This window comes from Diadema antillarum, unplaced genomic scaffold (genome assembly GCF_040938485.1).
Source record: "Diadema antillarum isolate AM-2024a unplaced genomic scaffold, OU_Dant_1.0 seq00000915_RagTag, whole genome shotgun sequence".
NCBI classification, from domain to species: Eukaryota; Metazoa; Echinodermata; class Echinoidea; order Diadematoida; family Diadematidae; genus Diadema; species Diadema antillarum.
Genome location: NW_027271769.1, coordinates 727,672 through 977,500, shown reverse-complemented (window position 1 = coordinate 977,500; position 249,829 = coordinate 727,672). Strand labels below are relative to the sequence as shown.

The 249,829-nt window shown below is 38.0% G+C and overlaps 6 protein-coding genes across 6 annotated transcripts; 3 read left to right on the top strand and 3 right to left on the bottom strand.

The window, feature by feature from the left end:
• Nucleotides 1-11,634: 11,634 nt before the first annotated feature.
• LOC139741294 (uncharacterized) lies at nt 11,635-18,608 on the top strand. The gene is made up of 5 exons (XM_071651884.1): nt 11,635-11,700; nt 12,261-12,438; nt 12,641-12,807; nt 17,477-17,632; nt 18,324-18,608. Exons 1-5 carry the CDS (start codon nt 11,698-11,700, stop codon nt 18,606-18,608), a joined length of 789 nt encoding a protein of 262 aa, XP_071507985.1. The 5' UTR covers nt 11,635-11,697.
• Nucleotides 18,609-30,331: 11,723 nt separating this feature from the next.
• Nucleotides 30,332-85,130, bottom strand: LOC139741298 (uncharacterized). Its single transcript, XM_071651887.1, has 38 exons — nt 84,679-85,130; nt 80,527-80,577; nt 70,435-70,625; nt 68,081-68,138; nt 64,723-64,797; nt 61,696-61,753; nt 60,936-61,042; nt 60,474-60,560; nt 59,281-59,339; nt 57,661-57,798; nt 55,735-55,803; nt 54,574-54,679; nt 53,550-53,687; nt 52,923-53,060; nt 52,297-52,434; nt 51,424-51,593; nt 50,569-50,662; nt 49,728-49,781; nt 48,996-49,097; nt 48,008-48,136; nt 47,094-47,228; nt 46,489-46,617; nt 45,559-45,693; nt 44,568-44,756; nt 43,995-44,093; nt 43,123-43,242; nt 42,592-42,699; nt 42,163-42,327; nt 41,511-41,588; nt 40,877-40,960; nt 39,371-39,508; nt 38,497-38,577; nt 37,596-37,727; nt 36,598-36,783; nt 35,047-35,230; nt 34,121-34,175; nt 33,359-33,578; nt 30,332-30,564 (listed from the first exon to the last, which is right to left on the bottom strand). The coding sequence occupies exons 1-38, from the start codon at nt 84,724-84,726 to the stop codon at nt 30,442-30,444; spliced, it is 4,371 nt and encodes a 1,456-aa protein (XP_071507988.1). The 5' UTR covers nt 84,727-85,130; the 3' UTR covers nt 30,332-30,441.
• A 162-nt stretch (nt 85,131-85,292) lies between these two features.
• Nucleotides 85,293-95,441, top strand: LOC139741296 (rabenosyn-5-like). The gene is made up of 9 exons (XM_071651886.1): nt 85,293-85,489; nt 87,587-87,720; nt 89,279-89,470; nt 90,196-90,342; nt 90,969-91,130; nt 91,830-92,014; nt 93,035-93,105; nt 93,723-93,809; nt 94,423-95,441. Exons 2-9 carry the CDS (start codon nt 87,612-87,614, stop codon nt 95,063-95,065), a joined length of 1,596 nt encoding a protein of 531 aa, XP_071507987.1. The 5' UTR covers nt 85,293-85,489; nt 87,587-87,611; the 3' UTR covers nt 95,066-95,441.
• A 15,498-nt stretch (nt 95,442-110,939) lies between these two features.
• LOC139741281 (muskelin-like) lies at nt 110,940-138,297 on the top strand. Its single transcript, XM_071651871.1, has 18 exons — nt 110,940-111,049; nt 113,838-113,907; nt 115,189-115,331; nt 116,126-116,214; nt 117,544-117,653; nt 118,532-118,669; nt 120,372-120,564; nt 121,043-121,155; nt 124,119-124,232; nt 124,651-124,808; nt 125,209-125,404; nt 126,033-126,165; nt 133,471-133,538; nt 134,299-134,375; nt 134,881-135,070; nt 135,389-135,553; nt 135,789-135,899; nt 137,654-138,297. The coding sequence occupies exons 1-18, from the start codon at nt 110,940-110,942 to the stop codon at nt 137,729-137,731; spliced, it is 2,256 nt and encodes a 751-aa protein (XP_071507972.1). The 3' UTR covers nt 137,732-138,297.
• Nucleotides 138,298-148,327: 10,030 nt separating this feature from the next.
• Nucleotides 148,328-167,558, bottom strand: LOC139741293 (uncharacterized). The gene is made up of 8 exons (XM_071651883.1): nt 167,531-167,558; nt 159,118-159,269; nt 157,112-158,152; nt 156,511-156,643; nt 154,725-154,889; nt 153,298-153,440; nt 151,347-151,444; nt 148,328-148,837 (listed from the first exon to the last, which is right to left on the bottom strand). Exons 2-8 carry the CDS (start codon nt 159,245-159,247, stop codon nt 148,592-148,594), a joined length of 1,956 nt encoding a protein of 651 aa, XP_071507984.1. The 5' UTR covers nt 159,248-159,269; nt 167,531-167,558; the 3' UTR covers nt 148,328-148,591.
• Nucleotides 167,559-173,259: 5,701 nt separating this feature from the next.
• On the bottom strand, nt 173,260-196,092 carry LOC139741292 (adhesion G-protein coupled receptor G6-like). Its single transcript, XM_071651882.1, has 13 exons — nt 196,057-196,092; nt 195,507-195,616; nt 194,545-194,761; nt 193,682-193,801; nt 193,030-193,151; nt 191,923-192,069; nt 189,859-190,044; nt 188,585-188,959; nt 187,932-188,084; nt 187,180-187,304; nt 176,504-176,787; nt 175,567-175,633; nt 173,260-173,842 (listed from the first exon to the last, which is right to left on the bottom strand). Exons 6-13 carry the CDS (start codon nt 192,040-192,042, stop codon nt 173,260-173,262), a joined length of 1,893 nt encoding a protein of 630 aa, XP_071507983.1. The 5' UTR covers nt 192,043-192,069; nt 193,030-193,151; nt 193,682-193,801; nt 194,545-194,761; nt 195,507-195,616; nt 196,057-196,092.
• Nucleotides 196,093-249,829: the final 53,737 nt, after the last annotated feature.

Below are 249,829 nucleotides of genomic sequence, written 5' to 3'. Positions count from 1 at the left end.
GGTGTATGCTGAGTCTGCTTTACCAGCTTGACTCGAATTTTACTTTATTCGAGCTTACTGCATACAGTGGCATATTACTCTCCAAATGCCGAAATAACCCATATCATGTAACTCTTCACTTCCGGCTATGACCACGGGAAAACACACACACTTACAGATCTGTACGTACACACACACACACACACACGCACACACACATACACACACATACATACACACACACACACACACACACACACACACAAACACATTCCTTACGAAAATAAATTCTTAACTGATTTTTGTCTGTAACGTACTGACTCCTCTGCAGGGCCTCGGCCTACATGTTTGCGTGTCCCCATACACCCATAATGTGGGTGTATGTGTGTATGTAAATCATCACTGTGCTCTAACACTCTGTATTTACACATTTATGCATGTATATTATAAATCGCGTCATATTTTCATGAGAGTCCATTTATCGGCAATAAAACGTCAAGGCTCCTCCTCCTCCTCCAACAACAACAACATCTTTACGAGTATTGTAGTGGCAAAAACAAAGAAACAAACAGACTTAAAGCCATGCGTCAATAAAACCCAAGGTTTGTTGTTTTGTTCCTTTACGAAAATATGAATCCAGTGTTTGTCAACGTCGTGCAGAAAGTGAAGTATGATAGGCAAGGACGAATGTAGGTAATGGAGTGCGTGCATAACAAATTGCATTGCATTCTAAAGAGATACACGCGCGCTGTATAAATTTAATGTATAAAGAGGCATCCGCTATATGTCTCCTCTTGCAAAACCTGTCAAAAAGCATGAAATTGAGCGTCATCAGAATTTTTTTCAAGCGTTGCTGAGAGTGGCACAAGGCATGAAAGGCTAGACCCTTCAATCGCCTTAAATTCACGAAAGCTCGAGTCAACAGTGAATGAACGATTATGTACAGTACGTCAAAAACCCATCTTGTTGAGTTGTTTCATGCAACGCCTGAATAGACACTCGAATGATCTTACAGAAGAGAAATGCGCTTTGCACATCTGATTCTTACGGGACCTAGTGTTCCATGTCTTGCATCTGCAGGGAATTATTTTCTTCATTTGGCAGCAGTATAAAAGCAACCTTTTTTTTTTCGATTCATCACACTGTCTTCTTACAATTTTTCTCAAGGAATCTCAAGGTACACGATGAAGATATAGTTATGCACATTTATACGTGTCGCGACAACGTTGAATTTGTGTTTACGCGGGGCTAACTCGACACTTCTATCATGCTATGGTGGCGCGTTTTGGCCACTAAAATGCATGTATATGAAATTTGGTGGCTTCCCCCCCCCCCCCAAAAAAAAGAGAGAAATGTAGAGTGGCCCCAAAAATTGAGTTAAAAGGACATAAACCTAGAATATTTCGAATTTTAGTTGCCCAATCGGACCACCAAACGACAGCCTTATTGGAAATTTGGTGGCGCGACATCAAGTTTTAGTGGCCCAGGGCCACAGAGCCACCGCTTTGTTTGTCGAGCATTGGTTTATGTATATAGTATAATACTCTTACTAAATTTGATATATTCCTGTTCCTTTCTCCTCTTCTCCCTTTTTAAATCTCTTTCTCTCTTTTTGCTTTGGTGTAAAGCGCCTTGAGCACTAATCAGAATGGAAAATGGCGTTATAGAAATGAGGCATATGCATGCAAGTTTATATATTCTTATATGTATGTATATATATATGTATATATATGTATATATATATATGTATATGTATATATATATATGTATATATATATATATATATATGTATACATATATATATGTGTGTGTGTGTGTGTGTGTGTGTGTGTATCAGGGCTCGACACTAACTTTTTTGTTTGGTGCCCCGATGGGGCCACCAAAATCCTAAATTTCAAATTTTTGGTGGCCCGAGAGAAAAATTTGGTGTCCCGAAAAAAACAATAAAAAACATTAGAAGTCCTTTTTTTTAAATGAGTCAAATATTTAAGTTTTATGATAGTAAGAATTAGAAGTTGGACATATCTTCTCATAAATAAACTTCAACAAACTTGCAACACTCACTCTCAGGCACTCATTCAGTCCTTTTCATCCATCCTTTAAACAAATTTAACTGCTAATTTCCGGCGCAAAAAGCTACGAATTTATTGACGTACTTTTCAAAAAATTTTGGTGGCCCGAGGCGGGCATATATATATATTTGTGTGTGTTTATTTATCTGTTTGTTTCATTTCAATATTGCTCTAAAAAACGCTGTTAGTCTCAGGGCTTTTTTCAGTGAGTATACATACGCATATCGGTTTACAACATTAAAAACAATACATACATTACAAAATTATAACATTGTATATCATATTATCATATTATTGCCAACAAGAGAAGAACACATTGCCATGTTAAAGAAACAACAGAGATTAAGTTCAAATAAAAGAAAGCGTATCTACAGAAACAAAAAGCAAAAAGACTGGGAGTATACTTGCAATTATAGTCTGTTATTACTATTTATTATGTTACAAGAAATCATAATATTGAGCAAACAGAGTACAAAATTTGATATGTGATGCATGTAGGCCTACGTATATATGCATGATTAAATATGTGGGTATATACATGATATAACTTGATTATCATGAATAAACATTCTATTTATTTCCGGTCAATCTGCTTTCTGTGCATTCACAATAATGTTATGAATACAACTGAAAGGTTCATTCATAAATCTTTTTACAACTCCTTATGGCAAATTATTATCATTTTCCTGTTGATATCCTGAAATTGTGATTACGATGCAACTTCTGCACTTGATCTAATTCGTTTGTTAGTATTATTGTTATTGTTATTATTATTATTATTATAGGCCTATTATTATTATTATTATTATTATTATTATCATTATTATTATTATTATTATTATTATTGTTATTATTATCATCATCATTATCATCATTTGTGTTCCAGATTCCTGGGATGCCATTCATGCTGGTAGGAACCCATCTGGATGAGCTGTATGACGAAGAGAAGCGGAATGCCCAGTCCAGGCGGGTCCTGGAAGCTATGAGTACCAGGACCTCGCAGTACTCCAAAGTCTTCAGAGAAGAAATGGGCAACATCGAGTAAGAGTCCTTTTTCCTATACCGTATGTCCCCCCCCCCCAAAAAAAAAAAAAATACAACGGTACCCTCTGCAACAATAACTTTAAAGATGGTGAATCAATCCAAATACAATATCAGGATGTGAAACTATAACTCATTGCCCACATTTACAGAAAACCCCATTAGATTTGCTTCAATATAGTCCAAAAGAAATGATGAATTTTGTAGAGCATGGCAGGAACCTCTTTCCTCAAAGTTCTGTCTATAATTGTGTTCACACATAGATATGCAGTTCCAAGAGTATCCAAGTGCTAAACTTGGAAGAATCAGACTCATGACATGCTTTACAACAATCCACATTTCTCCGTGACTGCTTAACAAAATTTAATGGGATTTTCTGCAAAATAGAGCTAAGATCTTATGTTTTAGGACCCTGAAGTAGCATTTAGACAGCTTAATCATATTGGGTGTTATCAGTGCGAAAATCTGATTGTATTTTTTTAGGACATAATGTAGATGGGAGGGAGGATGTGGCACAAATCGGTAGAGAGAGGGATTTTACTACCCTGCAGCAATTCTTGTTGGACAACATATGTTATCAGAATTACGGGCTTCTTTTGTCTTTATTGACATTTTGTATATATTACATAATAGCAAAATATCTAAAAAGAATTAAGCCATCAATTCTGGTACAGATGTTCGTATAAGCGTGATTCTACCTCGAACGTAATAGATTGTCCTTTCCGATCTCTATTTTGATATGAAATGTAAACAGTTTAGGGTAGATTTTATACCATTCCTCTTTATGCATAATTTTTATATACACAAAATTATATTTATATTAACATCCGTTGATTATACCCACAAGTATAATTAAGATTGATATGATATCATCAAATGATATCAAAATATGTATATAAGTAGTCCACTTGTATTTAATTTATATCCATTTGGCTTCACCATGGTCATTTTGTGACTTTTTAAAAATTATTTTGAGACATTCTGCAAACTTTTGACCACTTGGAAATATGTCATGTAGATATACTCTGATAAACAGCTATCTACAAAGTTGTATGGTGCCTAGTTTGTATCAACTCTTAATAAAAACGTATTTTGTTTTTTATATAGTCCGTGCGTGCCTTAACCTCGTCTTGACAATACCGTCTCTTAAATAAGTAAATATCGTTTCTTTTTGTTGCACTTGGGGGGGGGGGGGATTACTGAGGTGATTTGTGTCCAAACTATTTGCTGAACGGGCCTCTTCTTTCATATATCATGTAACCGTCCAATGGTCCATGTACCCCTGTGAGTAATATCCACGTGACCTGAAAAGACATCGGCTTCTCATGCCTCACTAAATTTACTGAAATGTCCTCATTTTTACAACCACGTCGTCCAACTCCAGGGTTCGTCATGACTCCATTTGCCCACATGGTTTTAATACTGTCTAACTTGGTAATTTGCCATGCACACGTACATAATCATCCGTCATTCTAATACAGGCGCGGACGTACAGAAATACACTGTATCAAATAGACGTTGGGAAAGAGTATTGTTGTGTTCTAACGATGTGTCGTACCGTGATGTCAGGCTTCGCTAAACATTGAAATGGCGTTGTTAGTGTGTCTCAAACTGCCGAGCTGTATATACTAGACATGCGTGGCTAATGAAAATTGATTTGTTTCGGCGCGAAGTCGCCAAGAATGGAGACAATGACGCATTTCCTGAAAGCTTAAGTCTTCTATTATCGAAGAGGCCGATGGAACAATGTAAACTGCACATAAATCTGCCGTACGTATCGCACTTAGAATTTGCTTTTGCGTAAACTATTATTCAATAGCAAAATGACCGAGAGACGGATTGCCATTAAAATTCATCGCCAATTTATTTTTGCTTAAAGGGGAATGAAACCAAAATGCATGTAAATGTATAATGGATTGAGTAAATGCGTTGATACTAGTAGAACGAATCAGTGATATCTGGAGAAAATCGGACAGCCAATTAAAAAAATATGAATTTTTAAAGTTTCGGTGTCGCCATACCTGAATGAGGAGAGTACATCCTACACTTCGTGACGTCATGCATGGACAACGATGTGAATATATTGTTAACAGAATTCCTCAAGTATCATTTTTCAACGAAAAGCAGGCCTACACGTTCCCAGCTCTTGTTTCTGAAATCTTAACTGGTAATGTAATCCCCTCTATATTCTAAAGGAGGTAAGATAAAGTGCTTTTTCATTATGCTAGAAAAGTGGAAATATGTTGAATCTTCTTTATAGTTATTTTTCTCTGTACTTGGTTGTCTATGCGTGACGCCACAAAATGTATATAGGCAGTCTTCTCATCTTCTCATTCATGGAGCAACCAAAACTTAAAAACTCATAACATTGCCTGATTGTTCTCAAAACTACACATTTTGTGTTGTACTCGTATTGCTGCATATACTTAATCCACACGTAGCCCTATATACGGGTTTCATTCCTCTTCAATAATTTTGGATGACTTTGCCGATACCAGCTTTTCCGATACTTAACGACGTACATCGTTCATCAAAGTCCTTGATGTGCATGCACGAAATGCAAATCCATTGGAGGGATTGGTGCTTCAGATTATTAGTCCATCATTTTACGGTTGTATGAGCTTAAAAAATGGTTGACACCCATAGTGACAAATCATATTCAAAGGTACGCATTATTCTTGTATGCAGGCTTGTACGTAGCACATCTTCCCCGAAACACCTTCCCAGAAACCATTGTTCTAGTTGTCATTTGTATTGTTTTGTATCTATTGTGTTGTGATATTATGGTCTTATCAATGTTATTTTCTCCTCAGAAAATTGGCTGGAAAACAACAGCAGCATTCTAAAGATCGTCTCAGATATCTCAAGAAATGTTTGGAGAAACTTCCTAAAGGTCCCCCGCAGCTCATCTCCGTCAGTACTCTCACATCAAAGGTAACAAATTACTACACTTCCATTCATCGAGTGTAAGATTGTTGTACATGTAATACTTTCAAAGAATTTTAATGTTTGTATAGATTGAAGACAAAAATTAAAAACATCATTTACACAAAGAATATCCTCCATTTATACAGAATGCCTTGGAAGTTTCAGGAAAAGTCATACGCGATTTCCTTCATACAGAGACGTTACTGAATTTAAATATGTTTATGTATCTATGTTTGCATGTCATAATCATCGTATTCGAAACAATAAATTCATTTTGAATAACAATGTCATAATGAAGTCCGTCTGAATCACTTCCGCCCTGTTGAACGCTGGCCTCGCAATCGAGGCAATTAGTGGAGAAACAAAAACACCCACAACCACAGAGTAAGGCTTGAACACGTCTTTCTGTGTACGGGATGTATGCTTGATACAGGGGCTGGACGAGGCAAAGAAAGCGATCCTTTCCAAGATTCTGGAGAAGAAAAATTTCCCTCACCTCTCCCATGAGATCCGTCCAGAGACCACCAAAGTCTTCGAGGAGATCCTCACGTTGAGGAAGAAGAACGTCCTGCTGGTACCCAAGCACGAACTCGACGCCATCTTCAAACAAAATGGCGTATCGACGGCGTCGGAAGACACCAAAGAACACACGAAGTTCCTGCAGAATGCTGTGAGTTCTGCTACTTTGAATAAATCAAAAATATTATTGCTTATCTGCTTTTATTTTTCAAACTTCACTTGTATTTCTTCCAAACGTCATTAACTATAGCTTATGAAATGGAACGATGGCGATCCACTACAATGACGTTCAGCAGCAAACAAAATCAAAGTTTTCTAAAGTGATTCGTTGATTTGTACCGTGAAACAATAAATGAAACAAAACAAATGATACCAGGTGATATAAGGCACGATCAAGACACTGGTGACACCCCAGCGACCAAGTATCGTGTTTTTATTCTCATTCTCAAATACTTAGCCAACAAAAAAACCAGGTCACAAATTTGTTTTATCTGCTGGTTTCATTATTTTGCCAAAACAATTTCAGCTGTCTGTATATTTGCCTTATTGTTAGTATAAATGCTAATATAAATATTGAGATTTTCCACAGGGTTAAATTTGTTCTGACAGCAAGTGCAAACTCATTACAGATACAATATATCTCAACATTGTTTGATTTCACCGGTTGTTGAATTTACGTAATATATTAATGTGACGTTTAGTGCCATTCACGAATTCCACTGATGTACAGTAGCAATCTCGGTTGTTTCCCGCGTTGCACTGGCAATCTGCAGGGCGCGCTCTATCCATTTGCCTTCCCCAATTCGCGAGGCTCCGCCTACAGCGCTGACGTCATCTGCGTGAACCCGCCGTCATTGGCCCAGGCCATTCATTCCATCCACCTAGACAGCAACAACAAGGCCTTCCGCTTCGAGTCGAAGCGATTCTGGCCGAAGAGCGTGACGGCGAAGAAACCGACTCCGTCCGTCCTGGTGAAGGCGCTGGAAGAGGTGTGCACGCAGGGCCGTGTCAGGGAGTGTCTACTTCCGTTGCTGTGTCAGGTAAGATATATTAAAGGTATAATTTACCATTTGCAGATAAAACAAAAACCCAGCGTTAGTGCTTCAAAATAGTTCTAAAATGTGAGTTAGGGATAGAAACAACCAATGTAAAAATTTGAACCAGTGTAATCGATGTAAAGTATCGTTGAACGTACAAAATGTGAACAATAGTTATAATGAATATGCTTCCAGACTAAACCGTCTACAGTTATGGTTTAATGAGAAAAATGGTGATATCTCCTTATACTTTAGGCTTTATTGCAAAAATCTTATATTGCAGGATGTTTTGTAATACAACTGACCTACACATACGAATCAAAAGTGATATCTTGAATATTTTCTAAATCACTGCTCCCAAAGGTAAACAGGACCTTTAAATTCCCTAAATGTACCCGGGAACAACTCGTCACATTGCATACCTATCTGCAAATTCAAATTCTGATAAAATTTTACTTCCAATACCACAGTTTTACCCGATGCAATTGAAAAAAAAAGAAGAATCAGTGTGAAATAGAAATATATGAACATAATTTGTATACAATGAAACTATTTGTTCGAAACCATTGTATTATTGGAAATAGAAGCGCACATAAAAAGAAAGCACATAATACCTCGTTGATTCAGGACCTAAAAGTAAAATTGAGTCCAAGAGATTCTTGTTAGGTATGGCAAACCTCATTTAAATATTCAGAGTTTAATCATAACACTTCACTTTCTTTTACTTTTAATTACACGGAACAATACATGACGTCGTCCTCGTCACATCATTTTCTCCTTTTTTCCCTCTTAACTGTTCTTGATTTTTTTTTTGCTTTGAATTTAATTTCATCATTATGATCACCAGCATCAACGTCATTATCATCCCCATCATCATCACTTTAACCTATAAGCAAGCACAGGGTATCGCCACTGTCATGTAATGATGGTATACCAATCTACAGAGTCGCCAGGGAAAACATTAGACAGAACCAACACGTAACACACTGTGTGCATTTTACGGAAAATTGGTCAGATTCAATAGACGAGGGCACATTGTAAGGTATAGTAGCCTTAGACTTGAAAATGTCATTGACACTGTCTATCATGGCGTCTATTGTTCACACTTCAAAGACGTACTCACGTAAGCGAACTCTTAAATGGTTTAAGCGTTACTTACACGATATAGGCACCAGTGCACCGTTGTCAATGGTGTTACTTCATCAATGAAGGAGGTGGATTCAATAGACGAGGGTATCCCATTGGGAAGTAATCTAGGACCGCTTTTCTTCTTTCTATACATCAATGACCTTACGAAGTGCACGAAGAATTCTCGCTCTACGTTGATGACGCGTGCATTTATTTCTCAAACAAAATCCGCCCACTATAATTAACACTTTAAATGAAGATCTCAATTCAATGAATCGGTTGTTGACCCAAAGTAAACTTGATCTAAATACAAAGAAATGTAAGTCTCTGCAGACTCTGCTAACAGGATCTAGAATAAGAATAAGAAATGTTGTTATCTCTGATGTTACTATCTGATAAAACACAATAATAACCTGTTAGGAGAGTGAAACACGTGGGAAATACGTGGGAAATACATTTACAAGAAGGGGCACTTCTTGCTACTTATCGATGATCTATGCATAAACTTGTACTTGTTTTTCTTGTAAACAGTCCTGGCTTATGTCAATGCTGTGAATAGAATGAGTGAATGGATGGATGGATGGATGAATGAATAAATGAATGAATGAATGAATGAATGAATGAAAGCAATCAATGGATTAATGAATGAATGAGTGAATATATATTTTTGTTTCATCTCTACAGTCCCTACAACTAGACGAATCACAAACCATTCATCTCACCGAACTGCTCACCAAACTTGGTATTCTCCTGAAAGAGAGTAAGAACTCTACCGAAGAGGAGTTTGGGTGCCTGGAGTTACCTAGCTACAAATCCCTATCTACCCAGATCGTCTACCAACTGCCTCTACTAGGTCTTGTGCCTCAAAATGGCCCGGTAAGCTTCTGCCCTACAATCCCGTCGTGGCCTCGATTTGAGTTACCATGGGCTGGAAGTAAAAACTGTCAGTTCGGTTTTAACATTCAAATCAACTTTATTTCCGTTTTCGACAGTAACATAATGTAAATGTACATCTCACTTTCTTTAGTGACAGAAATCATGTAAACAAAACAATGTGGAATGAACAGAGTAAATGATAATAATGTAAAGTTACAAACGATGCATTTTAATGAGACTGAAGTAAAAAATAATGAAATAAAGTTATGAGCGTGGCATCGTCATCATTGTGATTATCATCATCATTATCAATTTTTTCAATTTCAATTTATTTTCATACTTCTCAATGAAGGAATGTACAGCAAATATAATAAAAAACATAGTGAATCATAATATCCGGCTTGGATGTACAGTAAATTAATGTAAGAATATAAAACATATAGTGGTCAATCATCGTACGTTTGGTTCTATGTATAACGCTAAAGAAATATGACGGAACCTACTTAAAAGCGAGCTTGTTAAGCGTATCGTCGTCGCCATCATCATCGTCATCATTATCAGATATCATCATCATTATCAGTTACTATCATCATCATTATCATCATCATTATCGTCGTCATCGTCATCATCATCATCATCATCATTATCATTATTTTTAAATTCAAAACTTTTCTCGCCTTTATCCGATTAACAACATCTCCGTCATCTCATGCTATAAACTACACTGAACCTTCACTAAACTACCTACATATCCAATAATGCGCTTAGATGTGAAACGAAAACTGTTGTGTGGAATGATAAGTGATGACGGGTGAATGTTGATCACAAATTAATAACATGACATTGTCGCCGTAGTGGTAGTAACAACGATGACAGACCATCCAATGCATCTAGATGGGATTACAGTGCCACTTTACCCATAGGCTGTCTTTCCACACGATGAGCGCTTCTGAGCCAAGACTACTGCAGTAACTGGAGATATTTGATCTTAAGTACTAGTACTCTTCTGATGGCTTGTACAGTTTTTTCACTTTCATTGGAGAAGTAGTAGGGTGTAGTTTCTGCAATGCAATGACTTCCTAAATTTCCAAGGGCTTTTTGGGAGCTTCTTTTACAAAATCATTCACCAAACAAGAATCGATCAAAGAGGGGACTACGTTGCAAATTAAAACAATAAACTGGTTTAATTCCTGGTGATATTGGTGGTGAGGCTGAAGTTCAATCACGAACCTACCCGTGACGTGTAAAACCACATAGTGAAATCAGTGTTTTAGTGGGTTTTTTTTTCCAAGGGAAATATCAATCTAGTACAGCCATGACTTAGATTTTGATCTTCTTACAGCACCTCTCATAGAGACACGTTTCCTAATTACCAACACTAGCCTGCTTACCTTCACTTACCCCCCTTTTGTTAGTTGTTCTTACTCAGTATAATTCTATGTCTTTCTGGCAGACACTAAATTGGACGCCGAAGCCGTTCCGGGGTGATGTGCAGCTCGGTTGGAGGTACAGATTTCAGTTGGGCACACCGCCGGGACTGGTGGCTCAGCTTCTGGCGTTTTGCCGCTCAAGAGTCCGCCAGACATCCTACCAACACCAGTGGCGATCGGGCCTCCTTCTCAAGTTAGGACAGGTGGGACGGAAAGAGGTTTAAAGGGAGAATTCACCTCACGTTGACTGCAATAAGATGTCTGGTATTTATGTCAAACTTGTCGATATTAGAATTCATGGGTGTTTATGGCTGCAAAGCATGGTGATAATCTAAAAGTCACGTGCATTTGCTTAAAGATTCTCCTCCTTCCTCTGCAGTATTTGATAGATGCTATACGTCGGGTAAACCATAGGGAGGTTCGTGGACGGAAAAATGTTCATTTTGATGGCCCTTATGATATATAACGTTACATTCCGAAAATCTAACTTCGGTCATCACCGCACAGGCTCTCGTGAACGTCAACGAGCCCGAGGTCACCGAGTTCTGTCCCTGTCTCGACGTGGTTGGCCGAGTGACGTCGGACGAGGAAGGGGAGCAGCGAGCGACGGAGATCATCTGGGGAGCCATTGCTAGGGTCCTCCTCATCACTGAGCAGTTTCTTCAGGAATGGCCTGGTTTCTACAGAATGGTAAGATAATGGTATGCTGATGGTTGCCCTATTCACAAGGAAAATGATAGTCAAATAACATATTATCGTATTTAACTACCTGCCTTGTCAGCCTTGGACTACTCACATAACAATGTGGGAATTTCGTAGCTTGGGTATTTGTTCCAAGTTCATCGTGTAACTGCCGACAACCAGGGATAGCCTGGTGGTAGTGTCGCTGCCCGGAAAGCAGTAGGTGACAGGTTCGAGTCCTGTGGTTCCTTTTTTCCCCCGACATGTTTGTTAAATTACAGATCAGCAGTTGTGATCTTACAAATTTCATTTGTAGAGGGATACAAATTTAAGAAAATTCACACCTCTATTAGCTACTTCTTGTCACAAATCCCAGACCACCATTATGGGATGCAGTAAGTGTACCGAGATGCTCCTTGTACCAAAGAAGGTCGTTTACACAGACAAAGAAAAAGAGATAAGAAGAGAAGGGAGGGAGAGAGATGAGATGTGTATTATATACCTATTTGTATTCAAGTGTAATTGAATATTGTCTCTACACATTTTACTGGTTATCTTTTCTCTCCCAGGTCACCATAACACCGTTCAGCACGTTCTATACTTGCAGCAGCTCGGAGATTGACCTGGCGCCAGAAATCCCGTTACAGCTGTGTCTGCACACGCTGCACGCGGGACACACGTCCATCAATCTGGCCCAGAACGGGGCTAGCTACGACATTAACCTGGGGCTCATGTTCCCTACAATTGGTAAGAACATTCGGAAGTTCCGTTCAAGTGGATGTTTGCATTTCGTGTATTAGTAATTATAATCATAATAACCATTATGCCCATTTTTTACACCTAATCAAGAAGGTACTTACTAGAGAAGACTTACTGTAAAATGTTTAGAATGACACCACACTGTTCAAATACAAAATGGCAAATTGATTTCGTGCTCCTCACATTGTAGGGGACCCGTCGCAATCGGTGAATGATTGGCTAGAATCGATGGCGCAATCGACGAGTAGCGACAACGATGCATGTCCGAGTCCAGTATCCGAAACGCCCTCTACGTTGCCCGACGCAACCAGGCTGTCGGACGAAGTCGCTGAGAGCTCGAACTCGACGCCAGAAAAGGTGAGTTATAGTTGATGGGTATTGTTTTATTACTATTTCATCCAGTATAAGTGTCTCCCGAATCAATGTGAATTTCAAGATTTGAAAGACATGAAGACTATCACAATCCTTTCAAAATATGAATCTTGCAGGATGTTCGTCTGTGCTGGCAAAGAAAAGCAGTGTTCAAATCGAATTAAGTCGAGGACATATCCTGTGAATTGCTATTTTGTGTGTTGTAACTGCATAAATTGAGAAATTTTGCACTCACCCCAAAATAAGCCACTTCTTAATCGACAATTTGCATTTTCAGATACATTGTCACACTTGGGGAATGTTTGGTGAATGTGAGCACTAAGCGTTATTACCACCCCCATATCTCCCGTGCTATAGGTAAAGCAGTCATCTAATGCTGATGTGAACATGTTGACGACAATTACACTTCATTTGATTTCATGTATTTCTATAATCTGATAAGACAGAAATGTAAAGCACAATTAACCAGAAACTCAACAAAGGGAAAAGAAAGACTAAAACAACTAGACAAATAACGAACATAGTATAGTACGTACTAGTAGGTACTTATGTACTCACTAAAACATTCAAGTGAGTGGTGGAATCGACGGTATACATAGGCCTACTTTGCATAACCAAAATTCCTGGCGGAAACTGCTGGATGTAACCAGGAATGTTGAGTAGTAACCCACTGAATTGGTTTTTTTTTCAATCGCACGTACGCACCCACACATCTAATATCTTTGATAAAAGATTGGTTCTATTATGGTTATTTTATGATAAAAGATTGTATCTATTATGCAGGGCTGCACACTAACCCATTTTTTCTGCCGGTCCAACCTGTCTCTGTCGGACCGGTAAATGCCCCGTTTTACCATTTTTTGCCGGTCCGAACAGAAAATTTACCGGTCAACAACAACAACCTAAAAAAACATTAAATGACTTGCAAACGTATTTTCTTGGGGTTTTTTTTATGGACGTACCTCCCCCCCACCCCCACCTATGTACATTTTACAGATTATTTTTTTTTTAACTTGCATTATTTATTGCACAAAATTTTTTTTAAAAAAAGATAGGAAAAAATAGAATGTTTGTTTGTGAATTACAGTGTAAAATGATAATGAACAAAATCAGATTGTATCAAATGCGTTTGTGACTTTTTCTAAACATCGGCACACGAACTTGCTGCGTAACCTGCTCTTGATGGTCAGTTGGATTGCGACGATTTAATGAATTATTTTAGCTGTGATATTTTCTGATGCACGCGCTACAAGGGGTTCTTTATTTTTCTCCCGATAATCTATTCGCATTTGTGCATGCGTTCTTGAAAGGTACACGACATGCAGGGCCGAATTCGCGATCCTTTTTGCATCCATTTCCACCTCAAATATTAGCGGGATTGTGACGATTTCATAAATTACTTCGGCTGTAATATTTTCTGATGCAAGCACCAAAAGAGGTTGAAAATGTGTCCTTTATTTTTTCCCGACAAACTCTTCGAATTTCGTAAGTGCGTTCTTAAAAAGATGCACCACATGGCCGAATTCATGATACTTTTTTCGCCTATTTCTACCTCAAATATCAGCGGGATTGTGACGATTTCATAAATTACTTTGGCTGTAATCTTTTATGATGCACGCGCCAAAAGGGGTTGAAAATGTGTCCTTTATTTTTTCCCAATAAACTCTTCGAATTTCATAAGTGCTTTCTTACAGATGTTCCACACAGTCGAATTCATGATACTTTTTGCGCCTATTTCTACCTCAAATATCAGCGGAATTGTGGCGATTTCACGTATTACTTCGGATGTAACTTTTTGTGATGCACGCACAGGCAAGAATGGTTGAAAATGCGTTCTTTATTTTTCTCCCCATAATCTCTTCGCATTCCGTACATGCGTTCTACTACACGGCCGAATTCACGATCATTTTTGCGCCTATTTCTATCTCAAATATCAGCGGGATTGCGATGATTTCATGAATAACTTCGGCAGTAATCTTTTATGATAAACGCACCAAAATGGGTTGAAAATGTGTCCTTTATTTTTCCCGGATAAACTCTTCGCATTTCGTAATGCGTTCTAAACAGATATACGACACGGCCAAAAATCATAATTCTTTTTGCGCCTATTGTTTCCTCAAACTTCAACGGGATTGCGATGATTTCATGAATTATTATTCGGCCGTAATCTTTATGATGCACGGGCCAAAAGGGGTTGTAAATGTGTCCTGTATTTTTCTCCCAATAATCTCTTCGCATTTCGTACATGCGTATACGACACGGCCGAATTCACGATCCTTTTATCGCCTATTTCTACATTAAATATCAGACGAATTGTGGCAATTTCATGAATTACTCCAGATGTACTAGTAATCTTTTGTGATGCATGGCACGCACCAGCTAGAATGGTTGAAAATGCGTTCTTTATTTTTCTCCCCATAATCTCACGATCCTTTTTGCGCCTACTTCTACCTCAAATATCAGCGGGATTGCGATGAGTTCATGTATGACTTCGGATGCAATCTTTTATGATACACGCGCCAAAAGGGGTTGAAAATGTGTCCTTTATTTTTCCCCGATAAACTCTTCGCATTTTGTAAATGCGTTCTTAAAAGATACACGACACGGCCAAAAATCATGATTCTTTTGCGCCTATCGTTTCCTCAAACTTCAACGGGATTGAGATGATTTTATGAATTATCACTCGGCTCTATAATCTTTATGATGCACGGGCCAAAAGGGGTTGAAAATGTGTGCTGCATTTTTCACCCAATAATCACTTCGCATTGCGTACATGCCTGTACGTCACGGCCGAATTCACCGTCCTTTTAGCGCCTATTCTACATCAAATATCAGCGGGATTGCGATATGTCATTAATTATTTCGGCTGTAATCTTTTGTGATACATTCACCAGAAAGGTTGAAAATGCGTTCTTTATTTTTCTCCCGATAATTTCTTCGTGTTTGGCGTTTTCAAAATTATACATTGCATGCAGGGCCGAATTCGACATTCTTTTTGCGCCTATTATTGTTTACTCAAATTCCAACGGGATTGCGAAATTTTCATGAATTACTATTCGGCTGTAATTTATATGATGCAAGCGCCAAAAGGGGTGAAAATGTGTCCTTTATTTTTCTCCCGCTAATCTTTTCCCATTTCGTACATGCGTTCTTATCTTCAAGGTATACGACACGGCCGAATTCACGATCCTTTTTGCGCCTATTTCTACCTATCAGCGGGATTGTGGCGATTTCATGAATTACTTCGGATGTAATCTTTTGTAATACACGCACAAGAAGGGTAAAAATGTCTTTTTTATTTTTCTCCCGATAATCTCGTCGCATTTGTGTATGCGTTTTTGATAACCAAGACGGCATGCAGGACTGAATTCAAGATCCCTTTTTTGCGCCTATTATTTCCTCAAATTTCAACGGGATTGCGTTGATTTCATGAATTGTTATTCGGCTGTATTCGTTTATGATGCACTCACCAAAATGTGTCCTTTATTTTTTTTCTTTTTCTCCTCTATAATCTCTTCGCATTTCGTACATAATCTTTTGGAAGATACGACGCGGCCGGTCGAATTCATGATCCTTTTTGGGACGATTTCTACCTGAAATATGTAAGCGGGACTGCCATAATTTCATGATTTTTTTTTCTCCCTAGTATTATCTCTTAACATTTTGTGCATGCGCTCTTAAAAAGTACACGGAAGGGCCGATTTCGTGATCCTTTTTGCGCCTATCTTCGTTATGAGAACATTCTGAGCGAATGAAAATATTAATTTGTGAAATGACTGTGCAAAATGAAAATAAACGCAATCAGATCCATTTACTGTATCGCTGAATATCGAATGTGTTTTTACTTTTTCTAAAAATCGACACAAGTAAATTAGTTCTAACATAACTGCCACGCTGCTGCGAAGCCGGGATCGGATCGATCTTGCTTTAAAAAATCATGAGTAAAATGACCTAGAAATGCGTGCGCTTCTTTCAATGCTTCTTGTCTGGCATGACCGCCGATCGCAAGCAAACGAGAAGCAGTTACACTGTACATGCTTTGCATCGTGTGCTTTGCATGTATTGCATTGCATGGCAGTGTGTGAGCAGCGCCAAATGCGCAAGCGAGCGCGAATGTAACTGGTCCACTGCTAGTGCTAAAAACTATGTTTACTGTACAAATTGCACCGGTAGACATAAACGAAAACTTGCGTAAAACTTGTTGAACAGTGCGATATCTTGCATTCTGTTTCTCCCTGATCGGGGCTGCTCTTTTCCTTTCTACTGACCCCACCAATGCTTTTTTTTTTTTTTACTGGTCATGTCGGACTGGTAACTTGTGGATTTCCTGAAAAGTTACCGGTCCGACAGTGACTTTTACCGGTCTTTGACCGTCGGACCGGCGCCAGTGTGCAGCCCTGTATTATGGTTATGATATTATCCTGTTTATATTAATGTATAGTTTGTGTATGTCTGTGTAATTCGACATTTAGTCACCCACTCAGATTTTTTGAATAAAAACCTTTTAGTCAATCAATAAATTTAATCAATCATTCATTCAATCAATCAATCAATCAATCAATCAATCAATCAATCAATCAATCAATCAATCAATCAATCAATCAATCAATCAATCTAAATTGATTATTATCGACTCGATATTGTATTGTTAAAGGCTGGCGGAGGCGTAGAAGCCGAGACATACAAATCGTCGCCAATGGCCAAGGACAAGAAAGTAGCCAAGAAGAAGGCAGTGGAAATCAAATGGGATCTCACGGAAGAAACGACGACGAAAATCAGCAGCGAGGATGAACTCAAAGAGGCTAAAAAGGTACGAATCACTTCCGGGGCAGTTCGAAAATATGCGATGAAAATTGCGAGTGTAATGTGATTTCTGGTGAATTTCTATAAAAAAAAAACACTCTAAGTTACAAATATTAATTATTACCTTGCATTTGATGTTTTTTTTTTGTTTCTCAGTAAAACGTACGTTTACTTTAGAGCCGAATGCACAATGCCTTTATGATTTTAATCAATTGATTTTGATGAGTATAAAATCAAATTTTTTTCAACTCCATCGTGAGTGTGCGACTCGTTGGAACTTGTCTTGGATCAATTCAATTGAATATCATTCTCTGGTATACCAGTTAACCCTCCAAGCTTGTGTTAGGGATTGATGTATGTTTGAATAGAAACAGGTCATTGAAAATTGGCAGGTACGTTAAGGGAAGTGGCTCCCAGCTCAATGTACTTAGTATCCATTTTTTCAGACGCTTGATGTGCTTGGTGAAGGTCACGGCGTTAGGCCTTATCATAATGGGTGGCTACACTGGATCCATGAATTCACATTCTTGGCTAAATTGATTAAGTATATAGGCCCACTCATGAACAGTGTCGTGAGATGAACCATAATTAACTTGTTTGTGTGTGTGATTATCAGATATAGTTTACTTGTTTGTTTGTTTCACGAGAGATTTGTAAATATGTCATAAATCGTTATCATCTATCTCACTCTTGTCCAGGTTGCCAAGGCTTTCGTAGCAGTGGTGCTAGCCGAAGCAATGGCTCGGTACATCGCACAGAGCGAGGTGACCACCAATGGACATGCGGGCAACAAGTCCGATGCCCGCCATGCCGCCGCGAGGGCTTCCGCTCAGGCAGCCCGGGCCGCACAGAGCGGGGACCCGGAGGCTGCGGCTAAGGCAGTCATCGCAGCAGTGAAGGCGGTTGAAGATGTCACGAACCCTAAGAAGAGCAGGACAAGGATTCGAAGCCCAGTCAAGAGCAAAATGTGCACTGTAATTTAGCATGGCCTAGTGTCAAAATGGAATGTCATGGCTAGAGGCATATAGACTACACAACACTGCAAACGAGCCTACTGCAGATCTAGCCCTTGTATATATGATTACGTCAAGGATACAAACCACGGTTCTTTCGAAAGCAAAATAGCAAGAAACGTTGTAGTGTCCTTCTTGATTGTGAAGTAAATCAAAGGAAATGCGTTTCGATTCAAGATACGACTATTATGGCATATAAAAGTCCGTTTGAAAATGTACTTTGCAATAGTAACATGCATGTCCGATCACTTGAATGACACATACTGGTTGTATATAATCATAAAGGTATGTACGTATTATAGTTATGTAGACCCTATGTTTGGTTGTCATGTATGCATCCATGAACGTGCATGATTATACTAGTACATGTCTATATGATTGTATGTGTACATATAGGGCCTACTTTAAAGAGTTTGTCTACATAATGGCTCAGACGCCAATCTGAAACATTTTTTTAAAAAGTCCATCATCAGATAGTAGGGTCTACAAAATAAAACGTTTCCTATTAATGATACGTCGCTTGACGCATAACGAGTAATATTTTTATGGTGACAAAAATATTCCGTATGTTCTTATGAATTCATTTTGTTGGTTTTTTTTCAGCATGCAGATTTAATTGCAAGCCGAGGTCTAAAATTGACATGACTGGAGTTAAGTCGTTTTGCGACCAAACTCTGTGTACATGTACACTGATATGCATACACATAGATGTATACATGCAGACAGACATTGCAATATCGTACCACTATGAGACTTCTTTATTTACCAGTAGATGCATTTTTCATAGTAGTTGGGCTGCTGGTAGCTTCATTTGAATGATATTTATATTATCAAGTCATGTTTTACGATGAAAGATAGAGAATCACTGCAGCGTTTGCTGAGAACAGCCCAAAACAATGTTTTCTTAAGAATGTATCTATTTCTTACTGGTGCATCCCTTTAGCTCGTAATGGTTATAGTGAAGATGAACGCCGTATAACAATCGTTGAAAGAATGAAAGCAATAATATAACTGTCAAAATTATCTGCAACTTTCGGAAGCATTTTGTAAATTTAAAGGAAATTTGGATCATTCAGATGTCAGAAAGTATAAGGTAACATCTATCCCTTGATCTCTCAAAAAATATACCACAAAATCTACAAAGATGTAGATGAATTTGTAGGAGAGTATTTCATGCACTTGCGTGTTTGTACAATGTATAGGGGAATCAAAAAATGGGCGATTCATAGTTACGTGCGTGTGTGTTTGTGTGTGTTTGTGGGTGTTTGTGTGTGTGCGTTTGTTTGTGTAATTGTTTGCGCTCGTACCTTCTTGATTTTAACAGTTAAGTAATAATGAAATTATAGCGTCATGTGGTTGGCAATAAAATTGCGTTTATCAGCATCGGCGAATTATCATCGTCCATTTCCCATGAAGTTTGTAATCACCGAAATAGTTTCTTTTACAATAAAAATGTTTCCTTTTTGTGTTTGTTTCAAAGCTAAAAAGCTTTGTATACATACACCGCGCATTAAAATGTAAATATTGTATATAAGGATTCATTTATATTTTATCAACGTCAATAGAATGCTATCTTAAATGAAACTTGAGTAAACCTTTTCCTTGTCGGCAATGAAAGGAACTTTTCAATGATGTTTTTAATATGCGACGCTTTATCACTAGACAGTGATTACGAGATGAAATTAATGTTGCATTAACCTTGGTCTTTACGATAAATGATGATATTGTGTCATCTTATTTAGTTGCAATTTTCTTAGTTATATTCATGAACAGCAAAAATATAGTGTTAAATCAGCGTTTGTCCGAAAGGCAAAACTGCATTGAATGAAAATAGCCAAATAAGTGCAACAGGCCGGTTACAATTTGAGAGGAATAGGACACATTATGATTAAGTTGGGACTGTGGAATACCATGCAATGTCAGTTGGGTACTATGCACGGCACCCTGTAGGCAAATCAAGAGGATGTCTTGGTCACATGACTGAGGTCTCGTGGTTTTGCGAATTCATGTTTCGTGTATATTTCTTTACACCACTGCCGAAATTTATAGTAGTCATTTTCCTTTCTCGTATATTTGCGGTAAGAAATTACTTTCACAGGGAAGAGAGGACATAAAGTTCGTGTCTCTGACAATAATTTTATTATGATGAAAAGATGTGGGTTTTTGTTTTGCTTTTTTTTCGGGGGGGGGGGGAGGTAAATTAGGTGAAACTTGAGTGAAATTTCGTGTCTCGTAAGAAATGGAACACCTAGCCACTGTTCATGTTGAACGTGGCCAAGATAATACTACAGCTTATACTCACGGAATGCCTATATTTTTTGTTTATTCTGGCAAGTTTGGTGTGTATTTAAATGTAGTGACTATCGATAAACTGGTCAGATTCAATTTCATTATTTTTTATATCTGTTTCTGTTAAGATATTATTCTATTGTAAAATGTCCGTTTGGGGATAAACCCTTTCCGTGTCAGGGACTTGAAAGCGTGTACAAGACTGTAAGGTTTTTCTATGCCAGTAGGCACTCAAGGCACGCAGAGGACTAAATTCCTTGGACGAGTGACATTCTTCCGCAAACCTCAACATATCAAATATTCCCGACACTTCTGAGATTTTCTTTTTTTATTAATATTTTTATTATTTTCATTCTTTTTTTGTTGGTTATGAGTAGTTCATAATGTAATCAATCTGAAGCACACAAGTGACTTCAAGCCGAATTGCAAGACACATGTAGAACATGGTGTAAAACAAAACAAAGGATTTATGTGTGTGTTTCACTCTCCAATGCTAATTTGGTCGAGAGTTAAAGAAGGAAGAACAGGCCCGGGGTTGAAAGGATTAGGGTGTCGACGTTGAATGATAATTATTGTTCTGATGAGAATGATATTGATATTTTGCAGTGGCAGGCAGTTGATATAAAGTACTCAGTAGCCCATTCTCCAAATAGTGCATGTATATGCATTAACAAAAAAGTTATGCCAAAGTTGCATTCTTAACAGAGTGTAGGTACGTGAGTACCAATCGCATCAAAATATATTTCATCGCACCTTACAACACCAATTCTTATTCCTCTCTAAACAACAAACCTAATATAAGATAAACTTCTAACTGCACCCTATTTACCTATTCAAAAACACTACATCGTCAGATATTTTGAATATGAAGTTTGTCTCGGACATCAATTTCTCTATTTCTTTCTTTTTACTATTTTTTTGGGTGTAAAACAAGGAAAAGTATTGAGTTAGACGTCATTTCCCTTCACGTAAACGAGATTATTTTCTAACATAATTCTATGACTCTAATAAAAAAATCCTTCACAGTACAGCAGTGTCGTTTGAACTATTTAGCAGTGTGTTATGGTTGTTAGCTTTTGATGTTTCTGAGTGTCTCTGAGTGGTTACCTCTAATGACTCAAAAGGAAACATGAAAAACAAAATAAAACAAAAACAGTTCCTCTCTTACCAGTGGACACGAATCCGTGTATATTGATATCAAAGTTAATCTTTGTACTACAATCACTGTATGATAGCTATTATGCCTATATAATATGCATACATACACGTAATACATACAATATGTATCTACATACGCAGTAAATACTGTCATGTAATAAATTATTGTTATATTGTATATAAGAACATATATATATATATACAGTGTGTATATATATATTCATATATGTACATATTATCTATATATTCATATATGTATATATATTATCTATATATTCATATGCACACACTTTTTTTGGTTTTTCAATAATTTTGATTTCTACAATTTCACATGACAAAAAATTCATCTTGAACGTATACACATAACACACACACACGCACGCACATATATACACACACATACATCTATATGTTTCATATACATACAAAGAGAGAGAGAGAGAGAGAGAAAGAGAGAGAGAGAGAGACAGAGAAAGAGAGAGAGAGAGAGAGAGAAAGGGGGGGGGGGGGGAGATGATGACCCGAGCACCCCAGACTTGAGACCTACATTCCAAGGTTGACAAGATACAAAGTGTGGGAGAAAAGAAAATATGTAGACGGTGAAGCAACTGCATAGTAAATGAAAATATGGCATGACACATTCAATTTATTCTTGGCAAGGTTTATATTCTTTTATTAGATGTCTTTAAAATATATACAGTTTCTTTCAACAATTTTTTCTTCTTTCTCAAATCTAACAAATTGCTGACTAATCTATCAGAGAAAATATATTCCAAGGCTATGTATGAATTATGAAAAGCGGAGAGAGACATGAAGTGGCACATCAGAAAATTAATATTGCAATATTCATTTCAAATCTTGCTCATGAAACATAATTCTTTCAAAAGATATGTACATACCACTTCTTATCTATGAAAAACTGGACTGTAAAATATAAGAGGGAATAGGTGGGTATGAGGGTACTGCTGGCACCTATAGACATCTCCTTTTCAGATATTACCATTTGTTTCTTGCAATCTTGGGCAAGCATGGGGGAGGTCTGGGCTGTTGGCAGTATTTCGGAATAGAGATGCTCAGTTTGGTTTCCATGGAAACATGCAAGCATTTGTCCCTAACATGGGATAGAATCTTGATTATAATATACAGTCAAACCTGTCTTAGCGGCCACCTGTCTACAGTGGCCACCTGCTGTATACGGCCACTAGAAACAATTTCCCCCAGAGAAAAGCCATGTTAACAATCCTGTCTATAGCACGCACCTGTCTATAACTGCCACTTTTTTCTTCGTCTCCATTGGGTGGCCGCTATAGACAGGTTTGACTGCACGTGGATTTGACTACGCTGGAATCTTGCCAGGCAAATTGAAAACAAAACTTCACTTTTATCACACATTAGCTCAACATCTCTCCTTAACCCCATCTCAAATGGAAAATATATAAAGGCAGAAAAACCACCTTCTGGTGCCAAACCCTGTTCTTTTCCATGGAAGCACATTGATCAACACGAACTGCACTGTTAGTCTGGTTTACTCAGCAAGGTGTATGCAATGAAGAACTTTGCTGTGTCCTTCACAGACTGTAGTCATAATCACTGATTCAGAGTGATAATAATCTTTAACCAATTTCTTACATTTCTTTCTCTTTGACATATCAAATACCAGGGAACCTGAATTTGAATTTTCAAACCAGAGGATCCATTCTGTAAAGCACCAATTTGTCTTCAAACTATGACCTCCCACAAAAAAGAAGAAATTCAGGACAAATGCTTTCTTTACATAAAAATTGACTGAATTTTGGATAATAACATTCTAGCGTGTAAAATTTTATGACTGGGGAAAATGTTGACAAAGTATTACAATGGATATTCACTTTGTATTCATTCTTAATTTTTTTTTTAAATTGAAAAATTCTCATTGTAAAGTAAGGTAATATCAGAATTTATGCTTTCAGAATGAACAAGAGACAAATATTCTGTCCTATGATAAGAGTATCTATCTGCAAATTTTTCCTTTGACAAACATTTTTGAAATCTTTCTGTGACAGATATTTCTATTAACATAATGAAAAAAATAGTCAGAGGCATACAGTAAAAAACAAAGACTGCATACCGTAAAAGTAGTTTCTTTCGCAGTGGTTTTATTTTCGCGCTTTTCGCGCTTTGAGGTTGAACCGCGAATTTAACATCACGCGAAAATGTTTTGAACTTGTCGCTTGTACAACGCTATCATTACCGACCGCGAATTTAAACACTCGCGAAAAAGTCCGCACCAATGGAAACCGCGAAAGTTTCTGTACGCGAAAGAAACCACTTTTACAGTATCTCTTCAATTTCACATTGTGACATGCATGTTGCGCAGTGAGTGTTAACATTTCAACAATATTTCAGTGAAGGCTTACTTGGAGGCTCTCTCTTCTTGAAGTTGGCTAGTTAAGCTTCCCTATGAAGGATACGAAAAATTACCACTATCCTATCAATCAAATACTACGCTTGTTTCTAAATTTCCAACAAAGTGCACAGTCTTCCAGTATACTCCTTTATGCTAATCATGTCATAGCTTTAAATCAAACTAGAAATATCACTTAAGGTGATTAATACCACCGCCCCGTGACGACAGTCTTACCCAAGGAATGATCTTTCCTTGATCTTCTGCCATTTAAATGCCGTTACCATGGCAACGCAGCTTCCGACACGTCCGAAAAATATGTCTTGCACATCTTCCCACCAAGACTATTGTGTGTGCCACATTTCATAAGCTTTTGTCAAAAAAACTGAGGAAGTAGTTCAATCCACAAGATCTTTCCTTGATCTTCCGCCATAAATATGCCGTTACCATGGCAACGCAGCTTCTGACACGTCCAAAAAATATGTCTTGCACATCTTCCCACCAAGACCAATGTGTGTGCCACATTTCATGAGCTTCAGTCGAATACAGAGGAAGTAGTTCAATCCGCAAGATCTTTCCTTGATCTTCTGCCATTTATATGCCGTTACCATGGCAACGCAGCTTCCGACACGTCCGAAAAATATGTCTTCCACATCTTCCCACCAAGATCAAGGTGTGTGCCACATTTCATAAGCTTTGGTCAAAAAACTGAGGAAGTAGTTAAATCCGCAAGATCTTTCCTTGATCTTCTGCCATTAATATGCCGTTACCATGGCAACGTACTTTCGGGTACTGTCAAAAAATGCGTCTTGCACATCTACAACCAAAGGCACACATCTGTACCAAGTTTCATGGAAATTGGGCAAAAACTGAGGAAGTAGTTTGCAACACAAAATTTTCCATCATTTTGGCTCATAATATGTGAGCTGTTACCATGGCAACATACTTTTTGTCACTGTCAAGAAATGTGTCATGCTGACCTATATCCTAAGACAAACATTCAATATGAATTCCATGAGAATTGGAAGAACACTGATGAAGCAGTTTTGCCATGAAGCATTTTGCCTTATATTTTACCAATAACATGCCGCTACCATGGCAACGCACTTTTTGCCACTGCGGAAATATGTGTCTTGCACATTAACATATTCAGATGAACATCTGTACCTAATTTCATAAAAATTGATCAAAAACTGTGGGAGAAGTTCGCGACGCAAGATTTGTACCCATTTTTGCCCATAATATGCCGTTACCATGGCAACGTACTTTTGGGTACTGTCAAAAAATATGTCTTGCACATCTACAACCCAAGGCACACATCTGTGCCAAGTTTTATGGGAATTGGTTGAAAACTGAGGAAGTAGTTCGCGACGCAAGATTTGCAACTGACCGAGAAAGGCCCATATATGAAAATTAATATGTAGCACCTATGAAATATGAAGAAAATAATACATGGAAACCATATTCTATCAATTTGTGTGGAATGTTACATACACATTTATGTCTGAAAAGTACAGAGAATATATCAAGTATACATGTACATGAAAGTAAAGCATTTATTGAAAATGAAGTTAATGCACACTTATTTCAAGCAAACACTGAAGTTAGATTGTAAAACGACTTATGAAATTTCGTGTCAAGCTAATTACCTGACATAGCATATCAGGCAGGAACACAAGAACAGTAGATTGAATTGAGAATATACTGAGTTCTGATACTCTTTCACGATATTTCACTGCACTTAAAGTAAAAAGAAGTACATAAACCTATCTAAGCTCAGTGAAAAGATAACATACCATGGGCTTTGCAAAATACAGGGTGGTTTTATCCTCTGAAAGTCAAACCTAAAGGTCCAAGTTTACTGTTGAGTTCTAGTATTCTTCTATTGTTACGAGATTGCTCAAATGTTCTGTGAGACACGGAAACACATTTCTGCATATATACAGATACATATTCTGCCAGATTATACATAATAAACCTAAATACACATATTTGGACAAAAATGGATATATTCATAAAAACAAAAGAATAAACAAAACAAAGTCATATGACATTCTAGCCAAGGGCAGTGATATCTCCAAAATTAACCCTTTAGATTGTGAAATAGTCCTCATCCAATGAAATAATTTATCTATTCTTGTCTTTTCTTACCATTTTTAATAAATTATTTGTTTTGGATTTACTGTTTATTCTTGTAGTTTTAAATATCTCAGAAAATATCAAAAACATTCGTTGACGGCATTCCATTTTACCACTGTTTTCTCATATTCAAATGAATATAGAAATAGGTTGATTTCATCTGATTTGAAGGTGTACTAAATATCAACATAAGAGGGATTCTAATTTGTCTTGACCCATGCCAGGTTGAGTGAAATTTGCCACTTCTCACATACCAAAGGGTAATAATCAGAAGGCAAATTCATGTGGCATGATAAAACACATAAAGTGGTAAATATTCAGGGTGATTAATGGCAGGATTTCAATGTCTGCATGTGACCACTGTGACCACATGTGACCACATGTACCACTGTAGTTGAATTTAGGGATGTTTCTTTTGTAAATAGCCTGTAATGAGCTATTCATGCCCCCTAACTCCCTCGCATCTCTTAATTCTTTGTATGGAACAGGGAGTTGGTTGTTTTTCCCAATCTGGAAACTATGCATAAAATTTGAATGCTATCTACTGATATGGCATAGAGCATACTATTTGAACGCCTACCTACAGAACATAATTATGCACAGATATGAATACATCAACAAACTGGTCTGTTGATAGTGAAAGGTTTATGGAGCCTGCATGAGTCAATAGGAAAGAATTCACTAACCCTCTGCCTGCTGCATTAATTATCTGTCTGTAGGTTTGTATGTGAAATTTGACTGGTTGGTACAGAAAGGACTAAACAGTGTTTTAATCAGATAAGATCACGCTGGTCAATCAATGGATGCTGCTCTGACCATTTCACAGGGTCAGTGGTAATGAATGATTCTCATTACACAGACAAACAGCTATTTCCTCTTTATCACAGCAAACCAGATTAATCCTATTATGCCCATCTTGGACATCACATGAAAACCAAGTAAAGTATATACAGAGAGAGAGAGCAACTTTATTCGCCTCCCAAATCTCAAGGCTGGCAAAATGCATTGATTCCCTGCAAGCGTTTCTCAGCTGCTGTATTAGCATTAATAAGCACATCTTCATTGCATAATGGTGGGCAGTTCATTGCAAAGATTTTAAATTTAAGCATACATAGTTTAGGACACGTTATACATTAAGTACTCAAAACAATCAGGACTCTGAACCAACAGGCAATTGCTAATATCTGGATTTACACACTTTTGGAAACATAATCTTCTGGCTGCACAAACAAATGCTGAGCAAAATATTGAAAATTGAGTGATTCAAAGAACTCTCTTTGAGAAAACACACTTCTTGCTACTGACTGACAAATTGCCCTACATCGACGTAAATAAGCACTGAATTGATCAGTGTTTTAGTAGCCATGATAAAAAAATGTGGGGTAATTTGTGATCAGTTGCATGAAAACATCTCGACGGAAGAATTTCACGAATTCGAACACATTTCTTGGACTGAAAAATATATATAACATGCATCATTCTTATGAAAGACAGTTACATCATGTGAAATTTATAATTGCTTGTGGCACTTCTGTATTCCCTTTATCCTAGAAGCAAGGTGAGTATTGCTGTTGAAGTAATTTTCAATAGCACGATGCATTTTGCGTAAGTGACTGGGAACGTACACAACATAACTGGCCACACGGTTTTCTAAAACTGGGACATTTGAAAGGTACTAAAGAGAGAGAGAGTTAAAAGGTGTTAAAAGGCATTCTTGCTTGTGTACAAAACTACAGTTAAACCTCTGCCTCACATTTGTATGATATTCTTTCAAGCTTTAACTGTCCATCACATGATAACAAAGTAATTGCTCTTTAACAATTTTAAAGAGCTGAATTCTCTTGTTACATTGCTTACACTTGCTTATACTTTGTAGGGTACTGTAAAAGTGGATATTTTCGCACGAGTAATATTTCACGCCTCTGCCAGTTAAGATGAATTTTGCATGTTTTTAATTCCATGGAATTAAAACATTACATAGTGGTACATATAGTATCAAGCAAAAATATTCACATGGCCTTACATTCACGCCGGTTTCTGGTCGCGTGAAATGTGTAAAAATTTCTACACCCCGAAAATTTCAACTTTTACAGTAGTTGTCCACTCCAGCCAGTTTACCTAGGACTCATTATCTTTTTGTCACAAAGGTGATTTATACTACACCCAGTATGCCTTGGAAGTATTCCTTGTTTGACGCGAAGGTGGTTCTTATACTGCAGCCAACTTACAGAAGAAGTATTGTCTTTTTGATATGAGGGTGATTCAGACTATGGCTACATGAGAGTTGAATGAGAAAAAATTGACCTTTCCCTCTAGACTTCAGACAATACAATCCTTTGCCACCAGTGGCAAAACATCAACTTACAACTATGACATAATATGACATAAAGAAAGAAAGAAAGACGAAGCATGCATCTAGTATAATAAAAAAATTAGAAATCTTAATGCTGTAAAGCAATTCACGGATGGACTGAAACAGCCATTTCTCGCACTTCTAATCTTGAAATTGTGGTTCTATATGAAATCTGTGTGTTTGGCAATATTGGCTGTTGCTGAGCTGTTCAAGTTGGACAAATCGGAACCAAGCTTTTTGGGCTGTCATGGATAAACTTGGATAAGGAAGCATGGACTTGTGACTACATCACACGAGGGTGCTCTATCTGGAAAGACTCACTATGCCGGAATCTGGCTACGAAGGCTACATGTATAACTGTGTAGTGGTGACTAGAAAGAAGGTAACCCTTTTAAATCGTATCCGGGCAATTACCCCCAGAGGGCAATTACCCCCCCGGCTAAATACTGGTTAGTGGTAAGGTTAGAGTTAAGATTAGGGTTATGGTTAGGTTTAGTGTTAGGAGTTTGTGTAAGGGTTAGGATTAGGTTCAGGATTAGGATTAGGATTAGGGCCAGGGGAAGGGTCCGGGGTAATTGCCCAGGGGGTAATTGCCCTAGACCCGTCTGCAGGCACTAATTGCTTAACCTGTTCCTTACGGGAATGTGGTATACCAGTTTCCCATCGTGTCAACTGATAAACGGGAACCTGGCATACCAGTTTCCCAAAATGTAGACGAAGGTGTCTGCATTTATGGCCTTATTTTCATATTCATTTTTGTTATGTTGATGAGAAAAATGACTTTGATCGAAAGATTAGAGTTTCTTCAATCAATATCTGTTCTATTTCTGTATCAAAGCTATCTGAATTTTTGTCTAATTCATATTTTTTCAACAGAGTAGTGCACTTGTTTTGCTATAAGACTTGTATGAAGACGTACATAGATTTCAAGGCTGAGCTCACTGAATTTTGACTTTCGCTGACCCTATTCAGGTGCCCTTTCATTGTATACCAAAAGGAATCGTGAGCTCATCAGTACATGCTCTGTTCATACCTTACATCCTATCAACATTTTGCATTGTTCGATGGCACATGCAGTTGATTGTGGAAAGGGGATACACGTACTGCCTGACTGCTTTCGCAGAGAGGATCACAAACCTGTCCGTTCTCTGTTGACCTGCAAAAAGAATCTCATTTGGGGGGCATTGAAGGCTCTTGGAGCATTGCGGAAGAAACGGGTTAACTTGCCAAGCTCTTTCATCAGCAGTCAGTAATCCTCCAAACTTGACCTCATTGTAAAATCAGCAAAGCTCACTCAGGTGCAGCAATGTGCCTCAGGCCAACAGGAAGGCCATTGGGACACAGTGGGATTGGGGAAATTGGGCTCTCTGTTCTCTTGACATCTAGCTTCCAGACATCTGTTTCAATTGGCAAAGAAAGCACTCCAGCATATGTGCCAATCCAAAGAGCACACTAAGGGTTAAACAACGGCCGTGGGCAGGCTACCTGTTCAGCTCCACGTAGCATGTGTCGCACACTCTCACTGGCTTCTTGGAGGAGGCCACCGTGGCCTGCTTTGAGGAGCAGTCGTTGCAGAAGATGTCGCCGCAGTTTCTGCAGTGATGCTGCGAAGGTGGATTGTAGAGATACGAGGGAAAGGATGAAATTAATGGGGTGAAAATATGCACAGTTTAGCTGAAGAAAACTTGTAGAGGAATACAAGAGGATTATCTCTTCAAGTAGATCTCAGTTAACACCACTCATTGCCAATATACAATTACTGTTGTGTAAGAAAGTTTGTGCCAATCGGGTGCCAAGACATGAATGACATAACTAGAACAAATACCATGTCAACTTGTCATCATGAAAATATTTCATCATCTTCAAACTGCACGTGTAAAACACAGCACATAGTGAATAAAGAAAACTCATATTTTATCATGCCGTCAATCCCTCTTTTGAGGCGAGACCCCACTTTAACGAAGCTGATGGGGTGCTATACCCCCCCTAACGATTTTTCGTTTGAGAGTTGGGAGTCAAAGTACTTGTCCATTGCAAATTAACTTTCTGCTCAGGCGTGACAAACCTGGAGGCCAAGCCAGGGTTTAATGACTACAGCAGCTGTCGTATTATGTAAGAGCATGATAAGGATATCTGCCTGTGGCAGACCATTCAAAGTGAACTCAATTTTCTCTATCCTTTCTAAAGTTTTCAATTTTATATTCTATTGAGAATTTCTATGGTCATCCATTTTACATTTTGAACGAAAAAAAATTGACCCGTAAATAACGAAAATACAGGAATAAGAAGGAGTTACATAGCCCATGCCAAAACCAAAACAATCTCCTCCTCTCGCGGTGCCCCCCTGTGGCGCTGTGGCGATGACTGATGCTTAGATTAGGCCAGGGTCAAGAAACAGGTGTTTTATATCTTTGGTTTTTAAGTCATTGATTGCCAAGATATACACTGGCATTATTTACGGGGGTGTAGCCTCTTCAAACGAGAGATTTGCGTCATGACACCACATATTACACAAGTACAACATTTTGCAAATTGGGACTAGCACTACAATCCTGCTTGTGAGTATTTTCATGCATAATCAAGTACCACAGAGATGGAATGTGAAACTGGAAAAGAACTGAGAGAGCGCAGACCTCCGCCAAGCAGCTCATTTCCACGTATCATGCACGCATGCTAAAATTCGCTCAATTTCCCAATGATAAATAAGCATTGTGTTTACCTCATCAGCTTCTTGCTATGCTGCGCGCGGCGCACCATGCAGAGCTCGGCGCACCATGCAGAGCTCGCTCTTTAGTGCACATATGCAAACTTCAAATGCGCGCATCTTGAACTCCAAAGTTCACTGACCCTATTTGCCAAAAGAGAAAAGAAAATCCTTCAAAAATTCATAAAGATTCCTGGATCACTACCAAAATTGAATCATCTGTTCCTTGTGTCATTATATCAACATTTCCTGTAAGTTTCACAAAAAGCCGTTCCCAACTTGTTCAGATATTTTGCAGTAACACACAGACAAACAAACAAACACACACAGCAATGCCGACAAAAACATAATATCCTTGGTGGAGGTAATAAGCATTGCTTTTCAGGAGAAGAATTCAGTGATTTACCATCTTGGAGGTGTTATACAGTACATTTGTGTTTCTCTGTTGTAGGAGGAAATAGGTTTTTTTTTTCTGAAGTTTTTGATACTGCAAAATTTGTTAGAACAGAAATACCGCAACATATATCATGTACACGGTACATCTAGCAAATTATGTATGACATAGAAATAGCTCCTTTGTCGGAAGCATTATGTATCGTATCTAGTATTTTGTGACCCGCATGGGAAACATGGCAAGTCTATCTGTTATTTGCTGTGCATGTTGTCCTGCTACAGATAAAAAAACAAGCTGGCTCCTACTAATGTCTGCATTGAGTGGTCCCACACCATAATATCAAACCCCTTTCTCTTGCATACAAGCGACAATATTCATTCTACACGAGCATCTTAATAAAACTGCAAAAAAAGTTGTTCTGTACGTTTGCAAGTATGTGTTTTTTGGTCTGATTTTGGCTCTGGTGTTTTCTGAAAAAGTGACCTTTCCTCTACTTATCTTTGAAGGTTGGAAGCATAATATGAGACTTGCTTTTAGCAGTTTTTGTAGATCCAGCTTTTTTTTCTTCCAAACCTAAATTTGACACAAACACACACACACACAAACACACACACATCCAGCGGTTCCAACACCAAAACTTTAAAAAATGCATAACTTCCGCATCAATTGTCCGATTTTCCTCAAACTTTCATTGATGTGTTCTACTAATGTTGCTGCTTTCACTCAATCCACATTCCTCTTTGGGTTTTGGTTTCCTTTAAACATAATCACCAAAAAAAAAAAAAAAATGTTGTGTGCGTGAAAAGCTTCACGTCATTCTGAAAATTCCATCACCATGGTTACCACAGAGTTTACCAAATCTCCATTGATTCAACACATGATACAGGGTGGGCTAGTGTGCTGGCATAGACCCTCCACTTCAAAGCTGCTTGAATCCACACAACAATAGATTTTCCATCATTTGTTTAATTGGGTTAGAAACATCCAACCTTAATGAGATGCATGTCATTTTAAAACTGAGAATCTTGTTCAGAATTAGACCTTATAACAAACAGAAATTGTATCTGAAGACTTTTCTTCAAATTCATGAAAATTTTGTTTTCTTCAAATTCATGAGACTTTTCTTGGTGTTGTGACGCAAGGTCACACTTGTCCTTGTAGGGTCATAGGTTAATTAGTAGTTGTTGTTGTTGTTGTTGTTGTTGTTGTTTTTTTTTTGGGGGGGGGGGGGGAAAGGGGAGGTAAGGAGGTCCAAGGGCCCAGTAAGAGTTTAAGGCCAGAGGATAGTCCCAGGGATTACCTTGCGATTGGTGACAGAGAAGGCCTTGTTGCAGGACATGCAGTTGAGGACCTCCTTGTCGTCGGTCCACTTCCTGCTCTGGTTCTTGGTCTGGGTGATCTGCAGCGACTGGTTCTCCCGGCCAAGCTCATGCATGGCAGCCACGGCATTGTCCAGCTTGCGGCGTAGCTCGGCGTTGGTCGACTGCAGCTTCTCCACATCCTTCTCATTGGCTAGACACCTGGAGGTTTAGGAAGATAAGTGGGGGAAGGGGACATGAGATTTGGGGGGCTGGCTTAATTCATTTGTTCCTTCTACTACATGAACATTACTTGTTACCCTCTACAATTTCAGCAGCATGTTGCAAATATTTGCCATTGTTAATATTATAACATGTGTATAACATACTTTATTTCCATTGCAAATTAAAGCATGTGATAAATAATAAATGAAGTCAATATCATAACAAATGAGATATGCAATACCACTTAAGGATTCGTAATATTTAATGAAAAATACCACATCACATAGCACATGACAAAAGTAAATATATTGGAGTGAAAATTTGCAAGTATTCTGCCTACAGTTCTTCACTAGCTCTCAATTAACAACTGCTTAATTATATGATGAATACTTAAATAAACTATTACATAAACACAATCATATTCTAAGACTTGAAGTTTAATGTATCAAAGCACACCATGCGTATTGCATGAATGACTATGAAAGAACAGATAAATCATTTCTTGTGATACAGAATTTTGTGTTTTCATTTTGACTTACCTCTCTAGTAGAGCTCTCCTTTCATCCTGGCTATTTTGCAAGGTGGCCTCCATTACTGGCATCAAGAAAGAGAATATCAGTTTTATTTGTCTATTTCACTTCTGCACATTTCAAACCCAAACAAAAGGGAAATAAACATAGATGCTCATATACTCTAAGTTGTAGATCCATGTACATGTGTACTAGTGAAGGAAAAAATTGATGAACCATGTATCGCAGGATGTGCATGTACAACCTATCTGTATGATGGCACTGTCAAAATAGTTTGCAGGTACAAACCCTTGTCGGTCATAAAGGAGTCTGCACCAAAAAGACTACATGCACCACTGGCACTGTTCCATAGGACATGTACATTGTACTATAGTTGCTCGCAATTGAGCAGTTACAGTGGAGGGAATATAAAAGATGTTTTGGCACAGACTTCTCTATGACTGACAAGGGTTTGTGCTTTACAAACTACTGTCAAAATACGGAGACAACCCATTCCTCATCAGATTGTAAACCCCCAAAAGCCTTTGTACAGATCCAACCAAGTTCATGCCGACAATGAGTTAATTACATGTTTCTTCATACTGATCAATTCATAACTATAAGCTTTTGGCTGTATGATTACTTGCATAGCACCAAACAAAAAAAAAACAACATGCTGATACATTTCTTGAATTATCCTCCAGGTTGCTGAATGGTAGTGAAAGACAAAGTATTCTATTACAAGAGAAAAAAGGGTGTCAGAATACATGGAGGATGACAGAAGTCTTCTGTCATAAATATTAGATCCATGAGAAGAGAAGAAAACCTGTTACAACCATAACCCTTTTAACCCTTTCTGTACCAGAGACTTTGAACAGTGTGTACAATACTATGGGATGACATATCTGTTCTGTGCCAGTCAGCACTCAAAGCACGAAAAGGGTTAAAGCTCTTACCGTGTTTCTCCCCCGTCAGGTTATCCACCGTCTTCTCAAGCTCCTTGCAGCGAGTGTCCGCCTGGATCATGTCGCTGCGCAGCGTGCCCAGGTTCTCGTTGAGGGCGCTAAGCTGCATGTTGTAACGTTGCTCCTGTTGCTCTTTCTCACGTTCCATTTCGCCCTTGGCTTGCGTCTCCGCTGCCTGTATTTGGCATATGTAAATAATGTCCTCAACACGACTTGTACATTTCATACCCCCATTCCGCAGAGATTTTTCCTCGTCGGTTACTTATTGGAAGCAAAGATTGTTGTTTCCAGCCACCCACCGAAGTGTATTGGATCACACTCTGATGAATCCGACTTGGTTGGTCGAGTATCAGATGAGTGTCAGACATGCCGCGCCTGATCCTCATCAGAAGATCTTGCTTCATTGGATCACCGCCCGACATGTCTGACATTGACCTGATAGTCCACCGACACAAGTCAGATCCATCGGACTGTGATTCTATACACTTCAGTGGGTGGCCACAAGCGATAAACTTAGCTTCTGATGAGAGAAAATCTCTGTGGAATTGGGGTATAACCAACAAACCTGCCTTTGTATATGCAGGTTTGATACTAGACTTTGGCACAAGTACATCTGTGGTTTGTTGTAATCGAAACTGCATTCTATACTTTCAAATTCAACTGCATTCTATACTTTCAAATTAAATTCAATCTACCAAGAAAACAGTAGTTACGGCAGAATTAATGCTTGATTAGGTTGCCCATGCTTACCGGTACACATACAACTACAAAATCAGAAGGCCACCCCAATGCTTGCTCAACTAAGCAGCTACCAAATGCATGCTAACCATTTTCCTAGGATTGAAATGCATTTAGTAGGAACAAACAGGGTCACAAACATTACCCTATCAAAATCAGAGGTTCCTAAGAGCAATCAAGGAGGTACATTGTACTTGTGTGTCACATTCATCAAAATAGGCAAAAATAAAGTTTTAGTCCCCATTCAGGGTGATTTTTATATTCTCTTATCCAGACACAAAGAGATATCTATGTTTCAGGAAGCCCCCAGCAGAATACAGGGTGGCAAGGTGGCTCAGTTAGTAGTGTACCTGCCTTTCCATGGAATGACTCGGGTTTGGGCGAGGATTTGAATCCAAAGGAGTCTTACTGAGTACTGTTGTGTGTAATCATGCCGTTCCCTCCAGTATGCAGAGGCAAAACACTTTGTCCCTTGGATAGGACACAAAATGGAGGTATTGTGTGTGACAGAGTCACAACACATGGAAGTAAAAGATCCTGCCTCATTCACTAAACGTAAAGAGCAGGGTGCAAAACCCTGTGAAGTGGTTCGCCCCAGCACTCAGAACTGGACCCCACCGAAGAACAAGTTGTGCAGCTAAAAATAAGCTATCTAGCCACTTTGTCAGATGGAAAATGAAAAAGAAATCAAGAGAGATGTGGCAATTCTGGGGATAGGTGAATGACATGGCTTATGAATATGTCCCACAAACAAGTTCTGTATAAATTTGAATATATTAGTAAACCCATCCAGCCCACACTCACCAGCTTGGACTGTAAGGCGTCGTTCTCGTCCCGCAGCATGGTCTGCACCTTCTTGGACACCTCCTTGGTCTCCTCGTGGTCAGCCAGGGCCTTGGTCAGCTCATTCTCCTTGTCGGTCAGCTGCGACTGCAGTCCCAGCTTCTGGCTGATCAGCAGCTGCCTGGCTTCCTGCAGAGAGGCAACCTCCTGCAAAGGGGAGCAGCAGAGCAAAGAGCTAGCCTTGTATCAAGACTGATTTCACACCGTGACAGTCGCACATATGCGACCCGCTAGAACAAAATGATCCGAAAGTCGGGGGAGGGTGATTTTCTGAAAATAACATGACATTATTCCCCTACTCTTCCACTATAATTTCATATATAACACAACTCATAAAAGTACTTGGTTGCAGAGATATCGATGATTTTATCAGCCATGTTGAGTGGTTTAGGAAATCAGCATTTTGAGAAAATGGCCTCCAAAGTTTTTCTTCCGACATTATCATGATCACGGGGAAACGAGACAGTTTTCACCCCTTGATGATACAAGGTATGCTCCTAGCAAGCTCTGAGATGTTCATTCAAGCTAAGCACCAGTGGTCTATGTTGTGGTCTAGCTGCAGCGCTGAATCCAAATCTTTGGGCATGCTTCTGTTCTGTTGAAAGTCCGAAAATCATGGCCCAGAAAAACGCTAATTTCTTGCCTTTCCTTTGCTCATTTAAGCTTCGAAATTTGGGCAGATGATAGACGATACTTTAGACTACGAAATTATGCCAAACACAAAAATCTGATCGATTTTGACCAATTTTGATGATCTGACTTCAAATTCGATTTTCTCGGCTCACCCGTCAGCGACTTTAGAATCCTTTTGTTGTGGCGGGTCACATATTTTTCTTTTGGAGGCAGACCAGTCTCCCGAAAATTTCATCTGAAGATTGCATTTCATGTATCTTGATTGCACAATGTCAATTCACACAGCGCACACATGCACATAATCAAAATGTCTTTGACAGGAATACCTTCGCTCGCTCATTTTTGTCGGTCTGCAATGTCTTCTGTGTTTCCTCCAACTCTGTCTGAAGATTATTCTTTCGTTCTCTCAGCTCTGCCGATTCTGCCTTCTCCTTCTCAAGCTCAGATGTAAGACTAGCCTGTGAATCAAGAAAAACAGGAAATATCCTTGCAATTCCAACTCCTCTTCAGAACTGGAAGTGACACTCCCTTCCGATTGAGATTTATGGCTTTAATCTTACTATCTCAACTCCTTCTCACTACTGGAAGTAAGACTACTCCATGATGAATTTGAGGATGAAAACAGGAAACCTAGAGATAGAAAACCAGCATATGAACAGCCTTGCTCAAATAATTCCTAACCTATTAAATTCTCTTCTTCCTCACTTCGGCATATCTGAGTTGAAACAATGATGGGAAATGGGAAAAAATTTCCACTAAACCTCCTGCCCCTTACTTAAAAATGTGCATCTCTTGGCATCTTACTAGGTCTGAACTTATCCTGTCTATTTTCCAGAGAAACAGAGCCTCTGTGTAAAAGGGATAAATCTTTGTAATTGGAGCTTGTGTGATGTGAGGAACCAAACGCATGATAGATTAGAGACATTTGATAGCATGAAAGTCACAACAACATCAGAAGACTGAAGGGGGCAGAATCCAATTCCTATATAATGTGTCTGATCTTAGCACACAAATCATAAGGTTTCAGTAACTCAGACATAAGAAAGGATCATTTCTAGCTGATGAACAAAAGACAAAAATGAAGCCATCTCTTGAAAGCTGGTAAGATATTAGGTATGCTTCATCAAACATGGTGCTTTCTATCACTTCTGACATTTAACTTTATGAAGCAGATTTGCACATGAAAAATGGTTGTTAAAGACAGTAAAATGATTTGCTTTCTCTTACCTTTTCTGCACTGAATGTTCTTTTGCTTGTTTCTAAAGATTCCTCCAAGGTCTCAACCTTTTTGTTTAGAGATGTCTTAATCTGAAAAAAAGAGAGGATATGATAAAATGGTGAAGCACCTAATTGCCACAAGAAATTGAAGAACACACACACTTACCATTTGATGAAATTCAATTATTGATTCACAATTAAGTCTGCATTTTTTTCTTGTGCGTGAATTTCAGGTTTATGGTGTCCTCATGCTGACAGGAGAGGTAGGCAGGAATTACGTTGCCAATGAGGTGAAAAGTATGAAAGAGCTTTGGAATACGAGGCACGTGGTACTAGATAACTACTCTCCCGTTTCATCCATGTGTGTCAACTGATGGCTCAGTCATGAGTTATAAGGCTCACTGGATTGTCCATTGGAATAGCCCCTTTATCCTTGGTGTGCTCTGAGTGCTAATTGGCACAGAACACCTCACATCATTGCACACACTGTCCTAAGACCCTGGCATAGAAAGTGTTTAACTGTCTAGTGAGCAGGGAAGTCAAATCTAGCAGCTGTCCAAGGTAGTTTAGACTAGTAATGAGGATTCCCACATTTGTTTTCCTGCACTTGCACTCTCATGAACTGAATATCAGTCATCAATTCAATTGATCTTTTATTAGAATCTGTCATTCATATTGGTTGGCAAATAGATCGCTCCTTGCCCATTTAGCAGCACTGAGTAATTTTGAAAGCACATAATATTTCTGTTGAATGTTTCATTGTATCTGCTAAGCATATTGATATTTTCTACGGTCATGGAATGTCTCTATATCAAACTTTAGCACTATTATCATCTTTATCACCATTCTCTTGTGAGTGGACTGTCAACCAAAGCCACCATACCTCCTGCAAACCCTTGACGCTGCTCATGAGAGATGCCTCACTCCCCGACACTCTCTCCAGATCGGCTTCTGTCTTGGTCAGTGTGGCATGGAGACTCTCCACCTCTCCCTGAAGGGCGGACGATTTGTCTCCCAGCTCCTGCAAGGCAGAAATCAGATGATAAAATCCATGGCATTGCATGTTGCCTAACGAAGGTATCAAAGTTTGGGCTCTCACCATTTCCTACTTCTTAAAGACCAAGTAGCGTGGAAATGCGTTGAATAGGAAGGCTAGCCATTTGGATATACAGTGCACTCCCATTATAAAGAACATGGTTATACTAAAATTTTTGTTACAACAAAGTAAATGTTCAGGTCCCCAAATGATCAAATGATCTATATATCTTTCTATACTTTATTGTTCGGCTATAATGAAAGAAAATCGCTGGTCCAAACGACTACCTTATAACGGGAGTGTACTGTATTTGAGAATCCCTGTAAAGAATTGTGTGTAGCTTTATCACTGATCTTTATGTTAAAGTACACACACAGCTGAAGAACCTCCACTGAAGTTGAATGTCAGTGATGAGCGTAGTACTATGCTTCAATGTGCATATTCGTGGATGGGCTATTCTTTTCTAACACGCTACATTAGTCATGGATTTCAAATGTACCCTGGTGAGCAGAGAATAAAGCTGGATCTATTTGGGCCACCCTTTTCTCTCAATGCTAGTGGGTCTTGAAGAGAGAAAGATTGCACATAGGATCAAATGAATCAAGTCATGATACATTCTCACCATTTCATGACGCAAAACTTGTCCTCAATCATAATAACTAGAAAAGCACTCTGAGAGCGCAGACATCCGCCAAGTATGCAGCTTATTTTCACCACTGATCTTGTTCTTCCATAGAGATATCATATGTACACACAGTATCGGTGCTGAAAGTCGCCCGATTTCCCAATATAGAAGCCTTTGTTACGTCATATACCCTGAGCTGCACGGCGTGCCTCGACCCAGCAGAAACTAGAGCACGCACTTTAGTGCGCGCAGGCAAACCTCAGCATACGCGCAGCCTGAACTCCAAGTTCATTGACCCTACCTGGCAAAATATCAAAAATCCTTCATAAATTCCCCCAAATTTCTCGGATCATTACCAGAAGTTAATGGTTTGTTACTTGTGTCATTCTCAACCTTTCCTGCAAGTTTCATCTCAATCCGGTTTAAAACCACTTTTGGAGTTACTTTGCACATGGACAAACTAACTAACAAACAAACTAACTAACTAACGAACGAACGAACAAACAAACCAACGGTAACGAAAACATAACCTCCTCTCTTGGCGGAGGTAATAATGTTCTTACTTCTGTCAGTCAAAATACTTCATTCAAATACTAAGATCTCCTTGTAGAAACATACAACAAGGTGCATTTGGAATCTTTTCAATTTGCAGTAAAGGACACATTCTAAACAGTACAGGGAAGGCTTGAGTTACAAGGAAGGTGTCGGACTGTTGCTAGCTTGCCTACCCTGATTTTGGCCTCCAGTTTGATGACCTGGGATTCATAGTTCTTGCACAGCTCACGTTCCTTTGCCAATTCCTTCCCCAAAACCTGAAAAAAACAAACACACAAAAATTCATGAATATCAATATAAAGGAACATTGGTCTATGAAAATGATGCAGGAATGCACTGTAAAATGAAACATACACAGAATCAACAATGCACATAAATTGTGATATCAAAGTTATAAATTCATCTTTTTATTTTCAAGTTGAATCAACACAAAAAACCCTGCCAGCATGTAAGATATTAATTAAATCAATGGCACTAATCAAGGAACACAAGGAAAATGTAAGCTGAAATAATCTAAAGAGTGACAAATAGGTGGACAGCTACTAGTCTTCTCAAAATAAAAAAGCACAATGTCATTTGTAATATTTTATACCACTCGGAAAAAAATATACAAAACATGAACTCTGACACCCATCATTTACACTTACTTTTATCTTACAGCGTTGATTTAAACTGTAAGCTTGCAGGAAGACAAACCTACATGAGTGTGTGCATGAGAGTATGCGTATTTTCAAGCAATACTGATATTTCATGAGCAGAACAAGCTCATAAAAATGCTGAAAGAAGAAAGAATGACATGCCCCTTACCTCTATTCTCTGCTGCAGGTCTTTCTGGACACTCTCTTTGGACTGAAGCTGCTGCTCGAGCTGCTCAGACTTTGCAATCTATGGTGTAATAATTCAGATAGGGTTATTGTATTAAAGAATGGTAGGAAAACTGACTCACATCATTTGACAACGTCTGAGAAACTCCTTTCGTTAATGAACAGAACCGCGTCAAATGAGGTATGTGTGATTCCCTTTGAAGCTTAGGTACAGAAATGTATTTGAAAAGATAGTGTTTAGACTTGATTTGGATACTTGATTAGCTGGTGAATATGCATCACAACACACAAATACAGCACCATACAGATTCATATCAGTATACAAGCTAATGCAAAATATCACATAAAACTCAAAGAAGATGAAGTCGTTTGAAATTTGATTTTCAACTGCTCTGATTAAATGGAAATTTCACAACTAATTTTGTAATCTTTACCAGATATTCCTCAATTCATCTTTCTTACAGTATCCCCTTGAAAGAAGAGAGAGAAGAAGGAGAATAGCAAAAGAAGAGAAAGAAAGAAGAAAAAGAATGAAGAAAAAGAAAGAAGACAAAGAAGAAGAGAGGAGGAGGAGGAGGAGGAGGAGGAGGAGGAGGAGTAGGATTGGACAAAAAGAAGATGAAGAAAGAACTCACACTCTGAGCAATGGCTGCGTCCTGATCCTCTGCCTGCCTCCGGAGTCGTGACACTGTCTCTCTCTCCGCTGTCAGCTCCATCTGGACGGAAATCCTGCTAGCCTCCAGTTCAGACACCCGGTCTGTGAGAGTCAGCTCCGACTGGGTCTTCTCAGCCAAGCCAGACTGCAGAAACCCATCCAACATAATAATAGTTCTTAAAAGAATGATCAACATTCCCATACCTACCTAATCACACGCTGGAAATGTTTTGCCTAATGCAGTCACACTTATGCATACTTATGTTCCCAGCAAGATTCATGTATAGGATGAAAAAAAGGGGAAAAGGTGGAATATGCATACCAATAATGTAAACTTTGAAAAGTTTGAAAAAGGAAAGGGGCTTTGTGGCTGTGTATGTATGTATATATATAGCATTCAACAAATTACCTTTGCCTCCACAAGTTGGAGTTGTGTAGCCTCCATGGCTGTCAATAATTCCTTAGACTTGGCTTCTTCTAGTGATAGCTTGGCCTTCATCTCCTCTGTAAGCTTTGCCTGTGATGAAGAGATGAGAAAATGAAAAGATGCAGGATGCAGATAAACGTTTAAACGAAAATGTCATATATTAATTCAGAGATAAATGAAAGGATTGTTGAGAACACTTACAGTGTACCATAGGGTGTTTAAGGTGCACAAACACTGAGAAAAGGATCATTTTGTATACAGGAGTATGCAAACACCCTGAAAGTCATGACGACTATGATGACACGTAAATGCTAGCTTCTGATTCTAGGTTTTTAGCCAGGAATTGTTCCAAGATAATAGGACAGTTGCAGCAACATATAAAGCAGGAATCAAAGCAATCCTGGTCACTATGGCAACACCATACATTGATGTATGCTAACACGCAACTGAAAATAACATGTGACTGAATAAAAATCACACACATGATGCAAATAATCATTCGATGGATTGTACCTGTTCCTGAGTGTGTTTATCGCCTTGTTGCTTGATGTATTCTTCCTTTTGTTGCAGCGAGGCTTGAGTTGTGTTCAAGGATTCCACAAGCTTTGTCTTTTCTCCTGTCAATGTGTCAACCTGGTGTAAGGTGTCAAAATACAAGGAAAAAAATGTTAATCTTCTCCTTGGCATGGAAATCTTCTTATGATGGTGTAGTAAAGTTTGCCTGACATTAATACATGATTATTTTGGACGAATTAAATCAGTATCACACAAACTACACAATTAGTTCACCACACTCATCATCAAACAATGTAACGAATTCAAAGACTGCACTTGCATTAAATACAGTGAGTGATATACAGCATGGTAGATGATCCTGAAAGAAACATACATTTCAAAATTGTTCTTACAAAATATTTGACAACGCAAGAATTTGGAGGACTTATTAGAGTCTGCTGTGTCATTGGATTTACTGTGCAATTTAGAGAACACTTATATTTGGCAGAATATCTTTATAAACAGTGTTTTCAAGAATGAATTTCTTGTGAAAAATAATCTCCTGCTAGGTAACACATGCACAGCAGTCAATGAGCGTTATGGATATTCTTCTGAGCAAGCTGGCAAAAAGTTGAGGACTTATTGAAAATTGAAAAAAGTAAATACAAAAAGAGTGTCGATGTTGAGACTCAAAATTGAGTTGAAACATGAACTTAGAATGATAGACATATTTTTCTTCATGTTTCTTTAATACATCCATGTCAGTTGTGTGATGAGGAATAAACAGGGATCAGGGATTGGGAAGGGGATGATGGGGAGGGGGGGGGGGGAGGAGGAGGATTAGTGGAAGGGACAATGGGGGAGGATGTTGGAGAGGACTAAAATGATACCTGAGCTTCCAACTGCACTTTTACTTGAGAGAGTAATGCCTCCACTTCCTCCTTTTCCTTCTGCAACCTTGAAATTGTTGTCAAATTCTCTTGGTTTGACTGAAAAAGACAGAACAGTGCAGTCAAAACATTTTGAATAAAAAAACAAAAACAAAATCTCTCCTTGAAGAATGACATACTTCGACTTGCAATCATTCACATTTGACTGTAAATCTCGGATAGCTAAACAGTCCGATAAAACTTTGTATCATATAAGAGCTTAAAGACCAACACCTTGCAACATGCATCAAAATTTTTTTAAGATCCCATACGTTTACAGAAAACCTGTATATCATCTGATATGACAAAATCATCATTTATTATAGCTTCAGATATAATGCAGTATCAGTTTATGCGAAGATTAAATGCTGTCACTACAGTAACATTACATTTACAATTGGAAATGTTTATCTAGATATTCTACGACTACCTTTGTGCATAAGAAGTAGAAACTGGGTGAACTTAATGAGAGATAAGCACACACACACACACACACACACACACACACACAAACACACTCGATGAATCACTCACTTTCTCGCTACTTGCTCGGAATTCATCAGCCTCCCTAGTCTTGGTGTCCAGGCTGTCTCTGGTGGACTGTAAGTCCTCCTCCAATTTCTCCAGTTGCCTGGTAGTGGAGGCTAGCTGGTCCTGACTGTTTTGGAGGGATAGCTCAGAGTGAGCCAGCTTCGTCTGTGAGCTCGTCAGGTCCTCTGAAGTCTGTAGAAAGAAGACAAGTGGCCAGATGATTATAACCATGTTTGACTTGAAGGGCAATTCTGGACCACTTAAATGTTAGTCTAAAAAAAACGGGGGAAAATGAGATATTTCATCAGTGTAACAGTGGAAATGTGATCAAAATTGGATAAAAATGAAGGAAATTATGAAGCTGTCAATTTTTGGAATTTTTTACAAAACAGTTCTCGAAGTTGCTATGAATATGTGAATGAGTGAGCTGATGATGTCATCACCTCACAGTTTTCAACTGATTGTGTACAAAAAACTAAAAAACTAAAAAAAAAATAATTTTTCTGCTATAATAGCGTAAAAGCATAATGTCATTCCTGGTTGAGAACTTCAAAATAATTATCAGTCAGATATGTTAGGTTTGATGCTGGGGCATAATTGTGTTTAGAGTGCTGAACTTCAGTAAAGTGCTAAATGCTAATAAAAAGTGTTGTCACATCAAAAATCGCCACTGGATCCATTTTCATTTTTCTCAAGAAACTTCGGAGTGAATAGATGGATTGAGATTTAGAGTTAAGATTTAGGGGCCAATAAACCTCACAGTATGTACCAGAGATATATGACACTAAAATTGTCTGTATAAGGCCAACAAATTTCACAGAATGAAGTGAATCTAGTGCCCACAATATAAACATAAGAAATGAATTTCTCTGATCAACTCAGCTCAACTCTATTGATAGACTGTGGATGAATTTCTCTTTTACCATTCCGCAACATTCCAGCATCATACATTCATATTGATATTCCTTTTTACCCACAAATTGCTTTCCCTCACCTTCTGAAACTGGAGAGTGATTTGCTCCAAAGATGTCTGTCTGGCTGTTAGATCAGCCTGGAGGTTCTTAATCCTCTCCTCCTGCTCTGCCACCTGGGCAGCTTTCGTGGCTTCCAAAGTCGACAGCTGATTGGCCTTGAGTGCGGAAAGCAAATGTTTCAATGCAACTGATGAAAGTCAGAGGTCAATAAAAGAAATGGAAACACTTTTTTTCAGATTAAATTCAGATTCAGATTTATTCAACACTTTCAGTAAAAAACAAACAAACAGGAGAATACAGAAAATTGACAACACCATAATAACAAGAAAAGGATGATCACAATATTTAAAGCATCAGTACGAAAATGCAATACATTTGAAAGTGTTCGGAGACAGACAGAAAGGCTATGCCTTATATTAAAGTCCTGTCCCCATACTATTTCATTCATAAAATATTTAAGTATTAAATGAATACATTTCTTTATGAGTTAATACACACATACATACGCGCGCACACACACACACTGGCATATTTTACAAGAAAAAAGTTTATCACACTTTTATCAAAAATCAGAACTCTCAAAGCTTCATACTTATCTAGATATGGCTTGAGACGAAATCCTGACATATATGAGCACTACAATCTTATCAATATTACATAAGGTTGTAAACCAACAAGAGCAATATACTTGCAGCTAAAAAAATAAATAAATGTGTTTCACAATGAGGGGTGCAGTTCACCATTCAAAGCATTAGATAAGAGCAGAACACTCACACTGGATAATATCTTTGGAGTAAATGCTTTTCTAGTTCTTCCCTAATGGGATATCAAAGTATCAAAGATGAAATGTCATGCTTGCTGTAAGTATGATATTTCCATAAGTAACCTAGCACCAATCAGCAATAGCTGAGATAACCATGAAAGAATCTTCTTCTAACATCAACACTTACCTTGTTCTTCAGGTCTGTTTGTAGTAGAGAGAACTGGTGTTGACTGTTGGCTAGATCATCTTTGGCCTCTTGACCTTGACTCTCAAGAGTTCTGATCTGTTCTTTGGTTGCCGAGAGTTCATCTTTTGTCTGACAAAAAACAGAAAACACACTGTCAGTATATACATAATTTAGGCAGCAACCTCCTACACTTTCACTAAAACTGCTTAATATACATTTATCACATTATTATAAATGACATGCAGTGTGCAAGCTTTCAAGGATGTCTATCATGACTTTTGTGTGTGTGTGTGTGTGTGTGTGTGTGAAAAGGATAAAAGGAATATTTTTTCTGTCAATGCATGTCACAAATACGTAGAATATTTAATATTATCTTACTGTTGTTCTCTGCTGCCAAGTTACACTGGTTCTGTATGTGCACAAACACATACATTTGTACACACACACACACACATAAAAAACAAACAAACAAAAAAAAAAAACCAAAAAAAAAAAAATAACACTGGAAAGGTATGTGACATAAAGGCTCTTGCATGTACTCATATGCTCCAGCAACCAAGGAGGAACTCAGGCAAGAAACGAAAATATACAGACTGTGTATTTACCTGTTGAAGGAGTTCCTGAAGCTTGTCCATATCCTTCTGTTTGTCCTCCAGGGCGGTCTGAGACGTCCTAAGATGGCTCTCTAGGTCAGTTCTTTGTGTGGCAAGGGAAGCCTCCGCAGCCATCAGTAATTCATTCTAATCAGATTCACAAACAAAATCGCCTCTCCTTGCTAAATTACTTGTGTGCTACAAATTCTATTGACAAGAATCATTCCTTCCCATTAAAAACTCCACACAAGCTTCATCTTCCTCCATCCCTTCATAGTTCAAAGTTAGATGTTTTACAGCCTCCACACAGAAAACTCTCTTACTTTAAAATATATTCCACAAAAAGGCACTCACCTTAATTTTCTCCTCTCTTATCTAACTTACAACATACTGTTCACTACAAAATAAATGTAATAGTATAAAGATCTCAAAGCCATGTTGGAATATCACTGCATTTCTCTATTCTATCTCAATCAAAAGCATCATGATCTGCATTAGTATATGGAAAGTTTCCCTGGTTTAAAAATACATTGCTCCACTTCAGTTGACATGGATAACCACAAACATAACCACTCAGCTTCAAACAGTGTCCACATTACCTTATCATATCAAAAATTTTCAAGAATACATACATACCAGTAGTTAATCTCTGTGACTTCCACAACAATGATCTACATCAACATCTACACTCATAACAAATCTCATCTTCATAACAATATCAATCTTTTCATCTTCTATCTAGTGATCGACACTAATACATACTCACACACCCGAGTGTGTGTATATGTGTGTGTATGAGCGTGTGTGAAACATTATTACTGTCACCCTTAAAATCCAACCTCTGTCTTCTATGCAAGGCATAAGTTGAAACTGCTCTTTTAAATCTTGTGTTCTGTCATCATTACTATTATTAACACTCATCTCACCTTAGCCTTGGCCTCCGCTTCCGAAGCCACAATCCTCTCCTGGGCAGCGGTCAGTTTGTTGGTTGTGTCGGTCAGACTGGCCTCCGTCCTCTCTAGGCGGGCCTTCTCAGTCTCCACTTGGCTCTTTGACTAATTGCAGAATGACCACAACAAGATAAATAAATCAATTACTAATAATCTTTTACCACTATGGGTCTGTGTATCACAAAGGGAAGAAGGGTGATATAGAATTGGTGGAAATGAGGATTGGGCTTTTAACTTTTTGCAAAATACCAGGAAACCACTTATGAAATAGTACAGAGCGTACCATTCTAAGAGGGATTAAAAGTTTATTTGATGAAAATTGGTTTTGGAATGACTGAAACATACAAAAACAAAGTAAAACAAAGCAATCTTTGTAAAAGGTGGGTCCAACCTTTTATTACGATCGCTCTGTTTTGGATATCTCAGCAATTTCAAAACCGATTTTCATCAAATAAATGTTGAATTCCTCTTGGAATTACGTGCTCTTTCATATTTCCTGAAAGGTTTTTCATTATCTCACCGAAAAATGTTTAAAAAAAGCGAAGTTAGGTCTCGACCAAAACTTTACGATCCCATTTAAAGATATGAGGGTATACTTGTAACCAATATTGAGACTTCAGCTACAGGAAAAGCACAATCACTGGCTAGATTCGGGTTGACGCTTGGTAGTCTAGTAGATGTGACACATGCCTAGTAATCAGGAGGTTGTGGGTTCAAATCCCACTGGAGAATGCATACCCATGATTTTTTTTTTTTTTTTTTGTTAAATCATGGCTACCACTCAGACACTGAATGCAGGTGTTCATCTACACTGATGAAGTGCAACTGTCAATCAGTTGCAAGAAAAGCACATCTTTATTCTCCAAGGCATAAAAGACATTTGACAAAACTTGTACGCTCTGAATGATATCACTCTTCAACTGGGAGTGAAGATTGTTCCTTTGTTTCTTTCTTTTTTGCTTACTTCTTGTAGCTGCTTGTAAAGGAGCTCAGTTTTCTGGTGATGTTCCTCGGCCTGTGCTTCCTGTCTTGTCTTAAGGTCATTGACCTCCTTCTGGTAATCATCCTGAAAAGAGGGGCAGAGAAGTTACAAATTTTAATCATTTCTGGAGAGAAATTACCAATATTAATCATTTCTGGGGAAAAGCTATTAATATCTATCATTTCTAAGAGAAGTTAAGAAATATCAATAATTTCCCAGGAAGAGTTAACAATTCTAATCATTTCTGGGGATGGGATATCAATTTTAATCACTTCTATGGAGAACTATCAAATTCAAACATTTCTTAGCAAAAAGAGTGGCAAAGTAGGTACAGAGATATTTTAATCCAATTATGAAAGGATTACTTTGAAGTAGGCATGTAATAGACACTGTACGAATCTTGAAGAAAACAATATCCCCCAGCAATATACGAGCCAACATATCACTTTGTAATATGGGCAAATGACAGCATAGTCTGTTAGCAGACCTTCTGGTAGGCACACCACATTTGTGATGGATGTCTGTAAAGCAACCAAAACTTTTGTTCCGCCTCACAAAAACAACAACAACACAAAAACACGAACAAGCAGCATATGATATCCTATGAATCACGACTCTTTTGCACATTATCTTTAGACTATATGTATGATATGACCTCCAACCCCTACCCTCTTCCCCCAGAAAAAGAGACAAAAACAAAATCCAAACACATACCACATCCTGCTTGAGTTGTTGGATGGCAGTCTCTGCTCCTTCACCAGCTTGGATCTGATAATTGAGAAGAAAGAGACATGCAGTTTTAATATGCCAGGGATATTTGACAATGATGTCTCATTCAGTTCAACGTTCCTTTTCTGTGGATATCAAAGACCTTATTAACCAGAAACTTGTTTGACAATCATTTCCAGGTTGTCTGTAGAATTTGCCAAAATGCTATATCTATTTCTTCAAGTTCAACTACAAAGTACTGCAAACATTTAAATTCAACTGCCCTGCTCGGGGGGATAATATAAATTATGTCTGTTTTAATACACACCTGTTCTCTTGATATGTAGTATATGATGGTCTGAGTCACAATATTTCATTGTCTGTTTTTCAAAGTACTTTGTTTGAAATATTATGATGTATTATGTGTTTAGATGAATAATTATATGTTTGATGCAGAATAATAAATATCCCAGTGGAAAAAGAAGAAGAAGAAGTCAGAATGATTATCAAGCCTGAGTCTGGATAATGCTGCAAGAGTCAGAGTCAAATGTAATATGATCTTAGTGAAGGCAACTCCCCCCCCCCCCCCCCCCCCCCCCAGTAATCACCCTGTGAAAAGATCATCCAATATACTGAGTTATGGCAGATATTATCCAGTTGTTCCAAATGAAAAAACAAACAAACAAACAAACAAACAAAAAAGAAAACAAACAAACAAAACCCCACCACGAAACAATTAAAACATGGTGCCCACGTGTATGAAATTTATTGCTGTATAATACAACAGGTGATCATAATATCTCATGATTTTTGTCTTTTGTCCATTCTTTTTTCTCCTTGCCGTTACCTGAGAGATCAAGTCAGCTTTCTCTGCCTCTAACCTGTCGTGTGCCTCAGTCTGTCTCTGAACAGCGCCCTCTAGCTCCGATATCTTACTGTCCCTGACGATGAATGCGTGAGCAACACATGTGACAATTAATTTCTCATTTTAACAGAGAGCAAATCTTAGTTCACAGATAATAAATACCTGTAAAGGCGGAACGTAAACACTCACATAGGCTTTCTGTAGCAAAGAACTCTATATTATCTGAATAAAACACAGACATAAAAATGTTATATCCCAGAAATTGTACTGCACAACCTCTCCAAGGAGGAACTGCATATTCCAATTTACAAATACCACAAAAAAAAAAGAAAGAAAAGTAATACGGTTACTATTTATCTATTTCACAAAAATGTCTATCACTTCACCAGAAGGGTTGCCAGCTTTTCCCTAACCAGTAAACCCTAGCTCTTACACCTTTTTTAGATGGGTAATCCCAGTCTTTCTGCAGTTTACTCATCAATGTCTGGGACAATCTTCCTTTTGACAAGTTCTTGCACATGTTTCTAAGATCAAATACACACACACAAGAGCTTTTGCGATCTTGATAATAAAGTAAGTCTTTTCAGTTTTCAAAAAAATCTTAGATCTCAGCCTACCTCAACTGATAAAGGATAATTTCTCATAATGACAAATTATACTGACAACATTCCACAGTTTTCATAACTAAGGTTAGAATTTTCGCAACCTTGCAATAATCATACCAGCGTACACAGTATTGCACAGCAAAAACAGTAATGCATAGGTTTCATCTGACAAAAAAAAGAGAGAAAAAGATAATACCTGGTACTCACAGTGAAAAGGTTATATCCCACATACCTATCAGTCAGTAATCTGGATTGCTCCTCTAGCTGTGCCTGCTTCTCTCTCAGCTGTGACCCGAGGTCATCGCTATGGCGACTCTCCTGTTCATACTGCTGCTTGGCTGCATCCAGCTGCTGCTGTAGATTACTCACTGCACTCTTTTCCTCCTTCAGAGTTTCTTCCATCTGTTGTAGCAAGATTTCGTTATTAAAAAAGAAATCAATTTCGACCACCAGTACGTGACATTAAACACTTGTAGTACACGATGTTTGTCATACTGTGGTCATTTTCAAGACAGAATACTAAATTGTCAGAAAGTGCCTAATTTGAATGTCATCTCTTTGCTATGTGATAGAGGGTAAAGTTTTTGAAAAGAAATGAGCATGAAAGACAGTCCTCTCATTTGTATCAAGCATTTTCTTTTAAAAGACACAGCAATGGTAACAAGCCTTGAATGAGTACTGTGCTGAGCAGAAGTGGATGGAATCGAATGTAATTTTCTTATCTAGTTTGAGAGTGTTTTATCCATCTGTTGTCTTTCTCACACATGTATTCCCTTAATAGGAAGTTTTATGAGCATTTACAGACACTAATTAATCGCATGACCCGGACTTTGTTTGATAGAGACTTGTGTCTTGATCCAAGGGTTCATTTTTTGTAACACTTTACAACATCAACTTACATATTAAAGCAAAAGTTACTGTATATGGCAGCAGCTAGGCCTCAACCAATCAGCTGCAAGGATAGTAAGTGTTACTATGGTGACTCAACGGGGTGATAATTACAATTTTTTTTTGGTTTTTCTTTTAACAGTATCTGGGAACAGCCAAATTTTGGTGACCGATGCATTGGTCAGAGGGGTGAGGTGACCCACAAGGAGTTACTGACCTTGCTGTGCTCCAACCTGAGAGCTGTAAGTCTCTGGTCAGTCTGTCTGACCTGGTCCTCACTGGTCAAGCGGGATTCAGACAAGTCCTTCCTCATCTTCTCCACTTCCTGTTCCCTGTCCTGGACTACAGACTGGAGCTGAAAGGTCACAAGGAAAGGAGCCAATTCACATTAAGTACAACAACCCCAAATAACCATGGATCTTTAAAAAAAGAATAGTCTGTATTAGCTCTTTCTGTTTTAATCACGTTCCAACACAGAGGTGTTCCAAGAACTGCTTCTGCACCTACCTACCAGGTATACTGTAAGAACAGACGTTTTCATTTGCACATCTTCAGTGTACAGATGTACATGTGTGCCATACCTACAGGCATCAATACAGACTTGATGAAGTTGTTCAACATTCAGGCCACTTTTGAAATGGAAAGCTAGATTAACGCTTTGTCATGAAAATACTTGGGCATTCATCTAACAATCCAAGAGACAAAATCAAATCTCCATATACATTTGTCTGCATAGATCTGATTATAAATATCTCCCTTTTGGCTCATCTTTGTCATATGGCACAGAAGAAAAAAGTGCTCAAATGTCAATTGGTATCACTTCTTGTTAGCGTGGTTGGTTACCTTGGTGACTTGTTGCTCCAGTTCTGAGTTCTGGTTCTCTTTGCTTGTCAGCTGGTGTTGATGCTGCTGCTTGCTGAACTCAAATTCCTGCTTTAGCTTCTGGTAGGCCACCTCCAACTCCTGCATCTTGTCATTGGCCTACATCAGAGAAATAATAATTTGAAAATAAACCCACTGCAATGACTGCAGAACTCCTGTCTGTAGGAAGAAACTGTGACCAACCTTATCAAATGAACAACAGCAACAAACTAATCCATTTCATACAATTTGGAAACAGTGTAACACACATTATCATCAGAGTCTTTATCAACTTTAACCCATTGAGGACAAGTCCCCAGTATACTAGGGCAAGTGACTATGGGAAATGCGTGTTGTAGGAAAATCAGCCCGTTCTCAACTGGTCAATACTGACAGACAAAACCTTTTGAAAAGGTTACACTGTTTGCTACAATTAGTAGATGCATATGGGATTTCTCCTTTTAGTGGTTTGTAAAATGTGGTTTGGCACCATAATGCATGTCTGAAATAATCTAGGCTAGGGGCAAATTGGATTTTAGGCAATATTTAGTATGCTTTGCTCCGATGTCCTATCAGTTGTGAGAGTTAGAAATCTGGCTGTGACCTCACCTTTGACATTTGAACCTGAAGGTCTGAGCTATGAGACTCCTTGGAACTAATGTCCCTTTGAAACTGCTGGCGTGTGAAGTCTAGCTCTTGCTGGATCTTTTCTTTCAAGACCTCAGATTCTCGGAACTGCCCTTGGACCTGAAAATAACACACGAAACATTAATATGAACTTCATTAAATACAATATACAATTTTCTTTTACTAAAAGAGGAAAAGAAAATGCTTTAAATAGAGGTGCCTTAAATACAGTCTTGATAGGCATACTCACAGAAGACTTTTGCCATACATTTGTAAAATGTTCTTCAAAAACATTAGTCCATTTGTGAATTAAATAAATCAATTCATAGTCAATGTATGAGACAGATTCAATGAAATCATATTTATCACTAAAAAAGGAAAACCTTCCTTTACCAATGACTTAAATATTCCCTCTGCCACAATAATATCATTACGATTCACATTTCAGATAATCTTTTAACGTGGTGCATTTCTGAAATGATAAAAAGAACACACATCGCTGCACAGTGCTAAGCCAAAAATATTCCTTCGCAAATGCACCACAATGAGGATAATAAGAATGACAGCATGTGTCATCATTGTTGGTTGATTTCACTGTTGGAGTTCTTTCACCAGTCAGAACAATAACATACCAAATACAATGTATGCAGTGTATGAGTTGGTGTAAGTTTAAATTCCTATGGTACAAAGGTGCAGGTGCTAGAGTATGGGAATTTGGTAACATAGCACACCTACCATTAGGGCTTGGGAGAGGGGTGCAGGGGTTACTATTGTATAATCAAGAACAGTAACAGCTTCATCTCAAAGGTGATTGGTCAGTGCTATGGAGCTGCTTGGCTATCATTTTGTGTATTCAGCCTAATTAGTCATGCACATACATGAAAGAGTGTCTCCTCTAATTCACAGTCTTAGATCTAGCAGCTTATTCCTGTCTACTTCATTTTTTTTTTTGGGGGGGGGGAGGGAGGGGGATTTTGTATCGTCCTCCTGTTAATTGAGCCCATACCTCAGTGAGTTTGAGCTGGAGTGCATTAGACTTCTCTGTGGCGTCTTTAAGTTGCTGCTGTAGGGCCTGGCTACTGGTGGAGGTTTCACTGATGCTAGCCTGGAGTCTGGGTGGGGCGATAGAGGGGTGCACCAGGAGTTGATGGGGGGGGGGGGGGGGGGTGGGTAGACAGTTGCAAGGGGAATTAATGGGAGTGAAAAGAAATGTGATAGTGGGGTGCATGGGATGTTGATCAGGAAGGACATAGGGGTAATAGAAGGGTGCACAGGAAGTTGATGGGAGGAAAAGAGGGGTAATAGAGGAGTGCACAGGAAGTTGATGGGAGGAAAAGAGGGGTAATAGAGGGGTGCATGGGGAGATGATGGGAGGGAACAGATGAGTGATAGAGGGGTACATTGCATAATGGATATAAAAGGGAGCAAATGGGATGACAAAGAAAGGAGCAGATTGGAGATAAGGGTTGGTGAGAGTGGATGTAAAGAGTTAAGGGAGGCAAAAAATGGGGAGAGGTAGGAGGGGAGGGAAAGGTCAAAGAAAGGGAGAGAAAAAAGACAAGGGAGAAAGCAAGGAATGCAAGTGTGGGGTGAGGGCAAAGGGAGGGGAAATGAAAGGGAGGGGAGCATGTAACAAAGGGGGAGGTGGAAATGGGGAAAAGGTGGTAAATACATATGCAAAGACATCGGTGGTGGGTGAAAGTCACATAGAGACTCATAAATACTTCTTCCAACCACACACACCACTCAGTAGATGATGATCTATGGCACTTACTAATTGTCAAAAATCGTACCATACAGTACCGGTACTTGATGCAGTTTGAAAGACTTACAAAAGAAAGTAATGTTACCTGAAAGACAAGACATTAATACTTTTTTTTTTTTTTTTCATTTCCCTGACAGGTGATTGATTCAAATCTATTATGAGGTTTTGGAGGAAACTGTTAAATGAAAACACGCGTCTACTTTATTTTGTACCGAGATTCAGATAGCTCTGGGCATCTAAGTGCCATTAAAATGCCTGTGATGTTGCTGGAATATAATATCCTGCAAGAATTAAGAGAAAATATACATCAAGGTACAGGAAGGTAAATTCCTCTACAAACAAGATGAATTTCTTTTCATCACAGAATATCCACCACATTGACTAATGGCTTTAAACACTCACTTCTGCACTTCTTCTTTCTTGGGGGCACTCTGGAGCTGGTCTTGCAAATCCTTGATTTGAATTTCAGCTCTAAAGACACCATACAGAAGAAATAAAAAGGGCATATTGGAAACATTACTGATGCATCCATTACAAATTTGCATACAATATTTCAGTTTGTTACATGATTTTTACAGTATCCTGCTTCCAGAAGACTAGTTGAACCGTCTTTTCTGAACATTATTATTCATTTTAATACAAAAGGACGAAAAAAACAAAAACAGTCAGAACAATGATTTACATACTTGTCAACATGATAACTCCCTTTACATATTCGCATCTACCACTAAAACTTCTAATGATACTCTGGGAATTCAACATGAAAATAGAAAATTTGTAGTTCTGGGGGAAATCACAGCAAAGTTTGGCATCAAATTATGGTTGGGCTGCAGTAATTGTTGTTACAATACATATGTCACAGAAGCCCAGGACAAGCATTGGGCTAGCTTTCTGATCATAAGGAATAAGGTTTGCTAAAAAGATATCCTGGTAATGCATACAACAAAAATTTCATGTTGGTTGACTGGTTTATCGCATCATTTATTTGCCAGGTGCATGATGTCTGATACATTCTAATCATTCCAGTGAATGGAGCATGAATCCTGAGAGTCCAGACAGGGGAAGGAAGTAAGGAAGATGGAAAGGAAGAAAGGCAGGAAAATAGAATTGAAGGTGAATATATAGAGCTACCAGATACAAATTGTAACCAAATGAGCTTGAAATGACACTGTCAGTGTTTGGCTGCTAATATACAAGTGTAAGATCCACAACCCTCCATCAAAAAAAAAAAAAAACACACCCAAAAACAACAACAACAACAACAACAAACAAACAAACAAACAAACAAACAAACAAACAAACAAACAAACAAATAAACAACAAAACAAAGCAACAAAAAAAAACAGGAACAGAAAAAGAAAAGCAAATCATGTTTACAGTGCAGTTCATAGCAACACCTCCAGATTGGAGAGGATAAAACTAATACAATTCAAATATGATTTATGTATTATTCATAGTGAGTGACACTGTCTGTGTTTGGTGGTAAAACTAAGTTCCATGATACACACAAGAAAAAATAGTGTTTGAAGTGCACTCAACAATTATTTGTAATCAGCTAAACATATTTCTTCCATCACATGCTTGTCTAGCTTAGATTCCCTATTTTTCTCTCTCCCCTTCCTGTTCTTTCTTTCTTTGTCTTTCTTTGTATTTAATGCATTTGCATAATTATAGCCTACACTTAGCCATTCATTGATATACTAATGCAAATATATATATATATATATATATATATATATATATATATATATATATATAATTGTATTGTTTTTTCATTGTTGACATTGAACTTTTGCTGGTTGTCAGAGGGACCTTTCCAAACAAGCTGTGGTTTTCCAAGGTTTCCTAGTCTTCCTTTTCTCATCAATATGTACAAAACATTGTAACTGTTGTATTGTTTGAAAGAAGATGTATGAATTTCATTGAATTGAATTGAACATCATTACTTCCAAATGGAAGTTGATCACACTTATAGAAATAAGCCATGATCTATGGGTCATTTATGGCAAGTGATGGTGTTTGCATATGGCTGCTATTAAAATGAATGCCATGACATGATAATCGGGTTTAGTGTTCATACAATTACAACATCATCAGACTACATCAGATCATGTTTGCAGAAGTCAAACACACATCAGGTATCCTTCGACAGATGTATTTCATGAACTTAAGCCACAAATCCTCGGCATATCTTGAGGGATTAACCAAACCCTAAACCCTGCATGTGGACTCATTTACAATACCTACCCACCCATATACCATTAAAAAAGAAGGAAGAAAAGAGAATTTAAACAGAAAAACTTGTCAGAAAAGAAGAGTGTGACCTACTCCTGGTTCTTGTTCTTGAGTTCCTGGCACTCCTTCTCTAGTGCGATCTTCTCTGCCTCAGCTTGGAGACTCATCTGATCCATCAGGGTCTGAATAGTGACCAGCTCCTTCTTCAGGACAATGATGTCATCATCGCTTCTGCATCAGGAGGACAAGTTAAAAGTGACTTTAGAACATTAAAGGGATGGTACAGTTTTGGATGAGATTGGGTGTGAGGTTTCCAACATTTTTAATGAGGATTAAAAAAAAAAATGAGACACCTTATATCAAATGTGAAAGAGCATAAGATTCTAAAGAAGAATTTGAAGTTAATTTGATGAAAATTGGTTTTGAAAAAGCTGAGATATCCTAAACAAAGTTATCATAATAAAAGGTGGAACCCACCTTTTATTAGGAGCGCTTTGTTTCACTTTGCTTTTAGATATCTCAGCCAATTCAAAACCGATTTTCATCAAATAAAAATTGAATTCCATTTAGAATCTTACGCTTTCAGCATTTTATAAAGTGGTATCTATCTCGCAAAAAGTTCAAAGCTAAATTCTCACTTCAAGCAATACTATACCACCCCTTTAAGGCACCTCTGATATTTGTAACGCTATCCCTCTACACTTGGGACAAGTTGCCTCATTACAGACACTGTACAAAGCACCTCAGAACATATTTATTTCATACTGTCTAGCATCAATCATGAGTTCTCTTACAAGATGCAAAATAAAATACTAAGCAATTACACTCTGACAATGAACATGTCACTATCTGTTGACAAAGAGTGTGTGACTTTCATTTGAGGATCATGAGTTTGTGGGTTACACAACACAACTATCACCACTCCAGCATCACCCTGACAAAATTTTATACCCAGGCCATGGGATTGGATGAAATCGCCAGTGTATATCATAAATCATGAAAGTTACAATGGATAAATTCTGTAGCACCACAATGATCACCTTCCACTGAAATACTTGTGTGACAAGGTTGCCTTCAACATATCAGCTCTGTTGTTGTTTTTGTTTTAGCAACAACAGCACAGAAAATAACTTTGCACTCTTCAGTCTCTTACTAATGTAAAATGTCAGTATTCAAAGAAGGTTCTTCTAACATTTAAAGATTATTATCATTATTCATTCGACCAGATATAGAACATAGATCTACATATCATAAACATTACAAACATGGAACAAAAACTAGAGAGAACATTACAAACATTACACGATGCAGCATGATTTCAGTAACACTGACATGAAATACAAGCATCCCTCATTCAATACAAAATTTCTGTCAATCTATACATGTAATTGAAAAAAAAAAAATTGTCATCAAAATTCTTCAAAGTTACAAGACAGGAATACACACACACCTGTTAATGGCTCAATGTCCTGGAATACTTTTACAGATGGATTTTATGTGTATGTTATGTTGCCATAAGTGTTTCATTGCACTTGTTTACCACAGAGGGAGTGAGCAATTTTAGAGAACTGCACATAAATTCTACTACATGATCATATGTTCACACCACAGAGAAGTAAATTTCCATAAGTACATCTTTATAAGCATTAAAGCTGATACAATTCACTCCCTAGTATGAATATATACTAATATAAATACTAATATCACTCTCACCTTTGCAGTGACTGTGATTCCATGACTTTGAGCTGGTTTTCTCGGTCCCTGAGTTCAAACTGCAAAATGACACAAAATTGAGGATGAAAATATACGATATGCTTTCTTTTGAAAGGAAAAACATCACTGTAAATCAATGAAGCATTACATGTTGAACCTCCAAGGAATGAAATACACTCAAAGTGAATTAAAGACTGCAACACCATACATTTGTATATATATCAACTGTCGTGGTGAATGCATTACACATTGTAAATCACTGCAATGTAAAGCAGATTGAGTCAACAGCCCATTCATATTACACTGTCCCTCAGATAGGATATCAAATATAGGTCTTGTGCGTGAGCCAGCCAAAGCTCATGAGTGCAAAAGATCCCACATTCATAGCAAAGAGTAGGGAGCTAGTTCAGTGAAGTGGTCCACTCATCTATCCACACCAGTAATAGGACGAATGAAGCTGAACCCTCATGGCTTGCCCAAGGTAACTACCAAGTCAGCAAACGTTATCAACTAGGCACATTGTGCCATACAAAGAAGAAGATCGCTCTAAAAAAAACCCCAACAATCTATAATAGTAGCAGTAATGCCAACTTAATTTCGCCATCACTCATCAACAAAATTAGGGCCTGTGTCTTCAAAACTGAACTGCCATAAAGTTATACGGAGATGGGATCTTCCCTAAAAGCTCAGCCCCCATGAAAAAAAAAAGAGAAGAGAATCCTCTAAAGTAAAACAAGCAAACAAAAAAACACAAACAAAGAGAGAATAAAATGCTGCAAAACCAGACATTTTCGCAGGCATGAAACTTCAGTGAATTTTGTGAGAAGCCAAGATTTGTTAAAGTAAAATGCTAACAAAATGTCTTGTCTTCCAGGTACACAATGCATTGAATGCCAGTGGCTTTTTGCAAAAGTTTCATGCCGTGAATGATTCTGGTTTTACAGTACTGTAAAACGAGGAATGTTCGCGTGCATTTTAATTTTGCGAATTTCGCAGGTGCGAAGATTCCCGAAATCAAAATGCACGCGAAAGTTTTTGTCTACAATCTATGCATTAAACGCCAGTGGCAATTCGCGAAAATTTTATGCTGCAAAAACGGCCGTCGGCTCCAATTCGCGAAAATGTCATGCCGCGAATATATCATGTTTTACAGTATGCTATAGGGTAACTCTACAGTGTGTTGGTAAACTCACCTGGGTCTGTTCCAAGGTTTCTTCAAGAGCCTTCCGATGTCCTTTCTCTTCATCCAGCTCTGCTCTGACGGCTGCCATATCGCCGGCCTTAGCAATGACAAAATGAGGCACAAGTTTCAATTTCAAGTTTAAAATTCTCAATAATTAAACCCTCACAAATATAACAGCTTCTACAGTAGTACAGAGGTTCCCTCTGATGACAAATGTAGAAATTCACTTGTTTCTTTCCTTTTCCTGTCTATGGTGTATCTCCTTTTCATTTTAATATTTCTATAAAATATACATGTGTCCATAAATCATGCAGCCTTACGGCAAATTAGAGTAGCACCAGCCACTGCAAACATGATGAAATCTGAGCATCACATCACACACCGGGAAGCTACAGGCAATGCCTAGGAGATTAACAGACAATGCCTAGGAGATGTATTTATCTTCACCCAAGACGAATTGCTTCTGACTTACAAGAGTCGCTGCTTTTTGTTCCATGGCATCCTTGACAGTCTTGTAGGCATTTGCGTTTGCTTTGGCCTCCGCGAGGTCTTGCCTCAAGAGAACGATCTCGGAAGAAACTGTCATGGAGGTGGAGGATGTAAAGGAAGAGAGAATGAGCAGAAGTTTGGAGGTACGTTACCATGGTAACTCACTTTGGCAAAGTGCTGACTATCCATGAATCAGCCATGGAGGAGGAAATATACCAGGTTTGACTAACATGCATGCAACTACCATGACATCATATACTTACGCAGTAATCTTTCTCCCTTTCTCTTTGTTCATAGCACATACACGTAGTGATCACTTTAACATTGTTATCTACCACATAAACATATATAAAGCTTTGATGGGTATTCACATACTTCATTCTAATGCAGAGAGTACACATAAGTTTCATTTGATTTTCTGATTGCCAGTGTCATATTTGCGAGAATAGTACAAGAAAACATACAGGTAGATTTCCACTGATTCAAATAAAATGAATGTCTGTAATTTTTTTTTTCAGTTAAAAACAAATAAAAATCCCTACATTTACATCTCAAATTCTAGTTGAATAATTCTGCAGGATGTCTCTCAAAGTCGTCTTACAAAAATCCATCTGTAGTTTCAGCTCAGCTGTAGAAGTCAATAAAACCATGGACAAGTGATAGATAAAATTTAACTTTCTCAATTCCTCAGACTGAATGAACAAAAATGGATAACGTGAAGCAAGATTGTTGAAGTAACTTACGGAGCGACCTGTTTTCCTCTGATTTTTTCAGCTGCTCCTTGAAGACATCAGAATCATCCTGAAAACATGGCGGGAAGAGAGGAATACGATCAAGTTCTGTTAGATCCACACTGATTGCTCATCTACTGGAGCACCACCTGTTCAGCGATTGGCTTTAACTGTATTTACTAACGGCAACTCACCTTGGCTGAAATATCATTCCATGAAGTGCAAATTATTCACAAATTTCCTTGTTTCTGCTAACTAGCTCACAAGGACCACGAAATATTTTGGGAGGTATTGCAACGAGTTATATCATATAGAAGTACTCTCACATGGAAAATTATGAACATGTAAAATGCACAGACATTTGCCTTGCCTGGCTTTAGAATTAATAGTACAAAGATTCCCAATTTTTACAGTAATCGTGCCAATTTCTCAGTGTCAGCTAATATAAATAACTGCTGTCAACATACCAACACACAGCGTAAATCTGACAATGTTCCAAAGCACACGATGGTGGTGCTGTTCTTTGAAACAATAAGCCATGTCACAGTCACAATCTGTGCATGTTGATATAAAGTTAATTGCATTCTTTGCTTTAAATTTACCTGTAACTGAGGTATCTTAAAACTGGATTATAAGAAAGTCTTCATGAAAACTATCTACTGTATATGCTATATATTTTGCGGGGATTTTATTTTCGCGAATTTTGCGAGTCGGGAGTTATTCGCGAAATTAACAACACGCGGAAATATTACCTTTCAAAATGAATCCCTTGCCTTGATGATACGAACATTTCAGTACTAGTATACCATGTCACGGCTTACCGAACAGATCATACTGGCTAAAGCTTGTTTATGTACATATAGCACGTCCACGTCTACTTACAAATACTGCAGAGAGCCAATCCATTATCGCAAGGGGACCACTCGTCAGAAATCTAGCGCAATGGACTTAACCACTTCAAAAATGTTGAATTCTAACTTACTAGTTCGCAGAGTTTGGTAAGTTTTTTCATGCAGTGTATAACTAGTATCATTCCTATTTGCTTCTTTGCCACTTCATATTTTCTCTGGTCCCCCAATCACGATTTTAACCACTCGTGAAAATGTGTGACAGCGGCAATTCGCGAAAATTTATGTACGCGAAAATTATAGCGTATACAGTATGTTTTAACTATTCATGAATGAACTAGGTGCATATTGGAATGCAATGCACAAGCCAATGTGCATTCTTTTATAACCACATTTACAAAAGCCATTCATGCAGCACTTGTATGTAAATTACGACTTTTTGTTACCTCTTTTCAACTGATCTTCTAATTGAAAGATTAATCCATGTTTTTTTGAAAAGTCTCTGATTCAGAGGCCACTACAAACCATTACAAACTGTGAGCTGGCTTGTAACAACATAACAACACCCACACAAACAACAACAGCATCAATAAGACGGAGAAACAACAAGAAAATGGACAGGATTATAAGGCAAACACACAATCATTGGAATATGACAGAAACCATGATATGATATATGCAGCTTAGTCTGGGCTTAGCACATACTGTACAAGCTGGTGTTTTGGGTTTTTTTTTTTCCAGAGATTACTAGACAGTTCAGTGCAAAGCTTTTAGTAGGGTTAAGTTGACAGAAACACTCAATATCTATACATTTTGTTGTTTGTGCATCAAGATTTCTAATTATGTAGAAGTATACCAACGCTCTTCTCTTCCAATGTATGTTCTTGACTTATATTCTGTGTTTAGTATATCACAGACTGATCTACTGGAAAATGTGGAAGTGAAAGCATGAAAGACAGGACATGACACTGGTTAGAAAAAAGTACTCTTCAACACAAACACAACGCATCCAGGGTCCCATTTCATAGAAAGTAGCTATAATGAGAGCAACTCTTGCTGCAATGACAAACTGTGTCATGATAATGACAAGAATCCGACTTCCTGTTTGGCTGCTATCAGAAGTTACCATTTTATTTAGCAAAGAACTGCTATCATAACATTTTCATGAAATGAAACCCGGATACAGTATATTTGTATGTATGACTCATACAACACTCACACAGTCATTATGCACACAGCTCTAAGCATTTAAGACAGACAAATAACTGATCATTTTTGCTCAACACAAATGTTGAAATTTTCACATTGAGCTCTTAGTGCTATAAAAAATCGACCATGTAAATTGACAGACCACAGATGCTCCATTTATGCACTGCACTGTAAGTATCAAACCCAGTTTACAGCATCTCAGCATCTCAATTAATTTGTCAAGACAGTAAATCATCCTATTAGTAACCAAAAGTAAAATGACATTCTTTTTGTTGACATCAGCAGTAGCAGAAATTAATACACCATAACACAATACAGTATGCTTTTCCCAGACTTTGTATTTGTACTAAAGCTCTAAAAAAAAGATAACAGCTTCACATACTGCACAGATCATTTAAAATCTGAATTATTTACATAGTTTATTATCGATTTATAAAGAAAAATACAGTGATTCAGTTAGTAGCCATCAACCATTAACCCTTTGTCTGCTATGAGTACTGAATGGCACAGAAAACCCTATAGCATTGTAAATGCTGTCCAAAGTCCTTGGCACAGAAACGGTACAAAAAAAAGAAATGAATTTAATACAAATCAGAGAAAAGACATGCATTTTTAGCATCGCATTGTGGCAATGATGACAGGATATGCATGTACATGAATTCATTACAGTTGAAGCAATGATATGACACCATGATTTGCAAAATATGCTTTGAAACTGAATACTTTTTATAACATCCCATAAAAATTACTTGTCCATTGAGCAATAAAGTGCAGGAAAAGTGTCGTGAGGGAAACATCCACCAATACATGTGTGCATGGGCTATATAATGTTACCAAGTATTAACAAAGTAAAAAGACACAAGTGGTCATTCTCTATGAAATGTTCTCAACAAGTGGTTAATGTGGTGTAACATGGACAAATGGTGATGTATTATGGATGAAGGGTGAAGCGAGCAAAATTAGTGAATGGAAAGATGCTCACAATTAGTGCCGGCTCTCCACCTGTCTTTAACCTATCCACCTCCTTCTTCAATTCTGTAGAGTACCACTGCTCCTCCTTTAGCAGAAAGGACAGGAAATGCAACATGAGCTGGAAACTGCGGCAATGTTTATTCCTTGTGATGTCAGCCCTTTCATCCATTTCATAATGAAGTTTTTCAATATTTGCAGCTTAGAATATTCACTGTTTTCATAGCACTGAACTGAAAGACTGAAGGCTGATTTGTTGCTGCCATGGTTCTACACATAGTTGTAACAGTTATTTTGAAATTACTGTTTGTTGCAAAGGTTGCAAAATTGCCCACAATACAGACTCAACACACCACATTTCCACAGATACTCTCTGTGTTTTATACAGATTTCGGATTGACAGGTACGTGTAGAATCTGTCACATCTCCCCAGGCGATACACACCAATGTATGCACAACCCTCGAGTGAAGGTATTTCACAGTTAGTACTGTGTTTGTTACTGAGTGCTGGCTTGGCACCTACAGGGATCCCCCTCCACAAACAACTAAATAACAATAATGAGTAAAGATAAATGATAATGATGGTAGTAGTAGTAGTAGAAGTAGAAGTAGGAGTAACTAGTAGCAGTAGTAATAATGATAATGAGAATAATAATAATAATAATAATAATAATGATAAAAATAACAACAATGAAATACAGCCTGTACATGTATATTACAAAATAATTGCTAAAAAGACAGCAATATATATCACACACCAATAAAAAGACCATGTGTCTAGTTACTGGAAATCCTTTATTAAATCGTGTGCTTTTTTTTTATTATACATGAAAAAAATGTCAATAAAAGCAGATCCACTACATCCACTTATTTATTACAAGCCAAATATTTGCCCCTTTGATCATTTTAAAATCATCTTGCTCTTCTGTTATCAGATGGAAAAAAAATCCCTTCATAAATAATAGGGAGCTTTAGACCCCGTTTACAGTGCGAGGCTCCACGGCCGAGCCCACCTTCATTTCAGTGTAAACGCGCAAAAGGCCAAATGCGAGGCCAAAATTGGCCTCGCATTTGGCCTCGCTCTGGAGGTGGTCTCGGCCGCGGCCCGGCCTTTTCTCAGTGTAAACGCAAACTGGGCCAAATGCCCGGCCTATTTTAGTCTGGCTTCCAAACCCTCTGCCTGTATCTTTCGCTATTCGAGATATTAACCCCCTCAACGTCGAAAACTAATATAGTTTTGAAGGTGGTTTTGTCCTGCAAAGGATTTTTTCCTTCTGCAAAGGCCTTTGCCTGAACGGCGACTTTGTCGCCACGGAATTCAATTGGCAAAGGGTCTGAAAACTAGACAATACCAAATTGTGTTTGTTTACAAGCAGAGCGCCACTACGACAAAACATTGAAAGATTTGAATCAAAAGCGCGGCCGAGCCCAGCAGTGTAAACGGACAAAATTGCGGGGCTCGGCCTCGCAATTGAGGCGGGGCTCGGCCGCGGCTTGGCCCAGCCCCTCACTGTAAACGGGGTCTTAGATTTGAGACACGGACATTTAGATGATTGCAATGGCCATTCTCCTCTTTCCATGCATTGTGTGGCAAAGTAGCTTTAGATTATGCAAGGATGCAGCCTATACATGTTAAATGGCGCCCCCATATGATCATTGCATCAAGTAGCTCTCTGTGTCGTGAATTTGAGCGGACGCTAAATTGACCCAGCAGACCGTGAAAACTCGGATGACGCGAGATCGATTTTGTTCAACAATTTTGCCAATGCTCAGAACAGTTTTTGCTTTTTTCCTCTGAATGTTCGCGTCGTAAATATCTAAACCTCCCTAATATGCATAAAATGAGGAGACCCACATTCTATGTTCACTTTAGATAATTCTATCAAATGAATTTGATATCCTACGAATTCATTTTGATATCATCAAAAGCCTATCTGTCAGTTTAAAGTCCCTCAAGATAGATCTCTTACGTGGATGTGCTGGTGGGGTATTGCTCTTACTGAGCTAGCTCTGTATTCCTTTCTACCATGGCACTTCCTATGGCCCTGTTCTGTGAGCAGCATGATTACATATGCTGGTACGATTGCTTGCCAAATAAGAAATTATTAATGACAAAAGGATCATGTAAGTTTGTGTCACAACGGTCTTTGTTTGCGATTGTCTCATTGTTGATTTATTTTCAATTAGCCAAATGTCACTGACAGCCTAGCACTTTACGACTGAGTATGTGAACATGTAAAAGGTCGATATTGCTAGTACTGTGGTCTTCATCTGATATTGCGTTTCATTATTGGAATGATCATGAACAAATAAAAACTGACTACTTATATTGTAATGATAGCATGCAAAATGGTTTACTTGTTCAATCTGCATAACATGCAATTGGAAATGTGGCAACAAAACAGCTACAAGGTGGCATTGTCAACATTAACTGCTAGAACACCTAGATACTTGCAGTTGTGTCCTTCAAATCATATTTCCAATGTATGATTTCTTTGATAGGTTGTACGCCTGTGATTATTCATGTTTATTTTTCTGACTATGAAACTTTGCCTTTGTACAATGATCAAGAATCATTTCATTATTCCTTTAACAAAAAAAATGGACACATTTTTTTTTTTCAATCAAGAACCTACATCACAGCTTACTATATGACATAGTTTCTGTATTCTGACTGGTATTTTTATGGCCTGACACACTGTTAACCCAAGATGCTTCTACAACAGTGCAGAAGCAGTTATATTAATGATGCATGATATTCCATCTTATCTTCAACAAAGTAACAATGCATGTTTAAAGGGAGCATTAAATATGTCCAATTCATCAATCCCCAACCTGCAGTTAATCTTCCAAAAAGACTTACAGTAATGTTATATCAGTGTTATTACTCTACCAAGTGAATATATATAATAATAGGATACAATGGATAATTAAAAATGGTACAGTAAGAAACGATTAAAGACTGTAACAATTTCCATGGTGTAATTGACAAAGAAAGTTAACAATCTAATATCTGTGATAACTATTTCACATATGAATTTTCCGTAGAAGAGGTAATTACAATCAGTACTTTTCAATCATAAACTTTAAGATGATCAGGTTTAACCGTTGAGGACGAGTCCCAAGTATACTCGGGCAAGGGTCTATGGGAAATGCGCATTGTAGCAAACTCAGCCCATCCTCAACGAGTTAATATAAAGATTTTAGAGATGTTACCTGCATTCTGCTTTCATAGGTGTTGTACACTGCATGACATACAAGACATCCAACTGCCACATGCTTACCTAATCAAGAAATTATCAAAAACAATTCTAATGCAGACAGGCAAGATAACAGCTGAGATATTAAAAGAAAGAAATGGGTTTACAAACCTTCAAAGATGTTCTCAACTCATTTATTTCCTGCCGAAGAACTTCAACACCGTCATCCCTGTCAAAAAGTAAAAAAACAAGCATGAAAGTTACATATTTCTTGTCAGAAAATAATATCGTGCATTCATTTTCACTTTGTACCTGCAAAGATTGCTGATGCAAAAATGATTGTAAAAAGTTGCCTTACGTTGAGAACAAGACTCTGTACAGTGTAGCAATCAAAGCAATAAGCATGAGTACAGTGTACAAGTAGGTAATCGATCGGACATGTAAACAACTTGCTGTACATTGGATCTACAAAGATTGATGTACAATTTGTATATTAAACCTGAGAGGGTGATGTTAAAGTTCAATATTTAAGCCAGGTATCAACAAATAAATGATTAATTTAATATCTTGAAGTGAAGGGGAAACAATGGTACCAGAGACAAAGGAATCAACAGAACTACACGTCAAGGTACTCACTGATGTGTACCAGTAAGTACCTAAAGTTACAACATGGATAAGTTCCCCCACACCCCCCCCCCCCACAATGTCTGTATATTTGCTTTGCCCTGTGTTGTCGAGAAAAAATCAGAACAGATAAACGATAAAAGTGATATGTAGGTATAACTATCTATCAAAGGTATTCCTTACAAAGAAAGCAATTACAGTATATTCATGGAACTTCCATTTTCTAAGTAGAACCTTAAGACAATAAAAGCAGGTGACAAGACAAATATATTACTGGAATAAATACGTACCTACAGTATTTTCAAAAGATGAATGAAAAGTACACCTACATTGGAGCTACTGACTGAATAAGTACACTAGAACACCAGGGCCCTGTTTTATGAAGAGTTAAAATTGATTATAAAGTTGATTTCTATGATAAGTCTATGGCAGCCTGTGTGTTAAGGAAATTTAGAATCGATTTTATCTTTTGATAAAACAGGGCCCAGGACAAAACACTTTGCCAATGATACACTGTATGTATTTGAACCCCACATACTTTAAAGTGACTTACCTTGACTGAGGAATGATCATGGAATAAAGGGGAAGAAACAATGAAGGAAAGAAACATAAAATTCATTAATTTGTCTGCTAAATGTTATCCTTCAGCTGTGAAAAACCACTGAACATGCATTTACAAATGCAAATAACACATTCTTATGACTTGAAAGTGATTGCAAAGATTAAAATTGTCTGTATGATTATTTAAGTATAAACTACAATGTACTATGTATAACACGCAAAATGGAGAAGCAACACATTGTAGGAGCTGTACAATTTAAATTGCTTTAAATTTGATGAGTTTTAACCTGTTGAGGACAATTCGATTTTGCTGCAACACGCATTTCCCATAGACACCTGCTCGAGTATACTCGGGACTTGTCCTCAACGGGTTAATACATAATTATTATGACCTAACAGCAAAATTACTGTGTTATGTTCTGGCTGATGTTGAAAGCATAAATGTACAATACCTGTATCTTTGCAGCACATAAACTCATGAAATACAATACTATGTGCATGGCATGCAACATTAATTTTTGTGCATCGGGCCACTACATTGAGCTTATATGAATAGACTGAAGAAAGACAAAAAATGACTGGAAAAGTTTCTACCTCATCATATTTTTTTCTCCAGTGCTTTTATTGAGGGTTGAAAAACTTTGATAAAGATGAGACTCAGTTGGATGAGAAAAGCCATGATTTAAAGTGTTTACATTATGAAATGTTTTTGTGTTGTTTTTGCCACAGTCATGCACATGTGCACACAGTGACAGTGCATGGTGACTTGTACAATGAGACAGTTACAGTAGTGTTCAAGTTCCGCAGCAAGATCAGTGATTACATGTATCTGACATGACAACATCAAGAACAGCAGAATGTCTCACAGATTGGCAAATCTCTAGTATACTACTTAAGATTTCAACAATGAAAGGACAATGAATTATCACGTTTTCCATCAATATCATGGAATGAAATAAATGATCATATGCAAATACACACATCCTTAAATATCAGTAGCATTCACTTTGCCTAAAATCTGATACCAAACATGTTTTTATGACTATTAACAGAATTGATGTAGGGTGAGAAAGCTGAATCTCTGTCTGTGGGGAAAAAATAAATAAATCCAAGGAAGTTTGGAATTGGCTTTTGACAATCTTTAAATTTTGTTAAAATCTATGAAGCTCTTTTCACGACCACGTCTGGTCTCAAAACATGCCATTTGAGAGGCATCATGTTTAAGCAATAGTGACACAACTTCAAACAATATGATCATTACCTGGCATCACATGCTACAGCTTACACTGTCATTTCACTTGATGTTTTGACAATTTCTGATCAACTAATAATTCAGAAACTGGGGGCATACCTGGGTCTGATGAAGAGAGTTTGTATTTGCAGCGTGAGTGACAGCGCCTGGAGCTGCCACTATTTCAGGCTCTGGGCCAGCTGCCCCTCCAGTGATCTCAGTATTGTGAACAGTTTCCCAGTGGGACTGAAGCTGTTCAGGTGAGGATAGAGCCACCATGCATGTTGGACAGATGAAGCCCTGGAATGCGATATTATTGGAACGGGATGAAAAGCATGACAGTGGAAAATTCAACGTGAATGTACTATGATCGTCATGCACAATGGGACTCCTGAGCAAAGCGTCGCTGTCTTTATGAATGATCAACTTCACCTTTCTGTCTCTCTCCTTGCTTGAAGTAAAGACATGTAAAGCACAACATGCATAATGTTTTAAAACACACCCATGTAGACATACATACACAAACACACACACAAACGCACAGAAACACAAACAACTGCAAGAAATATGACCATTATCATGAGTGTTTGTTGATGTAGATAAGTATACAGGTATGTGGTAGTTGTTGTCCCTATGTACAAAGCCATAATACAGTGTATTACAAATATGTGGTACCCCCCAAAAGGTAGACCCACTTAAGTGCATACATAATTAGGTGATACGCTATCAGCGTATCACCTATTGTGATTGTCAAAATCTCTCTTTATTTTTTTTTATTCTTCTTTCTTTCTGGACAATTTTGTGTCGTCAATATCTCAACAATGACATTACGGAATGACATGAAATTTTCAGTCAACATGTCTCATAACAATATCTAGCCACAATAAGGTTTTCATGACAGTAACATATCTATGACGTCATCTAGGCGCCATTTTGTGATTTTCGGACCTTGTCACATGATCGATCATAACTTCATAACTAGATGTCATTTCTGCATCATTTTCGGTGGACATAAAGTTCAGGTCACGCTCTATCTTACTTTTTAACGCTAGTTACCCAGGTCTTCATTACGCGCGCCTACGCGCGCGTCAAAATTTTAAAAGGCTCAAAACGACTTCCCAATGGGAAATCTCGAAGTTTCAGACAATTTTAAGCGTTTCAAACATTTTCTCGCGTGCGCGTCCGTCCGCGCAATTTCACGCGCAGAGGGCGTAACCAACATGAAAATGCAATTTTTTTGACTGATTTGGATTCCTGATACTTTGAGTAACAATATCCACTGATTTCCGATCGATGTTGACCTATAACAAAGGAATGCACTGGCGTCAAAGTTGAAATTCCGCGCGCGCGTCTTTCTGCAAATATAGTGAAAAAACATGTCTTTGTTTATTTCGCCATAGCTCTTTAAATCGTCCGTTGACCCGATATTTCTATTGCATATTACAAAAGCATATGAATTGTAAATAACATTCCTAGTATCAATATTGCCAGGAAAACGCGATGAAGTGATCATATCGTCATTTTGAATAAAAAAAGTGGAATTGATTTTTTTGAGGTACTGTTTCTGACATTCATTTGCTCGTATCTCTGTTGTTTAAGCTCAATATTATCCCAAATTCACATATGTTGTCCTTTAAACATTTGCCTTTCAAGTCCATGTCATGGTTTTGAAATTTGATGACGTCATCATACTTTAAATTGTGATTAAAAGTAAAGATGCAAAATCGGACAAGTTTACGTGTTATGTCTATGGGAGGTGATTTTTTTTAAAAGCATGCATTGACTTAACAACGTTTAAGCACCTTTATCTCAGCTGATTTTGCTTCATTTCCTCTGAAACTTTAGTATGTTGTAGCTGAGACAATAAGCTGCAGTAATCATGCATTTTATTCTTTGAAATCTCCTCATCAGATTGACAATTTTGCAGTTTAAAACTGAAAATGAAAATGGAATGTGGACAAAACGATTCCTCATGTATCTTTCATATACATAAGTTTACGTTCCCCATATTTTCTCGTCGAGACGTATGGCCGAGTGGTTAAAGGCGCCGTCTCAGAGACGTGAGGTTGCGGGTTCGAACCCCACAAGATCACGAAACAATTTTTTTTTATTTTACTTTTTTTTCTTCAATTTGTATTATATATTCGTCCATGTAGAAATCACGTTCGTATATAAACGCACCTATACACACACACAGACACACACACACGCCATATCCCTCTTTTTTGTGTGTTGGAGACCACATTGCTTCGACTGCAGCAACATTTTGCAGGTTGACTTTGTCAAACCGATCATAGTATGTAATGACGACGACTGAGGTGTTGTACTTTGAACAATTGTCTTTCAAGACGATGTCATTGTTTTGTAATTTGATGACGTCATTACACTGAAAATTGTGATTAAAGGCAAGGTATCAAAACCAGCCGATTATAGGTTTTATGTCTGCGGGACGTATTTTTCCCAAGTTGCCAGAAATGGCATAGCGACCTCAGTCGTTACAAGGCCGCTTTTCCGTCTAGCAATGCAATAGATGTTCACACGGCCACGTTAGTTGAGTGGGCATTGACTTTCCCCCTGTTATATCTATACATTGTTTTTTTTTTTTTTTGTCTTACCATTTCCGTGGATGACCCGTGGCCGAGTGGTTACAGAAACGGTTTCGCATGCACGCTCAATATAACTTCAAGGTGCCTATATCACATTCTTTTCTTTGTCGATCACAGATGACTGTCATCTGATGACCACAAGCGTATCACCTAACTCGTCCTCAATGTGACGAGTTTTCATGTCTCGTTTAAACATGATTTGGAGAATACTCTACCTATCTGAAAAGAAAGGACTTTCACTGCTGACCACTGTCCAAAAGTCTATGCACAGGTTCATATTTTGAAGGCATCATCACACACAAAAATATATTGTATTGTTTCTGCAGTATACCACTGTAGCTTTGAAATTACAGTGTAAATCTACAAATAAGAAATATTATATACATTTGTACCACAATTTCCCAGAACACTTGTAATCGATCATTCGGAGAAGTTCTCATTAAAAAAAATTGATTTCTCAAAACACATTTCTCAAGACATAGATCTGATAAATTCATTTGTTCACATTCTGTAAACAGAGAATTGACAATGAACCTTTGCTATAATTTGGTACCTTCCTGTTGAGACCAACGGGTATAGATGTTGAACTGCAATTTAATAACATGCTTTACACCTTAGCAAATCCTATCCTTCAGAAGCCACTTGAGGACTCTGCCTCCCCACGGAAGAAAGCAGTAACTGCATATCCGCTGAGCTGAGATAAATGTGATTTTGTGTTTTTCGCAGATTCTTTAAAAACACAGAAACAGTCGAAAATAATTTTGTGGTATGATTATGCACCATACCTAGTTGTCTAACAAAACCTAGGAAAAACTTGTGTTTCCGTTATTTTTTAAATGTTATTTAGGAAAATGTAGTTACTGCGGTGACTCACCCTTGATTCTGGGTGGTTTCCCCACGGAAAAAAGCAGTAACTGCACTCGGTCTACAGATGGCCAGGAGTCTGCTGTTTTCCCCATGGAAAAAAGCAGTAACTGCACATGTCACATGACCATAGTGAGGAGAATTGTTACCACCACCAGGTTATAAAGTTCTTCTACTTTCTGGTTAGTCTAGATCTATAAGATCTAGGACCTAACATTAGACCTAGACTCGGTCTTGTCGCTTCTACTCTATCTAGGAATAAATGGTATTTTGTGTAACACAACAGTAAGGTAATTGAAGTGAACGGTCTGGTACGCGGTAGACCTAGCGTTAGATGATCTAACGTTACTACTCTAGACCTCTAGTGTATACTAGATCTAGTGCTCATCTCCATTCAAAATTTCTACTCATATTTTCAGCTCACCTTGATTTTCTGGTTCCTCTGCAATTCATGATAGATTTGCAGGCATGCCTGGACTGCAGAAAATTTTCAGTCACTGTGTGACTGCATGGTTGGCACTGTCACTCAGACTGTACTGTACTGTGCATAAGTGATGACTAGACTGTACGTGTGTGATGAATTCTGCAGTTTGCTGCAGTGTATGACATGTTGTAGGCATGCTGCAAAATTTATGCGCGCATGCAGTACGCGTATTCTGCACTCTGAGTGCGCTCAGTATGTTAGCTCTGCTAGTCTCCAGAAAGAAACTTTTTTCTACAACTTGTCATTATGATTCCCTGCGGGCAGAGTCAAGTTACTGGTGAAACAATCTTTTTATATCTACTCCCCTAAATTAATGAAGAATCTGCTGTTTATGTTGTTTTAGAAAATTGATAGAATTTGAAAAAAAAAAGTATTAGGAAAAAATGTACCGGCAGGACTAAAGAGTCTGAATTATTAGACTAAATTGTTAGTTACTGCTTTCTTCCGTAGGTTTTGTTGGTTACTGCTTTCCATAGGCGTACCCAGGATTTTTTAAAGGGGGGTGTTCAGTGGCGTACCGTGGGTCCAAACATTGGGGGGGGGGGGGGCACCTCATGGAAGCAACATCTGGGCCCTGTTGCATAAAACCCTTACCGCTGGACTTACCGCTCCTTTCTAGCGGTAAGTCTTCAAATTAGCGGTAAATTTTAGAATCCTTGATGCTGATTGGCTGTGATGCCTAATTTTGACGGTAGTTACCATTGAAATTCAATGGTAAGTTTTATGCAACGGGCCCCAGAATTGCATAACTGTACAATTAAATGCGAGCGAGCGGAGCGAGCGAGCTTGAAAATGTTGACATTTTACAGTCCCAAAACTGCCGTTTGTAGCTATATATGATAATATATGTATATATATATATATATATATATATATATATATATATATTTGCTTTGGAAATTAAGGGGGTTGCACCGGGTGCAACTGCTGGCAGTTGCTGGCAGTAACATCAGGAGAATTGCATAACGATTAAATGCGAGCGAGCGAAGCGAGCGAGTTTGATAATTTTGACATCCAAGTCCCCAAACTGCCGTTTATAGCTATATTTTTTTCGCTTTGGAAATTAAGGGGAGGGGGCGCACCGGGCGCAACTGCTGGCAATTACTGACAGCAACATCAGGAGAATTGCATAACGATTAAATGCGAGCGAGCGAAGCGAGCGAGCTTGAAAATTTTGACATTTTACAGTCCCCAAACTGCCGTTTGTAGCTATATTTTTTCGCTTTGGAAATTAAGGGGAGGGGGCGCACCGGGCGCAACTGCTGGCAATTATTGACAGCAACATCAGCAGAATTGCATAACGATTAAATGCGAGCGAGCGAAGCGAGCGAGCTGAAAATTTTGACATTTTACAGTCCCAAAACTGCCGTTTGTAGCTATATTTTTTCGCTTTGGAAATTAAGCGGAGGGGGCGCACCGGGCGCAACTGCTGGCAATTATTGACAGCAACATCAGGAGAATTGCATAACGATTAAATGCGAGCGAGCGAAGCGAGCGAGCTTGATAATTTTGACATTTTACAGTCCCAAAACTGCCGTTTGTAGCTATATTTTTTCGCTTTGGAAATTAAGGGGAGGGGGCGCACCGGGCACAACTGCTGGCAATTACTGACAGCAACATCAGGAGAATTGCATAACGATTAAATGCGAGCGAGCGAAGCGAGCGAGCTTGAAAATTTTGACATTTTACAGTCCCCAAACTGCCGTTTGTAGCTATATTTTTTCGCTTTGGAAATTCGGGGGGGGGGGGGGGGGGGCGCACCGGGCGCAACTGCTGGCAATCACTGGCTGTAACATCAGGAGAATGGCATATAACGGTTAAATGCGAGCGAGCGAGGCGAGCGAGCTTAAAAATTTTGACATTTTACCGTCCAAAAACTGTCGTTTGTAGCTACATGTATATTTTTTTTCGCATTGGAGGGAGGGGGCGCCCGGTGCGCCCCCTGGATCCGCCACTAGTAGTCAAGGGTGTCGGTTTATGTTCATGATTGGGGGAGGTATGACCAGCGAAGGGGCGTCGAAGTGACCAAGCGGGAGAAAGATGTCCAAAATCTGTACTTTATACGGTATAGAGCATCCCCTAATTTGTTTGTGTTTGTGAGTGTGTGTGTTTCATATAGATGGAAAAGTTGGGAAATAGGCAAGGTCAAGTCTTATTATTGGCAATGCAAGGCATTTTAATAGAGACTAGTATGTATAGCAACACTGCATAATCAATGATCAAGCTTTGATAGCAAATGTGTACAACCTATCAAACATCACATTGCGCAACATTGCAGCGACTCTTTTTGCCATTCCGATATTCTGAGTCACTGCGCACATCCTGCTTGTATTCAAAATGCCAACCAGGAATCACGCTGAATCACAATCTTTTGTCGACTCCGGGCTTTTTGAACAATGTTATACCTCTTTATTATGGTTAAAAGAAATCTTAGAAAAATATCTTTTTTTCTTGATCATTCTTTCATGTCGATTTCAAAAGCAGTTTACTAACCCTTGAATTATCATTTTCGTAGGTTTTTCCTTTTTATCCCTTGTTTTTTCTCTTTTTTTTCTTTTTTTTTCTTTTTTTTTAACCAGCGGATTGGGGGAGGGGGGGGGGCACGTGCCCCCATGCCCCCCGTAGTTACGCCACTGTTCCTAGACCTAGATATCTAGTGAATTTTAGGCGCAATAAAGTCATCCAACCACAATTTGTAGACTCACACTCAGTTATCTTTCAGTTTTAACTTTCAGTGATTGAAAAATTCATATCTACTATTACTAAAGATTACCAAGTCCATGTGCTATTACTAATTACCTTGAGTAGCAAGTAACTTGCTACTCCCAGAGCTTCCAGAGCTTGCTGCTTCCAGTAGGCTACTATACTGACTGTACTTGGTAGTCAGTGGCGTATCTAGGGAAAACGGCGCCCGGGGCAAGCGCGAAAATTGCTCCCCTAATTTCTGAAAAAGTGTTCAACCCCATCCCCATCCCGGTAGGGACTTAAAAAAAGTCCTCATGATATGCTTTTTGAAGCACTTAAGAGGGGTCTTTTGAGGGTGATTTAAATGTAATAGGCAACCCTAAATTTTGATATATTTTGGCGAGCGAACGCAGCAAGCTAGCCGAAAATTTTTATATTTCAGCTTTATACATAACATGGAATTCTTGTCATTTTTGGTTATTAAATCTTCGAATTACAATTCTAACTATAGTGACGGCCTTATAGATAACGATTTATACCAACAGTGTCCAACCCCATCCCGGTAGGGACTTAACAAAAGTCCACATAATATGCTTTTTCAAGCACTTAGAAGGGGTCTTTTGAGGGTGATTTAAATGTAATAGATATTGAAGAATTTTGGCGAGCGAGTGCAGCGAGCGAGTGCAGCGAGCGAGCTGACAATTTTTGTATTTCAGCTTACAAAACATGGAATTCTTGTCATTTTTGGTTATTAAATCTTCGAATGACAATTCTAATCAAGATATAGTGACGGTCTTATAGATAACGATTCATACCAGCAGTGTTCAACCCAATCCCATCCCGGTAGAGACTTTAAAAAAGTCCACTTGATATGCTTTTCGAGCACTTAAAAGGGTTTTTTGAGGGTGATATAAAATCTGATAAATTTTGATAAATTTTGGCGAGCGAGCGCAGCGAGCGAGCCGACAATTTTTGTATTTCACCTTGCAAAACATGGAATTCTTGTCATTTTCTGGTTATTAAATCTTACAATTCTAATCAAGATATAGTGACGGCTTCATAGATAGCGATTTATGCCAACAAACTAAGGACTTGGAAAAATACTCTAAATTACTACGAGTGAGTGAGCCGAAATCTTTATATTTCCACGTCATCATTACGTTTTGTTCTTCTTATTTTTTTTTTTTGATAAATTTTGGCGAGCGGGCGCAGCGAGCGAGCCGAAAATTTTTATATTTCAGCGTTACAAAACATGGAATTAATGTTTTGTTTTCATCTTGTTTGATTTGGTTTTCTGCCCCCCCCCCCAATTCTCCTTCCCCCCCCCCCCCCCCCCCCCCCCCCGTCCGGGCGAGGGTTTTTTTTCTTCTTCTTCTTCTTCTTCTTCTTCTTTTTCTTCGTCGTTTTTTTTTCTTCTTTTTCTCGTTTTTTTTTTTTTCACGTGCCCCCCTTGCCCCCCCCCACTAGATACGCCACCATGGCCACTGTTGGTAGTTGATACTACTATGTAAACTTAGCATGCAATGTGCCTATAATTGGCTGCAGCGCAGCATGCATTGTACACACATAATATTATGCATCATATACAATTTACGGTACCGCGTACGGTATAATACCGGTAAACGCTGAACATTATGCGCAATGTACGTGTATCTCCGCGATTCGGTCAGAAAGCAAAGCAGGGATCGGGAATGTCTACTGTTTGCGCGTCAGCTTCGCGCGCGGTGCGGTAACGTAGTATTAACACGTACTGTACACGAGTTCTTTAGTGCGTATATTATGTAACTCCATAATGTGTCATCGTCCACACAAACATTAAGATAAAACAAGGAAGAGAGAGAGAGAGAAAAAAAAATGAACGCAAAAGAAAGGAAAGGCGGAATTCAAAACGGAAATAAAAGCGGTAAAGACAGCTTTTGTTTCATTTGTCAACATCTAAACATTGCTGAAGAGGGGTGTTGAACAGCTCAAACACCTCCCTTTTGCCCAAGGGAGGTGTTTGAACACCTCAAACACCCCCCTTTTGGCAAAGGGGGGTGTTTGAACACCCAAAACACCCCCCCTCGGTACGCCCTTGCTGCTTTCTTCCGTGGGGAAACTTGAAAAGTTGAATCGACTGGATGCAGTTACTGCTTTTTGCAAAAGTGAAAAATTGCATTTTTGGTCAATCTTATTTTTTTTTTCCAAAACTGACTTATTCACATTTAAGAGTATTGGGTAAACTATTCATTTTTCCAAAAAAGTACAAATTCATAAAAATGTCAGTTACTGCTTTTTTCCGTGGGGGGGGGGGGGGGGGGGGGGGGGCAGAGGTGTACTACCCTATATATTCGTTACGACTAAATGGACATAACAACCACGGCAGTTCCACAGACAGCTTTCTGAGTGGTATACATGTATGTCTTTCTTTCCTAGTGCAAGACAGGGTCAATATTTTTGTCTACAATTTTAAATGACAGTCTCTGCTTACTTAACTTATTAAGCTTTAGGCAATGTAATGACATGTGATACAGGCAGTCTGTAACAGTGCTTTGGATAAGTTTATATGCAGGTCTTATGATGCAGGGTTACAAAAGAAAGCAAAACATGTCATTTACTGATGTCATGAATTATGGAGTTACAAATTGTAGGTGCTGCTTGCCCCTGCTTGATACACCATGCAGTGTAATCTGAGTGTGAACAGTGTGGGAAAGCCCTGCCTACGAAATGCGTCAATCTGCAGATTTCCAGTGTGAACACGGTGTGCATGAATACGTGACATTTGAACAGATAAAAATGTAAGAACAGATGCATCATTATTAAGAAAAAAAATTATGCTGTCAGAGTTTGTACATGAGAAATATCTATGTGAATCATGAGTAATTGATTTAAAAAAAAATCTTATAACGAGATACTCTCTTTTCCTAACTCCTAAAAGGAAATAGCAGACTGCATAAACAAAATATGCAGCCCAAAAATGAACTTCATTACTAAAATTATAGAAATTATGATAAAAAATGTAATGATAAAATTAATATCAAGTACATTTTCATAGTATCACAGTAATCACATTCTAGGACTTGTTAAAATAGTGCCACTTTTTACAATTTCACTGTTCAAAGACTAGCATGGTAAGTTCTATTTCAGTGGAAGTTTCTGAGGTGTGGAAATTTTGTGCATTTCATGAAACAAGAAACTACCTTTAAAAAAATAAATAAAAGCACATTATATTTGTGTTTTCCTTGTTAAATGTGACACTATTTGCATGTTTTGATTCCGGGAAATTAAAAACATGCAAATTTTATCTTACCTGCCCTGGTGATGAAAATTAGTTTTTTGTTTTTTGTTTGTTTGTTTGTTTGTTTGTTTGTTTTTTTACACTACTTGCACTACAATTACTTTTAGAAGAACACTCTCAATCTGGACAATGCAATATAATTAACAGACAAAAGAATGAGCAATCTGCAGAGTAGACATTACATGTATATGTGATCTATAGAGCAGTTTAGTGTGCACAAGATAATGCAAGTGATTTTGTTTAAAATCCTTTCTGCATGCTTGATAAGGATGGACATGTACTCACAGATGCTTCTTGTTCCTCATGACTCCTGCTGGGGCTCTCTGGTGTCGCTGCCTGAAGTGAACGAAAGAAGAAACAGGACGGACATGAAATTAATTACAGCCATATATTTTCTAGTTTGTTTTACTTCATAAGAGCAAAACTCTTTTGCACTCAAGTAGTCACCGAGGGCAGAACAGAACAATTTTAACTAGTGCATTTTTAAAAACATTTATATTTTTATGTACTATGCCTTGAGTCTCATGTCTGCTATGTGTGAGAGCCTACCAAATGTGCGAGTATACTCTCTGAAGGTGCTGCACAGTAGGCCTACTACAGCCTACAGGAAGAAGAATCACAGTGAAATATCACTATAAATGAAGACACCCTGTCCCTGGGTTAAGATAGAAATTATAATTCTAAAAACTCGCACCAAGGTTCGCCTTCCTGTGCAAATATTTGACCGCACACTATGTATACTGTAACATATTATATACACTCAACCAAAAAGTAAGTTCCCCCCTATAGCATTTTTGGATATATCTCAAAAGGTCAATTCCATTGTGACTTATGGGACAAAGTGACAATTTTTGGCAATTTCAAACCAGTATTTTGAGAAAATAGTTGCATCAAATGCATTTTTCTCAGTTCATGGTTATATCCATCATATCACAGTTTATGAAAACACCATACTTAGTTTGAAAAGTATCATTGCATTACGTACAGCAACGAAAATTGCTGTCGTGACTTATGGGACATCTGAGGACCACCGTTTTTCACGTGGGAAAGTAAGTTCTGAAATATTCTTACACACAGAGACTCTGGAAAGATATTTTCTTTCCTGAATGTAGCAAAGGGTTGGTGCTTACCCTGAGCCAAGTGGTATGAATATCTACTCATTGGTACAGTAGCAGGATAGGGAAAACCAGTGTGACTGATGGGACACAAAAACGTGACTTATGGGACGCTATCAACTACCACATTTTGAGATTGAGAGAATAATATTTACTGATGCCGGAACAAGTTCTAGAACATCATTTAACCAATCTATGACCATAGAACATTCAGAAAATAAGCCATCTGAGAATTACACAAGCTGTATTATGGTCATAATAGTGTATCAGAAATGATACATAAATTCTGCAAAAATTGGCAATTTTCATGAAAAATGAAGGTTTTTCGGACATAACTCCACTCCACGTTCACTGATGTTCACAAATGAGGTATCAAAATATCCGTTGTGAAAGGCTGCTTTGAGTAAACAATACCAGATCATCTAATTAAGCTTCATTAATCATCTATACTCAATAGTTTGATTATCATAAAATGCAACCTTTCCGTGGAATTGACCAAAAGTATTTTACCGATTTTTATAATTCAAACGGGAATGGATAGGGAATTTTATTACTCATAACATGAATGGCATATATTGCCACCAGATATCATTATCGGTGTGAAAAAATGCATTTTATGTTAAAATGCATGGGGAAAAGAGTTGCACTTAAGGTTATAAGAAGCATATTGTGTACATTTCCTATGCAAGTTAGCAAATGACCTTTTTAAATTGTTATGTAATTCTCAGGAATTTCTTCAGGTACAATGTGCTTCCCTACTAAACAGATGTTGTGCATACTTTTTACACAATATTTGTAGGCCTTTTCAATATGAGAATGTTGGTCGAAGACATCATGTGGTTTTCAATTCCAATTTGGGTTGATCACATTAATGTGCTTATGGCCATTTTGCATCATGCCGTGTCTGCAAATTTTTGAAAGAGGGAAAGCTACAGCTTTCCTTGAAGCTGGGGTTCTGGTTAAGGAGGTGGCTAGGAGACTTGGGGTTTTGCCCAATGCCATAAGGAAACTTTGAGCAAAGTTTCAGGAAACTGGGGAGGTCAAAGATCTGCCAAGAAGTGGCCAACCGTGGGTGACATCTGTCAGGCAAGATGTCAATTATACAAATCACTAAAGTGCAACTTTTTTTTCCATGCATTTTGACATAAAATGCATTTTTTCACACCAATAATGATATCTGGTGGCAATGATATGCCATTCATGAATAAAATTCCTTTTTCATTCCCGTTTGAATTATGAAAATCGGTAAAATACTTTTTGAGATGCAATGTATATCCCAAAATGCTAGGGGTGACTATGCGTGGGTCCTGGTAGTAGGCACTCATATTTTTGAAATTATACTACTACACATGCTATTGTACGAGAGTGGATCGTATCACCCTGACAGGATGTTTTTTTTTTCATGGCTTTGAATTCTGTACTTAGAGGATGAAATTTCAGCCTCAAAATAGCACCAGTTATTCACAAAGTCCAGAAAATTATGAATTCTGCAAAATTATGAAAATCATTCTTCTTCTTCTTCGTATGTACTGTCCAACACCCCTTAGTAGGGGCCAACCGGACAGGGGGTGCGCTGGTGTTAAATTGCGCGGAGAGAGAAGTGTGGGGTCTAGTTGCTTTGCTCCTGGATGTATTGTAGGGTTGCTGCTTTAAAAGAGTCCTTGTTTGTGATGTTAGATACTGTTGATGGGAGTGAGTTCCAGTCTATGATTGTTCTTGGAATAAAAGAGTATTTATAACAGTTTTTGTTCGTGGTGATTGGGATGGACTCTGATTTTTGTAAAATAGACTTCAAATATACCCCTCTCCAAAAAGTTGTCTTTTTGCTCAGTGTAAAATCGCATTATAATTCCAGACACAATTTTTGTAATGGAACAATTAATTTAGTCAAATTTTCACTGTTGTGCTTGCAACATATTACTCTTCCTTTTCAGACTAAATGGCTTGGAGTTCCTCTCTAAATAAGGTTTAAAATTTCTGTATAATTTATCATTTCACATTTTGACCCCCCCCAAAAAAAATACATTAATAAACAAAAAACTCCGTTTGTTTCGTTTGACCTCACTCTCACTCACACCTTGTCCTTGCACCAGAACGACAATTCATACCCATGATTCACCATACTTCCTACCGAGCGGACGACAAAGAAAAAAATTGGCAAATGAGGCTCAAATTTTCTATTTTATGGTAAAACATCAAATTTGAAGAACATTTTGAACAGTTCACGCCATAAAACCTTGTGTCTGATTCAGTGAAGTTGTGATACTGATAGTTTGTAAATCAATATCTTGTTCTAAAACTGTGTGAGGTGAAATCTGAATCTTTAAGCATTTTTACATCGTAGGCCTAATTTTTATGCCCCCTTTTTTTGTGTGATTTCGGTCCAAACAACACTCAGTGAGGCTAATCTACGAAGCGCATATAATGTACGCAGAATATGTAGATGTACGCAGAATACCATTAGTTATGTGCGCGGGTAAAGTCCAGACATAAAATACTGTGCGCGCTGCTGTCCAGTAATACCTATACCTTAAGTATAGATATACATGGAATAAACCTCTGTTGTTCTAGTCTGTATCACATTATCACTCAGTATGATTCTAGAAAAGTGATTTGTGATAACAGAAAGTCTACCTATGTACATCTAAATTACCCTACTTATCTAAACACACAATTAATTAGTCAATTCAATAGAACTAGCTACAATACAATCTTATGAGATGCAAGATCAATCTGAAGTCGTCGTCGAGACAACCAGATGAGAAAGTTTACATTCCACCCTACTTTCAAAAAACGGGTAGGTTTCATTCCTACAATCCTAGTTTCTCTAGATAGACCTATAGTATAGGCCTACCTCATGTTTTGTTACTCGAATGTTTTAGGTTTGTGGCGTTACTCCGTTCGGGTTCTCTACCAAGTAACGTTACATTCCTAACGGTTGGGTTCCAAATTGTGTTCCTTTTTGTGAGCCGTCAAGGCCATCGTGAGAAATATTATACATAACAAGTTACGGGTAAGTTACTTAGTACACTTTACACCTCAACATCGCATCCTTAACCATACATGCATGATTACTAACAACACTGCATGAGCGATGAGCGTCATCCCATAAGCTAGAGCCTAGTCCCATTCATTTATTACTGTGTGATGTGTCATTGCAATAGTCAGTGTGCAAGTAGGCACGTAAAATACTAGTAAGTACACGAAAGCAAGAATGGCACTGACCATTGCTGACTGTGTGTCTGTGTGTGAGCTGTGTGAGGAAAGTAAAAATGTAAGAGTGCCTATAACCTTTCATGACAAAACATAATCTTCAACTTACCTTCACACTCTCTCTTGCCTTCCTGCCAAAACGTTTGATAGCTTCCATGGTGTTAAATTCACTTCACAACGCCTGATAATTAGACGACAAATCGAGGTTTACATTCCAATCAGTTTCTGGCAGACTTGACGTTCTTGGTTCCGCCGCGTATCTTCCGGTGCACTTTCATGCAGTGTATGACCTCTAGCGGACAACCGGCCGCCGCCCGCGACGCCCGCGGTTGCTGATGCTGAGCTGAGCCGCCGATCGCGTTGCGTTGTTGTAGAGCGTGGTATATGCACTCAATGTTTTTCGATGAAGAAGGACGAAAGTACACGTATCTACAATTTTCCCGTTGTTTCTCCGTGGGGACACTAATTCTAACAGAAAGTATCGACCACAGAATTAATGAGCAAAATTCCTTCAAGAAAATCGAATCTGAACAGCGAGCTAACTAAACTGTGTCTATGACACGCCCACCCGTGACCTCCATCCCTAGCGAGCAGCGCAGCTGTACGATACCCTCGCACGCGCGCGCGGGAGGACGGCCGGATCAGGAGGCGTTTGCTTTTCTGTTGTGTGTAATGTGTGCCCTATCTAATTTGTATCGACAATCCATTGGTAGTCGATGTCGACTGTGCTGCACTGTGTCTGTGCATGCTGTGGACTGTCATCGACATCGTGAGTCTCACACATCATGCGTCGATTCCAGATTATAATTGTGTTGGATGAGTAGAGACCAAACAGTTTTAATGTAGAGCCTATGGAGAAATCCAGTTGATGAACTGCAAAGAGCCCAGTATACGTCTATTGTTAGAATACACGAACGCATGTGACCATTTCTCTGTGAGTAATCAATGGCAATTTTAACGTTAGAGCTATGCAATCGCAGCAAACGGGACCTCCAATCACAATGCTGGAGCTAAAAATCAATGTGCAATGATCGTGGCAAGCAAGTTTTATCGCAAGAAGGGCAAGAAGTTCAGAAGTTCTAACCATGCCAACTGTTAACGTTAGATCTAACGATAACAGTTTAGCAACTTAGGGCCTAATTCTTGGTTTGGGAAATATGACGTACTGATGTGTGACACTAGTGCAATTGTGTGTGTGTGTGTGTGTGTCCGTGTGTCTGTCATGTCTGTGTCAGACTGTGACTGTGTTGTGGTATTGACTACTGTAAAAGTGGAAATTTTCACAGTGTTGAAATTTTCGCGCATTTTGCGCAATCAGAAATTAGCACGAAAATAAAAGCACTCGAATATTTTCGCTTCAATGCTTGTACATGTTCCTGTGCGTGATGTCTTGATTCCGCGGAATTAAACACTCGCGAAACTCTTCTTACCCGGCCAAGCGCGAAAAATTAGTCGCGTGAAAATATCCACTTTGATGTCTTGATTACACGGAATTAAAAACACGCGAAACTCTTCTTACCCGGCCAAGCGCGAAAAATTAGTCGCGCGAAAATATCCACTTTTACAGTATGTGCCATCTATGAACTGCATTTTTCACCTGACCTTATTCAACTTGTCATTTATCTTAATTCCTTTTTATTCATTTATTTATTTATTTTTCATTTTTTGCTCCCGGTTAAATTTACTAGATTTGCCGCATCACATCAGACGGCTAACTTCAGTTTCAGACTGTGCAGGCAGCATTGTGATCGTTCGCGAAGAGCGAGTTGTTTTCAGTGATGACACAAAAGTCAACGTCTATATCAACGCTTGATCCCCAAAGACTGGGTTGGTTAAAATTTTTGATCACTTGACAATTAAATCATCAATTGTTGTATACATGGATATGAAAGTACATCTAGTGCCGCAAATTGCTTCTTGTCCATTCATGATTGCATTGTAAAGTCAATATTAGACACAAGCACTGTCCCGATTAACTGGGTGTAACCAGAGTTAAGTAAGTGAAAATCATAATCGGCCACATATAGATTATGTGTTTTGATTTGCATGAGAAAAATGCTTGCCCGAATTGGGCACGCAAAATGTTTTGAAGCCCCTTTTTTCACTTTTCCCCCCTTCAATCCCACAAAGTCAACCATACAGAAGTCTAATTATGCTATAATTTTATTATATTTTTAGACTTTATTTTTGGGCATAAGTAAAATTCATGTTCAGGCAAGTGTTCTGCAACAATTTGAAAATCTGCTTGGCCATCCGGGGCAAGTGGTAAAAAGTTATTTTATACACCCCATATCGTTGCTGGGGTGACAAGACCTCGTATTTCTACAAAATGTCAAATGTTCAGGAGAGCCAAAAAACATGGCTGCCAAAGCATTATATAGCGAATGGGATCCCTTTTGACATGCCATGGTGGCTTCATTTTTGGAGTAAGACAGTTGGATTTGGTCAGGACATGACTTATCCCATTATTTGACCATTAATTCAAAAAAGTCATTTTCACCAAAATTTCAGATACAAGGTCTTGTCACCCCAGCGACGACATGCATCACTGTAATATACTAATCTCTACCACCAGTGAATTGTTGTTGAATATTGTAAGAGAGAGAGGGAGAGAGAGAGAGAGAGAGAGAGAGAGTGAGAGAGAGGGAGAGAGAGGGAATTTGGCCCGGTCAAGAATAATGTACCTCAGCCAATACTAATAGAGTAATCACAATGATACATATGGTAATAATATGCAGATCAAACCATGTTATTTTCAAAACTGTGTTTGTATATTATCCTAGTAAAATGCCAATTTAATATGTTGTTCACTTTGGTGATGCAAATCATCAGGGCTGAAAAAGGATTTTTTTCAGTGTGAATTTTCAATCACATAGTTCTGCAGTAATAATCAGCATTACAAGTGGATTGAATGAAATTAGATTTAGATTTATAAATGTAATTTTGTGTGAACTGTGTGAAGACATTACTCGAAGTTACCCAAATATTTTACATATCTATGTTTGTCTGTTTTGCAGAAGTTGTGAGAGATCCTAACCCATCATGGCTGCCACAGTAACGCATGACAGCAGTCCAGTCTACGAGGGCTTCCTATGTCCAATGTGCCTTCAGAACTTCGACACAGTGTATCAGCTACAACATCACGTTGAAAGTATGTCCTCATGCCACAGAGCTTTCTCATTTCACATGACAAAAACTTATACATCTTGACACTGCAGGCAGCCCCCCCCCCCCCGAAAAAGAGAGAAAAAAAAATAGGACAGAGTACAGATTGTTCCCCCTCCCTCCCCCATTACTCTCCAGAGATGTCTTTTTGTGCTTTATTACCTCCGCCAAGGGAGGAGGTTATGTTTTCGTTACCATTGGTTTGTTAGTTAGTTAGTTAGTTTGTTTGTTTGTGCGTGTGCAAAATAACTCAAAAAGTTGTGCATGGATTTGGATGAAACTTGCAGGAAAGGTTGAGAATGACACAAAGAACAAATGATTAAATTTTGGTAGTCCGGAAATTTTTATCGGTTTTATGAAGGAATTTCGATATTTTGCCATGTAGGGTCAACGAATTTGGGAGTTCAAGCTGCGCATTTTTGAAGTTTTCATGCACGCACTAAAGTGCGTGCTCTCGTTGCTGCTGGAGCGAGGCGCGCCGTGCATCTGAGGGTTTATGACGTAACAAAGGCTTCTATGTTGGGAAATCGGGCGATTTTTCAGTGGTGGCAATTACTGATCTCTATGGAAGAGCAAGATCATCAGTGGAAAGTAACTGCTTGGCGGAGGTCTGTGCTCTCAGAGTGCTTTTCTAGTTTCTCATTAGAAAGATATGAAAATCATGGCTGGAAATTCTTGAAAGGCAACGTATTTAGCAGAGAGATTGTTAGCTCAAATCAGACAAATGTTAAGAACACTGTTCAAGACAGATTGAATGTCATGTAACTTTGCTGGCAGCCGGGGGCCTTGTTTACTCACCTTTGTGACTTGTCTATGACATCATATTTTTGGGTTTGTTTGTTTGTTTATTGTTTTTGTTTTTGTGGGGTTTTTTTCACAAAAAGCAGATCTATGCAACTTTCATTGAGAATTGACTGCATTTTGTCATAACAGAGGATGTCAAAAAATCAAAAAGAAATTGTTTAGAATATTTCGGAAAGGTATTTAATAATCATGACACTTCGACACAATGTAGTGCTAAAGTAGCTGTATCTAATGCTCTGAAATGGAATGTGAAATCACAGCTGTGTAATTGGAGACTACTTCAGACTGCCAATGGAAGGCAGTATTAATATCCAGCTATGAAGCTAACTAACCTTCAGATGATCAGAACTTGCAGAATATGAATTATTATTTTTTTTTTGATCTCCATCTACTCTGTAACTTGCTTCAGGTGTTCATGCACTGCAGTTCTCATGTGTGTGTGCCAAGGTACATTCTTTAATGATGAGTTTTAAAGGCAGTATTTTCCTATTCCCTTTCACATGATTTTATTTATTAGGAAAGCTTAATACACATGCATAATCCTTATTCCCCATTCAACTTAAATTCCCATGATAGTAATCTTGCAAGTGCCATGACATCTAATGATACATAATGTTCAGATATCTTGAAGGTGATACAAGAACAGTGCTTCATAATGTCGTAGAACTGATTTTGCTGATGAATAGGAAAAAAAGAGAGCAAAAAAACCATATTATGTTATTGTTGGTTTGTTTTTGTAGGTGCTCACGGGAGTGAAGACAAAGCTGTGCTAAACCAGCTCAAGGGCTTCTTCGGGAAAGCCAAACGCCTCATCAGAAACAGGTCTGAGGATTCATTCCATGAGGGTCAGAGGGGGGAGGAGGAGGATTTCACCCCACCATCACAGACTCTCCTGGGCACTGACCCCTTTACGTGGGACACCCAGGACCTTGGTGAGGAATCAAACGACTTGTACATCGATATCTGTGGTACCGTACATCAGATCCAGACAGAACTTGAAACTAATTCTTGAAGTTGATCATACGCTTTTAAGCTCTCACTCATATTTTGTCTTGGTAATGGTAGATGAGAGAAGAAGAAACAGATAGGGCCTCACCAAGGCATTGGAGTAAGGTTCGTTCAGAGTTAGATGACTCCTGATGTCCATGTTCTGCATGATTTCAAGATTGGTGGCATATTTACTCCATTCATGTGAGCTTCTGCCTTCCCAAATTGTCAAACTTTGGAAAACTGAATGTGATGAAATGCATTCTGGAGAACAAACATTGTGCTTAATAGTGAGAGGTTACAGTTTTGTATGTAGTTGGTGAAGTTTAATAAATTGACACTGCTAGTGTGCTATTTATAGTAAACGAACAACTTCCCGAGTGTGCCAAAACCTTGTACCTCAATTAGCATATATTAAAAAAATGCAAACTCAATTTTAAATATTAAAAATACTATTTTGAGTTTTAAAATAGAACAATTATTAATATAATCCAAGATGACAGTATTTGATGGCAATACTGACATTCTTCTGTGAAAGTGTTGCTCAAATGGAAAAGTTCTTTTCACCCTCCTGAAAATTCATGATGTTGAGATGCAAGGGCTTGTCACCCCAGAGACGACATGGGAAGCAGATTTCTGCTTACTCCATCTCATCTTTGTCTAATGGCAGGAGCATCCAGGAGCCATTTTGAATTCTTGAGGAGCATCAGGAGTGACAGGATAGACAGGACGTTTGTGGAGATCAACAAGCTGGTCATACGTCTAGAAAAGTTGATCAAACAGGGACCACCGTGGAGTGACCAGGCAAAGAGAAAAGGTAAAATTGAGATCTTTGTCATCAAACTGAAATGAGTGCCTGAATGGAGAGATGATACTTTGGGGAATCTCCCATTCTGAGATGGATGATGACTTGTTGATATAGTTTGCCTGTTAGATCCATGAATTAATTCCACTTTCATTAGATGCAATAGAAAAAGATTGTATTTGTTGCTTAGATACCAAATGATTATGCTTCAATGAAAGAAGTTGGTGAACTTCCCATACTCTGAAGCCAAGACAAGGGGCTATGTTGAGGGTGGCTAGCTTCACAGTGACTCTGGTCTCTGTTGTTAATGCAGTCACAGTTCTTTCCTTGATTGCTGTACAAAGGGACTGATCATTGTTATTCTTTATATTCTTTGCTGCATGTAAGGCCAGGAGGATTTTGCACAACTAGTTCAAGAGTGGGAAGCTTTAAAGAGTCATATTAAACAGAGCAATGGGCTTCCATACAACATCTCTTAAACCTCTAAGTAATGAGAAAATATCCAAGCTTAAGCTCTCGTTCATTCTCCCAAACTCTGAGCCCTCAACACAAAGAAAAACCAAACAAACCAAACAGAATGAGCAAGGAAATTGGGTATGAACAAATTTTTATTCCGTCCAATTTCATATTATTTTCAGTTTATGAGCGGACTGTTGTGCCTTGGGTGGAGGATAGTGATGTTCCCATTTGCTTGTCCTGTGGAAACAAATTTTCTCTGGCATTACGTCGCCATCACTGTAGGCTGTGTGGCAGCATCATGTGCAACAAGTGCTCCAAGTTTGTTGATCTTGACTTCTGTGGTAAGTTCATTTTGAAAGTATAACCAAAATTGATGTTTTTATATCGTGTACATCAACTAAGCAACTGAAACTAAAGTTGGTTGTATAATTTGCTTCAAAAATCATACTTCTCTCATACTTCTCTCAGGAGTATAGCACAGATTACAAAATGGAATAATAATTTGTCCCTTGCTGGAAGTCAGAACTCAGCATTTGTTTTTTGTTCATTTTATTCATAAAAAAGTGTATCTGTAGAAATGAAGAGGAGACAACATTCATATTTTCTTACTAATTTAGAAATGCACATGTTGTGGGGATATGTTTGTCACGTGACTGTTGTCATTCTCTAATAATTTTTTTTTTTATAGAATAAATAATGCTGGAAATTTTTACTTCTGTTGTGCATAAATCTAGGTAAATATAGATTCATAGTGAAATAGCTTTTTAGGGTAATTTATGGTGTGCTTTTGTATTTGTTTCATCACGCACATACAATTTTTCGATGAATGCAACAATTAAAGAGTTGTCTGAAGTACATATGATCTAATGAGAGTTTGATGAAGAAATTGGTACAGGGGCCCAGATATCTATGAATACATTCATGCCATTATTCATTTGTGGAGGTATGCAACATGTCTAATTTTGCCAACTGAAATTATGGTCATAGTTCTTGATATGTCCATATGCCATTAAATGCTGTAACTTGGTGATGACTTGCAGAGCAAGTCTTGAATCCAGCTGAGGGTGTAAGGAAGGTCAGACGAAGAGAGGTGCAGGGGTCACCGAGCAAGAAGTCGACAGAGATAACGCTTCGAGTCTGTCAGCACTGCGTGGATATCATGGAGAAGAGACTGAGCATGGTGCGGGAACGGATCACCAAGCCGGTCATTGTCCAGCTCTATGAGGTAGGCTAAAAAAACAACAACAAACAAACAAACAAACCTCCCCCCAAAAAAACAAAACAAAAAAAAAACAAAAAAAAAAAACACCACAAAAAAACAAACAAACAAACAAATAATGAAAGCTGTCTTCCAGTTTGGGTTGAAGAAACAATGTTTGTTTTTCTTTCATTTCTGTCTTTTTCTTCTCCTATGGCGTCGTTGCATAAACACACTTACTATGTTGTGGATGATAATGCAAGTTTCACCATGGTTTTAATTTGTATGGAAATTAAAATTTATACAACATTGTGTTGTTCAGATTCATATCTGCTAAAAATGCCATCAGGGATATGGCGCATGGACCAGCAATCCACTCATATTATTCTCACCAATTACAAAGCAGTTAAACCTTTAGTGTCAGTGCTTGTTAGATAGTATTTAGCACCCCCACTGGTTGTGGGGGCAGGAGCATGGTGGTAGATAGTGGATTTTTCATACTTTAAGGATAAAATGAAATCCTGTCATAGAAGAATGCAGATATTTGAAGTTTGATGGAAAAGACATTTGGAATAAATAGATGTATGCTTTTCATTTTCTATGTATACCATGAATCAGTTTTTTTTTTTCTTTTTTTGTATGGTCACTATATGGGGAGAATCAGTCATAGATGAAAATATGTATGAAGCTATAATGGCAATTTTATCTATTGTAATCCTGTGCGAGCCCAGGTAGTCTTGAAGTCCTGAATTTACACTGATAATTTTTTTTTCTCTCTCCAACCAAATAGTAAAAAATTGAAATGGGTGCAGCAGTTTCATCTGAGCAGTTTGTCCATTTAAAAATCAACAACATCAAGAACGTGGAACATAACCTGGGAAGCTGAGGTACAAGTGTACTACTGCAATTTGTTTGGCAAGCATTTTAAAGTGACCATCCTCTGGTAGAAGAATTGGAAAAGGGAATTTCCAACGTGATGAGAAAACGATAAGCTGAGATGCTAATTCTAAGTGTATGTGCTCCGCATTTGTTTTTCTTCCCTGTCAGAAACTGATAGAGATCAAGGCACAGATTATGAAGCAGTTACCCGTCTATGAACGTATGGCCGAATCATTGTTGTAAGTACCTTTGACTAGGGCACAGCCTTTCTCTTGTCAACCCCCTTTACCACCATCAATGTTTATATCCTAAGTATCAATTTTTTTAAATTCTTTCTTGGTGCTAAGGAATATTAATATAAACATTTTGTCAAGAGCTTCAGTTTAGCCAATATGAAGATAATTCAGACATACTTTCTCTGTTAGGTTAGATCTTCCATTTTAAGAGGAAACAGAATTGTGAAATATCTATAAATTTGATGAACAGTTTTGTGTCTCCTTGGTGTCTCCAAATGTGATGACAAGTGCGGATATCACTCTCCATTTCCAGTGGAGAGTGATTTTATTATTACTATTCTTGTGCAAATGTTTTTTTTTCCCTTTTGCAGTAAGCTTTTGCAATGGATCAGCTTTATTAATTGGACTGTGATTCTATTATACTATAGTATACTATACTTAATGGAAAAACTGTGAGAACAGAAATGAGATTTCAGTTTTTCTGTACCCACTTAGAGATATGATTATGTGAACTCCATGTTCATCAACTAGGTGACAATGAAATGTTCCAAGTAGCTGCTTTGTAAAGTGTACTGAATATTTTATTGAATGTACCAGGATTGTACCTCTCTTGTTTCTAGGGCTGGAGAAGAGCAATATTCTTATGAAAGAGCGGAACGAGAGAGGACAGTTCTGCTGAAGTACTTTGATGCATTGGACATGCTGAGGTAAGACTCATGCTATCACTCGTATGAAAGCACCCCTGTATTAATACTTACCATCACATGGCTTTCGGTAACTGTATAGTTCTTTGACAAATGTCTGTCAGCAATTTCCTTCTTCAACAGTGAAAAGTGGAATTGCCTGCAACCGTATATGTCTTTAATAAGTTTGTAAAGCTGATGGTGATGACCTTTTATGAGGGGTCAAATTTCTCTTCTCATAGATTTGACTCAAAGTGGTGTAATAATGTACATCATACCCCAGTCAGTTGATGCAGCAGGGAAGCTGTGTCTAAGATGGAGTGGAGGTGAAGCTAGCAATGCGTGATAGAACCTAGAAGAAAGAGAGCTGGACACAGTTACTACCTTTTGCAGGGTTCCAACTCCACACCATCCTTATAGCAAATATCAAGAGGCAAATAATCAACGAAATTAAGTTTGTAGGGATAACATTCCTTCCATTTACAGTATTTAAAGTCAAAGTTATAATCCACCACGTAGGCCTCTAATACAAGTTATGTAAATTAATTGAGTGCTGCCACTGTTGTGGTTTGTGTGTGTGATGCTTTAAATACCATCATTAATTTCTAGTCCAATATTGACTCCTTATTCTCTGCAGCAAAAAAATCTTTACTCTGGGATCAGGGTCTGACAAGACTCTGTCACCCTCCCAGCAGAAACTCCGGAGGAACGTCCGGTCAGAAGCAGTACGCTTTCTCCAAGACCACATGCTGGGGCTTCAGCCACTGCCCCCTGAAGAGGAAATCATTCGGCTGCAGGAGAAACGCCGAGCTGCCATCGCAAGAAGACTGGAGGAGGAGCGAAGGGCTCGGGCCCAGCAGATGCAGGCAGAGGCCAAGGCCCTGGAGAGAGCTTCCCAGAAGGCCCAAGCTGAATCAAAACACCTGGAGAGCCCGAAAAAGGGCCACGAACGAAAGTCCAGCTGGGGACTGCTGAACAAGATCAAAGAGCAGGCCCAGGAAGTCGGGGCAGGAATGATGGGAGGGCTAGGGTCAAGCGAGGTTAGGAGTCAGCCTGTGGCTCCATCAGGTTGGAAGCCAAGTGCGGTCAGCCAGGAGTCAGTACAGGCCCTGTCGGACGATCCTCTTATACAGCAGATGAACATTATCAGCAGCTACCTGAATCAGGCCCAGGAGGCCGGTCGGTGGGACGAGGTAACAATGCTGGAAGCAAATCTCAAGGACCTTCAAATGGCATACAGGGAAGAAGTCAGTCGCCGTGCTAAGCAGCAGAATTTATGACCACCATGAATGCGCCCCCACATCACATGTCACACCTTCCAAACTCGCCATCTACCATAAATCCCCACTAGAAATGTAGTATATGAAACAGTGATGTTTAGAAACAAATTGTTTGCTTGGATTGATTTTAATTGGGCATCATGGATACACTCAAATGCTAATGAGTAAGCAACCATGAAACAAATTGTTTTCCTGGATTAATTTCATGTGAGCATTATGGAGACATTCAAATGCTTATGAGTATTAAAAGTTACCATGGGACTACAAATTCCCTCCACATGACTAGGCAGTGAGGAAAAAGTGCAGTGCACAGGGGCACAATTGCTGCAGCCAGGGGGACTTGAACCAAGAATCCATGATTGAGAGGCCATGGAATATCCACTGACCCACAACAGCTGTAATTTGATTGTTAAGAACATATTTGTAGTGTGTTTGTGTTTGCATTTAAGAAATGAAATATACACAGACCAGGAATCACATACAAGATATAGTAACATTATAATTAACCTTCAAAAGAAAGGCCCATGTACATTGTAGCTGTATCACTAGTAATCCCACAATGATATATTTACATAACTACTTATGTCAATGCCTATTTGATATGAAATGCTTGGTTTTATTTACATATTTATAATGGCAGGGTCAGGTCTTTCTGAAACACTAGAATTACAGTGGTCTGTTAAAAACTAACCAGATATTATTGTGCTATGAAATTGTTATGTAATAGGAAAATAATTCAATCATCACACGGCTTTGTGCCTCTTACATTGCTTACTTTTTTTTTTTGCACACAACATTATCATTTTAAAACAGTATTCCTTTTTTCTATTCGCACCCAAAAGGTTCCATATGGAAGCTTTTATTGGCATCTAAACGACATACCTGATATATTGTAAGCATATAATCAATCTGAATTACTTGCTCCTTTTGTTAGAGCAGGAATACGTAAAGAGTGAAGGCCATGTCTGTGTCCTGTTTTGTCAACAATCAACAAACAAGGTCTTTGAAATGTGCCTGAAGTTATACTGATTTTGATCCTAGTCTCCTGCAACTTTTTCTGCCTTCAGGGAATCCCTGTTAGAAAAAAAAAAAATCTCAAAAATATGTACTGCTTTTTTAAGAAGGTGAATTTGGTGGTTCCAGTTTTCTATTACTGTGTTATAGCTTGTCTCTTTTTTAGTATGTTTATGAGTTACCGCTCATAACAAGGTAAAATTGGCGGTCCTGTCAAGCTTGTTTTATCAGGATTTCCCTGTACTTGATAAAAGAAAGATTCCATTCACACAACTACATAACGTCACTGGGGTGACAAGACCTTTTATCTGCAATTTTGGTAAAAATTACTTTTTTGGATTAATGGTCAAATAATGGGTTAAGTGATGTCCTGTCCAAATCCCAACTGTCTTACTCCAAAAATGAAGCCACCACGGCATGTCAAAGGAAAGGTTATCCCATTCGCCACAGTGCTTTGGCCGCCATGTTTTTTGGCTCTCCTGAACATTTGACATTTTGTAGATACGAGGTCTTGTCGCCCCAGCGACGATAAATTGATTGTGTCTTGATGAACTTTACAGAAGCCCCATGCGTGTGACTGATTTATGATATACAGTAACATATTTTTCAAAGAAGTATCGCTATAAGCTAAATGCACAAAGTCACTATTATCTTTTTTGTCATCAAGGGATTTTGTTTTTAGTGCCAAAGAATATGATCAAGGTTGGTGAAACAAAGCATGCCGCAGGCTGATATTGCCTTTACATTTAATCATTTAACTTTCTGTACATGAGTAGATATGCCTCACTGTAGTCAAAATCAGGCCATAATCTAGAAATTGAATTGTCTTCCTGCTTGTGCTAAGTTCTTCTTGTTTTACTCATACACTTACTTTTTAATACTCAGGAGCAGATAAGAACACTTGTAATTTGCAGGACATACACCATACCACTGAGAAAGCAACTGCCGTTTGCTGGATATTTGATTGCAGTCAAATAATAGTTGATTTTAAATTGTTTACATGCAAGGTGGATACATGTAATGAGTTTGATATCAGTCGTACCACTGGTGGTTACTATGATGAATAGTAAGACTGGTATCTTCATGACAATGTGAATTTCACTGCCTTCTAATGGTGGGTGTGTGATAAATAGTTTTTGTAGATTTACTGGTTCCAAAGCAGAACAATATTGCCAAAGTGAATACGTGGTCGTTGCTCCCTATGTAATTCTGTATTCCACTCTGTACATATTGCCATGACATTTACCGGGTAGTTGTGGGTCTGCAATGAAGTTAATTGTGTTTGTTAACACATGCATTCCATTGCACTGTTAAACAAAAGTTATTATGAATGGTTGCAGCTCAGAGAGACTAACATGTCCACTTGTGTCATTCTGACTGGCCAATACATACCATTGCATATCAAAATTTCTTCTGCTTTTCGTCATCAAGCAACAGACCTTCAAAAACTTTCTCATTTTTCCTCCTGGAGCATGTCCTCTGTATTTTCATACCCTTTCTGCTCACAAGACTCCCTCAAACTTGATTTCCATTTTTGATGAGGGAAAATACGCAATAGCTAATATTCAAAACTGAGTATAGTATACATAACAAGGTGATGTAACAGAAAATCTACAGCCCCTTTTTATCAAAAGTTTTGAAAGCACTTTATAACATAACACTAACCCTATATGGTATATGAACAAAACGTTGATAATTTGTTTTTCATAACATGCCTAATTTTGTAACTTTGTGGAGGGTCCTTACCAGGGAAAATTGTTTTGTAGATTTGCAGTCCAGCTAAAGTGGGGGAAAAATCTCAATATTTAACTCAGATACAATGTAACATGTACAAGAGAAATGAAATTATTTCACCTTGATGTGGAAAGAGATGGCTCGTGCACTGAAATGAAGTGAGAGGATGTTTGAAGAATGTTTGTTATTAATAACTGTCGGTAGTTTCATTTTTGCTATATGTGCAGGATCGTAGATATGAGGACCTTCCAGCTAACTACTGGGAGAAATTAGATAGCGATACTGTAAAAGTGGATAATTTCTTGTGAGTAATTTTTCGCGCTCGGCCGGGTAGGATGAGTTTTGCTTGTTTTTAATTCTGCATAATCAAGACATCAACTACAGTAACATATGGCATGGAAAAATACTTCCATGCTTTTATTTTCGCGCTAATTTGTGGTTGCGCAAAATGTGTGAAAATTTCTATATCGCAAAAATTTCCACTTTTACAGTACATGTCCTAGGATGACTGCCAATAGGGGCCCTACTGGATTTTTTTTTCCAGTGAAAGGAGTGAGAATTCACTGTGATGTGAAGCACAGAAGAAATTCTGGCAAATTTAGAGTAATGTTTTCTTTGAATCTATTTTGCAAATGACATGCTGGGATTTTTAGATGAGAATGTTATTATTGAAGGGGGGAAAAATGCATGATCGATTGATATGAAATATGTTTTTAACCTGTTGAGGAGGAGCTGATTTCGCTTTAACATGCATTTCCCATAGACACCTGACAGAGTATACTCGGGTCTAGTCTCCAACGGGTTAAAAGTATGTACTCTTGTGAAATGTATGATCAGACCTGCCAAGCCGCTTTGATTCTGTAGTAGGCCCCCTTACATTTCATGTTTTGATAAAGGAATATTAAAGGGATGGATAGTTTTGCTTGATAATTTTGCTTTTGGTTTTTAACTTTTTGTCAGATAATGATATAACCTCTTATGAACCATAAAGAGGCTTTAAAAGGATAGTATAGGTAGAAAAAAAAGCTTAAAAAGTAAAAAAAACAACAACCAAGGTTTGAAGAAAAGGTGGGACCTACCTTTTATTAGGACCACTTTGTTTTACTTTGTTTTAGGATATCCCTGCCATTTCAAAACCGATTTCCATCAAATATACTTTCAATTCCTTTTAGAATTGTATGCTCTTTAATATTTCGTAAGTGGTTTCTTATTATCTCGCAAAAAGTGAAAAATCTGAATCCCCCATCTCAACCAGAACTATACTATCCCTTCAAAGCCTCTTTAATTTGCATAAATCATTCATGATGATACAATAATCAACACACAAGTATCTGTCTGATAGCTCTTTGAAACCTCACATTTTTTTTATATGTGAATTGGCAGCCCTGATGATGAAAACATAAAATGAAATTATGCTGTTGAGGAATGTTATTCGATGCAAAAATACTGAAAGATTGGACTAATCATTGCTTGCTGAGAATGATAGTGCAATGTAGGATTAGATTTCATGTTCAGTCAGGTCGTCATTAACCAGTGTTGAAATACAAAGCAAGCATAAGATGAAAAGCAGTTCAATCTCCACATTGTGAGTGCTTTGACCAGCAAAGAAGGTATGTACCTGAAGATGTTCTTGCCAGCCATTAAAATTTGTTATCGGAAAACTGTATTGCACTGAGTAAAGCATACTAAACAAAAAAGTCAGATATGGTACATTTTATGTACATATATGGTACTGAATAAATGCCGAGGATCAAAGTGAGCAAACTGTATCGTCTCATGATTTTAAACAATGTTGGTGAAGAAAAAAAAACAAAACTTGAATATCAGCCTTTACCGGTGTGGATAAAAGATTTTTTTTTTTCATCTGTAGGTACCGGGTATGTATAAATATTTATACAGAAAGGTGGAGAGTAATAGAATGCATGCATCTTATATTTGACAGGAATGTGCAGGGGTGTATCCAGGATTTTTTCCGGGGGGGTCGTAATCAAAATTTTTGGACCTTTTTTGCGAGGGAGCGGAGCGACCGACTGGGGGAGGGTGTGGGAGGGGGGTGTCCCCCCTCCCACGGTAAGGAGTTTTTGAATTTTATATCTTAAAATGGGGCCATTTGGTGCATACAAAAGTTACTTTTTCGGCATGGCAGTGCGGCTTAGAAATAAGGTATGGCATTGCCATTGAAATTAACTTCCGAAATTTACGAGGTTTTTGACAATTTGCTGGAACACCACTTGGTCACTTGTTTTTTCTTGATTGTATATAGGGTAAAAAGCCCTCCAAAAATGTCTCTTACAAAAAGTGGACCTTTTGAAAATTTGGGGGGGTCGTACGACCCTCCCGACCCCCCCTTGCATACACCCATGATGTGATGACTAGATAACTTTGATGGATAATACAGTTGCTGAAAAAAAAAAAAGGATAACGTTCAATTAAGAAAATATCAAGTAAAAAATTGGGTAAGCCTGTGCTGTGAGGGTTAATTAACATGTTGACACCTAATAGGCATCACTCCTCTCGATTTCTTTATTCGCTCTTTGTCACTCTATCTTTTACAAAATAAGAGAAAACCTTACCCCAAGAGTGAAAATAAGGTGATGAAAAGTAAGGCACTGTACCTCCAGTAACAATTGAGGCAAAGAATGATCAGATTTATCAATCTGCAATGTATCACTGTTTTGTATTTCAGTTTGTTGCATGATATCATACTGTTATTCTTAAATTTTGTTTGAAAGTCACAAACTGTTTAATAACTGTTGATTTTTTTTTTTGATTTTTTTTTGATTTTTTTTGATTTTTTTTTTTTTTTTTGGGGGGGGGGTTATGATTTGGCATAAGATATATGTTTGTTTAAAGATCATTGTCTCATGACACATCCCTATAGGGCCTACAGACCAGCGCCATTACCGTAAAACAGACAAACATAACACATCGGATTTAGGATGCGAAAAGAACACTCCACTTTATTGGAGATCCAGGCTGTAACATGGTTACAATACAGTCGCCTCTAGAGGGCGTCTAAACAACACACAATATATACTGGCGTGACTCTTTCTTTCTGTTTTTCCTTCCTCTCTTGGGAATGGTGCAAACATGTGCATACATGTACCATGAATAATGAATACATATGGAAACACTTTGTACTCCAACAAACTAAAAGCAATATGTACTGTACGTAGTGCAGAATAATGTATCACAAGTATGGGAACACTTTGTACCGTACTCCAACAAACTAAAAGCAATATGTACTGTACGTAGTGCAAACGTGTTGCTTTTGAGACAGAACTTTCTATTAGAAATAACTAACAATAAATATGATGTCACGTGTTCCACAACCTCACATAAGACGTGTAAAATCACACGTGCATGATGTTGGCATCGAAGCAGCCTTTTACTTCACCAAACTTTCTTTAATATGTCATCTTTTACCTTTCACGTATATACAGGCCTATTGTATAAACTATAAAAATACTAAAAAACTTGTGAGGTACTATATTCTGAACTACAGGTGTACTGCCATACATACTATACATACACGTTCAAAAATAACTCAAGCAGTACTTGTATGCAACATCCAATATCTACTATCTTCTGACAATTTATGTGATTAGCCAACCAAACCAAAAAAACAAGGATTGACCGTAGTACGAGTGTAGCACTAACATCACAATACACATGTACCATCACACAACATCTAACACTGTATTCCATGAAAAGAGAGGGGATAGTATGCGAACTGTTTTTATCAATCCAGTAAGCCCAAACTGGAACCCCTAAATAAAAAAACCCTACATTCGCCGAACCATTGTATATCTCCAAAATATAATACAACATACACTTATGTATTGTAAGTGCTGCATGCTACACTTTAACATATTCAGAATGCATCAAAAAACTGCGAATAACTCATGAAATTATCTCCCTTCTTCTCATCCATACAACTTTCAGCATTTTCTTTCATTACACTGAAATTTCTGTACATTACTCTGTCCTGTCATTACATTGTACCCCACCACATCTGACATTCTTTTGTCCTATGACAGTAGTCAATTACTGTATACTATCCATTAAATCATAACATCATTCTTTCCCTCAATACAACATAACTTCTCTATAATCTTCTGTCCTATCAAAACACTGTGGCTTCTGTATACACATCATAACTTCTCTTTATTCTTCTGTCATAATATCTTCATTGGTCCTATCCACACACACTACTTCCCTTACCTCCTCTGTTCTTTCACTACCCGAACTTCTATACATATTTGCCCCCATAAAACAAGTACACTGTATAACTGCATTGTAAGCTATACGCTCTTCCCTTCTTTTACCACATTCCATATCCCTTCCCCTGAACTATTCAGGACTGTGAATTGGAAAAAATAACCACAGACATAAAACTAATCAAAACTGTATCATCACAGCATACGACATGTACATAAACGATAAGAGTACACCAAAATACTTATATCACTAAAGCCTTCAAAAATACAGTGGTCAATAAAATACTTCCCGATGGAGAAAAAAAAAATCCCATTAACAACATTACAGTAGTGCTGTAATATTCTAAACAAACCATCAACAAATTCGCAGAAAGTTTTTTTCAAGTGTAGGAGTATGAGCGTAAGAGACAATAAAACAAAGTACACACAAAAATTCCGACAACCTGCACAAATGATAAAGTCATACTTTACCAACACTCAGTACAAACAGGAAATGATTGGTAAATATGTAGAACCTACATACACATAATATATAAATCCGAGCACCAAATGCATGTGTATTAAACAAGCAAGAAGGATTTGAACAAAACTGTCTGCTCAGTCAAAAGTGGTATGAAGAAATGAATCAACATACAAAACAGCCGGCAGGCTACCATAACTATCAAAAATATGCAAAAATACATCATCGTTTCTGATAAATGCGTTAACATTTCAAAGCAAACAGGCAAAGCCTGCAACTAAAACATGTTTTAACAGTCCAGTGCCAAAAACATGCTGTACAATAATCAGTGCAAGGCAGCAAACATTGATTGAGTTAGCAATGAGACACTTAGGAGATATTGTGGCAAGATAGTGCAGATGATCTCAGGCATCTTCATTGGTATGCAAAGATACAGTAACAGCAACCCTAGTGCTGCAGTGGTGGTGATGTCATTTTGCAGAATGTCCGGAGGACGACCTGGAGGAGATGACATATTGTCACACAAGAGGTAGGTTCCACAACAGCTACCCTTGACAGCAACAAAGGTACACTTTGTAGCACCACAGGCAGGGTGATAGTCAAGGACATCAGGGGGGCGGCCTGGAGAATGGGTCGCAATGGTGTCAGGAACGGGAGGGGTGGAGTAAGAACCGCTTGTCTGCTGGCAGCCGAGGGTATCGGGAGGGCGGCCTGTAGGAGCCCGATTCACATCGAGCTGAAGGTGGGTCCCATCAGCAGGGGTATCAGGAGGGCAGCCTGAAGGAGCCCGATTCACATCGAGCTGAAGGTGGGTCCCATCAGCAGGAATATCAAGAGGGCGGTCTGAAGGAGCCCGAGTCACATCGAGCTGAAGGTGGGTCCCATCAGCAGGGGTATCAGGAGGAGGGTTTGTAGGAGCCCGATTCACATCGAGCTGACGGTGGGTCCCATCAGCAGGAATATCAGGAGGGCGGTCTGAAGGAGCCCGAGTCACATCGAGCTGAAGGTGGGTCCCATCAGCGGGGGTGTCAGGAGGGCGGCCTAGAGGAGACCGATTCACATTGAGCCGAAGGTGGGTCCCATCAGCATGGTAATCAGGACAGTTTGTAGGGGCCCGATTCACATTGAGCTGAAGGTGGATCCCATCAGCGGGGGTGTCAGGAGGGCGGCCTGGAGGAGCCTGATTCATATCAAGCTGAAGTTGAGTTCCCTCGACATCGACCATAATGGGGGTAGGGTGGACGGGACTGGTTGGCTGGTACATGAAGATGTGCGCTGCTTTGCACCAGAGATGTTGTGGACGTGTATCCCAGAGACAAGGATGATCAGGAACTGCAATGAGCTGGACCTGGTCTGTGTGGGGCTGAGGAGCATCAACACACGGATAGAGCTGGCCGTCTGCCGTAACGTGCTTGTGAGTAGCACCCAGATCTAGTGTGGGGGGTGGACTATCGAGCGGTGATGGTTGACGCGGAAATGGCTGGTCCACGTACAGATCCGGATGATGTGTGCTCAAGGCATTGGCTGGACCGGTGTTCTGCGTGATGGCGAAATCGTGATGTTCGCTACCAAATACAGTGTGCATGTTGCGTGAGTGTGAATGCTGAGTGTGTGTACGCCTAGAGTGCAGCATTACAGAACACTGGGACTCATCGACACAAGAAGAAGAGAACTCAGCCTGCAATACAGGGACGCTACCACAAAACTCCGCTTCTTTGACAGTTTCACCGTGCTCTACTGGCCCAACACAACAAAAACAGTTGTCAACATTGGCAGTAAACTCAACATTACTGATTTCTGACAAACCAAAATGTGCCAACATGTGACAAGGGCAGTCGTATCCAAGAGCGAGTTCAAGACCATGAGAATATCCGAGAATACCCTCATCTAACACTGACACACTCTCCACATGCTTATGATCACCAGGAATATTGGGAATGTCATCAGGGAGCTCGACTTTATCTACTACCGACCTCTTGTCAGTGTACATGCCATGTTGGCCTAGACCATAAGGGGGGACAGCGGTATGATCATGATCACAGTCTGCAACAGATCTAGATCCTGTGCAACCAATGGGTAGAGCTACACGTACAACGCGTCCAACAGACATATCCCAACTGGTACTGCTAGTCAGTTCACTTTGTGACTCATCCAAATTGTGACTAGATCTGGCATAACTTATCCCGTTATCTAAACTTCTCACATTCAACCAATCATGATTGCTTTCTTTATTTGCTCTGGGTCCAATCTCGTATTCAGACTCATCAATGATTCTCAGTTCACTATCATTATAATCCTCTAATGGCCCAACATCATTCACTGGTTCATCATCACTGGCAACAGATTCACCATCAACAAAATCACAGTTACGTACCGGTATGTCATGATCAACTACCTGTCTATCAAACCCATAGTGGATGCAAACCAGGTGCCAAATGTCTGCCAGGGAAGTTGAATTATTGACAATTGAACCTCGAGAAATGATTGGGCAGAAAGCTGAAATTTGACCTAGCATCAATTCTAGCAATTGAACTTTCTGCGCGGCTGTCTTGCCGCCAGACAAGTCAGAGGAATCATCGACGAAACCGCGCAAACGATTTGCCTTCGACTTCCTTTTCCAAGAAACTCCCTCCGCTAGGAATGTAGAGAATTCCGGGTATGCACGAAGTGTGCTCATGAGACTACTCTTCCACGCTAGGAAGGACTCGGGAGTCTCGTCCCGACATAAGCGCCATTGTGCGGGCGCATCCGCAGCTGACCGCGCCATCGTATCGTATGTATACGTGGGGCTATCAAAGCGTTACCTGTGTGTCGCTAACGCTGATGGAGGTGATGAACAGCCAGTTCAAATCGCAAAAATCACGACAGCTACTGTATCTAACTGTTGATGTGTCGGCCATATGTGGCCTGCAAGCCTTGGTTGATGGGTGGAAAACGATCCGAGCGCTGCCACCACGCCATTACCGTAAAACAGACAAACATAACACATCGGATTTAGGATGCGAAAAGAACACTCCACTTTATTGGAGATCCAGGCTGTAACATGGTTACAATACAGTCGCCTCTAGAGGGCGTCTAAACAACACACAATATATACTGGCGCAGATGCATTCATTTTTGTTACTGGGAATGTCTTTACAATGCTCATCTAAATACAGAACTTGCCACTACACTTCATGTACCTGTAGTATATGAAAAAGGTTGTGAAGTCTTGTGAGAATTAAAACCTATTGCTCCAGCAGGGTTCTAGGAACAGTACCCCCTGGAAAACCACCCTCCGGATAACTACCACCCGGATAATTACCCCCCAGGACAATTCCCCCCTAGGGCAACTACCCCCCGGACAACTACCCTCCAAGGGCAATTACCCTCCAGGGTAATTACCCCCTAGGACAACTACCCCCCGGACAACTACCCTCCTAGGGCAATCACCCCCCAGGGCAATTCCCCCTTAGGAAAATTACCCCCTGGATAACTACCCCTCGGATAACTACCCCTGGATAACTACCCCCTCGGATAACTACCCCCTGGATAACTACCCCCCGGAAAACTACCCCCTGGGTAACTACCCCCCGGAGAACTACCCCCTGGATAACTACCCCCCGGAGAACTACCCCCTGGGTAACTACCCCCCGGAGAACTACCCCCTGGGTAACTACCCCCAGGATAACTACCCCCCGGATAATTACCCCTCGGATAATTACCCCCCGGATAATTACCCCCCGGATAATCACCCCCCCCCCCCCGGATAATTACCCTCCGGATAACTACCCCCCCCCCCCGATAATTACCACTAGGATAATTATCCCCAGGTTAATTACCCCCTCCTCCGATAACTAGACCCCAGATAACTTCCACCCGATAACTACACCCTCCGATAACTTCCCATGGATGATTACCCCGGATAAGCAAGCCTACAACTCCCCCTCCCCTATAACTATCAAGACGAAAATTACCCCCAGGACATCATTTTTCTAAACAACATCTTAAAGATTTACGATTTGTATCGTTTGCACTTAGGACAAGTTATGTAAAAGCTTAATTTCTCCCTCTGTATTTTGACTCTATGTTCATAAAAAAACGAAGCTGTCCCTTCATATCCTACCCGGTAATCCAGTAAATGTCAATGCCTTTAACCAAACTATTTTCGCTAAATCTGTATTTTCTTTTACCGTTCCAAAATTTCGGATTTCTCTTGATAGTATAGTATAAAAGAAGTTTTAAGTTTGAATGCCTTTACCATTGAACTAAAGACATTTTGAAGAAATGTTACTCTTCAGAATGAGTTAAACTTTTTGCAATAATTTTTTAACCACAATTGTCTATCGTTTACCACAACTCCATGTAACACTTCTTTATTTTGAGGAGCTTATATCTCATGCTTCACGTGCCCTGGTTTTGACCCATCATCTTCCTCTTCCCTCTCGCTTTTCTCTGTCCACCGTGAAGGTAGTCTATTCCTGTCATTCATAACTCACCTTTCCTCTTTCTCTCATTACAAGGGATTTATCTCGTGTGTGTTCATGTGCAGTGCACTCCCGTTAAAACGAAATGCTCAGGACCGGCAGTTTTTTTTTTTCGTTTTAACGAAATTTCGTTGTAACCGAACAAATATAATATGCAATGTATAACGAAAAGAAGGAAACCACGCATAAAAAATTCTGTTTGTTGAATCCTCATCATACGCTGGAAAGCTATGTGAAATGGGAGAATACCTTTTTAATTTCGTTTAAATATTACATTTTAAAAAGAGCATAAACTTGTTTGTGTTGTCACACATGTGTAGAAAATGACGGTGTAGGATTTGGTTACAGTTCGCTATTCCAAAGGTTATTTTCTTACTAAAGTACGTTACTCCGAAGACTCCTTATTCCGAAGTTTCGCCATTCCCGGGATTCCGATGGTTTGTTTATGTGAAGGTTCGCATTTCCGCAGAATCATTATTCCGAAAGTTCATAATTTAGATCAAAATAATATATTGTTCATTTTCCGAAGGTTCGTTGATCTGAAAATGAAATGAGGTTCGTCATTCTGAATGTTTATAAATCAAAAAAAGAAAAAGGTTCACTATAGTCAGAAAGTCCGTTGTTCCGAAGGCTTTTTCATCCGAAAATGAAATAAGGTTCGTTATTCCGAAGAAATTTTGTTAATGAAAAAAAAATGAGAAAGGTTAGTTATTTCGAAGATTTATTTATCTTAAGACGATTATAAAGATTGCAATTCTTAAGTTTTGTTATAATATAGTGTACTCTCCTTTTTCTACCATGGATTAACGATACTTTTTGTAATGTTCCGATTAACGAACGTTTTGAATTCCTATCATTTTCGGACTAACGAACCGTATAACAATAAGAATAAGGACCATATTTTATTATCGAATTAACGAACCTTTGGAATAACGCCAAAATGTGCTTAATAACAAACCCTCTTTCATTTCCGAACTAACGGACATTTAGTTGTATCAGAATCTGTGTGTTTTGTATTAAAGGACTTCGGAACAATGAAACAAACCTTATCTGAATTCAAATTATTTTATTACAACAACGCAAGTTCCCCTCGGAAACTTTGCGTGATACACGGAGTGAACATTCAATGATGCGTTCGCTCATGCAGAGACGCTTTAATAATGCTTGTTCCGCTACGCATTTTCGAATGCGATCCGCATTTCGTTATAACGGAGCGCATTTCTTTTGTTTTTCTTTGTCAGTGGCGCTCAGAAAAGACTTCGTGATAACGAAAATTTTGTTATAACCGTCTTCGTTATAAGCGAATTTTGTACCATAGACTTTAATGGCGATAATTTTGGGACCAGAAGTTTTGCTTCGTTATAACGAAATTTCGTTATAACCGTGTTCGTTGTAACGGGAGTGCACTGTATCTTTATTTGTGTACTTCGTCTCTGTCTTAATTTGCTTTCTTTGCATTTGTTTCATCAATTTTGTAACTATTTTACTGTTATACCGTTAACGCTCATTTCAGAATTGCCCTACTGCATTATTGGGCATATTAACAACTAGTATATCAAGGATGTGGGAAGAGATTGTCACCTCCTTGGTATGATCACTGCAGAGCATTACCTCCCTTGACAATTACTCCTTATTAAAATTAGGCTCCAAACAATCACCCCTCTTACAATAACTCTCCCCCAGAAAATTACGTCTCTCATTGTTATTTTCGAACACGTTTGCTATTTGAATTGAAAAAAAAAAACAACATTTTTTCATAATCGTCTGGTTTTGGTCGAGACCTAACTTCAGGTTTTAAACATCTTTTGGGTGAGATAATTAGAAACCCCTTACGAAATATTAAAGAGCATGTTATTCCAAGAAGGATTCAATTTTTTGAAAAAAAATACTCTTGAAATGGCCGGGATAAAACAGAGCAGTCCTATAATGTAAAAAGGATTCTGTCAACTACAACTCTCCCTAGATCTATTCAAAAAGAGGGTGCAGGACAAAAGACTTCGTTAACAACTAGGGGTGTTTTGTAAAAAAAAAAAAAAGAAATACCGTTAAACTCGTAATATTTTACTCTTTCTAATGAGACTAACTTATATTTAAACTGGATTTCCTCTTAAAGTGTCGAGAACATTTAATTTGAAAACTAGCACAATTCTACTGGTATGTAAAACAAGCTGTAATCTTACTCTCAGGACAGATTAGGGCACCTTTTGATAAAAGTTGCCAGTTATGATATCTTGTTAGTCTCTAATAATTTCAATAAAACCAAGGGTTCTGCTTGATTGATAAGCTCGAGTCACTGACTTGTTACCATGGACCTGCTTTGATCGACCTACAACGATTGGTAATTGTGTGGAACTGACAGCTTGTCAGGACTGATAACTTTCATAAAACCGTGCCCGGATCCTATCAAAAATTATGGCTTTATATCGAAGAGTCCCTCGCTAATGTTAAGGGAATATGAATTGCAGTGAAATCAACTCTCCTTTTCTTATGTTTATCGTCTATCATGTGTTATAACGGTAGAAAATAAACGACAAGCCAAAAGAGTGATGACAGTGTAAGAGAAAGGTGCATCTTCTGATATGGTGTTATGAACTTATGGAAAATATACGACGGGTGGTAACTTTCGGGGGGCGGGGAGGGAGGGTTGTCCAGTAGGTAAGTATCAGGAGGGGGGGGGGGGGGGGGTTCGGGGTATGGTTAAAGGGGGGGGGGGGGTAGTAATCCGGGTGGTAGTTATCCTGGGGGTAGTTATCCGGGGAGTAATTATCCGGGTGGTAGTTATCCTGGGGGTAGTTATCCGGGGGGTAGTTACCCAGGGGGTAGTTCTCCGGGGGGTAGTTATACCCAGGGGGTAGTTCTCCGGGGGGTAGTTATCCAGGGGGTAGTTATCCGGGGGGTAGTTATCCAGGGGGTAGTTATCCGGGTGGTAGTTATCTGGGGGGTAGTTATCCGGGGGGTAGTCATCCAGGGGGTAGTTACCCAGGGGGTAGTTATCCGGGGGGTAGATGTCCTAGGGGTAATTGCCCTTGGGGGTAGTTGCCCTAGGAGGGTAGATGACCGGGTGGTAGTTGTCCTAGGGGGTAATGGCCCTGGAGGGTGATTGCCCTAGGAGGGTAGTTGTCCGGGGGGTAGTCGCCCTAAGGGGGAATAGACCTGGGGGGTAATTATCCGGGTGGTAGTTATCCGGAGGGTAGTTGCCCAGGGGGTAAGTGCCCGGATACGCTCCAGCAGGGTGTCTTGCTATTTTAATGGCCTTAAATTCATTATACTATTCTTCTTGGGTATCAGGTACTTGTCTCTAAGTCATATCGAATTCTACTTCAAATTCTGCTGATCTCGTTTGACTTGCACAATTAAATGCAATGTTTTGTTTTGTTTTTGAGCTACTCCAGAATTAATGTCCTCAATCTTTTCGCAAAGTTGATTATTGGGACAGTGATATCTTACTGATAATTTCTGTGTCATCCAAAATTACATTCTGTCATTAAAACATATGCCTTTTCATAAACTGGAGGTGAGTCTGGCCACCAAGTTCACCAAATTCAAGTAGTATTGGTGCAGATCTTTCTTTATGATTATTCTGTCACACTCACAGTAATACATCTTACATTACATGTACAGACTGCTTGTGCACATAATCACTTATATTTTTGTATTCATGTATATTGTAAATATGTTTGTAGGGTCCTACTCTCATAACCCGAGAGGGGGTCGATAGAGTCAATAAAATCTTACAAATCTTACAAAATGCACAATATAATAGGCTACATGTACAACTAAACTGTATACTTCTTCCACGCAATACATGTACAATCATATATTCGCAGTTTCCCCCGACAACATTTTGTGGCATGCAGGGGACTTTTTTTTTTTTTTTTTTTTTTTCGTACTCGGGGAGTCATCTATCTGCTGCTCATTGAACCATAACGTGCGATCCGCGATACACCAATCACATCACACATACAAGCGGGAAAGACAAGATGGCGGAAGTTGGGTTTGCGTGTTGTTCTGAAGAAGACCGGAACACGCCCCACAAACTTACGTATTCGATACATAGTTATTCGAGTTGTACGGCGAATTATTCTCCAGAGTGAGTATTCGGTTGATTTCTACACTTATTGCGCAGGAATTACACATATTTGTATTTCGATACGAAACTTCATTCCTTTTTGGCGACGTCATAAGAAAGATATTTGAAATTATGTGTCCCCACATACTGATATCGGTGTGCTGTACTTGGGTAGTACTAGTGGTAGTGGCTCCTCTCTGCTCTCTGCCCCGCTCCTCTATCTAACACTGTCTATTAAATTGTGCCGTCACGTAGATTTTCTACATCATGTCATGGTTGTGCTGATAATCGGTGTTGTTGCGAATCCTACATTATCGTGACAAGATATAGATGTACTGGTAGTGGTAGAGCATCAGCTCAATAAAAAAAAAAAAGCTTTAACAGCTGAGCAGAAATCTAGAAAATCCAGGACCAGATCGCCGTGACCGTGTGTGTGTGTGTCTGTGTGTGTGTCAAGTGACGGTCACAGTGTGCGCAGCAACGCGAATGCAGCGGCAGATCTAGCCCGACCAGCCAGACGCCTAACTGCGACAGCCGCCACACGCAGTGTGGCGGCTGCGCCGTGCTCCCATAAAAGATCTTCATGTTGAACAAACGGGTGCCTTTGCGGCGCTATATTTCCTTAATTTTTCAACAGAAACTACTAGGAATACTTACATGGGTCGATGAAACCTAAATGACTATCATCGGCGACTGTTTGATGCATTTCATTGCTTGTGATGCACAAAATGATGTCTTATAAGCAGCTCACCGATGTTCACAGAATTCACAATCACTTGCACAAGCGCACAGAATACTTAGGAACTAACATAAGCGAAACTGCGGGGAAGCCGCCAGGACCGCGCCTGGCGGCGCGGTCTCCGGGGCTACCAGACGCCGTGCTATTTCAGCGACTGGGCTGTGTATAGTCACGGCAGATCTAACTAAGAGTTAGACTAATGTTAGATTTCTAACACTGACAGATTATATCTAGATTAGAATCTAGACTTCAGTCATGTCAGTGTAATCAAATCATGAATGTAAAAATACACACCATGCACCCCATCATTCCCTTGCATATAAATTTATTATAAGTTGTCACTACAAATAACAATTTCTTATGGCCATCAAAAATGTTGAAAATAAAGTAAATACACCATATCTGACTCACTGAGTAAAAAACAAAAAACACTAACGTCAATTACGGTATGGTCGCCACTGCGGTAAGGTCGCCAGACATTCACATCGCATGTAGTAACGCGCGCCGCGATCGGAGATCAGGTTTGGCGACGGATTTTCATCACTCTCAAAATACATTCGTAATTCACCTCTTTTTCCTCCGTAAAAACACAAATAATTGTAATCAAAGTATATTTTACCATATGTAACAGGTGATAAAACCATTTTTAATGCGAGGATGTTTTTGATTTAGAATGGATTTCAGGTGGCAGATTAAGGGAGATTTTCAAACGCGGTGACCGACAATGCCTCCTTCATTGAAGCGTACAATATGTATTACACACACGCTAATAATATGTGGCAGGCTATGGGCGGCGAACTAATTCAGTGCCGATATTAGTTCGCCAGCCCGGACGTGCATAAAAATTACACACAAGTGGCGACCATACGGTAATTGACGCTAGGGGCCATATTCTGAGGGCTTAATTAGCGTTTGATTAGCACAAATTAGCGAATCGGTATATTCTGAGAGCTTAATTAAGTAGGGGGTTTATTAACTACCATGACAACAAACGTTTTGGCGGGAAAGTCTTTATTATGCCCTTGGCCTTGCGGAAGTTTCGCGTATCAATGTGCGTACACCTCTGAGAGGACTTAATCACAGAGTTAATTACAAATTCGTATTCTGAGCGTATAATTGAGTGTGAAAGTTAATGGAAAACTTAATGATACCAAAGAGTGTCATTAACTACCATGGTATCAAGCATATATACAGCGTTTTTCCTTAGCCACAACGATGCTTAGCGTCTTCGGTACGGTAACTGAGGAGTGGTTGAATCTTGTTGTCATGGAATCTGTAAAATTCAGAGAAAAAAGGTGAGGGGCACTTTTTGTTTTTGCACCCATACATAGGAATACATAGGCAGGGCTCAACACTAACGGTGGCCCGGTGGCCCGGGGCCACCAAAAACACACGTTGGGCCACCGAAATTTCAGAAATGAAGAATTTGGTGGCCTGATTGGGCCACCAAAAAAGGTCGGATGTTTGCCTTTGGGCCACCAAAAATAAACGATAGTGTGGAGCCCTGACATAGGGTGTCACCACACTGGTCCCCCCACTTTTTTTTTTTTTTTACCCCGGAAGTGGCAAAATTAGAATGAAACCTTTGAACGCGGTAAGGTTTTTTTTTTCTTCTTCTTTCTTCCTCATTTTTTTGCTTATCAGCTGAAGAAACCCGGAAGTGGAATGAGAAAGATGTGCTGAAGACCTTTTTTTTTTTTGTTGTTGTTGTTGTTTTTTGCCTGTTAGCTCATGAAACCCGGAAGTGGGCCTCCACACTTTTTTGAAAATGTGGCGCTGGCCGTGTACTAGACTTGAGACTGTCTGAACCTCATCAATTAGATCTACACTGTTATACAGTTGTTCATGTCTTAGAAACCAAATGACTGTCTCGGCTCCATCCCAGGTGATTTAATGGTACCCTGTATAGTGTAGCTAGGCCTGCAACTGAAAGTGTATTGTTCATGGCACCTTCATGATACCTTCATGTTCGTCGACATGGAAATGAAATTACAAGGTGAGGAATTCCGCACGGTCTACTGACATGATATGTTGTAGATACCCTTTTTTTAATGTTCTTTTTGTTTGCAGAAACATTCTGGTGGACAAGCCAAGTTCTCAGTCTTCCAGATGGTCATCTGATAATAACTGTACAACTCAGGTACAACTGTATGTAGTCATTGTATGTACAAGTTTTTGTATGATATGATAAAACTGTCAGTACTTGTATTTCCCTTTCTTGCTTTGTTTGTTACCACAAGATTAAAAGAACAGGGGAACATGCTTAAAGTCCCAATACATTGTGCACACTCCATCAAGGACTCACAACCAATGCATATCTTGTAGCTACACGACACACACACAAACCTACAGTAGTGCAAGATGTGCCTCATCACACACAAATGTGAGAAGTAAGACTCACTTTGTGTTGTATAAAAGTTTTATGCTTATTGCATGTGGTAATACAGTGTGTTATGTACTTTTTTTTTTAATGGTTGTAGGAGAGGGTATGATTGATTCTTTGCCTGAGATACATTGTAAATGGTTTTGCTGTCCCCCAGTGGATGATTGTATTCATAGAAAGCTTGGTATTGAAACAGGAAGCAAGTTGAACATTCTCTCTCCCCCCCCCCCCCCCCCCCCCCCCCCCCCCCCCGTCTTTCTCTACACAATGTGAATATTTGCAGACCAATGAAGGATCTCACTTGGAGTTTGCAAATACACGCAGGGGTCGCGCTTAACTTTTTTTTTTAACTAGCCAGGCGGACTACTTAGAATCAATTTTGACACTGAAGCAATATTTTGGCTAGCCAGATGGACTAGTAACTTCAGAATTTTACGATTTTTAGCTAGTCCCGACGTGATTTCGGGTGGCCAATGACCAGTGGACCATCGCCAATTTCGAACCCTGACACATTACATATTTACAAATTTACTTTTTTCAAATACTCTGTATATGACACAAACTAACATACAAACGTGCGAGCTCTCTCACATACAAGTACACTTTTAGAGCTAAATTTTCAGTGACCATCAGTAGCTCTACAAGTATGTTTGTATGTAGCAACCTATGGGCATCCATTTGTAAGAAATTTCATTATAAGAAGAAAAGTCTTGCTGTCCCAAGTGTCTCATGATGGGGTTCACCTTCATGTTTTGAACTCTGTAGGTTCTAATAAAACAATCTTTTACCACAGTCTTTTCTGCATTTTGTGCTGCATCAATATACCAGGGCCCTGTTTTATGAAGAGTTTAAATTGATTATATAGCTGATTTCAGCTGTAAGTCTATGGCAGCCTATGTGGTAGGGAAATTTAAAATAGATTTTATCTTTTGATAAAACGGGGCCCTGGTAATACATAGTTTTGTTTAATGTCCTTTTTGTTATAAACTAGTGACTGATCTTCACTGATGCTTGTATGTAATATTCAATCCTTCACAGTTTATCATTCTACGACTTGAGAAGTGCTCCCTTGTGGACAGTATCACCTTCGGAAAGTATGAGAAGTCAAATGTTTGTAACCTGAGGAAGTTCGTCATCTATGGAGGGCTGACAGTGGAGCACATGGTCGAACTGGTTTCCAGGTACAACATGCTTGTTAATTCTGCAGGATTGACATTGTGGGTGCTACAAACACACCAGCATGCTTGACAAAGGCAACTAAAACTCATTGATAAGCAGTTAATAAGAATGGATATTTAATTATTCAAGCATGATGCCCTTGCCCAAATGTAAATTTTGACAAGAAGAAGAAATCACTTTTGTAATGCCTTTGCCTTCCTGGAAAATTCTGTTTGCAATGATGGTATATCATATTAAGGATTGGTGAACTTCACAGTGACGTAAACTTTTATCTGTGAATAACAAGATGTATTTGCTTGTATTCATATTTATTTGCAGTCCTTTCATGGACAGTGAAGTCACTTTTTCATATAGAAAATTTGTTGCTTTAGGGTCTTGAAAAATGAGATATAAAGCTTTGAACTTTTGCAAAAGAAAATTATTTGTCATAGTTATTACAGTGTATGTAGGTGATCTTTTCAATGAGAATCCACTGTGCTTAGTGCATGTATGAGCCAACCATTTCAGATTTCATGTCATCAATGTTTTCTCATTCTATTCTCAGTTGTAACTAATATAAAGAAAATGTGCTCAAAACTGTGCATAGAGTATTTAGCTTCATTGCCATGAAATGTACTATTATCAGTTGAATTGCAGGTGCTCAGCATTTCCACAATATTTTCAATCTAGGCATTAAATCTGTTTTGGATTTCTTTACTTCATTGCACAGGAACTTGCACACTGCACGATATTCCAAGCTTATGGTAGGCTCCATTTACTAAACATATGTTTTTTATGCTGTTGTGTTTACAAACAGTGGCTTGAAGAATGATAGTGCAAAGGAGACATTTTCAGTGAAGTATGTTGTGAATGGAAACCCTGTGCCTTGCCGGTATATCAAGATTGGTAAGTCCAGTCGTAGGTGTGACACCTATCAAGTTTGTAAAATGGTTTTCAGTAATCTGAGTACACTTCTCAGGGTGGCAAAGAATGAGCTTAGCAAAAAAAAATAAAAGCAAAAACAAAACAAAACAAAACGACAAAAAACAAACCCCCCCAAAAAAAACAACCAACAAAAAAGACCCATAGAAGTGAACAAAAAAATCATGACATATTTTTACTGGCTGCGAAGAAGTTTGTGTGTGTGTGTGTGTGTGTGTGTGTGTGTGCGCGTGTGTGTGTACTTGCATTTGTAATTAAATATAGTTTTAGTAGATTATGTTTGCCATTGCAGTTCAGTACTACGTTTTGTTAATTTTGTAGAAAGTTGATAGGGAAGGTTGGGAAGTGGTCTATTTGTGTCTCTCTCCTATCAAATATTGAGTGCATGCTAGACTAGCTACTTTCAGCCATTAAAGGGAACCCAAACCCAAAGAGCAATGTGGGCTGAGTGAAAGCAGCAATATTAGTAGAACACATCAGTGAAAGTTTGAGAAAATCAGACAATCGATGCAAAAGTTATGCATTTTTAAAGTTTTGGTGTTGGAACCGCTGGACAGGATGAGGAGACTACTAGAGGTTGTGACGTATGAGTGGACAACAACATGAAGAAGATAAAGAGAAAATTCCACAAAAATTCACTTTTCCAACATTATGAAAGAGCTCTTGACTAACCACTTTCAGAAAGCAGGGGGAATAATTGCTACCCTTAACATATGTCAGTATCAAGTTGATGGAATGTGTAATTTTCATGAAAAATCAATTTATGTGGAATTTTCTTTTTATTTTCTTTATATTGTCCACTCATACGTCATAACCTCTAGTAGTTGCCTCATCCAGCGATTCCAGCACTAAGACTTCAAAAATTCATAACTTTTGCATCAATTGTCTAATTTTTCTAAAATGTTCACTTTTAATGTGTTCTACTAATGTTGCTGCTTTCACTCAATCCACATTGCTCTTTGGGTTTGGGTTCCCTTTGAATATAAATTTCCCTGCAGTCAGTTTACAAGATTGTGTGAATAAGGTTGGAAACAAAGCTACTATCACTCTTCTGTTTTGGCAGCTGGTAAATGTAAGCTTTTGTTTATTATCAGCCTTCAAAGATGGTGTAGGAATATCTCTTGAAAACAAACCAAAGTATCAACAAATAAAACAAGCGAAATGAGATGACATATTCTCCTTACCTCACAGCACAAACCACTGTAAGAAATTATCATTTGGGATCTAACAAGGTCAAGTGTTAATGAAAGAACTTAATCTTAAAATGTTTTCTTCTTGACTATTTCCACACAGTGCCTCTGCAGTCCTGGGGGCCTGGCTTCAGCTGTAGTATATGGTATGTGGAGCTGCTTGGAATTGATGATCCAGATATTGTGCAACCTTGCCTCCTCAGCTACAATCAGGTATGCACCTAGCACTCGTCACCTGTGTGCTTGAGGCCACAATGGAACTGCATCCTAACCACAGCCATGTATATACGCTAATGCCCTGGCTGTGTTAATAAGATTCTGGAAATTATGTGTCCGTTACACATTGCAAACTTGTGAACATGAAGAATAATTCACATTATGAGACCCAAGTGAAAAAAAAAAAAAGGTAGCCCAATTAAAAGTCAGGAAAATATTGTTTACCTTGACATTTCATTAATGGAAGGCATAAGTTCTTCGGGGAATATGTAATACAAAGGTAGAGACCATTCAAATGATTTAGTTGGTCATGGTAAAAACATATGAAGTAAAGATACTCGATGTCTGTTTCTGGCAAGTAAGTGTTAGAGTAAACACAGGCCCAGAATTTATATGCTGGATGGCAGCATATGCTTTTATTGTTCATTTTATTGCTTGTTTTTTTTTTTTTTTGTGTGTGTGTGTGTGGGGGGGGGGGGGGTGGGGGCGGCATACTATTTACTACTAGTAATCCCTGAAATTTGTTATTAGGTGCTCTGTATGGCTGTTTTTCATGATATTACACAGAATATAATGCAAACAACTTCAAGAAAATATATAATTTATTTATCAAGTCACAGTGCTGATTGTGGTTAGCTTTAATCAACCGATTCACTGCAAAGCCATTTGCCAAATCTTAGAGCTGGCCACCGATGGCTCCTTGGCACTTACCCACCGTCTTGTAATAGTAGTGCCTGGATTGGAGTCATTTTGCTTTTTACATGTACATTCAGACAAATGCTCATATTTATGCAGAGTTGGGTTAAGATCACATGAAAATGGACCATTCCTTGTAGTGTAACCAGTCTCTGTATGAATCTTTGCTCCTCCTACAGCACCGTGAGAGCCAGGCCATCAGACTGTGCCTAAAGCACTTCCGCCAAAACAACTACCACGAAGCCTTTGAGAGCCTGCAGAAGAGGGCAAAGGTCAACTTGGAACATCCTCTCCTAACAGAACTTCACTCCAAACTGGTAAACCTTGCTCATTTTTTATTTTTTATTTTCTATTTTTATTTTTTTTTTGGTCATCTTTTTCCTTCCTTTTTTAGTTGCTGCCTTTTGCGAGCTTTGGGGAATATTGATGTGTTGATTGTCTATATTGGCTTATGATTATAATTATGTTGAGTGACATACAATACACTTTTCGCTGAATTTGTAAAAATGTAAAAATTCTCGTAGTTTAAATTCATACTCTTTCCCTTTTTTGTGCTCTGACTGGGCTGAGGATAAAAGATAAAGAATGTATCACATACTTCTTTCTCTGAAAAAAATAAATAAAATGAATTAACAAACATAAATGCTGCATAACTTGTATTACATGTATAATACTGTGCATGATAAGTTTTCATTTTCGGCAGCAAATTGCCTATTAAAGACAAGTAGTTCTGGATGATTTGCAAAGTGATATGGAGATGTGGGCTCTTAATTACTGTCTATCCTTCAAATGACAATGTGTAATGACTTGGATGCATTGGCTAAAACAAGGCAAATTATGTGTGTGTGGTAGTGTATCTGTGATGTATAAGTGCCAAATATACGTGAAGCTTTGCAGTTGTGTGCAACTGTGAGATGTTCATTGAAATGGCAGTGTGTGTCATGCCCACACACTTCAGATAGTGATGGTATGTTGTCATGAGTAATTCCATAAAAAAGGGTCACATTGATTAAATGCCCCTTTCTATTAGTTTCATCATGTCATTGCTTACAAAGTACAAGCCCTAAAGTAATTTTACTCTTGAGTACCCTTATTCAGGTAAGTATTTCGTTCCTTTTTGAATGCAAATAAAAAGGGAAGCCGTGAGATGTTTAACCCTAAAAAGACTGGGGGGGGGGCCTAAAAGGCCCCCCCCTCGACATTTCGCGCGATTACTCTGCAACATGCAATGCTCTCGCCGCGATGCTCTATGACTTTTTTCTTTCGAGTTTCCCGCACATTTTGACACCAAATTTGTGACGCCCGGGGGTACGGTTCTGAAGTTACATAACTTTTTATACATGCACGTGAGACCGAAAATGGCTCAAAAATGTGATTTTGTGTACAAAGTCAATACAAATTGAGTTTTATCACATGGTTCATATAAATATGCGTATTTTTTCTCTCAATGGCTAAAATCAATTTGTTTTAGTAGTATTATGCTTCAAAAAGGGTCTGCGACAAATTTTGCTGAAAAAAACAACAAAAACAAAAGGTAGAAAAAACAAAGAAATACATAAGAAATTCATAAAACAATAAAATAGATAAGAAATTAATTTTGATACCGAATTTTTTTTCAATTACATTTGCTAAGAATGCCACAAAGAATATCTAGACCAAAAATGAGCACTTTTGGAGCTTTATTTACTGATTTAGATCAAAAAGTCTGATTTCTCGCATGAATTAGCATAATTAATCAAAATAAAATAAAAGAAAACTATTTTGGAAAATTTAAATATACGATCTTGTAGATTACATCGCACACTACCATTGTGCAAATTTCCGCGGCGATCGTGCGATCCACGGCCGAGATCTTAAGGGGGGGCCCTTTAGGCCCCCCCCCAGTCTTTCGAGCTACCAAAATAGCCCAGTCTTTTTAGGGTTAATGATAGATTCTAGTGTGTCATGCAGACACTCGTCAAATAGTGATAATATGTTGTCATGTATAGTATTGTGTCTGTTCTTGACGTTTTTCCACAGGTAAGACAGGGAGATTTTGAAGGCTGCGAACTCATCATGGACACAGCGCTACGAGATGGCCTCTTCTGCTTCTACATCTCCAACCAGGACTACAAACCTCTGTGGAGACTAATCTCGCCTCTAACAATGGCTGAAGATGAGACTAGGCCTGGCATGAGGGGCGGTCACCAGATGTGTATGGACATCAATACTGGTAAGCATTACCTCTTTACAAAATAAGGGTTTGGAGAACAAAATACTGTATATGCCGCATATTTCACAAGGATTTCATTTTTCTTGAATTTTGCAAGGCAGGTGCTGTTTGCGAATTTAAAGACACGCCAAAATATTGACTTTGATCCTGACATGAATGTGACATGCTCATATACATTTCTGCATTCAGTACTGTACTCCATGATCACAAATTTAGCCACTTGCGAAATTGTCGGGAGGTCCCGATTCATGAAAATTTAGACTCGCTAAATATATGGCATATAGTAAATGTGGATATTTGTCAAAATTGTACATTATAATTTGGATAGATTTCTATTCTGCTGCAATGAATACAGGTCCTCGAACACTTAAAACAAAAAGGTGTAACTATTGTATGCAATGTGTGGAATTTGGGGCAAAACAAATGTCTGTACCAGTGTAGTGCTTTTAGTTGATATTTCTTTGCTCTTGTTTTCCAGAAATGATCTACATGTTTGGTGGCTGGGATGGCACCACAGACCTAGCTGACTTCTGGGTGTACAGCGTTCAGAACGACGAATGGACATGTCTGTCTAGAAACACAGAGCAAGAGGTAAGAGTGAGACACTTGGGGAAACATTGCCAGCTGTTTAGGAGTAGATTTAGTGCCTCAAGGCTCACTTTCTAAGAGATACAGTTTTGATGCTTTCAGAATGTCAGCTTTGGAGAATCACAGTTGGAATACCCTTCTTCCATCAATCAAGAGTAGTAAGACTTTAAGTCAATTTAAAAGGCTTTATAAAAATATATTTTTGATGAAATGTGCTTGCATAAGTATAAGTATGCATTGTGTCTGACTCTGCCTCTTTTCTTCTGTTTTCATTGTGTCTTCTACCTTTGTTTTGTCAATTGAATTTGTCTGATAATTGTTCAGTTGAAATGTACATAATGGTTTGTAGGGGATCATTTCCAACAAGCCTCTTGTGTGCTTTCTATGACCCCTCCATTCAAAATGTATGAATAGTACCAAGGCAATTGTGTTTTGATTTTTGTAAATGTCATGTTTTGATATGGAAATAAATGAATGAATAAATGAATGAATGAATGAATGAATGAATGAACAGTTTACAATATTCTGTTACAAAAAATACCAGGGATACCTAGTGTTACCATACCTTTGGGCAGTATTTACTTCTGTTGTGTTGTTTTGGTTTGTTTTTATTTTTGCCCCAAGTAAAGTGTAGTTCATGGTTTCTCTAGTGCCATTTCACATGGTGCATGATTTTCAAATATGTACAAACTCGCCATAAATATTTCACAATCTAAACACACTTGCAGCTGAGTTTCCAAAGTCTGGAAAGTTAATGGAAAGTAATTTTTATGTCTCCGCAACGAAGTGGCCGGAGGCATTATGTTTTCGGGTCGTCCGTCCGTCCGTCCGTCCGTCCCGTTTTGTTTTTGTCGATATCTCAAGAACCGTGTGGTGGTTTTACATCAAACTTGGTATGAGGGTATATCCTTGGGAGATAATACTTTGTGTGGATTTTAGGGTCACAGGGTCAAAGGTCACAGGTTATTTTGTGAAAAAAATTGAAGTTTCATGTTTTTCTCCATATCTCGCAAATGGTTCAAGGTATCTTCATGGAACTTAGTATATATGCTTGTACCGATGGGCAGTGATTATCTAGGGAAGTTGGGGTCATGGGTCAAAGGTCAGGGGGTCAAGGTCAAGGTCAACTCCTCAAAATATCACTACTTTCCTTATATTTATGCAATGAATGAAGGTTTTTTTTTGAACTTGATGTATACATGTATTACCCAATATATATTCTGCGGGAAGTTTCTTGCCAAAAGGTCAAAGGTCAAAAGGTCAAAGGTCAAGTGAAAGTGCTGAATTGCACTTTTTCCTCCATATCTCAAAAGTAACTCAAGGTATCATCATGAAACTTACATATTTATGCATGTTCAACCTAACAGTGATTCTTTTTGGAACTGTGAGGTCAAAGGTCAAAGGCCAGGTTTAGATAATGCTATTTTCCCATTTGATACTGAAATTATACTTTTTCTCAATACCTTGAAAAATTGCTCAATGCATAAACTTATAAAAGGGTCAAAAGTCAAGTAAAAGTCATCAGTTCCCCAAATACCTGCACTCTGACATTTTAATCATTCATCCAATTGAACCTAGTTCTAGGAAAGTGAACAGTCAGCACATTTGTGTCAAACCTGTCATTTTAATATTTTGCCAATTGTTTGAAACTGTCATAACACATTGTCAAGACATTGTACTATAGACCTATTAGGAGAGCCATGCATTATGGCAGAGGCATATCAGTCGCCGTAGCGATATATCTAGTTTTTCCTTTAATTTCTACTACACGTGCCTATTACTGGAGAGGTATACTGTCTTAGCCACCGAAAATACACCTTATTAGCCATAGAAGACTGCAATGCCATTTACAAAGTTGGCATCCCTTAACCCTAACCAGGCCGGGCTTTTTTGGGTCTTCTGTGGCCGGGGAGGGGTTGATTCAAACCCCCCCCCCCCCCCCCCCCCCCCCCCCCCCCCCCCGCGAGATCTCGGCCGTCGATTGCGCAATCGCCATGAAATTTGGCACGTGCATTACCTGCAGCGTAATCTACCAAGCTATACAAAAAGAAATGGAAATTTTTGTCATGATAAATAATTATGCTAATATATGCATAAAATCATACATTTTGCTCTAAATCAGAAATTAAAGCTCCTAGAATCCTAATTTTTGGTGAAAACATTCTGTGTAGCATTCCTAACAATGTACTTGAAAAAAAAATTTGGTATCAAAATCAATTTCTTATGTATTGTATTGTTTTATGAATTTCTTATGTATTTCCTTGTTTTTTGACCTTTTGTTTTATCATTTTTTTTTTGCAAAATTTATGACAGAACCTATATCAAGCATAATTATGCTAACATTGATTAGTTTCAGCCTATAAAAGTGAAAATAATCATATCTTTATGAATAAGAAGAGAAAACTCCATTTGCATAGACTTTATACACAAAATCACGTTTTTGAGCCATTTTCGGTCTGACAGGCATGTATAAAACGTTATGCAGCGTCGTAACAGTATGCATGATTTTCGCAAAAATGGTGTCAAAAGATGCGCGAGACTTGAAAGTAAAAAGTCAGCGAACGGCGCGGTCAAAAAATTTTGCGCGGCGGAGTAGTCACGAAAAACGTCAAGGGGGGGTTGATTCAAACCCCCCGGCCTTTTTAGGGTTAACTAATGTGTTTATGATTCACTACTCCTTCAAATCAATGTGTATATATTCATTACAAAAATTATTCTTGTCAAAAAAAAAAAGAAAAAAAAATCACTATAATAAAAAAAGTTGCATGTGTAGAGTTCCTGGATAAAGACTAATTTTTTTTTTTTTAAACAATTTGAGTTGTCTTGCAATGGAATGCATGCTTTCTCAAGTTATTCCTTATTATGGATGTGAACCTATAGAATATATATGTACTAAGCATGTAATTGCAAAGTTAGTTACTGTCCAATCATCCTTCAACAATAATGTTGCTTGTTCTTCTCTCTAGGGAGGCCCGTCAGCCAGGTCATGTCACAAAATGTGCCTCGATCCATTCCGGCGTCAGATCTTCATCCTTGGGAGGTATATGGACCAATCCATGCGCAATACAACACCGCTGAAGGTGGGTGAACCATTTCAGGTCTTGTGTATTAATTTTTATATGTGAATAAATATTTATATGCCTGTAAACCATTTAGATACAGGCAGTTATTAAATTCTGGTGAGCCATTAGTTGTTCGTCATTCACCTAAGTCAAATTAAATGGAGAAGACGGTCACAAGTGTGAAATGATCCGTTACATTTTGGGCATTCATGAAGTTTAGAAATGCAACACATATTCTTGGTGAATGCTGTCAATTTCCACAATAGCCATACTCCTTGAAAGTGGGGATGGGGAATGAAGTACAGGTATCTCACTGAGGGACAGAGGTTTCTGTTATTCATAGAAGTTATTCTAATCTGAACAGAGAAGGGGGCTTTTTCCAAGGTCGTCACCATAATCTTGATGTGTGCTGCGATCCTTGTTCTTACATCACTAGAGTGACTTCTACGTATACGATATTGCAACTGGGAAGTGGACACTCATCTGTGAGGACACAGGGTCAGAGGGTGGCCCGAGGTTGATCTTTGACCATCAGATGTGCATGGATTCGGACAAGTCCACCATTTATGTCTTTGGAGGCAGGGTGCTGACCAGGTGAAGAAAAAGTCAAGAGAATTTAAATCAAATGCCAGGCTTAGTGGAAAGAAGCTACAAGTTCTGGACAAACCTGATGGAGAGATAAGATGCCTCCATCTACATTTTGAAGCATTGGGGCAGTCTACTATTTGCATGAATATACTCATTGTTAAATAAAGTTTAATATGCAAAGTATGTTTTTGTTTACGCTGCACAGGAGAAATGACAACATGCAAATGTAAATGTATGCAATTGCTTTATAGAGGAAGGGAATTTGTCTCTATTTACTGAATAAGTCATAACTTTGTTAGTTTGTGACAGCACTATGCTGATAATGAATCAAGTATTGCTATGACATTGTATGGGTAGCTGGGATACTTGCCCAAAATGTTGATTCACAATTGTTTTGATCACACAGTTCTGCGTCAGCTGAAGAGCGCCCCAGTGAGGGCTCATTCAGCGGACTGTACGTGTACCACATCCCGACCAACACGTGGCAGCTAAAGAGACCAGACTGCAGTGCGCGGCTCCACCACCTGCATGCACAAGAGGGGCTGAAGCGCCCTCTCAGGGACATCAAGTCTAGGACCGGCCACTCCATGCTCTTCCATCCAGTGAGTATAACTCCCTCAGTCTTTGACATAATTGTACTGATTACAGTGGCTGTAGTATGTTCGGTGGTTCATGAAGTCATGTGATACTGTGCTTAATTTTGCAATCTACTTGAAGACATGTGAATATGTAAATTCCAAATATGTGCCTGTAGTGTGTCAAGTGTGTCTTCAAAATACTGTAAAAGCCGTTGTTTTTGCATATTTCGCGAATCACTGTTGGGCTGTGAATTTAAGAACACACAAAAATATTGTCACCTGATATTCATAGAGAGGCATTAGTGCACTTACGATAGCCTTGGTGTGAAATTGAGAAAACAACATATTGTGAAAATGTCTATGACCTCATTTGCAAAATATCTGTATGTAATAATAGTAGCCTGTACAGTAAACAGATTATGTGGCAAGCAAATTTGATAGTGTTAAGATATAAATGTGTCCAAATTCCGACTGATCGGTGAATTGCAGTACATCAACCCAAATAAATTCATTAATTTGAATAAATGTGTCCTGCTGTATCACTACACTAATATTTCCATCATGGATCAGATGTCACCTTGATTGTGAAGATGTTCTCTTGAGTACCTAGATACAAAGTAATCTGTGTACCCAATTTTGCCCACCGGAACAGGAGTCGAGGAAACTGTTTATATTTGCTGGTCAGAGGGGCAAGGAGTACCTAAGTGATTTCTTCACGTACAATGTAGACACCGATGAAATTACCATCATCTCAAAGGGCGGGAACACTGGCCAACCAAGTGGAGGTGAGTGGTTTAGTGTTTGTTGAAAATTAAGCATAGTACCACATAGCAAAGTGATAACTAGCTTTATAGAAGTCAATGATGACAACCATCATCGTTTTCACTATTTTACAGTACGCGCAATAAGAAACGCCTCCGTCAATTTCGTTTTCCAACGAAAGTTCGTTATCGATCGAGTAGCAACGAAATTTGGACGAAATTTGGACGAAATTTCGTTATCGATCCAGTAGCAACGATTCTGACGCTTTGTGGACGCATTTCACGCACGACCGCCCGCTCAATTTCGTTCGGCAAATGCGTTGCTCGTTCGGAAAATGCGTGTTCGGAGCTCGGCAGTTTCGTCCAAATTTCGTTAAAAGCGTCCGTGATCCAAGGCGCACATGGAATACAGTACACACGTGTGTGTGTAGTGGCCACATCCACAGCCGCTAGCCGGCAAGAATCACTGCAAGATTAGACTCAACAAGTACTAGTAGTAGCACAGCGGTCGGGAATGAGAACAGTAGACAGGCGTGGAATTCACCTGATTCACATAATACTATTAAGAATGGTAACATGTATACATACATCGATGCCGTTTTCATTGAAGCAATTTGTAAAAGTTTTAGTTTCCCTTACCCTAGCTGTAAGTACGGCACCGTTAGCAGATTATTCACTGCATTTGTAAGTCACCTGATACATCACATGTTGGTATGCGGGCTGCATGTAACCAGGGAATGTGCACGTGTGGGAAAGGCGAGTGCGCCGTATGTGCGTCGCAATTGCCATGGCATGGCTCGCTCGGCTGAACGAAACAGAGATGTACGATACATGACAAGACCCAGTATAAGGCCTACTAATTGTTCACGTGTTGTTTTTTGTTTTTTTACAAGCAGAAAATAAACAACTGTTGATCATGAAATAGACTAAATTACCAATCAGAGATCATTCGGGTTCATAGTATTTAAGAGAAATCACGCAATTTTGGCGAGGGTGAACCCACAGGAACCCACAGGAACCTAATCGTAGAATGCCGACCAAAAAGAAAATGGTTTCACTAAAATTGCGTGTACGTAAAATCCATTTGAGTATAGAAAGAAAATTAACCCCCAAAAAGAGGAAAAAAGAAATTAGAAGGATTTGTTCGCCGTTATTTGGTCATTAAATATATTTTCTTTCTTCAGCAATTGCGCGTTACATTGCCCGTTTTTTTATTGAATCAGGGCCCTGTTGCATAAAACCCTTACCGCTGGACTTACCGCTCCTTTCTATGCGGTAAGTCTTAAATCAGCGGTAAATTTTATAATCATTGATGCTGACGGTAGTTACTATTGAAATTCAATGGTAAGTTTTATGCAACGGGCCCCAGAAAAGCAAAAAAAAAAGTAATATTCAAAACAAGACAATAAGTTTAATTCTTAGTTTGATATCGTTTATTTCTTTATTGGACAGAGAGATAATTCAGACGGTACGTGGAATTTTCAAAGCGACTAATTCAGACTGATTCTTAGTTTGACTTGGCTCTTTCTTTCTTTCTTTTTTTATTTTATTTTATTTTTTTTTTTTTTTGGGGGGGGGGGTTTGAGGTTCATGTTCGTTGTACCCATGCACCCATAAGGTTCATTAGGACGAAAATGAAACATTCAGATACACGCGACTTCCCTACACGAAAAATAGATGTTCGTAAATGTGATAGTCAAATTATGATTCATAATTCGAAAATGCACGAATGTTTGTGATTGGATAGGTGCGTTATTGTCGGATTAGCAAACCTTCGGAGTACTGTAGTATCGAGCCTGTTGTATTCAAGGATAAACGAACTTTTGAAATAATGAATTTTATAATCAGAGTAAGACAATAAGTTTAATTCTTATATACCTGTAGTTTGACATCGTTTATTTCCTAGTTGTGAAGCGGGAAGCGAGAGATAATTCTGAAAAGAAGTATATATACAGTCATGCAGACGGAACGTGAAATATTCAAAGCAGCTATGAGATTAAATCTTAAGTTGTTTATTTGTTTGTTTGATTGCTTGTTTGTTGTTATGCTCAAGCGTTGGTGTAATTATATATACATTTTTTTTTTTTTTTGGGGGGGGGAGGCATTTTTGTAGTACCCAATGCACGTAAAGTTCGCTGATGCGAAAGTGATAAAATGTTCCGTAACACGCAAATTCCTTACACCTTGTAGATGTTCGTACCTAGTGTGAAAATAAAATGTATTACTATTATTTTGTTTCCCCCATTGTTCGATGGGTATAGCAAACCTTCGGAGTGTCAATCCTTTCGTTTTCGGATAAACGAACTTCCTTAACTCACAACACCATGTTTCAGAGTAACAAACTAGTCATTATTTTATTCGGGCATTGGGAATAGTTCAGGAATAAAATATAGAAGGGAGGAAAATCTTTAAGGCAAGAATTACGATGGATTCTTAGTTTGAAATCATTTATTCATTTCCGTGGTGTTCATTATTCCGAAAAAAAGAAAACGGGTGCGCTATTCCGATGGTTACGGCGTTATTTCGAATCCGAAACACGCATATTCCTTGTGCCTATCCATGTTTGTTGATTCGAAAATGTAATCATGCTGCGGGTAATTGCTATAGGGGGCCATATATTGTTTTATTTCTGTCTATTGTTATATTATTATTATCATTATTATTATTATTATTATTATTATTATTATTATTATCATTATTTTTATTATTATTATTATTATCGTCTTTAACATTATTAACCAATGTTTTGATTAACGAGCATTTTGTGGGCTGTTTTTTTTTTTTTTTTTTTTTTTTTTTGGGGGGGGGGGGCATTGCCCGATTAGCAAACCTTCGGAGTGTCAATCCTTTTGTTTTCGGACGAACGAACTTCCTTACCTCAGAAGAAGAAATCAGTGTAACAAACTAGTCATTATTTTATTCGGGCATTGGGAATAGTTCAGGAAAGAAATATAGAAGGGAGGAATCCGAAACACGCATATTCCGTGTGCTTTTACGTCATGTTTATTGATATGCTGCGGCTAAGGGCCTATTGGAGGTCGTTATACCTTTCGTTTGGTGTACGATTTCTTTCGTTTCATATCACTTTATTTGTTCCTTTCATATTCTGAAATATTTAAAGGTAATCTTTCAATTGCCTCGCACTGTGTATATATACATGCATTTTCGTAACGGCGATTTCGCGCTTTGCTGCAGTATTTCGAAGGGTGTTTGATGCCAGCCGCTTCGGTGTGCTCTGTGGTAATGTTTATGTGGTTGTCAGGGAGGTTGTTGATACTTTGTCTGTTGACATTTATTTTCGTACAGGCATGGGCGGATCCAGGAATTCTGTACAGGAGGGGGGAGGGGCGCAACTAATATTTCTGGTGCCACTTCCGGGTTTCACTTCTATTTTTTTTTCCCACGATAAATAAAGGGGGCGTGCGCCTCATGCGCCCCCTCTGGATCTGCCACTGCTACGTGTTTATCTCGAGTGATGGTGATCGTGTTTCTAAATGTTTATAAAAAAAAAGGACAAAATTATCCGAGTGATGCCTGATGATAGTGCAAGTGATGATAATCAACGATGCTGATGTAAAAGACGGCTTGCTGTGGATGCTGAGCGTACGTGCCCTTCGTTTATTTAAATAAGTTTTCCCTCTTTTACTCTTCTTTCCCCTCCCAAGAATGATAAAAAAAGAAAATACCTACACCTCACAACAAAAGGAACCACGTGTGAACAACCATCGTTAAGTTCAATCGAAATGTTCATTATTAGCAAAGAATAAGGGGAAAACACGAGTGACGGAAAATGATAGAAGCGACGAGATTGTCTTCTTGTGTATAATGCGGTCTCTTGGGATTGGAAAAACCCCACCCTCTCCCTTTGTGGAAATTTCCACAAAACCAGGTGCGTGCCAGACCCCAGGTGCCAGACGAAAGAATGCGCGCATTTGGTGTAGTATATCGGTCGAAGAACTCGCGGGTGAGTTGAGTTAAAGGAATCATTGCAAAGATGTTCTGATGTTCTGGTTCCCGAACTGTAAAAAGGAATTGATTAATCACTCAAAAATGCAATCACAGATTTATATGAAAAGTCTCATATGCCTAGACAAATTCACTGAGATGTCCTATGTGATGCAGCCACCACCCGATTAAACGGCAAAATCATGACAATAAAATTTCACGCTCATCAAAACTGCCTATTACTTTTCATATGAATTTTGGTTATCAACACTCGTTCGTGGATTTGTTTGTTTGCATGTTTTGTGTGTATTATTCCTCGATCCTGAAAGACGTAATAATTATTCGCATCGAACGTAAACTGTTTACCGTAACTAAGCCTATGGCGCATTCGATCCATTCAACTTGCAGTAACCTTTAAGGCAGTACAACTGTAAGTAGCACATGGTGCATTCTTTTGAACCACGTGTTTCGCATATCGGCACATCCAAACACATTAGCGATCGTCCTTATGGCAAACTTTCCGATTACAGTCAGGGGAGAAGAAATCGTAATACTGTACATGTACTTACGAAAGTGATTATGCTTAAGATCAAATAAAATGAAGAAGTTTGAAAACAACTTGGCAACACTCAATCAAGTTTTGCATTCTCTCACACAAAAGCTCTCTTGAGAAAATGAAAGCATTCCCTCTCCCCTGCTAGATAATGGAAGTTTTCATTACTAGCCCAGCAAGTTTTGGGAGTGTACATGAATGTTTTTAGGATAGAGTCAAAAGGGACCTAAGTTTTCGATCATAGCAGAATCTTCGTCAGAAGCAAAATGGCAAATAGGCAGAAAAAGCAACCACACACATGTAAAGCGACTTCACACAACAAGAACAGTCAGGAACAGGCAAGGGACAAGGAACAAAGAAAACAAAAGGAGAGGGTAGGATGTCATGGGCAAGGAGCCCAACAGGTAAAGGGAGGGGGATTAGAGCAGGAGGATGGACAGACAAAAGGCAGGGGAAGGTTAGTAATGGTCGCGAGGGCCAGGGGGCAACCATTGAAGGAAAAGGATGAATATGGAGGCAACATCAAACAAGATAAGGAACAACAGAGAGACAAAGAAAGGTAAAGAGTGAAATAGCAACAGCAAAGGGGGGGGGGGGGGGTGAGCAAACAGCAAGCCCTAGAAAGGATCTGTACAAGTACCACGAGGAGGCAACAAAATGAAAGTTAGAGTCAATCAACAAATGCAATTAACCATATCAAAGTATGGTAATATTAATACAGCAATAATGATGATATTGACAAAACAAATTAGAATAATCATTAAAGCACATAAAAAAAGGGGGGGGGGACACAAAGTCCATGGGAGAGAAAATGTATACTTGCAAAGCAAGTATCAATAGGCAAATTAAATACGTTTCAAAGAGCTGGTTCATATGAAATCACCTTTGATTTATGATTTTACAAACAAGAATTTTCATCGCTTACTTATTTCTTTTATTACTTTAGTAATGTCATGATATTTCATGATGGTATGTGTTCTGTCTTTACATGGCAAGATAGGGTTTTTTTTTTTCATCCAGGGTCAAAAGAAGAAAGTGATAGAAAGATAACTGAAAGGATAGAATGGAACACCTACTCAGCAGGCAACACTAAAACAGCCCCCAGGGCCAGGCCATGTCGTCAGTGTCACTCTCGTCTTAGATCATTACAGGCCTACATTGTACATGTATAGGCTACTCGTTTCGTACTCGTCATCGCCAACGTCATGATGGTCGGTCACACGAAATAAATTGCGTCATCATAAGAGCTCTTATATTAACACCACTAGATAGTGTAGATTCATTATCATTATCACTATCATTCCAGTCGATCTCATCCACCGCGAAACCCTCAAAATCCTCAAAATCATCGTGGTTAATACTCTCACAAAACACATCTGTAAACGATTCAGACATCGCAGACCTAGCTACACATCTTGCACACAAAAATGAAATGGAGGTGGAAAACTACGATGAATACACAAAAAATATCGACGATGGCATTTTACCGTAGCAGAAAATACACAGAGTATCTTGCACCGGAAAAAAAAATGGATGTGGAAAACTACGATGAGGAAAACTAGGGTGAAAACCCGATGCGTGAAGACGAACGATGAAGACACTTTACGGTAAAAATACTTACACGGAAACAAACGAGTGGGTACGATATTCTCGCACACACGAAGATAATCGACACATCGTTCAATCGAAAAACTCAACAAACACTCGAACAAAAACTCAACCCAAATTGTGGCAAACACGGTAATCACTTAATAAAAATGAGAAAAATACTCTCTAAAGTATGATTGTACTCTGAAAAGAAAGGGATACAATGATACGAAAGCAAAAGAGAGAAAATGAGAGAAATGGACGGGAAACCTAGAGAACTTCGACGAAAGAAGAGCTAGCAATTCGCGATTAGAGCTAACTTTCCTGTGTGTGTGTGATCGCGTGTAAAGGGTTGAAAGCGTTGAAAGCGCTGAAAGCGTTGAATGCGTCCACAGCTTCGGAAAAGCGTTCGGGGATTTCGTTGAATTCGTTGAATTCGTCCAAAATCCGTCCATGAAGTCTGGACGCAAAAAGCGTTGAAAACGTCCCCGACGAAATCAACAACGAAAAAAGCGTTGGGACGAAATTTGGACGCACTTTCGTCGGGCGTTTTCTATTGCGCGTACTGTAAGTCTATTTTTAGGACAAAGTCAACACGTTTCTGTTTTTTATTCCCCCTTGCTGTGCCCATGTGCTCATCTGCAGTCCAATATAGGCATATTTGGTGCAAATGGGTATTTCCACAGTAAAAAATACCCTAAAGAAGTACCCTTTTATAGTGGAAATACCCAAACGTCATGTTATGACTAAGAGCCATCTCTTGGGGAAGGGATAGGGAGATAATTCTTACAAGTGAAAAAAGTTTATGGCATACTGCAAATAGAATAGCTTTAAAGGACTTAAACAGAGAGAATATAACAATAACATGTATACCTAGATTTTCTTCATTGAATTGGGAATGATTGCATTGCACCAACAGGAAGTTTGGAAAATGGAAAAAGCAACTTCAACTCTTTTTGTATCAAATGCATGGCAGTTACAAGGGGAATTAATGCCATGGTCACTGCTATGCAGTGGAAAGAAAACTGGAATGCTGCCTGAAATGAATGCTGAAATACTGATAGATACCTTCTTCTTACTTTGTGATCCCAACCAAAGCGATTCTTGATTTATGTGAAAGTTTGACAAAACTCTTTAAACAGCCTGCTCTCTCTCATGTGGCTGTCATATTATTGCTGTTGAGTACCCTGTTACATTTTGCCTTTTGTCACTGAATTGGATATTATATGTGCTCTGTTGTACAGTTCCTGTGGCTGGGTTCACTCAGAGGGCAACAATAGATCCAGATCTCAATGAAATCCATGTTCTTTCAGTAAGTATTTAGGAAGTGCCATTCCGTGATAATCAGCATCATTTTGCTTAAATATTTTATACTAAATATTTGGGTTATTGAGTTTTGATGGATATAAGAACTGATGCTATATTTTGTAATACTGTCTCCAGCATATGTCTGTTCACAAACTGATCACTTGTATGTTAGTTCTTGTGTTTTGTTTTGTTTTGTTTTGTTTTTGTTGTAATGAGATGTGAAGTTGTTGTTTCTCCTACATTATATCACCCAGGTGTAGTATCTGCTTTGATTTGTTTATCCTAGTTACTCTTAACAATACCAGCGTATGTCTGAAGTGATGTCTGCCATCTTTCCAATGTCTTGATAAGGACATGGTGCCGTCAAAGCAACTATAGGCAATAATGTGATACAGTCGCATAGAGCCAACAAGCATCCATGAAATGAATATTCCTGTTTGGATCTTGATTAAAGGATTTTGATGTTCATTCCTGCTTACAATCATGCATGATCTTTTCAACAGCACTGAAAGGCATTTTTGTGCAACAGTCAGAGTTGATGATGTTTTCTTGTGAAACAGTCAACCTCCTGTAAGTCAAATAAGTTTGAATCAAAGCAAAATGACTTCAGTTCAAGCAGTCTTGACAAACAAGTAAGCCAAATATTGTAGGACGCAGTTTGGATTGCCCTCGAGCCTTGACTCAGCAGAGAGGTCAACCTTCTTATATGAGATAAGAGAGAGGTGAGCTGACCTATAAGAGAGTAACTGTGTGTTTTGTTGCAGGGTTTAAGCAAAGACAAAGACAAGGAGGATGCAATGAAAAACTCTTTCTGGGTCTATTACATCAAGCAGGGGAGATGGTAAGTAGACCATACTAAGTATGGCAGAGAAAGAAAAATCATTCATGTGCCTACACTTACTCGTACAAATGTTATATGTGATGACAGGCAAGTGCCTTGATTTTTTCACTCACCCAGCATTGGCTCTAGGTTGTCTCAGGCTCGTGGGTATGTGTAGTTTCAAAAACAGAGTGACATAGTTGCCAAGTTGACAGTCTGTTTGTGCAGAAGCTCTGCCTGTCTGCCGCGATATATTGTATTACTTCGATGCCTTGTTTGTGATTGTACTTGTAGCTCTTACCCCAATTATGACAAGCACACTAGCAAATCATAAAAATCTATGTTGGCATCTCAGGTTTCTTATGGATTATATTTTCCCACTAAGAGTGAAAAAGTTAATCAAATTCCACTCAAGGGCAAATGTACTTTTTATGTATGTAGTTGTACTCCATTCACATACGTAGATGTACCAATTTGCAGCATTCAATTGTATTTGGGAACACACTTCTCTGTCGTGCACCAAAAGGTCCTGTGTCTACAAGAACGAAAACAATGACCAACAGTACTGGAAGCAGCAGCAACATGTGGAGCCCTGTCCCCGCTACGCCCACCAGCTGGTCTATGACCACCTCCACAAGAGACACTACCTCTTTGGGGGGAATCCCGGCAATCACAACAGGCAGCGCCCTCGCTTGGACGACTTCTGGTCACTCGAGGTATGGAAGATTTTGATGGCATCGTGGCCTCTATTACATCCTCGGCAAATTCAACAACTACTTCTGTCTATATTTGTATTGATTGTTGATGTGAATGAAGAAATACTGTCATGCGTTTAATAAGGTGAGTGTCACATATGCTAGCATTTGAAATGATGTAGGAAGTGATCCGCAGACAAATGAAACTTACAACATGTGATCTTGATGCGTTGATGAACATTTCAGAGACAATATCATCACTTTCTTGAAAGGGTGTTGACAGATGGTGATCTCCCTAAACTGTAACCTTTGCCATTGTGACTTTCATATGAAATGCAGCTTTGTCGGCCAACCAAGGAGGAGTTGCTACGGCGATGCAAGTACCTGATACGTCGTCATCGCTTCCAGGAGACTGCCATGTCCAACCCGATGATGGCGCTTTCTTATCTCCAAGGTGACCTGGCACAGATGGTCAACCATGAAAATGCAGAGGAAACCAAAGAGGTGAGTGTTGAAAAGAAATAGTTGTGTGCCATTTTGTACAAACATTATTTCAGTACTAACTCTGGATTACAACTGTTTGGAAATGCATCATGTAGAAGAATCAGTTCCTGGTAAACCGCTATTGAGAAATGTGGTAGGTGACAAGGCTCATGTGCAGATTTATGACTGATGACTTTCTGATGTGCTATTACGCGTTTGTTTGTTTGTTTATTTTTTTGTTCACTTCTCCTCTCAGTTTCAGCTCCTTGCCTCCAGACTGTTCAGCCCTGGTCTGGAGGTACCAGAGCATCTTCTCATGGGACAGTGTACAGAAGACACGCCCCCTTTCTATGCCAATAGAACGCAGGTTAGTATTCATTACCATCATGCTTGCGTTTAGTATTAAACACCCAAGGAAGGAATTGTTATAGCAAAACTTAATAATCATACTGTGGAACCTTGTTATAAAGAGGTTGGATAGATTATAAAACCCTCTAATAACAAGGTAATTGACATGTTTTTTAGGTCCTCGTTATACAGTTCAACCTCGATTATCCGGCCTCCTTTTATCCGGAAATCTCTATTATCCAGATGCATTCATGCAGGGAAGGACTTTTTTTTTTCATCCAAACATTGAGAAAAAACAGTGACTTTAACATCTTTTCATGGATCTATTTCACTAATTTCGTAAGATGTGCATGATAGGTTTCTCAATATCTAATCAGGTAAAACATGTATGATTTTCACATAAAGATATACTTTATTTTTGTGAAGAAAGGACTACAATTTTGCGCAGGCTAGCATAAATTACACCACCGTTGCGGGGTACGCTACCTGCCTAGCTGCTAGTGCACTGGGACGGCAGCTTGGACGGCAGCTATATACATTAACATTGTGTCTCGCTTATCCGGATGAGCGCCGGTCCCGACATGGCCGGATAATCGAGGTAGAACTGTAACAAGATTTCCCTGTAAAAATAGTGTTGTGCTTGTTAGTTTGCATCTACAGGGTGCTCCCATTACAACGAACACGGTTATTAAGCAAAAATGAAATAAAAAATATTGTTGCATCAAAGTAAATATTCAGGCCCCCAAATTGTCATCACAGTCTATGGTGCAAAGTTCCTTTCAGATATATACCGCATGTCCCCAAAAAAATTACAGTGGGACCCTCTTTAACGATAACTTTAAAAATATTGAATTAATCCAAATACAACTTCAGGGTATGAAACTATGACTTATTACCCACATCTTACAGAGAGTGTCTCCATCCGATTTGCTTCAGTGGTCAAAGAGAAATGAGGATTTTTGTATTCAAAGCATGTCAGGAATCCCTTCCCTCCAAGTTCTGTCCATTGTGTTCACACATTAATATGCAGTTCTAAAAGCATGCAAGTGCTAAACTTGGAAGAGTCAGACCCATGACATGCAGTGCAACAATCCATATTTTTTTGTGTGAACACATTCAAATTGAATGGGGTTTTCTGCAAAATGTAGGTAAGATGTTGTATTTTTAGACCCTGAAATAGCATTCGGACGGTTGAATTATATTGAAAGTTATCGATGTGAAAATCAGATTGTAATTTTTTTTTTTGGACATACTGTATAGATATATATATATATATATATATATACATATATATATAAATTGGTATGTTATTTGAAAGAAAACTGCCAGTCTGGAGGACTTTGTTTTAACGGGAGTCACCTGTACAGTAGCAGTGCCAATCCTGTCAAGCCAACTCATTTCCACAAAACTTGCGAAAACCTTGCAAAATAGCGAAAACCAAAAGACTACCAGAAGATTGGTTAGAGTAGCAATCTAGGTTTACCTCTCTTGTAGGGTCACAATTAAGAAAGTATCTAACTGGCTCGACAAATTTTGATTATATTGACATGCTTTGCAGGTAAGCATGGACAGCATTAACCACATGCTGGAGTAAATTTATGTTCAAGTTTCGCAATGCCGGGGGAACATCCTCTTGTGCAGAAGGTACACGTGCCTATTACTCCACCAGGCAAGTTACAGTTGTTGTAAGTTGATGCACCATGCTTTTCTGTCCGCCAGTAGATTCCGTGTCTTCAAAGTTGTCATGCATTCGTCATCTTTTCTATCTTGCAGCTGTTTGATACACTGGTCAGTTTCTTCCCGGAGGACATGTCGCAACCGAAGGAGAATCTCATCGATTGTATACTGTGACATTGTGTTTCCATGGCAACTGGAGGAGCACAAAGTCCTTGACTGCAACACGTTTCCCTTGTTCAGTTTTACGGTAAACATGCCATCAAAGTGTCAACATTTACACATTCACTGTGAAACTCCAACTCTCCGTTAATACTGCTATTAAAATGGTAACGTGGGAATCATATAGTATTACAAAGCACTGGTGGCATCATATGATATTGTAGTAATGTATGTTTAAACATCAAATGGTACCATTATTGAAAGACACCAGGATATACAGTACTCTGCAAGTAGAGATCTTTTTTCATTGGTTTTGTTTTTTGTTTTTTTGTCAGGGGAGTAGAGCTCTGTCTTGTGTGAGCTTTGTTTTTGCTATTGAGGTAATACATAACAACTCCTGTCTTGCACGGCTCCTGTTGAGAATATTTTGCACCTTGCAGTAATGCAAAAAATGTGTGTCAAGTGTAATTGAATAATACAATGCCAAACACCAATATACTGTATACATTATATAAATTTTTCACGAATTGGAGGCAGTTGATATTTGGAAAATTGGCGAGTTGACTGATAATCCTGAAATTAACAACACAACAAAATATCTGATTGACAAATTGCCCAACATCGACGTAAATAAGCACTGAATTGATCAGTGTTTTAGTAATAGCCATGATAAAAAATCATGGGCGTACATACTCGAGCAGGATTCGAACCTACGACCTCCTGATCACCGGACAGGCGTCATCTCCACTAGACCACCGAGCTTTCGCCCGACAGCAAGTGTTGGTTCTAATCCTTGTAGCATGCAGCGGGTACTGCTTTGTTATTTAAATTCATGAAATTCTTCCGTCGAGATGTTTCCATTGCAACTGATTGACAAATTGCCCAACATCGACGTAAATAAGCACTGAATTGATCAGTGTTTTAGTAATAGCCATGATAAAAAATCATGGGCGTACATACTCGAGCAGGATTCGAAGCTACGACCTCCTGATCACCGGACAGGCGTCATCTCCACTAGACCACCGAGCTTTCGCCCGACAGCAAGTGTTGGTTCTAATCCTTGTAGCATGCAGCGGGTACTGCTTTGTTATTTAAATTCATGAAATTCTTCCGTCGAGATGTTTCCATTGCAACTGATTGACAAATTGCCCAACATCGATGTTGGGCAATTTGTCAATCAGTTGCAATGGAAACATCTCGACGGAAGAATTTCATGAATTTAAATAACAAAGCAGTACCCGCTGCATGCTACAAGGATTAGAACCAACACTTGCTGTCGGGCGAAAGCTCGGTGGTCTAGTGGAGATGACGCCTGTCCGGTGATCAGGAGGTCGTAGCTTCGAATCCTGCTCGAGTATGTACGCCCATGATTTTTTATCATGGCTATTACTAAAACACTGATCAATTCAGTGCTTATTTACGTCGATGTTGGGCAATTTGTCAATCAGTTGCAATGGAAACATCTCGACGGAAGAATTTCATGAATTTAAATAACAAAGCAGTACCCGCTGCATGCTACAAGGATTAGAACCAACACTTGCTGTCGGGCGAAAGCTCGGTGGTCTAGTGGAGATGACGCCTGTCCGGTGATCAGGAGGTCGTAGGTTCGAATCCTGCTCGAGTATGTACGCCCATGATTTTTTATCATGGCTATTACTAAAACACTGATCAATTCAGTGCTTATTTACGTCGATGTTGGGCAATTTGTCAATCAGTTGCAATGGAAACATCTCGACGGAAGAATTTCATGAATTTAAATAACAAAGCAGTACCCGCTGCATGCTACAAGGATTAGAACCAACACTTGCTGTCGGGCGAAAGCTCGGTGGTCTAGTGGAGATGACGCCTGTCCGGTGATCAGGAGGTCGTAGGTTCGAATCCTGCTCGAGTATGTACGCCCATGATTTTTTATCATGGCTATTACTAAAACACTGATCAATTCAGTGCTTATTTACGTCGATGTTGGGCAATTTGTCAATCAGTTGCAATGGAAACATCTCGACGGAAGAATTTCATGAATTTAAACAACAAAATATCGCCTAAAGCACACAAATAAAATGTATCATTAATTCAATGGTAAGAAATCACAAACTTTGCTTCTTGAAAAGTAATGATATGCATTTCTATGTCTGTTGCCTGGGTTGTACAATTTGAATTTAACCACTCCAAGCATTGTCTTAACCCTAAAAAGGCCGGGGGGTTGAATCAACCCCCCCTCGACATTTTTTGCGACTACTCCGCCGCGCGAAATTTTTTGACTGCGCTGTTCGCTGACTTTTTACTTTCAAGTCTCGCGCATCTTTTGACACCATTTTCATGCAAATCGTGCATACCGTTACGACGCTGCATAACGTTTTATACATGCCTGTCAGACCAATAATGGCTCAAAAACGTGATTTTGTGTGTAAAGTCTATGCAAATTGAGTTTTCTCTTCTTATTCATAAAGATATGATTATTTTCACTTTTACAGGCTGAAACTAATTAATTTTAGCATAATCATGCTTGATATAGGTTCTGTCATAAATTTTGCGGAAAAAAATGATATATAAAACAAAAGGTTGAAAAAACAGTGAAATACATAAGTATTCATAAAACAATAGAATACATAAGAAATTGATTTTGATACCAATTTTTTTTTCAAGTACATTGTTAGGAATGCTACAATGAATGTTTTCACCAAAAATTAGGATTCTAGGAGCTTTAATTTCTGATTTAGAGCAAAATGTATGATTTTATGCTTATATTAGCATAATTATTATGACAAAAATTTCAATTTCTTTTTGTATAGCTTGGTAGACTACGCCAAAGGTAATGCACGTGCCAAATTTCATGCCGATTGCGCGAATAAGGGCCGAGATCTCGGGGGGGGGGGGGGGGGGGTTGAATCAACCCCTCCCTGGCCACAGAACACCCCAAAAAGCCCGGCCTGGTTAGGGTTAAACGTCCCAATTTGCAAAATTTGTGGTATATCCTGTGACTGCACCTACTGACACCTGTTGCATTTATTCCTTTGCGTGCTTTGGGTGCTGAATGGTAGACAACCCCATAGCATTGCACACACTGTCCAAAGTCCCTGGCATAGACAGGGTTAAGTTTGGCTAGTTGTAGCAAACTGCGGTGGCTCTCCTTGGAACAAACTGCACGGATGTCATTCTCAGTGAAATTCTAGTGAGTTGCTGCCGACAGTGGAATCTGAATATCTTGATGATTTTTAGTTTGGCGTATCTTTTAGGTTTGCTTTACATCATTATGACTGTCTCAGGTTTGGTACAGGTGAAATAAAAACCTAAGTATTGTCAAGTATCACATATTATGCATTTGCATATTTCTGCAAATCCGAAAAGGACAAACCATGAAAATATTAAATTGAGTCAGTAAAACCAGTGAAAATTATCCTCCTCGTCACAGTTGGGCAAAAAAGGCAGTTGTGTAACAATCCTGTAGTGAAACAAATTCATGTTGCAAGTACCAACTTAGCTGTTTTTTGAATCTCAATGTAGCAGAATTTCAACGTCGGATACTTGCATGATATTTGTCAGTTGAAAGTCTGAAGATTCTAGTCGTATCCTTTTTCACAACCAATATCAACTTTAGTGCTGGCATAGCACATTTACTTTGAAAAGAAGCGTGTCATGACTGCTTCAGGTCACATGTTGCCCAATGGTAGGAAACTTTTGCTTATCTTGCCCAATGCTATTAGCTATTCATAGGCTCAGTATTTCCACCCTCTTATTCCAGAAGTTCAAGTTTGCTTGAGATGTTTTTATTGTTTTTTTTTCCCCTATCATCTGTCAGTTTGCCCCTATTGTTCTGGGTGTGTAGTGTATGCAGTGAGTGTCAAGGTATTTAATGACATTCAGTAATTTTGGCAACAGGTCCTGAGGAATACTGGACTATCTGTTGGTGAGATTATATTTAAAAAATAAACCAATTTGCAGTGGTCACAGCACCTCTTCCAAGGTCACATGTTGGAATATTATTGTTTGCACAATGACCACAGATGTTTGGGACCTGATTTCTCTGAACTTGATACACTGATGTGATAAACATTACAAGTCAGTGATTATACTAGGTTGGAGGGGGGGGGGGGGGGGGGGGGGGAAAGAGCTTTAGATACCAGAGTCAAGGCCAAATGTTTAGATTTTCAGTGTTGGCTTCTTTATGTTATCCAACGAAACAATTTACAATTGAAGAGTGGGTCCGTTTCTGACATTTCACAGTCTATGATATATCTGTTTGCTCACATTGTAATTTTCATCAGTCTTGTTATCAGGGCCAAGTATTAAAGGGCTCACAATAGTTTGGGCATTTGCCAAGCTTGTTCACATAAATGTTAAGGATAAGCCTTTATTTCTTCTCATGCATGGAGTTTTGCAGGGTAGTGAACTTAATAGAAAATAATTCCCTTCCCCCCCCCCCCAAAAAAAAAAGAATCGTTCAAGTCATTATGATTAATACACCATTGAAAAAAGAGATGAGAGTTGGTATGAAGAGAGGTACATCAGTGAATACTGGGATGCCTTGTTGTCACATCTCCAGAATATTGCATTGTTTTTGCAAAATTTGATATAATGAAGTAGTTTGACAAATGGTGCCAGGTATGTTCATTTCTTTCTTCTTCCCCTCTCCTCATATTTCCTAATATACATGTACTGTAAAAGTGAAAATTTTCACACATTTTGCTCAACATGAAATTAGCTTGAAAATAAAAGCAAGCACATCTTTTTGCTTGTTTTATTTAATACTTTTTCATGTTTTGATTTTGTGGAATTGAAAACATGTGAAGTTCATCTCAGCCAGCTTAGCTCAAAAAAATTACAGGAAAATTTTTGCTTTGACATTTAATAGCACCAGACAACATTTGTCAAAATGAGTTTTTATAAATTAAGAATTGTACTCAAAGGACTGTTTGGATGTAAAAGTGTGTAATATGTGTACTAAACACACAGACTAATACTGTGATCAAGCTTATGACATACTTGTAGCTGTTTAAGTATCGTGAGAGTCACTGTTACTTTGGCATGCTAAAAGAAATTTGACCATGAGACTGCCTGCAGCCGTTTGGATTTCAGAGTACCGTTAATGCTGCCCTCTGCTGTTGCTGATGGAAACTGATGATGATGATTGTGTGCTTTATATGATGCTGTGTAGAAGGATACGACAGAAAGCAGAACTGTCACCCAATGGCAATGTACCAGTTTTGTATCTATTTTGGTCCAGATTATGAACAAAAAAATAATCCAGTAGACTAAAAACCCTCCTCCCTCACCTTCCCCCACAAAAGGAAAAAAAAAAAAGGGGGGGGGGGGGGGAAGCAAAAATTGAAGACCAACAACTTCGATGTACCTTCCCACCTATAATCATAATGAGACATCTGATATATTTCCAATTTTATTCCTTTTGCAGAGGAAAAAAAAGTCAAATCACTTGTGCCCCAAAACTATTCCCTTCCTCCCCTATATGTTCAAATAAATAGTGTCAGTATCCCAATGAAGGAATTTACATTATGTGTATTTAGTGTACCGTATATTCACCAATCATGAAAAGCAATGTACTTTTCAAAAGCAGACAAATAAACAAAGGCAGCTTTTACTAGGAATTCCTGTGAAGGTTTCTGTCATGTTGAAATCACATAATATCATGTACACGGTTGAGATGAAAGAAACAAGGTGTTATTTCACACACCCATTTTGGCATAATCCTATTATTAGACAAGGTATATACCTGCTGAACGAGGGCACAGACTGGAACTGCAGAGGAAAAGCTGGTTAAAAAATATAAAGGGGTGGGACTGGAATAACAATGCTGGATATATTCATGACAGCTTTCAAGTCCTCATGTCCCCCTTACAACCCCAATGGTTGCAGGATTAAGTGAGTGAGGGAGTGAAGGCCTATACTGCCTAAGCATGTTGGATCTCACAGACTACTCCACCAGGGGTATGTTGTTTTGATGTATTGAAATGGTCACAAGTGGTAACTGGTATACTGGCTGTGATGGACCGTAGAAAAGTGCCACTTGCTATCGTGCCATGAAGATGTCAATGTGTGCAAATGTTATGTGTGGTACAGGGAAGCCCTGTCACAATGAGCTGGCTTGCGAGATATATTTTTTGGTGAATATGACGGTCTTGATTTTCTGTGAGTGTATTCATCTGGTCTCTTTTATAGTATGTTGGTAAAATCGGCATTCCTTGCTACCTTGACATAGCAAGGTTACTCTGTGCTCCTTTTCAAATGGTGTGATTAATGTCTGAATACTGACAAATGAGGCATTTATGGGAAATGCTGCATTTTAAGAAAACAAACTGCAAGAGAAAACAAAATTGTGAGGATATTTCTTTAAGAGCAGTGTGGATAAATGCAAGTTGAGCTTTATGAGATATTGGTACCAATTTGCATTCAGTGATGTTATAAATGCACAATCACATTTATTGTAGGGTAATCAGTCAAATTCATGACCTATGCTATACAAGGGATGGAGCTCTTTCCCCCAAATTTGTGCTTGTGTTAAATCCTGAGAGATGTGCAGAATCACCTAGACATGTATTTATGCATAAATTGCCTTCTGCAGTCAAATGAGACATTCAGATGCTTTTAGAAAACAAAGTGATCCACAGAAAAATTAATAATCATTGAAAGTTTTATCACAAAGTTGGCTTGAAGTGTGCTTCCTTATTTGATAGTGTCAAGAGTACATGCATCGCTGTCAGAACTTGAAGTATATTGTATCGTTGTGTATGGCTGCAGCTCAAAATGGTCACCAAAGTATTTCTCAGTACACAAAAGATGCCAAATATATACATATCTGTGGCATGATGTTGTAGAAGAGTATATTGAAGTGCATCTATTCAAAAACTGTGTTATGATACATTTTTGGTTTTCTCTTTGTTCAGTTATGATTTTAATAGTAGAGCAGATTTTTCTGACATTTCATAAACTGAAACTACCAAGTGTACTGAACAAGACGTCACCATTTCTCAGAATTACATGAAGTATGAGAAATCTTGTGCTATGTTTGCCATAAAGGGAGATGGGTGTGTCCATGCTCTAGCTATGACATGTTGGGAAGTGTGCTCATCATTAATGTGAAACAATTCTACAATTGGCTTGCTTTGATTTTGCATTGAAAAAAAAAAATGAAACTTTTATAAAGTTCGTTATGTACTCAATGTACACCTTGCATTGAATTCACAATATTTTTGTTTTGAGCCAAGATTATGCAATTACATGTACAGTGTATGTGTGAAGACAAACCATCAGAGTCAGTGCTAGTGCTGTAGTTTACTCGATTATTGATTGCTGGATCAAAAATGACTGCAACTTGCAGTTTGACAGAGTGTATCTTGCTGCTGTAACAAGGTAAAGTGATGACTAGAAGGGCATGCCATCATTTCAACCGCCTTGGAATGCAGGGAAAACTGATCCTTGAATGTGTGAATTTCTGTATGTCCAGATATTTAGGTGGTGGTGGATGTGAGGCCAAGCCAAGATGGAACTAACAAATAAATAGCAGTACTGATATTTTATCACATATAAATATTCATTCCTTGCTGTTTTCTATGCGAGAGTGAGTGGCCTGGTTGTGTATTATGTGTAGTGTATCGGCAAGCCGTATTTTCTTTTTCATGTGAAGGAAAATATGTAGATGTCAACCAGTCTAGCAGCTTTCTGATTCATTCTCTAAATCAAGGGTATTTCAAGTAATCCAACTACATGTAGCAGCAAAATACAAATACAGAACTGTATTCTGCAAATTAAAGTAATGTGATAAAGCTAATGTTTCTTCAACATCGAACTCTCCCAAATTGTGTTGGTATTGGGTAACAAATCATACGATGCATGTATTCTACATTCTAGACTGCTTTATGCATTCACACTACATGTACACATGTATAATTATATATAAAGCATAATCTGAAGGACCTGTCCATCAGAGATTTTAATGCACATTTTATTGCACAGATTCTTGGAGTTACACAATCACACAGCATCAGTCCTTCCACACTGGGTAGTATTGCCGGCCTGTGTGCAGGTTGAGACCTTTCTAAACTCCTGAGCATACAGTGTGTACATGCAGTGGACTTTTGTTTCTCCCAGAAACAAGAGGATGTACCAAGTAGACAGCAGGCATCACTCTTTTTATTACAATAAACATCACTAATTTTCTGACATACACACACACACACACAAAGGGGGAAAATAAACACCACATCAAACACAACATTAATTTGCATTCCTTGAGAAGTCCAAACAAATTTGAAAAAAGGACTGTAGAGAGCCAGTTGAATTTGTTTTATTCTTCAAAATATAGCAATAAATGAAATTAAGCAGACTCCTACATTAACAAAGTCCTCAGGACCGGCAGATTTCTTTCGTTATATCCAAATTCCGTTATAACCGAACAAATGGACAATAAAAACACATGGAGCTGATAATTTTGTGACCTGGATTTTATTTCGTTATAACCGGAATTTCATTATAAATATGTTCGTTATTTAATGGGAGTGCACCATATAAAAATTCTGAACAAATCACTCAGCATCTGGAACCTTAGACAAGGAATATCATCATGACATAGATATAAAAAGTGAGCTCTATTTCATGTACATACCTCAAGAAATATTTACAAAAGCTTTATTGACAAGGTGATACACATACACATGGTATGCACTTTGCATATCATTTTAAAATAAGAACTTTTAAATGCAGTCCTGGAGCAATAGCTGTGAATATTTCTACTTAGCTCACTCTTCAGCCTCTATCAAAACAATTTACAGTTCAACCTCTATTATCCGGCTTCCTTTTATCCGGAAATCTCTATTATCCAGACGCGTTCACGCAGTGAAGGACTTTTTTTTCTCATCTAAAAATTGAGAAAAAACAGTGACTTTAACATCTTTTCATGGATCTACTTCACTAATTTCATAGGATGTGCATGATAGCATTTCTCGATATCTAATGAGGTAAAACATGTTTGATTTTCACATAAAGATATACTTTATTTTTGTGAAGAAGGGACTACAATTTTGCGCGGGCTAGCATAGATTACACCACCATTGTGGGGTACGCTGCCTGCCTAGCTGCCAGTGCACTGGGACAGCAGCTTGGACGGCAGCTATATACATTAATATTGTGTCTCCCATATCCGGCCAATTCACTTATCCCGATGAGCGCCGGTCCCGACCCGGCCGGATAATCGAGGTCGAACTGTACATATGGAATGTTACTTTGTTTATCGAACAAATAACATAATTTTGGGTCCTGACAGCTGATACAGGACATAAGTGCAAAGTTAAATGAAGGTGGCAAACCCCTTTCGCAAGCACACATACAGTAGATGACCATGAGCATCAGAACAAAGACACAGACGTACACTACATGTACTTTGTTAGACACACAATATTGTAGGTGTAAAAGAGAATTTGGCAAATGCTTATGATGGACATCATCATCATTAAACACTCACCATGATACTTACCCGAGTTTAATATCATATGACAGCAGCCTATTACACTCTGAACATGAATTGGCATTGAGTGCAGACAAGAGGTGTGCACGACCTTTGACACAAATACTAGTGTACGTGGAAAGGTGTGTAGCATGCCACGGTTTCTTACACATATTGAACCACCATGTGCAGTGAGTGTGTAATGCAGACACCAGCCTACACTTCATTATCTAAAGATACAAAAAGGTCCATTTGTATTCCACTGAGAAAAAACAGCGAATGAAATGTGACCACCTAGCTCAAAACCAAAAAAGGTTGCAGATTAGGATTCTCTGCAATGCACCAAAATATGCCATATGGATTGCCCAACTCGAATTGTCTCACCTGGAGCATATAAAAAAACAAAAACAATCATTTCTTTTCAAACAGGCATTGCTTTACAGTGAAACAGAACATGTTTTCATTAATACAGCTGCACAGATTGAGCTGAGTGGTCATAAATGTAATTTCTGTGCAGTCAAAGTCTGGTTTAGACAAAAATACACATAAATATAAACTTAACCATCATGTGTGACATCTTAGAAAAGAGGACATTTTCACACTTGCCCAGGTAAGATGAATTTTGCATCTTTATAATTTTGCAGAATCAAGGATATGAAATAACATTACATATAAGTAGAAAAAAATCAATTAAAGAAATGAATGACATCTGCATGATTGTTTAAGAAGATTTTAGAAAATTTGTGATGTAATTGAGAAGTACACCTTCTTGATGGGAAAAATTAATGCAACCTACATATACGTGACTGCAGAACGAGATTTTTGAGAATTTCTGCAACCTTTAATAGTCATGATAATTACATAGATAATACTCCTTGTTTTATGATGGTGATGACAGTGATAATTACCGGGTACGGTAATAATGACACTAATAACACAGAGAATAAGAATCTAAAAGCACCAACCTTATCTCGTAAGATTCTCAGGGAACAGATTCAAGTTTGAAATCTGAAATTGACTTTTACAAAGGATCATTGAACCGTTAAAGCATGCATTCAAATTTATAAGTAACACTAACTGTGATGATTACAAAGCCTTTGCTGCACATGTTATAGAGCACCATTTACACAGGAAGCACCACTGGAAATCTCACACAGAATAGCACACACATGATGAAAGCCTTGCTTTTATAAAGTAGAAAATTCTCATACACAAGCAATCTTATTGTAGCAATTATTTACAAGTTTCCTCATGTGACATAATTCAGGTCTACGATACACAGTAAATATGCCATGACTGTGAACCCACACAAACAAGTCATTAGCATTTCAGAAGCAGTATCTATCAGCACGAAACGGACAGTGTTGCAAAGTTATAATCCCCATGGTTCTCCCCTCACAAAGAAACATCTTTTTCAAATTGAGCTAAGTCAATTTTCTCTCCTTTAGAAGCTCATAAAACTTCTCATTTCTCAAGACCTTGGGCACTTTAATCTGCATGGTGGATACCTGGGATTGGTCAGCGATGACTGACCGAAGGTCACCAAAGGCATTCTGACCAACCAGCACCAGGTCAAGAGGGGAAATGCTGCCATCGGCACGAAGGTTGTCATAGCGACTATCCAGACGTCGGAGGATGGCATCCAGCTCTTCTGTCATCTCAGGTAAAAGCTGAGGCAGAGGTCATTTGAATCGAGAGCGAGAAAATAGTCAAGTCACATCTTCATTCTCTACTGCATTGGCTGGTAACAAGGCTGCACTATTTTAACAGAAGTACACAGTGAATTAGAGGTGCGGACTACATGCCACCACAACAAAATCATGGTCTCTGCAACCCAGAGGATCACCTGCTTAGCCAACACGCATAATCACGTATTAAGGACTATACATTGTGCAAATGAGCTATGCTGTACCAATTAATGAATCAATCAATCTTTACCAACAACGCTATGATCCGCAATCAAGTGGCAACTTATTTTTATGCCTCCGCCACGAAGTGGTGCCGGAGGCACTATGTTTTCGGGTTGTCCGTCCGTCCGTACGTCCGTCCGCTTTCGTTTACGCGATAACTTGAGTAATATTTACTGGAATTTTACTAAACTTGGTCCAAGTATGAAGTATGATGGGGCAATGATTTGATTAGATTTTGGGTGAAATCGGCTAAAGGTCAAAGGTCAATGGTCAAGGTCAACTCATGAAATTGTATCCGTTTACGCGATAACTCAAGACTGGATGGAGCAAATTTCACCAAACTTTGTTGGAGGATGATGTGTGATGGGAAAATTACTTGATTAGTTTTTCAGTGAAATTGGACGGAGGTCAAAGGTCAAAGATCAAGGTCAAATCCTAAAATTTATCTGTTTACGTGATAACTCAAAACTAGATGAAGCAGCTTTCACCAAACTTGGTCCAAGGATGATGTATGATGGGACAATTAGTTGAGTAGATTTGAGTGACATTGGCACGAGGTCAGAGGTCAAAAGGTCAAGGTCAAATGCTAAAAATGTTGCTATTTCCCCCATATCTATGCAATGCCTGCAGTTATTTTCTTGAAACTTAGTGTAGACATGTACTACTGCGTAAAAATTTTCCAGAGAGAGTTTCATGTCATAAGGTCAAAGGTCAAAAGGTCAAAGGTTAGGTGAAAATGTTGCAATATCACTTTTCTCGCAAATGGTTCAATGCATCTTGATGGAACTTGGTACATATGCATGTACTGACTGGCAGGGATTATCTAGGGAATTTAGGGGTCATGGGTCAATAGTCAGGGGTCAAAGGTCAAGGCCAACTCCTCAAAATGTTCCTATTTCCCTCATTTACTAGTATATGCAATGATTGCATTATTACTTTTAAAATTTAATATATGTACATGTATTACTTAATGGAGATTCTCTTGGAAATTTCCAGCCAGAAGGTCAAAGGTCAAAGGTTAAGGGTCAAAGGTCAGTTTTAACTGAGAAAAAAAGAAGATATATTTTGTACTGTAATTACACTCTTTCTTCATACCTTGAAAATTATACTCAATGCATAAACTTATAATAAGGTCGGTCAGAAGTCAAGTAAAAAAGTATGTGTGCTGCACTCTTTAATAGACAATTATAGCAAACCCAGTTCGTGGAAAGTGAACATTCAAGATATTTCTGACAAACCTGTTATTTCGATATTTTGCCAGTTATGTGAAACTGTCATCACACATTGTGAAGACATTGTACTATACACCTATTGGGAGAATCATGCATTATGGCGGAGGCATCAGTCGCCATAGCGACATTTCTAGTTTATCATCAGCTACTTACTGCTGCTGTTTTCACATAGTCTACAATACAAAGCAAAGTGTGAACAAGTACCGGTAAGTGTGCACAGCCAATTGCAATAAGCATAACCTGCCCTGCATGCATTCCAAAATAATGCTATGTCACGCAATAAATCAGCTTGGATAGCAAGCTATTGAAAACAGGAAACGGGGGGGGGGGGGGGGGGGGGGGGTGGTTACTGAACACTGCCACTTAGTTGGTTGCTTTCTTACGAGGTCTGATGTAATAAATCATGTATTCAGCAAAACATAAAATACTGGTATCAAACACAACACAGTTCAGGGGAAAGCAGCTGCAAGGAAGCCATTACCCGATATTTCAGTTCTCAAGGAAACCCAATACATCTAGTATGTTCACAACACATACTGAATCATTAAGGATTGTCATACTGTGATGAAATGTGTACCTCTTTAAGCACAACATTACAAATCATTGAAAGTTATATATTCCCTGTAGTCAAGAAATAGATAAAACAACAATCACTATTTTTGCAACAGATACAAATGACACTAGTTGCTGAAATAATAATTGGGAAACATACCATTATATCATATCAGACTTGAGACTCCTTCATCATGTTATCATTTTATTACCAAAATTACATTCTACAAGAATCAATCCTCATTGTACTGAAAGAAAAGAGGATCATGTCATTGTTTTAGAGGAATAAACTGTATAAAAGTTTTTTTTTAAATTTACTGTTTTGTAATATTTTGTTGTTTTTTTTGTCACAATTGAAATGCATACTCTGTTCCAACAAAACAAAGATCTAATAATTTCGTACAAAAGATCAAAATATTACTTTGCTACCCAATGTTTGTTGTGCACTCGATCAATAAATTTAACACTCAGTAACTATGACTCACCTGCTTCAAGTTGACATCTTCAGTCTCTACCCTATGTTGCAGCTCATCAAATTCTGCTATCACAGTGTAATAGCCCTTGCTACCTCCTGTTTCCAAACCTAGGTGGGAGAGAAACAACGCAAATAATCAATATACTGCATCTAGACATTTGTGATGAATTAAAGGCAAAATTAAGATTTATCTACATACAGCACTGCAAAATAATTTGCTCTGGTAGAGTACAAAGGAGAAATATGAAGTCACATTTGAATTGATGCATTTCAGATCTAAGTAGAAGGTGGGGGTGTTCAAATTAATTACTGTCATTACCCTCACTGTTAAAACAAACTCAGCTCATGGTGAGCATCCATGTGTAATCAAATGGTTGCATGTTTTGGATCATGTTTTACAATGTGGAGAGATCTCATGCTCAAATCTCAATACGCCTTCACTCAATTCAATTCCCTTCTAAATTCTACTTTGGTGACTGTAGCGCGTTTGCAACATCAGGGGTTCCACTGCACACCGCTGTTTGACTCGTACTGAACACATGATTTCCTCACGGGCATATAGCAAGAACACTATGATAAAACAGCCCAAATACTAGCATATTACAATGTATTTTTTCTCATCATCCCTATAAAAACAGATAAAGCCTAACACACACAGTGTATTTCACAGTATAGCACCACAGATACTGCATGTGCAACCCCCAAATGGGGATCTGCCTTATGGGTAACACATCAATATGAAATTCAAGACAATAAAGAATCTGTAAATCTGTGTCTTGACAGATAGCTGTCCAGAATGTAAGACAGGGAAAACACAATTTATAATTCACACATACCAAAAACTATATCAAATGTGTGTAGTACTTTCTAATTGTGACCCTGCACCTCAAAACAAACAAAAAGTCGCCAGACATGAATTTTTAGTTAAGACCATATTCTGAAAGAGCAGACTTTAAGCTTTAAAATGGTGTATTACTCAAATCAAATGGACTCTCCTAACCTATCTAAATATTGAAATGAAAGCACAAACTCAGGAAAAGTGTGAACTGCGACAAGAGGCTCTTAAGTACAGAGTCTATTCAAGCGCTTTATCTTTACCAAACCGTGCTCTTTGTGCGATGAATAGGACAAAAAACAGGAAGTAAACCACCAGAGTAACAACAATGAAGGGATTATCAAATTAAACTGAAATTGAGCATGCCTCATTAACACATTCTGTCCATAATCAATGCCAAATTTCAAAGCAGTAGCACTATCCTTTTAAAAGTTATTAGAGTTGAAAGTGAAGTGTGTGGACAAGGTTTTTCAGAAATGAAAAAGGGATTCTAAAGACACACCTAATCACACTATTCTACCAAAAATGTTCGAGGTAAACTGCAAAAAAACACACACTTTCCTGCCCGTTTTATGATACCAAATTTTAACATAATGTAAAAGAAGACCCGCTCTTTCAGAAAATATGAAAAAGTCAAGTTCGGCTAGGTTGACCCATTTCACTTATTTTCAGTCCTCACGCAAAATCAGTGTGTGCGACTTTATGTTCGTTTTGAGGTGCACGGTCACAATTAATTATGACAACTCTAATGTACATTTCAAGGGCCAGCTACCTCCCACCAACCCCCGTCCAATCACGTCCCTAGCACCTCATACACATGCATCTGCACATTTTGCATGAAGAAAGTTTATTATAGATTTCTTCCAGAGTTGTCACGCTTATGCTTTGCTTTTTGTGTCAACCCCTGACAGAACATTCCATTAAAAATATGATTTACGTTGCCCATTGATAATAAGCCTGTGTTGTATTTTACTCAATTTGTATCACTAATGTATCACAAAATCAAAATGCACCCCTAGTTTCATCATGTTTCGAACATTTATTTTCTTTTTAAACTTTTGTTCCTGAAAAAATTGCAGAAACCAATAAATGAAAAATGAAAATGAAAATCATCTTTTAAACTCACTGTTATCTTCTGCACCAAGACTGCATCCTTGAGTTGTGTAATCTACCAGCAGCATCCTCCTTTGGGTAGCCAGTATGTGGAGAGCTTCCTTGATCAGAGTCTCTGGAGTTTGTTCACCTGCCACATCCAGTACATCAGCTACCCTGCATAATAAACAGGCACAGTCTGATTTTGTTTAGTTGATTTTCTCACTAATTCAGAGACTCCAACCCCAAGCACCTTCTGATCTGGAGATTCTCCCGCCCGAAACCCCTAGCAAACGGGAGACTCCAAGTTGATGTGTGAGAAGCGCGAAGTTCCTAGGGTTCTAGATGTTCTCTGGTGCTATCTAAGGCTGATTTTTTCAATATACGATAGCAATAAGTAAGAAATCTTTTCAAACAGGAGACACAGATCCAGGGCGGGAAAAATCAAATCTCAAGCGGGAGAACGGGAGATTTTGCAAAAATGCGCTTTTGGCGGGAGATCTCCCGTCGAAAACAGGAGAGTTGGAGTCTCTGCTAATTTTATAGGGTCACCATGATTCATGAAGTGATAACTGATTACAGCTCTGGATAAGGGCTCTGAACTATGACTTAGGGCTAGGTTATGAAATACCTTAACCCGCTGAGGATGGTCTGATTTTGCTACAACAAGCATTTCCCATAGACACCTGCCCGAGTTTACTCGGGACTCATCCTCAACGGGTTAATTGGGCGAAATAACAAGGTGAATTGAAAACTTGAGTGACATCATTCCCTTGCCCCCTCATTCTTAAATAGATTGGGGGTGGGGTGGGGGAGGGGAGGAGCCAAGTTGTTCTTTTTTTAAATTTTTTTTAACTTTCTTCTTTCTCTCTTTCTTACCTTTTGGTCAAGTCGAGGCTTGAATGATCCAGGGAAGGGTATCTTCTGACAAATGAAATCACGTGTGTGTGTGTGTGTGTGTGTTTGTTTGGGGGGGGGGGGGGTTTGCTACAAATATCCTATGACCTTTCTCCCCTTTTCCCACTGCATATGTATTGGAGTGCCATGCTTTGCAACCATTTTCAACCTGAGGTAAACTTTGGCTCTTCAAAAGTTTTTTTTTTTTTTTTTCCAGCTCAGCTCAATCAAATACTAATATTTTGTCTACATCTTTGGGCCGACATTGTGACCAATCTGAGAGAGCTTTGCAGTTTACTAGATGAGAAAAGTGCAGCTACAGAGAACTTGCACTTTCCCATTTCTCCTTTATTTCCTTCTTTTATATGACACGCAGCACAAACGCTTATTTCCCATGTTTCATTAACTATGAAGCAAAGGGCTTTCCTGTTTTAATTGTTGTTGTTTTAAACACAAAAAGAAAAGAAGACAGAAATTAAATGGGACCCCATCGAAAAATTATTTACCCCGAATTCAATGACTTACCAGTCAAGACAATAATGAATCAAACAATACATCACTGACCTGTATTGGTATTCTATGATGGGTGCTGTGTTGTAGAAGCCGGTCACCTTCACGACATCTCCCATACGGTACCGATACAGGCCATCCATCGTAGTGACAACTATTTCATACAGGGCCCCCTCTTGCACCTCCTCTGCAAGAAGTGTGTTTGGCTGATCTCCCTGGCTATAAAGGTATTTAAACATAAAGATCTATCTGTTATATTACTTTATAAGCTGTTATTTTTGTGAGGATTTAATTTTCACGAACTTCATGAATAACAATTGAATTGCAAATTAATCAACATGCGAGAAATTGTTGCCATGCGCTGAGGTAATAGTACATTTTCCATAGTGTCGGTGCTGATGCACGAAAACAACATCTCACACAATTGTCCGTGACCACCTCATTTGCGAAAATATCTGTACATGAAAATAAAAGCTTAAAGAGTAACAGAAAGTAATTCCTCCAACATGTGACAAAAGAATTTTCTCACCCCTATAGCCAACAGGGATAAACTTATTATTTGCATATGAAGAACTGTGGTACACTGCACATTCACTGCTTTCTCCTACACTCATACATGCATTTTAAGGGACAAGTACACCTTCATCTACATGTGGATTGAGTGAGTGCAACAATATTAGTAGAACACATCAGTGAAAGTTTGAGGAAAATCCGACAATCCGTTTAAAGGTTATGAATTTTTAAAGTATCTGCGTAATCACTGCTGGATGAGGAGACTGCTACAGTGTATGATGTCACATGCGTACAACGATATAATAATGAAAATAAAAAGAGAACATCAGAAAACTTTACTTTTTGAATAAAGTGCACATTTCTTCGACTTGCTACTGACGCATGTTAAGGGTAATATTATTCCCCTTGCCTTCTGAAAGAGAGAAGTAGAGTGTTCTTTTGTTACGTGAGAAAAGTGAAAATATGTTGAATTTTCTTTATACTTTCTTTATATCATTGTACACATGTGACATAACAAGCTAAAGTAGTCTTCTCATCCAGCCGTGACTGAGCAGAAACTTCAAAAATTCATAACTTTTGAACGGATTGTCTGATTTTCCTCAAACTCTCAGTGATGTGTTCTACTAATATTGCTGCATTCACTCGACCCACATGTCTGTGACGGTGAACTTGTCCTTTAAAGATACACCATGTAGCGGTTTGCTGGTAACAACTAACAGGAAGTTTGTTTCTGCAAACAGGAAACAGCTGTCTCATGTGATCTTCACAAGAGAATATAAGGAAGGGACTATCTTGGCCAAGCATAGCTACCTCACCAGTACTTCAAGCACCGTGCACAAAATGACTCTCTGCCGTCTTAACAAAAAAAAAGAAAAAAGATTCATATATAATATTCTACGAAGACTGCTTCATTCTGACAAAGTAGAAGAGAAAATGAAGGAGAGGATGACTAGACAAAAGAAAAAGAAGAAAAAACAAGAATCATTTATTACCAACATTTTTCTTTGTGATCCAATTTCTCTTTGGAAACACATGTATTTAGTCCCAATTACAAGGCATTACAGGTACAAAAGTGTACATTTTCTTCTTCCTTTTTCTTTTTTTTTTTTTGGCGGGGGGGGGGGGGGGGTTGGAGTTAAAAAGTATACTGTGTCTCACATCTCCTTGATTTATATTATAATGACAAAGAAACATGATGTGTCAATATGTAGACAGAGAGAATGAGCAGGTGAAGAAGAGAGAGAGAAAAAAAAGAAGCAGAATATGAAAAAGAAGTCCTTCACCAGTACCCAGGAGCCACACAGGAGCTTGGAAGCCATCAACTCACCTCTCCTCAATAGGTATGAACTCGTAGAAGACGTCCCCTGGGAAGGTGATGTACTCTGTTCGCTCCCCTTTACCATGTAGGACGCCCAAGAGACCCTCCGTAGAGTTATATATCATGGACACAATGGGTAGGCCTGCATATAAATGAGGAGGAGGGAATAATTACGGGATTCAGCATCATCCTATGACCCTAAAATCTTTCATTTCTCAGATGCTTTGAAAAGTCATCATATTCACATGATTATCAAATCCTCTCTGCAGTTAGTCTGTTGAGAAAATATGACATTTTAAGTGCAAAAGTAAGCCCTCATTGTAAATCATTCAAATGAAGTGGTACACGGTAGAAACACTACTTAGACTGAAACTTGCATTTCTTAAAATGTTCATATGTTGCAAATGGTGATGGGCATTGGACAAATTATAATTGAGTAACTTCCATGGATATACAAAGGGGTTTCGCGCATAATCTTGAAAATAAACTCAGCTAAATGAACTGTAGGAATGAGTGATGGTACATTGTACATCATTCTGCCAGCAGATGAGGCAACTAACACAGTGGAAGAGCTCATTTCCAAGAAAAAGGAAAAAGAAAATTGTCTTGCCTTTGGTATACTTTGCTCTTAGAATGTCTGCATAGACAGTCATGGACCCCGACGTCACGCCCCACAGGCTGTTCATTCTAGGCCAGATACGCCCCACGATGTTATCAAAGCCTTTCTGAAACTCCCTTTCCAACTCATCTGCTCTCCTGGGATCAGGAAGCAGCTCCTTCTCCAAGGTAGCCTTGATGTCATCCGCAAGACCGATGTGGTCACTGATGCAACCCCCTCGAACGTCCGTTACCAGGTGGGGCCAACTCTCTTCCAGGGTCTTGAAAGCATAGTACAGTGTGGAAGCAAATATGGCAAACAGAGCTTGGATGTCTTTGTCTCGCAGAGCAAAGAGAAGGTGCACATAAACGGCTTGCTGCTCATTAGTGAGACGCATCCCAGCTGGTGGTGTAGAGTACTGAAGGCGATAGAGAATATCCGGCAGATTGAGCATAGTTGTGGGTCCAAGGACACATCCCCCTGATGTATGACTCGGGGTGGTGTGAGTGTACAGATAACAGGTCTTCAGCAAGGGAGAGAAATTGGGGATGAAGTATGAGCGCAGGATGCGCTGGCCGATGGGAACAAACTTGAAGATGAAGAGCATCACACGTTTTTTGGACTGTAAGACCAACTTCCGCTCACCAGTGGTCCCTGATGTCAAGCTCATTCTCAGTGGCATGCCTGGAATGACCACATTCTCTTCACCCTTGGCGATGCGATCCATGTAGGATGCAAAGTGAGGATAAGTGGTTACCGGATGATGCTCACGAAAAGCAGCAACAGACCGCAGTGAGCTGAATTTATTGTCCTTTCCGTATGCCGTCTCTGCTCGCTGCGAGAGAAGAGTCAGCAAAAACTTTTCTTGCGACGTTTTGCAATTCCTTGTCTGGTCCTCGTGTAGTCGGGAAAAGTAGATACCAACGGCAGTCATGAAGTTATCAAAGAGGTACTGGACAACAAGAATACGTGCAGGGGTAAAACGGCAAGCTGGTATGACAGACATGTGGAGTGTCAGGATTCCCAATATGACAGATATTACTGTCACAGTACCTGAAAGATTTAAAAGAAAAACGGAAAAATAAACGAACAAACATTGCAAATAGACTTCATGGCTACGGTACTGATCCACTTGAGCTTGTAAGGTGGTAGCATTTTGATCCTTGTCTTCCTTGTGGTATATGCCATTAATGGACTTGAATACCGATTAACACTGGAGCAAGTGCTAGAAAGTGTTTGAGAATTACCATTGGTACAATCATCTTTGAGTACAGGTGGGGCCTGTTGCATGAAACGTTTAACCTCAGAAAAACTCTAGTAAGAGTTGAAAATTAACTCAGGCTAGCATAAATCTGCGACTAACTTCAAACACAGGAAAAATTCTGTTAGAAATCAACCCTAGTCATGCAGTTTTTCAGTTGTTTCTTTGAAATCTCAAATCTTTTACTGCATGATATTCTTCAATATTGGTGGTTTTATACAACACAAGTACAAACAAGCAACCATCTGATGCAATACATGATCATAGGTGTAAATAGTCAAGGTAAAAAGTTTTCCTTGGACCTGCACACAAATCTTTAATGTCCTGTTTAGTAATAAATGACAAAAACCCCTGCTTTTTTCAAATAGATTGTTGTGTGCTGTTAACCAAGTAATGATGACTGTATATGGGATTAAGGTGTTGTACAGGGAAAAACAAAGACTACCGGTATTATATTAACAGACCAAAGGGAAAGCTGTGAGGTGATCACATTATGACTTAATCTAACTTGCATAACTTTAGGTCTTTGAAACTTCTATCATTGTTGTCTGGAAATTTTGTGTGCAACTTTAAAATTCCAAACATTGAAAAAACAACAACAACAACAACAATGTCATATCTGATTACGCTTCTACCATGCTTTTCTATTACCATGGTTATCAGGCTGTTCAGGACAATTTCACCATGATGAATAGTAACAGCATTGTCCACTGGTAAGCACAAATACACCAGTAAAAAATTTAATCATTTACTGTACCTTTCACCATCAGCCACAACCATGTGCAGTCACCATAGTTCCATCCATTGCTCCAATCTTGGTAGATCAGAGACAGAAATACCGCCCAGCACATTCCTGACACCAATCTGATCTGGTCCTGGCCATTCATGGTGACACTTGGTTTAGTTTTCCTTTTTCAGCAGATCATGAATTGATAAGGCTGTTGCTAGATAAGAATTGCAGACAGTACAAAAGGTACCGGTAACAAATCTCCAACATGCTTCTCCTTGATATGGGTGGGAATTCATCTAGACTGATAAATATGCCTCTTGAACTGGACAGTCGGTAGTACAGTCGGCCCCTCCGACTGTATTACTAACTGTACAGGTAAACAAGAGGCCACTGAACAAGAGGCAGATTTATCTGTCTAGAATTCTCCATACGATCACATTATGACTTAATCTAACTTGCATAACTTTAGGTCTTTGAAACTTCTATCATTGTTGTCTGGAAATTTTGTGTGCAACTTTAAAATTCCAAACATTGAAAAAACAACAACAACAACAACAATGTCATATCTGATTACGCTTCTACCATGCTTTTCTATTACCATGGTTATCAGGCTGTTCAGGACAATTTCACCATGATGAATAGTAACAGCATTGTCCACTGGTAAGCACAAATACACCAGTAAAACGGGGTGAATAGGGACAAATTTAAAGTTCTTATGATTGTATTTTTTTTCATGCAGCCTAGAGACTCGATCTTATGTGGGGATTTTATGTCCACCTAAAATACCTTTAATTTGGTATTGTGAAAAAAAATAAATATTTGGGGGAAAAGTATGTTTTTTGATAAAATGATGCTGTCCCTATTGACCCCAAATTTGGGGTCAACAGGGACAACACTATTTTTTTATCCCAAAAAAGCTGTTTGGAGGCATTTTTTTTTTTCAATCCATCCAATGAATTGGATTAAGGGAACAACTACAGAGTTTAAAAATGATATACAAACATTTAAGAGCAATCTATTCCATTGATAAATCAATCTTTAACAAAAATTGCAACAGCCCAACAAAATGAACTGATATAAAAAAATGTGACCCATCAGGTCAAAGGTTAAGATTGAAAAGTAAGTCAAAACTTTGCTAATCCATTGAATTGCACTCAAATATTAACCCACTTCTTCTTCTAGTGGCAAATCATGATGTACAATCTTATTCATACACTCTAAATTCAGTGTAACTTGACTCTTATGATGTCGGGGATATTTTGGGAGTTCTTACAGCAATTATAAGCTGGCACCTATAGTATGGGTCTGACCCAAACAGATGTGTTATTGGCATTAAAACATGCAGAAGACAGAGAAAAGGGTCATGAAATACAAGTGGAAAAGTCCTAGCCTGTCTTAGGCAGTGAAAAAAATTCCCAAGAGGGTGGGTGGGGCCGGGGTTCCCAGACCCTTCCTCCCCAAGTTAGGGTTAACACAGCAAAGTTCACTCTCATCTATGTGTATAAAAGTGAAGCCACATATCCAAAGATCTTATTGCTCTCTTGTCAAGAGATTTAGAATAAAAATTCACACTTTTGGAAATAGCTGGACATAACAACCATTTCAGAGCAATTTATGACATTGTAATAGTTAATCACACAGAAAATTTAAAGGGCCAATCAAACGACACCATGGTGTCCCTATTCACCCCAGTCTAACTGATTTTTTGCCCAAGAGAAGAAAAAATGTGCTGTCACAAATTCCTGTAGGAATAATTATTTCATATTTAAAGGTGTGTTGTAGGACCTAATAGGCTAGATTCATGAACATTTTCAATGAATTTCATTAATCAATGGCCACAGGAGCAGAAAAGTTTTGACCGCCCTGATTTTTTTGTGATTTTTTGAAAACTTTTTATTTGGACCTCCTGTACCCTTTAAAAAAATTTTCACATCAGGAGGACCACTTTCTGGACACTGTTGGATGGTCCTTCCATCCTGTGATAAAAGTAAGAAAAAAAGTTCAAGCAAATATGAAACATGCACATTCAAAAAACTTTTCTCGGTTTTGTCCCTATTCACCTCGCCGTCCCTATTCACCCCGTTTTACGGTACTTATGACCCGATGGAAGGGAAAGTAGGTCTACACATTTCTCGAATCAAACAGCATACAAGTGATTCCATTTTGAAAATTTTGGAGAAAAATCTGAGACAGAAAAGCAAGCACGGGCATGTATAGCCTACTATATTATTATTCTGAATCTCAGTTCCTCAAAAGGAAACGTGTATTTGTAATTGTAGGGACAGGTCTACCATGGGTCTACACAGATCTGCTTGTGTTTGGTTTGTTTACAGTACTATACTGTATTACTTTTCAAACAGGATAGTCACATAGGCCCTACATGAAAAATACACACCCTACCAGGAATTGCCATCAAAATAATCTCTCAACAGACGACTTCCATCTTTCTAGTTGAAGCATTTAATTCATTTGCTTAACTTGGATCGATGGAGGCCTAATTAGTAAACAGAAACTCAAAAAGATCATCCTGGGCTGTATTTTAAGTTTCAGATATGTTCTGCGGAGACTCGTTTACACGCGTCTATCTCAAATTCCTGGAAAGTGGAATCCCTCTTCGGGCCCGGAGGGGAACTGCAAACGCAAGAAAATGATATAAAAACTCTACAGAATTTCCTGTCTACCATGTATAATGCCAGCAATGGTAGGCCTAACATTTGGTTACCGGTACACAATCATTTCATAACTGTGCATAATTTAACAAATGATGGGCACATCACTACATCATCACATGGGTACCTGGTATCAGTTCTATAAACTTATATTATCGGGTCAGATATCAAACATGGCTAGAATAGATGGCTATAGCTTTGATCCTCTCGACCAAAAGATTGGTCTGTATCTGGTTGTCGGGGATATGTTCTGCGGAGACTGCGTCTGGCTTCACAGATCCCCTCTTATCATCATGAGAACGATAATGTCAAAAAAAAATTTTTTTTTTAAAGACTCCTCTGGACATGACAGACGTCTACGGATCTTTCTGTCTATGATGACCCTCGTGAGCCACGACCCTTCCCTACTAGTTTGACCCATTAAAGTAACATTTTTGTAATTAGGCCCTACAGTGACAGTGTGTGTAAAAAAAAAAAAAAAAAAAAACTAATCCAACTTTTTGATTACCTGGGGTACCGCATAGTATAGACCTAGTAACAGTTAGTTAGAGTGCGATTTCGGTTGCAAGGAAAGCTTTAATAGGGGAAATCTTCGTTCCTCTTTTCATTGGTAGTCGTCAATAATGGTACCTAATCTAGTAAACTACACCGATACTTTAATTGTGTTCATCTAAATCATGGAGGCCTATCATGACAGATCGAGCACCAACAACAATTGTTGATGATGCGCGATCAGTCATCTATTGTACATCGAGTACTAACCGCAGCAGCGACCCCATACGGACAAATACGTACCGCAGCAGCGACCCCATACGGACAAATACGTACCGTAAAGGGGTCGCACAGCAAACCTATACCTGTCACGGAAGCACCTGATATGGCTAAGCATTTATGTGACCAGAGACCAAAATAGAGGGTTTTATACTGAAATCAGTAGCCTTACTCTTAGATAAGATACTTACAATCACGGCAGGCGAAGTCGATTTACAATATGATCTGTTTTGAGAGCCCTGTGAAAGAGTTTATCCGAGGTTTTTATAGTCCTACCGCATTTCGTATTGTAGTACGACTTACACAGCGCATGCGCTAATATGGATAAAACGTAGCACATACTGTAATACGCAATGTATGCGTGTGGATAAAAAAAAACGGACAGCGCGCTGAGAACTGAAATGAATATTCATGAGACGTAACAAATAGAATGCATGCTGGGCGATGATTTACTATCGGGCCTACGGGCACTTATTTATTTCGTTTTTAAAGCACATTTCGAATGTGTGGTTCATTATTTATTTGCAATAAAGGAAGTGCACACATAATGAACATCTGGAGATGTGAAGGATTAAGAAAATAACAGGTGATTTTCATGATAGAGGGTATGTTTTTTTTTTCCCCCAGTCTGCAGAGGCAATGCCCCAGATGTCTCATCTATAGATCAAGTTTCCTTTCACACTGTACATTATAGTTTTAATGTTGTACATTCACAATGGGCTCCACTCACAAGCTCTGCTTCTTGGGGACTCATATTCATTTTTGCTTCATGTTTATTTTCTACTGTGATTTGAATTGAATACACTTCTGTTACATACATGTTTTGTTTATTTCCAATAGTTGAGAATTGTTTGATTATTTATTGAGAGACCTTTTTTTTTTCAAAGACTTACTACCGTATGAGAGGAGATCCTTCCTGTCTTTCTTTTTCTGTCAGGCTTGTCACTTTCTGTTTGATTGTGTGTATGTGTGTGTGTGTCCGCGTGCGTGTGTGTTTCATAATTATTGTGTGTAACAAGTTGGAAGAATTGGAAGCTAAATTTCTATGTACTGTGACATACAGATCAATAAAATTGACTCTTGAGTATTCATTCATTTTCATTTTCATTCATTCATTCATTCATAGCAATGGGACAAGAAGTGTCTTCTGAAAATTTTTGAAATTCCAAATGTCATAACTTCCTTATTTTTTATCCGATTTTATCATTTTTGCACTGTTCTACTGGATTTTTTTTTATCATTGTCGTGAAATTGATAAAATTTTAGATTGGCTTTCATCTTAAAGGCATAATGGATTGGTTAATGAAAAACTAGAAATTAACCCTTTCAGATCCATCCACATGGTCATTGGGATTGTATTCCATTGCTCCCCATGGCTTTTTTTTTTTTTTTTTTGGATGTTTTGCTTGATCAATACCCTTTTAAGCCTTATACGTGTATGTACAATACTGCTGAAATGCATGCCGGTATTCCCCAACGCGTTTACATCGTTCGTTTGCTTGCGATCGGCGGTCATGCCATCAGACAAGGAGTATGTATTCGTAGGGGCGCACGCATTTCTGTGGTCATTTCACTCATGCCTTTTTTTAACCCATGATCTGATCCCGGCTTTGCAGCAGCGTGGCAGATGACATGTTAGAACGAGTTTACTTGTGCAGATTTTTAGAAAAATTGAAAAAATTACAGCAGTATATATAAAGATCTGATTGCGTTTGTTTTCATTTCATTCCTTCAGAATGGTCTCATAATGAAGATAGGCACAAAAGGGATAACGAAATTTGTCCTGTTGTGTACCTTTTAAGAACGCATGCACAAAATGTGACGAGAAAAAAAAAAATCATAAAATCATCGCAGTCCCGTTGAAATTTGCGGAAACAGTAGGCGCGAAAAGGATCTTGAATTCGGTCCTGCATGCCATGTTGGTTATCAAAAACGCATGCACAAATGTGAAGAAATTATCGGGAAAAAAAACTACTTTCAATCCTTCTTGTGCGTGCATCACAACAGATTACAGCCGAAAGAATTCACGAAATCATCGCAATCTTGCTGAAATCTGAGGTATAGAAATAGGCGCAAAAAAATCGTGATATTCGAATAGTGCGAAGAGATTATTGGGGGAAAAATAAAAGACACATTTTCAACCCCTTCTGGTGGTGCATCATAAAGATTACAGCTGAATATCAAATCATGGCAATCCCGTTGAAATTTGAGGAAACGATAGGCGCAAGAAGGATATCGAATTCGGCCCTGAATACTGTCTTTCAAAAAACGCATGAATAATTCCGAAGAGATTTTCGGGAGAAAAATAAAGAATGTTTTTTCAACCCTTCTTGTGTGTGCATTACAAAAGATTAGAGCCGAAATAATTCATAAAATTACCGCGGTGCCGTTAAAGTTTGAGGAGACAATATAGGCGCAAAACGAATCATAAATTCGGCCGTGAATACCTTCTAATCCGAGAGGACGCGCATTTACGAAATGGGAGAGATTATCGGTAAAAAGTATAAAAGGACACATTTTCAACCCCTTTTGGTGTGTGCAAAGTAAAAGATTACAGCTGTAGGAATTCATGAAATCGTCACAATCCCGCTGATATTAAATTGATAGGCGCAAACATCAGGATCATGAATTCGGCCGTGTTATGATCTTTCAAGAACGCATTTACGAAATTCGAAGATTTTATCGGGGAAAAATAAAGAACACATTTTCAACCCCTCTTGGCACGTGAATCATTATAGCCGAAAAATAATCCATGAAATCATGGCAATCCCGTTGAAATTTGAGAAACAATAGGCGCAAAAAGGATCGTGAATTTGGCCCTGCATGCTGTGTATCTTTCAAAAACGCATACTGCATGCAGAAATTCGGGAGAAAAATAAGACACATTTTAAACCTCTTTTGGCGCGTGCATTATAAAAGTTACAGCCAAAATGATTCATGAAATCATCACAATCCCGTTGAAGTTTGAGGAGAACAAGAGGTGCAAAAAGAATCATGAATTCGGCCGTATCATTTCTTCTAATCCGAGAGGACGCATTTACGAAATGCGAAAAGATTATCGGAGCAAAATAAAGGGCGCATTGTCAACCATTCTGGTGTGTTCATCACAACAGATTACATCCGAACAGTGATCCGAAGTAAAGTTCATGAAATCGTCACAATCCCGCTGATATTTGAGGTAGAAATAAGCGCAAAAAGGATCGTGAATTCGACCCTGATGCCGTATGCTGCCGTATATACCTTTCAAGAGCGCATGCACAAATGCGAACAGATTATCGGGAGAAAAATAAAGAATCCCTTCTGGCACATGCATCAGAAAATACTATACAGCAAAAATAATTCATATAATCATTACAATCCAGCTGAGCACCAAAAATGTGAAAAGCGCAGCAACTTAAGTAACGCGTGTTACTCTACGTGCGCCGATGTTGACAGAAAGTCACAAACGCATTTGATACAATCTGATTTTGTTCATAATCATTTAACACTTTAATTCACAAACATTCAAATCTTTTAAAATGGTTCTATACACGAAGAAGAGATAGGAGTACAAAGCATCACAAATTCGACCCTGCAGTGTACTTTCAAGAACGCATACTTGTAAGATACGGGAAGAAATTTTCGGAGGAAAGTTAAAAACCGCATTTCAGTCCCTTCTTTTTTTTTTTTTTTTACTTCCTTTTCGTATCAACAAATCAATTCACAAATGATTCCTTTTTGTTCCTTCTCAAGGAAATGATCCATAAACAAGGCACTTGAGTTTACCAAATATTTATTTGCAAAATGTATTTTTTTTTTTGGGGGGGGGGGGGTAATATTATTGTCGACAAAAACATGAAAATAAATTTGCAAGCCAGTTAATGCTTTTTCAGGTTGTTGTTGACCAGTAAATTTTCTGTTCCGACCAGTACAAAAATGGGGAGGAAAAATGGATATTTACTGATCCGACAGAGACAGGTTGGACCGGCAAAAAAAAAAAAAAAAAAAAAAAAAAAAAAAAAAAAAAAAAAAATGGGTTAGTGTGCAGCCCTGCTTTATCCAACTTCCAAGATTTGGTGATGAAACCAAAGCAAGCACTCTTGCCAAACTCAGTTGGCAACATTAGGAAGGTGTCATTCTGTTTCACTGCGTTCTCGATAATTTCTATTTGCTCCACTTTGAACTTAATTCTTTTTGCATCCTCCTCTACTTCACTTAGAGCATCTTTGAACTCCATGATACCTATGGTATTGGTACGAACAGGTGTCCCTTTATTATAAATGAAACCGAGAACCAAATACGAGCAACGTTGTACATATGGCAGATGACGTAAAATATGAATATTCATTTGCGCATGCGCAGATCAGTATATTTACGTGCTACGTTCAAGACGGCGAACGGACAGTATCTCGAGTAGACGGTCTCAAAGATGACTATTTATCTTGTTTTCGGAGGTAATGGTGAGAAATACATAGTCGTTTCTATTGTTCAACAATAATGGTTTTATATCATGTGGCTTTTCGTTGCGAATCCAAGTGTCCTTTTGAGCGGTGAGTTGTTTACGTGTTGCAGTGCATTTGAGTGCTTCCTAAAATTGCATGGGTTGCTTCGGGGCGCTGTTACTGTGTTACAGCGCCCCGCGACAGGGTTAATCGAGTACATGATCATTGATGAATTATTTACACTTTGTGCTGATTGTTTGTTGATACTTGTAGCACGGCGTCTGGTCGGCCTAAGCGTTTAAGGAACACTGAAGTGGATGAGATCTGCATAATTAACTAGAAGTGGTCAATAAACAGGACTAGCCAGTCTGCACAACTTTCTTTTAGGTTTGTAGCTCTAGACCTATTTAATTTATATTCGACAGTTCTACTGACGTGTTTACTTACCTTTTTGGGTATGGTCCACAATTGCACAACCTTTTACTTAAAGTTAGTAATATAGCCACCAGTCCACCAGGTCATCACTCCCACAGCACGACATAGCCTAGGTCAACAACTCTTGGCAATCCTGGATTTTACGGTTCAATTATCCGGCTCTTGGTCAGTAGTTCTGCTGTAACACTAACAGATTCCCAACACCCAGGTCAGAGTGCCAACATGCCTACAGTTCACGTCAGGAAGCGCGAGACACGAATACGAATGCAGTGCACAAGTATTGTACAGTACATTTTGTACTTGTATGTAACGTGTTACACCAACGAGTTTTGTAATCTCTTCGGAGCACACACGTGGTTGAGTGCCTTTTGTGGGCGGGGCTTCCAAGAAGTCGGCTGGTCGCCGCATGCATAGTATTGCGTCCGTTGGTCCGTAGGTTGTCAATTTTGTTCAATAGGAGCGCGGGTAGGAGCGTATTTTATTTTATCGTCGTTTCTTTTCGTGAAATCAGGTGAAATTCCCTAAAATCTAATGTTTTACTTTATCCGAAAGGACATTCTACCTTAGATTTTACAAATTAGTTTTCCAGTACACGCGTATCAAATGTTTCTGTTTTGGTTCGACATACGAAACATCACATGAGCTCTAAAACATAACGTTTTATACCCTGTAAAATACTAGTAACAATTTCAAATTGGGATAGCCGCATGCAAATATGTTCTTCAAAATCATTAAGGTAAATGACAAACAGTAAGGTAAGATATTTTCACCTTGTCTAACTCCTACATAACAAGTGACAAGGTCAGACATCGTACATTGGCTAAAATACAAGACTTCGCACTTTTATAGAAATATTTTGAACAACATTTAGGATATTGCTATCCACACCTACACTTTAGACTATTAAAACCACAAAACTTCCTATCAATAACAACATTAAATGCTTTTTTATAATCAATAAAAGCGCAATATAAACGTTTTCTTTTCTGTTAATAAAAGTTGATATAAAAGAAAACGATGGCAACCTTGTCAAGGGATTAAGTTTTTTAGTTTTGTCGCCAATTTTGTGTTTGTTATCACATAAAATTGGCACGTAACGCTTCACTGCCCGCACATGATGACATTCTTTTGTGCCTATTAATATTTACTATTTGGAGGGCAACGCATATCATTACAAGTTCTGCAACTTTTAAGCTTTTTCATTTTCGACATTTTCAATAGGGTCTATCACTTTGTAAATATCATGCATCTAGACATCACATATTATTTGTTTGTTCATGTTCTTTTTTTGGATATTATATACAACATGTACATTGGGGTTTTTTGTGCTTGATGCTTAGTGAACTTACATTCTTTGCTAAAATGAAAATGAATATGAAGCGAAATAAAATGAACTAAAAATCATAACTTAGAAGATCGTTTCCGTCACAAACATTTGACAAAGATAATCTATTTATAGCACTGATCCCAGTAAAGGCCTACTCTCTAAAAAAAATCGACTGAAAATATCCACTCTTCAAGGAGTGAATACAAAAAAGAGTGAATTAAGAGTGAAATTGGACTGAATGTTGACTGAAAATGAACATTTTCACTCAAAATTCACTCTTTTTTGTATTCACTCCTTTAAGAGTGAATATTTTCACTCGATTTTCTTTTAGAGAGTATATTATTATTTTGGTCAAAATAAGGAGGTGGGAAACCTCACTGGTTAAAATTTAGTCATTGGGTTTCGCACTGTGGCTAACCTTTACGTGAAAGTCTATCATAACGATGATCTATGATGGATAAATGATATCTCACTTCAATTCCTTCTTGGATGCTCGCTTTTTTGGTTGTTGTTGTTGTTCTTTTTGAATATTTATCCGTATGCCCTGTTTCTGTTGTGAAGCTGTGTGATATTGCACACATACACACGTACACACACATGCACATTATCTGAGCCTATCACTGCAAAGCATGATTGAAGTCGCTTATTAACGATATACACGTAGTCAAATTGGACATAATGTGATATTGCTGGATGGACACACCCTGATATAGAGTATACACGATGATAACATTGAAAACACCACCATCACATTTTCAACATTAAAAAAAAAGTTTTACCAGTGTCGTAAAACATTTGTACTGTTTTCCAATCATTTTCTGACATCTGAATTCAGAAAAAGTTATAGTTAAGTCAAACTTCCCATTTTTAACAGTTTTATCTTTCAATATATAGGGCCTATAATAGCCCCAGATCTTACAGTAATCTCTGTTTTGATCAGATACGATGTCTTACCAAGACATTTTCACATTAGCAAATGAATGTGTGAACTCCGAGATGTTTGTTTGTTTGTTTGTTTTTAAGACAACTGCTCAGCTTTCAGAGTCATATCTTGCACATTTCTGGCATTGCTGCTGTAGATACGGGGATGCCCTTTGCACGTAAGGAATGTGATACCGTTTATTAATCCCTCAAACACACAAACTCGCAAAACAATCTACGTATAGCATGCATACATACATAATATACGGGTGCACGTCACGAGACCGACACCCACGAGTCATACAGCCCACGAGTTATATACAGCTCACAAGTCATACAGCCCACTAGTCATACAGCTCACGAGTCATACAGCCCACAAGTCATACAGCTCACGAGTCATACAGCCCACAAGTCATACAGCTCACAAGTCATACAGCCCACGAGTCATACAGCTCACAAGTCCACAGCCCACTAGTTATACAGCCCACGAGTTCGACACTGAGTAAATAAAGCCCATGAGTTCGACATCAAGTAAAATAAGCCCACGAGTTATACAGCCCATGAGTTCGACACTATATACGCACAAAAGTCTCACGAGACCGACACTAAGCAAAGAAAGCCCACGAGACCGACACTACGCTTAAAAGGCTCACGAGACCGGCACTAGGCAAAAGAGGCCCACGAGACCGACACTAGGCAAAAGAGGCTCACGAGACCGACACTAGGCAAAGAAGGCACACGAGACCGACAGGATGAACATGCGCCACCTATAGACTAATCAATTGTATAATAATGGCATAAAGAAGGTATAAGAGATGGAAAAGGAGAGTTGCTAAGGTATTACCTCGTCAATTGCCCTCCCTCACCCCCTGAACGGTTCAAGATCTTTAATTGTGTTTGCGTATGTGAGTGTTTGTGAAAAAATAAACAAAATTCATTAAAAGTGCATGAGATGTTTCAACATTGCTTTCGAAAATGCCAAAACACCCTCGTTTCCCTATCTGAAAAGCCCATGCCGGTATACACCTTCTTAGAAAAAAAATAATAAAAATGATGTGGACTTTCAGATCAACCAACTAGAAAAAATACCCAGGCATGAAATGAAGTTCACTACAAGAAAATTAGTCACAAAATTGTCAGTGTTGAAACGCACACCTGCTTTACATGATATGGGGGGGGGGGGGTAGTCATCTGCAAAGGCGTTGAAATGGTACAAATTCACAGAAAATAATGTACTCGTCAATTAAGGCAGCGTTGAAAATTCGGAAAAAGAAGATGCATCCATGAAAACAACTTTCCTATTTCATGAAAAATGTACCGTTTTGAGAAGAATAATTTTACAAACACAAGCCACTGAAATCGAGGTGAATCGCTGCGATAAAAAAAAGTTTTCATTCGTTGAATTTCATACATCATAGTTAAAGAGAAAATTACAAATTAAACTCTAAGCAGGCCTTTATAAGTAGACAGTATAGGATATCTTATGACGCCTACATATCTTAAGCGAGAAAGAAAAAGAGCGAAAAAATATTAGATCCTGTCCATCGTCTAATTAGAAATTAGGAAAGCCTATTAGATATAGCACGATGGCATCTAGAATTAAACCATTCATCGTTCTTGTCCTATATCATTTTTTCATAAAAACGAAAAAAAATTGGTAACAATGTTGCTCCCCGTAGCGTGACAGAACTGTCCCCTAAAAGCCACACGTGTACAAATATATACTTAATGTCGTTGATATGTAGATGGTGATGTTATCAGTTACAATCTCTCGCTCGACAGCGTAACGAAATTGCACCCGTTAGTATGGTATGTAATTTTCCCCTTAATGGAACACCCTGTACAGGTACATATTTGTAATTGACATGTAGATGGCGCTGTTCATCATGTCGGTCTCGTGAGCCTTCCTCTTTGCCTATTAGTGTCGGTCTCGTGGGCTTTCTTTGCCTAGTGTCGGTCTCGTGAGCCTTTTTTGCCTAGTGTCGGTCTCGTGGGCTTTCTTCGCCTAGTGTCGGTCTCGTGAGCCTCTTTTGCGTACTGTCGGTCTCGTAAGCCTCAATATTTATTGTGTAGTGTCGGTCTCGTGGGCTCTCTTTGCTTAGTGTCGGTCTCGGGAGCCTTTTGTGTTTAGTGTCGAACTTATGGGCTGTATGACTCGTGAGCCGTATAACTCATGGGCTGTATGATGACTCATGGACCTACTTTTTTATGTTTGTGGACTGTATGACTCATGGGTGTCGGTCTCGTGGGATGACCCCTAATGGGGATATATATACATTGTACGCACAAGTAAAAACACAAACAGGTGAAATTTTCATATTTGACAATCCGCATGGACGAATTTATCTGCGTATAAATATCATAGCGTTAAAAAGACAAGTGGTATGACTTGTCTACACCGTCTCATAAGTTCTGTGAGATTGAAATGCTTAGTCAATAATCCAAGTACAAACTTTCCTCAATACGGTTACACCGTTAAATGCAGCACAAATTCCGCGCCATCGTGGCTTTCCAATATAATATAATAGGCGTAATAAGCAAGCATAGTTGTAATATCCTGACACAGTCGCAACCAATGGGATGGGGGGATGATCTAGTTATTGCTCTTAAAAGTAATAACAAAAACAAGAACTGTATAATGTTATGCTTTCCTTTACACATACAACAAACACACCATCTCGTAAAACGATCTGGCAAACATACAAACAAAACACACAAATATAAACACAACTATTAACCAACAGGTTAAAATTTCATACATCTAACAACCCACAATGACACATTTATCTGCGTAACATTTACATATTGCTCAGATAAAGACAAGTGACATGACTTCTGTACTGTGCGCCCACTATGAAACATGAAGGTCTCGTCATGTTGATAATAATCTCATAAACTCTTCCGATGTTTCAAATTTTAACCATCCCCAGTCAAGAACTATGCTTTCTCGACATGCAAAATATGCGTCATACAAGCTAAATAATTGGCGAGTAACGGTGAATAAGCGCACCATTGTACCGGTAAGAAATACTACGTATAAGCTCTCTTATAATATGAAAATAATCCAAACAGCTCTCTCACCATGTGATATATGTTATATGGCGTTCAACGTGTTTAACATTTTCTCGTTGGGTTGTTCAGCTGCTTCCGAGTATTCTATATATCATAAAGAAATAACGAATTGAATTTTTATTTAATATTATTTTCACTATGAAACATGAAGGTCCCATCATGTCGATAATCTCAAAAACTCTTCAACTCTTCAAATGTTTCAAATTTTAACCACAGACAAGAACTATACTTTGTCGACATGAAAAATATGCGTCATTATTCATACTTATAGCTACTTTACTTGGTAACGGTGAATAAGCGTACCATTGTATCGGTGATTAAAATGAAATATAGGCTCTATTATGATATGAAAATAATCTAAACTCCTCTCTACAACCATGTGATAGATATTATATGGCGTTAAACATGTTTAACATTTTCTCGTTGGGTTGTTCAGCTGCTTCCGAGTATTCTATAATATTACAAGTGTATATCATAATGAAATAACGAATCTTTCACATTTATCCACTTCTCTTCCTGTAATAACGATACGGTACTGGAATTTTTTCCATTTTTACGAATCAATTTCTTCGTTTTGGTAGGGCGCCCTCGGTACTCTTTCTGGGAGAGACCTCTCCACGCTATCGGGGAGGAATCCCTGCGAACGCGAGATGTTGCTCTGCTCAGCATTTCTCTCTCTAGCAGACGGGAGGAGTTGTCCAGATCTATTCTTGAAAGTTGAACTGGTGTCAGAAGTAAATCCGAAGCTGGAAGCCCGCATGGACTTTGGCAAACAGCACTGGAATTGGCTCTGCCAAATTCTACGCACTTGCGGCTGTCGCATGCAGTATAGCATGAAGATGAAGTATCCCTGTAGCGAGTTAAGCACGGTGAAGATCGCAAGAACAACCAGGCTCGCACGTTCGATGATGCTCAGGTAGCCGAGGGCCCAGGTGAGGCCCATCAACAGCAGAATGCAGATGGCGTTTTGGAAACGTCGGAGGCGCTGTCGCTTTTCTGTCTCGTCGATCATTCGACCTTTGACCGTTTTGTTCAGTCGTCTTATCACGCGCACGAAGATTACGAAGTTGAAAATCATGATTAGGGCTACAGGAGCTAGCACGCCGCCAATCAACGGCCAAAATTGCAAGAAGCAACTGCAAGTCCAAAACGGGAAAAAGTAAAACAATATCATTTTAACATCTTCTTGAGAAATTTATTGGCTCAGATACGTTTTCATACACCGGCCCTACATTAGATTTGGGAATTCATTAAGCTGTGAAATAATAATAATGATAATACAGAATCTCCATCGTTATTATACATATATATATATATATATATATATTATATATATATATCTTTTAAATTATTCTTTAAAGCATGAGTTGAAATGTTTTTTGTTAAAGGAGACCTCCGGGTGATTTTCAGATTTTTACATTTGAACAACTATAAATTAGTTATGCTGAGGACAGAATTTTAGAATTTGTGATAATTGGGATGAAGAATAAGAATATTTTCAAAATTTAGAACATATCGCAATGAACATGGATGGTGAGATGGCAGGGTCACCATAAGAATGCACGAGTTGGTGCTCAAGGAAGCAGAACAAAAGAAGAAGGCATGCATAGATTATACACAGGTGAACTCGCAAGCAAGTGGTATTGTAATGGCATTACACTGCTACATTTCTGAAATAATAGTGAACCTCTATGTCATCATCCTTGTTCAGTGTAATTTGTTTAAGGTTTTTCAAAGTATTGTTTCTCTGCTCAAGAATCACAATAAATTCCACAAATCCATACATGGAGTTGTCGATTTATGTACTACATGATGTGAAATTATAAAAATCGTCTGGAATGTCCCTTTAAATTTTCGCTGCAATATCTATTTTCATTAGCTAGCTCACAACAACCTCAAGGTTCATCATCACTTATTGAATTCATCATTACGTAATGGAAATACGCCATCTAATTATTTGTACTATACCCTTGCTAAGCCACCATTTATCTTTCGCTTAGCCAAATGTATGCCTATGGTAAAATTTCTGAATTATTGTATGTTATGTTTTGTTGGGAATATGAATGATAACAAAATAAATTGAATTGAACCTTTCAAATGGATGCTGTTGTTTTTGTGTTGGTATTTTGATTTGTTTTGTTTTTGTTTTTTGGTTTGCATAGCACCTCTTGGCTAGTGTGAGCTTGAATGTTTCCCATAACTGATGTATCTTGGTGGTGTTTCAGTCATATCGACAACATAAGCCTGATTCAAACTACTGACTGATAATGACATTAATTTGTTTCACAGCAACTGATTTTGTCAATCGGTCGAAGTAACCCATATAGCTATACACCTTTTTATGCATTCGTTGATCAATGTGGAAAAAGGTAACTTTTACTGCCAATGTCAATTATTTTCATTCCCTGATTTACAATATGGATAGGCAAAATAAAATGGAACGAAGGTTTTGCTTGGTCGAGTGGTATTCATTTTTCCTAGGCATATAGAAGAGGCTCGGTGATAAAGTGGCTTAGGCTTCGGATATCCTCACAGGTTCGATTTTCGTCCGATGCTTTCGTTCTGAAGACGTACTATATACCGATGTTCAGCTCACCCACGATGTGCCCCTTGACAACGGTTCTTCACCGATATATGGGTGCATTACGTGTTCTTAGTGGCATATTTCTGGGGGAAATTATAATGGCAGGATATCCTGGAAAGACCACTGTTCAAACTAATAAGGTACCATAGCTAAAGCTAACCAGACCATTTATAGCTGATTTGTTTCCGAAGTATAGGCAACCAAGGTGGTCACAAAGTCTACACCGATAAAATCAGAAAGTGCCAAATACTATTTTGTAGGCATGAATAAACTTACTAATCTGTCTCAGCATACGTTTGACGCGTCACTCCAGCAGTTATGGCAACGATAAGAAGAGGACACCCTGGATTGAATAATCAAAACGTACTTTGTCTCAGTTACTTTTAGATCAATGTTTTTGTTATCTATGTTAACTGCAAATTAGAATATTTTCTTTTAATTTGTCCAGCATCGTCTACGGAAAGAAATTACACCTTTATTATTCATTTTTTGCACTTTTATCTTATTTCATATTTCATTTTATTTATGTACTTATGTATACTTAGAAAATGGTACGGAAACAAAACTCAGCTACATGCTTGAAAAAGGCATAATCAGAATAGTAAAAAGATTCGTTATAATCCCTCTATGTAATTATCACAACAATGCAATCTGGGCAGGGCATAAACTTAATTCATCATAAACTACATGGGCTGAAGCAACATTCACAATTGTATTATGTAATTTCATTAGTGTGCCTATGCTATACTGCATGGCTCGACACTAACTTTTTTGTTTGGGGGCCCGATGGGGCCACCAAAATCCTAAATTTCAAATTTTTGGTGGCCCGAGAGAAAAATTTGGTGTCCCGAAAAAACCCAGTAAAAAAACATTATAAGCCCCTTTTTTTAATGAGTCAAATATTTAAGATTTATGATATTAAGAATTAGAAGTTGGACATATCTACTCATAAATAAAATTCAACAAACTTGCAACACTCACTCTCAGGCATTCATTCAGTCCTTTCATCCATCCTTTGAACAAATTTAACTGCTAATTTCCGGCGCAAAAAGTTACGAATTTATTGACATACTTTTCAAAAAATTTTGGTGGCCCGACTTTCATTTTTGGTGGCCCCGGGCCACCGGGCCACCGTTAGTGTCGAGCCCTTGCTATAGGTAGACATGAAAAATTATGTTGAAGGAATGCAGACGTTTATTAATGTTAGCCTCACCCCATGCAACCAGCGACGCTTTCCGTAGGAAGTAAGGCAGGTAAGTGTTGAGCACGCGCACAAACATGACGTGCATGTTGTAACCTTCGACCCCCATCCAGAAGAGGGACGTCAGCATGAAGTAGTGGAGAAAGCCCGCCAGAATGGAGCATGGGAGAGGCTTGACCTCTTCCATCATCATTTCCGTGTCAAAGGTGATCATCACCACAAAGGTCACATACAAACCAAGGAGTGCGCAGCACAACGAAATCAGGATTTGATTTGGTTTGCGATCTCGTAACTTCCTGCAAGGCATAAAACAGTCCCCAAGGAACTATGTTAACTCCTCTTCATGTACAATCGCCGTGTATTTGACAAATCACATCTCAACGTTAAAGGAGCTGTATAGACAGGTGGATAGATATGTGATTTAAAATGGTTTCGATACTGTCAGATGTAATAACTTCGTCAAACTTAGATGTATTTATCAATCATCTTTCATTCTGATTTTTATGTGACAGCGTATCATTCACACAATGTACAATCTCACCATGTCGTTGTTACCTAATACTGTATGTATCACCGGTATATGACACTAAAACATTTAGGTCATGCAAATGAATTAGAATTCACACATGCTGGGACAGACAGACACTCATACACACTTATATCACATTTAACACGCCATTATCATGTGTGAGAAAACTGTAGCGAAGGGAGATAGTAAGGTATCATAATTATGAAGTATTCATATCTCCTGCGTAGGCCTACATGCAGCGTGCAGAAGCAGAGATCTGATGAGACAGTATACCTCAGTTTTGTATAAAATATCTGCATGCAAGCCTTCCTAAGTGATCAAAACTTCCCAAATTCCAAATCGCAAACATGTGGATCCTGTGCACTGACGAATTGAAAGGAACTTTTTACAACCTATCATACTTTGATTTTAAGCGTTGTTGATATTACAAGCAATTAATAATATGATAAACTGAATTTTTAACTTCACTTGTGATATAGGTTTTCCCGGCCAGTTTCGTAAGTTAGAGTCCAATGAGTGACTTTGACCAAACGAAGTCATGTATCCTTCTTTTTTTAAATATTTTTTCTATAGAAAACAATTCTAAAATCAGCACTTGCAAAGTTGAAATTCGGATGTACATGTAAGCATTCAAATTCGTGTTTTGCATGAATTTCCGAATTTGTTCATTCAAATTAGTTCGATGGGCGCGGGGTAAGCACTTCATCTTAAGCATTTTCAACTTTCCTTTTTGATCAATCATTTTTCACAACTGAGCATTCAATTTCGAAATACACATACACACGCAGAGGCTGTTTCTATCCATCTAATCATTGAATAAGACCGACTTTGTAATCAAAATCATCAAATTGTTTGTAATCTTCATTTTATTTCTCGAGCTCAATATCGAGAAGTACCAGACAAGTCAAGTCAATGTGTTGTTGTACGTCGGGTTGACTGGGTGACTTGTTGCGGAGGGTGGAGGGGGGGGGGGGGGGGGTGATCCATGGGTTCATTGACTTGACGTCGATGCTAGACCATAGTGTACTTACATTGATTTCTCATTGCAATTTTGATTTAAGTTTCAAACTTTATTCTTAAAATCTCTAAAGATTCTCTCTCTTCCTCTCTCTCTCTCTCTCTCTCTCCCTCTCTCTTTACCAACCGCGGGTTTTGCCGGTATTCAGTGGTAAAATTTACGAGAAACTTTGCTGTTCATGTCACTCTCATTACCGAAATCGTGATATTGTTCTCAGTTCAGTTATAAAGTTTACGTTTATTTTCTAAAGTTAATGTTAGAACCGATAAATTCAGAGCTGGTTTATTGCCGTTTTGATTCTATGTTGCTTTGCGTAAGGCAGATAGTTACGGTCGATTATTACTCTTCAATACTTTTTTTTTCTTTCTTGTGTTTTTGTGTGTCTATGCTCTGCAGTCCTGCAGATCATGTCAGTAATTTTGTTTCAGTCACTCCTCCTAATGGTCAGTTACAGCACGTCACGCACCGATGCACCTCATCGTATACATCCCGTGTATACGGTGTGCACTGCACTTCCCGTTGCACCATACTTCATGATAGGCCATTACTGCGTAATGTCACTCATTGTAAATGGATTTTGATTTTGGAATAGATGACCAACAGCTAGTCAACCACACAAGCCAGTATTTCACTATCAATGAATTCAACAGTCAGTTTTTTTTCAATAAGGCAAATCAGATTTGTGCTAATTTCAGTTTAATTCACCTTAATTCAAGAAGCTTAACTAAAAATTTCGATCCGTTTGAATTATTTTTAAGTTCCCTCAATGATTTTCCATTCTCCGTTATAGGAGTCACCGAAACATGGTTGCACACCAATTCCCCGGACCTATTTGGCATTGAAAATTATAATTTTATTCGTAATGACAGAAAACATGGCATAGGAGGTGGGGTTGCCATGTACGTTAATAATCATATTAGATTTAAAATTCGAACTGATTTGGGTATTCAGGGAGCAGAAAGTTTATTTATTGAAATCTTAAATGATAATGAGAAAAATATTATAGTTGGTACTATTTACCGTCCTCCACAAAATGACGTTCAATCTTTTATTGACAACTTCGACCAATGTGCTAACGAAATTTTTGGAGAAAGAAAATCCATTTTTTTGATGGGAGATTACAATATAGATTTATTACAACCTACCCATTTCCATGACATATTACTTTCCAACTCACTGCATCCCCACATCAATAAACCTACCAGAATAAATAACACCACCAACAGTAAAACATTAATAGATAATATACTGTCTAATGTTATAACTGAAACCTGTATGAACGGTATCCTTCATTCAGATATATCTGATCATTTACCGATTTTTATGATTAATGATAAATCTGTAATAACTCCAATACGTCGCCAACCCAAACAATATTTGAAAATGTATCGAAATGAAACGCCACAAAATATTGAGTCATTGAATCAAGATTTATTCGAAGAACAATGGAATGAAGTCTTTGAACTCCAAGATGTTAATTCTTCCTACGATTTTTTTTTACAAAAACTATTAGATTATTATGATAAACATATTCCTTTAACTCCCAAAGTAAATGGAAGGAAAAGAGCCCGGCAACCGTGGATTACTCAAGGTCTTATACATTCCATTCTTACTCGAAACCGTCTTTATAAAATATCTCTGAGGAAACCTACTCCTGAAAACGTGAAAAGGTATAAAACATATAGAAATAGATTAACTTCTTTGATTCGAGTTTCACGTAAATCATATATTTCAAATAAACTCGAATCTAATAAGGATGATAAAAATGCTCTTTGGCGGATTGTTAATGAAATACTCAAAAAGAAACCTACGGAATGTCCTGATAGCATTACCCATAATGATAAAGTTATTACTAATTCTGATCAAATTGCAAATATTTTTAACAATTTTTTTGTTAATGTTGGTCCTTCTTTAGCTGCATCTATTCCCATAAATGATATCAAAAATTATAAAGATTACTTACCTGAAAGTAATCAAAACTCATTGTTTTTTACTCCAATAAATGAATCAGAAATTATTGATATTGTTCGATCTCTGAAATGTAGTAATTCCTGTGGGCCTGACAAATTAAGGGTGAATTTTTTGAAAAAAATAATCTACCCCTTAGCAGCCCCTCTCACCCATATATTTAATTTATCCTTACTTAACGGTGAGTTTCCAGACTCTTTTAAAATCGCCAAAGTTATCCCCATTTATAAAAGAGAAGATCCATCACTGGTGAAAAATTATAGACCCATCTCATTGTTACCTGCAATATCGAAAATTTTAGAAAAATTAGTTTATAAGCGTCTCTCCTCGTTTATGATTGAAAATGAAATATTAAATGTGAATCAGTTTGGCTTTAGGAAAGGATTTTCTACCGATTATGCTATAATTAAATCTGTTGATAATATTATTGATGCGCTTATTAAAAAGGAGCACATAATTGGAGTTTTTATGGATCTTAGTAAAGCATTCGACACTATTGATCATGACATTTTATTTGAAAAATTACATAATTATGGCGTGAGAGGGATTACTTTGTCATGGTTTAGAAGTTATCTAAGTCATCGAAAACAATATGTTGCATTTAAATCCAGTCATTCGTTCCATTTGAACGTGTCATGTGGTGTCCCTCAGGGATCTATCCTCGGGCCCCTACTTTTTTTGATTTATATTAATGATATCATTAATTCCTCTCCTCGTTTAAACTTCATTTTATTTGCAGACGACACCAATGTTTTTTATTCCCACAAGGATATTGTAACATTGGTGGATACATTTAACATGGAATTGAGTAATATTTCGAAATGGTTTAGAAGTAATAAGCTTTCATTGAATATTGATAAAACATGTTTTATACATTTTCATACGCTTCAATCTCAACCCACCCTTCCTCAAAGTATTTCTATTGATGATATAAACATTGCTGAGAAACATTCAACCAAGTTCCTAGGAGTGACCCTAGATAACAATCTAACTTGGAATACTCATGTCCAGAATATTATAACAGCAATATCTAAGGCAACTGGTGTGTTAAGGAGAATAAAATACTTAATTAATGATCAAACTTTAATGATGTTATACAACACCTTATTTCTACCATATGTAATGTACTGTAATATTGTATGGGGCAACTGTAGCAAAACCAAATTGAACACAATTTTTCTTCTTCAGAAAAAGGCTCTTCGTATATGCACACATTCAAATTTTTTGGCTCACACTGATCCCATATTTTATCGCCTAAAAACCCTAAAGGCCCATGATATACATTCATATTTAACTGCTATATTTATGTACAAACACATTCGAAATTTATTACCATTTTTCCATAATGCCCTAGTTACTAATGATCATATTCACTCATACCCTACCCGTCGTTCCCATGATTTTCATTTAAGTAATCCAAAGCTTTTACTTGCTCAAAAGTCGATTAGACATCACGGTCCGGATACATGGAACACTCTTCCTGAAGAGTTGAAACAGTGTGCCTCCTTGTTTTCATTCAAAGCAAACTTAAAGAAGCATATTTTACCACAGTATACTTCAAATACGAATTAAGCCCGAATAATTTATATGACTTATGTTGGTCTCCCGATAGTAGCAACATCGTAAGTCATTCCCTCTTCCAGCAAACCAATTTTATCATTCCAAATCCCAGCCTATCTGCCCCTGTGCACTCTCAAGCACTCGCACGCACATTCACCACCTTCACACATCAGAGTTTATTTTCCCCTGCTATCCTCGCAGCAGAATTTGTATTGTTTACCAATTTACCTACCTACCTTTTCCTCGGGCCGGCCATCTTTTCAAGCAATGCTTACAATGGCGGCCCTCTGCATTATCATTTCCTAAATATAATATTGTTATTGTAATCCCAGCTGCATAGACATGCATACTGTAATATCATTAATTTCCTTTTATATCATTGTTTATGCAAGTCAAACGACTCTGTTTCAAATATACTTTGTATATTTCCCATGTTCACGATTATTCAGTTTATGTACAATGTATATTGATTTGCAGAAAATAACGTATCTATCAAACAAACAAAACAAAACTTCGACGCATTACTTGAGAGCCCGCTCTGGTGCAACGTCATATATTCGTTATGTGTAATATGTTACACCAACGTGCAACATTTGTCACTGTCGAAATGTTGCTCTATATTTATGATATCGGAATCAATATCCGAAATTACGGAGGATTGCTCAAATAAAATCCCCGAGCGAGCCAAAGGCGAGCACGGCAGTGGACAAGAACAAACATGGCGCGATACAGCGGGAAGCCAAAGGCAACACGGTCTGCTCTTTTGGTCCTGCGAGGAAGAAGTCGCACTCATCCGGCTCCGGTGGGGAGCCCAAGGCAACCCACCCCACTAGCTCGGTGGAAAAGTCAAAGACTAACCATCGAAGCCACAGTCAAAGCCACAGACCAGCACAGTGGGTGATAAGAACATTCATCTCGATCACGAATGGATAAAGGTGGAAAACACGATGGACAAAATGGCTGAAGATGTAGAATTTCATTTTCAGGAGAATAACATGTGCTCATCATAATCAGCCACAGTGTCAGAAAGCGTCCGGCATTTTTCCTCATCTGGATTGAGTAGTGAGGAGTCAAGCTATATAGAGATGTTCAATCCTCGTGAATCGCGATCCCACCACTATCACCACACATAGATCTCGTTTATGAACACTCAACGAATTTTGTTGTTTGGGATAGCCCGCATTATGCCAAGCAAAATGTGGGAGATGATGCTCTTAGCATGGCTAGTACATCGAACTTCAGGAAATCACATACATGTCATCAAATTATACCTCCATCCCTGCAAAAATCTACGCCTCTGGTAGCCAAATCCTGACTAGAAAGCACTAACTGAGCTATTTGAGTCCATATGGATCACCAAGAGGAAATCCCACAGGAACTGAAGGATACTTCTATCGTCCTTTTGTACAAGCGCACACAGGAAATCGACATGCGTGCGAACCATCGCGGCATCTCCCTACTTTCAGGGAAGATCCTGACAAGAGTCTTGCTGACCCGCCTGATTGACCATTTGGAGGAAGTTTACTATCTGAAAATCAATGCAGGTTCAGACAGGGTCACAGCACAGTGGATATGATTTTCGCAGCGCGTCATCTCCAGGAGAAATGCCAGGAGAAGAATATGTCGGTCTCTACACTATACCTTTCGTAGACCTGACTGAAGCTTTCCACATCGTATACCGAGAAACACTCTGGAAGATCATGGCCAAGTTTTGCCGCCCTATATAGCTGCAAAATTCATCTCCCTGGTCAGACAGTTCCATGGCGGCATATGCAAGTTAGCACGCAGGATGACGGTGAACAATCAGAGACTTTACCTGACTTCGCCCCAACCTTCAAGCTTCAGTTTGATATTCCCAACCATGCTGACAAGTGCTGACAAGTGCTGTAAAAAAGTCGATTTTGGATTCAGAACTATGATGAAAAGCTCTTCAACTTATGACGGAGACTGCAGGCAACATCGAAAGTCAAGGAGGATATTGCTTGTGACTTTCTCTTTGCTGACGACTGTGCCCTGAACGCTAGGGGTGCTGTTCGTTATTCCGAAGGTTCGATATTCCGAAGGTTCGTTATTCCGAAGGTTCGTTAATCGGAAACACACAAATTCCCTATACCTAGAGGTTCGTTAATCCGAAAATGAAAAAGGGTTCGTTAATCCGAACATTTGTGGCGTTATTCCGAAGGTTCGTCATTCCGAAGATGAAATTCGGAAAAACGAACCTTCGGAATAACGAATCTTCGGACTGAAGAGCCTTCGGAATAACGAACCTTCGGAATAACGAGCTGTAACCAATGCTAGTTCCCAGTCTGACATGCATGAAAGCATTAACCAATTCGCCAACGCCTGTGACGACTTCGGTCTGACGATTAGCACAAAGAAGACTGAAGAAATGCATCAGCCAGCTCCTAATATTTCCTACACAGAACCAGTTATCACGGTCAACGGCAGGAAGTTGAAAGTGGCAGATAAATTCATTTACCTTGACAGCACACTGTCACAAAATATCAGCATCGACGAAGAAGTCTAATACACAATTGCCAGGGCCTGCACAGCTTAAAGGCCATATAAATTATGAAACTGTTGCTTGGGGTTATACGTTAGGAGCAATTATTAAGTTGGGCCATGCTTGTCCTGAAATACATCATATCACGAATATTCCGGGATAGTAGCTATTGATTCTCCCAGATTTTTTTCCCCGATCCATCTTGTGTGGTACTCTCTGTGGTACCAAGGTAATGCTGTGCGGTACTACCCTGTGGTAATGCTATGTAGTACTTTCCTGTGGTAATGTGTGGTACTACCCTCTGGTAGTGGTGTGTGGTAATAACCTGTGGTACTGTCCTGTGGTAATGTCCCAAAATACCTCAGGACAGTTCCTGTGGTATATTGCCCTGTGGTAATGTCCTGTGGGAAAGTCCCAAAATACCACAGGACAATTCCTGTGGTACTGTTCTGTGGAACTTGTCCTGTGGTACTGTCCTGTGGTACGTCCCAAAATACCACAGGACAATTCCTGTGGTACGTAAGATTGTAAGATTGTAAGATTTTATTGACTCTATCGACCCCCTCTCGCGGTATGAGAGTACAAACATATTTACAATATATGAATACAAAAATATAAGTGATAGTGTACATGTATATGTGAAAATAACAGATATGAATAAATATGTTTACAAAACAAGGCGTAAAGGACGTTTAACTATTCTACCACTACGTGTACAAACATTCACATCTACTTTACTTTCTACAAAAATACTGTCTTTCTTCTTTGGTGTTGAAGAGAACTGAAACATAATAATTCTGACAAATTTGGCTAGTTTTTTCAAATGGCAAGCATTAGTTGAATTGAATAATTTGGCCATATGTAATGCACTTGGTCCACTTGGTCTACTGTCCTGTGATATTGTCCTGTGGTAATTACCACAGGAGTACCACATGACTTTTTTTTTTTTTTTTGTAAGGGCTAGTGCCATTCTAGTCCTACATAGATCTCATATATAATTCATCCTATTCCTAGTGTTATATATATATATATATATATATATATATATATATATATATATCTATATATATATAGGCCATCTATTCGTAATACATTAAGGCATGGTTACTAACTAGATGATACTTTATTATCAAGATATGGAATTGCACTTTCATAACAAACTTCATAACAATGGGAACGAACATAACATTTTAATAAAGTTCAAAGTAAGTTTCATCATAAATACTTTGAATGTTGAAGTCTTTCATGTATTTTCTAAAATCTAGATTTTTTTTAATGAATATACATGAGCTATGTAAAAATTTGTACAAAAGGAGTACCACAGGAGTACCACAGGGGTACCACAGAAGTACCACATGAAGTATCACATGCTTTACATCAGCACTTTCACTTAAAGGTAATGCTGTAGAGGACAGGTTAAGTAATGCAGGATCAATTGCTATAGTTCACAGCATAACTCATCTCTCTATTAATTGTCGAATATGTGCTTTTTGTTTTTTATTCCAGTTGGTACTGCCTTTAAATAATCAAGATTTTTCTGCGTGGTACTCCTGTGTGGTACTGTTGTTTGATATTCTCCTGATACAAGAGCCCGGATAGAGAGTATCATGTTCAAGTGCTCCCAGCTCGGGTCGGGCATGTACTTCGAATGTCCGACGAGCGTCTGCCAAAGGAACCGCTCTTCGGTGAACCAAGGAGCTCCCTGGTTGAACTAATGGAAGGCAAGTGCTCTTACGGAGGTCAGCGGAAGCGCTAGGACACATTAAAAGCTTCCATGAAATGCTGCAGCATTAACTCTGACAAATGTGAAGCAGCGGCACAAGACCGATCTACCTGGCGATCAGTGGTCAGCTCGATCTGGTTTATCAGGCTACAAAGTGAGGCCAAGATTACGAAGCGGCTGTTTGGAGGCGACCACGGAAAACAGGTGAAAGAAGTTCAAAACGAACATGAGAGAGTTGCTGGATGGTGAAACAGAGGTACCATCCGTACAAGAAAAAAAAAAGCACCGATCCTTTTACGCTCGTCTCGGCAAAACTGGAAGAAAGGAATGTGACTGATAAGTGCTCCCATCAATCAGTTGAATTTCTGTCAAAGTTTTGCTTTTTCTAAATGCCACAGAAAAATGGGGGTATTCGATTAATCCTCGACTTTTCAGAGTTGAACAAAAGCTAACATTACGGGCACTATTAAATGGACAATACTTCAGTCTTGCCCCTTCTATCCAAGGAGAGCTTCATGGCTCCACGCAGAACCCCTCCGAGACGCATATCATACTATCCACACGAAAATCACGTAAATATGTATAGGTTACGTGGGAACAAGAGGCAATTTAGAGCTCTGTCCAGTGGGTCGTCATCTACACCTAGGCTCTTCACAAAACCTCTGTTTGCCTCTTTGAGACAAAAAGGACACATACATATTTGTAGGATATACCATCACTATTTGAGAAACCAACTGGCAACAAAAAAGGCTTTTATAGCCACAACTGAAGTTTTGGGTACGCCAGACAACCAAATAAATCAGTCTTAATGCCAGCACAGGAACTTTCATATTGATGATTACATCAAACATTGAGCAAGACAAAGACGTTCATATGAATTGAAAGACGACCGTGATGATAATGAAATTAAGATGAAAAAGTAAGAGTTATATCCAAATGATGAAGTGCACAACATCAGTTTTGCTTATGTGTATGACGAAACTGAATGCTCGATTGTGAATATCAATCTCTCAAAAACTAAATTAAATGTTTTGAAGAACTTATCCCACCCATGCATTAAATAATTGAAAGCGCAATAATTTATGTGGAATTACAAGCCCACCACAAAACTAAATGCTTACATCCGAATATGAACTTTGTAATTGTTAAACTCGGTGCCTAATACGAACTTGAAAGCACTTAACATGAAATCAATCATCATTGACTAAAATCACTCCACAACTTTAAAAAAGCAAAAAATAAAAAATAAAATAAAATAAAAATGAATACACATGAAATGAAAATGGTTGTTAATTTTATGAAATTGGCCGGGAAAACTTATCGTATGTCTGTATGAATCACTACTGTAATGACAGTTATATAGAACTGTCGAAAGCACATGTTATACCTGTTCAAAAGATACGTTAGAATGGTGACTAGCAGCCCCCAGATCGACATGCAACATCCCACGTAACTGATGACTTTTAAGATGAAGTCAGCTTGGTCCGAGATCGCACGACCTCCGCATATATCCTGGTATATGAAGGAAAATTACAAAGTAAAATAGAATTGAGTGAAGATTTCATCCTGAGATTTCGTTTGATGTGACACGTAAAGCAGGAGTAATTTTGTTTTGCAATAGTCAGTTATGTTTGTTTATTCATGATATCATAATGACTATCAACATCACACTCATTAAACATCAACTTTATCATCCTGCTATGACCAAAGCCATTGCATCTTTGTCGTACAATTCCACGATTTTCCATTCAACTATACAAGAGTAGTATTCTAGTCAACTTTTCAATTATGCACAGCATTTTCGGTGTTATTCTATTTCATACTAAATGCGATGGAGCCATTGTGTTCTCATAGAGGTAAAGGTACACAAAGTGATTAAAACGTTTTTGTTGTACCAATCGTGTTTGATCTCCCTCCATCAAAAAAGTTGCGTCAATTATATGAAAATAATTGTGTGTTGGCAGTTGATTTTACTTATTCCTCGTACACATTCATTTGACGTTATCTGTGCTGAATGGAATGATCTGTCTGGATAGTGATGTATAGGTCCAACACGAAAACGTCATTGTCTCTCTGTGGGTTTATTATCGTTATCATGGTTGTCATCAGTGTAATCATCATCAACAACATTTGACTCACCATGAGAATACCAAAATTTGTGAGATGGTCACATTCACAATCCGGTCGTTCAACGCTGCTGGAATTGCTCAGTCGACAACCTCTGGTAGACCAGTTACCCGTGCCGTTGTTAGCGTCAAAGTCCCAAAACACACAGATCGGATTCGAAGCATTCTGCGTGATTTTAAAATTCGCATCAAGAAATCATCTAAGGTTTGCAAACCGAAGAAATACACCAAGAGAAACTTATTCCTTTAGTCACAACTGCAGCAGCCTCACTACTAAACCACAGGACAAGTTTGAAGGGGTGTGACGAAGAAGTATCTGCAATTGAAGATCTAGTGCAGCGTTCCACCAGTCGTTTGCATGTTACCATTTCTCTCATGCATGACTCTGTTGAGTACTAGACGTTAATTTGTCTTCAATTTGAAGCAACTCACCCATCTTATCAAAGAAATATTTATTCATCTTTGATAGGGAATAGGTGGAAGAGATGCAAACTAAATCTATTTTGATTTAATTTCTCTTCGTTTTTTAACATGTATTACGACTTCCTTTTGTCTTTGCTGAATCAAAGATAAGATAATAATGACATTAATAGAAACAGAACAACGCACTGCCACATCAAACCAGATATGAGAGGGACTCTATAATAACCGCATTAGCTTTAATACCTGTATGCGTGGTCTGAAGGAAACTCGGACTGGCTCTTCCAAGTTTTCTATCACCTGATTCCCGATAGACGCCGCTATGATGCGAGAATTAACGGTCCTGTTATAGTCGCAGAAACCATTATTTCCACTCCGGAATGAGGACGGAAAGAGAGACGGGTCACGGAAACCGGTAACAAACACCCGGGTTGTACCCGCATTCTCAACAACCTCACTCGGAATAAAAATGCTTGCTTCCAGCTCATCGCTTTGGTTCCTTTTTGTGATATCTCCCTGCTCAAGACGAAGATCATCGGTTGTAATGGTATCATCAACACCTGTCACTGTCAGAAGAACTGAAAAACCATCCTGACTTTCTTCCGGCTCAACATCATCAACCTTACAAGAAAGAGAATTAAAGAAGTGGATTAGAGAGAGAGAGAGAGAGAGAGAGAGGGAGGGAGAGAGGTATCAACCCAACGAAAGCTACTACACCTAAAGCCATTATGGATTCATCCTTTGTTAATGGTAAACTGCATCATTAGTTTGGTAACTTGGTCATAAAATATTTTTTTCCCTTTCATATGGCTACATATTGTCAATACTTCTCATAAATATACACATGACTTGTAATTCTTAGATTTTTTATTTTTTATACAACATATGTTGTATCATACTAGTATACAACACAGCAAACACACACAGGTAACTCATTATAATGCTCCATGGAAGAGAAGGTTTTTTTTTTTATTCTATTTTGCAAAGATAATGATCTGATTAGTTGTAGATATAATTCATATGATTTGGACAAACATGTGACATACGCATGCTAAACCAGTGCTGAAATGAAATTTTGACTGGTGAAGAGCTCAGAGATCACATGGCAAGTATTTTCTGAGAGGCACTTTAGTATAGTGTATAAGACGTTTGGTTTTCCACTGGAGAACCCGAGTTCGAATCCCGTCAAGGAGGCCTACCTACGCACAAGACGTCATCACCCACCATGTTCCTCTCGAGCCAGGGGTATAATTGGGATACCTGGCAACTATATAGGGTAATAATAATGACAAAGCCTTGTGAAAGAGTAGTGAAAATAATGTAGAGGTTACTCTAAATAGATAAAGAAGTCAGTAAAGATTGCCTGACTTTTAATATCATTTTTTTCTCCGTCTATCCCAACTTCTATTTTCTGGATCTTCATGTAATATTTTTCACCGAACAGGTAGATATTAAGGTTAAGACAAGGTTCTCACTATCACAACACTGAATCACCAATGTCTTCACAATGAATGACTTACCACTGCGGCTACGTTGGGCTCCGTCACTGTTAGCGGTTCGTCTTCTGGGAGTTCGACATTAATCAACTGTTCCTCCATGGATTGCACTACTGTGCTGACAGCACCACTCGCCTCTTGCGCCACTTGCAGTTCATCGTCCGATGTGTCTGCCAAATTGCTGACAATATCCACCACCAAAACCGTCACCTGTTGAAAAATTAAAGCACTTGCTTGATACTTTGCACGTTGACGATGGGATCAATTCTCATTACTCTATATTGGAGATGCGATTTTGTTTTCAAAGTTTAGATCAGAGATAAAATTTGCACGGATGTGGACACACATGCAAGGAGCATTGTCGGTATCTTTTATCTGCTGACCAAATGCGTGTCATGCAAAATGTCAACTTAGTCTGTTAGTTCTTGCAACATCACACTGAGTATGCATAACTTCATAATTATATAGATTGGTATCTCGACAGATATATATATATATATATATATATATATATATATATATTACGCCGTATTTCTTTTTTCAAAACGTGTCACAGAACATCAGTGTAAAAATGGTAACCTTTGCTTTTAAGCCTTAACGTACATTAAAAGTTTTTTTTTTTTCTTATAGCTTTATCGTTTGAGCTTCTAAAAAGTCAAATGCTGGTCTTTTTGGGAACCAAAGGATATTTGCTAAAGCGGAAAAGTGGGATGGATTGGGGCTACCGGACTGGAAATTCGCTTGTCAAGTGGATTGAAAATATGTTTTATATAGACTTTTAGTCCCCTCCCCCTCCCGATTAGGCGTTCCATAATGCGTTTCAAGACATGCGGCACCCGACGCCACGTTTTTAGAAAAAAAAGGGGGGGGGGGCAGTTTATATTTTTGGTGCTACTTTCGGGTTTCATCAGCTAACAAAAAAAAAAGAAGGAAAAAAAGGTCTTCAGAGCAACTTTCTGATTCCACTTCTGGGTTTCTTCAGCTGACAAGGAAAACAAAAAGATGCCTTTCGATCCTGCGCTCCCACTTCCCGGTTTAATCAGTAGGTTACCTCCCCCCCCCCCCAAAAAAAAAAAAAAAAAAAAAAAAAATCACTCTGTACAACTTGCAATCTGCAAAAGCTTAAAGGAAACCAAAACCCAAAGAGAAATGTGGATTGAGTGAAAGCAGCAGCACACTAGTAGAACACATCAGTGAAAGTGTGAGGAAAATCGGACAATCGACAAATTGATCGATGCAAAAGTTATGAATTCCTGAAGTATTGGCGTTGGAACCGCTTGATGAGGAGACTACTAAAGGTTATGGCGACACGAGTGGACAACAATATAAAGAAATTTTAAAGGGAATTCCACAAAAATTCATTTTTCATGAAAATTACACATTCCGTTTCAACTTGACTCTGACATACGTTAAGGGCAACAATAATTATTCCCGCTGCTTCCTGAAATTGGTTAGTCATGTGCTCTTTCATTATGCTAGAAAAGTATTTTTTTTTTTGTGTGGAATTCCCTTTATATTTTCTTTAAAATGTTGTCCACATATGACGTCATAACCTCTAGTAGTCTCCTCATCCAGCGGTTCCAACACCAAAACTTTAAAAATTCATAACTTCTGCATCGATTGTCTGATTTTCCTCAAACTTTCACTGGTGTGTTCTACTAATTTAATGTCGATGCTTTCACTCACATTTTTTTTTTCTGGTGCCACTTCCGGGGTAATTTTTTTTTTTTTTTTTTTTTTGGGGGGGGGGGAGAGGTTACACCCTATGTATTCCTATATATTGTGGCAAGGAAAAAAAGTGTGGGGTGGGGCGCTCGGCCCCCACACTTTTTGAGGTGCTAAAAAGTCAACCCCCCCCCCCCGTTCCGCCGGTCCTGTTGCTGATAATCATATACCTAGAAATATAACAGAATGTCTTTCTTGCACAAGATGAAAAAAACGGTTAAAAGGTTATTTTGTTGTGAAATACGCATGACGTACACATGGGATTATAGTTTACCAGGCAAAACACTAAACAAAAACAAAACAAAACAAAACAAAACAAGACAAAAAATACTTGGAGAAATGTAAGCAGAAGACTGTAAATACCTCGACCTCGACGGAATCTACACTAGCGATATCCTGGAGAATTTCAGAAACGGTTTCAAGCCCTGTTGCGGTGAGAGTATCCGTGTTTTCCGTTATTTCAGCAGCTTGAGTGGCGACCATCTCAGCATTTTGATTAGTCACTTCTTCCTACAGACAAAAGAAATAAGACATCACAGTTACTGATTTATATGGATTGATAGAATGCCTCCACATCACGTACAACGATGATACTAAAAATGAAATGCATAAAATGTTATAGTTTTGGTATGAGACCACAGGTTTTTAATTTATATATTGGGTGAGATGAGAAACCTCTTATGAAATATGAAAGAACATGTTATTCCAAGAAGAATTCATTTATTTGATGAAAATTGGTTTTCATATGGCTGATATATCCAATACAAAGGGATTCTAATAAAAGGTGAGACCCACGTTTTATTAGGATTTTCATCAAATAAACTTTGAATTCCTCTTAGAATAGTATGCCCTGTAACATTCCATAAGTGGTTGCTTAGTATCTCGCAAGAACAGTTAAAAGCTCAATTTTCATCTGCACCAATACTATACCTTTTTATACTTATACTTTTTTATCCCAAACAAATCTGCATTCAAAGTGTTGCCAAAATTCAAACATGCAAATTAAATCTAATTGAGCTAATGTCATTGCTGTTAAATTCTAAATAGCAAAAGACTCAAGTTCAAATTTGACTTACAAGGACTGCTATTAGGCTCTCAAAATGTAACTTTGGTGTGTTTACCGTTATTATGCTGACATTATGTAAGACATAAAAAAAGACCTCGCATGTGTGGTGTTCTTTTCGTGTCTTACTGCCATGAAAACACAGAAACAGATATTAGATAGTGCAGAACAATTTAATCAGAATAACAATGAACTTATCTGAGTGAGTGTAAAGTCATGACTGGATTTGGCATTAAATCAGTTAATTTCTACACGGCAGACAGAGAGAAAATAAGATATCATCTCCTTATAGAAAGACTTCAATCAGGGAGGTTAGAGCTCTCACCTCCCTGCTTCAATTCATATAAAAGGAAGATACTGTTGATGTTTAAGAGTATTTCAAAAGAGGCCAGAGGTACTCTTTATACCTGCTGCAGGATTTCCAGGAGCTCATCGGCAGTGAGGTCTCGCCCACAGTTATCCTCCTCGACCCAATTACACGGTGAGATCGTATCTCCTACGCACGTTGCAACAAGGATAGGCTGTCCACCTAGGATCAATAGATATTCGTAATCTCAAAGCTAAAAATGTCTTATTAAATCTCATGCACTCCCAAAGCTTTGAACGTGAACAACGAAAGCAGTATATAATAAAGACATAATACTATACGCGTTATATATCCATATAAATGCTTTTATCAAGGACAAAGATAAAGTGATAGACATAATCTCACGTTAGCTGCATTTTTTTTTTATACGTATACATTTATGAGATTATTCATTGAAGATGTGCTTCTGCAGACTATAGTGGCTGGATATCACATCAATCTTGCAACTCACCACTTTTCGTTACTGTTATTTTGGTCTTGCATTGTCCTTATTTTATTGCGTTTTTTAGTTTTCTTGTATAAATCTCACCAGTGCGCTTAGAAACACCCGTATATACCCGTATATTATCATTATTATCATTATTACTATCACATTTTCGTGAGTACTGAAGAGTAGTGAAATACCATAAGACTATCACATTATTTAATTCTATGTGTTTAAGAAGATGGCAGATGACAATACATGTACTTACGATTGATTTTGGTGTCTGGACAGACTGGCCCAACTGTCGCATTGATTCTACTGCTAAGGTCACCGGACGGAAATGATGCATTTCCGTAGGGAGTTACAAAAGTCTTCGGAGGGCATGTGACTGGTTTATAAGGAGATGCAATACAAGGTCAAACATGGGGAAAATATTATGCTGAAGGACTACAGCATTTGATGTTCCTGAAACATGTTATTAAGTTTATCGAAATTTACTCCTGGAACAGTTTTATTTTTGACAGCTGAATTAAACTAGGGTACAAACCTAACAATCTCTCTCTATAAATGAACCCGGGGTAGATGTATGAACTTCATGGCGTAAAATGTAATCACTGCAAGTACAGAAAGCTGTGTTTCAAACATGTGCTTTCTTATTGCCTCCTATATAGTCTATTTTTCTCCGCAACGTTGTAAGGACTCAAACGTCAAAATGCTGGTTATAAAACGGAATGCACATTTATTAGATTTCCTTTTATTCAGCCCAAACATAACTAGGATAATCGCACTTTAGTGTTCATTCTTATTAAGTATAATGATGCTTCGAATCTCGATAGGCTTCACCTGACACTTCATATCATGAACTTATGAGGAGTGAAAGGAAATAAAGGTGTCATTCTCTCTTCTCAATGCAGAACCTTATTCTGAGGAAAATCTTTCAAATTGATTTGTAAGAAACGAATGATACGCACACACACACACACACACACACACATGGCTTAAGTGCCATTTTAGGTTTTTTATCAAATGCATGCGTGTGTGTGTGTGTGTGTTTGTGTGTGTATAACGTAAATAAGTGTAAACATTGCAACAAATAAAAGGAATATATTAGTAATTAATCTAATTTCTTACCAGTGCTTAACACTCCAATCGAGTCGGGGTTAATCAAACCACCGGAGTTTTCGGCATAATCGGTCAGTATGGAGCCAATGTCTGCGAGCTGATCACCGTCTGAAGTTGTCCCATTATAGAGATAGATCTGATAGTCTGCCACAACGCTTCCTTCTGATAACCCGTTGATCGCCACCGATACTTGTTGGGGAAGCCCGTTCTGAATGGCCGTCTCGAGCTACCCAAAACAGAATAATACCAATGTGTGAGCGTATGAAAAAGAAGATGTGTATGTATCTCTTAAGATAGTTGTACACAATTGTAGCTTTAATTTTTGCACAAACAACAGACACTATTAATTTCATTCTTTCGCAGACGCATACGCAGTAGGCAAAAGAATTTATTCAAATAATCGACCTTGGTTTGACATGTTTGAGTGCAAATTCCTTGAAAATAATTTGAAGGACAATTCTGGATCAGGCATAATTCAATTTCAAAACTGACATGTAGTTTACATGCACAACAATGACAAAGTCGGATTCAAAAGAATGAATTCATAAAAATGTTTATGATAAACAAATTGCCCTCCCCCCGCCAGAAGTGTACTTTTGCTAGTCCGAAAAAGGGGAAAAATCGGAGGAAAAAAATCGGGAAAGAAATCACAACACCTATGATTTTAATTTTCCCAAGATTCCGCCTTAGATTCTCCCCGTCTGAGCGGGGGGTCTTGACTTAGACACCCCCGCCTCGGTCCTGCAGCCCCCACACATGCACACACTGAAAAACGTTCCGCGGACCCTGCCGTGGTACTACATTTCTACAAACTCTGCAAAAAGCGCCACAGAACGGTGGCGCTGAAATGTAGTCTTCTCTCTTTAATAGCACTTTAAAACTTTTTCTGATTTTCAATGCCTGATGTTAGGAGGATAATGTGAAACGACCAGGAAAAAGAGAATAAAAGAAATTTTACATGACACACTCACAGTATTTTGAATTAACGCAGAAGTTTGTTGGTACTCTTGTGACAGCGGGTTTAAGAGTTCACTGGTAAAGTTCAAATTGAAAGTCGTAGAAGCGACATAGGTGACAACTCCTGCAATTGTAAACGAAGTTGAAAGACATTGCTTTAATAGGTATCGACAAAGAATACACACAGGTATAAACTGACACTCACAAACATTCATGACCCAGAGCATTTGTGTTCATGCGCTCATCTTTCGCTATCTTATAGAGGTTAGACAAATCCAAAATTTTAAGAGGACAATGATGAATTTCTGGAATATCTGTGCATCTGTCTCCCAGAGTAAGAGAGAAAATGAAAGGTGGTTGAATAGTGGAGCGCACATGACTTGAAGAGCGTCTAACACAAAGCCATGATGTTATCCCTATTATCTTTATTCAAGATGTGGGATCTCTGATAAATCGTAATTAGGATAATTAATAATTGTCTAAAATCATCCATTGTTTTGAGCAGTCTCGTATATCTCTACGTGCTTTGGACATACTTGTCTAATGTCTAATAACTCGACCCACCTTTCACAGTCAATAATGCTTCACTCGTTCTCACTGTTTCTTGATTAGTCCCAATTCCTTGACAGAAATAGTAGCCCTGATCCTCGGCAAGAGCTGGATTGATGACGAGTGGGGATATATTGGTGTTCCCACTGATCACTGTGGTTCCCTTGAACCAGTCGAAACTATCCACATTCGCAAAGGAGCAGTGCAACTCTACCCGACCCAATGCGTCAACTTCTTTTGATGAAGGACTAGTGAGAACTCTGGGTGGCTCTGAAACAAATTAATTTTAAACAGGCACATTCCTGAATACGAGCAGAAGACGGGAAATAAAATGTAACTGTGTTCTTGTCATCTTCTCAGTTATTGTGATATATACACATTCATTTTTTTTTAAAAACTGTGTTCTTGCGATCTTCTCAGGGTATAGATATGATATACACACGTTAAAAAAAGAGAAAAGAAGGGAAATGTAAATGTGATCTTGCACTTGTCTCAGAGTATAGTATGTACACACTCAGAAAAAGAGAATAAACAGAAAAACAAAACGAAAGTGAAAAGCTTTTCCAGTTCATATTTTTCATAGAAGATTTTGATAAAAGTGGGTACATTATATACCATACGAAAGGTAATCTAGTTGACTACCAACCTGACAGGTAAATACAAGAGAAACTTTAGGCATGAGTGAACACATTCTTTTTTGTCGTCCAATCTGAGTACAAATATTACAAAAAAGAAAGAAAGAAAGAATGAATGAAACAAACCATCAGGAATGATTTCTGTATTGCAGTTGATGTCAGTAAACGACGCCGGACAAGTGCAGGAGTAGCTGGTATCATCGGTGGACGGGTTGCAGTTACCACCATTCTGACAGGGCTCTGATAGGCAAGGGTTCACGGCTGGTAGAAAATAAGAGACATTGTAAACATAGTGACATGTTGGGAAGGGGACATTCTAATAGACCCAACCGAATATTTTTATATCAAAGTCATATAGTTCAAGTCATATATTAAGTTCAAACCAATGGAATGATTTGTCCATCAAGAAACCAATAAACCTAGTTCACCATACATGTACACGAACATTAACTCACTGACTGGTGTTTAGGTATAAACCCAAATTATATAACAGCTGCATATCAGGAAGATAAAGTGTCATATTTTTACATATTTACCTTTATTGCATCATGTCACTGTTTCAAAGAGCTTCAGGAAGAACTATGTATGATCCATAGTCCTTTCAGTTACACATATTATATCTGTTTTCACACAATTCATGATATATATATATATATATATATATATATATATTATATGTCCTAACGAAGTCCTCAGGAGCGTCGATTTTCTTTCGTTATAGCAAAACTGCGCAATAGGTGAACAGTATAGAGGTGATAATTTGAGTGGTTGTTGTATCACCCCTGAATGTAATATCAACGATAAATGTAATATCGACCCTAAATGTAATAACAACCCTAAATGTAATACATTTTAACGCTAAATGTAATAATCGAGTCAATCCTAAATGTAATACATGTTAACCCTAAATGTAATATCGACCCTAAATGTAATACTTTTTAACCCTAAATGTAATACATTTCAACCCTAAATGTAATATCGACCCTAAATGTAATACATCTTTACGCTAAATGTAATATCGACCCTAAATGTAATACATTTTAACGCTAAATGTGATAACAATCCTTATTGTAATTCATGTCAACCCTATCAAATGTAATACATTTTGACGCTTAATGTTATTACGACCCTAAATTTAAAAACCTCATTATAGAGAGTGTAACCAACCCAGAATATTGAGCAAAAGGTCAGGGGTAGGGGATATGACGAAACTTTCTATAGCACTGAGAGCAGCAATAGTTGCTTAGATTTGTTGTTGTTGTTTACCCAGGTAAAAAATCACACAGTCTTATTAATTCCTTTGTTTGCTGCAAAGTTAATTAGGTCCATGTGATATTGTGTTTTTTTTTTCAGTCTATTACCTTTATCATTCAATCACACAAACATTTTGTATTCCAATCTTCATTCAGTGTTCATAATTGTTTACAGTTTTGTTGAAAAAAGAAAAAAAATGGGCACAAATTTTTTGCAAGGAAATCCTGAATATGAATAATATTGCAAGAGAAAAAAAAAACATATGCCTACTGATGATAGAGCGATTAGATTGAGAAAATTAGAAATTAGAAAGATTTAGAAAGATTTCGCAAAACTTTTATGAACCATCATCTATAATAGTGTTTCAATGACGAAATATCTGTCACACATTGACATGGCAGCAAATCACTGTCCGAAATACAAGCCTCATGACATTGTTCATTACTCCTGGCAATCACTACTATATTTAGTGACTCGTGTATCACCCCTAAATGAAATATCAACGCTAAATGTAATATCGACCCTAAATGTAATACACCTTAACCCTACATTTAGGGTTGAAATGTATTACATTTAGGGTTGTTATTACATTTAGGGTTAAGGTGTATTACATTTAGGGTCGATATTACATTTAGGGTTAAGGTATATTACATTTAGTGTCGATATTACATTTAGGGTTAAAAAGTATTACATTTAGGGTCGATATTACATTTAGGGTTGACATGTATTACATTTAGGGTTTTAATTACATTTAGGGTTGTCTCCGGTTATTACATTTAGGGTTGACATGTATTACATTTAGGGTTTTAATTACATTTAGGGTTGTCTCCGGTTATTACATTTAGGGTTAAAATGTATTACATTTAGGGTTGACTCGATTATTACATTTAGCGTTAAAATGTATTACATTTAGGGTTAAGGACTGTACATTTAGGGTCGATATTACATTTAGCATTGATATTACAATTAGGGGTGATACAACACGAAACTGGGGCAAATGGTCGTCGGGAAGGTACACGAAATATATTAAAAAATGCCCGTAAAGCAAAAAGAAATAGATGTCTTTTTTATCATCTTTGAGTCACCATTTGTATCATTGACTTTCCTATGATATATGAATGCATGAGTAAGACAAACTAACTTTGAGCAAAGTCTTAACTGTTAACAGTTCAGATTTCGTTCAAAGTCTTGCAAAGAATTTTTGCCCATTTTTTTCTTTTTCAACAAAACTGTAAACAATCATGAACACTGAATAAAGATTGGAATACAAAATGTTTGTGTGATTGTATGATAAAGGTAATAGATTTAAAAACTATGTCACATGGATCTAATTAACTTTGCAGCAAACAAAGGAATTAAAAAGACCATGTGATTTTTACCTGGGTAAACAACAAAAACTAATCTAAGCAACTATTGCTGCTCTTGAGTGCTATAGAAAGTTGCGTCATATCCTCTACCCCCTGACCTTTTGCTCGAAATTCTGCGTTGGTTACACTCTCTAAAATGAGGTGTATCAAATTTAGGGTCGTAATTATATTAAGCGTTAAAATGTATAACATTTAATAGGGTTGACAAGAATTACATTTAGGATTGTTATTACATTTAGAGTTAAAATGTATTACATTTAGGGTTGTTATTACATTTAGCGTTAAGATGTATTACATTTAGGGTCGATATTACATTTAGGGTCGATATTACATTTAGGGGTGATACAGTTGTAACTGGAGTGTACAATATAATATTATATATATATATATATATATATATATATATATATATATAATATTGAAACAAGGAAGGGAAAACTGACCAGAAACAAATTTGAAAACCAATTTTCTTTGCTCAAAGTTTTCACTATATATTATATATATGAAGAGCTTGATTCCAAAAGGCGCTAAATCCATTGGAAAATGATGGATTTAGCGCCTTTTGGAAGCAAGCTCTTCATATATATATATATATATATATATATATATACACACACACACATACACACATATATATAAACTGTATATGTATATATCATTATTACTAGTGCTCTGAAATGCAGCAGTGACATACACTTACCCTCGCAAATAGAAGACACACACTTACCCTCGCAAAAAATTCCGTTGCCTTGGAAACCGTCGGAGCAGGTGCACACAAAACTTCCAGGAAAGTTGTTGCATACGGCATTTACGTCGCATGGACTAGGATTTGCGTTGCACTCCTGTATGTCGACGCAGGAGTAAGTCACCGTCCCTTCGCTCTCTGTCTGTTGTGTGGTAAAACCCGCGTTGCAGTGGCAGGAGAATGAATTGAACGCACTGGTGCAGGTGGCAACGGTCGGGCAGGGAGAGAAAGTCTTACAGAAATCGATTTCTGAGGAAAATATCGGGAAAGGAATATATCTTGTTCATGCAGTATAACTTTTTTTATATAACGATAGTATGCACTAACAAGCTCTCAAAGGGCATACCGACTCTACAAAGGCCCAGTCATTTTAGACTTGCAGAACCATTCTTACAATCTCTCAGCTAGCGCTAGCAATTAAAAATGGGTGCTTTTTTACTTTTGGCCCCCAAATATTGTAAATTTTCATAGGATTAAGACATAACATATCAATTCCAGTAACTAGTGAGTTGACTTTATGTTAAATGGGGGAATGACACCAAACCCTGTGGTTCAGCGAGGTAAGAACCACAGGAAAAAAAAGTAAGCGTACAGTTATATCAAGCTACAATACGATATAATGCTAATTATGACACCAGAAACTGAAATTTCCACAGATCAACTACAGAAGCTTCGGGCAGCCGCACGTTTCAGTTGGGGGAATTTAAACAGTAAGTATATCCAACGTAGTTGAATAATTGTGTACAAGCAAACGAAATTAAGTTTCATTATTGAAACATGACATGAGACATGTAAGAACTTTAATATCTGTATTTCACAAACACATATGCCTTTCACTGTATGGAGTCAGCACGCGTTGTATTTCTCTAATCTAACGTAATGATGCATCTCTGGTTTCTGCAATTCATTTCATGACATGCAATATACGTCTTCTGTCCCACAAAATATTTCCCCCCGTAATGTTAGAATTGGTTAAGATGCGGATTGAGTTCATTACTAAAACAAACAAAAAACAAAAACCCCACAAAAACCCCACAAAAAACCACCAAAAAACAAACAAACAGAAGAACCAAAACGGACTGAGCTTACCTTCACAAACAGGCAGCTCTGCTGACAGCATAGAATCTTCTTGACATCGTACTGTTGGATTGCCAACAAGTGCATATCCGTCCTGACAGGAATATTCACACAAGGTGTTGTAGTTTATTTCAGAATATTCCTCGCAAACAGACATCGCAGTGGTAAGATTCGCAGGGAATGATGGGATTGAACACGTCACGACTGTGTGAAAGGTAAATTAGTACACATTGCATGGTGAAGAAAAGAGTGAATGGATGCTTGTATTATACATTGATGTTTCACATGCAAAAACAAACGAACAAACAAACAAACAAACAAACAAACAAAACCCTGTTCAACATTCACTTCCTTGCCTGTCACAAAGAACACTGCCGGACAGCAAACAAAACATACCGACAAGACACAAACCTGATGAAGAATAATGACATCACTTTGCTCAAGGACAAAAATCTTTAACCCTAAATGAATGACGCATGTAGTTGCTAATATGGCAGTTGCGCAGTCAAGCCTAACATAGCACCAACAAACCGTGGTATAATAATTATGTTGGCTCAATCCGCATCGCCTTAAGGATGACTTACTTGCACATGTCGGTAGAGACGCCGAGAAGCTCCCGTCAGCTTGGCAACGTAATGTCGAATCACCAATCAATGTGTAGCCCGTTTGGCAGGAAAAGCTACAGGTTGTGTCGAAAACCACTGTTTGCCCCTCCGAGCAAGACGATGATATAAGACGCGGGGGGAACTGTGGCATTACACAGGTTGGTACTGTGCGGTACGAATTAAGAGATTCTTAATTTCACGTTCATCCATTAAAGTTGTGTAATTATTATACGGCTGGAAGCTCGAGCGCTCTTTGTGTGTGTGTTTTTTTTCGTCCATTATTAGCAGAAAAAAAATATCGCGGTAAGAGCATACACTCACACGAATCTTAAAATTCATCATCCAAAAGATACTTGTTACTGGGATTTTTGAAATTACAATTAAAGATGTCAAACAATATGTCATTCTGTTCAAAAATCTAAGGAAAAAAAGAAAAATGTTAAGAAACAAAAAAAAGTTTAAGGTATTCGAGAGCTTCGTCGAAATTTCTTTGGTAATTAGTTTTTGTGAGGAGTTTTTTTTTAGATATGCAAACACAGTGTGATTGAGAGATCAAAGAGGACTGGATTGGAAGTAAAGGAAATGTTCCTTTGTCTTTGAAAATTGAAAGTTTACACGATTAATTGACGAAAAATATACTTACTTTGATTAGAAAACGTATTTATGGACGTTATGTAGATATAATCATCCCGTTTGATTTGTAGGTAATATTGTTGAATGTTCCAATTACCACACAATCATCTACACATGTAATACTTGAGAAAATGTGAGCGACCGGTAATATTTCAGGAGTGTTTGCACACTCCAACTACACTGAAAAATAGTACAACACTGGGATGTCACGGGTTCCCGGAGGAGTTTTGCAATATTTATTTTTTCTTTTTCAGGATCTAGGAAAATTTTGGTAGGTAGTTTCAAATTGTCCAATGTGGTCGATTATCCGCTGATCAGAAGATAGCAGTCATAACTCTCGTTGCAGAGAAAGACAACTTGGAGACCGATTTCTGTACTGGTTATATCAAAGTTGTTAGCAAAATGCGTTGTAATCAAATGGTGATCAAATTGGTTTATAAAAAGGAAAGAATACTCGTTCTGCCATCTGCAGCAATGATACAATTGCACTAATTCCGGGAAAAAATGTTACGAACTAAATCGGCAATCCTTGCCAGTACTTTGAAGAGAGCTTTGCAGTGCCATTATTTCGGTATACCTCATTTTAAGGTATATGTTGCATGTTGGTTGAAGTAGTACTAGCCTGTTGGAATCGTAGTTGTTTTACTACGCGCAGGAGTTGTCGATATTGGTGGTGTCGACTGCGTGATATCAACTGGGGTAGTGCCTTCTGATGTTTGAAAAACCCACCAAAAAACGAAACACAAAAAACAGAAGAACCAAAACGGACTGAGTTTACCTTCACAAACAGGAAGCTCTGCTGACAGCATAGAATCTTCTTGGCATCGTACTGTTGGATTGCCAACAAGTGCATACCCGTCTTGACAGGAATATTCACACAAGGTGTTGTAGTTTATCCGAGCGTATTCCTCGCAACCAGACATCGCAGTGGTAAGATTCGCAGGGAATGATGGGATTGAACACGTCACGACTGTGTGAAAGGTAAATTAGTACACATTGCATGGTGAAGAAAAGAGTGAATGGATGCTTGTATTATACATTGATGTTTCACATGCAAAAACAAACAAACAAACAAACAAACAAACAAACAAAACCCTGTTCAACATTCACTTCCTTGCCTGTCACAAAGAACACTGCCGGACAGCAAACAAAACATACCGACAAGACACAAACCTGATGAAGAATAATGACATCACTTTGCTCAAGGACAAAAATCCTTAACCCTAAATGAATGACGCAAGTAGTTGCTAATATGGCAGTTGCGCAGTCAAGCCTAACATAGCACCAACAAACCGTGGTATAATAATTATGTTGGTTCAATCCGCATCGCCTTAAGGATGACTTACTTGCACATGTTGGTAGAGACGCCGAGAAGCTCCCGTCAGCTTGGCAACGTAATGTCGAATCACCGATCAATGTGTAGCCCGTTTGGCAGGAAAAGCTACAGGTTGTGTCGAAAACCACTGTTTGCCCCTCCGAGCAAGACGATGATATAAGACGCGGGGGGAACTGTGGCATTACACAGGTTGGTACTGTGCGGTACGAATTAAGAGATTCTTAATTTCACGTTCATCCATTAAAGTTGTGTAATTATTATACGGCTGGAAGCTCGAGCGCTCTTTGTGTGTGTGTTTTTTTTCGTCCATTATTAGCAGAAAAAAATATCGCGGTAAGAGCATACACTCACACGAATCTTAAAATTCATCATCCAAGAGATACTTGTTACTGGGATTTTTGAAATTACAATTAAAGATGTCAAACAATATGTCATTCTGTTCAAAGATCTAAGGAAAAAAAAGAAAAAATGTTAAGAAACAAAAAAAAAGTTTAAGGTATTCGAGAGCTTCGTCGAAATTTCTTTGGTAATTAGTTTTTGTGAGGAGTTTTTTTTAGATATGCAAACACAGGGTGATTGAGAGATCAAAGAGGACTGGATTGGAAGTAAGGGAAATGTTCCTTTGTCGTTGAAAATTGAAAGTTTACACGATTAATTGACGAAAAATATACTTACTTTGATTAGAAAACGTATTTATGGACGTTATGTAGATATAATCATCCCGTTTGATTTGTAGGTAATATTGTTGAATGTTCCAATTACCACACAATCATCTAATACTTGAGAAAATGTGAGCGACCGGTAATATTTCAGGAGTGTTTGCACACTCCAACTACACTGAAAAATAGTACAACACTGGGATGTCACGGGTTCCCGGAGGAGTTTTACAATATTTATTTTTTTCTTTTTCAGGATCTAGGAAAATTTTGGTAGATAGTTTCAAATTGTCCAATGTGGTCGATTATCCGCTGATCAGAAAATAGCTGTCATAACTCTCGTTGCAGAGAAAGACAACTTGGAGACCGATTTCTGTACTGGTTATATCAAAGTTGTTAGCAAAATGCGTTGTAATCACTAATAAAATAATGGTGATCAAATTGGTTTATAAAAAGGAAAGAATACTCGTTCTGCCATCTGCAGCAATGATACAATTGCACTAATTCCGGGAAAAAATGTTACGAACTAAATCGGCAATCCTTGCCAGTACTTTGAAGAGAGCTTTGCAGTGCCATTATTTCGGTATACCTCATTTTAAGGTATATGTGGCATGTTGGTTGAAGTAGTACTAGCCTGTTGGAATCGTAGTTGTTTTACTACGCGCTGGAGTTGTCGATATTGGTGGTGCCGACTGCGTGATATCAACTGGGGTAGTGCTTTCTGATGTTTGAAAAACCCACCAAAAAACAAAACACAAAAACCAGAAGAACCAAAACGGACTGAGCTTACCTTCACAAACAGGAAGCTCTGCTGACAGCATAGTATCTTCTTGACATCGTACTGTTGGATTGCCAGCAAGTGCATACCCGTCTTGACAGGAATATTCACACAATGTGTCGTAGTCTATTTCAGAATATTCCTCGCAACCGGAGATTGCAGTAGTAAGATTTGCAGGGAATGATGGGATTGAACACGTCACGACTGTGAGAAAGGTAAATTAGTACACATTGCATGGTGAAGAAAAGAGTGAATGGATGTTTGTATTATACATTGATGTTTCACATGCAAAAACAAACAAACAAACAAACAAACAAACAAACAAACAAATAAACAAAAAACCCTGTTCAAACAGGAAGAAGAATAATGACATCAATTTGCTGAAGGACAAAAATCCTTTGTTTGGTTTTATCAGGTATGACGCAAGTAGTTGTTAATTTCGCAGTTGCGCAGTCAAGCCATAGCACCAACAAACCGTGGTACAATAATTATGTTGGTTCAGTCCGCATCGTATTAAGGATGACTTACTTGCACATGTCGGTAGAGACGACGAGAAGCTCCCGTCAGCTTGGCAACGTAATGTCGAATCACCGATCAATGTGTAGCCCGTTTGGCAGGAAAAGCTACAGGTTGTGTCGAAAACCACTGTTTGTCCCTCCGAGCAAGACGATGATATAAGACGCGGGGGGAACTGTGGCATCACACAGGTTGGCACTGTGCGGTACGAATTAAGAGATTCTTAATTTCACGTTCATCCATTAAAGTTGTGTGATTATTATACGGCTGCAAGCTCGAGCGCTCTTTGTGTGTGTGTGTTTTTTTTTTCGTCCATTATTAGCAGGAAAAAAAAAATATCGCGGTAAGAGCATACACTCACACGAATCTTACAATTCATCATCCAAGAGATACTTGTTACTGGGATTTTTGAAATTACAATTAAAGATGTCAAACAATATGTCATTCTGTTCAAAGATCTAAGGAAAAAAAGAAAAATGTTAAGAAACAAAAAAAAAAGTTTCAGGTATTCGAGAGCTTCGTCGAAATTTCTTTGGTAATTAGTTTTTGTGAGGAGTTTTTTTTTTTAGATATGCAAACACAGGGTGATTGTGAGATCAAAGAGGACTGGATTGGAAGTAAGGGAAATATTCCTTTGTCTTTGAAAATTGAAAGTTTACACGATTAATTGACGAAAAATATACTTACTTTGATTAGAAAATGTATTTATGGACGTTATGTAGATATAATCATCCCGTTTGATTTGTAGGTAATATTGTTGAATGTTCCAATTACCACACAATCATCTACACATGTAATACTTGAGAAAATGTGAGCGACCGGTAATATTTCAGGAGTGTTTGCACACTCCAACTACACTGAAAAATAGTACAACACTGGGATGTCACGGGTTCCGTTTTGCAATATTTATTTTTTCTTTTTCAGGATCTAGGAAAATTTTGGTAGATAGTTTCAAATTGTCCAATGTGGTCGATTATCCGCTGATTAGAAGATAGCTGTCATAACTCTCGTTGCAGAGAAAGACAAATTGGAGACCGATTTCTGTATTAGTTATATCAAAGTTGTTAGCAAAATGCCTTGTAATCACTAATAAATGGTGATCAAATTGGTTTATGAAAAGGAAGGAATATTCGTTCTGCCATCTGCAGCAAATGATACAATTGCACTGATTCCGCAAAAGAAACTACGAACTAAATCGGCAATCCTTGCCAGTACTTTGAAGAGAGCTTTGCAGGGCCATTATTTTGGTATACTTCATTTTAACGTCATCTGTTTGTTGGTTGAAGTAGTACTAGCTATATACCTGTTGGAATCGTAGTTGTTTTACTACGCGCTGGAGTTGTCGATATTGGTGGAGTCGACTGCGTGGTTGCAACTGGGGTAGTGCCTTCTGATGTTTGAATAGGAGTGACAATGCGGAGCTATTGAAATGTGTTGTATTAAACTTTTACTTGTGGTGGTGAATGCTCCTTCATACGCACGTTTAGTAGCATTTGTACAATTCATTTTTGTCGTTACATGTCACAATCTATACATAATAAAGTGACCATCTTTAAATGAATGTATTTGCAATTAGGATGATACTGATTTTGACATTGCAAACACAAACTGTCGGTGTTGGCAATTCAACATTGTTGTTATTTTTTTTTGTTTTCCACCTGTAATATTGATGAAATGGTAATAACATTCCATACAAACTGTACTAATTAGATAGGCAATCCATGAGAGTACTTTGAATAGTAATTTCGATATTACCAAAATTTTGCTGAAATTACTCTTTACCTGTATACCTTCTTTTTAAGCATCTCCAATGGAGCAATACAATGGTAGACCTACAGTAGTAAAGCTTTACTAATACAGTACAAATAAATACCGATTAATACCGATCATGCTGGTAGACCATCCATATGGCAGGTATGAGTACATTCTTCAGTTACTGTGGAGTACCGAAATTAGATTCAGTATTGCTTTATTTCGCTATACCTTACTTTTAAGCATCTGAAGTGATGTAGTTCTAGCTTTACCTGTTATCGTAGTTATGTCAGTTGTGGTTGTCAATTTTCTTGGTGTCGACTGGGTGGTTGCAACTGGAGTAGTGCCTTCCGATATTTCAATATAGGAGTAAGAATACTGAAATATTCAAAGGCTGTGTGTAATAGACTTTGCAGTAGTGAATGTTCAATTATACGCACTTTTAGTGTAGTATTCGTATAATTCACTTCTTTTCTGTCATTGCAAATAATTTATACATAGAAATGAAATAATGGTATTTACAATGATGTTTGCAAAGACGATGCAACTGAACACACTGATTAGTAAGTGTGATCAATGTGACAGTTTTAATAATATATAATCCCTGTCTTGCAACCTGCAACTATGACACTATAATTGCTTAAAGGCCGTGTACGATTTAAATAGACAATTCATGATAATACTTTGTAGCACTAAAATTGTGTTCCGTATTAGCTTTGGGGGTAAACCTTATTTCTTGACATCTTGGGTAATGGAGTACTAGCTATACCTGTTTTAATCGTTGTTGTTTTAGGACGCGCTGTGGTTGTCGTTTCCGTTGGTGCCGACTGTGTGGTTGCAACTGGAGAAGCGCCTTTTGATGTTTGAATAGAAGTAACAATACGGAACTATTGTAATGATGTGTAAACCCTTGATTTGTAGTTGTGAATTCTCAATCACAATATGCATTTATAGTTGTATTCGTAGAATGCATTTCTGTCTTCTCAATGATATATAAATTCTAAAGTGATAGTTGATTTCACACAAGATGATTCAGATTTTGATATTGTAAACACAAAACAGATTGATAAGTTAGTATCAGCGGTTTGACACCTTTTAACATTTTTTCCCTTTTTATCACCTGTAACAACGATTCAATGATAATAATTCTGTACAAACAAGTACGAATTAAAAATAATATCCATAAGATTACACAGTTTAGGACTTTAGGGGCACGGAATTACATCCAGGGTATTTTTTGTTTCGCTGGTTGTACCTTACTTTTTTAAGCATCTGAAGTAATGTAGTTTTAGCCGTACCTGTTGTTCTCGTTGTTGTTTCAGCTGTGGTTGTCGATTTAGTTGGTGTTGACTGGATGGTTACAACTGAAGTAGTCCCTTCTGAAGTTGGAATAGGATTTACAATACCGAATTACTATTATTATTATCATTGTTATTATTATTAGTCTGATCGGCAGGAGTACATTTCTGTTACACTATCCAACGCCTGTTGCACAAGGTTAAAAAGAGGGCAAACCGGTGGTCATTCAAAAAACATTTCCAGGTATTTGGCTTACTACAGATGAAATATCAGAAAAGTGTCGGTTAAAATTTTCGTACGAAATTAATATCGATTAGGTGTCTTCATCACCTAAATTTTCTCCATGCCTTTTACACTACGAGCATCGCGTGGCATGGTGGGTATTGTCATTATAATATTCATGATAGCAGAAATCGGCGCTTTTCGACAGGTGCAGTTTTCTGCGCCTGTGCCTGACTGTAGTTTGAACCGTACTTGTTGTTCTCGTAGTTGTTTCAGCTGTGGTTGTCGATTTAGTTGGTGTTGACGGGATGGTTACAACTGAAGTAGTCCCTTCTGAAGATGGAATAGGATTTACAATACCGAATTACTATTATTATTATCATTGTTATTATTATTATTATTATTATTATTATTACTATTATTATCATTACTGCTTAGTGAAAACTCTGACTTCTATATTGTGGTGAAAGGTGAATCAAACGCACTTTTAGTAGTATTGGTGCAATTCAGTTCTGTCGTTGCAAATAATCTAAAAATTGTGAAGTGATGGTCTTTACGTGAATATGATCGCATATATGTTGATATAGGGTTGACACTGAAAACTAAAAACATACTGATAGGTAGGTGTAAGCAATTTGTCATTTTTAATCATTTTTCCTCTCTCTCTATCTTGTCACCTGCAACGATGATATTACGGTAATAACTGCGTAAAAGCAGTGTATTAATTAGATAGACAATTTATTAATGACCATACTTTGGGACGGAAGTTTGTAGTACGACAATTGTGTTCCGTACCGTACTAGCATCGAGATATATATCTCATTTTTAGGCATCAGTCCATGGGTGAAGTAGTAATAGCTATACCTGTTTTAATCGTGGTTGTTTCAGCACGCGCTGTGGTTATCGATTCCGTTGGTGCCGACTGCGTGGTTGCAACTGGAGTAGTGCCTTTTGATGTTTGAATAGGAGTAACAATACGGAACTATTGTTAATAATTATACGGAAAAGTAGGCCTACGATTAAGCAATTTGACAATCTTTGAACATTGTTAATCTCAACAATAACACAATGATACTAATTCCGCAAAGGCGTTGAACGAATTAAATAAATTTGCTATGACAACACTTTGAATGATTGTATGAAGTACACGTAAATTGTGTTTACACACTAGCTTGGAGGTATACCTCATTTCTAAGCATCTTAAGTAAAGGAGTACTAGCTATACCTGTTTGAATCGTGGTTGTTTCAGCACGCTCTGTGGTTGTCGATTCCGTTGGTGCCGACTGCGTGGTTGCAACTGGAGTAGTGCCTTTTGTCACAAATGTACACACAAGTAGTTATGTACATGTATCAAGGCTGTATGCATGGTTGTTTTAGTGTGTATGTACACGGGGTGACCAGATTAATGGAGAACATTCTATTTGGTATCTATATAGTACATACAGGCTGACCAGATCAGTGGAGAATTTTCTAGGTGGTATACAATGTAAACTACAGTACATGCATGTGACAGGAAAATACATTATAGCTCACTCAGTCCTAGAATGATTTAACCCATTCCAGAATATTCTAGGAAGTACTTACATATTTAGCTGAGTGAGGCACTGTCCTTGTAGCCCGATGTGATTGGTAGTTATTTTTTGGTAGGCTGTTAGGCACATAGTTAGGCAGTGAGTCATCTAGGATTTCTGGAAACAGTCTTGGACTTGCTAGTATACAAGTATGTGGCCCCAGGTTGGAGAAAATTACAGAATGTACTAGAAAAGGGGTGAATGGATAGTATATAAGCCGGAGAAATTCTGAGGTAGGTAGAGTAACCTAACACCACTGCTCTGAGAGTTACGTCACTTCTGGCTCTGAAGCGAATTGTTATAGTCAGTCCTGTGTTACATGCAGACCTGTTACGTTTGTGGAGATAAGGCCTGGGAGACATTTTGCCCGCAGAGAATTAATTTGCCTACATTGGAGATAGACTCCATATTTTAGTGTCAACGGACATCATTACAGCAAAGCTGTGACGGGCTGGATTCCTTGCTGGACATTATAAAGTGAATCATCATTCAACGCCTCGCCTGGACGTGGTCATTATAACGTTGGATTCTGCGCATTTCGCTGTGAACATTATACCGTGGACATATAACGTGGATTTTACCCCGGATCTATACCTTGGACTATCGTAACCCGCACCTCTGGATTTACGTCGAAGGTATCATTCATCGGTGCATCGTGGATCATTCAATTGTGCATCGAGCATCGTCTTTGGACATTTCCAGGGATATTGCATGTAATACGTGTAAGTGATTCCATTACCGATTTGTAAATGTTTCTATTGATCATTATTGTACTGATGTGAAAACCGGTTACGAGTCTGTACCCACAATATCACTTTTAATAAACCGCCTGAACATTAGTTGATTGTTTCTTTTGTGCGATCATTCTCAGAGTGATTTTGGTCGTAACACTTTTGATGTTGGAATACATAGGAGTAACAATACGGAACAATTGTAATGATGAGTAAAACCTTGATTTCTAGTTGTGAATTCTCAAGCACATTGTGTGTTTTTAGTTAAATGTATTCGTAGAATCTATTTCTGTATCCTTAGTGATATATGAATTCTAAAGTGATAATTCATCGAAAAATATGTTTGCACACAACATGATGCAGGTTTTGATATTGTAAACACAAAACAGACTGATAAGTCAGTCTCAGCAGTTTGCCATCTTTTAACATTCCACTTTTTTTTTTTAACCTGCAACAATAATTCAGTGCTAATAATTCTGTATAAACAAGTACGATTTGAAAATACTATTTTTCTCTGTACCTTACTTTTTTAAGCATCTGAAGAAATGTAGTTCATTGTAGTTTGAGCCGTACCTGTTGTTCTCGTAGTTGTTTCAGCTTTAGTTGTTTCAGCTTTGTTTGATTTAGTTGGTGTTGACGGGATGGTTACAACTGAAGTAGTCCCTTCTGAAGTTGGAATAGGATTTACAATACCGACTTATATTACTATTATTATTATTATTATTATTATTATTATTATTATCATTATTATTATCATTATTATTGCTTTGTGAAACCCTGACTTCTATAATATTGTGGTGAAAGGTGAATCAAACGCACTAGTAGTATCCGTGCAATTCAGTTTTCTCGTTGCAAATAATCTATAAATCGTGAACATGGTGAAGTGATGGTCTTTAAATGAATATGATTGCAAATATGTTGATACAAGCTTGGCATTAAAAACGAAAAAAAAATACTGATAAGTAGGTGTAAGCAATTTGTCATTTTCAAACATTTTTCCTCTCTCTTGCCACCTGCAACGATGATATTACGGTAATAATTGCGAAAAAGCAGTGTATGAATTAAATAGACAATTTATTTTTGACCTATACTTTGAACGGTACTTAGCAGTACTAAAATTGTGTTCCGTACTAGCTTTGTGGTATATATCTCATTTTTAGGCATCCTCGGTAAAGTAGTACTAGCTATACCTGTTTTAATCGTGGTTGTTTCAGCACGTGCTGTGGTTGTCGATTCTGTTGGTGACAACCGACTGGTTGCAACTGGAGTAGTGCCTTCTGAATTTGGAAAAGGATTAACAATACGCAAGTATTATAATGCTTCGTGAAACCTGGACTTCTATATTGTGGTAAATGCCCAATCTTACGCACTTTTAGTAGTATTCGTGCACTTTACTTTTGTCGTTGCAAATAATCTATAAATCCTGAAGTGATGATCTCAAATGAATGCGATTTCAAATTATGAAAGGCTTTGACCTTGGAAAAAAAATAATTATACGGATAAGTAGGCCTACGTGCAAGGAATTTGACAATCTTTGAACATTGTTTATGTCAACAATAAAACAATGATATTAATTCCGCAAAGGCATCGTACGAATCAGATAAATTAGCTATGACAATACTTTGAATGATTGTATGAAGTATACGTAAATTGTGTTACATACTAGCTTGGAGGTATACGTCATTTCTAAGCATCTTAAGTAAAGGAGTACTAGCTATACCTGTTTGAATCGTGGTTGTTTCAGCACGCTCTGTGGTTGTCGATTCCGTTGGTGCCGACTGCGTGGTTGCAACTGGAGTAGTGCCTTTTGATGTTTGAATAGGAGTAACAACAAGGAACTATTGTAAAGGTGTGTGAAACCTTGATTTTTAGTTACGAATGCTTATTCATGCGCACTCTTAGATGTATTCGAAGAATTCACTTCTGCCTTTGCAAATAACTCATGAATTTTGAAGCGATGGTTTATAAAAGAATATGTTTGCAAACAGAATGATTCAGGTTTTGATATTGTAAACCCAAAAGAGACTGATAAGTCGGTGTCAGCAAGTTGACATCTTTTACCATTTCCCTCCATTTCTTCTCACCTGCAACAGTATGGTACTAAATCTGTACAAACACGTCGGAATCTAATTACTACTGGTACACCATCCATATTAGGCCTACTTTCTTTCGCTATACCTTACTTTCAAGCATCTGAACTGATGTGTGGTAGTCGTACCTGTTGTACTCGTAGTTGTGTAAGTGGTGGTGGTCGATTCTGTAGGTGTCGACTGAGTGGTTGCAACTGGAGGAGTGGCCTCTGATGTTTGAATAGGAGTAACAATACGGAAGCATTTTAATAGTGTGTGATACTTTGACTTCTAGTGGTGAGTGCTTAATCATATGTCATTTTAGTAGCATTCGTGCAATTCAGTCCTGTCGTTTATCTATACGTAATGAGGTGATGGTCTTTGTAAGAGTAATATGTTGCACAGAGGACGACACTGATTTTGACATTGTAAACAGATATAGATACAGACTAGATATTCGCTGCTAGATATTCGGTGCTAGCAATTTGACAACTTTCAACATTTTCCCTCTCATTTTCTTGTTGCAACAATGATGAAATGGCACTAATTCCGTACAATGTACGAATTATTGACAATCCATGAGAGAACTTTAAGTACTAGTTTGGGAATTGGAGCAGTACAATATTCTTTACATGTGGAGCAGTGCCATCGAGAGCTGAAATAAGATTCAACCTACCTAAAAATTGGAATGGTGCTTGAAATTTTTCATTTCATATCTGTTGTCTTTCAATCTGTCCATTTTCTGACCTCTTGTCTATCAGTCAGCTTGAACAGTCATGTAATGGAGTATTAGTGTGCGAGGTGGAGAGTGTACATGTGCCTTCATTAAGGCATAATTATAGTCTCTTTCATTTCTTATGTTGTTTATTGGTATTATTTCCCAGATGAACTCTCATGAATACAAATAAAGAAATTTACCTCTACACGTTGGTAGAGTCAACGGCCCATCCACTTCACAGGTCAATGTAGAATCACCAACGATAAGAAAGCCTTCCTCGCACGAATACTCGCAAACGAAATTTTCAAAAATTGTTCCAGGGAAGCAGTCAAATAATGTTGTGGTGAGATGTGGCGGAAACGCTGGTATAGTGCAGGTAACTATGAACCGTAATTGAGTGAATTTATTTAGAATGTGGTCATTTCGTCGGTATTATCTACGAGAGTGTGCTAAAGGAATGGCTCGAATAGATATTCATACTAAAACAACATGGGTGTGAAGTATATTTCTGCGTTAACTAGCCATACGCCTTAGATATGTTATATTCTTCATGCTCTATAACATTAAGTTACAGTTTCGTAATTTCAAAACCAGAATATTTTTTTTTCTTCGAACAGACATGTCGCCTGCAACACTTAATTTGTTCAGTTATTTCTTTGCTTACACATCTATATCCTGTCGTTACCTACATTTTTTAATTTGACAGAAACCAATTTTTTCATAATTTAGAACGTCTAAAAATTTGTTCCTGAGCTAGAAAAGGTAACTTGCAGATACCTTTGCTTCAACTCAGCAATAACATATCCATACGAAAATCAATTATTAATCGATAAATTGCGTACTCATCATACGGATTAGCTATGTCATTGATAGGATTTGCATCTTAAGACATCTGCACTCATCTTTTTTTTTTTTTTGTAGGGGTCAACTGGCGTTAATTGCGGTCTCCTTTTTTTTAAAATGCCCCGATTGCTATTAAACATAAATCAAATCAGATTACCTGCGAATCTGTAAACATTTTGTGTAAGTTGCTATAGCCCCGACCTTTAGCCGAAAATGTCACAAAATCAAAATCGAATAAATTCGATCAATTCAAGGCAATTTTTTTTTTAGAACTACTTAAGATTTTGATGTTTTTTTGACATATCGATGGTAAACTGTACAGGTTGTTTGTTCTTCATTTTTTCATTCTTTCTTTATGACATCGTTTGGTAAAGTCATGCTACAAAGGGATGGTATAGTTTTGGTTGAGGTGAGGATTCAGCATCTAACTTTTTGCAAGATACTTAGAAACCACTTTATTAAGTGTTAAAGAGCATACAAGTCTAAGAGGGATTCAAAGTTTATTTGGTCAAAATCGGTTTTGCAATGGCTGAGATATCCACAAAGTAAAACAAAGCGATCTAATAAAAGGTGAGTCACACCTTTTATTAGTATCTTTTTAAATATCTCAGCCTTCTCATTCTAATTCTGATACACTAGGCCTATATGCTCTTTCATAAATCATAAGAGGTTTCTCATTCTCTCAAAAATCATCATCAACACGTAGGAAACCTGAAGCCCCATGACAACTGGAACTGTACCATCCCTTGAACATAAAATGACTATAATGCTTTGAGATGAATGATTAACATCCTTTGACGGGGTAGATCAACAATACCTCAAACAGTTGCAATTTCCTTTCAATTTATGTTTACTCAATTTAACCAGGGTTATATCCTGACCGATAGTTGAATGGAAAATTGTGAGCATCATGGTTTGTGCAGAGCTCTGTATTCCAACTGCATGACCCTCTTTTGAACAAATTATGCTTTAATTGGTGTGGTTTAATTCTTAATATATATGTGAAAGACCTTAGTTTTGTTATTATAAACTCTAAGAGGGTAGAAAGAAAAAAAAGTGTTCTTTCGCACTGGGGCGGGGGGGGGGGGGGAGGTGATAAACAGGTATGAACAGTCTTAGAGTTCTTTGAATCGCAATTGAAAATAGTAACATATTGTGTAATGTACCTTATTACTCACTGTACTTAAAGGCAACTTTAAATTAAGTAGCACGAAACATACCTGTTGCAATCGTTTCAACTGTGGTTGTCGGTTCCGTTGGTACCGTCTGAGTGGTTGCAACTGGAGTAGTGCCTTCTGATGTTTGAATATGAGTTTGAAAAGGAACTACCAAAAGGCTGCATGAAAATTTAACTTCAATTCTACACACCTTTAGCAGTATTCCTTTGTTACAAATAATCTATAAATCAAAAAGTGATGGTCCAAAGAGGATAATACAGCTTTGCATTTTCAACTCAAACAATACTGGCTAATCGGTCAAAGCAATCTGACAATTTTTTACATATTCCCTTCATCTCCCTACTGCAAAAATTTGTATGTTGATACAGGCTTTGACATTGAAAACAAAGACATGTGTAAGCAGGTTGATATCTTTGAACATTGTTCCTCTCAACAATAACACAATGATACTAATTCCGCAAAGGCAGTGTATGAATTAAATGAATTAGCTATGACAACACTTTGAATGATTGTATGAAGTTAGTATACTAACTATATAGCTTTGGGGGCATACCTCATTTTTAGGCATCTTAGGCAATGAAGTACTAGCTATACCTGTTTTAATCGTGGTTGTTTCAGCACGCTCTGTGGTTGTCGATTCCGTTGGTGCCGACTGCGTGGTTGCAACTGGAGTAGTGCCTTTTGATGTTTGAATAGAAGTAACAATACGGAACTATTGTAAAGATGAGTAAAACCTTGATTTCTAGTTGTGAATTCTCAAGCACATTATGTATTTTTAGTTGAATGTATTCGTAGAATTTATTTCTGTATCCTCAGTGATATATGAATTCTAAAGTGATAATTCATCGAAAAAATATTTTGCACACAAAATGATGCAGGTTTTGATATTGTAAACATAAAACAGACTGATAAGTCAGTCTCAGCAGTTTGACGTCTTTTAACGTTCCCCCCTTTTTTTATACCTGCAACAATAATTTAGTGCTAATAATTCTGTACAAACAAATACGAATTAAAAATAATATCCATAAGATTACACAGTTTAGTAATTTGGGGGTGCGGAATTACATCCACTATCTATTATTTCGCTGTACCTTACTTTTTTAAGAATCTGAAGTAATGTAGTTTTAGCCGTACCTGTTGTTCTCGTAGTTGTTTCAGCTGTGGTTGTCGATTTAGTTGGTGTTGACTGGATGGTTACAACTGAAGTAGTCCCTTCTGAAGTTGGAATAGGATTTACAGGATTTATAGGATTTAGTATTATTATCATTATTATTATTATTATTGCTTTGTGAAACCCTGACTTCTGTAATATTGTGGTGAAAGGTGAATCAAACGCACTTTTAGTAGTATTCGTGCAATTCAGATTTCTCGTTGCAAATGATCTATAAATCGTGAACATGGTGAAGTGATGGTCTTTAAATGAATATGATTGCAAATATGTTGATACAAGCTTCAAGTTTCAAGTTTCAAGTTTATTTAACCAATTCATTAAACATTTGACATTTTACAAAAGGATACAGCATTAAGAATAATGAATGGTTTGGGACCCCAAAAGAAGCAGAGCTTGTAAAAAAGGGGTCCCGGATAAACATATAAAACAAAGCAAAACATACTAAAGTTTTAAACATATTAACAAGAAGTATAATAGTAACATATTTACATAGGACAGATGCAACACAAGCACACACACACACACGCGCACATTCAATCACACAAACACGTGTCACAAAAACGCTCATGCACATACATATAATTCACATGAAATTGCAGAAAGATACTTTCTATTTTACTATACTTTTAAATTCAGCTTCCCTGATCAATTCTTGTTTTACAAATTTCCCTCAAGATAGATGCGACATGTACGTTTAAAGTTGGATAGTGTTGAGGCTGACCTAATTCTCAATGGCAAATTATTCCATTCTCTAATACAAACATATACAAATGAATTTTGGGCAGTTTGAGTTCTTGCAAAGGGTTGATGAATGAGATTACTTTTACGCGTATTATAAGCATGAACAGTTGAATTTAACACAAACGCATCCTTCATGAAAGATTTCGGATCACCTTGTGTCTTAAACATGAAAATCAAGCAACTCAAGATAACTAATTTTTCAAATGGCAAAATATGAAGTTGAATAAACAATGGCAAACTTGGACTTCTATAGTTTGAATTTGTAATATACCTTACAGCTTTTTTCTGAAGAACAAACAACTTATCTATATGAGTCTTATAAGTATTTCCCCAAGCTACATTACAGTACATTAAATGAGGCATAACTATGGCATTATACAGAGTAATTAAGGTTTCTTTTGGTAAATAGAGACGTAATTTGGATAGCTTGACATTAAAAACGGAAAAAAATACTGGTATGTAGATGTAAGCAATTTGTCATTTTTAAACATTTTTCCTCTCTTGCCACCTGCAGCGATGATATTACGGTAACAATTGCGTAAAAGCAGTGTATGAATTAAATAGACAATTTATTTTTGACCAATATTTTGAACGGTACTTAGCAGTACTAAAATTGTGTTCCGTACTAGCTTTGTGGTATATATCTCATTTTTAGGCATCCTGGGTGAAGTAGTACTAGTTATAGGCCTACCTGTTCTAATCGTGGTTGTTTCAGCACGCGCTGTGGTTGTCGATTCCGTTGGTGACAACCGAGTGGTTGCAACTGGAGTAGTGCCTTCTGATTTTGGAAAAGGATTAACAATACGCAAGTATTATAATGCGTTGTGAAACCTGGACTTCTATATTGTGGTAAATGCCCAATCTTACGCACTTTTAGTAGTATTCGTGCACTTCACTTTTGCCGTCGCAAATAATCTATAAATCCTGAAGTGATGATCTCAGATGAATGCAATTTCAAATTATATGTTGATACAGGCTTTAACATTGGAAAAAAATAATTATACGGATAAGTAGGTCTACGTGTAAGCAATTTGACAATCTTTGAACATTGTTTATGTCAACAATAACACAATGATACTAATTCCGCAAAGGCATTGTACGAATCAAATAAATTAGCTATGACAATACTTTGAATGATTGTATGAAGTATACGTAAATTGTGTTACATACTAGCTTGGAGGTATACGTCATTTCTAAGCATCTTAAGTAAAGGAGTACTAGCTATACCTGTTTGAATCGTGGTTGTTTCAGCACGCTCTGTGGTTGTCGATTCCGTTGGTGCCGACTGCGTGGTTGCAACTGGAGTAGTGCCTTTTGATGTTTGAATAGGAGTAACAACAAGGAACTATTGTAAAGGTGTGTGAAACCTTGATTTTTAGTTACGAATGCTTATTCATGCGCACTCTTAGATGTATTCGAAGAATTCACTTCTGCCTTTGCAAATAACTCATGAATTTTGAAGCGATGGTTTATAAAAGAATATGTTTGCAAACAGAATGATTCAGGTTTTGATATTGTAAACCCAAAAGAGACTGATAAGTCGGTGTCAGCAAGTTGACATCTTTTACCATTTCCCTCCATTTCTTCTCACCTGCAACAGTATGGTACTAAATCTGTACAAACACGTCGGAATCTAATTGAGTATATGAATATAAGAACGACCCAAGTCCATGGAAGACCATTTCGAGTAAACTAAAAAAAAACTTCATATCTTTTTTGTTTGTCCAATGATATTCTATTTAACTGTGTTGGGAAGGCAACATTGTATATACAAATTAGAACATATATTATTATGACAATTAACAATAACATTAATTGTGGAGACGCCATTTTGTGTGATGGATTTGGGTCGTTCTTTGATTCATATACATGATATTCTGCTATAGAGATGAAAGAAGGACGAGAGAGGGCGCTATAATATGAATGTAAGAATGACCCAAGTCCTTCATTCATATAAGATTTAAGTCATTTATTTCAGGCATTTCCGGGGGTAATTGGGACTTATCATTTATACACAAGATGAGTCCATGCATAAGCTACAATTTCCCATGTCAAACTGAATTTGGCCAAAAATTGGACTTGGGTCGTTCTTATATTCATATACTCAATTACTACTGGTACACCATCCATATTGCTTTCGCTATACCTTACTTTCAAGCATCTGAACTGATGTGTGGTAGCCGTACCTGTTGTACTCGTAGTTGTGTAAGTGGTGGTGGTCGATTCTGTAGGTGTCGACTGAGTGGTTGTAACTGGAGGAGTGACTTCTGATGTTTGAATAGGAGTAACAATACGGAAGTATTTTAATGGTGTGTGATACTTTTGACTTCTAGTGGTGATTACTTAATCTTAGTCATTTTAGTAGCATTCGTACAATTCAGTCCTGTCGTTTTACTATACATAATGACGTGATGGTCTTTATAAGCGTAATATATTGCGAAGAAGATGGTACTGATTTTTGCTGTGTAAACAGAAACCGACTAGGTATTCGGTGCTAGCAATTTAACAATTTTCAACATTTTCCCTCTCATTTTCTTCCTGCAACAGTGATAAAATGGCACTAATTCCGTACAATGTACGAATTATTGACAATCCATGAGAGAACTTTGAGTGCTAGTTTGGAGGAATACAATTTTCTTTGCATCTGGAGAAGTGCCATCGAGAGTTGGAATAAGATTTCCTATGCAACGTTTATATGCTGGTAGAGTCAACGACCCATCCACTTCACAGGTCAATGTAGAATCACCAACGATAAGAAAGCCTTCCTCGCACGAATACTCGCAAACGAAATTTTCAAAAATTGTTCCAGGGAAGCAGTCAAATAATGTTGTGGTGAAATGTGGCAGAAACGCTGGTATAGTGCAGGTAACTATGAACCGTAATTGAGTGAATTTATTTAGAATGTGGTCATTTCGTCGGTATTATCTACGAGAGTATGCTAAAGGGATGGTTCGAATAGATACTCATACTAAAAAACATAGGTTGAACTATATTTCTGTGTTAACTAGCCATACGCCTTAAATGATATGTTATATTCTTCATGCTTTATAACATTTAGTTACAGTTCGTAATTTCAAAACCAGAGCACTTTTTTTTTCACTAACATACATGTTGCCTGCAATACTTAATTTGTTGAGTTATTTCTTTGCTTACACTTCTTGTCGTTACCTCTATTTCTAATTTGATAGAAACCAATTTTTTTCATAATTTAGAACGTCGATTTTTTTTTTCTGAGCTAGAAAAGGTAACTTGCAGATACCTTTGCTTAAACTCAGCAATAATATATGCGTGCGAATTAAATTGCGTACTCATCATACAGATTATAGGTATGTCTTTGATAGGATTTGCTTCTAAAAACATCTGCACTCATTTTTTAACGGGTCAACTGGCGTCAATTGCGGTCTGCTTTTTTAAAATGCTCCCATTGCTATTAAACATAAATCAAATCAGATCAGCTCCTAATCTGTATAAACATTTTGTGTGAGCTGCTATAGCCCAAACCTTAGCCGAAAACGTCAGAAAAATAAATTGAATATATTCGATCAATTCAAGGCAATAATAGTTAATGAGGATGAAAGTGTTTTAGTTAGAGCAAAGGAATTTTTAATGTTCAGATAATATTTGTGATTATATGTTTTATTTTATTAAAGAGTTTGTTTTGAATATATATGCAGGGGCGGGTGGGTTGCAGTTGTGTGTGTGTGTGTGTGTATGTACGCGTAGGTTAGGGTAGTTAGAGGGGATGTGCAATGTTCGTTTTACAACAGTCTGTTATCAATAGTCTTAAATGTGTTTTTCGTGTGTGTTAGATATTACTTCGGTAATTTTGTGTTTTATCTTATTCTATTGTTTTATTAATCAAGTAATTATTTAATTATTTTAAGATATCTATGATTTTAATGAAATATTATTTTGTTTCGTAATTTGATAGTCTTGCCTGTTTTGTGTCTTGCCTACGATGTTGTGTTAATGGATTTGTGTAGTTTTATGTAGTTTTTATTTGCTTTGTATCTATGATGATGAATCACGTTATGTATACTTGTTTTTATTGCACGGACTGACTGAAAAACAGCCGTGGCTGATGTTAGTACCGTGGTTAAATAAAATGAATGAATGAATGAATGAATGAATGAATGAATAGAACTACTAAGATTTTGATGTTTTGTCGATATCTTGATGGTAAACTGTATAGGTTGTTTGTTTTATTATACTTAATACTTTATGACATCGTTTGGTAAATTTGAGCTACAAAGGGATGATATAGTTTTGGTTGAGGTAAAGATTCAGCTTTTATCCTTTTGCGAGATACTTAGAAACCACTTTATTATGTGTTAAAGAGCATACAAGTCTAGAGGAATTCAACGTTTATTTGGTGAAAAGCGGTTTTGCAATGGCTGAGATATCAAAAACAAAAACCCAAAGAAAAACAAAGCGATCTAATAAAAGGTGGGTCACACTCTTTATTAGATCGCTTTGTTTTTATATCTCAGCCTTCTGATTCTTCTGATATATAAGGCCTATAATTATGCTCTTTCATAAATCATAAGAGGTTTCTCATTCTCTAAAAAATCATCATCAAAACGTTGGAAACCTGCAGCCCCATGACAACTGGAATTGTACCATCACTTGAACATAAAATGACTATATAATGCTTTCAAATGAATGATTAACACCCTTTGACGGGGAACAAGTAGATCAGCAACACTTCAAACAGTTGCAATTTCCTTTCAATTTATGTTTACTCAATTTAACCAGGGTTACATCTTGACCTATAGTTGAATGGAAAATATGTGAACATCATGGTTTGTGCAGAGCTCTGTATTCCAAATGACCCTCTTTTAAACAAGTTATGCTTTAGTCGGTGTAGTTTAATTTTGTATAATGTTTGTGAAAGTCTTGTTATTATAAATTCTAAGAGGGTAGTTAAAAAAAATGTGTTCTTTCACACGGGGGGGGGGATGATGAATAGGTATTTGATGAACAGTTTTAAGAGTTCTTTGAATCGCAATTGAAAATAGTAACATATTGTGTAATGTACCTTACTACTGACTGTATTTTAAGGCAACTTCAAATTAAGTAGTACGATACATACCTGTTGCAATCGTTTCAACTGTGGTTGTCGGTTCCGTTGGTACCGTCTGAGTGGTTGCAACTGGAGTAGTGCCTTCTGATGTTTGAATATGAGTTTGAAAAGGAACTATCAAAAGGCCGCATGAAAATTGTGAAGTAATAAAATTGTTACCGATGTGACCGTGCATCACAAAAAATCCCAAAAGTCTCACCCCTTGATTTTACATGAGGACTCAAGAAAGGTGAACCGGGTCAACCAAGTAAATTTTGAGTTGTCCATATTTTCTGAAAGAGCTATTCTTCTACATTATTCTTGAGTTTGAAATCATAAATTGAATGGGAAAGTGGGTTTTCAACAGTTTTTCTACAACCCCTTTTTTTGGTAGAGTAGTGTGATCAGGTTTTTCTTTCGAGGCCCCTTTTCATTTCTGGAAAATTCTTTGCACACTCTTCACTTTCAATCCTAACTTTCAACTCCTCATTGCAAGCATTTAAGAATCGTGTACGCCAACATCAATCTCTCATTTGATATGAACCCTTTGCACTAGCTATGAATTATTCAGATTTCTATTTTCTCTGCTCGTTTTATGTTCTTTCCATGTGTTTTATGTTCTTTCGAACCGATTGTTCTTTAGCTGTATCATATCTATGTTCGTTTTGTTCTTGGTTTTTATTGTGTGCACATGTAATGTAATGTATATCAACGCAGGGCTCCTTGTAAAGCAGGCCTTTGTGGCACTGAATGGGACTACCCTGCTTTTAAAGAAGACTTAATAAATAAAATAAATAAATAATAACTTTTGAAAGGATAATGCTACTGCTTTGAAAGTTGAGATTTATCATGGACAGAATGTGTTAATAAAGCGTGCTTAATTCCAGCTTAATCTGATAATTCTTTCATTGTTGTTGCTGCAGTGGTTTACATCATGTTTTTGTCCCATTCATGGCACAGGTAGCACGGTTTTGTAAAGATTAAGCACTTGAATAGACCTTGTACTCCAGAGCTTTTTTTTTCTCAGTTCAAACTTTTCCAGAGTGTGGGTTTTCTTTCCAATGTTTATATAGGTTAGGAGATCCATTTAAGTTGAGTTATACATCATTTTAAAGCTTAGAGTCTGCTCTTTCAGAATCTGCCCTTAACTAAAAACCCTTTCTGGTGACTTTTTGGTTGGTTTTGTGGTGGAGGGTCACAAATAATGTTTTCGCTTTACTGTACTTTTAAGCATCTCAAATGAAGTACTAGCTCTACCTGTTGTTATTATAGTTGTGGAATCATAAGCAGTAGAAGTTGAGTCCGTATGTACAGACTGCGTTGTTGGAACTGGAGAAGTCCTTCTGATGTTTGAGTAGAGGTGACAAACAATATGGGGCTGCTGTAATGCTGCACGAAACTTTGACTTTTAGTCGGAAATGTTGAATTATAAGTACTTTTGGTATTAACTATTCGAGCTAGCAATTCAGTCCTGTGGTACAAATAGTCTATAAATTCTGAAATAATGGCTAATAAAAATATGCTTGCAGGAGAGAATGGCACAGGTTACAACATTTTAAGCAAAAACTGTCTTGTAACTCGTAGTTAGCATTTTGATTTCATTCAACATTTTCCATCTCTATTCTCACTTGCAACAAGGGTACAGATATACTAATTCCGCACTAATAATATGGACAATGTACGAGTTAAATCGACCATCTATGAGAGTACAACAAATGGAACTTTGAAGTGTAAAATTTTATTAAAATATTACTATTTGGCTATACCTTATTTTAAAGCATCTCAAATGAAGTAGTACTATTCGTACCTGCTGTAATCGTAGTTGGAATGTCAGATGTGGTTGTCGTTATTCCGTTTTGCGTCGACTGCGTGGTTGTACCTGGAGTAGTGCCTTCTGATGTTAGAATATAGGAGTTTCAATACGAAACTATTGTAATACTGCGTTAAACTTCGAATTCTTGTAGTGCATGTAAAATCAGATTGTTTTAGTAGTATTTTTACAATACATTTCTGCCGTTGCAAATAATCTGTGTATTCTGAGTTGATTGTTGATAAATGAATATGTTTGTAAACAGGATGATACAGCTTTTGAAATTGTAAACCCCAGTGACTGAATAGTGATGGTGTAGGCAAAGTGACATTTAAAAAAAATATCCTCACGTTTTTCTTTTTCGCCTGCAACAAGGATGAAATTGTACAATTTACGAAATAAACATCCATTCGATGAGAGTACCATTGGTAAACAGTTGAAGTGCGAAGTTTTAGCTTTACGTGTACTTTATCTAAAGGCATCTCAAATGAAGTAGTATAAGTCGTACCTGTTGTAATCGTAGTTGGGATGTCAGCTTTGGTTGTCGTCATTCCCTTTTGTGTCGACTGCGTGGTTGTACCTGGAGTAGTGCCTTCTGATGTTAGAATATAGGAGTTTCAATACGAAACTATTGTAATGCTGCGTTAAACTTCGAATTCTTGTAGTGCCTGTAAACTTATCTTTTATTTAAAGATGTCTTTAGTAGTAATCATACAATTCATTCTACCGTTTGAAATAATATGTGAATTCTGAGTTGACTGTTGATAAATGAATATGTTTGTAAACACGATGATACAGGTTTGGAAATTGTAAACCCCAAAGTGACTGAATAGTGATGGTGTAGGCAAAATGACATTTAAGAAAATATCCTCGTTTTTCTTTTTCGCCGGCAACAAGGATGAAATTTTACAATTTACGAAATAAATATCCATTCGATGAGAGTACCATGGGTAAAGAGTTGAAGTGCAACTATTCTATCAAATATCACTTTTTGGCTTTACGTGTACTTTATTTTAAGGCGTCTCAAATGAAGGAGTACTAGCCGTACCTGTTGTAATCGTAGTTGGGATGTCAGCTTTGGTTGTCGTTATTCCGTTTTGTGTCGACTGCGTGGTTGTACCTGGAGTAGTGCCTTCTGATGTTAGAATATAGGAGTTTCAATACGAAACTATTGTAATGCTGCGTTAAACTTCGAATTCTTGTAGTGCCTGTAAACTTATCTTTTATTTAAAGATGTCTTTAGTAGTAATCATACAATTCATTCTACCGTTTGAAATAATATGTGAATTCTGAGTTGACTGTTGATAAATGAATATGTTTGTAAACATGATGATACAGGTTTGGAAATTGTAAACCCCAAAGTGACTGAATAGTGATGGTGTAGGCAAAATGACATCTAAGAAAATATCCTCGTTTTTCTTTTTCGCCGGCAACAAGGATGAAATTTTACAATTTACGAAATAAATATCCATTCGATGAGAGTACCATGGGTAAAGAGTTGAAGTGCAACTATTCTATCAAATATCACTTTTTGGCTTTACGTGTACTTTATTTTAAGGCGTCTCAAATGAAGGAGTACTAGCCGTACCTGTTGTAATCGTAGTTGGGATGTCAGCTTTGGTTGTCGTTATTCCCTTTTGTGTCGACTGCGTGGTTGTACCTGGAGTAGTGCCTTCTGATGTTAGAATATAGGAGTTTCAATACGAAACTATTGTAATGCTGCGTTAAACTTCGAATTCTTGTAGTGCCTGTAAACTTATCTTTTATTTAAAGATGTCTTTAGTAGTAATCATACAATTCATTCTACCGTTTGAAATAATATGTGAATTCTGAGTTGACTGTTGATAAATGAATATGTTTGTAAACATGATGATACAGGTTTGGAAATTGTAAACCCCAAAGTGACTGAATAGTGATGGTGTAGGCAAAATGACATTTAAGAAAATATCCTCGTTTTTCTTTTTCGCCGGCAACAAGGATGAAATTTTACAATTTACGAAATGAATATCCATTCGATGAGAGTACCATGGGTAAAGAGTTGAAGTGCAACTATTCTATCAAATATCACTTTTTGGCTTTACGTGTACTTTATTTTAAGGCGTCTCAAATGAAGGAGTACTAGCCGTACCTGTTGTAATCGTAGTTGGGATGTCAGCTTTGGTTGTCGTTATTCCCTTTTGTGTCGACTGCGTGGTTGTACCTGGAGTAGTGCCTTCTGATGTTAGAATATAGGAGTTTCAATACGAAACTATTGTAATGCTGCGTTAAACTTCGAATTCCTGTAGTGCCTGTAAACTTATCTTTTATTTAAAGATGTCTTTAGTAGTAATCATACAATTCATTCTACCGTTTGAAATAATATGTGAATTCTGAGTTGACTGTTGATAAATGAATATGTTTGTAAACATGATGATACAGGTTTGGAAATTGTAAACCCCAAAGTGACTGAATAGTGATGGTGTAGGCAAAATGACATCTAAGAAAATATCCTCGTTTTTCTTTTTCGCCGGCAACAAGGATGAAATTTTACAATTTACGAAATGAATATCCATTCGATGAGAGTACCATGGGTAAAGAGTTGAAGTGCAACTTTTCTATCAAATATCACTTTTTGGCTTTACGTGTACTTTATTTTAAGGCGTCTCAAATGAAGGAGTACTAGCCGTACCTGTTGTAATCGTAGTTGGGATGTCAGCTTTGGTTGTCGTTATTCCCTTTTGTGTCGACTGCGTGGTTGTACCTGGAGTAGTGCCTTCTGATGTTAGAATATAGGAGTTTCAATACGAAACTATTGTAATGCTGCGTTAAACTTCGAATTCCTGTAGTGCCTGTAAACTTATCTTTTATTTAAAGATGTCTTTAGTAGTAATCATACAATTCATTCTACCGTTTGAAATAATATGTGAATTCTGAGTTGACTGTTGATAAATGAATATGTTTGTAAACATGATGATACAGGTTTGGAAATTGTAAACCCCAAAGTGACTGAATAGTGATGGTGTAGGCAAAATGACATCTAAGAAAATATCCTCGTTTTTCTTTTTCGCCGGCAACAAGGATGAAATTTTACAATTTACGAAATAAATATCCATTCGATGAGAGTACCATGGGTAAAGAGTTGAAGTGCAACTATTCTATCAAATATCACTTTTTGGCTTTACGTGTACTTTATTTTAAGGCGTCTCAAATGAAGGAGTACTAGCCGTACCTGTTGTAATCGTAGTTGGGATGTCAGCTTTGGTTGTCGTTATTCCGTTTTGTGTCGACTGCGTGGTTGTACCTGGAGTAGTGCCTTCTGATGTTAGAATATAGGAGTTTCAATACGAAACTATTGTAATGCTGCGTTTAAATTCGAATTCTTGTAGTGCCTGTAAACTTATCTTTTATTTAAAGATGTCTTTAGTAGTAATCATACAATTCATTCTACCGTTTGAAATAATATGTGAATTCTGAGTTGACTGTTGATAAATGAATATGTTTGTAAACATGATGATACAGGTTTGGAAATTGTAAACCCCAAAGTGACTGAATAGTGATGGTGTAGGCAAAATGACATTTAAGAAAATATCCTCGTTTTTCTTTTTCGCCGGCAACAAGGATGAAATTTTACAATTTACGAAATGAATATCCATTCGATGAGAGTACCATGGGTAAAGAGTTGAAGTGCAACTATTCTATCAAATATCACTTTTTGGCTTTACGTGTACTTTATTTTAAGGCGTCTCAAATGAAGGAGTACTAGCCGTACCTGTTGTAATCGTAGTTGGGATGTCAGCTTTGGTTGTCGTTATTCCCTTTTGTGTCGACTGCGTGGTTGTACCTGGAGTAGTGCCTTCTGATGTTAGAATATAGGAGTTTCAATACGAAACTATTGTAATGCTGCGTTAAACTTCGAATTCCTGTAGTGCCTGTAAACTTATCTTTTATTTAAAGATGTCTTTAGTAGTAATCATACAATTCATTCTACCGTTTGAAATAATATGTGAATTCTGAGTTGACTGTTGATAAATGAATATGTTTGTAAACATGATGATACAGGTTTGGAAATTGTAAACCCCAAAGTGACTGAATAGTGATGGTGTAGGCAAAATGACATTTAAGAAAGTATCCTCGTTTTTCTTTTTCGCCGGCAACAAGGATGAAATTTTACAATTTACGAAATGAATATCCATTCGATGAGAGTACCATGGGTAAAGAGTTGAAGTGCAACTATTCTATCAAAATAAAATATCACTTTTTGGCTTTACGTGTACTTTATTTTAAGGCGTCTCAAATGAAGGAGTACTAGCCGTACCTGTTGTAATCGTAGTTGGGATGTCAGCTTTGGTTGTCGTTATTCCGTTTTGTGTCGACTGCGTGGTTGTACCTGGAGTAGTGCCTTCTGATGTTAGAATATAGGAGTTTCAATACGAAACTATTGTAATGCTGAGTTAAACTTCGAATTCTTGTAGTGCCTGTAAACTTATCTTTTATTTAAAGATGTCTTTAGTAGTAATCATACAATTCATTCTACCGTTTGAAATAATATGTGAATTCTGAGTTGACTGTTGATAAATGAATATGTTTGTAAACATGATGATACAGGTTTGGAAATTGTAAACCCCAAAGTGACTGAATAGTGATGGTGTAGGCAAAATGACATCTAAGAAAATATCCTCGTTTTTCTTTTTCGCCGGCAACAAGGATGAAATTTTACAATTTACGAAATAAATATCCATTCGATGAGAGTACCATGGGTAAAGAGTTGAAGTGCAACTATTCTATCAAATATCACTTTTTGGCTTTACGTGTACTTTATTTTAAGGCGTCTCAAATGAAGGAGTACTAGCCGTACCTGTTGTAATCGTAGTTGGGATGTCAGCTTTGGTTGTCGTTATTCCGTTTTGTGTCGACTGCGTGGTTGTACCTGGAGTAGTGCCTTCTGATGTTAGAATATAGGAGTTTCAATACGAAACTATTGTAATGCTGCGTTAAACTTCGAATTCTTGTAGTGCCTGTAAACTTAGATATTTTAGCAGTACTCATGCTATTCATCTCTGCCGTTACAAATAATCTGTGAATTCTGACTTAAATGTTGATAAATGAAAATGTTTGTAAAATTATATGCAATCCACGAGATTACCAGGAAGTGCAAATATTCTATCAAATATTAGTTTTTGCCCTCACATGTACTTTAATTTGAGGCATCCCAATTGAAGTAGTGTGGTTGTCGCTATTCCGTTTTGTGTCGACTGCGTGGTTGTTACTGGAGTAGTGTACTCTGATGTTTGAATATAGGAGTTACAATACGGAACTGTCGTAATGCTGCATTAAACTTCGACTTCTTGTAGTCCCTGTAGACTTTGATATTTTAGTAGTATTCTTACAATTCATCTCTGCCGTTAAATATATTCCGTGAATTCTTAGTTGACTGTTGATAAATGAAAATGTTTGTAAGCAGGATGGCACGGACAATTTACGATTTAAATAGGTCATACATGAGGGTCCACCGAATATACATTTGGAGTGTACAATTTTATCAAAATATTACTATTTGGCTATATCTCGCTTAAATCATCTCTTAACCGAAGTATTAGAATTACCTGTTGTAATCGTAGTTGGGATGTCAGCTGCCGTTGTCGACATTCCGTTTGGTGTCGACTGCGTGGTTGTAACTGCAATGGAATATAGGAGTTACAATACCGAACTGTTGTAATGCTGCGTTAAACTTCGAATTCTTGCAGTGCATGAAACTTAGATATTTTTAGTAGTACATGTATTCTTGCAATTTATCTCTGCCGTTACAAATATTCTGTAAATTCTGAAGTGATGGCTAATAAAAAAAAATATTGAAAGAAAGATATTATTCAGATGGGTGAAGGTTCAGGTGAGCTGAAAAAAAAATGTTTGCAAGAGAGGATGACGCAGGTTTGAACAATTACCAAAAATTAACAAAAAACTGTCTGGTAACTCGAAGTTAGCTTTTTGATATTATCTAACATTTTCCCTCTGTATTCTCACTTTCAACAAGGGCACAAACTCTGTCTGTACGGACAATTAACGAGTTACATAGGTCATCCATGAGAGTGCAACGAATAAACATTTGGAGTGTACAATTTCATTAAAATATTACTATTTAGCTAAACCCTCCTTAAAGGGGATGGCTAGTAATTGATCAGTGGGAATCAGTGGGAATGCTGGGGGATGATTCTGGGATTCATTTAAGAGTACATTATATATCTATTGTTGTGTGAAAATCATTTGCTTCAGAATGGTCTCATATTCAAGTAATGTGCAGTTTAATGTTTCCAGGTTAGCATGCCTGTACAGTGACGGGGCACTAAACTGCACATTACTTGAATATGAGACCGTTCTGAAGCAAATAATTTTCACAGAACAACAGATATATAATGAACTCTCAAATGAATCCCACAAGAATTGGAGCAATTATCCCTCAGCATTCCCACCTATTCCCACTGATCAGTTACTAGCCATCCCCTTTAATGTATGTCTTTGTTTGAGCTACCACTGAAATAGCTCAAAATACATAAAGTTAATCTGTTTGATAATAAAAGTGTTTTAAAGTACTTTGTAGGCTATAAGGTAATGATGACACCCCCTTTATCAAGGATAACTACCTGCATCTATGTATTCATATTAAGAAAAAGTAATCAAAACTGCAAGATTTATTTGTGAAAAAAACTCCAAAGGGCATCATTTGCAATAGTTTCTCTTTGAGAAGTTTTATAACCCTTGAATGTGCAATTTCCCATATGATGTAAGGGCAAATATCATCAAAAACACATTTATGATGTTAAAAAGTCAAATAAGAAATATGACCTCTACTATAGGGCTCACACCTTTAAATAAAATGGAATGTCCCAGACCCCTACACAAATTCGTGCCAAAGATACCAAAATAAATGAAGAAAAAAATAATTATAAATCATGAATGCAATTTTGCATAGAAATGAATAGCTGCAAATATTGAGTATGAATTCCTCTACAAACTGCATTTTGGTTTGGAGATGAAAGCTTTCCTCATAGAATTTGAAGGGACTATATTTCATTGGGTGCGTGTACGGAAAATAGGTGAATTTTTGAGTGACAAGAACTCGTAGTCTGGCTTTGCGGACCCTTGGACAGAGTTTGAGCCGAAGAACCTGCATTGACAATTTAATGGATGACAGGGTATTGCTCACTACAGGCTACACCTCATTTCTCCCAGCTATTTTACAGATTTTTTTTTTTTTTAATTTGAATTTTAACACACGTCTCTATGGGGATTTATTTACCCGTGTGAGCCCATATAGAGAATGCACGCTATGCACCCAATTCATTGGGAAGTATTCATCCCATACAAACTGTACTGGTTTATGTTAATCTATTCTGTCAAATCCATTCCTCCTGGCCCCTCCCCTTACCCCCCTCTCCCCTTACCCCTCTTCCGTCTACCCCCAACTCTGCTTAACTACAATTTTGTTTTCTTATTATGTTCTTGTGGTACTAGATCTTGGTAGAAACTAGTCATCAGTATCACACAACTTTGAATGATTGTGTCATTTTAACGCATTTCTTTGTTTGAGCTACCACTGAAATAGCTCAAAATACATCAAGTTAATCTGTTTGATTAATAAAAGTGTTTTACAGTACTCTGTAGGCAATAAGGTAATGATGACGCCCCTTAATCAAGGATAACTACCTGCATCCTTATGTATTCATCTTAAGAAAACTAATCAAAACTGAAAGATCTATTAATTTGTAAAAAACTCCAAAGGGCATTATTTGCAAAAGTTTCTCTTAGAGAAGTCTTATAACCCTTGAATGTGCAATTTCCCATAATATGATGTAGGGGCAAATATCATTAAAAACACTTTTATGATGTTAAAAAGTCAAATAAGAAATATGACCTCCACTATAAAGAGAATGCACGCTATGCACACAAGTCAATGGGAAATATTCATCCCATACAAACTCTACTGGTTTATGTTGATCTATTCTGTCAAATCCATCCCTCCTGGCCCCTCCCCTAACCCCCTTCTCCTATCCCCTTACCCCTCTCCCCTCTACCCCTCCCCCAACTCTGGTTAACTACAATTTTGTTTCCTTATTATGTTCTTGTGGTACTAGACCTTGGTAGAAACTAGTCATCAGTATCACACAACTTTGAAAGATTGTGCCATTTTAAAGGGGATGTCTAGTAATTGATCAGTGGGAATCAGTGGGAATGCTGGGGGATGATTGTGGGATTCATTTAAGAGTACATTATGTATCTATTGTTGTGTGAAAATTATTTGCTTCAGAATGGTCTCATATTCAAGTAATGTGCAGTTTAATGTTTCCAGGTTAGCATGCCTGTACAGTGACGGGGCATTAAACTACACATTACTTGAATATGAGACCGTTCTGAAGCAAATAGTTTTCACAGAACAATAGATACATAATGTACTCTCAAATGAATCCCACAATCATTATCCCCAGCATTCCCACTGATTCCCACTGATCAGTTACTAGCCATCCCCTTTAAAGCATCTCTAAACTGAAGTAGTGGTAGAATTACCTGTTATAATCGTAGTTGTGTCAGCTGTGGTTGTCGATATTTCGTTTTGTGTCGACAGCGTGGATGTAACTGGAGTAGTCCCTCCTGATGTTAGAATATAGGAGTTACAAAATTGAATCATTGCAATGCTACGTTAAACTTTGAATTCTTGTAGTGCATGTAAACTTTGATATTTTTAGTAGTATTCTAATAGTTCATCACACTCGTTCCGAATATTCTGTAAATTCTGAGTTGACTGTTGATAAATGAATATGTTTGTAAACAAGATGACACAGCTTTTGATATTGTAAACCCAAAAGAGATTGAAAAGTGGTGGTGTGGGCAAATTACATTTGTGTGTGTGTGTGTGTGTGTGTGTGTGTGTGCATTTACCCTCACTCGTTGGCTTTAATTGTATACTTTATGTTTAATGAAGTAGTAATAAAGTTGTACCTGTTGTAATTATAGTTGTTTCAGCAGTGAATTTCATATCCGTCGGGGTATCGGCTGCTTGGTTGAAATTGGAGTAGTGCGTTCTGATATTTGAATTGGAGTTGCCTTGCGAGACTATTGTAATTCTGGCATGTGTGAAGTTTCGATCTCTAGACTTGAATGATCGATCACACTTTCTTTCAGTAGTGTTGTTTCTATTCGTTTTTATCATTATTTACTAACGGTATTGCATGGCTTGAACATTCAACTTCATCTTTGCTGTTACAAATAATCTACGACTCCTGAAGCGATTATCTTGAAAAGAATGTGTTTGTAGTGAAGATGATAGAGATTGTGATATTGTAAATATCAAAGACACTGGTTAATTGTTAGTCGAGACTGGTTATTTGAAATCTTTGAACATTTTTCTTCTCCCCTTTCTTTTGCAGCAATGACAGAATGATAATTATTTCCGTAGTAACAACGTACGAATCAAACAGATAGTCCATGACGGTACTTTGAATAGTATTTTGGAGCATTCATATTGTGGTCAATACCATTTTACTCTCTACGCTATCTTATATCAAAGCAATGAAAACTCCTGGTCGCACCTGTTGTAATCGTTGTTGTTTCAGCAGTGGTTGTCGATTCCGTGGTTGCAACTGGAGTAGTGCTTTCTGATGGTTGAATAGGAGTTACAATACTATTGCCATTACAATACTTGCAATTCTGCGTGAAACTTCAACTTCTAGTCGTGACTGTCATACGCATTTATTCTTATAAAAATCATTTGCATCGCTACAAATAATGTATAAAAGCTGAAATGATGGTCTACAAAACAATATGTTTGCATAAAACAATAAAGACCAGACAAATCGCTGGTCTTGTGGAGGGTAAGGCAAGTGGTGGCCAAATGGGGTATTACTGTTATCATTGCCATGAGGTGGGACGTACTGCTAAAGAACAGAATATTTCACATGAAGAAATTATATGTCAGGAAATTATTTATTATGTCAGAACAAAATGTATGGGGGATATTACTTTAAAAATAAAACGTGAAGTAAAATATATTCAATATTTACCAACAAGTGTGATTATGAAAGTACATTTCGCTTCATTCCCGCTTGGATCTTCCGCTGTGAAAGAGACCGTGGTACTTCCGACTTGAAATAAACTTCCGGACGAGTAATTGGAGGTGATAGTAAAGACCCTAGAGTTATCTGTTACGTAGGGATGTGACCACGTGACAATGGCGCTATTCACTCCTGGGTCTGTAGACTGCGTGATGTCGGCGGGACAGGAGATGTTCGGAGACTCCATATCTAAGTATCAAAAGACATGGGAATTATGTTTTTGTTTTACGTCGTTGTAATTGCGGGGAAACAACCCCTCCCCATAGACTTTAGTGTCCCTTCAAAAAAAAAATGGATTCTATTACTCTATGGATGCTTCCTGCCACATTTGATGAAAATATATCATAGATTTTCCAAGAAGCTTGATTCTAAAAATGTGAAAAATCCGCCCCCCTTCATGAGTATCCCCTCATCGCCCTTACAAACTTAAAACTACATTCATTACCTTACTTTTTTTCACTCATAAATGTTGTTCACTTAAAATTCAAGTACAAAATAAATGTCACACATGATACATGAAAACAAATAATACAATTATACAGGGATCTAAAACAGTTTAAATAATATGAATACGATTCCAATTGATAATGGATACAAAACCTTTATTTTGTTCAGACATAATTTTATCTACTTTCTTCGCTTGCTTTAAAAATTGAGAAATTTGGCGAAACTCTGATGATTTCTTTTCATTTCTGGCAGAAAATAAAAAGTATTTTGCAGACAAACCGCATTCAGTTCAATTCAATTCAATTTATTTTCATATTTCTCAATGGAGGAATGTACATCAAATATAATAAAAACATAGTGAATCATAATATCCGGCTTGGATGCACAGTAAGTTAATGTAAACATATAAAACATAGCGGTCAATCATCGTACGTTTGACTCTATGTATAACGCTAAAGAAATATGATGGAAGCTATTAAAAGCGAGCTTGTTAAGCGTAGGTCCCAAATTCTGAACAGAGTGTAAGATACATATGAGGAGCACGGATGCAACGTAGGACCAGAATGAATAAAAAACAAAAATGAAAGGCAAAATACCCGGGGCAATAACAGAATCTTCTCGATACAAAATAGTGATATACAGACAACCACATTCTGCAGACGTAAGAACAGTTGATTTAGCAATGTTGACAATAGTGTAATAATAAGATTTGAATAATGCTGGAAAAAGAACAACTCGACATGCGAATCCTCGGAAGAGATACGGGAAGCCTAAAGAGTGAACATACAAATACTATCATTCAAAGAAAAATTAGAATTAAAATCAAAATTATCCGCCAGTATAGCACTGAGATGAATACAACAAACCAGCTGTTCACGCGTTCCGAAGTTTAGGGTACGAAAAAGGGTACTGGTGTGGAAGAATTTAAGAGCGCAAACAGAGAGGCTTAAAGCAGAAATTTATAGAGAATCTAGAAATATGACAAGTTTGATATATACGGAAAGCTATTAAGAAGCTTGTTAACAAAACTGGATATCTTTTAGACGATGTAACTTTACCCCTAAACTGTTTTTGAGATTGAAAAACTAATTTCCATGACCACGTAGCTCCGTTCGCTACAAGAAACATCGGATTTGAGCGACGTCACCTAATGTGTATGAGCTGATTTGCCGTACGGCTATATGAGACCCGCTCTGGCAAAACCCGAAAGTTCTCGTCAAATGTGATTTCGCGCTACAGCCCGAAAAAGGTCAAAAAAATGACCTACCTCAGGGACCAAATTGACATTTTGGTATCACGTTGTAGGGGAAATTTTCTAGTTTCTGATTGATATCAACAACATTTCGAAATACAACCTACAAAATGTGGAATTTTGAAGAGAAAAGTGGGATGTCAATCTCAAATGTTGGCCAAAATCTTATGTCTAAAAACCAAATCGCCTTCGCTTACGGCGAAAATGACTGTTCTTTTGGCGATCGTGTCTTAGATATTCTGCGCTGAACCCTGACACATTTGGTACCTACACAAAGCTCTACCTCTGCTTATTCCAAATATGGTCATGGCATGATGTCTTGCTACACACTTTCATTTATAGATTCGTCTGAAACATGAGTAAGTTTATGCAAATCGTCTCCCAGACGCGTAAACAGCCTTGTTGCTTACCAAGACACGTGATCGAAATACGTGTTCATGATTGGTCAACTGCGCCGAGGACCACCTTGTTTACAAGCAACCTACGTGTTATACTATCACTCTTATTTCTGCCGAGTCAAAATTTCAACTCTGAATCCGAGTCAAAAATTTTTCACTCCTATCCGTGTAAATTTAACACCAACCGTGTACTTCTGACTCAAATCCGAGTTATCATTTTGGTTATCGGACTTTTTACACCTGCGCAGAGTCACATCAGAAATACCCAGCGCGGTGTACATGACATACGCGCGCTACAATTGGACAAAACATGTCATGTGTCCTATGTGACGTATACCCCCGCGAAAAAAAAAACGTCATTTCTCGACGATCCGCCGCGGCCGCGAGATGTCTTGCAACTTTTTGTCTTCAAGATGGACAATTTTGTGTGCACTTTTCTAGAGGAATGCGGAATGGAGGAATACATACGAGTTTTCATCGGTGAGTACCCACGTAATTCACAACACTCATATAAATAATATTGCCTGAAACATGGTCTAAACAGTCAGTTTTATTTAGGGCAAAATGAACTTTCGATACGGACACATTGACTGGGCGGCCGTACGGTAGCTCGAACCTTTTGTACGTAGCCGTGGGCTATAGGCCCTATGCTATACGTTAGAACCAATCTACAATAGATGTGAACCTACCTAGCTACACCTCCACTGTACATTCATAAAATACAAACACGATCTTGATTGCTAATTCGAGCTAGCGTACGGCCGCCTACGGCTACGCCACTACCAGTCAATGTGTCCGTGTCGAAAGTTCATTTTGCCCTAAATAAAACTGACTGTTTAGACCATGTTTCAGGCAATTATTTATATGAGTGTTGTGAATGACATGGGTATTCACCGATGAAAACTCCTATGTATTCCTTCATTCCGCATTCCTCGAGAAAAGTGCACATCAAATCCGAGTCATCACTACACCAAAATGGGTTACTTACAATGCGGGGAAACGACACCGTATCAGAGTGAAATTGTGATCTTTTGATTCGGAAATCCGTGTCATTTTGCTGGAATAGATTGCACCTAACTGACCCCATTTCCGAGTCAAATTTGACACTTTCCGAGTTAATTTGACGCCACAGAAATGACTCGGAAAGTGACTCGGAATCCGAGTGAAATCATTTGATTCGGAAGTCCGAGTAGCTTTCACTCGGAAGGAGTTGACTCCCAGCTGGCGCCATTTCCGAGTCACATTTCACACTTTCCGAGTTATTTTTGACGCCGCAGAAATAAGAATGTGTTGCAGTTTCCCACTTTTTTAGACTGTTTTTTTTTAGCAAGCTGAGGTAGAAATTAGAATTTAAACCAACACACAAGAGAAAAAGAAGGTCACATTTATCTAACAAACCCTCATCATGCCATTTCGAAGAAGAATCAAGCTGAAATCACGGCATCAAGGAATACCTCTTCACTGCCGATTCTGCTGGTACTGTTTTGCGTACACCTGATCACGGCAATCGCGAATCTTGAGCTGATTACGGTAGATTTTGTGCTTTTCAAACGTCGTATTTCCGTAAATTTATGGGTGTAAAAATGATTTCCAATCAATTACAGCTCTTTGACTTAGTTATCATCCTTCATGAGTATGTAAGATTACCTCAGCTATACGCACTTCCCCCACAATGATCGATTTGTTGTGTTAATAATAACAACAAAATTAATTGTGGCTGTACGAAGGAACAGCTGATCACGGCAATCGTGCATCTTGAGCTGACTATAGGTTTTGTGCTTTTAAAACTTTGTTTTTCCGTAAATTTATGGGTGTAAAATATGATTCCAATGAACACAAACAAACAAACAATTTCACGACGTGAATATATAGTTTTGGCGGACGATTTATTCTAGATTGACAACAACTTACACACCAATTTCCTGAAAAGTGCACACAGTTTGCCTATAGATACGTAAATCCCACTGGATTGCATACACACGTGGTGACGTCACAGATTTGGCACTTTTCGTAGCCGCATCGAACTTTCTTCAGTGCTCAAATTTGGTAAAAATAAAGATTCTTATATTCAAAGCAGAGACAACTTTATTGCATGATTTATGTCAGAAATTAATCAAAATAATATTAAATGATGGAAAACAGTCAATTTATATGATATCATTTCCTATAAATTTCTTCTTTAACTGATTTGAATGACAACAACCAACACAGCAGGAAAAGGCACATAAACAAGATAGAAGGAAATGCCAATGGACTTACGCAATGTAATTTTCCAACAAATTCAATCTTAATTTGTATTTAAAAGTTGACAAAGACAAACAACCTGTGAGATCTATGGGGAGATCGTTCCAGTATTTCGGCCCTGTATACATAATTCTTTTTTTCGCAAAAATGGTTCGGGTACGAGGAAGGTGATAAGCGTCACGTTGGCGGATGGAATAATTATGGATAGAATAATTGCTTTTAAACATATGCAAAAAAATATCAGGAAGATCATTTTTGGATAACTTATACATGAATATCCCTAAATTGTAATGAAACAAATCTGACAATTTCAAAATTTTGTGTTTATGAAAAAATTCATCTGTATGAGATAAATACCCATTCTTATTAATTATTCTAATAGCGCGCTTTTGTAAAAGAAAGAGCGAGTCAAGCAAAGATTGGGACGAGTTACCCCATGCCAGTATTCCGTAGTTGAGGTAAGGGGAAATCATAGGTGAGTATATAATTTGCACATTGGAAACTTTAGGTTTCCTTTAGAGCCAAGTACTCCGTATAAGCTGTTATTTTCGCGAGGGTTTAATTTCGCGAATTTTGAGAATCACAGTTGGATCGCGAATTTAACAACACGCGAAAATGTCTATATGCGCTCTGTTGATAGCACTAATAACGTAAAGTCGGCGTCGATTCGCGAAAACAACATCTCGCGAAAAATGTCTACGACCTCGTCATTCGCGAAAATATTTCTTTGCGAAAATAACAGACATCTAGAAGGAACATTGATGTATTGATCCGGTATAAATTTTGGGTGAATACAAAACTTTTTCCCATTTCCTTTCAGATCTAGGTGGGTGACATATTTCATCGCATTATTTTCGGTGTATATATCGACATATTTTGGTACTTACTAGTGCACTTACTAATGTAGCACTGTATTAGCTCTATCTTTTGTTCATTAAACAATCTTTCGAATTTTGGACCTTTGCCCCATTCGACTCTTGTCCCCTCCCCCATGGACCTGGTGTCTCTTCGGACAAAAATTGGTTTCTTTACCGAAGGGATGCTACCGCCACTTTTGTTGAAAATTTGTCATAGATTTTGCAAGAGGATGCTGAAAATGTGAAAATTCCGCTTCTTCCCTCTTCTTTGGGCAGCCAATCATCCGCTTAACTTAAAACTGCATTTATAAATTTACTTACTAATAGGCCTATAGCACTGTATTAGCTCTATCACTTGTGGTTCTAGAGTTATTCTTAACGCAATTTCTTGAATTTGGGGCCTCTGCCCCACCAGACCCCTGCCCGCCCCTTTCCTATGGACTTGGTGTCCCTTTTAATAAAATGTGATTCCATTACCCTAGGGTATCTGTCATGTCATGGATTTTTCAAGAAGCTTGATTCTGAAAATGTGGAAAATCCACCCCTTCCCCTCCTCCCGATTCCTTGATGGTTAAATGTTTTGATAGATATCGAGTCCTTCTCCCATCGGTACGTTAAAGCAAGGTTCCCACTTAGCCGAGTTGGAGTCTCGAGTTGTGCCGAGCTGCGCGAGCTTGAACTCGCGTGAACTCGCGTGAAATTTGTCAAATTTAATGAGCTCCGCATGAGTGATCTATGAGGCAACATCGAGTTTACTACGATAGCTGTACGAGTGATCCAAGCGTGATACGAGTCACACCGATCTTGGTGTGAGTTGTGATGACCTGTGTACGACTTAAACCGAGCTTTCATCGAGTTATAAAGAGCTTGTTAAGGGCTCGTTACGAGCCCGTTATGAGTTCGCGTAGTCACTGCTGTTCGGTTTGGCTTCCAGTGGGGTCTTTTCTCCCATTTTCTTCTACTGGGATCTGGTCTTGTGGGTTTTGTTTAGAGGCTTGCTCTTCTGACTGCCTCTGTAGCTCATCACTGATGATATCTTCTGTTTCTACTGTCTCTTCCTGCTCTTCTACCTCTACTTCTACCATTAATTGATTGATCTCCATTTCCTTCTCCGGTTGTTTCTTGGATTTCTTGAGCCGAGGCATATTTTTTGTCTTAATTTTTTCGTAGTTCTACAAAAATAATGAAATGACCTATTTGTGCAAGTGCACGCGCGTTTAGGGTTGAATGAATGTTTCCTGTCTTGAAAACGCAGGAGAAATGTGAATAATTCCATATTAATAGGTCAGTGCTATGCTCTCTGAATAAGCTAATACAAAACTCGTAAGTCGCAGAGCTCGATCTAAACTCGCGCTTAGCTCGAGGGCAATTCCCCCTTACACATACTGGTAGTAGTGTCGTAGTGCTCGTATCGCACTCTTCAAAACTCGAGCAGAACTCGCGTATATACTTGAAGGTGGCGAGTTACGAAGAATTCATCTCGAGCTTTGGAAGAGTATTGAGAGTTTGTTACGACTAGTACGAGTACATGACGAGTTTAGAAGAGTTCAGCACGAGTTACTTCGAGTTAGGGAACATTTTGAACATGTTCAAAAAAATTGAAACCACGGAAAGTTTTGCTGATTCACTACGAGTTACACGAGTTGTCGCGAGTTATCCCGGGTTACATGAAGAGCTTTACACGAGTTGTTGCGAGTGCCCCTTTGAGGCAACTCGCCACAACTCACCAAAGCTCGGCACTGTAACTCGGCTAAAGTGGTAACCCTGCTTGTTTGCACATTTCCCATTAATGCAATTTTCGAGATTTGTAAATTTCCCGGCGTTTGAACAAATCCACACAGGGATGGCGGAGGGGTTGGTTGTAATGAATATTGTTCTTTTTATTGCATTTGGAAAACAGTTATGGTGATACAATATACTGGAATTGTGTACTCGTAGATATTTATACCATGTAGTCTTTTTTTTAAATTTTTTCTTAAGCGTATAAAGTGTAAAGGCAAATACAGCTGTATACTGTTGGATATATATTTGTTCCACACTTATCTAGGTCCATGTACGTAGGTTTAAAAAAAACCCAAACAGGTGCAATATTTATATGTCGTGGATGCATTTGTATTTCATTGGGTGTAAAGATTTCAGTGTTATTTGTATAATGAATTCATGAAATATGTGTTGTTTTATCATCTTTTGTGTTTTGGAACGCGTGCTCTGTATACGTAATTATGTTTGCACTTAATTTATGAATATTTTCCATTTTATGGATAATAAATATGATGATGATGAAACAGCAATTATATAGCGCCATTTATCTGCAGAAACATTCAAAGGCGCCTGGCTCCTACAATGTGTCATACATCATTCACAAAGTTGCTGGAAAAGATAAGTCTTCAGTTCAGACTTGAAGGTATTGAGGCTGTTGCAATTCCGAAGCTGGACTGGTAGAGAGTTTACACAGACGTGGCGCAACAGAAGAGAAGACTCCCAATACATTTATAAACTACACTTTTGGTATCTTAATGAATGAAATGAAATGAAATCATACGATATTTACCGACGACTGTTACTGTAAAATTGCACGTTGCTTCGTTCCCGCTTGAATCTTCAGCTGTAATATATACAGTGGTATTCCCGGCTGGGAATATACTTCCTGACGAAGCAGTAGAGGTGACAGTAAAGACCCCAGAGTTATCGGTTACGTAGGGATCTGACCACGTGACATTGGCGCTGAACTGTCCCGGGTCTGTGGACTGTCTGATGTCGGCGGGACAAGTGATGTCCGGAGACTCCAGATCTAAGTGAAATATATATCAATTATACCGTTAATAAAAGATATTTCTGTGTAGTACTGCTACAGTCAAAGACCAACGGAGATGTTTCTTAGCTTGATTTTGAACACCGACGACTAAGAACGTAATTAATTGTTTTCCCATCATAGTTTACAGATTGCTACGAATTTCAGCAGGAAATAGGGTTGTTTGGCATTGAAAAACAGTAATGACACACCTATCAAGAAAGTAATGTCGAATTTTGTTCTCAATAATTAACATTTCTTAAAAAAATCATGAGTAGTTAGTATTCATTCATTTACCGACGACCGTGATTGTGAAATTGCATATGGCTTCATTCCCGCTTGGATCTTCCGCTGTAATGTATACTCTGGTATTCCCTGCTGTAAATACACTTCCCGACGAAGCAGTAGAGGTGATAGTGACGACCCCAGAGTTATCTGTAACATATGCATCTGACCACGTGACATTGGTGCTGAACTGTCCGTGGTCTGTTGGCTGTGTGATGTCGGCGGGACAAGAGATGTTCGGAGATTCCAGATCTGAATATCGAAAGAAAGAGGGTTCGTATAACGGCAGAGGACAACGACAATGGTACGCAGTTTTCAATTTTAGAAATTATGGCAACCCGGAAGAATGAATAAAAAAATTTTAAATGATTTATAAATATCTATAAACGTGTTCTTTATAAATTATTGTTGCATTCGCTAAAGTATCAAAAGAAGAGGGTGCACATGTTTATAGAACTGTTCAATGTTACCCACCAACATGATGGTATTTTCTCTTTTAATATGTGCTAGACAAACACATGGATTCGAGCAGGGAATAAAATGTCTGCCCAAACTTTGCTCTTAAAAAAAAAAAACCTCCGGATGATTTTCAGATTTTTACATTTGAACCACTATAAGTTAGTTATACTGAGGACAGAGTTTCAGAATTTGTGATAATTGGGATGAAGAATAAGAATATCTTCAAAATTTAGAACAAATTGCAATGAACAAGGATGATGACATGACAGAGTCACCATAAGAATGCATGAGTTGGGGCTCAAGGAAGCAGAACAAAAGAAGAAGGCATGCATAGATTATACACAGGTGAACTCGTAAGCAAGCGGTATTGTAATGGGATTACACTGCTACATTTCTTAAATATGTGAACCTCCTATGTCATCATCCTTGTTCAGTGTAATTTAAGGTTTTTCAAACTATTGTTTCTCTGCTCAAGAACCACAATAAATTCAAAAAATCTATACATGGAGATGTCGATTTATATACTACATGATGTGAAATTATGAAAATCGTCTGGAATGTCCCTTTAATACTAATGATATACGTTCCATTTTTTTTTGAAAGAGTCACGGGAAACAGTATAATTGATAATTATTTACCAACGACTGTAACTGTAAAATTGCAAGTTGCTTCATTCCCGCTCGAATCTTCCGCTGTAATAGATACTGTGGTACTCCCGGCTGGAAATATACTTCCCGACGAAGAAGTAGAAGTGATAGTAAAGACCCCAGAATTATCTGTTACGTAAGGATCTGACCACATGACATTGGCGCTGTACAATCCTTGGTCTGTAGACTGCGTTATGTCGGCGGGACAAGTGATGTTCGGAGACTCTAGATCTGAAAGGTCAAACGATGGAGGAACCCATCCTGTGAATTGTTGAAACCTTGGAATATCGGTGCAATGGTATGCAGTCTTGACCTTCAACAATGTTACAACATCATTTCATTTTATTAATTTTATTCTTTCTTTTTTCAGCAAACACAGCACAAAATGATTCAGAAGATAATTGTTAACAAATAAAAAATTATACATGCATACCGGTAAAATACAAAGTTGCGCTTGTAGAAAAAAAAAAGAATTGAGAGGTCCACTGAAAAGCATGCTTGTAAATTGTGACCCACTCAAAGGATTCTTGTGAACATATTTTTTACAAAGACAGGACAGAACAAGACAGGAGAAGGCACAACGACATTAAATGACTTGACAAAAGGGTATACCATTGAAAGTAATGAAGCACAACAGGATAAGCGAAAGAAAGGAAAAAAAAAGGAAAAGCCCACACGCTGAACATCGGGATCGGAAGAGGAAATTGACAGACGTGATTGAAGTGCTTCGGAGCTCAAGCAGCTCAGCAACGTTTGTACAATTAAGATGATGTAAAAATTACAAAATGATGAATTCAATGATTGGCGATGGACCCTCAGGTTGTATAGACCAGTTAGCTAATGAATAGTATATATCTTAGCATGAATTAAAAAAAAAAATCAACTTACGCTTAAACGAATTCAAGGATAGAGAATTTTTTTTTATATCACAGCTTAAAGAATTCCAGAATCTATTGACGGTGTATATAAATGTATTTTGAGCCAATAAAGTTCTCAGGATGGGTAAATGAAACTTATTAGATAATTGGGATATGGGATAATTATGAAAAGATTGATTTCATGGAAACATTGAATTAAAGATAATGAGAAGTGCATTTGTGTTATAATTAAACATAAACTGATCCAGCTGAAAGAAAAACAAATCTTTAATTTTTGAAATATCATATTTAACAAATAATGGATCTGCATGGGAACGTGGTGAAACGCCACAAATAATATGAAGTGCCTTTTTGTAATTACAATATTTTATCTAATAAAGTGTGATGGGCACTACCCCATGCAAAAAAATTCCATTATCAAGAAAGGTAATATTAATGAAAAATACAACGTCAGCAAAGAAGACAACGGAAAATGAGATTTAAGTCTATTAATGCTATCAATATTACGCGAAATTATTTTACTAATATTAATAATATGAGGCTTCCATGAAAGTTTATCGTCCACTGTGATACCGAGAAACTATGTGAGATACACGTCCTAAATGAATGTCATCAAAAATGATATCCGTGCGTAAAACTTCTATTGACTTAGTAAATAATATATACTTGGTTTTCTGAAGATTAAGTGATAATTTATTGGCTCTTATCCATTAAGCTACTTTTTTTTTAATTTCAGAATTGACAGTGTGGCCAAGAGTAATTGGATTTTGGTGGGAGAAGAAAATATTTGAATCACTGCAAAAAGTATAAAAGAAAGTATGTCGGATGATCTGCAAAAATCATTAATTTAAATGATGAAAAGTTAAGGTTCTACTACATATACATTTAATGACTTCAAGACTAGAGTTGTTCTCGTTCAAAGATATATATTGTTTTCGGTTTTGCAGGTAACTCCTGAACAATGATGTTTCCGAACACAAGGTTTGCACAAAATAGCGGACCTCGAATTAAAAAAATAATGAGTCTTACAACAGACTTTGCGTTCGATATCATCAATCTGACTTTGATCAAGAAACTCATGGATAAAGACTAATATCAACATCAATATCTACCAACGACTGCGATGGTGAAATTGCACGTTGCTTCGTTCCCGCTCAAATCTTTAGCCGTGAAATAAACAGTGGTATTCCCGGCTGGAAATACACTTCCCGATGAAGAAGTAGAGGTGAGAGTAAAGATCCCAGAGTTATCTGTTACGTAGGGATCTGACCACGTGACACTGGCGCTTAACAATCCTGGGTCTGTAGACTGTGTGATGTCGGCGGGACAAGAGATGTTCGGAGACTCTAAATCTAAATATCGAAAGGAAGAGGAGATCATTTTGTGCAACGCTGTAAACGCGAAGGAATCGCAACAATGATATACAAATTGGTGAATTTCAAAAATTATGGCAACACACGAAATCAAGAAGAAAAAGAAAATAAAAATTGACGGGATTCCGAGTACAATGAACACATTACGTTCACCCCTACGAAAGTGCGAAAGAACCGAAAATATACTGTGCAGTTAAAATCTATAAATAGAGTGTTGCCAACAATCATAATGTTCTTCATTTTTTCAAATTGATACAAGCCAAAGACAGGGATTCATTTTCAGCAGGAAATAAGATATTTGTTAACAACTTTGCTGTGAATATAAGGCATGCAAGTTGATACCATTTTTGTCATGACCTCGTCACGTACAATAATATAATCGATATTTACCAACAACTGTGATAGTAAAATTGCACGTTGCTTCGTTCCCGTTCGAATCTTCAGCTGTAATAGATACTGTGGTATTCCCGGCTGGAAATATACTTCCTGACGAAGCAGTAAGGGTGATAGTAAAGAGACCAGAGTTATCTATTACGTAGGGATCTGGCCAATTGACACTGGCGCTATTCACTCCTGGGTCTGTAGACTGCGTGATGTCGGCGGGACAAGTGATGTTCGGAGATTCTAGATCTGAAAGATCAAAAGATAGAGAACCCATTCTGTGCATCGTTCCAACCGCGGAAAATGTATGCAATGGCACGCAGTTTTGTCTTTTAACAATGATGCCAGTCAACAGGAGGGCTGCACATAATAGCGGACATTCGTACACACACACACACACACACACACACACACAAATACTAAAGCCATATAGCAGGATTTTCGGCAAATATCATCAATTTCATTTTGATCAAGAAAGTAATGAATAACAATTAAATATCAATACCAACGACTGTGATAGTGAAATTGCACGTGGCTTCATTCCCGCTCGGATCTTCAGCTGTGATAGAGACTGTAGTATTCCCGGCTGGAAATATACTTCCCGACGAAGCAGTAGGGGTGATAGTAAAGACCCCAGAGTTATCTGTTACGTAGGGATCTGACCACGTGACTTTGGCGCTGTAAAGTCCAGGGTCTGTTGACTGTGTGATGTCGGCGGGACAAGAGATGTTCGGAGACTCGAGATCTAAATATCAGAAGAGAGAGGAACCCAATATGTGCATTGTTGTATACGTGGAGGAATCCAGTGCATGCAGTCCTGAATTCATACAAAGACGATAACAAGTACAAATAATCATTTGACTGTAAACGTCGTAGTCACACACGAATCTGTGCAAGATCATCAGGACAGACGTTACTGTAGATAGTACTAATTATGACGTGCTGAAGAACTTCATGCGCGACAATAATCCGATGATCAATACTTACCGATGACTGTGATAGTAAAATTGCACGTCGCTTCATTCCCGCTTGGATCTTCCGCTGTAATAGATACTGTGCTATTCCCGGCTGGAAATATACTTCCCGAAGAAGAAGTAGAGGTGATAGTAAAGACCCCAGAGTTATCTGTTACGTAGGGGTCAGACCACGTGACGTTTGCGCTGAACTGTCCCGGGTCTGTAGACTGTGTGATGTCGACGGGACAAGAGATGTTCGGAGATTCCAGATCTAAATATCGAAAAAACAAAGGATCAAACTTTGTACAATGTTGCAACCGCGGAGGAATTACGACAAAGATAGAGAGTCTTGAATTTAAGAATATGGAACAAAAAGAAAAATCAAAGAATTAAACAAAATCAAAAGAACAATGAACAAATTCTGTATGAAATATCATTTTTACTGAATAAAAAATGGCAAAATGTGCACATGTTTATAATCATACCCTGATACCAACCATCCTTTCCTCTTTTACTGAGTATTGGAATAACTCAGGGATTCCAGCCGGAAATAAAATGTTCCTGCGAACTTTGCCGTGAAGACTAGTATTAGTGATCCACGTACATTGCTAATCTTGCAGAAAAAGTCGTGTGAAACAGCAGAACGGATATTTACCGACAACTGTGATAGTAAAATTGCACGTCGCTTCGTTCCTGCTTGAATCTTTAGCTGTAATAGATACTGTGGAAATCCCGGCTGGAAATATACTTCCCGACGAAGCAGTAGAGCTGATAGTAAAGACTCCAGAGTTATCGGTTACGTAGGGATCTGACCACGTGACATTAGCACTGTACAATCCTGAGTCTGTTGACTGTGTGATGTCGGCGGGACAAGAGATTTTCGGAGACTCAAGATCTAAATATCGAAAGAAATAGGAACTAATTTTGTAAAACGTCGTAACGCGGTGGAATCGCCACAATGGTAGACGCAGTCATGAATTTCAGAAATTATGGGAGGACACAAAATCAAATAAGAAAAAGAAAATCAAAAGACAATTCAAAACAATTCAAAATACTAATGAACACAATATGTTCACCCTTGTTAAAGCGCGGAAGAATCGAGAAAATGGTGTACAGGTTTTAATCTACATTTAGCCAAAAAAAAAAAAAAAAAGATAGAAAGAAAGGAAACACTTTTTCGAGTTCATAATTTTCATAGAAGATTTTAATGAAAATCAATGTTTTATGTACCATATTAAAAGTAATTTAATTGGCTATCAATCTAGTAAGTCAATATAAAGGGAAATTTTACGCATGAGTGAACACATTTGTTTTTGTCCTTCAAAGCATAAAAGCAAAAATACCAAAAGTTGACATAATTATTGTCTTTCATTTGCAAATGCCCTTCAAGATAACAATGATAACAAGACCAGTTTAACACATTGAGGGACATGAAATAAATAGCAAAAAAGGTTTTTGTTCTCTTTGTCTATTTATAACCTTAAACAAAATCAACGTGGAAAACTCAAGGGGGAAAATGAAAATTTTCTGTCAACTCAAACTTCAAATGACATAGGGAGTATAGGGGCACAAAGATGATTAAATGAAGAGAATTATCTTTATTTCATTCATTCAATTTAGTAATATAAAAATACATAAGACAAATTCAAAAACCAAATATGTTTTGCAATTTTCCTAATTTGAGAAATCAATTCAAAATCGTACCATTTTTATCAATATGGCTTCTTCTCTCATTTCATTTGAATTAGGATTTGACAGAAAATCTTCATTTTCCCTCATTATTTTTAGCCTTTATTGAATTTTTGGGATTCAAAGATACAATAGAGATCATAGGTATTATTTTTGCAACTGAATTCATGTTTTTTTTTTATTGTGTTACATTTGTCTTTTGTTATTAATGTTACATGGAAGAGCATTTATGCATGAATGAAAACTTGTTCATCCTTGCAATTTTTACTTTGTGCCTTGG

What these genes read in the sequence shown, in the direction of transcription:
- LOC139741294 (XM_071651884.1), top strand. An exon ending in GCTCATGTTCCCTACAATTG is followed by an intron (nt 12,439 to 12,640) that starts GTAAGAACATTC and finishes CTCACATTGTAG; the next exon opens with GGGACCCGTCGCAATCGGTG. An exon ending in AACTCAAAGAGGCTAAAAAG is followed by an intron (nt 17,633 to 18,323) that starts GTACGAATCACT and finishes ACTCTTGTCCAG; the next exon opens with GTTGCCAAGGCTTTCGTAGC.
- LOC139741298 (XM_071651887.1), bottom strand. Translation starts at nt 84,726, where the DNA reads ATGGAAGCTATCAAACGTTTTGGCAGGAAGGCAAGAGAGAGTGTGAAG. An exon ending in CTCAAGAACAAGAACCAGGA is followed by an intron (nt 55,804 to 57,660) that starts GTAGGTCACACT and finishes TGGTGTCTTTAG; the next exon opens with AGCTGAAATTCAAATCAAGG. An exon ending in TCAGGTTGGAGCACAGCAAG is followed by an intron (nt 51,594 to 52,296) that starts GTCAGTAACTCC and finishes TTGCTACAACAG; the next exon opens with ATGGAAGAAACTCTGAAGGA.
- LOC139741296 (XM_071651886.1), top strand. Translation starts at nt 87,612, where the DNA reads ATGGCTGCCACAGTAACGCATGACAGCAGTCCAGTCTACGAGGGCTTC. An exon ending in TGACCAGGCAAAGAGAAAAG is followed by an intron (nt 90,343 to 90,968) that starts GTAAAATTGAGA and finishes TATTATTTTCAG; the next exon opens with TTTATGAGCGGACTGTTGTG. An exon ending in TGTTGATCTTGACTTCTGTG is followed by an intron (nt 91,131 to 91,829) that starts GTAAGTTCATTT and finishes GATGACTTGCAG; the next exon opens with AGCAAGTCTTGAATCCAGCT.
- LOC139741281 (XM_071651871.1), top strand. Translation starts at nt 110,940, where the DNA reads ATGGCGGAAGTTGGGTTTGCGTGTTGTTCTGAAGAAGACCGGAACACG. An exon ending in CTAGAAACACAGAGCAAGAG is followed by an intron (nt 121,156 to 124,118) that starts GTAAGAGTGAGA and finishes TCTTCTCTCTAG; the next exon opens with GGAGGCCCGTCAGCCAGGTC. An exon ending in TACATCAAGCAGGGGAGATG is followed by an intron (nt 134,376 to 134,880) that starts GTAAGTAGACCA and finishes GTGCACCAAAAG; the next exon opens with GTCCTGTGTCTACAAGAACG.
- LOC139741293 (XM_071651883.1), bottom strand. Translation starts at nt 159,247, where the DNA reads ATGAATGGCCAGGACCAGATCAGATTGGTGTCAGGAATGTGCTGGGCG. An exon ending in GTTGTGGCTGATGGTGAAAG is followed by an intron (nt 158,153 to 159,117) that starts GTACAGTAAATG and finishes TAAATCTTTCAG; the next exon opens with GTACTGTGACAGTAATATCT. An exon ending in ATCATAGAATACCAATACAG is followed by an intron (nt 153,441 to 154,724) that starts GTCAGTGATGTA and finishes TTTATTATGCAG; the next exon opens with GGTAGCTGATGTACTGGATG.
- LOC139741292 (XM_071651882.1), bottom strand. Translation starts at nt 192,042, where the DNA reads ATGGTCGCCACTCAAGCTGCTGAAATAACGGAAAACACGGATACTCTC. An exon ending in CCTTCAGACCACGCATACAG is followed by an intron (nt 188,085 to 188,584) that starts GTATTAAAGCTA and finishes AAAATCACGCAG; the next exon opens with AATGCTTCGAATCCGATCTG. An exon ending in CTAACGTATCTTTTGAACAG is followed by an intron (nt 176,788 to 187,179) that starts GTATAACATGTG and finishes TATGCCTTGCAG; the next exon opens with GAAGTTACGAGATCGCAAAC.